The sequence below is a fragment of the Monodelphis domestica genome, chromosome 3 (assembly GCF_027887165.1).
Source record: "Monodelphis domestica isolate mMonDom1 chromosome 3, mMonDom1.pri, whole genome shotgun sequence".
NCBI lineage: Eukaryota > Metazoa > Chordata > Mammalia > Didelphimorphia > Didelphidae > Monodelphis > Monodelphis domestica.
Window position 1 is genome coordinate 11,630,962 of NC_077229.1, and position 288,358 is coordinate 11,919,319.

The 288,358-nt window shown below is 41.7% G+C and overlaps 7 protein-coding genes and 2 pseudogenes across 18 annotated transcripts; 2 read left to right on the forward strand and 7 right to left on the reverse strand.

The window, feature by feature from the left end:
* Nucleotides 1–22,833: 22,833 nt before the first annotated feature.
* Nucleotides 22,834–43,034, reverse strand: LOC100617114 (zinc finger protein 345-like; annotated as a pseudogene).
* Nucleotides 43,035–66,138: 23,104 nt separating this feature from the next.
* On the forward strand, nucleotides 66,139–69,240 carry LOC100023363 (E3 ubiquitin-protein ligase RNF38-like; annotated as a pseudogene).
* A 3,643-nt stretch (nucleotides 69,241–72,883) lies between these two features.
* On the reverse strand, nucleotides 72,884–91,268 carry LOC100023561 (zinc finger protein 345-like). Of its 3 annotated transcripts, none has more exons than XM_007490741.3 (5): nucleotides 91,130–91,268; nucleotides 85,943–86,079; nucleotides 81,031–81,157; nucleotides 78,744–78,839; nucleotides 72,884–76,356 (listed from the first exon to the last, which is right to left on the reverse strand). In XM_007490741.3, the coding sequence occupies exons 2-5, from the start codon at nucleotides 86,048–86,050 to the stop codon at nucleotides 74,414–74,416; spliced, it is 2,274 nt and encodes a 757-aa protein (XP_007490803.1). In that variant the 5' UTR covers nucleotides 86,051–86,079; nucleotides 91,130–91,268; the 3' UTR covers nucleotides 72,884–74,413. The 3 variants fall into 3 exon arrangements, with proteins under 3 accessions (XP_007490803.1, XP_007490804.1, XP_056677279.1); XM_007490742.3 differs by lacking the exon at nucleotides 91,130–91,268 and adding an exon at nucleotides 90,876–91,056; XM_056821301.1 differs by lacking the exon at nucleotides 85,943–86,079 and having other exon boundaries at nucleotides 91,130–91,235.
* A 3,356-nt stretch (nucleotides 91,269–94,624) lies between these two features.
* Nucleotides 94,625–154,807, reverse strand: LOC130458167 (zinc finger protein 570-like). 8 transcript variants are annotated; one of them, XR_008917245.1, is made up of 6 exons: nucleotides 122,578–122,958; nucleotides 117,642–117,778; nucleotides 115,845–115,937; nucleotides 109,312–109,438; nucleotides 107,058–107,153; nucleotides 94,625–103,519 (listed from the first exon to the last, which is right to left on the reverse strand). XR_008917245.1 is itself a non-coding variant. In XM_056821305.1 (5 exons), exons 2-5 carry the CDS (start codon nucleotides 117,747–117,749, stop codon nucleotides 102,444–102,446), a joined length of 1,407 nt encoding a protein of 468 aa, XP_056677283.1. In that variant the 5' UTR covers nucleotides 117,750–117,778; nucleotides 153,344–154,807; the 3' UTR covers nucleotides 94,625–102,443. The 8 variants fall into 8 exon arrangements, 6 of the variants coding, with proteins under 6 accessions (XP_056677283.1, XP_056677287.1, XP_056677288.1 ...); XR_008917244.1 differs by lacking the exon at nucleotides 115,845–115,937 and having other exon boundaries at nucleotides 94,625–99,941; nucleotides 100,041–103,519; nucleotides 121,886–122,949; XM_056821305.1 differs by lacking the exons at nucleotides 115,845–115,937; nucleotides 122,578–122,958 and adding an exon at nucleotides 153,344–154,807.
* LOC130458166 (zinc finger protein 14 homolog) lies at nucleotides 126,339–190,796 on the reverse strand. 2 transcript variants are annotated; one of them, XM_056821303.1, is made up of 5 exons: nucleotides 190,646–190,796; nucleotides 188,090–188,226; nucleotides 143,433–143,559; nucleotides 141,219–141,314; nucleotides 126,339–138,922 (listed from the first exon to the last, which is right to left on the reverse strand). In XM_056821303.1, the coding sequence occupies exons 2-5, from the start codon at nucleotides 188,195–188,197 to the stop codon at nucleotides 137,160–137,162; spliced, it is 2,094 nt and encodes a 697-aa protein (XP_056677281.1). In that variant the 5' UTR covers nucleotides 188,198–188,226; nucleotides 190,646–190,796; the 3' UTR covers nucleotides 126,339–137,159. The 2 variants fall into 2 exon arrangements, with proteins under 2 accessions (XP_056677281.1, XP_056677280.1); XM_056821302.1 differs by lacking the exons at nucleotides 188,090–188,226; nucleotides 190,646–190,796 and adding exons at nucleotides 149,786–149,922; nucleotides 154,862–155,097.
* Nucleotides 167,437–176,679, reverse strand: LOC100617230 (zinc finger protein 345-like). The gene is made up of 3 exons (XM_056821300.1): nucleotides 176,571–176,679; nucleotides 173,212–173,307; nucleotides 167,437–170,759 (listed from the first exon to the last, which is right to left on the reverse strand). The coding sequence occupies exon 3, from the start codon at nucleotides 170,737–170,739 to the stop codon at nucleotides 168,178–168,180; it is 2,562 nt and encodes an 853-aa protein (XP_056677278.1). The 5' UTR covers nucleotides 170,740–170,759; nucleotides 173,212–173,307; nucleotides 176,571–176,679; the 3' UTR covers nucleotides 167,437–168,177.
* A 2,757-nt stretch (nucleotides 190,797–193,553) lies between the features above and the next one.
* LOC130457890 (zinc finger protein 420-like) lies at nucleotides 193,554–228,466 on the reverse strand. The gene is made up of 5 exons (XM_056820543.1): nucleotides 225,345–228,466; nucleotides 222,139–222,276; nucleotides 215,121–215,247; nucleotides 212,894–212,989; nucleotides 193,554–210,630 (listed from the first exon to the last, which is right to left on the reverse strand). Exons 2-5 carry the CDS (start codon nucleotides 222,244–222,246, stop codon nucleotides 208,439–208,441), a joined length of 2,523 nt encoding a protein of 840 aa, XP_056676521.1. The 5' UTR covers nucleotides 222,247–222,276; nucleotides 225,345–228,466; the 3' UTR covers nucleotides 193,554–208,438.
* A 1,558-nt stretch (nucleotides 228,467–230,024) lies between these two features.
* LOC100014847 (beta-arrestin-2-like) lies at nucleotides 230,025–231,610 on the forward strand. Its single transcript, XM_016433085.2, is given in 2 exon segments — nucleotides 230,025–231,106; nucleotides 231,108–231,610. Coding segments are annotated over 2 exon segments (1,230 nt in total). The 3' UTR covers nucleotides 231,256–231,610.
* A 26,334-nt stretch (nucleotides 231,611–257,944) lies between these two features.
* Nucleotides 257,945–278,712, reverse strand: LOC107648895 (zinc finger protein 420-like). 2 transcript variants are annotated; one of them, XM_007490738.3, is made up of 6 exons: nucleotides 278,403–278,712; nucleotides 276,795–276,917; nucleotides 273,213–273,349; nucleotides 268,506–268,632; nucleotides 265,214–265,309; nucleotides 257,945–262,924 (listed from the first exon to the last, which is right to left on the reverse strand). In XM_007490738.3, the coding sequence occupies exons 1-6, from the start codon at nucleotides 278,458–278,460 to the stop codon at nucleotides 260,898–260,900; spliced, it is 2,568 nt and encodes an 855-aa protein (XP_007490800.3). In that variant the 5' UTR covers nucleotides 278,461–278,712; the 3' UTR covers nucleotides 257,945–260,897. The 2 variants fall into 2 exon arrangements, with proteins under 2 accessions (XP_007490800.3, XP_056676519.1); XM_056820541.1 differs by lacking the exon at nucleotides 278,403–278,712 and adding an exon at nucleotides 277,646–277,745.
* Between the last annotated feature and the right edge of the window lie 9,646 nt (nucleotides 278,713–288,358).

Sequence of the window (288,358 nt, forward strand, 5' to 3'; positions counted from 1 at the left end):
CACCAATTATATTCTCCTTTCATTCAATTAATTCATTTGTATCACCATGTATTTTATTTTCATTACTCCCAATTTCATTTATGCTCAACTCATTTTCATTTATACCACACTCATTTCTTGATTCATTTTCATATGTCTTAAGAGGAAACCTTGATAATGCACTAGAACTTTTACTCTGGTCACCCTTTACTACTTGGCTGTATTTAGGTCTAGCTCCAGCATTTACCCATGACTGCATAGTACTGAGATCTGGTGCTTGTTGTCCCTGGTAACAGGCATTCTGGCATTGATTTGCAAATCTATTTTGATTATTATTATTGTTCCATCTGTTATTATTATAATTAGTATTACTACTCCAGTTATTATATTGTTTCTTAAACCCACTATTCCTATTTAATTGTCTTCTAACTTGATTTCTGAATCTGCAGTCCCAGTACAGATGTCCAATACAATCTCAAAGGAAATAGCACCTAGGACCTGATCTCCTCTCATTAGGCTTATAGTTATTATTATACGTTGGCTATGCAGATATCAAAGCAGCAACAACATTTATTTCCTTAATTTCACTTTCTTTAGCTTTCATTTCAGCTTCCTTTAATTTTCTTTTCGAGTCCTTAAACATGGAATCCCTATCATCAAATTTTTCCTCTGGGTCATTTGTCAAATAAGTAGCTTTTCTCCTTAATTCTTCCAGATCTAGTTCTTCCTAATAAGGGTAATTTGATTTTTAAAGTTCTCTGACCTTTGAAATAGATACTAATTTGAGGGGTGTAGCTTTGATTGATATTAGATGACTAGTGGATCAAGATTTGCCTATCCTGGCAGTTCTCAGATAAAGAAATCAAAACTGTTAACAAGCACATGAAGAAGTGTTCTACATCTCTTATAATCAGAGAGATGCAAATCAAAACAACTCTGAGGTATCACCTCACACCTAGCAGATTGGCTAACATAACAGCAAAGGAAAGTAATGAATGCTGGAGGGGATGTGGCAAAGTAGGGACATTAATTCATTGCTGGTGGAGCTGTGAACTGATCCAACCATTCTGGAGGGCAATTTGGAACTATGCCCAAAGGGCGACAAAAGAATATCTACCCTTTGACCCAGCCATAGCACTGCTGGGTCTGTACCCCAAAGAGATAATGGACACAAAGACTTGTACAAAAATATTCATAGCTGCGCTCTTTGTGGTGGCCCAAAACTGGAAAACGAGGGGATGCCCATCAATTGGGGAATGGCTGAACAAACTGTGGTATATGTTGGTGATGGAATACTATTGTGCTCAAAGGAATAATAAAGTGGAGAAGTTCCATGGAGACTGGAACAACCTCCAGGAAGTGATGCAGAGCGAGAGGAGCAGAACCAGGAGAACATTGTACACAGAGACTAATACACTGTGGTATAATCGAACGTAATGGACTTCTCCATTAGTGGCGGTGTAATGTCCCTGAACAACTTTCAGGGATCCAGGAGAAAAAAAAACACCATTCATAAGCAAAGGATAAACTATGGGAGTGGAAACACCGAGAAAAAGCAACTGCCTGAATACAGAGGTTGAGGGGACATGACAGAGGATAGACTTTAAATGAACACTCTAATGCAAATACTAACAACAAAGCAATGGGTTCAAATCAAGAAAACATCTAATGCCCAGTGGACTTACGCGTCGGCTATGGGGGGTGGGGGGAGGAAAAGAAAATGATCTATGTCTTTAACGAATAATGCTTGGAAATGATCAAATAAAATATATTTAAAAAAAAAAAAAAGATTTGCCTATCCTCCTCCTTCTTACTCCCTCTTCAGAAGCCTTTCAGCTTCCCCCTCCCCCTTTTCTTCAGTTTCCATCAAATCACTCTTTTCTCTTTTCTCAAGTAAGGGTTTATTTGGGGAAGACAGTACAAGGATGGAGGATAAGGTAAGAGGGATAGGGTTTTCCTATTTTCTAAAATGAGGGTTAGGAGGATATTGGGAGTATGGCAATTCTATCACAATTGTGAGTCAGTCAGAGAGATATGAAGACAACTGTCCTCCACCTCCTCCTCCTTGTTCTTTCACCCAGCCAGGCAGCCATCATTAACAGCCAGAAGCCAAAAACCCAGAAGTCAAAAAAACCAGTTCAGCCCAGTTCACTGTTGGCTTGACTCCAACTGTCTCCCAGTCATATTCCAAATGGAATCTTCATTTTGACTGACAGATGATGTCCACTGCATGCATTATAAATTCTCTCCTCCACAATCCCTCCCTGATTTGTCTTAAAACATTTGCACCCAGCAAATTTTAATAATACTCGCCTTTTAGATATTCCTACCTGTCTAATTTTTATCTTATACTATCTTAAATATGCATTTACCCTCCCAAAATAACAAATCCTAAACTTATCTTAACTATTCTTGTCTACCTAGTTTTATGCTAAGTGGGTATAGGAAAATGGTTTAGGTAATAGGGATTTACACGAAATATAGTTTTGACATAATAACAAATCACGTAGCAATTATCAAACCATTCCAACAATTTCAATAACATTTTGAATAAGTAACTGTCTTATCTCCTAATGTCTATAAATTCAACTAAGTAAAATTTTCTATCACTAACAATTGCTCACCTAAAATCATAAGGCAATCTAACTTTTATACTTAAGTAGTTTTATGTCCCTAAGACTTTGAACAAATTCACTAAGCTGTCAATACTGTTAGTCATTGGAATATTAATAAATTATTCTAATATAGTTAATTAGTACATAAGTATCTACATGTATACAAAAGTTGTATTTATACAGATTTACATATGTACATCCATATACATTGTTCTAGATTTCTGTGCAAACTCATGCAGATAAGAAAGATCTTAGTCTGTTTGAATTTTCCTCAGAACTCAGTGTGACTTTTGTTTTGCAGCTATGCTGTACATTGTATACTTACCCATTCCATGAGATATCTTCCTTTTCTATGTAGGATGTGTATGCATATATGTGATGTTAACAATAATGACGCATTCTTAGATATCCTCATGATCAAAAGTACAAACTTTCAAAGTCCTTCCATGCCCTTTTATGTTGATTGTATAAACTCCATCCTTCATCATCTGGTCATCTAGTCAGCATGCCACTCTCACTCATGATTGTAGTCCTGTTCTTCAAATCAGGAACCTACTGGAACCATCAGGAACATGCATGTGTGTATGGTTTTTACATGTGCATGTATGTACAAATGAAATTTTCACTGTGCATGGAAGTAAGCTGTGAGTTTTTCATGAATGCTTATCAGAATTCATTAGTAATTCTTAATGTGTGGAAGTAAGCATTACATGTGTTCATCTTCATGTGTGGAAGTAAGCTTTACTTGTGTTCATCTTTATGGGTGAGTGTAAGCATAATAGTATTATTGTGCATAAGTTCTTAGAATTTTATTAACAATATTGATTTTAAAGTTTGCTAATTCTTTTGATGTTTGACTTTTTCACAAGGAGACTTACTGTATGTTTACTTTAACTGTGTCTTGGAGATAGAAATTGGATTTAATGTATTTCGCTTGGTTATGGAGTTATGTATTCATTTGAAATAACATTGTTTCTTTCTTTTCTGTTACTATGGTTGGCAGAGAGTTTGTATAGAATATAGAGGCTTTTCTTTGGCTCCTAATCTTTTAAATGCATTTCTTTTTGCCTGTGTTGCTGGCTGTATTTCTTTCTGGACTGTGTTATTTGCTTCAGGGGTGCTTTCCTGGTATCATTTTAACATGTGCAATGTTTTCTTATCTGTAATATCTGTTGATATGTACTCTCATGTACTTTCCTTTGTTTTCAGTAGGGACTATTATTGATTGTTGATTATTTTCCTAGAGCTACTCAACATTATGAGTGTGATGCAATTTTACATGTGAAGCATGGAACCATGGATCTCTTTGATCAACCTTTATAGACGTTGGGGTTGTCATTACGACCGATGTTGGTGTGATCCATCTTGGTTCTGTAGGAGATTCTCTATTAAAGTTCTTGACATATACCGTATCACCTGGTTTTATCTTATGCAATGAAAAATCTAGTGGTATTCTTTGCACAAACAAACCCAGTTTCCTTAGTTCCTTTATTCTATGTTGTATCTGTTTTAAATATTCATAAAGAACACATTCCCCTTTTAACATGGACAAGTATGGTGGCTTTACTGTCCTACCATGCCAAAGTGTCTGACCATATAGCATTTCAAATGGTGATATATGCCAGTCAGTCCTAGGCATGGTTCTTATGTTGAACAAAGCAAGAGGCATAACATCTGTCCATTTTAAGTGTATTTCTGAACAGTTTACCTATCTGCGTCTTCAATTCTTTGTTCATACTCTCAACCTGACCAGAACTTTGGGGCCAATAAACTGAATGATAGTTACACTTAATCCCCAAATTCTTGTAGATTTCTTGTAGAACCTGGGAAGTGAAGTGAGACCCCTTGTCCGAATCTATGGTATGAGGAATGCCATGTCTAGGTATAATCTCCTTTAATAGAAATCTCCCTACTGTCACCGTGTCATTTTTCTTGGATGGACATGCTTCAATCCATCTAGTCAGTCTATCCACAATCAACAATGCATATTTGTATCCCTTATCTTTAGGCATGTTGATATAATCAATTTGAATACACTGGAAAGGCATATAGCTGAGTGGTCTGCCTCCCAATGCTATGCTCTTAAAATGTCCTTGATTATACCTTCTGCATGTTTCATATGCCTGACAAGTTCTAATGGCATTTGTTGTTATTCCAGGTTCTGTCCAATAACTCTGTATGGTATTCAGAATCCCTTGCACTCCGTAATGTCCCTTTGCATGAATTATGGTGCATAGATATTGATACAGTTTTTTAGGGAGAATAGGTTTACCCCTGCCTTGAGCAATCCAGATGCCTTTGATTAGTTTAGTGCCTAGCTGCTCTTTCCACAACTGTATTTCTTCTCTGTCGTAGGCTTCAGTGAGATTATGCCTTTCAAGCAGAGAGAAATTCAGCACATGGTGGGGTCTGAACCTTGCAGCATATTTTGATATTCTGTCCTTTCCATGAGTATGTGCCTTACAATGGATTATGGTCACCTCTAGGAAAGTCTACAGCACTTATGATATGATCTATTAGTTTTCCATATGCAATTCATTTCCCAGCCAAAGTTTTATACCCTCTGTTTTTCCATATGTATAATGGCAAATGTACAAGGAAGAAAGCATAGTGCGAGTTCAGAAAAATATTAGCTCTTTTTCCCTTTAGCTAATTCTAAGCCCATGAGCAGAGCTTTGAGCTCGGCTCCTTGGGCGCTGACACGACTTGGCAGTGATGCATGCCAAAGTGTTCTGTCATTGTCAACTACAGCTGCCCCTGTGAATTTTCTCCTATTACAAACATGTGTTACAGACAAAAGAGTGGTTGCTATAACTTGTGACCGTGAAAATATGGCTTTCAAGACTTTGAATTTCCAAAAGCATAAAGATAATTTTTAGTGTCTTGATTTAAATAAAAAATAAGTGGTCACCATGGGAAAAATTCCCAAATATGAAATACCCAAGTCAGCTGGGTTTTATGGAGATTTTAATTAATACAAATGAAATAATTAAAGAAAGGGAGAGAGACAGAATAAGAGGAAATAATAGGAAGGCTAGGGCCTGCCTAGGCCTTTCTTTTAAGAGAGAAAACCAAGTCAGTCTTTAATCACCCACCACAAGATTGTCCCAAGCAAAACTCTAGTGCTCAGAGAGACCCTCCAGTTCATCGCCTGAGCTCAACTAAGTTCAGCCACCAAGAGACTCCAATTCAGCTTCCTAAGCTGAACTAAGTCCATAGGCCTCTGACCTCCTTTTAAAGAGAATTTCTCCTATGTCACCTCCCCTAAATTTTCACATCTACCAATCATAGGAGATGTTTTCCAAAGGACTGACCATTCTTAATTCACATCTTGTTATCACCTTCTCTGGGTAGACTAAAACTTCTGGGTATTTCACACCTCTTTGCTGAGGTTGTCCCTTGCAAGTTGCCTGACCTTTTAGTGATTAATTTGACCTTCATAGGTACTTAGCACCCTTTTGTATATAGTATAGTGGTAGTTTCTCGATGATCGAGAATGACTATTGTCTTTGTGCAGTTTCATCTATGGTGTACCCTCATGTGGCTTTGGAGTCCAAAGGCTGAGGCGCAGAGTTTGTGGCACATGGGGCCTGGGACGCCAGTTGTTACGGGAGGTGCGGGTGTGGCCTGGTGTCGGCGTTCACGCGCAGCGGCAAGACGTCGATGTCGCTCATCTTCAAAGGTGGCGGCGGCATGGTGAATGTGGGCTCGCCAGCTGCTTCTGTCAGAGGCAGCGAGTTCTAGTTGCTTTGGTGTCATGTCAGCCCACTTCAAGTTGGACTTTAGCTGATCCTTGAATCTTTTCTTTGGTCGGCCTTGTTTCCTGAGTCCAGCTGACAGTTCACCATAGAATACCTGTCTTGGTGTTCGCTGTGGGTCCATGCAGATGACGTGTCCAGACCATTGTAGTTGGGTTTTGAGGACCATGACTTCAATGCTGGTGGAGTTGGCTCTGTCAAGGACTTCCTGGTTGGTGATTCGGTCCTGCCATCGGATCCTCATGATTGACTGGAGAGAGATCTAAAAATAGACCTAGCTTAAGGACTTTTGGCCTCACTATAAGTATGAGTTAAGTACCTTCATTGTTCACTAAGGAGTTTTACAACTTTATCTTCCCCTAAAGTATGCCTAAGTATGGGTGGAGTAAGGTTAAGTTCTCACATACATTCCTGACTAAGTACCTCCATTGTTTAAATGGGGAATAGCTTAATCAAATCTGAAGTAGAGTCTGAGTAATTTTAAGATTCACACATAGGAGGACCCATCTATATATAACTCTATTTCTGGATCGATAACAGGTGTGTCTTTAAGGCGTTCACTTGGCTTATGCATGAGTTCTACTACTTGACCATAATCATGTAATTCTTCTCCACCCATTGGTAAATCAGGAATCAGAGTCGCTGGGTTCAATGGTGCACATCTATGAATTGTGATGTTATCATTGCCTAACAAAATGACTTCATACTAGGATATTCTTACGTCACTGAATGAATACATATTCTGCGACCATAAGTTTTTCAATTTGGTGTGCATAATACACATGCAATTTACATCCCAGTACTATATCATATGACTTCTTGAGCATTAGAACTGCAGCTACTATAGTGGTAGTCTCTCAGTGACCGAGAATGACTATTGTCTTTGTGCATTATCATCTACTGATGTACCCTCATGTGGCTTTGAAGTCCAAAGACTGAGGTGCAGAGTTTGTGGCACATGGGGCATGGGACGCCAGTTGTACAGAAGGTGCGGTTGTGGCCTGGTGTCTGTGTTCAAGTGCAGCGGCAAGACGTCGACGTCGCTCATCTTCAAAGGTGGTGGCGGCATGGTTAATGTGGGTTTGCCAGCTGCTTCTGTCAGAGCAGCGAGTTCTAGTTGCTTTGGTGTGATGCCAGCCCACTTCAAGTTGGACTTTAGCTGATCCTTGAATCTTTTCTTTGGTCGGCCTTGTTTCCTGAGTCCAGCTGACAGTTCACCATAGAATACCTGTCTTGGTATTCGCTGTGGGTCCATGCAGATGACGTGTCCAGACCATCGTAGCTGGGTTTGGAGGACCATGACTTCGATGCTGGTGGAGTTGGCTCTGTCAAGGACTTCCTGGTTGGCGATTCGGTCCTGCCATCGGATCCTCATGATTGACTGGAGAGAGCATTGGTGGAATTGCTCCAGCTGTTTCATGTGCTTCCGGTACAGTGTCCATGTCTTGCAACCTTACAGGAGCGGGCTTAGGACCACTGCGTTATACACTTTGAGCTTCGTCGCAGTGCTTACACCGCTGTGTTGGAGGACTTTGCAGCGCAGCCGCCCGAGTGCCTGGCTGGCCTTTTGGATCCTGGCATTGATCTCGTGATCTAGGGACCCTTCGTTGGTGATGGTGCTGCCCAGGTACTTGAAAGTATTCATGTTGGAAAGCTGCATGCCGTCAATTGTAATGCACAGCTGGTTAGTTGGCCTCCCTGGTGCAGGTTGGAACAGCACCTCTGTTTTGCTGAGGCTGATAGTCAGGCCAAACAGTTTTGTTGTGGTAGAGAACCTGTCCACAATGGTTTGAAGATGATTTTCTTGGTGGGCCATGAGAGCACAGTTATCTGCAAAGAGAGCTTCCAGGATGAGTTTCTCTGTTGTCTTTGTTTTTGCAGTCAGGTGGCGAAGGTCGAATAGTGAGCCATACAGCCGGTATTTGATGTAGACACCCAGGTCTAGATCCATCACAGCATGTCGTAATACTTGGGTGAAAAATAGGTTGAAGAGTACCGGAGCAAGGACACAGCCTTGTTTCACGCCATTGGAGATGTTGAAGCCATCAGAAGTCTCTCCACCAGATAGGACTTCCCCTGTCATGTCGACATGAAAGAGCTGGATCAGTTTGATGAATTTTGCTGGGCAACTGAGCTTGCTGAGGATCACCCACAATGCAACCCTGTTCACTGTGTCAAACGCCTTTCTCAGGTCTATGAAGACAATGTAGAGACTTAGGTTCTGCTCAAGGCATTTTTCCTGCATTTGCCTCACCGTGGAGACCATGTCAGTGGTGCTGCAATCTGGTTGGAAGCCACATTGTGATTCAGGAAGGTTCTGCTCCGAAACAGATGACAGGAGTCTGTTGAGTATAACATGGGCAAGGATCTTTGCAGCAGCAGAGAGTAGTGAGATGCCTCTGTAGTTGTCACAGGCTGCTCGTGAGCCTTTGTTCTTGTACAGGGCTACGATGGAGGCATCTCTGAGTTCTGGGGACATGTCTTCCTCTTCTTTGGTCAGCACTATGTGGAATGCCTGGAGTGCCTTTCTATTTAAGGCCTTGTACACCTCGGTTGGGATCCCGTCTTTAACGTGTGCCTTGCCTGCACTCATTTGTTTAATGGCTTTTTGGACTTCTTCTATTGAAGGAGGGACGTCAAGTTGTTCAATGGTGCAGTTTTGGGGGATCTGGTCAAGGGCGCTTTGGTCGACTGAAGAGGGTCGGTTGAGAAACTGACTGAAGTGTTCTTTCCACCTGTTGCTGATGCCTTTTTTAACTTTTATGAGAGTGTCACCGTCAGAGGATAGCAAGGGAGTGGTGGTGGGTTTTAATGGCCCATAGACAGTCTTGAGGGCACTGAAAAATTGTTTGTAGTTTTTCGTATCAGCAAAACGCTGGATTTCTTCTGCCTTTTTTTCCCACCATTGGTTTTGCATCTTCCTGATCTCACACTGCGCCATGGCTTGGGGAGACTTGAATCTGTCCTTTTTAGGAGCAGAGTTTGGGTTATTTTGCCACTCCATAAAGGTTTTGTTCTTTTTGCTCAATAGGTCTTCAATAGCAGTGTTGTTCTCGTCAAACCAGTCCTGGTGGTTGCGTTGTTTGGGGCCTAGGACTGCCTTTGATGTTTCCTTCACTGCGTCTCTGAACTGGTTCCATTTCTCGGTTGAGCTTCCAGTGAGTGGTCCTTTGGCAGACAGCTTGTCATCTAGGCAGGACTAGAATGTTTGCAAATAAGATGGATCTCTAAGACGACCCACTTTGTAAAATGTGCGAACTGTCTGGGCACGTTTTGGATGGCGAGGCGCAATGTGCATTTGAAGAGTAGCTCTTACCAATCAGTGGTCTGTCCAGCATTCAGCTCCTCTCATGGCTCTGGTGATATGTACATCCTGGATGTCTCGCCGGCATACAATGATGTAGTCAATGAGATGCCACTGTTTTGATCGTGTATGCATCCACATTGTTTTGTATTTGTTGGCCATTCTGAACACAGTGTTCGTGATGGTGAGTTCGAACTCTGAGCATTTGCTGAGTAGCAGTAGGCCATCGTTGTTCATTTTGCCCACGCCGTGTTTGCCGAGCACTCCTTTCCATCTTTCATGGTCCTGGCCAACGCAGGAGTTGAAGTCTCCCAGTAGTATCAGCTTGTCATTTGTGGGCACTGAGTGCAGGAAGGCACTCAGGTCAGAGTAGAACTGCTCGATGGTCTCCTCTGTGCTAGTCAGTGTTGGGGCATATGCGCTGATGATTGTGGCATACTGGTCTTTGCTGAGAGGCAAACGGATCTTCATGAACCTCTCGCTGATGCCCACAGGCAAGTCTGGCAGTTGTTTGAGCAAACTGGTCTTGATAGCCAGGCCAACACTGTGAATTCTGTCTTCATTTGTGGCTCTACCTTTCCATAAGGTGTATCCAGTGGTGGGTTCACTGAGTGATACCTCTTCTGGTAAGCGTGTTTCACTTAAGGCTGCGATGTCAATGTTATATCGCACCAGTTCTTTACTGATTAGAGCTGTTCTTCTCTCAGGTCTTGGGGTATTCTCTCTATCAAGTAATGTTCTGATTTTCCATGCTCCTAGTAGGAGTTTCTTTTTATTTTGTTTCTTTTGATTTTGACCGCTTAAAGGGATGACCATTTTGGTCCATTTTAAAAACATAGTGACAGTTGTTAGGGAAGGACACAAATATAAAATAAGGAACATAAATTACATAGTGAAACAATAGCATTATCACAGTACTAAACATGCCTGCTGACATGTCAGTTTCCAGAGTTATATTATTATTCAAAACAAAATTATTACAATATAATTTATACATGCAACAAATAAATTTCAAATTAAAAAAAAAAAGTTTTCCCAAGATGGCCACTCCAGGATGGCTACTGGGGGTCTGTGAGGTAGTTTTAATAACCCGTCTGAGCAAGCCACCCTCAGAATTCTATTTGGCTTTCCCCCTAAGATCCTAGCCACCTAAAGATAGATTAGAATATTGGCTCAAAACTGCTCTCTTTATACTTAAAAAATACTAATACAATAAACATACAAATAAACCTAGCCTTTTCCCCTATCTTTGATCTCATTAACATATAGACCTAGCTGGCTCTGCCAAACTGTTATGATAGGAATTTGGTGAGGAATGAATAAAAGGGAAAATATAAAAAATTCAGATTTATTGGTTGGGAAGGGGAGGAACAGGGGTAAGGAGAAACTCTACAAGTTATCTTACAATCTAATGTCTATAAACTATATAAAACGATCTTATTAAGCTAAGCAGTAAATATTCCCAATAGCCAAATCTCACACAAGGAGTCCAGTCAAACGGGCCAGGATCTTTAGTTGATTAGTATCCAAACAGGTCCAGAGATAAAGTCTGTCTTCAATCTTCTTTATTGAAGCTGTCAGCAGTCAGATTCAAAAGATTTCTCTCTTCTGCTGCTCTCAGGAGAAAGCCAGAAACCTGATTTTTTCAAGCCTCCAAATCAGGTCCCTCCAGGAGAGAAGTCTGTACATTGGGGCATAGAATCTTATCCCAGATCTCCAGTCTTACGCTCAAATGGAAGGTAAAATTTAAAAAAAAAAAAACATAAATGAACACAAAAGAGCTATCAGGCCTTTGGATGGAGACAAAAAGGGATCCATCCAGCTCTTTGAAAGGATATAGGGATGAAGTTACTGTTAGCTGGGAATTTTCAAACTGAGTAGTAATTAAATGAGATCTTTTCACCTCCCATCTCTACTACACCCCTCTCAATCCATCAAGCCACCTAACTGCCTCTATTATTATTGTCACTTTAATAGAATATTCATATTAGGTAGCCTTGTACAGGTTTTTAGACATATTAGAAATGTAAAGAGTAATAAGAGGAAGCCAATCTGTTTAAGGTGATTTTATAGTTCTGTTTCAGGATTCAAATTGTACTAGAGAGGGAAACTTGGTGAATTATAGTGGGGGATTGTAAAGATTTACACAGGAAGTTACACCATGAAATAAGCAAGAGACTAAATCTTGGGCCCCTCCCCTACACTACCTGTTCTTCCTTCCCAACTGTCTTGATGAGGATTTTCTCACAGATGGTAAGTTGTAATTTTCCCACTAATAACCAATCCTACAAACTAGTTGAGAGATATAGGTAACCTATTTCAGTTCTCATCTGTACGTTGGTATTAGAAGTCTTAGATAACAGATTCATCCAAGGTGGGTAAGTGCCTCAATAGCATCCTAGATGTTTCCCATCTTCCATTACTGTGCTCTTTGTTCTTGTCATAGTCATAAAATTAGAGTTTGTTAATGAGTTTAGAGGTTTTCCTGATGTAATTAAATTCCTTAGTTGTTCTTCTGTCAAATTTTATACCTCAGGCCAGTCTTTGTTTTCACAAGGTTTTGTGTTGTATATTACCCTATGGAACTCAAACTAATGCTGGTTTCAACCCTTCTCAAAAGATGGTATTTGTCATGTTATGATGTTGAAGTTAGAGAATAGATGTGAAATTGTATATCTATCTCTCCTCGTTTGTTCTTCCCATTCATATGTTTCTTCCCATTCATAATCACTGTCTGTGTAGGTAATTCCAAAACATGCTAGATGTATCCCCTTCCTCATCAATGTTCCTTTCAAGGTCAAATTTCTCTACAAATTCTTCATAACTGTTAATTCCAGCAATGGCAAATATTTCCTCTATTGACATAGTTTCCTCTGTCCCACATTATATCATCACTAGAATCATATTCATAAGATTTTGCTTGTTCTGGATTTAGGTATTCACTTTGTCCATTTGTGTCCCACATATCTCAATCTTTATGAACTTTATAATAGAGTTTGATAAATTCATAGGATTCTTGTTCTTCATCACTGGTTTTGTCCATTATAATTACACCATTTGGTATTGAATCATCTTGGTCTGAGTCTGACTCTTGGTCACCGAATTCTATAATCCTTGTTTTTCATTGCATTTTGTTCAGTGCCATGTAAACTTGTGTCAGACGTTGTTATATCAGATTTTATGTCTTGATCTAACCCTATGTCACCAGCTTTTATATTTCCCAATTCTGTTTCTAGTTGTTTCTCATTAACAAGTTCTAGATTTGTGTTCTGTGGTGATAAACTTGATAGTATGGGGCTCACTGCTTCTTGCAGATATGCAATGCTGTTACTAAAATTCATAGGTTCTCTACTGTCTTTCATCTCAAGGTTTTGTTCATATGCCCCTTCTTTTGAATCTGTTGAGGTAGAAAGCTTTCCCACTATGATGGTATCTTCTGGGATTGACTTTAGTACAGATGTATTTCCTCCTGTATCACTGGGGTATGTGTATTCATTCTTCCCCATTGTAGTCCATATATATGGTTAAGATTTTTCTGTGGATATTGAATTAATTGTTATGTTGTCACTTTGCACTGCACTTCCATCTTCTGCTAATTTTTTATGGTTGGACCAATTAAAATTTCTTGGTTTAATTCATTTCTTGACTGATCTTTGTTTACACTTGATTTTGTATTGTCTTCCTCCTCTTTGGAATATGAATTTAAACCAAACCTATCTGTTAGTTCATATACTTTGACTTGGTCAGACCTCTACTCTCCATTTAGAATGTTGGCTTCATGGAAGATTCTTGAATCCTTGGACATCATGGCAGTTGTAGTGCCCTATATTCCATTTATGTTTTCAAATCTAACTGATGTTACACTTCCAAAACTTTGAATATGGTTAATATTAACTGCGTTTTCAGCTCCATTACCCTTTAGACTTGAATTTTCTAAGTTGTTTTGTGTAGGTTGAAAAATAGCTTCTGGATTCAAGATAGATATTTTCTCTAAGGAAGTCTGTACCAAACAGCTCTTTTAATTTCTAATTGATCCAAGTGGGGTTTTATCCTTGTCTGTGAGATTATTTACATTGCCTCTAGCTCCTAAAGATACATCTGCAATAGTAACCTTAACTCATTCATGTGGTCATCTTGTTGCAGGGAATTGAAATTTTGTTTCTCTGTTTCTTTCATCAAGTTTTGATTTTGTTTAAATACGTTTTCATGAATTCTCTTTCTCTCCTTTTAAATTCCTGAACCCAATCTGCACTCAAATAAATTTTCTAGATATGTGATCTGTTCTTTGCTTTTCTCTTGACTGGTTACTATGTACCTTCTGTATGAGTCTCCAATATAGTTTCTCTTCTCTGCTATCATATAATTGATCTCTTGGTCTATCTCCTTTACTTGTCTCTGCTTTTCACCTAAGTTTTCATTTGATTTCTCACCATAAATTCTCACAGACCCTATAAATTCATTTTTAGATACCACCCATGTAATTTCTTCTCCCTTTATGTTTTTATGTTTCAATCCTGTAAGTTTCTTATTAAATTTCACACTCTGTCATTCCTTTCTTCCATGCCCTTTCTTATTTTCAATTATTTTAAAATCCTGGTTTCATAATAAATGCCTTCCCTTAGTCAAAACTCTGAATACTGAGGCTTTGCCTCTGTCTTTATGGCCAGTTTCATGCTGTCAAAGCCTGGGGTTTCTGACTCCTTAAGATTACAGTGCTCACAGCAATGGCTTGATTTTGATCCATAACATGTTCTTCCCTGTGTTTTGTTGCTTTTATTATTTTGCTCATATTTCCTTTTCAAATAGCAATCTTTCACCAAGTGGTCCACTCTATGGCATAAAAAACATTTTCTCATCTCTTTTTGACCTCTCTGTTGCTGCTATGAGGGTCTAGAATGTTTTAATTGTTTGCAAAATTTTTATTTGTTCAATCTCTTTTTGCTTAAGAGATTCCTCTGTATTTTGTAGTTTTTGTTTCAATTCTCATTTTCCTTGTTCTTGTTCCCTATTACTGTCAAACAAGTATGTAGCGGCATCTCTCAGGTCACTGATTGTAATACTGTCATATTTAGGGAAATAATTCCTGAAGAAATTTTTCAGATGGGAGTTACAACCTCTCAGGAATTGTTTCCTGACATGAGCCACTGATTCTAATGAGTCTTGATTCAAACCCATGATGTATTCAACCATCTCAGTCAGTCTATCTATAAATTTAGCAGGATGTTCATCTTTTTCCTAACTCAATTTGTCAAATTTGCTCCAAGTGTTGGGCTTGGAACAAAATGACTTGATTGCTTGCAAGAGGTCTTCCCTGTATTTTCTAAGGTATGCCAAGCTTGTAGGCTTAGCAAAACCAAAGCCTTCCTTTCCTCCACTGTAGGTCAACTTGTCAGGGAATTGTCTGGTCTCGTCTTATCAATAAATTGTCTATGTTCATGAGGGCTAAATAATTCAGATAAAAGAAAGCCTGAATTTTCAAAATATGGTTCAAAAATTTTAAATGCCCTTTTCAGTTCTTTAAGAGCTCTTGTAAGGTTCTGTTAGAAATTTTGGAAATCTGCATTTTATCGAATCCAATTCCTGGGTGGAGAATGGTTTGTGGACCTTTGAGTGAATAATGCCAGTTGTATCAGAAATTTTTGTAATGTCTCTCAATGGCAGGATCTTTTTAGTTTCTGTATCATTTTTATCTTTTCCCTCTGCCCCTTTCTTATTTAGGTTGTTTTCTTTTCTTTGTCCTTATTCTCTGTTATCTGCCAGTACTTTTGTCTTTCTTCCATTCTCTTCTTGAACCTGTCCTTTTCCCTACTTGTATAAATATTCAGCACACATCTTTTTGACCAGTTGTTCCATAGTGTCATCCAGTACTAAAATCTGGGCTACCTTTTTGGGTGTAAAGAATTTGAGAATGTTTCTAATATATGTAAAAGTTTAGATAGCCACCATTGCAAATATGTAAATTTGAGTAATTATTTTCCATACTACTTTGCTGTCTGTAAAAGGTATTGTCATTATAAATACTGTAGAGTTGGCTATCAGACCTATAGTTTCCATCATAACTCCAGTGAAGGCACTATACATGATGTTGTATATGCAATAGCATGCAATGATAGCTAACACTGTTACCCCAAATAATATTTGTAGCATCATATTTCTTTTTTAATCTATATCCAGTAGCCTGGGGTGGGCACAAACTTTTCCTAGGGTGCCAAATTGTACTAGAGAGGGAAACTTGGTGAATTGTAGTGGGGGAACTTAAAGATGTTACACCAGGAAGTAAGCAAAAGACTTGGGACCCTCCCCTACACTACTTCCTGTTCTTCCTTCCCAACTGTCTTGATGGAGATTTTCTCCCAAATGGTAAGTTGCAATTTCCCCACTAATAACCAATCCAACAAACTAGTTCTTATAACTAAAGGATCTATTTATTTGGGGTGAAGGGAGGAGATAAGGGTGGGTTAAGGTTGGGGTGAAGGGAGAAGATAAGGGAAGGAGGGGGGGAAAGGATGCCCCTTAATCTGAGTTATAACACTGATGAAGGCTTTAGAAAAAATAAGTCTTTTCAACAAAAATAACTAAGTATTTTCTCAGAGGAAAGAATTGGCAATAATTCTGCCAAGGTGTCTTCTGGGCAAGATTAAATATCTCTTCAGCTCACAGTATAAGTAGAATGCAATGGCCAGAGAGGAGATGAAGGGTCTGTCCTCCACCTTCAGGCAGAAGCAGAAAACTGAATTCCCAGGCAGCTGCAGTCCCAACTGCCTCTCTCTCAAATTTCCATTGGAACTGTCTCTCTCCCCTCCTCTGATGATTTCTGTGTTCCAAATGTTCTGAGCTCTCCTTGCTTTGCCCAAATTTTTTGTCTTTTTTGTCTTTGCCCAAAATTCTTCAATCACAAAACCCAATATATTGTTTATGAAAAGGCAAAATTTGGCAAACCCTAATAAACATACACTATAGAAAGGCAGCTTCTGTTACAATCTGGATGTTGCTAGACCACAAACTAAATTTGTTAAAAGATGTAAAAATACACATTTGAAAAAAATCATGTATTTTATCAGCCCTGTTGATTATGTATTTTAACTATTGTAATAGAATCTATAATATGGTAATACCCAACATAATCATTAAATAAACAATATATAACAATGTATACAATACTGTATCATTTAATATTGTGTGATATTGATATTGTTAAAACCCACCAAATATTTAATTGGCTATATTTGAAAGGAGCAAATTGAAGAAATCTACTTAAATCTCGTTTCTTTGTAAGCATAAGAGCAAGTGAAATTCTTATCTCCTCCATTTTGCCTCTCTGATTAGAGGGAAAGTAATTATTAGAGGGAGAGAGGCTATTTCTCCAAGGATAATATGGTTTCTGAATGAGGGCAAGGGATAAGATACCCATAAGCAAAAAATGTGTCTCCTTCACCATTGTTCCCAGAAAAGAGGGTGCCTTATCTACTACCTATGAAGGGAATTGTGTCCTGTTTCTCTTTAGTCTGACAGCTCAAACTTGGGATGTCCCCAGAATCCCCATTGGTTGATATTTCAAGAGACAAGGTGGACTTAGAGACCTCAAATCTTCTCTCATTACTTCATCAGAGGGGCTGGACTTCTGTTCAGACCCAGAAATCAGGCAATTGCATCATGAGACTGAGTCCTTGGACAGAATGGACTGAACAGTAGGGATCAGGTCCCCTATTTCTTCCACATCTTCCCTATGCACTCTTATATAGTTTGTTTGGTAAGATCTATATGTGCCAGCAAAAAAAAAAAAAACAAGAAACAAGTGAGTTCCAATTTACTAGGGAATAGTTAAAAAACACTGCAATAGATGAATGTCAACATTCAGGAAGAATGACAAGCATTGTGATTTCAGAGAAAAAGTCTTTATCATTGTAGTATTTTTTGTACAATATGAAATTTGGAGTACTTAATGAGGGCTCCTCTGTGGGAACATGAATGAAGTCTATACTATAGCTAAACACCTTTTCTAGTGAATTAGAAGCACAGAATCTTATCTCCAGCATACTGTGTCCAGTGTATAGTCAAGTATGAGCTTAAAGTGAAGCCCTTCCTTTAATTCTTACTTGTACACTGCTTCATTCCAAGTAACTAAGCCCCCTCCCCCATTCCAAATGGGACTAAGCCTTTTGTAAACTGAGGGGCACTAGGGCCCAACAGGTCTTTCCCAGTCCAGTGTCTGCCTGACTTTCCCCACTCACCACACCCACTGGGCCAATGCTGCAGGGACCTAGCTGCCCCTGCCCTGTGATGAGCACAGAGACAACCATTAAATTAATCTTAGGGGTCTTTCTAGGCTATGGAGTAGAGCTAGGAGATCCTTACCACCTCCCCAACTTTGAAAACACGTGACCACTGACTAACCTCTAGGGGAGGGGAAAAGGACTGAACTTTTACAAGGAAGTTTTCTTTTGATTTTTTCATTCTACCTCCCTCCCCCCCCACGCCTTAAACATTTCTTAGGGCTGAGCTAAGAGGAAGTTTTGGGGGGGGGGGGTTCCATCCCTCCTTTCCCCCTCTCACACATTGCTTTCTCCCTGCTTTTTTTTTAAGACCTACCCACAGGTGCCTTCCACTCTACATGCAGTTATAGCACAAACTACTGTCAAGATTTAAACTGAAGGAAAATTAAAAGAATTCCTTTGCAACTGCTACTAGTGATCTAAAATAATATTAAATCAAATACATTTAAATAAAAGGACTATTAAGAGTTGAATAATAATTTAAATTAAAACCAAATTTACAAAATTGAACAAAGAGGACATTAAATCGAACAAATTACATGCAATATTAAGGAACAATTTTAGAATACAATAGTATGAATAATACTATCAATAACATTATTAGTTTTCAATAACTATTACTAGTCACTACCACCTATCACTAATAATTATTGATAATTGAGACTTGTTTATGCTTATTCATTGTTATTAATTATTAATAACATTGATTATAATAAATACAGTTTATTATTAATAAGAATAATTATAAATATTTAGTATTCATCAACAACAATAATAATTACACTAAATACACATTCATTATTGATACTATTACTGTGCAACAATTACTTGGGTTAGCTTTTTGTTTTAAACCTCCTCTCACTGTCTTCCACAGTACCATTGAAGAAATTTGTGTCTCCATTTTTTTTGTTTTAGGAACTTTTCATTGTTTAAGCTGACCATTTAGCAATTCTCAGACTAGCTTACATAGACAGATTGAGACAGACTAGACAATATGGGAAATATTGCAGCACATCAAGGGAAATCAGGAAATATTCCTCCTGATTAACCCCTGAATACACATTTTAAGTCTTGGGGTGATCCTAATTTACATAAAGAGAATTGGATGACAAAGAAGGAAGCTAGAAAATTTTGCAAAGCCTGGATGGACATATCTTTTACCTGGCCAAAATGTGGCTCTTTTGACTTCAAGATCTTAAAATATTGTAAGTTAGCCATTAAAAACAAAGATTCCAAAGATTATAAATACTGGTTCTTGTGAGCATATCATTTTGATAAACCAACCATTCCCTCCAGTGAGGAACCCATTCTTTCTTTAGAACCAAACCATTCTAGCTTAACTCCTTCAGTGAAATCCAGCAAGAAACACTCTATCATCCCACCTGGTCTGTGAGGTTTCTCTTCATACTGACCCAAACCAGGACTTGAACCCCTCAGCTTCTCTCCCTGTCAGACCTTGCTCATCCCCTACTACTCCCATCCCTTCCCCCCAATCTCCCTCTCTACCCTCCCTTACCTACCACTGCTCATACCTTCTTCTAACTAGCTAGTGCCCACCTATTTCCCCTATCCCCACCTGTACCATCCCTACTTCAATCCTTTTCCATACCCTCCTTCCCACCTATGTTACTATGACTCCTCTAGACCTCGCCCATCCTATTCCAATCTACCCCGCACCTGGTCCCACAACTCCTCTCCACCCCACCCCCAGTCCCACATCTATTCCTCTCCACCATTCCCACAGCACCACCCCAATCTTTTCCCTTTGCCTCCCCTTCCCCTGACCAACTCCTCCCTCTCCATTCACCCACCCCACCCTCTTCCCCTACTAGCCTCACTACAACCCACTCCACTGAACTCCAGAACACAGGTCAGGCAGCAGTTACCACAGATGATTCAAATAAAGGACTTTTCCCTCTAACGGATGTCCCTACATATAACAGACATGGATATTTAATAAACATTAAACATCATACACCTTTTTCTCCACAGGACATTGAGATTCAAACAAACACCTTCATTTGAATCTGAGCCTGTGGTGGTGATAAATAAGATTGAGAACATTTTTTATACATATAACCCCACATGGCTTGATGTCGATTTGCTCCAAGCCTTGCTAATGGAAAGGAAAAGGAATAAGGTTCTTTCTCTTGTTAATCAGCCCCAGTGAGAGGGAACAACTAATTGGCCAACAGAAGATCCCAAATGGAACTCAGGTTCAGAGCAAGATTACTTACAACTATGCCAGGCTAGAAATGTATTGCTAAAATCCATGAGAGCAAATTTGAAAATCTTAAGCAAGAAGGCAATGAAAACCCGGCTCAGTTTATGGATAGCCTTATCAAGCAGGGAGGAAGGAATATAGAATTGGATCTTGATAGGGAAAGGAATACTAGACAAATTAGAATACAAATTGTAAAAAACAGTTGTAAAGTAGTTAAGTTTTATGACTAGCTGTCCAAACTGGCCTACTATGGACCTTAAAGAATTGAAGAGTGATAGTTTATGCTTTTGAGGGACATAAGGAAAAGGAGAACACTGATTTAGTGGAAACATTAAGGAAGGAAATAAGATAATTAACTGCTAAACAGGGAGAGAAGGATAAAGAGAATGCTACTTTAGTAGAGACATTGAGGAAGGGGAAAAAAAACCTAACTGAAAGTTATAAAGGTAAAGCAAGGAGAGATCATACCTCCCTTATGAAAGTCCACAAAATAACCACTAACATGTTATTTTTGTGGGAAAATGTGTCATGTAATTATGAATTACAAGAGAAATAAAAAATATAGGAATAGAAACTTCAGGGGTCATTATAATAAGAGGAATAGTTATTTGAATGAGGCAAGTCAAAACTCCCACCCAAATGTCTGTATGGAGTGTGGGGAACCCCAGAGGTGTGGACAAATAGATTTAGATGACTGATGGTACTTGGTAGGGGAAGGAATCTCAAAGAGTCTGGAGGGGAATTTTAAGCTTCAAAAGTGATTTTCAGATATCTGGGAGTATCCCTACCGCAATCATTTGCTTGCCTCTGAATTATTTGTAACAGGAGGTAATGGTCCATTTGTAGTTGAAGTGAAGTGGCATTGTTGTATATTCCAATCTGCATTTATTGAAAATGTAATGGATGACACATCTGAAGTGATTTTTCACTTTTAGTCCTTGGCTCCACATGAAAATGGGCAGGAAATATTGGAGACAGTTCCGTTACATTGTTAGTCTCATACCAAAAGGGAGGGAGGTGCTCTAGTGGCTTAGTTACCCTGTGATGTGTTATAATCTCATCTGGGAGATAGGAATGATTTTTCCTGTGAAGCCTAGTAGCTTCAAAATAGATTTCTTATATATGTAACTCTTCATCAACAGTACAGGTTTTTCTGGGCTCTCCTGCAAAATTTTGGAATAATGGCAGTAATAGACTGTTAGGAATATCTCAGCTGAAGTTGAAAGATTGGCTCAAGACACAGCTCAAGTCATCAACCAAACCACTAAAGCCATCTCTTATCTACAAGAGATTGACTACTTAGCAAAAACTGTCTTACAAAATCAACCTTCCTCAACATGCTCACTGCCCCATCAGGAGCTGCTTGTGCATTCACTGATCAGTCTTATGTAAATAGGTCTGGAGAACTTGTGACAAATATCTATAAGCTTCAAAAGTTTTTTAATGACACACAGCAAGTAGCTATAGAGTCATGAGAATCCTAATAGCTGGTGGAACCTCTCATGGCTGCAAGGAACACATTTGTTTGCAGTTATCCTAAAATGGGCTCTTATAAATTTGGGATTTTGGGTACTTCTCAGAATCTGTATATGTTGTACTACTGTTTTTTTTACCTGGTGAAAAAATTATGTACTCTCACACTGTGGATGCTGGCCAAGTTAAGAGGGATATAAATCTCATTTTTGAGTGAGCTTTTCTGTTGTGCCTCTGTTTAGCTAAAGCATTGCCTCATGGAATATGAACTGTGAAATTATGATTTTTAAAACTAGTTCTCTTTATATCTTTATATTTGCAATAGAATGTTGAATTTTTTCTTTTTTTCTATCCTTGGTTGTTGTGGAGTGAGCCAGCCTCCCACAGGGGATGGAGTCTCAGAGGTGTGATGGTATCAACAGAATACTGGATGGGACACAAGCTCTTGCATTCAACCACAGCACAGGTTTCACAGGATAAACTTCTCCACCCTGACGGAGGCCTGGCTTTATTTTATACCCTCATGATCACACATCTACTTGGCACAGTTTCATTCTCAACATATGTTTCCATAAAACCTAATAGACAGGAAGCCTAGGGAGATAGTCAACAAAAGAGTTGCTAAGTGCAGGGTCAGAGGGTAGAATCAATATGACCCCAAAATAGGTGGGGGAATCCAGAGCACCGAATTGCCAGAAATTTTTATGCCTAGAAAGGAGAGTCCGATCTACATGGGTTGTTGAACTTCTATGCCAATACGAAAGGACTTGAACCTAGTGTTAGAATCAAGGTGGCGGCACTTGACATATGTTATGAGGCAGGACTCCCTTGTACCACACTCCATGTGAAATATTCTGAGTCAAATAACTCAGGTTGGCTATCATTCTGGTTTGCCCTGTCTCCCAACAGTGATGGTGAAATCAGACCACAGAATGATTTTTCCCATTTGCTGCTGAAACATAGTCCTTTCTCTCTAATAGTTTGACAATTTTCTGTAGTCCTTGCTACAAATGGGGAAAGTGCTCTACTGATGCTATTGTCCTACAGGCTTGCTTAACTGGGCCTTGCTGTGATTCAAGGGCCTGTTACAGATTTGTTCCTACTCAGAATTTTATACATGTAAGATTTTTATTTTTTAATATTTCTGAACTTATTTTTATACAGAATTTAATTTTTACCTCTTTTATTTGGGACTTTTGAGGGGTGGTTTTGTTTTTTCTTTTGACAATTGTTTCATATGCCTCATAACTCAATTATATATCCCAGAGTGATTGTGTTGTTTGTCAATACCCTCCTCAGGGGGGTTTGTGTAATTATCATAAAACCCAAGATTTAAAATATTGGGAGAAATTTCAAGAAAAGAAACCTGAAAACATCCCAAAATGAAGAAAGTGGATCCGTTCAGAGAAGATGCTATAAAGATGCCTGAAGAAGTCACACACTGCATCAAAATATCCTGAATGAACTCTGGGATATAATGAACTGAATTGAAGGGGGTTGATCATATTTGAATTCCTTTTTATTTAAACCCTTACCTTAAGAGTCAATACTGTGTATTGGCTTCAGGGCAGAAGAGTGGTAAGGACTAGGAAATGGGGGTTAAGCGACTTGTCCAGGATCATACATTTGGAAGTGTCTGAGGACAGTTTTGAACCTAGGACCTCCCATCTCTAGGCCTGGCTCTCAATCCACTGAGCCACCCAACTTTTACCCCATACTTTAATTCTTACACAATCTAAACTCTTAATCCATAAATTAAAAAGGGAAGAAAAAGAATGAATAAAAGACATATTTATGTGTATATTAAAAAGCTGCTGAAGAGGACTTCCATACTCTTCATAAGGAGAAATGAGTAGCTCCCTTCAGAAGAGAACCCAAGTTTCACTAATTTTTAGAGAAAGTTTCCAATCTGACATTACTGATGCTAAAAAATGTCTGATGTAGAATACTGCATGATTTTATCCCATATAATAAGTTTTCCCTCCAGTGTGGATTTTCTGATGTCAAGCAAGAGATCTCTTCGCTATAAAAGCCATTCCACAGTGTTTACATACATAAAGTTTCTCTCCAGTGTGGATGCTCTGATGTATGGCAAAATGTCACCAATGTGTCAGTATTTCCACAATGTTTACATTCATGGCTTCTCTCTAATGTGCATTAGCTCATGTTTAACAAGAGTTGTACTGCATGTAAAAGCCTTCAACACTCTTTACATTCATAAGGTTTCTCTCCAGTGTGGGTTCTCTGATGTAAAACAAGATGGCTCTTCTGCGTGAAAGCCTTTCCACATTGTTTACATTCATAAGGTTTCTCTCCAGTGTGGATTCTCTGATGTGTAGCAAGATTTCTCTTGTCTGTAAAAGCCTTCCCACATTGTTTACATTCATAAGGTTTCTCTCCAGTGTGGATTCTCTGATGTGCAGCAAGATTTCTCTTGTCTGTAAATGCCTTCCCACATTGTTTACATTCATAAGGTTTCTCTCCGGTGTGGATTCTCTGATGTGCAGCAAGATAGCTACTACTCAAAAAAGCCTTTCCACATTGTTTACATTCATGTTTCTCTCCAGTGTGGATTCTCTGATGTGCAGCAAGATTTCTCTTGTCTGTAAAAGCCTTCCCACATCGTTTACATTCATAAGGTTTCTCTCCGGTGTGGATTCTCTGATGTGCAGCAAGATTTCTCTTGTCTGTAAAAGTCTTTCCACAGTGGCTACATTCATAAGGTTTCTCTTCAGTGTGGATTCTCTGATGTGCAGCAAGATAGCTACTGCCTGTAAAAGCCTTTCCACAGTGGCTACATTCATAAGGTTTCTCTCCAGTGTGGGCTCTTTGATGGGCAGCAAGATTTCTCTTGTCTGTAAAAGCCTTCCCACATTGTTTACATTCATAGGGTTTCTCTCCAGTGTGGATTCTCTGGTGTGCAGCGAGATGGCTACTACCCGTAAAAGCCTTTCCACAGTGGCTACATTCATAAGGTTTCTCTCCAGTGTGGATTCTCTGATGTACAGCAAGATGGCATCTCTGTGTGAAAGTCTTTCCACACTGTTTGCATTCATAAGGTTTCTCTCCAGTGTGCATTAGCTGATGTGTGGCGAGAGTTGTACTAAGTGCAAAAGCCTTTCCACACTCTTTACAGTCATATGGTTTCTCTCCAGTGTGAATTCTCTGATGTGAAGTAAGATGGCCCCTTTGTGTGAAGTCCTTTCCACAATGTTTACATTCATAAGGTTTCTCTCCAGTGTGGATTAGCTGATGTTTAGCAAGATTGCTCCTCTGTGTGAAAGCCTTTCCACACTGTTTACATTCATAAGGTTTCTCTCCAGTGTGGATTAGTTGATGTGAAGTAAGAGTGCTGCTGCGTAAAAAAGCCTTTCCACATTGTTTACATTCATAAGGTTTCTCTCCAGTATAGAGTCTCTGATGTGCAGCAAGATTTCTCTTGTCTGTAAAAGCCTTCCCACATTGTTTACATTCATAAGGTTTCTCTCCAGTGTGGATTCTCTGATGTCCAGCAAGATAGTCCCTCCGTTTGAAAGTCTTTCCACATTGTTTACATTCATAAGATTTCTTTCCATCATGGATTCTCTGACGTGCAGCAAGCTCAGAGTTCTGACTTAAAGGTTGATTTATACCTTTACCACTAACAGAAACCATCTTGACATGTTTACTTTTTGGATGTCTGAGGTCTGAACTCCGGCCAAAGGCCATTCCTCCAACATTACCTTGATACATGGGCATTTCAGGTGGTTTCTCATTCGACTGAACAAGTCCTATTTCTTCAGGAAAGCATTTGCTGTATTCACTATCCTGACAAAAGTCATTTTCTGAGGTCAATTTCATACACTGATTTAGGACTGAATACTGGCTGAATTTCTTTGCAGCTTCATCAACTTCAGAGTCACTCTTTAGATTTTTATTTACCTTGATATCTGAGTCACAAATTCCTCTCAAAATGAAGTTACCCTCATTCTTGCACCTTTGAGGGCCAAATCTTTTCACAAAAAGCCTCAGCTTTGTAGACGTCTCCTTCACTTCAAAATTAGCCTCTGCCTCTGAAGAAAACAAATGATATAAACACAGAAGAAAGGAGGACACACATATAGAGGAATATACATTATTTCCTCTGATGGCAGAAATTAAACTGATTTTCTATTCTATTTTCCCAGGCAAAAAGGAGTTTTTAAACTTAACCAGAACCAGTCTGTGGATACACAATTCTGTCATATCTACAAGATGGATGATCTTAAAAATACTTTCACCTACATAAAAACAATAAAACCTCAAAACGGACCTGGGACACAGGCAGATCCAAAATTTTCATCATACTTGACAACTCATGTCCTGAGTAAAGAATGGAGGAATGATCTGAACAACTTTCTTGTAGCTAGACTACAACTCAAACCCTGTGCCTGGGCTTGCTTAGTCCTTCATATTGGACAGTCTTTTTCTACTGTCCTTTTTATCTTTCTATAAAGAGTCATTCATCCGTTATTGTTATAATTTTATGAATCTCAGACAACCTTCCATATATTCTGTTCTCATCATTTTTGATGCACTATCACATGGTCATTCTTGGTAAATTTTGTATGCTAAGCAGAAAAACAACTTCACCCTTAACTCTTATGCAGTAATTTTCAAAATGGAAAATAGATTTCCTTCTCTCTACTGTAGGGAAAATATTGCACAGAAAGGCTATGAAATGTTGGAGAGAAGATTGATTGACAGAGAAGGCAACTGGAGGAGGGAAAGGAAGAGGAGAGTGACAGTTGCTCTAGAGGGGACTTCTTTACTGGCCCTTGGGACTGCCTCTGGGATAAAACTATCTGTATTCCTGGATTTTTCCCATCTGTTTGCTCTTCCTGGATTACTGTGGATCATGCCATCAAACGATTTGGAATTATAGCCAACAAGCATGATTTGCCATTTATCTACCAGTCCCCAGGTCTAGCATTCCCTTCACTACAACAAATAAAACTCTTTTGGGATAACAGCACTTATACACCTGCTTTCACCTCACTCACCTGGGCAGGAGGTCCTGGGGCCTTTTTGCTCTAGCAACCATGGTGCATTCCCTTGCTGAAAACAGGAGGTACAATATTTTCTAGGAACTGGAAGACCTGGGCATAAAAAAGAAGGGATCAAGAGAGAAAAATTAAAAAATGTAGTCCACTTAAAGCAGGGGTCCCCAAACTGTGGCCCCCCCAAGGACTTTTATCTGGCCCCCAACACACTTCTTTTTTTTTAAAGGTTTTTTTTTCCCATTTGAATTAGTTCATTTAGTCAATTTAGAATATTATTCCTTGGTTACAATAATCACATTATTTCCCTCCCTCCCCTCCACCCATCCTTCTCACAGCCGATGCACAATTTCATTGGGTATTACTTGTGTCCTTGATCAGAACCTATTTCCATGTTGTTGATGTTTACACTAGGATGTTCATTTAGAGTCTACATCCCCAACCATATCCCTTCGACCCATGTATTCAAGCAGTTGTTTTTCTTCGGTGCCCAATGCACTTCTGAAAGGGGCACCTCTTTCATTTGTCCGAATCTCCGAATATCCCCTTCTGGCCTTTTTGTCCTCTTTTTAAAGATCTCTTTCTCTTGAGTCACCTCCTCTAGTCTTTTATATCTACCAATGACAGCAGATGCTTTTCTCCGGGATGGCCCACTCTTTAGTTCACACCTTTTTTTGGTTAGATTATAACATTTTTGGTTAGATCATACTTTTAGTAGTTAAAACCTTTTTGTGGTTAAAATGGTTAGATATACTTCAAATACTAAGTTATCACCTTTTTGTGAATTAAAATCTAAAAAGATTGTACCTTACTATAAAATTTAAACTATAAATTCTAGCTTCATTATAAAGGAAGAGCTAAGTACCTTCATTGTTAAAACCAGATTACAATTTTATCTTCACAATAAAGGAAGACATAAGTATCTTCATTGTTATAATCAGGAGATTGCACTCCTGCAAGTGAGAGGAGCACTGTATGTGGTGGCACTGCAAAGCATGGCATCGCTCACATACAGTAGTACTTCCAATGACAATCATTTTTGTGGTGCCTTTTTCTGAGAGTAACTGAATGAGAACAAGGCACCAAGCAAAGGATTATGTGGCTACACGATAGTAGATATCAACATGGTGAGGGGCGATCTGGGGAAAGGGATTCTGCACTGTGTATACTGCTGCCCAGTATAGTGGTGGCAGTGATGAGCCTGTGCAAGGTGTGACAGACCCATCACAGCCAGTTCTGCAGTCTCTGCTATCCCAGACAGCAGTAAACAGATTTGTTCAGTTTTTTTCTAGTCCGGCCCTCCAACGGTCTGAGGGACAGTGAACTGCCCCCCTCCCCCCCCTCCCCCCCCCCCCCCCCGTGTAAAAAGTTTGGGAACCCCTATCTTAAAGGAAAGAGGTAATGAAAATAAGCCTACAGAATGGCTTCTGTTTTATTCACTCTTGGGATATTTGCAGGAGGGTGTATATCATGTAAATCATTTACAATCAGAAACTCCATCTTTACCTCTTGTAATAGAAGGATAGGCACATTCCAAAACCTACATGGAAATTAAAGGTACCTGGTACTAAAGGGGTAAGAGAGTCAGAAAAGCAAATTTAATCCAACCTCAGTGAGATGGTAAGTGGATGCCCTTGAGCAAGTTATTTAAACTCTGTTTGCCTCAGTTGCCTTAACTGTGAATTGAGGGCAATAACAGCAAATTCACAGAGGTATTGTGAAATTAATGATAATTATGAATTCCTTAACATAGTAGAGGATATAGAACAGATATTTTGAAATATTTATTCCCTTTCATTCCATTCCCATCATCTAGCCTGGGATTTGAAGGAAGAATGAAGGAGGAATAAGGATAAACTTGCTAGACTAGGCTGAATGACCTGTTATGGAAATAACAGTCCCCTTACATTTACTCTCTAAATGTCTACTTGTGTGTGTCAAATGTTTCTTGTAAACAAAACATCATAAGATTCTGGTTTTTAATCCACTCTGCTATTTGCTTCCATTTTATGGCTGAGTTCATCTCATTTACAATCCCAGTTATGATTGCCATTTCAGTATTCCCCTTCATCTTGTTTTCCTTTTAATCCAACACTTTCTCCTTTCACTATCTGTCTACATATTTCCCTTTTAAGCACCCCCTCCCCCGCCAACTTCCTTTCTCTTATATTAGTCCCCTCCCTGCCCACAATCCTTATTCTCCTCCTACTTCTCTATAGGGCCTTTTAATCACTACCCCAATACCTCCTCCCTTTTATTATTGCCCTCCCCACCAACCACTTGTCTTACTTTCCTTGTATTCCTCTAAAAAGTAAGATAAGATTCTATACCCCAATGAGTCTGGCTATTATTCCAAATGAGAATGACTTATAATGATTACTGTCACCACCTTTATCATTCTCTCCACTGGAATAGTTTTTCTTCCCATGCCTCTTTGATATAATTTATCCCAGATTCTTTTTTCCTCTCAGTGCTATCCTCTTTTTCACTCCTTAATATTTTTTCACATATCTTCCTAAATGCTTTACAACCACACCCTAGTCTAAGTATAATTCTTCTAACTAACTAAAACGATAAGTATTGCAAGAGTTACAAATGTCATCTTTAAGCTAGGCATATAAACAATTATGACCTACTTGAGTCGTATACATTTTCTCTTTCCTACTTACATTTTTGTTTCTCTTCAATTTTGGATTGAAACATCAACTTTTCAGTTTGGGTTTGTTCTTTTCATTAGTAAAATGCTTGGACCTCCCCTTTTTTATTAATGATTTTTCTCCCTGAAAGAATACAATCCATCTTGATGGGTGGGAAATTCATAGTTATTAACCCAGTGTCCCTCCCTTTTACAATATCATATTCCAAGCATTTTGATCCTTTAATATGGAAGTTTCCAGAACCAGTACTGGTTACAACACTGGGGCTTCATGATATCTGAATTGTTCCTTACTGGTTTACTGCAGTACTTTCTCCTTAGCATGGAAGTTCTTAAATTGGGCTGTAATATTCCTGGAAGTTGTCATTTGTAGATTTAGTACTGGATGCGAACTGTGAATTCTTTACATTTCTCGTTTAACCTACAATTCCAGAATATCAAGGCAGTTTTCTTTGATAATCTCATGTAATATGACATTCTAGGTTTTTTTTTTGGGGGGGGGGGGTCTAATAAATTTTAGATTGTCTTTCCTGGATTTATTTTTCCATGTCAGTTATTTCTTCAGTCAGACATTTTCTTCTATTTTAAAATTGTTTTGATTTTCTTTTATTGTTTCTGGATATCTCATGAAGTCATTAGCTTCTATATGCACAATTCTAATTTTAAAAGAAGAATTTTCTGAGGGGACGCCCTCTGATTGGGAAATGGCTGAATAAATTGTGGTATATGTTGCTGACAGAATACTACTGTGCTCAAAGGAATAATGAACTGGAGGAATTCCATGTAACTGGAAGTACCTCCAGGAATTGATGCAGAGTGAAAGGAGAACCAGGAGAGCATTATACACAGAGACTGATACACTGTGGCACAATCAAATATAATGGACTTCTCTACTAGTAGCAATGCAATGATCCAGGACAATTCTAAGGGACTTATGAGAAAGAATGCTATCCACATTCAGAGGATGAACAGTGGGAATAGAAACCTAGAAAAAAAACAACTGCTTGATCACATGGGTTGATGGGGATATGATTTAGGATGTTGACTCTAAATGATGACATTAGTGCAAATATCAATAATATGGAAATAGGTCTTGATCAATGATACATGTAAAACCCAGTGAAATTACATGTTAGCTATGGGAACAGAATGAAAGAACATGAATCTTATACCTATGGGAAAATATTTTAAATTAACTAATTAAATAAAATATTCCAAAAATGTAAAAAAAAAAACACAAAAAACAAAGGATTTTCTTCCATGACCTCCTTTTCCATTTGGTCCATTTTACTTTCCCTGGAACTCTTCTAAATTGGATTTTTTTACCCTTTTATTCCAGTTAGTAAGCACCAATTTTTAAAAAACTCTTTTCTTTATTGCATTTCATTCTTTTGCCACTTGATCAATTTTGATTTTTCAGTTCTTATTTTCTTTTGCTATACTTTCATTTGTTTCCCCCATTTTTCTTCCACTTCACTCATTTCATTTTTGAACACCTTTTTGAACTCTTCCAACACCTAAAAATAATTCCTATTATTTGATGTTTGCATGTGGAGGCAATCCCAGCTCACCATGTGCCTTCCTCTTCTTTGCCTCCTCAGATATTTTCTATGGTTAGACTTTTCTTTTGCTACAAAATCCTGTACATCTGGCTTGGAATAAAGACATTCCCTTAACAGTAGATTCAGAGTTAACACAGGAAATGGTCCTTACCCACAGAGAGTAGATTCTGCACATTCTCCAGCATGACTTCCAGGTACAGCTCCTTCTGAGAATGACCCAATAGGCACCACTCTTCCTGGGTAAAGTCCACAGCCACATCCTTGAATGTTATTGACCCCTAAAACAGCAAAAATCACAAGATTTTGAAATGAACCTTCAGAATTCATTTAGTACAACCCTCATCTACAGACTGGAGGTAACTGAAGCACACAAAGGATTTACCCAAACTCCTAGTCTTGTAGGGTGTCAGAGCCAGCACTAGAGACCATTCATTCATAACCCAATGCAATATTGACAAAAGCATTTTGTGTCTCAAGTGAGAATCATGTGGTGAAGAGTAAAACCTGGAGAAAAGTCTTACTCTGAAATGCTTTTCCCTGTGAAATCATGGGAAGTGCTTCCTTAGTGAAATGGAAGTTCTGTGGAAGAGAAATATAGAAGGTGATCTGAAATTCCTCCTCATCACAAGTGTCAGAATTGATCTGGTAAGAACATTTTTTTAAAGAGTTTCTGAGAAGGTAGCATATATTGTGTATTCTAGGGGGGGAAAATATTACCAGTGATCAATGAGGAGAAAAAGGAATTCTCTACTTAAGTTCCTAAAAAGCTGAAATACTCTCATCTAGATGAAAGCGTAAAGGAGTCCATAGACTTATATGGGATCAGACTGATTCTAGCTAAGTGAAGAAGCTCAGTGTTGTATTAAATTGAGAATGTGGGGAACCACTGGGTATGATGTGCCATAGCCAAGACATTCTGTCTTTGCTTTATGATAATTTTGTTGCTGGAATATAGTCATTTTATATTTAGTTACATAGGAAGAAGAGTAAGTATGATGAGAAGAGGTGTTTTCTCTTTTAAAAATATATTGTTGATTGATTTATTTAACAGAAAGACACTGACTGTAATTACTAGAATTCTTGAGAGGCAGAATTTTTTTATTTGAAACAATGAACTGACTGGTCATTTTATGTAGTCAGTTGACACTCTCCAAAATCTCAAAGAAAGAAAATGGGTAATATGAGTTAATATAATAAAAATAACAATCCTACCTAAATTAATTTACTTATTCAATGCCATACCTATCAAACTACCAAAAAACTTTTTTATTGAATTAGAAAAAAATTATACTAGCGCTCTTGCTCTCTCTCTCTCTCTCTCTCTTTCTCTCTAAGCCTAGAATGCTCCTGGAACATCCAGGGAAGCAACAGACTGAAGAAATGCTGAGTTTCCAAGCATGCAAAAATACAATTCCCTAGATCCTCAATAAAATTCAGAAACAGGGCTCATTCCATTCCACCACTCCACCACCCCACCACCCCTGCAATGACTTTTATCCATCCCCAAAGGCTACACTATATATAACATCCTTCAACAGACACCTTCATGTCTTAGGAAGAACGTATCTGAGTTACCATTCTTTGGGTCAGAACGAGCATTCCCTCTCCCACAATAAAACTCACTCTCCCACAAAAGTAGCCTGGGCAGAGAGCAGCTCTTGGAGCCAGGTCCGGGAGGGAGAATTGCTCCTGATCTATCTGAAGAACATTCCGAGAGTTCAGACAGAAAAGATGAAAAGCCCAGTGGAAAAGACAGGCACTACCACTAGCAGCAGCAGCAAAAGGTCTTCATTCAGATGTACTTAGAACCAGAAGGCAGAAAGATTTCAGGCCCAAAGAAAAGCAGAGAAATCTGGGCTCAAATGGAACAATGCAGAGAAATTTCAATTCCAAGCACAGCAGACAGCTTTTTCTTTGGAACTAGTCTTCTTTGGGTGGTTCCGTGTAGTCCCCACTGTCTCACCTGCCCTACCTCTGAAGTCCTGAGATCACAAGTATCCTCCAGTGGCACCCAAGGCCAGGACCTCAAGACCTGCCCTGCATCTCCACCCCAAGAACAGCCCTCTTTTATGTGGAATGCCACTGCCACCAGAATAAGCCTTCTTCAGCCTAGATTCCTGATAGGCATCTGAACCACTCCAGGGTTTGATATCCCACCTGGGTGGCCACCTACAAGGCTGGCCACCCTGAGAAATTCTCCCTCATCCTTTTCCCCTCTCCCCCATTCCTTTCCATACTCTGAGGATAGGGACCACCATCGTCAGTTTTTAAGTCTAAGGTAAAGAAATAGTCCTCTAAATAGCCCCCCCCCCAAAAAGAGATATAATAGCACCAGATAATAAAGTTCAGAGATTTTGTCCAAAAGAATCTGCTTTTGTTAAAAGCTGTTACCTCTTTTCTCTATCTCTTTAAGAGGAACTTGGGAAACAGTAATGACAGGAGAAAGTAATAGCAGGGGTAGTGATAGGTTAGCAAATGAGAGGAAATAAAGGGAATATCCTGATTTACTTTATTTTTTCTGTTTGGTACCAGCATGGTTTAGTTTATCTCTCTTATTCATTTGTCTCTTTTTGTTCTGATTAGCCAAAACTTAATAATAGTAATAGTAATAATAATAATAATAATAATAATAATAGATATCTGTTGCTCACATTAAAGAAGACTAGAAACAAGGGATACACATGAAATTAAATTGAAACTAACCAGATGACTTGACAGACATGCTTAATTTCTCAATTTCTAAGAGGTGTTTATTTCAAATTAGAATGTGCATATGTTGTTTTGAAGTAACATCTAAATGCCTAATTGTGGTAAACTTTAAAAAATTTCTAGATTCTAAATATGAAATCAGAATTCTATATTTGCAGATTGTCTATCAGATTTTATAGGAATACAGATGCTGTTGTGTATTGCTGTTATTGTGCAAGTTTCAGTAATGTCATGTAATGCTCACAGATTTGGAAAATAGTAGTTTTTTGTAGAAATTATTTTAATTTATGGATTAATTGGATATAATTTGACCTACCTAATTTGATATGAAGATTAATGCTTTGAAATACAAGAACACAAGAACCATTGTTTGATCTTACTAGCAGTAAAAAATCCATATCTTTTACATTCAACTATTCTGTTTAATCGATTAACAGAAATGGTCTATATAACTTTCTTAAAACTTTCTTCCCTCCTCTCAGTTCTACAAACTTACAAACTCTTTTAGTCCCCCCTTGAAACTTTGATTAAAATCCCTTACTAAATAAAAATGCACCTATCTCATTTCTTTCCTACTCAGAGCCAACATTCCTTGAATCTGTACACCACTCAAAGTATCACTTTAACTGCTAATCAACAACCCAAAAGATTTAAGGTTTAAAAAAAGGCTATACCATTTAAACATATCTCAGCATATTGCTTTATCCATTGTATATCAGACATTATTTTAGCCAAAAGTACAAATTGGTAAACTATGATAAGTTCTTTTGGTTACATAAAATCCGAGATATATGCCGTTTGTATCAGTTACACTAATTTTTATATTCAACGAATGAAACCACATTCTTATTCTAAAAGTATATATTTTAATGGTATTCCAAACTAATTAACAGATGTTATACCTCATATTTACAAATTTAAACTTTCTCCTTTTTTAAAGTCAATATTCTAAATGAATAAATGAACTTGTAAATACCTTTCCTTGACTATGAAAAATCTTGGTGCTTAATTGCCTCTTCTGTCTATAAAGATGGTTATACATTTCTGAGATTACAGATTGTTGAATTAATGCATTCAATTCAGCAGTTAGTAAATTCAAGATTGTCTCTTATCTGGATTAATAGTTAAAATTAATTGCTTGTTGACCTTAAAATAACTTTTCACTCCCTGTGTTGATGATAACAGGATTGGACCATTGTCTAAATTGATGACCCTAACACATCTATTATTTTATCAGAAGACTGGCTATTTTACTAAGGGATGATTCCATTTAGAAAACTATTTTAAAAAGTTAAAAACATAAGTCAAGTCTTAATTTTAATTTACCAGAATTGAGACCAATCATATGTTTAACAATTTAAATCCTTTTAAAGGCTGAGGTTAACATTATGATTCTTTGTAGTTATTAAGTCTAAGGATTTCTGTCTTTCAATTCATTTACCATTTTATTCAATTAAATTATCAATAATAAAAGCATCCCTCACAATACCAAAACAAGAGACTTCTTTAGGCAGTGTGGAAGAGAGAAATTATAAGGAATGCAAAAGGACAGAAGCAATGGCTGAGAGGTGACTGTCAATCAAATGAAGATTCTGATTTGGAATGTTACCGGGAAAGGCAGTTTGGAGCAAAACCAAATGCTGGCTGATTTTCTAGGCTTGGCTGATGGTGTGGTTGCCTTTGAATCAGGGAAGGAAGAAGCTGGGTGTATCTTTGGGACTTGGGATAATCAAGTTAGAGGTGGCCTGGTGACCTTGAAGGCAGAAGAAGGACAATAGTCCATATATCTTTCTGACTTGCTATGTTGGTGATAATAACTGAGATACTAGGCCTATAAACCATTTCTCTCAATATCCTCCAATCTAAAGTTAATTATAGAATTAGGGAAAACCCCAACCCTCTTACCTCCATCCTCCATCTTTTCCTGTCTTCCCCAAATAAACCCTTACTTAAGATAAAAGAAGATAGAAAGTATTTTCATTTGAGACAGCACAAACTCACCCTGAGTGATTTAGTAAGCAGAAGACAAAGGGGAGGGAAGCTGAACAGGTTGGGAGAGAGAGAGGAAACAGGAGGAAGTGAGGTATAGAGGGAGGAGGGGTAGACAAAAGAAACAAGATAACTGCCTGATTGATTAGTTATCAACTACCCATCAAATATACCCTCTCAATATTATCTATTACAGTAGGTATTAACACACTATATCAAAAAATTAAAATCTTTATATAGCAAGAAATTTCAAAGACTTTACCTTTCACCTAACTTTTTCTATTTATTTCTTTAACCTTCAAAGATAGAGACTTAATCTAACTGGTTTCACATAAATTATACCAGATGAAGAAACTATCATTTCAATCTTTAGATAAAATTCACATGTATTTTTCTCTACTGCTACCATTATCAGGATTATGTTTAAAATAAAACATGAGTAAATAGGAGCATGATGTAAGTATGGTCAACTATATAGAAAATGTGCAATAAAGTGACTTTATAATACTTTGAAAGATAATGAAGAGAAAAATTTATTCCTAGATTTACATCAAAACAGAAATTTGAACCTAGCACTGACCTAAGAAAGATAATCAGAAACCTAAAATTTAACTACAGAATCATACTTAGGGATGGTTTTTGATTATGAAAGTAATTATTAGTGAACTTCATAAAAAATATGATCTTAAGAAACTGTTGAGGATATAAAATCAAAATTCCACAGATGAAAATTCAATCTTAAATCATAAAACCTTTTATAATATCTGGAAAGGCTTAAATTTATAAAATAGCCAAGCCTCAGAATGTTTGCAAGCAGGTGCAGACATGGTCTTACAATCAAGCATTTTAAAGAAGTTCTCAAGGAATTTCACAGACTGTATTAAGTGTACACATTACATTTTTTCAATCAAAGAATAACAAGGTGTAAGAGAGAAACCCAGAGACTTTTGGAATAAAAGCTTGGCAGAGCTGTAAGAATTCTACAGGGGTTGGGCAGAAAAGGTTTGGAACTTTGGAGAGAGAAAAAAACTGGGAGAAACAATTAAAACTGCTCTCCCTTAGCTGAGACTTCCTGAGGAGAGGGTTTGGTCTCTGACTGAATCCCAAATCCAGTAATCTTTCTCTCCCTGAATTCCTGATCCCAAATCCTCCTAAAGACCACATGGACAAGGACTTGAAGAAGGCAGTCCCCAATCTCCCTTACCCTGAACTTGGGGACACCTGCTGTGCCAGTCAAGAAGCCAGGGTTCTCCACTCTGAACCCCTCAGGGTCTCAAACAGTCAGACCTTGAGTTACCTATCTTTTTTTTTTTTGGGGGGGGGGGAGTTATCTAGATAGGGACCCCTTTCTCTCTTTCCCTCTTAAACCTCAGTTTACCCTCCATTCAGCCTTGTCCCTTTCTTCTCTCTCCTGTAATAAATTCTGTTGTTAGGACCTAGAATTGACTCCAGCTTTGTTGGAAGGCAGCCCAAGCTGAGGGGAGAGAGAAGTGACCTCTCCCTCCCCAAAAGAAAGAGGCTTATCACCTTAAGAGAACCTGGCAGTTTAGTTGAAAGGCAGCCATAGTGAGGAGGCTTAGTCAGAGAGGGCAGAAGGGAGAAAAGACAAAGCCATCCTCCTCCCCTTTTGACTTAACAACACCTCCTCCTCCTTTTTTGTCCCTGCTTTGAAGGAAGAAAACTCTATTCCCCTATCTCTCATTTCCCTGACTTTATTACAAGGAGTTTTCAGAGCAATTATATCAAATCCTTGTGCCAGGATGAGTTCTACCTAAAAGGAACTCAAATAACATTTGTAGGATGAAATATTTTCTGGATGTGAATCCATCCTGGAAAACTTTCTGCTCTAAACACCTGATTAGAAGATTTGCCATTTGAGGGAAGAGCTTTTGGGACAGCCACTAACATTATTTTGAGTCTTGACTTCAGTTATAGTTGTCTGATGAGTCCTTCATCATGAAGTTGGAAATCTACCATTCCAGAACAAAGCCACAAGTTACTTAGAAGGAATATGATCTGAAACAGTTATAGGTGAATATCTTTGGCAGAACTCAAGGGGGTGATTCTCAGCACATCTGGCAGCAGAATTCCTTTTTGATGTAGTATCCCCACTTTGTCATTTCCTGTTGAGAGGGAATGTTTCTCACCTAATTACTCCTAAGTCTGAATGTAAAGTGGAAAATAGGAGCATAATTCAAATTTTAAAATGTAACTATTTCAGTCTAATGTGTTCCATCCATATCCCAAACAACCAAGTGAACTGGTCATTAAACTGTTAATGCTGTGGAAAGAAAAACTGTGAATCGAGCTTTTGCATTTCTGTCCACTTAGGTGGAGCAGACAACAGTTGGAATGTCATGGGAGGGGGAGTGATAGCTGGAGTGAGAAGAGGATTGTGGGAGAAACTGTTAACAGAAAGGGTCTTTGCCCTCTGAACTGGGTTGAGTGTGGAGCAAAGGCCAAGAGTTCTATATCCCAACCTGTGAAATACCTTGCCTCCATTCCCTTACCTTGGAAAAAGTTCCCATATGTGTGAGAGCACCCATTAGAGGAAGAACAAGACAAAAATAAGCTGTTTAAAGGGGTTGATGCCTTAACTTCAGGGTAGTCACCCTGAAGATTCTTTCCATCCCTTGACCTTCCCAAGGAGGACACTTGCCTTTTGTTTAGTAAGACAGAGATAGTGACTAGCTATGAAGAGGATAGATAAGCTGATGCTGAGCCATCTTGGCTCAGCAGAAGCAGCAGCAAGGGTCTCCTATTCCCACATACCTATCTCCCCTTTCTTGATTTACTGTAATCATTAAACTACTTGAAAAATTGAGGATCAGTCAGATTCATATTGAAGGGAGAAGAAAGAGAGACTGGTGGCTAAGCTAGCCATTAGCCTAGGCTAAAAAGCAAAAGCCAACAGTGACAGTCTGCCTACCAGACAAGGGGGACTTCTGGGGTTCAACTACCAGTCAAGTCTTAAGGAGTAAAACTCCATTTCCCAGAAGTCACTCAAAACACTGGTCCTGTCATCCTTAACCTAACCTTATCCAGGGATACCTCTCTTGTGGGTTGAATGAGAGGAAAATATAAAACCGTCTCTCTGTGTACCTTATTCCTTTTACCTCACTAGCTACCATATTCCCTCTATCCCTTCAATTCCTCCATTCCCTGTTACCAGCCCTTCCCTATCTCCTGTACCTCTTCAATAACTTCATTTATTACAATGCTATTCAAATAGAAGATTATAGAGAAATCATATATAAAATGGAGTCTCTGGAATATCTCATTCTTTCTAAATATAATTAGTGTGGAATAATTGTGCTATATCTTCTTGATCTGAATGTGGTCAACAAGGAAATATGTTCTACTGCAGACAATTCAAAAGATAAACACTGTTGTCTACATACAATGGGGAATTACTGAAGTACTTCTTCACCCCACCCATAATTCTGTTTTAATTGGAGTATTGTCTCTTGTGAGGTACTTTTTTCCTGGAATCACTGATCCTGGGGGGTAGAGAAATCTGTGAGCCAAAAAGAATTATTACTTATGTTTTTATCTATAGGGTTAGAACCCCAATTGCATTTCATCCTCCAAAGAAAACCGAAATGAAAACTATTCAGAAAACAACAGGTTAGATAATCCTCTTATTTACAATGGATATGATTCTAAATGGATATGGAAAGATCAAAACTTTCTGAATATTAAGTGTGCTCTAAGTTCCTAATAGTTTAATAATATTTGAAAATCTGTACTGATCTGTCCTGAGATCTACTTTGTAAAAAGATTTTAGCAGGAACATCTAAAGAATCTTTATAGGCAACAGGGACTAAAGAAGTAAATCTACTAAAGAGGAGACCTATCCCTGACTGTCTGAGAAAAGATGGTTTTTAAACCTCAAAGAACTACCTGGGACATCTGAGATCTGAGATGGAGTTTCTTGACACTGAGGATGGATGACAACATTGCAAAGAAGCCTGATGTTAGTTAATGTTGTCAACTGCTATTTGATGATCTTTGCTTTCTGGATTACTCCCTCTTTACCCTCATTTCTTGGGTTTACAAGCTGAGAGGATAAATAGAAGATTTAAGACCATCATAGACCACTTAAGACCTTAGGCCAAACCGACCTAAGATGGTCTCCTATTTTATCATTATTTCTTATAAAAATGGAGACTTGAATCCAGGACTTCAATCCCCAGAAGTCCTTGCTCCACCTCCCCAGAATGCTTTGTAATCTCACTGAATTCTCACCTGGGCGGAGAGCAAATTATTATTTAAAGGATCTGCACCTAAGGCGGGGTCTCTTTTTTTCCTGTTCCCACTTGCAAGTAGACAGGTCCTTTCATAATGTAGGTGAGGTTGTCTAGGCCTCTCTGGGCCTAGGCAAATGCTTTCTTATCCTGTATTTTCTTTAATCCTTAACCTTTAATAAACCTCATAAAAACATAATACTCCTTACAGAGAAACTAATTTCCACTTGCCTCAGTTTCCCCCAAATTTTAATTCTTTACATTCTCTAAGAAAAAAGGAATTTATAGCCCTAGAGACAGGAGGTCCTAGGTTCAAATCTGGCCTCAGACACTTCCCAGCTGTGTGACCCTGGGCAACTTACTTGACCCCCATTGCCTAGCCCTTACCACTCTTCTGCCTTGGAGCCAATACACAGTAGACAGAAGGTAAGGGTTTTAAAAAAAAAGAAGGAAAAAAAAGGAATTTGTGTGATGAAATGTTCTGGTTTTCCTTTTTCTGATTTTTTGAAAAACATTTTCAAGCTCATTCATTTGATTCTTTTGGAATTTTCTTCTGCTTTTGTCTTTCTGACATATCTCACTTGAGTGAATTCTACAATCTGAACCTTCTGAAATTTCCTAATTAAGAACTGAGATTTTTTTCCAAGTCTGAAAAGTAATATTCTTTTTGCTTTGTAGGCTTAAGGATATACTTTAAAAAAAACCTAGGGGGCAACTAGATAGCTCAGTGGTTTGAGAGTCAGATCTAGAGATGGGAGTTCCTGGGTCCAAATCTGGCCTCAAAAATTTCTAAGCTGTATAACCCTAGGCAAGTCACTTCACACCCTATTGCCTGGCCCTTACTGCTCTTCTGCCTTGATTCTAAAACTAGAAAAAAAAAAAAGCCCAAACTGCAATCTCAACACCCCAAATAAATACTTCCCTGGAAAAAAAGATTTAACTCATTTTCTCTTTTACCTTCCTGCCAATGGTAAAGGATGCTTCTCTAATAACGCTGGACATTTTCAGGGGAAATCTTTGCTCTGTACACATGCCCTCCCAGACGGATGTGAGTCACTCCCATATAAGGGCAAAAGCAGGAGGGTTGTTGAGCCCTGAACCTCCATGGTGTGGTCTACTCAGGGCCACCAACAGCAACAGCATCCTGGCTCAACTCAGCCTAAGTGGCTGCTGGTTATCACAGCAGCTGCTGCCCATTGATAGGGAGCCTAACATTCTCCGCACTGTCTGTGCCCTGGAAGAGAGCTTGCAGGGTTCAATTCATTTACTTAAAGCTGATCACCAGGTGCATTTCTCTTATATTTATTATCCTACACTGTTAACTGATACCTCCAAATTGTGAGCCTGGGCAGGTTCCTTATTCTCTGGGAACCTTGTGTTCTGAATGTTGTCACTGTCCTTTCTGTCTACCCTACCCAGTTCCTGTAATGACTCCCTAAAGTCAGAGAAAGCACTGAAAAGCTTCTGTTATAGGGAGTCCCCTAACTAGAGATGTCACACTCCAGGGTAGATGAATGACTGACTGACTGAATGAATGAACTCTGGAATGAACGTCTGGAACTGTCTGGCTGGAACCTTGGCTACCAAGGCTGGAAAATCCCTGGAACACATTGGATGTGGGGGCCACCAGGGTGGATCCTTGAGCTCACACTAGGGACAAGCAGTGATGGCACCCCTTGAGACACAGGTCTGAGTTCTCCTGGATCCCAGCCTGGGGATGGATTGCACTTACCTGGGAAGGGCGCCTCTGGGTCCCGAGGGCCATTCCCTCTGGCTTTGGGCTCTCTGCTTGGGCTAGACTGTGGTCCTTCAGGGAGTGGAAGCCCCAAGGTGAGGAGACTTCCTCTTTGGACACCTGAGGGGAATGAGAGAGGGGGAGGGCTCAGAGGAGCCTGGCCTCAGGGGAGACTCTTCCCAACAGAGGAGTACAGGGAGCCTCAGACTCCGGACCTTGGACTGGACAGGCAGAAGCTTCCCCATCCTCTCTGCCCCCATCTTTGGCTTCATTCCATTCAGAAACTGCACTGGGTGCAAAGGGTGGGTTGAGGGAGACTACTGGGGGGTGGGGGGTGGAGGGGGAGATGGGCATTAAGCTGGGGACGGGGAGAGCCTGTTGGCATTACTTGTATGCCCAAGATCAGGCTCCTTCCATGGCATGTGGGCACAGGAACTCCCCGCCCTCACTGCCTCCTGACCAGACTCATGTGGCCTGCTTCTGCCATTGGTGTATTCTAACCTGAATGTCCTCCTTGAGGAAGGGCAGGGACCAGCCACTCTTCCCATCCGGTGGCTGCACCCCTTCTCAGTGGCCTCCTGGCTCCGGGGTTGGGGATTCTCTGAGTGCAGGAAGGTCAATGCCCCGCCATGGCTGCTGGAATAGACAGGGCAGTCCCGGTCTGAGCAAGGCACTTCCATGTTAGTCCCTTTTCTGTGGTCCTTTAAATTACTGATCATCAGGCAAGGAGACAGGCACCGAGGCAGCCCTTCCTGCCACAAGCATTTACCCTGGGACGCCCGGCTCCTGCCCCTCCTCTCTGCTTGCACATGCGCCTCCCCGCCTGCCTGCCTCCCTCCCTCCCCGAGCTGAGCAAAGAGAAACTGGACCACGGGGTCTTTCAGCTGCCCAGGAGTAGGGAGCAAAAGGTCTCAGTAGCCAAGGACGGGCCGCGCCTGCGCACTCACTCTCTCTCCTCAGCCTCTCAAGCAAAAAAGGGGTCCAAAATCGACAACCGTGAGCCTTCCAAGAGCTGAGACTAACTACATGAGATTCCCAGAATGCCTTGGGAATGCCACAGGGGGAGGCTAAGATCCCCCAGTGGGACACACAAGGACACACACAGAGACTCTCCCTTCCCCCAGCAGACCCTTTTACAGCTCCGCACAACACCTCTGATAGTCCCGGCTTGTTGCACATGCGCACATGCTTTCGGCCACACTCCCAGGCTCACTAACCCGGAAAGGGTGCACACGGGTCTTCCCCTTCCCCGAGAGTAAGGGAGCAGAAAGTCTCAGCGGTCAGAGCGGGGAGCCCCGGGGAGCCCTGGCCCCCCTCCCCACCGCCAGCACCACTGACTCGCTTCCCTTGTCATCTCACCTAGCAAAGATCCTAGAAGCACAGCAGCAAACCTTCCAGGAGCTGAGACCAGCCGCGTAGGTTCCCAGCATGCCCGGACGCCGCCACGCTGGGAGGAGCCCAGACTAGACAGAAGTCAGGGAACCGGCTTTCTGGGAAATGGAGTCCGCCAGGGGCGGGACGACCAAGATGTGTATGATGTCACCACATAGGCATTCTGGGAAATGGAGTCCTGTCTAGGCCACTCCATGTAGACGCTCGGTGGGGGAGGAGTCATACAGGAATTGTTCCCCAACCTAGGGGCTGCAGCCTTCTCCCCCCACCCCCATTTCCCCTTCCCGCCCAGCCCCGCTTCTTCATTAGACTGGAAGCTTCCTCATGCTACAGCCTGGCACACAGCAGGTGCCTAATAAGTGTCTATTCATTGACTGATCAGTCAATGGATCTCTGCACCCCCAGGGTCTGGGAAGGTGACTCTTGGATCCCCCTTCTGACAGAGAAGGAAACTGAGGCAGAAGGCAGCAGCTAACAATCCACGCCCAGGCTCAGGCCCCCCCTCCCAGGTTCCCCTCCTCCAGGGAACTCTGAATATTCTGCTGTTCCTTCAGCTTTGGGGCAACCCCAGGGGCTCCCCAAAGGAGGGGCCAACCCTCTCCCCAGGTGGAGGAATCCAGTGACTCTGGGGCTGCCCTCCTGGGCCTGGAACCCCCAAGATCTGGGCTCAAACGTGGCACTGCCCAGCAGGGGAAGCCTGACCAAGGCCCTCCCCAGCCTTTGCCTCAGTTTACCCCACTGTGGAAGCCAGAGAATAAGAGGCTGAGCCCTGGGCTGTGGGGAAGCTGGTCCAGGGAGGATCTTGGGGAAACAGCTGCTTCCTCTGGGTTCCTGGGCCTCTGGAGCAGCTGAGGAGGGTCTCCTTCAGCACCTCCCCCAGCCCACAAGGTCCAGAGACCCTTCAAAAGCCTGGGGGAGGCCCAGGAACCCCCTCCTGCCCTTTGGGAGGCCACACAAGGTAGCGGCATCCACTGAGCCCAGACTCTGAGCCCTGATGAACAGAGGACAGTTTGGGGGTGTCTGTGTGTCTGTCTGCAGAGCTGTTGGGTCAGGCTGTTCAGGTCTGGCTGCCTCTTCTCCACCCCATCCCCCCTTTAGGGCTTTCTGGACAGAGGCTGGGTGGCTTTGCCCTCTCCTCCTGTAGCCCATTGGACAGGGGAGGAAGCTGAGGCAAGCAGGATAAAGTGGCTTGTCCAGGGTCCCACAGGGGTAGATATCAGGCCTCCCTGACCCCAGGCCCTGAACTCTAGCAGGCACTGAGGGGCTAAAGGCCCTGGACGGGTTTCTCTCCCTGGATAATTCTTCCTTTGCTGGACTCAGGGCCCCAGACTGCTGCTCTGAATTCCTCTCTGCTGTCTCTGGGGTTAAGGAAGGGAGAATAATACGCAGGCCTGGACTTGGCATGACCTGCCCTCCCCTGGGATGGGGGTGTTGGGGGTCACCTGGGGCCTTCCCTGGACTCTAGACTCTTTTTCCAGGCTTTGGACCTATCCAGGCTGAACTGGGAGGCAGCCATAAAAGGAGGCCCAGAGGAGGAGGCCTCCAGGCAGGTGACTGGGCCTGCCCTCAGGGGAGGCCACAAGGGGGGCCCAGCACCCTCTAATGGGTCCTCTGAGGCCTACCTACCTCCAGGAGCCCAGGAGGAGCTCTTTCCTGCAGGCATCCCCAGGTTCAGCCCCCAGAAGCCTGGCTCCTGACCTCCCCCAGCAGGGGCTTCCTGGCCTCCCCTCCACCTCCCTGTTCCTCCCCAGCACAAGCCCTGCCTTCTCCCAGCTCTCCCCTGCCATGTTCCCCTTCTTGTTTAAGCCTCCCTTTCTGTGTCACAGTCAGGGCTGAGTCTGGGCTCCAGAAGACCCAGAAGGGCTCTCAAGTGTCCCAGGACACATTTGCACCCAGAACCTCTGCTCTCCAGGCCAGGCTCTATCCTTGGGGCCATCTGGCTGCCCTGGACTCAGCTTCTTCCCAGAGCTTTTCCCCCACATCCCTCCTGGTGCTTCCAGGCATTCCCTGCCCTGCTGCTCCCCCCCAGTCGGGGTTCTAGTCCCCCCCTGCAGGCTGGGCCCCCCAACTTACCTCTCCTCCAGCCAGAAACATCTCCGCCTGGGCCTGCCTCTATGCTGGCCTCCCTGTGCTGGGGGCCATCAGTCCATGACACCTTGACAGAGTCACACGTGGTAGCTGGGGAGACCACAAAGTGGTCCTTGGTGAGACGTGACTGCCCACTCTATCCCCCTTGCATGACCTCTTTCATCAATGCCCCTTATCTATGGATTGACATGTTGATTATTCCCCCTAGTCTTAAAAGAAATAATGCAATAGCAAAGCACCTGTACCTTAATTCTCCAAAATATTACCAAAAGATCAGAGCCTCAAACCCAATCCCAAGAAGACTATCATGGGTTAACTTTTACTCAGGTACATAATTCCCAGCAAAACCGCAGCTACAGGCCCAGCCCAAAACATTCTCCTGAAACCAGCTCAGAAATCAGTCACAGAGACCCAAGCGACAAGTACATCAAGCTTCAGTCGGCCTCAGTGACTCGATTGCACAAATCAGTAACTCCCTAGAAGCCACCCGTCTAAATTTGAATTGTGTTCCCAGACCCCTCGGCCTCCATGACATGATTGTTGAATTGTCTTCTAAGAACTGCTGATTAATGATTCCATGTTATTAAAAGCAATACGTAATCTTCCTTGATTGTTTGTAAGCTCAAAACTCCTCACAGGGTAATGAGAAAATTAAGCCACCTGTGACAGAAAGCATTTATCTTGTGGGCAACCTGTATTCTGTCTGTAATCACAATGCAAGAATATAGAATGTTAATCAAGTGATTTGTTAAAAGTTGATGATTCACTTTTGCAATGATCTCTCTTTGATGTTGTGTATCTGCGTGCCAAGAGAATGAGTATAAAAATAAAGATCAGACATCAGGAAATCGGAGCAGCTGTCAGATGCAAAGCAATCTCACGGCCGTTATGATTAGGCTGTCTTCCGTTTGTTATTTATTTTATTTTATTTATTTTGACTGTTCGCCACTTGTTGGGAACCCTGGAGTCGCCAGTGGGGCAGGACCCTGACAGCAGCATCCCTGTCCCTCTGTGCCTTGTCAGAGCCCATCCTGGCCCCCAGAATTTGTCTTCTGGCAGTGGGGGGCAGGGAGGCCCTTCGGGGGCACAACTTCCTAGGCTGGGGGAGCCTCAGGGCATGGACGGCCCCCCATCCTCCAGGGACTGGAGCAGAGCAGGATGGGGTCTGGGGCCTTGGTGGCTCCATGGGAGGGGAAAGGAGACCCACCCTGACCCCCTTTTCTCTTAGATGTCTCCCCTGGACCCCAGCCTTGGTTGGGATGCTAACAGCAGTCCCTGCAGACAAGGCCGTCCCACCTCCTCTTCCATTCTGTCTCCAACTTGCTGATGGTTTCCTGAGAACGTTCATGAGCTGGAACGTGTTCCCTGAGCGTGCAGTGGAATTGGGGGGCCCCTGAACCCCCAAAGAGGCTCTAATAACAGCCACGAGACTTGCTAAGACGCCGGCAGAGACAAACGGCTTCGTTTGGAGAAAAGGGCCTTTGAGGGCCATCCCAGACCTCCGTCACAGCCCGACGCGACACTCTTCTCCCTCTGTCCAGCCCCATAGAAGGGCGGCAGCGCCTGATTGTCTCCCGGACACGGCCCTACAGACCGCCGCGGCCCAGAGCTCCCAGGCTGGGGGGCCGCTCTAGGGCGGGGAGCAGGAACGCGGGGGGGACTGGAGAAGCGGGTCACACCCAAAGGCGGCTCTGAGAACCGCCCCGAAGTCTCCTCCCCCTGCAAAGCCCCCTGAAAGCTGTTCAGCCCTCGGGCTGCAGCCCCGTCAAACTGCCGCAATCCCTTCTGGGAGGCTGGATGGCCGCCGGATTCTCCGGGAGGGCATTTGTCTGGCGTCGGTGGCTTGAGCCGCCCCCATTTCTCTCTCAGTGAAGCTCTATTTAAGTGATGGTTTCCCCAGTCAGAGTTTTATTGTGGTGCTTAAAGAGGCTTTACTTGGACATGTTCAGGGTCCCCTTCATTTGCTCTGGGCACAAGGCAGAGAGGAGGCTGGGGGGGACCAGGGACTCCGGGGCTCCCCCTAGCGGTGAGCAATAGGAACTTCCAGGGCTCAGTCAGCTCAGAAGCCTTCTTGGCTGTGGCTTCTTTAGGGGCCAGGCTTGATCTCTTCCTCCCTCAGTCCCCCGCCCCCCCCCCCCAGCCTCTCAGAGGACCCCCTGGTCTCCCATGGTCTTGAATAATAGGTCTTAAGGTGCTTAATGGCCCTCCTTGGGTGGGACTAGCCCACCTAAGGAAATGCTAAGGACCCTCTTGGTAGTTTCTCCCATTGTGTCAAAGTCCTCTCTCAGGTACCTCAGCCCTGGTCTGGATGTTTCCCTTTTGTATCCCTTGAAAGCATCAGCCTCTCCCTGGCAGCCCAGCCTCTGGCTCTGGTTCCTTTCCCAGCCTGTCAGTGTAGCCTGTATACCCCCATTTCCTTGTAGCCATGGCCATGTCAATCAGTCCTGTTTCCCTGGCCCTCAGTTCCCCAAATGGGATAGAAGTTCTCCAAATGCTTTTGTTCCTTGGAGCTATTACCTAGCATGGAGATTCCTCCCAGGGATACGGTTTGCCAGACTGCCAGGGCTTTGGGCTCTGTGTGATTTGGGGAGCTTGACTCTGTGTGGAGGCCCAAATATTGAACACTATCCCTCTCCTGATTAAAGACTTGGTTTTTCTGAATATTTAATAGTTCTCAGTTTTTGTTTTTACTTAACAGAGGGTTATGAGAGATATTGGGCCTGTTTTTCAGTCTTATGGGATCTTATATACCTTTGATAAAATGTGGTTTTCTACTGGGACACCTAAAAGTAATGCTCTAGAACATCACCCTGGCTGAGACATATCTCCACGTGATGATACAATGTGTCAACATGGAATTTAGAAACCCCAAACTAGTGGCCTGGTGGGATCTGGTGAACCCCAAGTTTCCAGGACTGGCTTGTAGGTTGGACACCCCAAATTTTGCACTTGTTCCCTGTTCCTGTGAGAATCCACCCTGAAGGGAATCCCAGGCTGGCAGTTTTAGACTGAGTGGGGGACCCTCAGGGGAATGAAAATCCTAGTTGGGTGGGACTAAGCATATGCTAAGGACCCTCTTTGCCTTAGGGAGTCTCCCCTATTGTATCAGACCCTTTTCCCAGAAGATCCACACCTGGGCAGGAACTATCCTTTTGTATCCATTGTAAGCAGCCCCTTCTCTTACACCCTAGCCTCTAGCTATGATTCCTTTCCCAAGCTTGATTGTATCCTGTCAGTATTGTTTGAACACTCCCATTTCCTTTGTAGCTATAGCAATGTCAGTCATCTTTCCCTGCTCCTGGTTTTCCCCCCAATGGTATAGAGGTTCCCCAAATTCTTTTGTTCTTGGGAGTCTTCATTTAGGGTGGTGCCACTTCCAGGGGTCAGTGACCAGAGCGGCCAGAGTTCAATCCTTGGACTCTGTACAGTCGTGTGGTACAGCTATGTGTCAAGGCCTACTATTGCACTGAACCCCTTTCCCTTGATTAAAGAGTGGTTTTGACTATTTAATAATTCTGTGGATTTTTTCCCAGTCAACATTTTGGAGGTCCCAGCAAGATCTGAAGTCCCAGCTGCCTGAGTTTCCCTGCTCTCAAGGACCCCAAGATGTGAGGTACACACACAACCCTTTTGGGGGTGAGTCAGGAGTCCAGTTAGCAGAGGGGCAGGGAAGTGGCTCTTGGAGGAAGGACTCGGCCTCGTGTATTTGGGAGGGACCCAGTCTTTAATGAAGGGCATATTAAGTGGGAGTCTGTGGGGTACACAGAGATCTGCAGAGGCCAGAACTACCTGACTGCTGCTGGACAAGGGAAACAGCATGTCTAGAATCACAAAATGGAGGTGGGGGCAGCCAGCAGCCCAAGGAACCCCCTAATAATACAGCCGTTTTCAAAGTTTGGGCCTGATGCAGGCAAAGGTTTAGATAAGATGGCAGGCAATGGCAGAGTCTGGCCCCAAAGCAAAGAGGACAACATGGAGTCTCAGGGCTACAATCTCCAAGCTTAACTGGATTTTTAGTGAGGTGTGTTGGTGCCTGTGTGAGTGCAGCAGGGTCTATGCTAGAGGTGAGGGCAAGGACAGTAGTTCAGAGGTGGGGAGGGTTGTCTGGAAAGCTTTGAATGGGAAGCAGAGCTGGAGTGTGTGAGCCTGAAGGTTCATTGGAGTTCTGGGTAACTGCTTTAAGTCTATTAAAATAGAGAAAGTTTCTGCATGAATTGAAATGCTGAAGCTTAAGGTTTAAATGGTTACAGATTTTTTTATGAAAGAGCTTCTCAGGAAGCTTAAGAACTTAAGTTCTGGATTTCTTCTCCCTATCTATAGGGTTTTGGTTATGTATCTAATGTATTTCTTGGGCAGAGACTTTGCTAATAATTTCAAATGCTTGTGATTTAAACATTAGCAAACAATGTCTGAAAGTTGTGTTAACAGTTAATTCCATCCAAAAGTTGAAGAGGGGAGACAGGAGCTGGGGATCTGGATATGGGAATAACCAGCAAGAGCCAAAAGGAGGTCCAGAAATTCATAACTTTAAAACTACTCTTTTTTTCCCCAAGTTTTGGTATGGTTAATGTGTGAAATGTTGTATAACAAGTGCAGTTAATTTTCAGTATTGGCAATGAGATACATTTTATTCTAAGTATTAACTTTGTTATTTGAGTGCTGTCATTTCACATTTTTGTCAAGTTGTTGTTTTCCAAGAGCAAGACTTTTTTCTAATTAATGTGTGAGTTCCGGAGTAAAAATGGGTTTTAGTTTTTGAAAAGGTAACAGGATCATGAACTATGATGTACTTGTTGGAATTTTTAAGGTAAATTTCCAGAGTGCAACCATTACAATAGATAAGTTTTTGTTTTAAAAGACCAGTGCTCAAAAGGTGTGTAAGCCAGAGGACGCCCACCGAAAGCTTTGCCACGAAAGGCGTATTGGTTAAATGCCTGGCAGGTAGAGCAGGCTGAACACACTTTAGAGGCTATGGTAGTTATACCGGGGGCTATCCATACTCTCTTAACAGATTCCACGATGCCCTGGGTACCAAAGTGACCATTTTTATGAATAGATTGGCAAATTTGGTTATAGAAACTTCTAGGGAGCAGGGGTTTCCCTTCAGACTAAATACCCACACTCCATTAATCTGTTTTGCTTTAAATTTTTGTTTCCATTTTTCTACTTCCTTTTCATTATAGGAAAGTGATAAATTTAAATTATCAGTGGTTGTTAATGTTAAAATTAATCCAGGTCCTTCTATGGCTGCTAGTTTTGCAGAGGCATCTGCTCAGTCATTTCCTCTAGAGACAGGGTCAGAGCCACTTGTATGGGCAGAGCAATGAACTACAGCTAGGGCTTCAGGCACTTGGAGAGCAGAAAGAACTTCATTAATAATTTCAGCATTAGCTATGGATTTTCCAGCTGAGGTTAAAAATCCTCTCTGGAGCCATAGCATCCCGACTGAGTGACAAATGCCAAAAGCATATCTAGAATCCGTATAAATTGTTGCCTTTTTACCCTTGGCATTTATGCAGGCATGTTTCAGAGCTATGAGTTCTGCTCCTTGAGCGCTAATATTAGAGGGCAGCGAAGCTGACCACTCAGTGACAAATTCTGTGACTACAGCAGCTCCAGTGTAGCATATGCCATCTCTCATAAAAGAAGAACCATCAGTAAATAAGACCAGATCTGAGTTGTTTAAGGGAATGTCCAAGAGATCATCTCGAGGCTTTTCGGCCATGGACACTAGTGTTTCACAACTATGTAATGGTTCTCCTGAAGTAGGTAAATCTGGAAGAAAGGTGGCAGGGTTAAGAGTTGAACAGCTCTTCAAGGTAATGTTTTCATTGTTTAACAAGGTTATTTCATACCTTGTAATTCGCTGATCAGAAAATGCCTGTGTTCTATGTCTTAACAATAATGCTTCTACCTCATGTGGGCACATAATTGTCAATGGGCATCCCAATACTAGATCAACAGTTTTTGTCACTAGTAAGGCTGTAGCAGCTACTCCTCTAAGATATGGTGGTGCTCCTGATGCTACTGGGTTTAGATGGGCAGAATAATAGGCAATTGGGCTCTGAGAAGGTCCCAAAGTCTGAGTTAAAACACCTGAATCTACCCCTCTTCGCTCATGTACATACAAAGTAAATGGCTTGTTGTAATCTGGGATGCCTAGAGCTGGACAGACAGGATAGCCTTTTTTAGATCAGATAGAGCTGACAGGTGTTCTGGTTTTAGTTTGAGGGGTTCAGGGACTAGATCTCTTATTAGTGCTATAAGGGGTTTAGTAATTTCCCCATAGCAAGGAATCCATTGTCTACAAAAGCCTGTTGCTCCCAAAATTGCTCTCAACTGTTTCTTAGTGGTAGGAGCACTTAAATTTTGAATATTCTCAATTCGTTTGGGAGAAATCAAGCGGGCACCTGCAGACAGGATGAACCTCAAATATTCTACTTTAGGGAGGCACCACTGAACCTTATCCTTCGAGATCTTATGACCTCTTTTGTGCAATTCCAAAAGAAGGTGCTTGCTATCTTCCTGACATGTTTCCACATCTGTTGAAGCCAAGAGTAGGTCATCTACATACTTGATTAATTTGCTGTTTTAAAATTTTATATTATCTGTATCTTGGCTCAAAATTTCCTCAAATAAGCTCGGGCTGTCTACGAAACCAGGTGGCATACTACTCCAGCAGTATTGACGGCCCTGCCAGGTGAAAGCAAAGATATGTCTCAAGTTCTCATGAATGGGTATGGAAAAGAAGGCTGAGCACAAGTCTACTACTGTAAAGTATATAGCTGTGCTAGGAATAGAAGAAATAATAGTGTTGATATTGGAAACTACGGAGTGTCTCTTTATAACGTGATTGTTCACAGCCCTCAAATCCTGCACAAATCTATAGAGGTGTTTGCCATCGGATCCTCTTTTTGGTTTCTTAATGGGCAGGATGGGCGTGTTGTATTCAGATTTACAAGGGATTATTATTCCCTGTGCAGTTAATGAGTTAATTACTGGGGTAATTCCCTCAATTGCCTTTTTTGAGAGGGGATACTGAGGAATGGAAGGCGGTAGGCTAGATTTAGTTTTTATCTGCACAGGAACAGCCAACTTAAGAAGCCTAAATTGGAAGAAGATGTGGCCCAAAGAGACTCCGGTATATCTTCAGGTATTGCAAAGGTGGGATGCTCTTTTTTCTCCTGACTCTCTGAGAGAATTACAGGGGGTAAATTTAAAGATTCCTCTGGTACTTCCAATGATAAAGAACCATCTGTGGAGCAGGTTATTGTGGCTCTGAGTTTGCATAGAAGGTCCCTCCCCAGCAAATTTAAAGGGGAGTCAGGCATCAAAAGAAAAGAATGTTGTACCTCTAGGGGTCCTACAGACACCATTCTAGAAGAAAGTCTTTTAACTCTTTGGGTTATTCCTGATACTCCCATTACATTCTCTGAGCCAACAGAATAACATTGTAAATCAGGTGTTCTCTTTAATACAGACCAGGAAGCTCCAGTGTCTAATAGACAATCATAATAGGTGTTACCCACCTTTAAAGTAACATGGGGTTCATTAGTATGGGGGGGTAGTGGATAGGGACAATGGGTAGTAGGACATCAGGGTCCAGAAAATCAAATGTTGTATCCTCTGATTCCTGTGCCCCAGCCGCTCCCCCCCAGACACCTTCATTGTGTTTGGGAGGTTCCTTGGGCACCCACATGAAAAGCACCCCCCTGAAGGGCACCCCCCTGAGGGGCATTCGCGCCTCGAGTATTTTTTGGACAAGCACCATTTTTTATATTTTGTTGTGGAGTTATTTCATTTGAGTTATCATTTTCCCAATATCCATTCCTATAGTCATCATTCCTAAAGCTGTGATTTTCATTGTCATAATTATATTTATTTCTGTAATTATCACTTCTGTAGTTGTTATTAAATTGAGTATTCCTTCCTATAATCTTGAGAAAAGCTCTACACTGTACCATATTGTGGCCCTTCTTTCCACAGAAGTGGCAGGTAATGGATTGATAATTAGATTTCTGGAGGGGGGAAAGTGTCGTTGGTTCATTATCATGCCCACTTTCTAATTTAGCTATCCTATCTATTACATATCTCATTTTTTTCTTCATTTCCTCCATGTCATCATTATTTTCTTCTTCCTTTTCTTTGTTTCCCTTTAAAACATATATAGCTGTTTTTCGCAATTCTTCAAGGTCCATCTCTGACCATCTTGGACATTGTGTTCTAAAATAATTCTTAATCGCTTTGCAAGAGTTATTGACAAAGATCCTTCTAACTTCTCTTAAGCTCGTTTCTTTAGTTAGGTCCCAATCCAGGTATCTGTCCCCAAATTCGATTATTCTATCCATGAATCTGGAGGGTGTTTCTTCGTCCTTTTGCTTAATTTTTTCAAGTTCCATCCACTTATCTGAATTGTCTGCACATTCCTTCATTGCCGTAAGGATGGCCTCCCTACAACGGTATAGTTGTAGATAATCCTCAAGATTGTTATAGTACCATTTGGGATCCTGAGCTGGCCAATGTGCTGCATTACGACCCTGGGTTTTGTTGACATGAGCAATTATTTTATTTTTTTCACGTTCAGTTAAAAAAGCCTGTAGCAAGTTCTCAACATCCTTGTAAGACGGATTAAACTGAAAAAATATGTCTCCCATCTTTTTTGCTACTAGAAAGGGATCTTGTTCATATGTGGGGATATTTCATGTAAATTCATTTATTTCTTGGGGAGTAAACGGTATCCTATGTCTTAAAGTCTACACATCCCCATTCCTTCCTATTTCAGGTACTTCTCTTAGAGGAAACAGGCCTCTAGTTGAATTTTGTACCCGTGGGTCAGTTTGACAAGGACAGGTTTCTCTCAGAGGATGAGATCTCCTTTGCGTTGGAATTTGGTTTTCTGTAGGAGAGGGAACATGAGAAACTGGGATTGCAGGGGAAGGGTTTTGGGGATTAAATTCAGTCAAGATTTGCACTATACGAGAGAAGCAGTCTTTTAGCTGAGCTATAGGGAAGGTTTTTTCCATCTCTATTTCAGGGAAGGAAATTTCCTCATTCAAAGGTTCAGAAACAGGTCTGTTTCTGGTAGAGTGGGTGTTTGCCAATTGATCCTGTAAGAAACATTTTAGATCTTCTAATTGGGCTTGCATTTTATCCTCAATTTTTTTCATTTAAGCATCTCTAAATATAGTATTGAGGAGTACAAAAATGACAGTACATATTAATATAAAAAATTGGAGGTATCCTGCATTCCTCAATGCCCCTAATTCTTCAGCTGCCATATAAATGTCAAAGAATGTAGTACTCATTTATATATATTTATTTTGTAATTATTTCTCTAACAGTCTTCACAAAACACGTGGGGAGCAGGGCAAAGCAAAAAACTTTCCACAGGTTTTTTTTTTCCTAATCTAGGAAGTTGTTCCTTAAGGGAAAGGATATTTAGAAACAGCTCTCCCAGCCAGGACTTTAGGGTCCTGTTGCTGAGATTTAAAACAGCTTTTTTCTATCTAACTATCAGAGTCACACAGCTGGGAAGTATTTGCCTAGGACCTTCTGTAATAGTTAAAATTTAGGGGAGACTGGGGAGACTGAGGCATCTAAGGCAGGTAGAAATTAGTTTCTCTCTGCAAGGAGTATTATATTTTTTAGAGGTTTATTGAAGATTAAGGATTAAAGAAAATACAGGATAAGAGACACGTGTCCAGGCCATAGAGAGGCCTAGACACAACCTCACCTACATTATGAAAAAAGCCAGGCCTGCCCCAAAACAGAAGTCCAACCGTCAAGAGAGCCTTTGAATCAGCTTAAATACCTTCTCGATCTCGGCCCAGGTGAGATTACAAGGCATTCTGGGGAAGTGGAGCAAAGGTTCGTGGGAATTGTAGTCCTGTATTCAAGTCTATTTTTTACACTTCTGTCTCTAGGCCTGGCTCTCAATCCACTGAGCCACCCAGCTGCCCCTTAAGATTAAAGGGAAGAAAAAGAAAAACTGCTGATTCCTATTTAACTCAAGGAGAAAAGAGAAGAGAGAAAAAGTTTTTTATACTCACTTGTTCTAGCAGCTGTGTCTTTAAGCCGAGTTAGCTGTTAAAAGGGACTAAGTGGTGAGAAGGTAAGAGTAAAAAGGCAATAAAATTCAGAAGTTTATTGAGAGAATTCTTTAGACTCCCGTGTGGTCAGCCACAATGTGATATGGAAATCACATTAAAAGACTGATATATATTAATTTAAGGACGCCAAGGAATTCAGCTATGTAATTCCTAAATGAAAACTCAAGTCAGCAGTCAACCTTTTATGGAGTTTTTAATTACTAACAGTAGGAAGAACGGTGAGAGAGAGAGAGAGAGAGAGAGAGAGAGAGAGAGAGAGAGAGAGAGAGAGAGAGAGAGAGAGAGAGAGAGAGAGAGAGAGGAGAGAAGGGAATAGGGCTTAAATACCCCCTCTGCTTAGGCTGGGCCAAAGGCCCAAGGCCTTGGATAGCTGAGGCAAAGAAAAGAGATCAGTCCCTATCACTCACGTGACCAAAATGGAGAAACAGTCTCAGGGCCTCCACTCCAAGCACCTAGGCTCCCACCACCACACTCTCCCTCCACACAGGAAGTCCCAGCCTCCTCCGCTCTCCTCTACCTCATTTCCTGTTTCTCACCTGTGCCAATGGTGGCTCTAGCTTAACCCAGGACCTCCCAGGGGTCTGTCCCCTTTGCACATGTCTGTTGAAGGTCATATTCTCAAATAATTAAATCTTGAGCTTTGCTGAAGCCCTTTCTAAATCCTTTTACCTTGAGTAGGGTGGAAATTGTAGTTTCCAAGACCTGATTCTGTCATTCCAAGTATCTCTATTGTTATTGATCAGGAAATAGCCAAATCCCATCCTCTAAAGAATGGTTTGAACAGGGTTGAGTAGTTTGAAATTCACACTACAGTCTAAGTATACTTTTGAATACTAAGATCAGAATAGCAATTTTAAGTTATAAATATCTTTCCACTAGACACGTAGAAAATTTGACCTTCTTGACTCCTCTAAATTTTCTCTTTTTTATTTACCTTTTCATACTTCTCTTAAATTCAATATTGGGACATCACCTTTTCTGTTTTGGTCTGCCCTTTTCAACAATACTGCTAGGACCTCAAACCCTCCCCCTCCCCCCGGTTTTTCATTAAATAATGAATTTTCTCCTTGAAAGAATGTAGCCCATATTGATGGGTGGATAATTCATGGTTATAAACCCAGTCTCCCTGCCTTTTACAATATCATACCACAAGTATTTTGATCCTTTAATATAGTAATTCCCAGAACCTGTATAATTAACACTGGGACCCCATGATATCTGAATTGTTTTTTTACTGGCTTAATGCAGTACTTTCTCCTTAGCATGAAATTTCTTAAATTGGTCTATAATATTCCTGGGAGTTGTCATTTTAGGATTTATTGCAGAAAACAAGCTGTGGATTCTTTCCATTTCTCTTTTAACTTACGACTCCAGAATATCAAGGCAGTTTTCTGTGATAATTCCATATAATATGACATCAAGACTTTTTTGGGGGGAGGGGGATAGTTAATAAATTTTAGATTGTATTTCTTGGATTTATTTTCCAGAACAGGTGTTTTTACATTCAGATACTTCATATTTTCTTTTATTTTAAAATTATTTTGATTTTATTGTTTCTTGATGTCTCATGAAGTCATTAGCTACCCTATGCCAAATTCTAATTTAAAAAAAAAGGGATTTTCTTCTATGACCTTTGTATAACTGAAAATCTGTAACTCTAAAAAAACTACATTTCCCAGGAGCCCACTGACTTCATGTCATTACTTACTTCCTGTAGATGGGCTATTACGTGGGGATGTAGAAGGACCCACCTCTTTAGTTATGGTACCCCGCTTGGTGGTAGTAAGGAGGGTATTTTAACTGACTGATCAGCCATGGGCTCGTGGTCTTTATTTTGTATCATCTTTGATTTCTAATGATCATTAATAAATCTCTTATTATGTAATATTTTTATTATAGAGATTTAATTTTAACTTTTATACCTTTTGATCCTCCCTTTCCATTTGGTCCATTTTACTTTTTCTGAAACTCTTTTCCACACTGGATTTTTTTACCCCCACTTAGTCAACACTACTTTTTATGAAACTCTTTTCTTTATTGCACTTCTCTTCTTCTTTTACCACTTAAACAATTTTGCTTTTTCAACTCTTATTTTCTTTTTGAAATACTTTCATTTGTTTTCCCCATTTTTCTTCCACTTCACTCATTTTATTTTTTAATTCCTTTTTGAACTCTTCTAGCACCTTTTAGTAATAAAGTAATAATACTATTATTAATTGATGTTTGGCATGAAGAGGTATTTATATCTCAACCCCCAGCTTAGTATGTGCCTTGCTCTTCTTTTTCTCCTCAGATATTGTCTTTAGTTAGATTTTTCTTTTGCTACAAAATCATGTACATCTTGCTTGGAATAAAGACATTCCTTGAATGGCAGATTCAGAGTGAACAGTGGAAATTCCCCTTTTACCTACAGAGATTAGTTTCTGTACATTCTCCAGCTTGACCTCCAGGTAGAGCTCCATCTGGGAACGGTCCAATAGGTACCACTCTTCCTGGGTGAAGTCCATAGCCACATCCTTGAATGCTATTGACCCCTAAAACAGAAAAAACTCTCAAGATTGAGAGCTGAACCTTCAGAATTCATCTAGTACAATCCTCATCCACTGACTGGAGGAAACTGAAGCACACAAGGGATTTACCCAAACTCCTAATCTTGAAGAATGTCAGAGTCAGCTCTGGAGATCAGTCATTAAGAACACAATGGAATATTGACAAAATCATTTTGTGTCTCAAGTGAAAATCATGTCCTAAAGAGTAAAACCTGGAGAAGTATCTTATTCTGAAATACTTTTCCATATGGAATCAGGGATATGAGAAGTGCTCTCTGAGTGAGATGGTAGATTCTGTGGAGGAGACAGAGAGAAAATGATCTGAAATGCCTCCTTCTCACAAGAGTCAGAGTTGATCTGATGAGAACATTTTTTAAAAGAGATTCTTTCCTTTTTTTTTTTAAACCCTTACCTTCCATCTTGGAATCAATACCGTGTACTGGTTCCAAGGCAGAAGAGTGGTAAGGGCTAGGCAATGGGGGTTAAGTGACTTGCCCAGGGTCACACAACTGGGGAGTGTCTGAGGTCAGAATTGAACTTTGACCTCCCATATCTAGGTCTGGCTATCAATCCACTGAGCTACCCAGCTGCCCTTTTGAAGAGTTTCTGAGAAGGTTGTATATACTGTGTATTCTAGGGTACAAACATTACCAGTGATCAATGAGGAGAAAACAAAGAAAAATGAATTCTCTACTTAATTTCCTAAAAGTGTGAAATACTCTTCTCTAGATGAAAGCCTAAAGAGGAGTCCATAGAGTTATATGGGATCAGACTGATTCTAGCTATGTGAAGACTCTCAGTCTTGTGCTAAATTGAGAATTTGGCAAAAACTGGGTATGATGTGCCATAGCCAAAACATTGTCTTTGTTTTATGATAATTTTCTTACTGGAATACAGTGACTCATTTTATATTTACTTATACAGGAAGAAGTGTATGATGAGGAAAAGAAGGGTCTTCATCTTTTAAAAATACTTTAGCTATAAAAGTATTCAAAGAGAGATACTGAAAGTGTAATAATTGGAATTCTCAAGAGGCAGAATTTCTTCTTTTTAAACAATTGACTGGTCAGTTAATGTGGTTAGTAAACATTCTCCAAAATCTAAAATGACAAAAATTAGGAAGACCAGTTAATATAATAAAAATGACTCTCCTACCTAAATTGATTTACGTATTCAGTGCCATAAAATCAAACCACCAAAACTTTTTTCATAAAATTAGAACAAATTATACTAAAGTTGATCTGGAAGAGAGAAAAGATCAAGAATATCAAAGGAACTAATAAAAGAAAAATGTGAAGGATGGTGGCCTAGCAGTACCAGACCTTTAAACTACACCAAAAAAGCAGTAATCATCAAAACAATATAGCACTTGCTTAGAGATAGAAGGGTAGATCAATTGAATAGACCAGGGGTAAAAGACTTAAAAGATAGAAAAATGGTAGTTCTCTCTTCTAGCCCAGGTCTTTTGTCTCTCCCTCTCTCTCAGCCCTCCCCCCCCCACCCTCTAGTTAGCTCACTACTCAGTCCCTCTCCTGAGATCTCAGATTCATAAATCACCCTTGAGGAGGGGATCTTTGGAGAGCTCGACTCCCCCCTCATTACTGTCCTGCCCTTGGTAATGGATGCTGCTCGAATAACTCCGGCCATTTTCAGAAGACATCTTTGCCCTCACACATGCCCTCCCAGACAGATGGGAGTCCCTCCCTCTAAGGATGGAAGCAGGAGGGTGCTGAGCCCTGAACCTCTGAAGCCTACTCTGGGCCACCAACAGCCACAGCATCCTGCTCAACTCAGCCTGCTGGCTGCTGGTGTCTCACAGCAGCTGCTGCCCATTGAAGGGAGCCCAACATCCTCCACACTGCCTGTGCCCTGGAGGAGAGCTTGCTGGGGTTCACTTCATTCCCATAAAGCTGATCATCAGGTTTGCTTCTCTGACGTTTGTGGTCCTACACTGTAAACTGACACCTCCAAACTGGCCATGGCAGCTCCCTCATTCTCAGGGAGCCTCTCGTGCTCTGAAATGGTGTCACCGTCCTGGCAGGTTTCTGTCCTCCCTGACCAGCTCCTGAAATGGCTGCCTGAAGTCAGTGAAACCCCCAAAAGCTCCAGTTCTAGGGATTCTGAGAGATGTCACACGGGAGATGAATGAATGAATGGCAGCGCCTGGGCCTGTCTGGCTGGAACCTGGCCGGCTCATATAGGCAGGAGCTACCGAGGCAGGGAAATCCCCAGAACACAGTGGATGTGGAGGCAGCCAAGGCTGACCCAGGAGCTCACCCTGAGGACAGGCAGTGATGGCGCCCCTGGAGGCCTGGCAAAGACACAGGTCTGAGTTCTGCTTGTTGCACATGCACACCTGCTCTCGGCCACACTCCCAGGCTCACTCACCCAGAAAGGGTGCATCCAGGTCTTCCCCTTCCTCGGGAGTTACTGAGCAGAAAGTCTCAGCTGTCAGAGCACGGAACCCCAGGGAGCCCCGACCCCCTGCCCCACTGCCAGCACCACTGACTCCCTCCCCTCCTCCTCTCACCTAGCAAAGATCCTAGAAGCTCAACAGCAAACCTTCCAGGAGCTGAGACGGGCCACATGAGTTTTCAGCATGCCTGGACACTGCCATGCTTGGCAGAAGCTGAGACTAGGGAGAAGTCAGGGAACAGGCATTCTGGGAAATGGAGTTCTCCTATCTAGGCCATTCCAAGTAGAGGCTCAGTGGGGGAGGGGTCATAAAGGAATTGTTCCACAAACTGGGGGGCTGCAGCCTTCTCCCCCCACCTCCATATACCCTTCTCGCCCAGCCCTGCTGCTTCTTTAGACTAGAAGCTGTCTCAGGCTACAGCCTGGCACACAGCAGGTGCCTAATAAGTGTCTCTTCATTGACTGAATGATTGATCAATCAATGGATCTCTGCCCCCCCCCCCCCGCCCAGATCTGTAGAGGTGGGTCTTGGATCACTGGTTCTGATAGAGAAGAAAACTGAGGCAGGGTGCAGAAGCTGACAGTCCAGGCCCAGGCTCAGGTCCCCCTCTTCCAGGGATCTATCTGAACATCCCGCTGATCCTTCTGCTATGGGGGGACCCCTGGGGCTCCCTAAAGGAGAAGCCAACCCTCTCCCCAGGTGGAAGAATCCGGTGACTCAGGTGCTGCGCTCCTAGGCCTGGAACCCCCAAGACTTAGGCTGAAACTTGGCCTCAAACACTGTGTAAAAGTTTGTTAAATCTCAATTATAAAATTTTATATTTTAGGAGATTTATTAACGATCATTAGAAATAAAGGAATAAGAAGATACAAATAAAGGTGCCCATGGCTGATCAGCCATTTCAAACACTTGCCTTACCACTACCAAGCTGGGGACAGGAAGTAAAGAGCTAGGACCTTCCATGTTGCTGCCTAATATCCTCTATCTATAGGAAGTACATAGTGACAGGAAGTCAGTGCCTCCTGGGAAATGTAGTTATTTTATTAAGGAAACAGATTTTCAATTATGCAATTCCCCAGTGGGGGGGAACCTGGCCAAGGACATTCACAGCCTTTGCCTCAGTTTCCTCCACTGTGGAATCCAAACAATAAGAGCCTGAGCCCAGGGCTGTGAGGAAGGTGGGCCAGAGAGGATCTAGGGGGAAACAGAGCTGCTTCCCGGGGGTCTCCTGGGCCAGCTGAGGAGGGTCTCCTTCAGCACCTCCCCTAGCCCACAAGGCCCAAAGACCCTTCAGAGAACTGGGGGAGGTTCAGGAACCCCCTCCTGCCCATTGGGAGGCCACAGAAGGCAGCCACAGCCACTGAGCCCAGACTCTGAGCCCTGATGGACAGAGGACAGTCTGGGGGCGTCTGCTTGTCTGTCTGCAGTGCTGCTGGGCTCACTGTTCTGGTCTGGCTGCATCTTCCCCCCCTTTGGGGCTTTCTGTGCAGAGGCTGGGTGGCTTTGCCCTCTCCTCCTGCAGCCCATTGGACAGGGGAGGAAACTGAGGCAAGCGGGATAAAGTAACTTGTCCAGGGTCCCACAGGGGGAGATCTCTGGCCTCCCTGACTCCAGGCCCTAAGATCTAGCAGGCATTGAGGGGCTAAAGGCCCTGGAAGGGATTCTCTCCCTGGACAATTCTTCCTTTGCTGGCCTCATGCCCCGCAATGATGCTCTGAATTCCAGTCTGCTGTCTCTGGGGCTCAGGAGGGAAGAATACAAAGGCCTAGGCTGGCCATGGCCTGCCCTACTCTTAATCGGTTTGTTGAACCTCCACCCCCCCCCCCTTCCCTGGACTCTAGCCTCTCCTTCTTCCAGGCATTAGACCTGGTCAGGGTGAGCTGGGAGGCAGCCCAAAAGGGAGGCTGACAGGGGAAGGCCTCCAGTGAGGATTGTGGGCATGCCCACAGGGGAGGCAGCAGGGGGGTATAGCACCCTCTGGGGGGTCCCACTAGGCCTGCCTTCCCCCAGGAGCCCGGGAGGAGCTCTTTCCTACAGTCACCCCCTGGTCCCACCCACATAAGTCTGGCTCCTGTCCTACCCCAGTAGGAAGGCCTATTCCCCTCAGGCCTTCAAACTCTCCATTACAGGCCAGTTCTCCCAGGGCAGGGGGTCATCTTCAGCAAGGGCTTCCTGGCCTCCCCTCCTTATTCCTGTCCCTGTCCCTCCCCAGCACAAGCCCTACCTTCTCCCAGCTCTCCCCTACCATGTTCCCCTTCTTGTTTAAGCCTCCCGTTCTGTGTCACAGTCAGGGCTGAGTCTGGACTCCAAAAGACCCAGACCCGGGTGTCAGCTCCAAACTTTTTGACCCCAAATTCTATTCAGGCCAGTCTATACCTCAACCCTCCCTTGCCTCGCCCCTCAGCCCTCAGAGGACCCTCCCTGTCTCCCATGGTCTTGGGGGGAAGGGGGCTTCGGGCCTCTGCAGCCTCCTCCATGGATGAATTCTCTGCTCATCTAATTTACTTATTTCTTTCTTTATATACAAGTCATTCACCCATTCTGAGTTTTCCTTGGTGTATGGTGTGAGATGATGTTCCAAATCTAATCTCTCCCATATTGTCTTCCAATTTTCCCAGCAGTTTTTATCAAATAGTGGGTTTTGGTCCCAAATGTTGGGATCTGTCTTGCTGAGGTCACTTACACCAAGTCTATTCCACTGATCCTCCTCTCTGTCACTTAGCCAGTACCAAATTTTTTTGATGACCACTGCTTTACAGTATAGTTTGAGATCTGGGAATGCAAGGCCTCCTTCCTTTGCATGTTTTTTTCATGATTTCCCCGGATATCCTTGATCTTTTGTTCTTCAAAATGAACTTTTTCATGGTTTTTTTTTCTAATTCAGTAAAAATGTTTTTTTGGTAGTTCAATGGGTATGGCACTAAATGAGTAAATTAATTTGGGTAAGATTGCCATTTTTATATTAGCTCATCCTACCCATAAGCAATTGATGTTTTTCCAATTGTTTAGATCTAATTTTAACTGTGTGGAGAGTGTTTTGTAGTAGTGTTCATATGGTTTCTGTGTTTGTCTCAGCAGATAGATTCCTAAGTATTTTATATTGCTAAGGTAATTTTACATGGAATTTCTCTAATTCCTGCTGCTGAGATGTGTTGGAAATATATATAGTCACTTATGTGAGTTTATTTTGTGTCCTTAAACTTTGATAAAGTTGATTATTTTGACTAGATTTTTAGTTGGTTCTCTAGGATTCTTTAAGTAGATCATCATATCGCCTGTAAAGAGTGATAGTTTGGTCTCCTCATGGCCTATTTTAAAACCTTCAATTTCTTTTTTTATCTCTAATTGCTACATCTAGTGTTTCTAGTATAATGTTAAATAATGGAGGTGATAATGGGCATTTTTGCTTCCCTCCTGATCTTATTTGGAAGGCTTCTAATTTATCTCTATTGCAAATGATGTTTGCTGATGGTTTTAGATATATACTGTTTATTATTTTTAGGAAAGGCCTTTGGATTCTTATGCTTTGTAGGGTTTTCAATAGGGATGAGTGCTGCACCATGTTAAAGGCTTTCTCTGCATCTACTGAGATAATTATGTGATTTTACAAGTATTTTACACGGAGTGTGGTTCAAGGAGTCCTGTGTCTTACAATATGCAAAGCACTGCGACCTCAAGTTTCACACTCAGTTCAAGTCCTTTCGTATTGGCGTAGAAGTTCATCAGTCCCAAATGGATTGGTTTCCTTTTGCCTGTGTGCTCTTTTGGCACTTTTCAGATTAAATCTGTGCTTCTATGGCATTATGTGGAAAAAGTCTTTGCTCCTTTTTTTTTTTAATTCCATCTCCTAGAATCAGACACAATCATAAATCATAGTCCCATAACATTTATCAATAAATGGTAGGTTTCCATGGTCTAAAGCTTTTTGGGGTATGCATTTTTATGCTCAGCAAATGGATATTTAGCTTCCTGCAAAAATCAAAAAGTTAAAAGAAAATCTTTTCAATACAATTACATGTGCTTCAAATGCAAAAAAATGAGAGAAAGAAAAAAAAATAAAATGCTTCATGGCACAAATAAAGTGCAATAAAAGAGTACAGATCCATCAATAGCTAAGTCTTATCATAATCAATAGTTAAATACAATCAATGTAGTCAATTATTCATTATTAACAGAAGATATAATCAGTTGCAGAGGTACTGTATTAAAAAAATCCATTTCTTCTTTGCTACTATTTGGAGGGAAGACAAAAATTAAAAGTTAATACAAAAAAACCAATAATAATCTAAGAAGCACCACCTTCTGCCCCTTGTGGAGGGTTAGTAGCACCCTGAACGAGCTCCACTTAAGTTATACTATTGTGGAGTTAGTTGGTTTGAGTTATCATTTTCCCAATTTCTATTTCTATAAGTTTGATTTCTAAAATTTTGATTCCTATAGTCATTATAGTTATTTCTATCAGTTATAAAGTTGTGATTTCTATGATCATTATTATAATCATTTCTATAGTTGTTATTTCTAAAGTTTTTATTATTTCTTTTTTCCCATAGCCAGTTTTTACAGATTATCATTACATGGCCTCTTTTGCCACAGTAAAGGCATGTTATTGATTTATCTGTGGATTCCTGAAAAGGGGTTATGGGCTCTCCCTTATTTTTCAGGGGTTTTTTCTTAACATTTCAATTTATTTCTGTAAGTCTTCCATTGATTTACTGTTTTCCTCACGCCTTTTTATATGGCCCTTATAAACATAGACTGCTACTGCCCTCAGTTCTTCAAGGTCCAAAGAGTCCCAGTTCAGGCAGCTAGTTTTAAAGCCGTCTTTTACCACTGAACAAGAATTTTTAACAAATTGTCTATGTATTTATCTAATGTCTCTTTCTCTGGATACATCAAAGTCCACATACATATTCCATACACCAATAAGTCTGTCCATAAACTGGGAAGGAGTCTCATCTATTTCGTGTTTGGTGCTTTTGAATTTAAACCATGAATCTGGTCTATTAAAGCATGCTCTCATGACTCTCAATAATGCTTCTCTGGCCTGGTTTAGTTTTGTAAAATCTGGTTCAACCTTGGGGTTCCAATGTAGATATTCAGTTGGCCAATAATTTGCTCCCCTACCTCAATTCTGATTATACAAAGGGATGACTTCATTTTTGTTCATCAGAAATTTTTCTAATAAATTTTCAACATCTATCCAAGTCAGATCAAAAGTTTTGAATATGTTCTCCCATCTTTTTATAATTAATATTGGCTCTTCCTCAAATGAGGGAAGGTCATCCTTGAATTTATTTAAATCCTCAGGACTGAAAGGTGTATGTTGTTTTATAGATACTGGGGGCCACCAGTCCAGAACACCTTGACAGAGTCACACGTGGTAGCTGAGGAGACCACAGAGTGGTCCTTGGCAAGCTATGACTGCCCACCTTATCCTTCTTGAATGACTTCTTTCATCAATGCCACTTATTTATGAATTGACATGATTATTATTCCCCCTAGACTCAAAAGAAATAATGCAAGAGCAAAACACATGTACCCTGGTCTGGGTTGCGGCGGCCGTGCGGCTTTTGGCTGTCACGCTGGCGCTCAGAGTGCGGGCCGGGTGGGCAGGGAGGCCAGGTAGGTGAGAGGGCAGCAGCAGGGAGGGGGGATAGTGCCCCGTCACCCAGCATGACGCCTGCCATGGTGGGGTTTGTGTACAAGGGCGGTCAGGGTTGGGAGCGGTCGTTTGAGGGGTGAGGAGTGAGCGGCCGGCCTGACTCGGGGCAGGGGGGCGGGAGATTGACGGCGCGAGGAGGCGGTGAGCAAATCCGGGAAGCGCGGTCTCAGCGGCTCTTTCCTGTTGTGACTTCTGGGATGGGAGGAAGGAAGCGCCAGCTGAGCCTCGCGGTCACTGGTTCGGCGGCGGTGGCGAGAGGCGGAACCGAGTGGAGGAGGCGGAGGCTGCTGCTGCCCCAGCTGAGACCGAGGAGGCAGAGTGGTGCCTGAGCTGCTGGCGGAGGAAGTGGCCGTGACCATAGGACTGTGGGGTCTCGGAGCGCAGAGAAGCCGGAGAAGCTGCTCTCAGGGGTGGCATCTCCACCGCAGATCTCTCCCAGGTCCAATTCAGCACCTCTACCTGGCCATCCTAACAAGGTGATTTGTGAAAGGGTGAGACTTCAGAGCCTGTTCCCTCTTATCCCAAGTGATCAGGATATTACAGTTCAAGAGGATGCCCACTTCAAAGCTTTCTTCCAGAGTGAAGACAGTCCAAGTCCCAAGAGACAGAGGCTTTCTCATTCAGTCTTTGATTATACAGCATCTCCAGCCCCATCACCACCAATGCAACCATGGAAGATGACATCAAATAGGCAGCCTCCTTCAGTTCGACCCAATCAGCATCATTTCTCAGGGGAATGATGCAACACACCTGCACGCAACAGAAGTCCTCCTGTTAGGCGCCAGAGAGGAAGGAGGGATCGTCTCTCTCAACATAATTCCATTAGTCAGGATGAAATCTATCACCATCTTTCATATGGACAGCAGCAAGCAATAGAGGAACCCCGAGCCTTCCATCCTTCGAATGTATCCCCACGTATGTTGCATCCTACTGCTCACCCACCACAGCAGAATGCAGTGATGGTTGACATACATGAACAGCTTCATCAAGGCACAGTCCCAGTTTCTTATACTGTAACAACTGTTGCTCCACATGGGATTCCACTTTGTACTGGTCAGCACATCCCTGCTTGTAATATACAGCAGGTTCCAGGATGCTCTGTGGTTTTCAGTGGACAGCACCTCCCAGTCTGTAGTGTGCCTCCTCCAATGCTTCAGGCATGTTCAGTTCAGCACTTGCCAGTACCATATGCTGCATTCCCACCTCTTATTTCTAGTGATCCATTTCTTTTACATCCGCCTCACCTTTCTCCACATCCTCCTCCTCATTTGCCACCACCTGGCCAGTTTGTACCCTTCCAAACACAGCAATCACAATCGCCATTACAGAGGATAGAAAATTAAGTTGAACTCTTGGGAGAACACCTTCCTGTAGGAGGCTTTACTTATCCTGCATCGGCCCATCCTCCAACATTACCTCCATCAGCCCTTCTCCAGTTCTTAATACACGATCCTTTGCACCAGGAGGTATCTTTTGGAGTACCTTATCCTCCATTTATGCCTCGAAGACTTACAGGACATAGTAGATATCAATCCCAGCAACCAATACCGCCTCCCCCTTATCATCCCAGTCTCCTACCATATGTACTATCAATGCTTCCAGTGCCACCTGCAATAGGTCCAGCCTTCAGCTTTGAATTGGATGGAGTAGATGGAGAAGTAGAAAATTATGAGGCATTACTAAATCTGGCAGAATGACTAGAAGCTAAGCCACGTGGATTAACAAAAGCAGATACCGAATAGCTTCCTTCTTACCGGTTCAATCCTATCAACCACCAGTCAGAGCAGACTTTGTGCGTAGTATGCATGTGTGATTTTGAGTCAAGGCAGCTACTTAGAGTCTTACCCTGTAACCATGAGTTCCATGCCAAGTATGTTGATAAATGGCTTAAGGCAAATTGTACCTGCCCAATTTGTCGAGCTGATGCATCGGAAGTACATCGTGATTCAGAATGACCAATCTAAGAGCACAAATTTAGTTTGGGTGTTCCTCATCACATGTATATATGGACTCTTCATTGAATTTACCTGTCTGGCTTCCAGCCTTCCCCTTACCAAAAGGGTCAATGGACCTTTCTTTGCACTGTGTGATTTAATTAATTATAAAGCTTACATACAATTAGTTGTCATAATTATGGGATTGTTATACTAACAGTGTGATTGGAACTCCAGAGACTTTTCTTTAGCTTAATTTTGTGTGTGCACTAACATTCCCTGGTTTTTGTGTGATCATTCCAAGTGTTGCTGCAAGATTACCATGGATGTGATCTTAGCATGTGCTTTTATAAAGAGTGGTAGCTCCAAACTATAGCACTCTACCTTATATAGAGCCTTCAGAAACTGTGAGTGGAAATGAATGAGCGTGAGTCTGATGGTAATATATCCATGTGTGATTGCAGGTATGCAAGTATTTGTGTGAGGGTGTGGTAGCATAATGTATGTGTGAGGTCCTAAATACCAGCATGTAATGAGAATGTGTGTAGTGTTAATTATGCTGCATTGTATAATCTTGTGTGTTATTTAAGCAGTACTAGTACTGTACACTGGTTTCTTTCCTTGTATTTGCTGTGCACACTGAATGCTAAGGATGCATCAATTATAAGCATTTATTATTCTCTCCCCTAATTCCCTCCAAATATACTTAATAATACAAAGATCATTTTATTCTTCAGGTGGCTGTTATACTTTCCCTTTTTTGGTGGTCTCAGTTGTGACCACTTTTAGAAAAAGTATACCAGGACCTAATTTTTAGATTCTCTTATGAAAATGAATTTTAAAATGTCGGGCTTGCTGTTTCCTTTTAGAAGGGTGCAATATCACACATAATCAGTTAGCAATATTATATGTTCAATTGGTAATTTGAATGTTGATTATGTTCCCATCTCCGTAACATTTCCAGTCAGCTTGTTAAAATAAAGTACCTGTGATTTTTTTTTTTATGGTTAGATTTTTACTCTTCTGAAAATGCCCAGTCCCATGCAGTTCCTCTCCTCAAATTAGGCTTTGCTCTTCACCAGAATCTAATTTGTTACCAGTTCAAAACTGGATTCCTGGCACATCTTCTTTTATATAGCTCAAGCAAAATTAAGTTTATAAGGAAATGACATTTCTCTTCCTATAAAGTATAAAATTTAGATTCTGAAGGTAGTCTGGTTCTCTTTTGGAGAATCTTATATCCTACCATATCCCTTTCAATCCATGCTGTATAGATGAATTCTGTGATGAGGCAGACCCCTGCTTTTTTTTCTTTGTCAAAAACCTGGGGTTGGGGATGCTCTTTTGGTTTGGTTTGGTTTGGTTTTGGTTTTTCCTTGATTGAATGAGTAAGTGTAATACAATCAGTGGCCAAGATGCTAGCAGTATAAAAGAGGATTCCATTCTTGAATTAGAACAAATAATGCTGTGAAAAAGGAGTTAATCTCCCTTCAATTGACCTGAATAATGTTATAGTTGTGGTTTTTGAATAAACTGATTCACTTACCATAAAAAAAATAAACACATGTATCCTAATTCTCCAAAACATCACCAAAAGATCAGACCCACAAACCCAATCCCAAAAGACTATCGTGGGTTAACTTTTACTTAGGCATATAATTCCCAGCAAAACCGCAGCTACAGGCCAAGCCAAAAACTTTCTCATAAAGACAGCACACAAATCAATCATAGAGGCCCATATAATATGTACAGGTACAATACAGGAACACTACGCTTCAATATGCTTCAGTGACTCAATTACACAAATCAAACTACCTAGTAAGCCACCTGTAACGAAATCATTTATATTGTATTCTGTCTGTAATCACAATACAAAAATATAGAATGTTAATCAAGTGATTTGGTAAAAGTTAATGTATCACTTTTCCAATTATCTCTCTTTGATTTTGTGTATTTGCATGCCAAGAGAATGGGTATAAAAATAAAGATCAGACATTGGGAAAGCGAAGCAGTTGAGATGCAAAGCAATCCCATAGCAGTAAGGATTAAGCTGTCTTCCATTTGTTATTTATTATTTTATTTATTTTGACTGATAGTTCGCAACCTGTTGGGAACCCTGGAGTTGCGAGTGGGGCTGGACCCTGACCATGGCATATAGATACCAAGTTCCCATTTTTTTATTGAAAGTTGGAATTTCCCTTAAAGGGAACAAACTTCTATCTGAATTTTCTCGTGTTTCTGTCTCTAGGCTTTATGTTCCATTTTCAATGGGGTAGGTAAGAGAAGGGAAAGGAGTAGACAAGCTGAAGGGGAAAGGTTGTGGGCCCATCATGCCAGAAGGATGAAAGGTAGGAGCAGTATAGGAAAGGGTGGGAAGGAAGGGTAAAGGAAGAAGGGGCAGGGGCTGGGGAGGATACACAAGGGGTGGGGCAGGAGGCATGGGCAGGGTGGGGGGAGAAGTGGGTTGGGTAATAGGGGAAGGAATAAGTTGGGTATGGGAGGGGATGGTTTGCGAACTAGGAGCCATGTTGTGTAGAGCAGGGTGGGACAGAGATCCTCATGATGAGGAAGTATAGAGAGATAAGTCGCTAGTACACTGGGGAGGTTTTAAATACATTTTACTCTTTTTTATTAAAGCTATGATCTTCCCCAAACTCAACTCCACACTTTCTAGTCGACTTGAATTATACTCAAGCTGAGCTAGGACAAGGGAGAATTGGAACCAGCAATCTTACATCTTCAGCAGATTTTTCAAATTCAAAATAAGCTATTAAAAGCTGACATAGGGATATTGATGGTAATGGAAAAGTTTAGAAAAGCGAAGAAGATTGAGGGTATATCGTCATAACCAATGTGGTCAGCCAAATAATTGTGAAATTCTTTTGTGGTTGGACTGAAAATCAAATAGGTGGTCGTCAGGGATTTGATTACTAAATCCCCAAATGAATTACTAAAGTAAACTGAATTTATGGTTGTTTATTTTACAAGAGAGCAAAGATATTAGGGAATGAGATGAAGGGAGAGAGAAAACTTCAGCTGCCTCTGAGCCAGGTAGAAATTCTAAAGTCCTAATCAGGGAAAAGAGTCTCAAGACGATGGGCCTTTCTCAGAGGTTCACACCTCCAGAAGGGCAGGGAAACTAAGTCAGCTTTTCACTCACCAAGGTGACCATCTAAAAGGAAAGCAGTTTGAGATCTCCTGCATATGCTCCTCCAGGGTCAAGTTGCAAAGCCAAGTCCGGGTGTCTGTCTTCCAGCCTCTCCTCTGAGTGACTCGTCTTCACTCCAAGCTCAAGATAAAGAACCTCCAGTCCAACTCCGAGTTAGAGTTCTTAGATCCTACCTCCTCTGGCCTCTATGGTCCTCTATTTAAAGATCTTTTTCTCTTGATTCACCTCCCCTAAAGTTCACTTCTACCAATCACAGAAGACCCTCTCTCCAGGACTGTCCTATTTATCTAAAAATAGATTGGGATTAAAATTTCATCTTCACTATAAAAGAGCTAAGTACCTTCATTGTTATAATCAGGGGAGAGCTAAATCCAATCTTCACACCCTCCTCTTAGGGATAAAACCCTTTTGAATCACATTAATAAGCAATACATTGTAGACATCCTAATGTTCTACTAGAAAATACTGAAGTGATTCCATGAGCCACATATTCCCATTTTATAGAGACTGGAATGGCTTTCCACACCATAATGACCTCCAGGGATGAACTGCCAGGCAGGATTGGTGATGACATTTTTAGGGGAAAAAAAGGAAAAAGTTTGCCTTCAGTACTCACCTAAAACCCATGATACCTAGATTACAGGTTAGCCTTGTCTCTTTACCTTCTTTATTTTCATGGGTGTCTTCATAGATGATGATTGACCATACATCTTTGTCACCTCCAACCTCAGTGTCCTGGGCAGCATTTATAGGCTGGGCCTTCTTGAAATGCTGCTATCTTAGGAGCTAAACCAGTTCTTGTTCTTGGAATGGCAATAAATTTTGCTGCCTGGCCACTTAAGATAAGGCAAAAGAGAGGTTGATCTCAAAAATCAGTGCAGTTCGTGTAGCCCCACACCATGGTAGCTCCGGTAGCCCCCTTCACCTCCTCTGACGCAGGATTACCATGAGGGAACAATAAAATTTTTAGTTTTTTTTAAGGTTTTAAAGTCATGAAAGGGTTCCCCCAAATAGATGATCAGGTGGGGATTTGAGATGACAGTGAATTTTTACATTTTCCATTTTGGTGGTCTAGCAGCTCAAGCCACTAGGCATGGGGAAATGTAAACCTTGGACCAGGAATGGTCATGAGTGCTTTCATAAGAGAAGCTGCAATGTGCACAGTAAAGTGGCTTCACTGTCTCCCCAGAAGTTGAACGTTAGTGCTAATAGCCAGCTGACCCTGTTATAGAATGTCCTTGTCTCTTGATCTTGGACACTGACAAGTCCTCCTTGGGAAAAAGTCCTTTTTCCTGGTGCCAGGGATGTCTTGTTTCCCTTCTTGAATGAAAGGGAGCCACTACATGGCTATGGGAAGCTAGGAATAACAGCTTTGTTCTGGAGTCTCTCAAAAGGACAGAAATCAAAACCAGAAGAGCAAAGGGGCTTTCCAAAGGGATGAAGCCTTAAAGGTAGGCAGTGTCTCGGGATACTAACACTATATATGAGGGCAAAACTGCACTCATCAGAACATAAGCTGGTCACATATGCCCCATACCACCTGCCATTCCAGTCAGAGAGAGGACCGAAGAAATCTCTGAATTCTCAGGGCTTCGCTGAAGGCACCACAGACTTATCCCAGAGGGCAATGTAAGGCATTGGCAGCGAGACTTGAGACCCAAGGCTGAAGAATGTGGAGCCTGGGAAGAAACAAGGCTGGATACAGCCAAGGCAGAAGGGGCAGGAAATGTAGCTTCAGGGCAAAATGCTTTAAACCTCTCTATATAAAGATTATCATTACCTGCACTCACCTGGGCTTCTGCCTAGGAAGGGAAGATATTACAAAGATGAATCCCTGCAAAACAGAAGCTTAAAAAGCAAACAAAATCCAGGAACCCCAATCCACTCTTGGCAAAAAGAATATGTCCAGAAAGATTGCCCATCTTTGGGAAAGCTTTTTCACATTGTTGACATTCATGTTTGGAGTGGAACATGGGTCTACATCCTTGTTCAAATGAGTAGAGAGGAGACTGGATGACATACTTGCAGCAAAATATACAGCTTTTATTAGGAAAAGGGAGAGGACAGGGGCACTGCTCTGAGTGGTTGACTCAACAGGAATGTCCATGGATATACAAATGAACTCAAAATATATCAGAAATTAACACAATGTACCCCTTCTATTCATTCACTACCTGTTTAAAATACGTCTTTGAATGTTATATTTTCTTTATCTTTTCTTATCCTCCTTAAGTTTCCCAGCATATTGATCTCATGGAGCATTTCTTAAGTTTGAAATTTTTAAGTTAAGCCAGAATTTAGACATGGCCAAGGCCTTTTAAACTGAAACATTTAGGACACAGAGTTAAGATTGTAGTTGCATGTTTCAAGACATTTCACATGGGAATGGCAATCTAACATCTTAATCCATTAATTAAAATTTTTTAAAGGACTAAAATGGGGAAGTTTTGGCTACATTAGGAAAAAAGTGAAAAGCCGGATAATTATGTATCTATAAAAAGTTGATGAAGGGGAGGGAAATTTCTCTACTCTTCAAAAGGAGAGATTTGTATCTCCCTTGAGAAGGATACCTAACTTTCACTAATTTTTTAAACGAAGTTTCCAATCTAACATTACTAATACTAATCAATATATGTCATAGAATATTGCATGATTTTGTCCGATACAATAAGGTTTCTTCTCTCCAGTGTAGATTATCTGATGGATTACAAGAGATCCTCTGTGTGAAAGCCTTTCCACATTGTTTACATTCATAAGGTTTCTTTCCAGAGTGGATTGTATGATGTGTACTGAGATGACTCCTCTGTGTGAAAGCCTTCCCACACTGTTACATTCATAAGATTTCTCTCCAGTGTGGATTCTCTGGTGTGCTGCAGGAGAGACTTTCAATTTAAAAGCCTTTCCACATTGTTTACACTCATAAGGTTTCTCTTCAGTGTGGATTCTCTGATGTACTGCAAGACCACCCCTGTGTGTGAAAGCATTTCCATTCTGTTTACATTCATAAGGTTTCTCTCCAGTGTGGATTCTCTTATGTTTACTGAGGTGACTCCTCCATGTGAAAGCCTTTTCACACTGTTTACTTTCATAAGGGTTCTTTCCAGAGTGGATTGTATGATGTGTACTGAGATGACTCCTCTTTGTGAAAGCCTTTCCACATTGTTTACATTCAAAAGGTTTCTATCAATTGTGGATTAGCTGAAGTGTAGCAAGTGAGCTGCTACATGTAAAAGCCTTTCTACACTTTACATAAATGATGTTTCTCTCCAGTGTGGATTCTCTGATGTGCTGCAAGAGAGACATTCCATTTGAAAGCCTTTTCACACTGTTTACATTAATAAGGTTTCTCTCCAGTGTGGCTTCTCTGACCTGCTGCAAGAGAGACTTTCCATTTGAAAGACCTTTCCCACTGTTTACTCATAAGGTTTCTCTCCAGTGTGGATTCTGATGTCTGCTGAGATAACTCCTCTGTCTGAAAGCCTTTCCACACTGTGTACATTCATAAGGTTTCCCTCCAGTATGAATTCTCTGATCCCATTTGAAAACCTTTCCTCATTGTTTACACTTATAGGATTTCTCTCCAGTGTAAATTCTCTGATGTGCTGCAAGAGACACTTTCCATTTGAAAGGCTTTCCACACTGTTGACATTTATAAGGTTTCTCTCCAGTGTGGATGCTCTGATGTAAAGCAAGATGACTCCTCTGTGTGAAATCCTTTCCACACTGTTTACATTTATAAGGTTTCTTTCCAGAGTGGATTATCTGATGTGTACTGAGATGACTCCTCCGTGTGAAAGCCTTTCCGCACTGTTTACATTCAGATGGTTTCTCTCCAGTATGGTTTCTCTGATGTGCTGCAAAAGAGACTTTCCATTTGAAAGCCTTTCCACACTGTTTACATTCATAAGGTTTCTCTCCAGTATGGATGCTCTGATGTGCTGCAAGAGAGATTTTCCATTTGAAAGCCTTTCCGCACTGTTTACATTCATAAGGTTGCTTTCCAGAGTGGATTCTCTGATGTCTACTGAGATAACTCCTCTGTATGAAAGCCTTTCCACACTGTTTACATTCATAAGGTTTCTCTCCAGTGTGGATTTGCTGATGTGCAACAAGATATTTACTACCCGTAAAAGCCTTTCCACACTGTTTACATTCATAAGGTTTCTCTCCAGTATGGATTCTCTGATGTGCTACAAGAGAGACTCTCCATTTGAAAGGTTTTCCACAATGTTTACATTTATAAGGTTTCTCTCCAGTGTGGATGCTCTGATGTGTAGCAAGATTTCCCCTCTGTGTGAAACCCTTTCCACACTGTTTACATTCATAAGGTTTCTTTCCAGAGTGGATTCTCTCATGGGTACTGAGATGACACCTCTGTGTGAAAGCCTTTCCACACTGTTTACATTCATAAGATTTATCTCCAGCATGGATTTTCTGATGTGCTGCAAGAGAGACTTTCCATTTGAAAGTCTTTCCACATTGTTTACACTCATAAGGTTTCTCTCCAGTGTGGATTCTCTGATGTGCAGCAAGACTGCCCCTCTGTGTGAAAGCCTTTCTGCACTGTTTACATTCATAAGGTTTCTCTCCACTGTGGCTTCTCTGATGAGCTGCAAGAGAGGCTGTCCATTTGAAAGCCTTTCCACACTGTTTACATTCATAAGGTTTCTCTCCAGTGTGGATTCTCTGATGTGCAGCAAGACTGCCCTTCCTTGTGAAAGCCTTTCTGCACTGTTTACATTCATAAGGTTTCTTTCCGGAATGGATTCTCTGATGTGTACTGAGATGACTCCTCCGTGTGAAAGCCTTTCCACACTGTTTACAATCGTAAGGTTTCTCTCCAGAGTGAATTCTCTGATGTGTACTGAGATGACTCTTCTGTGTGAATGCCTTTCCACATTGTTTACATTCATAAGGTTTCTCTCCAGAGTGGATTCTCTGATGTGTACTGAGATGATTCCTCTTTGTGAATGCCTTTCCACATTGTTTACATTCATAAGGTTTCTCTCCCGAATGAATTATTTGATATGCAGCAAGATCAGAGTTTTGACTAAAAGGTTTCCCTCCTTCATCCTTCACAGAAACTATCTCTACCCATTTACTTTTTGGATATCTAATGAAGTCTAAAGTGCAGCCAAAGCCTATTCCTCCTAGGTTACCTTGATACATGGGCTTTTCAGAAGGTTTCTCATTCCACTGAAAAAGTCGTACTTCGTCAGGAAAGCATTTGCTGTATTGAGTATCCTGACAACAGACATTTCCAGAGGTCAATGTCACATGTTGATTTAGGACTGAATATTGGTTGAATTTCTCTGAAGGGTCATCACATTCACATTCACTCTTTACATTTTTATTGATCTTGATATCAGAGTCACAGATTTCTCTCAAAATGAAGTCACAGGAACCCTCATTCATGCATCTTTTGGGGTCAGATCCTTCCACAAAAATCTGCTGTTTTGTAGAAAACCCCTTCACTTCAAAATTAGTCTCTGCCTCTGAAGAAAACAAATTAAGATATAAACACAGAAGAAAGGACACACAGAAACACATCAGAATAACATAAGTTCTTTCCTCTGATGGCAGAAAGTAAACTTATTTTTATTCTATTTCCCTAGGCAAAAAGGAGTTTTTAAACTTAAACAAGCAGTCTTTGGATACACCCTTTGGCTATATATGCAAGATGGATGATTATAAAAAAGATTTGACATATAATAACAATGAAATATCACAATGCACCTATGAGACAGGCAGGACAAAGATATTCATCAAAGTTCACAACTCTATCATGAGTAAAGAATGAAGGAATGATCTGAATAACTTCCTTGTAGCCAGACTATAACCCAAACCCTGTGCCTGAGTATGCTTTGTCCTCCATGTTGGACAATCTTTCTCCACTGCCCTTTCAATCTTTCCTAAAAAGTCATTCATCCATTATTGCTATAATTTTGTGAATATGCTCTGTTCTCATCATTTTGGATAAACTATCACATGGTCATTTTGGGTAAATTTTGTATGCTAAGTAGAAAATTAATTTCATTTTTTTTAACTCTACTAATTTTCAAAATGCAATACAAATAGAATGTTGTTCTTCTCTATATATATTATAAAAGGAAAATTTAACTGTTCCAACACACAAAAACATTATGCCATTCAATTTAGAATAATGTACAACTGGCTTCAAAAGAATGCATTCCCTTTGATACAGAAATACTACTACTAGGTTTGTATCCTAAAGAGTTAGTAAAAAAAGGTTGTACAAAAATACTCACATCCCAACTCTTTTTGGTGGCAAGAAATTGGAAAATGGGGGGAGGGGGGGTGTCTGTTGATGAGCAATGACTTAACACATTGTGATATATGATAGTGATGGAATACTCTTGTACAGTAAGGATTTATGAACTAGAGGATTTCTATATCAACCGGAAGAACCTCCATAAACTGATAAAAAGTGAAATGAGCAGATCCACGGAGCAGAACATGAACCTTTGTGGAACGATACAATGTAATGGACTCTACTACTAGTAGCAATGATTTGATAAAGAACAATCCTGAGGGACTTAATGAGAAAGAATGCTATCCACACTGAGGGAAAGAACTGAGAGAGTAAAAACACAAAATAAAAACATGACTTATCACATATATATATATATATATATATATATATATATATATATATATATATATATATATACATACATACGTGATAAGTCATATTTTTATTTTGTACATATATATGTACTGTGTGAAACCCCATTCCTCTTTTATGATTATAATAGTATCATTCTTTATGATTACTTAAATAATATAATCATGAGTCTTAATATTCAAATAATATAGTTTGCTTTATGAGAATTTTAAATATTAGCTAAAAACAAAATGAGGTTTAACATGGTATAAAATCTTGTTTACAGGCATTTTAACCGTAATACTATAACCCAAGTTTCCACTTAGGCCACCACATGCCTGTTTTCGTATAACAAGATAGTTAGATAGGGGTGGGGAAGTACTCTTTTTTTTTTTTATAAGAAGATACTCATAGAGGCACCGAACAGCTGACTCCTAGTATTTCATAATACTTGTCAACAGAAAAACAATTAGCCCCCAACCCCTTCATGCAGAGTCCCTAGAAAGCTCACCTCTAATAAGAGACAATATCGACCCATAGCGAATTTTTTTTATACTTTCTAACATAATCAGCACTTCCATCATTAAGAAATGTCCATGTCAAAGATTTGGCATCCATTCAATTTTAATTTTGATTGTATTTACTGTCACTGTGTCATCAGATTTCTTGGCATAAAAAAGGTGGTCTCCTATAGCTCGGGGTCTCTGGTTCTGATCTTGACTAGAGTCTACGTTTACTGTGAAACTTGCCCGCTCTCAATAAACCTATTATTTAGCTGAGAGTTGTGTACTGGTCTGATAAATTTTCACCACAGTACATGAGATGAGGGTGATTTTGGTTTTTAAAGATTGCTCTATTGCAAAAATGACAAATCTAAAAATAGGTTATCAAGTGATAACATTTATACATAATCCAGTGGAATAGTTTGTTGATTCTGGGAGAAGGGACGGAAGAGAGGTTGGAAAGAAAATGAATCATGGAAACATGGGAAAATATTTTAAAAATTAAGAAAAGGAAAAATGATCTCATGCCATTTAGTGCACACATACAAATTATTCATCTCATTTTATGATTACAATATATAATGTCTTATGATCTCCTTATACTTGAGTCCCTCTCATCCATCTCTCAGAAAATGAACAGCATGATTCAACATTGGTCTGCCAGTGAGTGACCAAGTCTAACACTCCCTTAACTCTAACAGATTAAAGTGCTTTGGGATAACAGCCCTGATACACCTGGTTTCACCTCACTCACCTGGACAGGAGCTCCTGGGGACTTCTTGCTCTAGCAGCCATGGTGCTTCCCCTTGCTGAAAACAAGAGGTCAAATATTCTCTAGGAACTGGAAGACCTGGGCATAAGAATGAAAAGATCTATATAAACGGAAAGGGTCATTATTTTCATGACCTTATTTTCAGGTCTATAGAATGGCGTCTGTTTGATTCACTCTTGGGATATTTGCACGAGGGTGAATATCATGGAAAACATTTGCAATCAGAAAATTCCATCCTTATCTCCTATAATAGAGGAATAGGTACATTCTGCAACCTCCATTACACAGAAATTAATGGTAGTTGGTAGTGAAGGGATGAGAGATCAGAACGTGGAGTCAGAAAAGCAAGTTTAATCCAGCCTCAGAGAGATGGTAAATGGGTGCTCTTGAGCATGTTATTTAACCACTGTTTCCCTCATTTGCCTCAATTGTGAATTGAGGTCAATGAGGGTATCAAACTCAAAGGGGTATTGTGAAATTAATGACAATTATGAACAACTTTATCAAGTAGAGGATATAGAACAGATATTCTGAAATACTGATTCCCTTTCTTTCTATTCCCATCATCTAGAATGAGATTAGAATGAAAGAGGAATTAGAAAAAACTCACTAGACTAGGTAGAATTAACTGTGAATTAATTTTATATTTTGTTCTTTTATTTCCATGTTGTTATGGAAATAACAGTACCCTTACCTTTACTATCTAAATGACTACTTGAATATGTGAAATGGGTTTTGTGACCTTTAGATTACTCTACTCTACTTAGTCTAACAAAAACAGGAATGTCTACACCGCTAAGTAAGGATTAAGTACTTAGGAGGATGGCTTATGACAGACAAGTGCTAGCAAAGGACAAATCTCAAATCAGAAACAACTGACAGAACACTGGGTTCTCCTAACTCAAGCTTAAGCTACCACTGGTACATGTGAGACACAGGAAAATGATGTAAAAACGGTCTATATATTTTACGTCATTTCCTTTCTCAGCCTTTTGTGGAGAGGTGGCTCTGGCTGGCAGCGTGCTGAGCGTCTTAGCGTCCTGGCATCTTGGTGTTGCGGCAGCTATTATCCAGTTTAGCAGTGAGTTTGCCTTGATACTATACTGGGAGAAGTTTCTGCTTTAGTCTGTTCTTTTCATCAGTAATGCTTGGACATCCCCTTTATTTATTAAATGATTTTTCTCCTTGAAAGGATATAGTCCATCTTCATGGGTGGGTAATTCATGGTTATAAACCCAGTCTCTATGCCTTTGAAGAATATCATATTCCAAAAAATTTTGATCATTTAATATAGAACTCCTCCACTCCCCAGAAACTGTATAGTTAACATTGGAGCTCCATGATATACAAATTGTTTCTAACTGGCTTAGTGATATACTATCTCCTTAGCATAAAAGTTCTTATATTGGGCTATAATATTCTTGGGAGTTGTGATATGGGGATTGACTGCAGGAGGTGATCTGTGGATTCTTTCCATTTCACTTTTGATCCATGATTGGAGAATACTGAGGCAGTTTTATTTGATAATTCCACAGAATATTACATCTAGGACATTGTGGGTGGAGGGGTAGTCTAATAAATCTTAAGATTTTCTTTCATGGATCTATTTTCCAGGTCATGTGTGTTTTTTTTTTAGTCAGATACTTCATATTTTCTTCTCATTTTAAATTCTTTTGATTTTCTTTTATTACATCTTGATGTCTCATGAAGTCATTAGTTTCTATACGCTCAATTATAGTTATAAAAGGAAGATAGATTTTCTTCCATAACCTTTTGATCCTCCTTTTTCATTTGGTCCATTTTACATTTCCAGGAACTCTTTTCTATATTGGATTTTTTTACCATTTTTTCCCAGGAAGTCAACACTACTCAAAGAACAAACAAACAAACAAAAAAAAACCCCAACCTCTTTATTAGATTTTTATGCTTCATTTGCTACTTAATCAATTTTGGTTTTTCAGCTCTTCTTTTTGTAATACTTGCATTTATTTACCACATTTTTCTTCAACTTCACTCATTTCATTTTTGAATTCCTTTTTAAACTCTTCAAGCACCTGAGATGAATTACAATTATTAATTGTTGTTTTCCATAGGGAGGCTTTTATATACCAATCCCCAGCTCAGTGCATGCTTTCCTCTTCTTTGCCTCCTCAGATATTTTCTATGGTTAGATTTGTCTTTTGGTATTAAATCCTGTACAACTGGCTTGGAATAAAGGCATTCCCTTTTTAATGGCAGATTCAGAGTCAACAGTGAAAATGACCCTTACCCACAGAGAGTAGATTCTGCACATTCTCCAGCATGACCTCCAGGTACAGTTCCTTCTGAGAATTGTCCAATAGGCACCACTCATCCTGAGTGAAGTCCACAGCTACATCCTTGAATGTTAATGAGCCCTAAGACAACAAAAGTCACAAGATTTAGGATTTAAGCTTCAGAATTCGTCTACTAAAACCCTTATTCACTGATTGGAGGAAACTAAAGTATACAAAGCTTTTATCCAAACTCCTAACCTTGAAGGGTGTCAGAGCCAGCACTGGAGAACAGTCATTCAGAACCCAAAAGAATAATCATAAAATCATTTTATGTCTAAAGTGAAAATCATGTTGTGAAGAGTAAAACCTGGAGAAGTGTCTTACTCTGATATGATTGTCCCTGTGGAATCAGGGAGATAGGAAGTGCTCTCTGGGTGAGATGGGAGATTTTACGGAGGAGAGATAGAGAGGGTGATCTGAAATTCCTCCTCATCATAAAATTCAGTATTGAGCTGATAAGAACATTTCTTACAAGAGTTTCTGAAAAGGCAGAATATACTGTGTATTCTAGGGGGAAAATGTTACCAATGAGCAATGAGGAGGAAATAAATAAAAATGAATTTTCTACCTAAGTTCCTAAAAGTCTGAACTAGTCTTATCAATATGAAAGCATAAAGAGGAGTCCATAGAGTTATATGGGATCAGACTAATTCTAGCTCAGTCTTATGCTAAATTCAGAATTAGGGCAACCACTGGGTATGATGTGCTATACCCAAAACATTTTTGTCTTTGCTTCATAATAATTTTGTTGGTGGAATATTGTCAGTTAATTTATATTTAGTTATACATGAAAAGGAGTAAGTTTGATGATGAAAAGAAGGGTGTTCATCTTTTAAAAATACTACAGCGATTAAATTATTCAAAAGGAAGATACTAACAGTATAACGACTGGAATTCTCAAGAGACAGAATTTCTTCATTTGAAACAACTAATTGACTGGTCTTTTAATGTGGCCATTTGACACTCTCCAAAATCTAAAACAATGGGTGAATGACTTGAATATAAAGAAGGAAACTAAGTGAATTAGGTGAATATAGAATAGTATACTTGTCAGATCTTTGGGAAAGGAAAGACTTTAAAACCAAGCAAGAGCTAGGAAAAAAAATCACAAAATATAAAATCAATAATTTTGATTACATCAAATTACAAAGATTTTGTACAAACAAAACAAATGGATCCAAAATTAGAAAGGAAGCAACACATTGCGAAACAATATTCATTACAAAAACCTATGACAAAGGTCTAATTACTCAAATTTATAAAGAGCTAAACCAATTGTACAAAAAAACCAAGCCATTCTCCAATTGATAAATGGGCAAGGGACATGAACAGGCAATTCTCAGTTAAAGAAACCAAAACTATTAATAAGCACATGAAAAAAATGTTCTAAATCTCTTATAATCAGAGAGATGCAAATCAAAACAACACTGAGGTATCACCTCACACCTAGCAGATGGCTAACATGACAGCAAAGGAAAGTAATGAATGTTGGAGGGGATATGGCAAAGTCGGGACATTAATTCATTGCTGGTGGAGTTGTGAATTGATCCAACCATTCTGGAAGGCAATTAGGAACTACGCCCAAAGGGCACTAAAAGACTGTCTGCCCTTTGATTCAGCCATAGCACTGCTGGGTTTGTACCCCAAAGAGATAATAAGGAAAAAGACATGTATAAAAATATTTATAGCTACGCTCTTTGTGGTGGCAAAAAATTGGAAAATGAGGGGATGCCTTTCAACTGGGGAATAGCTGAACAAATTGTGGTATATGTTGCTGATGGAATACTATTGCTCTCAAAGGAATAATAAAGTGGAGGAATTCGATGGGGACTGGAACAACCTCCAGGAATTGATGCAGAGTGAGAGGAGGAGAACCAGGAAAACATTGTACACAGAGACTGATACACTACGGTACAATGGAATGTAATGGACTTCTCCATTAATGGTAATGCAGTGATACTGAACAACCTGGAGGAATCTACGAGAAAAACCACGATCCACAATCAGAGGAAAATCTGTAGGAGTAAAAACACCAAAGAAAAAAAAACTGCTTGAATATATTGGTCAAAAGGATGTGGTTGAGGATGTAGAGTCTAAATGAACATCCTAGTGCAAACAACAACAACAACATGGAAATAGGTTCTAATCAAGGACACAAGTAATACCCAATGAAATTGTGAATTGGCTGAGGGAAGGGTGGGTGGATTGGAGGGAGGGAAACAATGTGATGATTGTAACCTAACTTAACTAAACTAATTCAAAAAGAAAAAAAAAAACCCCAGCTTACCAGGCAGCAGTAAGGTGGGTCAGGGCTCTACTCAACTGTTCTCAGGTGAAGGTGAGGGAGGCCAAAATGACCAGCCTTGAAAATACAGGAAAACCTTAACAAGCTGGCTAGCCTTGGAAGTTAGGAAGACCCAATAAACATGCAGCTTAAGTAGGTACCAGATAAAGGCCAGGAAGACCCCAATAACATAAAATTGTCAAGGTCCCAAGAATAGTATGTAACCGATAAGGGTTGAGGGGAGCCAAACATGCCGGCAACGTTCCAAGAATTGTATGTAGCAGATAAGGGGCTGGAAGAGGGGGCCATACATGCTGGAGAGTACTTAAGGCCCAGCCTCTCAGAAACAACTTGGAACTCTGATGGCAGAAGTTCCCACTGATGCATATCAGTTCAATAAACGGCCTTTCCCTGCCTGTTTGCATTGTCCGTGGTCTTCCATGGTGGTGGGTGAATTCCCGGACCTTAACAAAGGGAAAAGGGGATTGGAATTCCCCTGTTCACACACAACTTCTGGGGAATCAGCAGTGGTCAGGAGGCAACAGCAGCACAGTTTATCCATAGAAGGGAGGGACTTGCAAAGGACTTTATAGTATTAGACCAAAGGCTGTAGCTATGAGGCTAATGTGCCCTTTTGTCTATTTCTAACTGCTCGACAACCTTAGGAGGAAGAGTTCTGAACTCCAGAGTTACCTTCTATCAAACTGACTTAAGGATAGCTTTAGAGAGTAAAAAGTGAAGAAAGTGAAAGTCCTGATCCAACTTTGTGGTCAGTGAAATTGTAATATTTAAAATTAAATCATGAATAGCTTTATTATATCAAGATAGGAAGTATTTTCTACTTCCCTGTTATATTGCTTTCATTAGCTATATTTATATTACATTGAATGATTAAGAGCTACTAACAGATTTGTTTGATTTAAGAAGTTAATTATTTTTATAAACGATGACCACGACAACTCTAAAATTTTTATAGTCAAACCAATTCTAAATCTTACACTGGCAAGAGAGATGCTGTGTATGAAAGCCGTTTCACATTATTTGTGTTCACAAAGGTCTCTCTCCAGGATGTACTGGGTGATGTTTAGCAAGAAGTCTTCTCTGTCTAAAAGCCTTTCTAGGGGGTAGCTTAGTCACTCAGTGAATTGAAAGCCAGGCCTAAAGATGGGAGGTCCTTGGTTCAAATCCGGCCTCAGACACTCCCCAGCTGTGTGACCCTAAGCAAGTCACTTAACCCCCATTGCCTAGCCCTTACCACTTTTTTGCCTTGTACTCAATACACAGTATTGATTCCAAGACGGAAGGTGAGGATTTAAAAACAAAAAACAAAAGATTTAATGAGCAATGACTTTAAGGCTTGTATGGGGGTGGGAAAGTGGAAGTCGGAGTCCCTGGTATATATATATATGTCCTACAAGGTCAGTCACACAGACAGCTCTCAAGCTAAATCTGAGTTTCTCCTTCCTAAACCCAAGTATTCCCTCACTCCTATTCTTAATACTATCGGGATAAGGAATAGTCAAAACAGGTGAAAAAGGCAAAGGGAGAGAGCCAGGCTCCAGAGGAGGGAGTCCATGAACTTCCTGGGTCAGAAGAGTCTTGAAACTCTGCTGAGATGTTTTCTTGAAGGAACTACTTAGTAGCAGTGGTCTCAGGGCAAGACTCAGCTGAAACCTCTATTTGGCTCTTGACAAGATCCCCAGCAAGGAAATGCTTCTGACCTCTTTGGTATCTCTATTCAAAAGCCCAGAATTCTCCATGGAGCTTTGCCAAGTCTCTTCTTCTCTCCCAGCATCCTCTGCTCCTTAAAGGTCTTTGCTGTTAGTAAGGTCAGGCCCACCTTTATATAACTCAACTAATCACCAACCCACACTACCAGGAACCAACCCCCCAAGGACCAACTCATGCCCAGCAGCCAACTTTCCCTGAACTGCCAGCCTTAACTGCCCAACTGTAAAAATGGACTTGAATCCAGAACTTCAATCCCCTGAAGACCTTGCCCCACTTCCTCAGAATGGCCTCTAATCTCACTGAAACCTCAAATGGGCCAAGAACAAGATGGGGTATTTAACCTGATTGCAAAGGCTTTTGTTTCTCTTTGTTTTCTTCCCTGTTTCCGCTTGCAAGCAGACGCGGCTTTTTTTTATGATGTAGGTGAGATTGTCTAGGCCTCTCTCTGGCCTAGACACAAGTTTTTCTTACTTGTATATTCTTAAGTTCTTAATCTTTAATAAACCTCATAAAAATATAATACTCCTTGCAGAGAGAAACTGATTTCTATCTTGCCTCAGTCACCCCAAAATTTTAATCTTTACACAACCCACTGTCAGTAACTGACTCTCCAGTCATCAACTGACAGCCTGCAACTCACCCCCATTCAGCAGAATGCTATGACTGAGAAAGCTTTCTGCTCCCTTGCCTCTTAAAGACAAAGGGAGAGATGAAGAAAACTCGTTTAACACTATCCTGACAACAGTCATTTCCTGAAGTCAATTTTATATACTGATTTAGGACTCAATATGGGTTTAATTACTCTGCAGCTTCATGAAATTCACAGCTACTCTTTAGTTTTTTTTATTTACCTGGATATCAGAATCACAGATTTCTCTCAAAATGAAGTCATGGGGAACCTCATTCATGTATCTTTGAGGTCCAGATCCTTCCACAAAAAGCCTCAGCTTTGTAGACATCTCCTTCACTTCAAAATTAGTCTCTGCCTCTGAAGAAAACAAATTATGATATGAACATTTAAAGGAAACACACACACATAGAGCAATATAACTTCTTTCCTCTGATGGCAGAAAGTAAAATGATTTTTATTCTATTTTCCCAGGCAAAAAAAGTTTTTAAACTTAAAACAAACAGAGTCAGTCTTTGGATACACCATTTGGTCTTATCTACAAGATGGATGATTTAAGAAATATTTTCACATATAATAACAGTGAAACTTCACAACAGATCTGTGACACAGGCAAGTCCAAGATACTCATCATACTTCACAACTCATGTTCTGAGTTTGACTACAACTCAAACCCTGTGCCTGAGCATGCTCTGTCCTCCAGATTGGACACTCTTTCTCCACTACCCTTTCTCTCTTCCCTAAAAACCACTCATCTATTATTGCTATCATTTTGTGGATCTCGGGTAACCTTCCTGATATTCTGCTCACATCATTTTGGATGGACTTTCATATGTTCATTTTTGGTAAATTTTGTATGCTAAGCAGAAAAACGACTTCTCTCTTTTTAAACTCTCATGCAGTAATTTTCAGAATGGAACAAATTTCCTCCTTTTCTCTATACATGCAAAGATATTATGCCATTCAATTTTGAATTAAGCCCAACAGGTTTAAAATAATGCATGCCCTTTGATCCAACAATACCCCTATTAGGTCTGTATCCCAAAAGGATAAGAAAAAAAATGGCCGTACAAAAATACTCATATCCCCACTTTTTGTGGGGTATGAAATTGGAAAATGAGGGGATATCCCTTGATTGGGACATGACTGAACTGTGGTAGATGATGGTGATATAATACTACTGTGCTGTAAGGAATGATGAATTGAAGGATTTCTATATGAACTAACTGGAAGAACCTCCATGAACTGATGCAGAGTGAAATGAGCAGAACTAAGAGAACATTGAACACAGAAAGTGAAATTTTGTGGAATGATCCAATTCAGTGAACTTTGCTACAAGTAGTAATGTTATGACAAGGACAATTCTGAGGGACTCATGAGAAAGAATGCTATCCACACTGAGGTAAAGAACTGTGGGAATAGAAACACAGAAGAACAGTATATAATTCATCTCTTGTATATATGGGTACTATTCTAACAGTATTATCCTTCATGATTATTTTAATAACATTAATCTTAAGATAAAAGTAAAAAATATAGTTTGTTTTATAAGAATTATAAGCCATTAGCTAAAAAAATAAAACTTAAGTTGGTGTCAAATCTTGTTCACAGGAATTTTGACCTTAAGCCTACACCCCAAGTTTACACAAGAAACTTCGCAGACTTTATTAAATGTACACACTACATTTTTCAGTTAAAGAATAATAAGGAAATCATGAGAAGTTTTTTGAACAATTATATCAAATAATTCATCCTTATGGCAGGATGAATTCTAACTAAAAGGAAATCAAATCAAATTTGTGGGATGAAATATATTCTCTGCATGTGAATTCTGGAAAACTTTCTGTTTTAAGCACCTGATTGGTAAGATGTGCCATTTCAGGGAAGAGCTTTTGGGACAGTCACTTCTAAAGGGGGAAATTATGGTTGAGACTGAAAAAAATCTAAGTGATCGCCAAGGGAAATCCCAAGTCAGCTGCCAAATTTTATGGTGATTAAATTACAACAGGAGAAGGAAAATATTAGAGGGAGAGAGGGAAAGAGGGAGAGAGGGAGAGAGAGACAGAGACAGAGAGAGAGAGAGACAGAGAAAGAGAGAGAGAGAGAGAGAGAGAGATAGAGAGAGAGAGAGAGAGAGAGAGAGAGAGAGAGAGAGAGAGAGAGAGAGAGAGAGAGAGAGAGAGAGAGAGAGAGAGGAAAGGAGTTTAACTCAAACCTGCTCTGGCTCAGGCTGAGCCAAAGCGGGAGTTTTAAGGCCCTGGAGAGTCAAGGCAGAGAAAGGGGTCAGTCTTTATCACTCATGTGACAACTCTGAATGAAAGCTGTCTGTGGGATCGAACTGAACTCTAGCCCTCTCCACGGGAAGTCACAAGAACCCCAGAGGCTGTTCTCTACCTCACTTCCTGCATCTCACATGTGCCAATGTTAGCTTAGCTTGACTTTGCACATGTCTGTTGAAGGCCATCTCCTCAGATAATTAAATCTTGAGTTTGATGCAGACCTTTCAAAATCTTGTTAAATTGAGTAGGGTGGAGAATGTGGGTTTCCAAGACCTGATTCTGTTATTCAAAGTATCTCCATTGTTATTGATCAGGAAATAACTAAATCAGATCTTCTAAAGAATGGTCTGATTAGGGTGGAGTAGTTTTGAAATTCACATACTAACATTATTTTCAGTCTTGAGTTCAGTTATAATTGTCTGATGGGTTCTTAATCATGAAGCTGGTAATAAACCATTCCAGAGAAAAGACACAAGTTACTCAAGAATATGATCTGGAACAGTTATAGGTGGAGCCTTTGTCTGGCAGAACTCAAGGGGGGTGATTCTAAGCACACCTGTGGGTAAAATCCCTTTGTGACTCATTTGAGAAGTTGTACTAATCTGCCCAGAGATCTGCTTTGTAAAAAGATTTTAGCAAGAACATCTAAAGAATCTCTACTACAAGCAACAGGGAACCATTGAAGCAAATATACTAAAGAGGAGACCTTTTCCCAATTGTCTGAGATGGTTTTTGAGCCTCAAAGAACTACCTGGGACATCTGAAATCTGATATAGTTTTTCGACACGGAGGATTGACAACTATGTTGCAAAAAAGCCTGATACTACTTAATGTTGTCAACTGCTACTGGATAACCTTTGCTTTCTGGATTACTCTCTCTGTACACACATTTCTTCTGTTTACAAGCTGAGAGGATGAATTGAAGATTGAAGGCCATCATAGTAATACCTTAGGACAAACCCACAACAAATGGTCTGCTAGTTTATCTTCATTTCTCTAAGAAAAAGAAACTTGAGTGATGAAACTTTCTGGTTTTCCTTGGTCTGATGATTTTTTTGAACAACACTTGTGCTCTTTCATTTGACTCTTTGGGAATTTTCTCCTGTTTTTATCTTGCTGACAACTAACTCTCCCTTGAGTGACCTGAACAATCAGAACCTTCAAAAACTACCTCATTAAGAAATGAGATTTTTGCCCAGTCTGCAATATGATGTTCTTCTTTCTGCTTTGGTGGCATAAAGACACACTTAAAGAAACCTCAGGGGGCAGCCAAGTGGCTCAGTGGATGGAGAGTCAGTTCTAGAGATGGGAGTTCCTGGGTTAAAATCTAGTCTGAAACATTTCCAAGCCATGTGACCCTGGGCAAGTCACTTCACCCTCACTGTCTGACCCTTACTGCTCTTCTGCCTTGAAACTGATACAGAGTATGTGTACTCCAATCAGGTTCTTCACTGGAAAAAGGATATAACTCATGTTTTCTCTTTCACCGTCCTGACCATGGTGAAGGATGGTGTTCTAATAACTCTAGACATTTTCAGAAGACATCTTTGCTCTCACACATGCCCTCCCAGAGAAATGGAACTCACACCATCTAAGGATGTAAGCAGAAGGGTGCTGAGACATGAACTTCTGCAGCCTACTCAGGGCTACCAACAGCCACAGCATCCCTGCTCAACACAGCCTACTGGCTGCTGGTGTCTCACAGCAGCTGCTGCCCATTGAAGGGAGCCCAACATCCTCCACACTGCCTGTGCCCTGGAAGAGAGCTCACTGGGGTTCAATTCACTTACATAAAGCTGATCATCAGGTGTATTTCTCTGATATTTGTAATCCGACACTGTAAACTGATACCTCCAAACTGTGAGCCATGGCAGCTTCCTCATTCTCAGGGAGCCTCTTGTGCTCTGAAATGGTGTCACTGTCCTGGCAGGTTTCTGTCCTTCCTAACCAGTTCCTGAAATGGCTGCCTTAAGTCAGTGAAACCTCCAAAAAGCTCCAGTTCTAGGGATTCTGGTAACTAGAGATGTCACACTCCAGGGTACATGAATCAATGGCAGCGCCTGGGCCTGTCTGGCTGGAACCTGGGCTGCTCATTGAGGCAGGAGCTACTGAGGCTGGAAACCCCCAAAACACGGGGATGTGGGGGCAGCCAGGGTGAACCCTTGATCTCAAGCAGTGATGGCGCCCCTGGAGGCCTGGCAAAGACACAGTTCTTAGTTCTGCTGGATTCCAGTGTGGGGGAGCTTGGCCATGCCTGGGGATGGGGGCCTCGGGGTCCTGGGAGCTATTCCCTCTGGCTCTGGGGTCTCTGCTTGGGTCACACTGTGATCCTTCAGCTAGTGGGGAAACCAAGGTGGGGAGACTTCCTCATTGGACACCTGTGGGAAATTAGAGAGGGGGAGAGCTCAGAGAAGCTCCCAGGCCCTTCTGATGGCCTCAGGGAGACTCTCCCCAACAGAGAACAGGGAGCCTCAGGCTTGGGACGGGCCTTGGACAGGTCAGGAAGGAGCTTCCTCACTTTCTCTGCTGCCATCTTTGGCTTCATTCCATTCAGAAACTGCATTAATGGATTGTGGGAGATAAATGGAGGGAGGAGAGGGGTAGATGGGCATCAGGTGGGGGTGGGAGAGCCTGTTGGAATTTCTTCTGTGCCCAAGATCAGGCTCCTTCCATGGCAAGTGGGCACAGGAATCTCCACCCTCGCTGCCCCGAAAGGCTCGAGTTTCTTCTCTGCCTGCTTCTCCCATCGGGGCTGCGGACTCATTCTCTCCTCTAGGGGAAATGACTGACTGACGGATCACTGGATCTCTGCTCTCCGCGGCCGGGGAGGTGGCGCGAGGATCCCCCAGGGGGACACATAAGGACACACACACTCACCGACTCTCCTCTCCCCCAGCACACACTTTTACAGCCCCGCACACCACCTCTGCCAGTCCCGGCTTGTTGCACATGCGCACATGCTTTCGGCCACACTCCCAGGCTCACTCACCCGGAAAGGGTGCGCCCGGGTCTTCTCCTTCCCCGGGAGTTACGGAGCAGAAACTCTCAGCCGACAGAGCACGGAGCCCCGGGGAGCCCCAGCCTCCCACCCCACCGCCAGCACCACTGACTCCCTCCCCTCCTCCTCTCACCTAGTAAATATCCTAGAAGTACAGCAGCAAGTATTCCAGGTTATGAAACTGCCCACATGAGTTCCCAGCATGCCCGGACGCTGCCACGCTAGGGAGGAGTCGAAACTAGGGAGAAGTCAGGGAACAGGCATTGTGGGAAATGGAGTCCTCCGGGGGGGGGGGGAGGCCCAAGACGTGCCTGATGTCATGAAAGTCATTCTGGGAAATGGAATCCTCCTATCTAGGCCACTCCAAGTAGAGGCTCGGTGGGGGAAAAGTCATACGGGAATTGTTCCCCAACCTGGGGGTTTGCAGCCTTCTCCCCCACCCCCATTTCCCCTTCCCGCCCACCTCTTCTGCTTCTTTAGACTGGAAGCTGCCTCAGGCCACAGCCTAGCACACAACAGGTGCCTCATAAGTGTCTATTCAATGACTGATCAGTCAATGGATCTCTGCTCCCCAAGGGGCTGTGGGGGTGGCTCTTGGATCCCTGGTTCTGACAGAGAAGGAAACTGAGGCAGAGCGCAGCAGCTGACAGTCCAGGCCTAGTCCCCCCTCCCAGGTTCCCCTCCTCAAAGGATCTAATGCTCCTTCTGCTTTGGGGGGACCCATCAGACTCCCCAAAAGAGAGTCCAACCCTCTCCCTGAGTGTAGGTGACTCTGGTGCTGCCTTCCTGGGCCTGGAACCCCCACAATCTGGGTTCCAACGTGGCCTCAGACACTGCCCACTGTGGGGGAGCCTAACCAAAGCCCTCCCCAGCCTTTGCCTCAATTTTCCCCACTGTGGAATCTAGAGAATAAGAGGCTGATCTGGGCCGATGGGGAAACTGGTGCAGAGAAGATCTAGGGGGAAACAAAGCTGCTACCTTTGGGTCTCCTGGGCAACTAGGCCAACTGAGGAGAGTCTCCCTCAGCACCTCCCCCAGCCCACAAGGCCCAAAGATCCTCAGAGGCCTGGGGGAGGCTCAGGAACCCCCTCCTGCCCTTTGGGAGGCCACAGAAGGCAGCAGCAGCCCCTGAGCCCAGGCTCTGAGCTCTGATGGATTGAGGACAGTCTGGGGGTGTCTGTGTGTCTGTCTGCAGAGCTGCTGGGCTCAGGCTGTTCAGACCTGGCTGCTGCTTCCCTACCCCTTTGGGGTTTTCTGGACAGAGGCTGGGAGGCTTGGCCCTCTCCTGCAAGCCATTGGACAGGGGAGGAAACTGAGGCAAGCAGACTAAAGTGACATATCCAGGGTCCCACAGGGGGAGATCTCAGGCCTCCCTGACTCCAGGCACTGAGGGGCTAAAGGCCCTGGAAGGGCTTCTTTCCCTGGACAATTCTTCCTTTGCTGGCCTCAGGCCCGGGGATGATGCTCTGAATTCCTCTCTGCTGTCTCTGGGGTTCAGGAGGAGAGAATACAACAGGCCTGGGCTGGGCATGGCCTGCCCTCCCCTGGGATGGGGGTGTCAGGAGCCACCCAGGGCTTTCCCTGGACTCTAGACTCTTCTTCCAGGTTTTGGGCCTGTCCAGGCTGAGCTGGGAGGCAGCCATAAAGGGAGGCCCAGAGGAGGAGTCCTCAAGGCAGGTGACTGGGCCTGCCCTCAGGGGAGGCCACACTGGGGGCCCAGCACACTCTTACAGGTCTTCTGAGGCCTGCCTGCCCCCCAGGAGCCCAAGAGGAGCTCTTTCCTGCAGGCATCCCCAGGTTCAGCCCCCAGAAGTCTGGCTCCTGCCCTTTCCCAACAGGGGCTTCCTGGCCTCCATCTCCCTGTTCCTCCCCAGCACAAGCCCTGCCTTCTCCCAGCTCTCCCCTGCCATGTTCCCCTTCTTGTTTAAGCCTCCCCTTTTGTGTCAGTCAGGGCTGAGTCTGGGCTCCAGAAGACCCAGAAGGGCTCCCAAGTGTCCCAGGACACATTTGCACCCAGAACCTCTGCTCTCCAGGCCAGACTCTATCCTTGGGGCCATCTGGATGCCCCTGGACTCAGCTTCTTCCCCGAGCTTTTCCCCCACATCCCTCCTGGTGCTTCCAGACGTTCCCTGCCCTGCTAGCCCCCCCATGTTGGGTTCCTGGCCCCCCTGCAGGCTGGGCCCCCAAACTTACCTCTCCTCCAGCCAGAAATGCCTCCCCTGGGCCTGCCTCCATGTTGGCCTCCCTGTCCCTCTATTCCTTGTCAGAGCCCATCCTGGCCACCGAGACTTTGTCTTCCTGGGGGCAGTGGGGGGCAGGGAGGCCCTTTGGGGGCACAACTTCCTGGGCTGAGATGGCCTTAGGGCATGGACTGCCCCCCATGCTCCAGGGACTGGAGCAGAGAAGGATGGGGTCTGGGGCCTTGGTGGCTCCATGGGAGGAGAGCACCCACCCTGACCCCCCTTTTCTCATAGATGACTCCCCCTGGACCCCAGCCTTGGCTGGGTTGCTAACAGCAGCCCTGCCAGACAAGGCCGTCCCACCTCCTCTTCCATTCTGTCTCTGGCTTGCTGGTGGTGACATGGGCACTGTACCTCCAGAAACCCAGGCAAACTGTTAGCAGGGAAACTCCCTCGCTGCCTTCCATCCTCATGACTGAGCCTAAAAACACCCAGTGACCCCTCTAGGGTCCTGAGATGACTATCTTCCTTTGATCGTCCACCACATTTAAGATGGACAGAAAGAGGCACCTCCAGGCCACACCTCGATCCCATGTCCCCAGGCAGATGATCACCCCACCTCGCCAAATGCCTGGGTGACTAACACTTGTAAAAAGTATAAAATCCCCAGAACTGATGTCGGCTGGGGGACAGCCTCTCCAATCATGCTGTCCTCCCAGGAACGGCTCCCCATCTTGCTGTCCCACGTTGCTCTCCTCCTGGCCACTCTCAACATTACTTTCTAAATTAATACATTTCTCTTTTTGTTTTTAAGCTAAGTTTTGGAGTTCTGAATTCTTGCAAAAGGTAGCCTTCCCGAACCCCAGGGGTACACATCTGCACCCCCATAACAATGATTTCCTGAGAACGTTCATGAACTGGACCGTGTTCCCTGAGCGTGCAGTGCAATTGCCCGCCCCCACCCCCACCCCCAGAGTGGCTTTAATGAGCAGCCACCAGACTTGCTAAGGAGCCAGCAAAAACGGCCTTTGAGGGCCATCCCAGACCTCCGTCACAGCCCGACCCGAGACTCTCCTCCTCCCTCTGTCCAGCCCGAGGGCAGCGCCCGAGTCTCTCCCCGACAGGGCCCTACAGACCTCCACCGCCCAGAGCACCCCGGGGCTGTCCCGGGATTCCCAGGCTGGGGGGCCGCTCTAGGGCGGGGAGCAGGAACGCGGGGGGGACTGGAGAAGCGGGTCACACCCAAAGGCAGCTCTGAGAACCGCCCCGGAGTCTCCTCCCCCTGCAAAGCCCCCGGAAAGCTGTTCAGCCCTCAGGCTGCAGCCCCGTCAAACTGGCGCAATTCCTTCTGGGAGGCTGGATGGCCGCAGGATTCTCCGAGAGGGCATTTGTCTGGCGTCGGTGGCTTGAGCCGCCCCCATTTCTCTCTCAGTGAAGCTCTATTTAAGTGATGGTTTCCCCAGTCAGAGTTTTATTGTGGTGCTTAAAGAGGCTTTACTTGGACAAGTTCAGGGTCCCCTTCATTTGCTCTGGGCACAAGGCAGAGAGGAGGCTGGGGGGACGAGGGACTCCGCGGCTCCCCCTAGCGGTGAGCAATAGGAACTTCCGGGGCTCAAACAGCTCAGAACCCTTTTTAACCGCGGCTTCTTTACAGGCCAAGCTTGACCTCGAACTCCTCCTCCGTCCCTCCGTCCATCCCCTGCCCCCCACAGCTGCTCTCAGAGGACCACCTGGTCTCCCATGGTCTTGGGTGCCGTCTGGCCTCTGCAGCCTCCTCCAGGAATGAGGACGACAGAAAGAACAGTATTGATGGGTTCACGGCCTTAGGATTGGCGCTCAGGGGCCTGCGGCAACTTCGCCTGCTTCATGCACAGGCTCGTGTCTGGGACCAGATTCCTCCCGCCAAACGGTGAGAGGAGGACCCGAGATGGAGGACAAGCCTAGGAGCACCCCTCCACACCTGGAGACCTTAGAGCAAAGCCTTCTGGGAAGCGTTGGGAAGATCAAGCACGGGGCGGGACCTGACTGGGGCCGGGGCTGCAGCACAGAAGTTCGATAGGCGGGGCTGAGGTGAGCGGGAGGGTCGCCAGACAGGTGTGGGTGGGGAATAGGGGAGGGGCGGAGAGTTTGCGGGTGGGGCCTAAAGGTAAGATGGGTTTGGCCTAAGGACTAGAAGAAAATTGTACTGGGTGGGCGGAGCCGAGCTCGATCTGGGGGTGGGTTCTGTGCTGGAGGCGGGCTCTGAGGGTTTTAAATTAGGCTTTTCTAGGGGCTTCCCTTTTGCTTCCCCCATCCCACCCTCCTGCTGGGCAGGGATCCCGCACAGCTTGTCCTGTCCCCGAGCAGGTGAGGCCCTCCCCGCTGTGGGCTGACTCTGGGAGGGAGACTGCAGAGGGGAGGGGAAGAACGTGAATCCTTCCGGGAACTTGGGGAGCAGAAAGACTCAGCTGCCAGAGCAGCAGAAATGGAGTCCTCCACAGGGGGAGGCCAAGATGTGCATGATGTCATAACATAGGCATTCTGGGAAATGGAGTCCTCGACAGGTACAAAATTCAACTAGAGGCCCATTTCCTTTAAGAGAAGTAATTGAAATAGGACGGCATGGGGATGTGGTGACTTTAAGGTATAATGTACTGTTTACTCCCCAAGAAATAAATGAATTTAAACGAAATATCCCCACATATGAACAAGATCCCTTTCTAGTATCAAAAAAGATGGCAGACATATTTTTTCAGTATAATCTGTCTTACAAGGACGTTGAGAACTTGCTATTGGCTTTTTAAAATGAATGTAAGAAAAATAAAATAATTACTCATGTCAACAAAACCTGGGGGTGCAATGCAGCACATTGGCCATCTCAGGATCCTGAATGGGACTCTAATGACTCTGAGGATCTTATACAACTATACCGATGTAGACAGGCCATTCTTACAGCAGTGAGGGAATGTGCAGACAGTACAGATAAGTGGACAGAATTTGAAAAGATTAAGCAAATTGACGAAGAGACACTCTCCAGATTCATGGACAGAATAATTGAGTTTGGGGATAGATACCTGGATTTTGACTTATCTAAAGAAAATAGCTTAAGAACAATTAGAAAGCACTTTGTCATTAACTCTTGCAAAGTGATTAGAGATTATTTTAGAACACATTGCCCAAGATGGTCAGAGATGGGCCTTGAAGAATTGCGGAAAGCAGCTTTATATGTTTCAAAGGGAAACAAAGAATAAAGAAATGATTAACATTTTTAAAATATAAGATTGAAAAACTGGAAAGAGGGCATGATAATCAACCAATGGCACTTGCCCCTCTCCAGGAATCTAATTATTGATTTGTTACTTGCCAATTGTGTGAGAAGAAGGGCCACAGAATGGCAGAGTGTAGAACTTTACTCAAGGCACGCAGAAGGAATCTGCAGTTTAATAACAACTACAGAAGTGATAATTATAGCAACAACTATAATAATGATAATGGAAACCACAACTTTAGGAATACTATCTATAGGAATAGATATTTGGAAAATTATAACTCAAACCAAATGACTCCACAACAATAATACTTCAGTGGTGCTCGTCCAAAAAATACTCCCAGTGCTAATGCCCCTTAAGGGGTGCCCTTCAAGGGGGTGTCCAAGGAACTTCCCAAACACAATGAAGGTGTGGGGGGGACTGGGACACAGGAATCAGAGGATATAACCTTTGATTTTCCAGACCCTGGTGTCCTACTACCCGTTGTCCCTATCCACTACTCCCCCCATACTAATGAACCCCATGTTACTTTAAAGGTGGGTAACACCTATAATGATTGTCTTTTAGACACTGGAGATTCCTTGTCTGTATTATAGAGAACACCTGATTTACATTGTTATTCTATTGGCTCAGAGAATGTAATGGGAGTGTCAGGAATACCCCAAAGGGTTAAAAAACTTTCCTCTAGAATGGTGTCTGTAGGACCCTTTGAGGTACATCATTCTTTCCTTTTGATGCCTAACTCCCCTCTAAATTTGCTGGGGAGGGACCTTCTATGCAAACTCGGAGCCACAATAACTTGCTCCCCAGATGGTTCCTTATCATTGGAAGTACCGGAGGAATCTTTAAATTTACTGCCTGTAATTTTCTCAGAGAGTCAGGAGGGAAAAGAGCATCCCACCTTTGTAATACCTGAAGATATACCAGAGTCTCTTTGGGCCACATCTTCTTCAGATTTAGGCTTATTTCAGTTGGCTGTTCCTGTGCACATAAAAACTAAATCTAGCCCACCACCTCCTCCCATTCCTCAGTATCCCCTCTCAAAAGAGGCAATTGAGGGAATTACCCCAGTAATTAACTCATTAATTACATAGGGAATAATAATCCCTTGTAAATCTGAATACAACATACCTGTTAAAAAACCAAAAAGAGGGCCCGATGTCAAACACCTCTAGATTCATACAGGATTTGAGGGCTGTGAACAATCACGTTATAAAGAGACACTCCATAGTTTCCAACATCAATACTATTATTTCTTCTATTCCTACCACAGCTACATACTTTACAGTAGTAGACTTGTGCTCAGCCTTCTTTTCCATACCCATACATGAGAACTGCAGGCATATCTTTGCTTTCACTTGGCAGAGCCGTGATTACTCCTGGGTCATCTGCCACAAGGCTTCATAGACAGCCCAAGATGCAAAAGGCATGCTTCTGGAATGCTAGCACAGTATTTTGGGTTAAATCTGAGGGCAATTGCATTTTACCGCTCTACCCTTGACTCGGTTGCACAAGGAATGGTGCATTACCTCCTGAGCATAGTAGTTACAGCTCTAATTGTCAAGAAATCATATAGTACTAGGATGTAAATTGCATGTGTATTCTGCACACCAAAATGAAAAACTGTTACGGTCACAGGATATGCATTCATTCACTGACGCAAGAATATTCCAGTGTGAAGTCATTCTGTTACGCAATGATAACATCACAATTCATAGATATGCAACATTGAACCCAGCGACTCTGATTCCTGCTTTGCCAATGGATGGAGAAGAATTGCATGATTGTGATCAAATAGTAAAACTCATTCACAAACCAAATGAACATCTTAAAGATACACTTCTTATCCATCCAGAGATAGAGGTAAACACAGATGGGTCCTCCTATGTTCGCAATGGGAGAAAATTCACTGGGGCAGTGTTTTTTCCCCTGTATCCCTCTGGCTTGTTCAGGATCAATGCTTTACCATTAATGTAAGAGTCCATTACATTCAATTATACCACAGTGTATCAGTCTCTGTGTACAATGTTCTCCTAGTTCTGCTCCTTTCTCTCTGCAACACTACCTGGAGGTTGTTCTAGTCCCCATGGAATTCCTCTACTTTATTATTCCTTTGAGCACAATAGTATTCCATCACCAACATATACTACAATTTGTTCAGCCATTCTCCAATTGAAGGGTATCCCCTCTTTTTCCAATTTTTTGCCACCACAAAGAGTGCAGCTATGAATATTTTTGTACATGTATTTTTCCTTATTATCTCCTTGGGGTACTATCCCAGCAGTGCTATGACTGTATCAAAGAGCAAACAGTCTTTTATCGCCCTTTGGGCATAGTTCCAAATTGCCCTCCTGAATGGTTGGATCAATTCACAACTCCACCAGCAATGAATTAATGTCCCGACTTTGCCATATGTACAAAAAAAAGAAAGAAAAAAGAAAGGATGGAGGGGAATTGATGATGGTACCAAGAGATACTTGAAGAAATAGAAATAAAATAAATAGAATACTGTTTTTCACACAGATACACATGGGAAGGGGAGGGGAAGAATACTCTTATAAGAAGGAGAGGAAGAGAGTGCCAATAGGTAATACTTAAACCTTACTCTCTGTGAAATCAACTCTGAGAGGGAAGAGCATCTAGATCCATTGAGATCCTGAATTCTATCTCATCATACAGGGAAAATGAGGAAATATCACTAATCAACATGTATGCACCAAATGGTATAGCACCCAAATTTCTAATGGAGAAACTAGGAGAATTGAAGGAGGAAATATATAGTAAAACTAGACTAGTGGGAGACCTGAACCTACCACTATCAAATTTAGATAAATCAAATAAAACAATAATTAAGAAAGAGGTAAAAGAGATGAATGAAATCTTAGAAAAATTAGAGTTAATAGATATGTGGAGAAAAATAAATAGGGACAAAAAGAAATACACCTTCTTTTCAGCAGCACATGGTTCATTCACAAAAATTGATCACATACTAGGTCATAAAAACATGGCATACAAATACAAAAAAGCAGAAATAATAAATGCAACCTGTTCAGATCATAAGGCAATAAAAATAACGATAAGTAAGGGTACATGGAGAGCCAAACCAAAAATTAATTGGGAATTAAATAATATGATTCTCCAAAATCAGTTTATAGACTTTCCTAAAGAGTTGGCCATAATCCATTGTAAGGCACATACTCATGGGAAGGACAGAATATCCCTAGGGAATGACAGAGCAGACATAACATCAAAATACACTGCAAGGTTCGGACCCCACCTTGTCCTGAATTTCTCTGCTTGAAAGGCATAATCTCACTAAAACCTACAACAGGGAAGAAATACAGTCATGGAAAGAGCATCTAGGCACTAAACTAATCAAAGGTATCTGAATTGCTCAAGGGGGGTAAACCTATTCTCCCTAAAAAGTTGTATCAACATCTATGCACTGTAATTCATGCAAAGGGACTTTATGGAGTGCAATGGATTCTGGATAACGTACAGAGGTATTGGACAGCACCTGGAATAACAAAAAAAGCCATTAGGACTTGTCAGGCATGTGAAACATGCAGAAGGTATAATCAAGGACATTTTAAGAGCATAGCATTGAAAGGCTTACCACTCAGCTATCTGCTTTTCCAGTGCATTCAAATTGATTATATCAACATGCCTAAAGACAAGGGATACAAATATGCATTGGTGATTGTGGCTAGACTGACTAGATGGGTTGAAGCATGTCCATCCAAGAAAAATGACACTTCCCAGATTCTACAAGAAATCTAAGGTGATAGTAGATATCACGGTGATCGTAGTGAGATTTCTATTACAGGAGATTATACCTAGACTTGGCATTCCCGATACCATAGATTCCGACAAGGGGTCCCACTTCACTTCCCAGGTTCTACAAGAAATCTACAAGAACACTGTTTACATTAATGAGGTTTCTCTGATGTTTATTGATCCTCTCTCTGTGAAAGCTTTTCCACACTGTTTACATTCATGAGGTTTCTCTCCAGTGTGCATTCTCTGATGTCTACTGAGATGACTCCTCTTTGTGAAAACCTTTCCACATTGTTTACACTCATAAGGTTTCTCTCTAGTGTGGAATCTCTGATGTGCTGTAGCAGATTTTACATTTGAAAGACTTTCCACAATGTTTACAGTTATAAGGTTTCTCTTCCAGTGTGGATTCTCTGATGTGCAGCAAGACTGTCCCTCTGTGTGAAAGCATTTCCGCACTGTTTACATTCATAAGGTTTCTCTCTAATGTGGATTCTCTGATGTATAGAAAGATGGCCCCTCTGTGTGAAAGTCTTTCCACACTGTTTACATTCATAAGGTTTCACTCCAGAGTGGATTCTATGATGTACTGCAAGAGAGCGGAGACAATTAAAATCCTTTCCACACTGTTTACATTCATAAGGTTTCTTTCCACGATGGATTAGCAGATGTGTAACAAGGGAGCTGCTCCATTTAAAAGCCTTTCCACACTGTTTACATTCATAAGGCTTCTCTCCAGTGTGGATTCTCTGATGTGCAGCAAGATTGTCCCTCTGTCTGAAAGCCTTTCCACATTGTTTATAGTCATAAGGTTTCTCTCCAGTGTGGATTCTCTGATGTGCAGCAAAACTGCCCCTCTCTGTGAAAGCCTTTCCACACTGTTCACATTCATATGGTTTCAATCAAGTGTGGATTCTCTGATGTGCAACAAGATTGTCCCTCTGTCTGAAAACCCTTCCACATTGTTTACATTCATAAGATTTCTCTCCAGTGTGGATTCTCTGATGTGTAGCAAGATTGCCCCTCTCTGTGAAAGCCTTTCCACATTGTATACATTCATAAGGTCTCTCTCCAGTGTGGATTCTCTGATGTACAAAGATGGTCCTTCTGTCTGAAAGCTTTTCCACACTGTATACAGTCATAAGGTTTTCCTCAAGAGTGGATTAGCTGATGTGAGGCAAGGGAGCTGCTCCCTGTAAAGGCCTTTCCACACTGTTTACATTCATAAGGTTTCTCTCCAGTGTGCATTCTCTGATGTGCATCAAGATGGTCCCTAAGTCTGAAAGCCTTCCCACATTGTTTACAGTCATAAGGTTTCTCTCCATTGTGGATACTCTGATGTTTACCAAGATGACTTCTCTGTGTGAAAGACTTTCCACATTGTTTACACTCATAAGGTTTCTCTCCAGAGTGGATTCTCTGATGCACTGCAAGAGAGTCTTTTTGTTTGAAAGCCTTTCCACACTGTTTACATTCATAAGGCTTCTCTCCAGTGTGGATTCTCTGATGTGCAGCAAGATTGTCCCTCTGTCTGAAAGCCTTTCCACATTGTTTATAGTCATAAGGTTTCTCTCCAGTGTGGATTCTCTGATGTGTAGCAAGATTGCCCCTCTCTGTGAAAGCCTTTCCACATTGTATACATTCATAAGGTCTCTCTCCAGTGTGGATTCTCTGATGTACAAAGATGGTCCTTCTGTCTGAAAGCTTTTCCACACTGTATACAGTCATAAGGTTTTCCTCCAGAGTGGATTAGCTGATGTGAGGCAAGGGAGCTGCTCCCTGTAAAGGCCTTTCCACACTGTTTACATTCATAAGGTTTCTCTCCAGTGTGCATTCTCTGATGTGCATCAAGATGGTCCCTAAGTCTGAAAGCCTTCCCACATTGTTTACAGTCATAAGGTTTCTCTCCATTGTGGATACTCTGATGTTTACCAAGATGACTTCTCTGTGTGAAAGACTTTCCACATTGTTTACACTCATAAGGTTTCTCTCCAGAGTGGATTCTCTGATGCACTGCAAGAGAGTCTTTTTGTTTGAAAGCCTTTCCACACTGTTTACATTCATAAGGCTTCTCTCCAGTGTGGATTCTCTGATGTGCAGCAAGATTGTCCCTCTGTCTGAAAGCCTTTCCACATTGTTTATAGTCATAAGGTTTCTCTCCAGTGTGGATTCTCTGATGTGCAGCAAAACTGCCCCTCTCTGTGAAAGCCTTTCCACACTGTTCACATTCATATGGTTTCAATCAAGTGTGGATTCTCTGATGTGCAACAAGATTGTCCCTCTGTCTGAAAACCCTTCCACATTGTTTACATTCATAAGATTTCTCTCCAGTGTGGATTCTCTGATGTGTAGCAAGATTGCCCCTCTCTGTGAAAGCCTTTCCACATTGTATACATTCATAAGGTCTCTCTCCAGTGTGGATTCTCTGATGTACAACAAGATGGTCCTTCTGTCTGAAAGCTTTTCCACACTGTATACAGTCATAAGGTTTTCCTCCAGAGTGGATTAGCTGATGTGAGGCAAGGGAGCTGCTCCCTGTAAAGGCCTTTCCACACTGTTTACATTCATAAGGTTTCTCTCCAGTGTGCATTCTCTGATGTGCATCAAGATGGTCCCTAAGTCTGAAAGCCTTTCCACATTGTTTACAGTCATAAGGTTTCTCTCCATTGTGGATACTCTGATGTTTACCAAGATGACTTCTCTGTGTGAAAGACTTTCCACATTGTTTACACTCATAAGGTTTCTCTCCAGAGTGGATTCTCTGATGCACTGCAAGAGAGTCTTTTCGTTTGAAAACCTTTCCACATTGTTTACATTCATAAAGTTTCTCTGCCGAATGGATTATTTGATGTGCAGCAAGATTAGAGTTTTGACTGTAAGGTTTCTCTCCTTCATCCTTCTCAGAAACCATTTCTACACATTTACTTTTTGGATGTCTACTGAAGTCTAAACTGCAGCCAAAGCCTATTCCTCCTAGGTTACCGTGATACATGGACTTTTCAGAAGGTTTCTCATTCCACTGAAAAAGTCCTACTACTTCAGGAAAGTGTTTGCTATATTGACTATCCTCACAACAGACATTTCTAGAGCTTAATTTCACACGCTTATTTAGGACTGAATATTCGCTGAATTTCCCTGAAGGGTCATCAAATTCATATTTACTATTTACATTTTTATTGATCTTGATATTAGAGTCACAGATTTCTCTCAAAATGAAGTGATGGGAACCATCATTTATACATCTTTTGGGGTCAGATCCTTCCACAAAAATTCTCAGTTTTGTAGAAAACTCCTTCATTTCAAATTTAGTCTCTGTCTCTGAAGAAAAGAAATTATGATATAAACACAGAAGGAAGAAGGACACACACAAATACATAGAGCAATATAAGTTCTTTCCACTGACGGCGGAAAGTAAACTGATTTTTATTCTATTTCCCCAGGTAAAAAGGAGTTTTTAAACATAAACAAGTAGAAGCAGTCTTTGGATACACCATTTGGTTATATATGCAAGATGGATGATTATAAAAAAGACTTTGACATATAATAACAATGAAACCTGTAAATCTTGAAATTTCTCAGACTTGTGAATGTTAAAAATTTCCACATTGGGGAATTCTCCATTGGAACAATTCCCTACTGGGAACATTCTCCATTTTGACAGTGAGAACTCTACTTGGATCTGAAATGGGAGGACCTCTACTCCACCCGTACTTAAGGACTGCTTTAGGGGAAAAAACTCCTTGCTAAACAATGAGGGTACTTGGGCCCATACTTATAGTGAGGCAAAAAGTTCTTTAAGCCATGCCTATTTTTAGAATCAATACAATGAGGTGCTAAGTACTTATTAAAGGTCAGGCAACTTGTAAACTTGCCAGGAGCAAAGAGGTGAAAACTTATTGAGAATTTTTTTCTGGTTCAAACTTACTAAAGGGATTAGTCAATCCAGCAGTGTTTTTTCTGATTCAAAATTACTAAAGGGATTAGTCGACCCAGCAGTGAATTAAGAATGGGCTGTCCTTTGGAAAACGTCTACTGTGATTGGTAGATGTAAGAACTTAGGGGGGGTAACATAGGAGAAAACCTGCTATATAAGAAAAAGGACAGACTGTTGGAAAGAGCTCTTGAGATGGAGAACAGGCTCTGGAGAACAGTCTGTTGAAGATGTCTCGCTGGAGCTCTTCTGAGGGGACTCTGTCCCTCTGGAAGCTCTTGAGAGAGGCCCTTTGAAACAGTCTCTGGCTGGAAGGCCCTTTGAGGAGGACTCTGGCTGGAACTCCCTCTGGGGAGACTCTGTCACTAGAATCCTTGCTTGGACAGATCTTATGGTGAGTGATAACTGACTGACTGATCTTTTCTTTTAGGACTTAGGCCTGGGTTGGCCAGGGCTACCCTGGGATGGGCTATCCTTTTCTCATTTATTTCCCTCTCTCTCTCTCTCTCTCTCTCTCTCTCTCTCTCTCTCTCTCTCTCTCTCTCTCTCTCTCTCTCTCTCTCTCTCTCTCTCTCTCTCTCTCTCTCTCCTTAATTCCTCATTGTATTATTAATTAAAATCTCTATAAAACCCAGTTGACTTGGGTATATTTCATAATTGGGAATATTTTCCCTGGCGACCACCTTATATTTGATTTAAAACAAGACACTGTAGTGAAAACATATTTTCTGCGGTCAATTTTACTCACCCACTCTTATATCTACTATAATTTATATCTTCCACTATTTTAATCACTACAGTTTATGACCTCAACCATTTTAACTCTTACAGTTTATGGCTTCCACTCTTTTAAATGCCACAAACCTCACAATGGACCTATGACACAGGCAGCACAAAGATTCTCATCAAAGTTCACAACTCTATCATGAGTAAAGAATGAAGGAATGACATGAACTATAACCCAAACCCTTTGCCTGATTATGCTTTGTCCTCCATGTTGGACAGCCTTTCTCCATTGCCCTTTCTATCTTTCATAAAAAGTCATTCATCCATTACTGCTATAATTTTGTGAATATGCTCTATTCTCATCATTTTAGATACACTATCACATGGTCATTTTTGGTAAATTTTGTATGCTAAGCAGAAAATTAATTTCATTCTTTTTAATTCTAGTAATTTTCAAAATGCAATATAAATGGAATGTGGTTCTTCTCTCTACATATTATAAAAGGAAAATTTAACTATACCAACATGCAAAGACATTATGCCATTCAAATTAGAATTATGCCCAACTGGCTTTAAAAAGAATACATGCCCTTTGATCCAGCAATAACACTACTAGGTTTGTATCCCAAAGAGTTAGTAAAAAAAAGGGTTGTATAAAAATACTCACATCCCAACTCTTTTTGGTGGCAAGAAATTGGAAAATGGGGGGTGTCTCTTGATTGAGCAATGACTAAACACATTGTGATATATGATAGTGATGGAATACTTTTGTATCATGAGGATTGATGAACTGGAGGATTTCTATAGGAACTGGAAGAACCTCCATGAACTGATAAAGAGGAAAATGAGCAGAACTATTGAGCAGAACATGAAACTTTGTGGAATGATACAATGTAAATGACTCTGCTACTAGTAGCAATGCATTGATATAGAACAATCCTGAGGGACTTAAGGAGAAAGAATGCTATCCACACTGAGGGAAAGAACTGAGGGAGTAAAAACACAGAAGAAAAATATGACTTATCACTTATATATATATATATATATATATATACATACTGTGTGAAACCCCCATCTCTGTTATGATTATGATAGTATCATCCTTTATGATTACTTTAATAACAGAATCACAAGTCTTAATAGTCAAATGACATAGTTTGCTTTATAAGAATTATAAACATAAGCTAAAAACAAAATAAAGTTTAACGTGGTATAAAATCTTGTTTACAGGCATTGTAACATTAATATTGTAACCCAAGTTTCCACTTAGCCTACCATATGCCTATTTTTGTATAACAAGATAGTCAGATGGGGTGGGGAAGTACTCTTTTTTATATAAGAAGATACTCATAGAGGCACCCAACTGCTGACTCCTAGTATTTCATAATACTTGTCAGCAGAAAAACAATTAGCCTCCAACCCCTTTATGTAGAGTCCCTAGAAAGGTCAGCTATAATAATAGACAAAAATTATCACCCATAGTGAATTTTTTTTTACACTTTCTAGCTTAATCAGCACTTACATCATTAAGAAATGTCCATGTGAAAGATTTGACATCCATTCGATTTTAAGTTTGATTGTATTTTCTGTCATCATTTGTATCATCAAGATTTCTTGGCATAAAAAAGAGTGTCTCCTATAGCTCGGGGTCTCTGGTTCTGATCTTGATTAGAGTCTAAGTTTACTGTGAAACTGACCCCCTCTCAATAAACCTATTATTTAGCTGAGAGTTGTGTACTGGTCTGATAAATTTTCACCACAGTACATGAGGGGGATTTTAGTTTTTAAAGATTGTTCTTTTGCAAAAATGACAAATATAAAAATAGGTATCAAGTGATAACATTCATATATAATCCAGTGGAATTGTTTGTTGACTCTGGGAGAAGGAACAGAAGAGTGGTTGGAAAGAAAATGAATCATGGAAACATGGGAAAATATTTTAAAAATTAAGAAAAGGAAAAATGATCTCATGCCATTTAGTGCACACATACAAATTATTCATCTCATTTTATGATTACAATATATAATGTCTTGTGATCTCCCTACACTTGAGTCCCTCTCATTCATCTCTCAGAAAATGAACAGCATGATTCAACATTGGTCTGCCAGTGAGTGACCAAGTCTAACAGTCCCTTAACTATAACAGATTAAAGTGTTTTGGGATAACAGCCCTGATACACCTGGTTTCACCTCACTCACCTGGACAGGAGCTCCTGGAAACGTCTTGCTCTAGCAGCCATGGTGCTTCCCCTTGCTGAAAAGGGGAAGTAAAATATTCTCTAGGAACTGGAAGACCTGGGCATAAGAACGAAATATCTATATTAATGGAAAGGGACATGAAAGTAAGGTCTACAGAATGGCTTCTTTTGTATTCAGTCTTGGGATATTTGCACGAGGGTGAATATCATGGAAAACATTTGCAATCAGAAAAATTCCATCCTTATCTCCTATAATGGAGGAATAGGTACATTCTGCAACCTCCATTACACAGAAATTAATGGTAGCTGGTAGTGAAGGGTTGAGAGATCAGAATGTGGAGTCAGAAAAGCAAATTTAATCCAGCCTCAGAAAGATGGTAAATGGGTGCCCTTGAGCACATTATTTAACCTCTGTTTCCCTAATTTGCCTCAATTGTGAATTGAAGTCAATAAGAGTATCAAATTCAAAGGGGTGTTGTGAAATTAATGATAATTATGAACAACTTTATCCAGTAGAGGATATAGAACAGATATTCTGAAACACTGATTCCCTTTCTTCCATTCCCATTATCTAGAATGAGATTGGAAGAATGAAAGAGGAATTAGAATAAACTTACTAGACTAGGCAGAATTAACTGTGAACTAGATTTATATTTTGTTCTTTTATTTCCATGTTGTTATGGAAATTACAGTCCCCTTACCTTCACTCTCTAAATGACTATTTGCATATGTGAAATGTAAAAAATAAAACCTTCAGATTACTCCACTCTACTTAGTCTAACAAAAACAGGAATGTCTACACCCATACTTGAGGATTAAGTACTTAGGGGGATGGCCTATGACAGATCTGTGCTAGCAAATGACAAATCTCAAATCAGAAACAACTGACAGAACTCTAGGGTCTCCTAAGTCAAGCTTAAGCTACCACTGGTACATGTGAGACACAGGAAAATGAGGTAAAAACGGTCTATATATTTTGCGTCATTTCCTTTCTCGGCCTTTTGTGGAGAGGTGGCTCTGGCTGGCAGTGTGCTGAGCATCTTAGCATCTTGGCATCTTGGCGTGGCACCAGCTATTGTCCAGTTTAGCAGTGAGTTTTCCTTTGTACTATACTGGAAGAACCTTCTGCTTCAGTCTGCTCTTTTCATCAGTAATGCTTGGACATCCCCTTTATTTAATAAATGATTTTTCACCTTGAAAGGATATAGTCTATCTTCATGGGTGGATAATTCATGGTTATAAACCCAGTCTCTATGCCTTTGAAGAATATCATATTCCAAAAAATTTTATCCTTTAATATAGAACCCCCCCCCCCAGAACCTGTATAATTAACACTTGGGCTCCGTGATATATAAATTTGTTTCTAACTGGCTTAGTGCTATACTATCTCCTTAGCATGAAAGTTCTTATATTGGGCTTTAATATTATTGGGAGTTGTGATATGGGGATTGACTGCAGGAGGTGATCTGTGGATTCTTTCCATTTCACTTTTAATCCATGATTGGAGAATACTGAGGCAGTTTTATTTGATAATTCCACAGAATATTACATCTAGGACATTGTGGGTGGAGGGGTAGTCTAACAAATCTTAGATCTTCTTTCATGGATCTATTTTCCAGGTCAGGTGTTTTTTTCAGTCAGATATTTCATATTTTCTTCTCCTTTTAAATTCTTTGTATTTTCTTTTATTACTTCTTGTTGTCTGATGAAGTCATTAGTTTCTATATGCTCAATTCAATTTTTAAAAGGAAGATTTTCTTCCATAACCTTTTGATCCTCCTTTTCCATTTGGTCCATTTTACATTTCCAGGAACTCTTTTCTGTATTGGATTTTTTTACCCTTTTTCCCCAGGAAGTCAACACTACTCAAAGAACAACAACAAAAAAAAACCCTCTTTATTAGATTTTTATGCTTCTTTTGCTACTTAACCAATTTTGATTTTTCAGCTCTTTTCTTTTTGCAATACCTGCATTTATTTGCCACATTTTTCTTCAACTTCACTCATTTCATTTTTGAATTCCTCTTTGAACTCTTCAAGAACCTGAGATGAATTACAATTATTAATTGTTGTTTTCCATAGGGAGGATTTTATATACCAGTCCCCAGCTCAGTGCATGCTTTCCTCTTCATTGCCTCCTCAGATATTTTCTATGGTTAGATTTGTCTTTTGCTATTAAATCCTGTACAACTGGCTTGGAATAAAGACATTCCCTTTAATGGCAGATTCAGAGTCAACAGTGAAAATGACCCTTACCCACAGAGAGTAGATTCTGCACATTCTCTAGCATGACCTCCAGGTACAGTTCCTTCTGAGAATGGTCCAATAGGCACCACTCTTCCTGGGTGAAGTCCACAGCCACATCCTTGAATGTTAATGAGCCCTAAGACAACAAAAGTCACAAGATTTAGGATTTAAGCTTCAGAATTCGTCTACTAAAATCCTTATTCACTGATTGGAGGAAACTAAAGTATACAAAGCTTTTATCCAAACTCCTAACCTTGAAGGGTGTCAGAGCCAGCACTGGAGAACAGTCATTCAGAACCCAAAAGAATAATCATAAAATCATTTTATGTCTAAAGTGAAAATCATGTTGTGAAGAGTAAAACCTGGAGAAGTGTCTCACTCTGAAATGATTGTCCCTGTAGAATCAGGGAGATGGGAAGTGCTCTCTGGGTGAGATGGGAGATTCTATGGAGGAGAGATAGAGAGGGTGATCTGAAATTCCTCCTCATCACAAAATTCAGAATTGAGCTGGTAAGAACATTTCTTACAAGAGTTTCTGAGAAGGCAGAATATATTGTGTATCCTAGGGGGAAAATGTTACCAATAACCAATGAGGAGAAAATAAAGAAAAATGAATTTTCTACCTAAGTTTCTAAAAGTCTGAACTACTCATCAGCATGAAAGCATAAAGAGGAGCCCATAGAGTTATATGGGATCAGACTAATTCTAGCTCAGTTTTATGCTAAATTCAGAATTTGGGGAACCACTGGGTATGATGTGCCATACCCAAAACATTTTTGTCTTTGCTTCATAATAACTTTGTTGGTGGAATATTGTCAGTCATTTTATATTTAGTTACATAGTAAGAAGAGTAAGCTTGATGAGGAAAAGGAAGGTGTTCATCTTTTAAAAATATTTTAGCGATTAAATTATTGAAAAGGAAGACACTAACAATATAATGACTGGAATTCTCAAGAGACAGAATTTCTTCATTTGAAACAACTAATTGACTGGTCTTTTAATGTGGCCATTTGACACTCTCCAAAATCTAAAAGAAATGGGTAGGATGAGCTAACAATAAAAATTATGATCCAACTTGTGTTATAACAAAGTACCAAAACACTTTTTAATAAAATTAGAAAAATTATACTAAATTTTATCTGGAAGAAAGTAAAGATCAAGAATATCAATGGAAATAATGAAAAAATTGTGAAGGATGGTGGTCTAGAAGTACAAGACCTTTAAAAAAAGATCAGCATAAAAAAGCAGTAATCATCAAAACAATGTTACTTGCTTAGAGATAGAATGACAGATGAATGGAATTGACCAGGGGTAAATAACAACAGAAAAACGGTAGTTCTCTATTCTAGCCCAGGTCTTTTGTCTCTCAGTCTCTGTCACTCTCTTCCTCCTCTCTCTCCTTCTCCCTCTCTCTTTTTCTCCCTCTCCCACCCTGGTTAGCTCACCACTCAATCTCTCCCCTGAGATTGCAGATTCATTAATAACCAATGAGGAGGGGAACTTAGGAGACCTCAACTCCTCTTTCAATACCATTCTGACCATTTTAAAAGATGTTGCTCTAATAATTCTGGCATTTTTCAGAAGAAATCTTTGCTCTCCACATATACCCTCCCATACAGATGTGAGTCATTCCATCTAAGTATGTAAGCAGGAGGGTGCTGAGCCCTGAACCTCCACAGCCTAATCCAGGCCACTAATAGCAACAGCTTCCCTGCTCAACTGAGCCAAAGTGGCTGCTGATGTCCAACAGCACCTGCTGTCCCTTTACAGGGCGCGAGCCTAACATCATCTGCACTTTCTGTACCCTGGAAGAGATATTGCCAGGGTTCAATTCATTTACATAAAGCTAATAATCAGGTTTGCTTATCTGATATTTTTGATCCTACACCTTAAACTGATACCTCCAATTGTGAGCCATGGCAGATTCCTCATTCTAGGGGAACCTCGTGTTCTGAATGTTGTCAGTGTCCTGGAAGATTTCTGTCCCCCCTAACCAGCTCTTGTAATGGCTGCCTTGAGTAAGTAAAAGCACTGAAAAGCTCCTATTATAGGGATTCCTGTCCCTTGAGATGTGACATCCCAGGATGAATGAATTACAGAGCCTGGGCCTGTCTGTCTGGAACCTGGGGCAGTTCTTTGAGGCAAAGGCTGAGGCGGCAGAGAAAACCCCCAGAACACAGTCCACGTGGGGACAGACAGCGTGGACTCTGGAGCTCATCCTGAGGACAAAGAGTGATGGAGCCCCTGGAGACCTGGCAAAGAAACAGGCATGAGTTCTGCTGGATTCTAACCGGAGGGACCTTGGCGAGGGCTAAGGATGGGGCTGCCCTCACCTGGGAAGGGGGTCTCGGGGTCCCAGGAGACATTCCTTCCAGGGAGTGCTTGGACCAGACTGTGGTCCTTCAGGGAGTGGGAGCCCCAAGGCAGGGAGACTTCCTCTTTGGATACCTGTGGGGAATTAGGGGGGGGGGGCTCACAGGAGCTCCCAGTGACCTTCCCCTGGCCTCAGAGGAGTTTCCCCAAGAGGGTGCCTCAGGCTTCAAAAGGACCTTTATAATAATTTAAATTAAATTAAATTATTAAATTACCTGCAGTTCTACTTACTGTCTTTAGATAGTGCTACCCTAGAGTGTCCTGGCTAGGGCTTAGGGTCTTACAGGGCTAGATGGCAGGGTATCCTTAAGACTAGGAAGAAAAAAATGGTGTGGGAGCAGATAAGCCATAATTTGCTAATCTTTCAATGGAGTGCCAGAAAAGCCTTAACCTGAGGTCAAAAGGTGGTGAGGAAGGTTTGAGAGGGGGGAAAAATTAAAAAAAATTATTTATTTTTATTTATATATATATATAAATATATATTTTATATTTATTATTTATATATATATAATATATATATATTTATTTTATTAAGAAAGCTAAAAGCTAAGCTTGTTAACCTCCCCCAATTTTACTCAAGGCAAAATAAAACACTTTTCCTTGTAGGTAACAACACCTCTCCCCCCACCACCATTCAAGGGTACAACCTGAGGAACAGCCTGGGTCTACAGTGTAGGGGCTGGGCACTAGCTCTGAGGGGTGCCTGGACTCTGAGGCTTTGCTGGGGAAAGGCTTAGCCGGGACCTGTTCCAGTGACCTTGCCAAAGAGGGCAAAAGGCTTAAGTGGAGAGTACAGGCTGGGTGCAGGGTTCCCTGCTGGGATTTCCCCCTATTAGGCCCTGAAATTCTTCTCAGGGTTAAGGGAGCTGCTATAGGGATCTTTCTGTTACTTTCCCAAGGCCCCACCTCCCACCTAAGGTAATGCTACAAGAAAGTGGGGGTTCAGAGGGGCCTTGAAAAAAGCAAAAAATGGACCCCCAGGAGCAAGATACTCTTCTTTAGAGAGCTAGAATTGCAGAGTTTTGAGTTATTCCTGGTTTTGGGGTCAGAGAATCAGAGCCCAATTCCCAAAACCTGGCTCTTCTTGGGGGGGAGAGGAGGAGAGAAAACTAAAAGCTAAGCTTGTTAACCTCCTCCTATACTTAACTCTTCACCAAGCCAGAGTATTAGTATTGGCCACCAGCTAATAGCTTTGATTAATCCCGATTACTGAGTCTGGTCCACACCCCTGAGTTTTTTAGCCAATCTAACTGAGCTTCTAACAAACTAACTAAAGAATAGTTTAGACAGAATAAAAAGTGAAGAAGCTGAAGAATATGAGAATATTCATCAAGTCTTTGTGGTTGCCAAATGGTAATAATTAAAAATAAATTATTAGGCTGTTAGAACTTTAACAATTTAATTTAACCAAAGTAGTAAAGAGAAGGAAGGAAATGTAGGAAAGAGGTAGTCAGCCACTTGGCTAATACCCTCATTGCTGTTCTGATGGACTGAAGCTCACCACCAACACTTGTCCCTTCTGGTTCCAATCTCCAGTCAGAAGAGTGTGCCAGTGGGAGAGCAGGGCCTTTGCCTCCACCCACTACCTAAAATTGTTAACTTCCCCCAATACTTAACACCTTCTCACCAATCCAAAGTTCTGGGCTGGGAGGTAGTAGATTTGAATGACCTCTTCTCACCAGGTCGCTACGTGTACAGGCAGGCTGATTGTTCTAAAAACCCAGCTTAGTCTCCTCATTGCCAATTTTAATACCTTCAATTTGTTTTTCTTCTCTGTTTGCTACTGCTAGTGTTTCTAGTACAATATGAAATAATAGAGGTGATAATGGGCATCCTTGTTTCACTCCTGATCTTATTGGGAATGCATCTAGTTTATCCCCATTGCAGATGATGTTAGCTGATGGTTTTAGATATATACTGTTTATTATTTTTAGGAAGACCCTTCTATTTCTATGCTTTCTAGGGTTTTTAATAGGAATGGGTGTTGCATTTTTTCAAAGGCTTTTTCTGCATCTATTGAGATAATCATGTGATTTTTGTCAGTTTGCTTATTAATATGGTCAATTATGCAGATGGTTTTCCTAATATTGAACCATCCTTGCATTCCTGGTATGAATCCTACTTGGTCATAGTGAATAGCCCTTGTGATGACTTGCTGGAGTCTTTTTGCTAGTATCCTATTTAAGATTTTTACATCTATATTCATAAGGGAGATTGGTCTGTAGTTTTCTTTCTCTGTTTTTGACCTGCCTGGCTTTGGGATCAGTACCATGTTTGTGTTGTAAAATGAATTTGGTAGAACTCCTTCTTGGCTTTTTCTGTCAAATAGTTTGTATAATATTGGGATTAGTTGTTCTTTGAATGTTTGATAGAATTCATTTGTGAATCCATCTGAACCTGGGGATTTTTTTCTTAGGGAGTTCTTTGATGGCTTATTCAATTTCTTTTTCTGATATGGGATTGTTTAGGTAATTTATTTCTTCCTCTGGTAGTCTAGGCAGTTTATATTTTTTAAAGTATTCATCCATAACACCTATATTGCTATATTTGTTGCCATATAATTGGGCATAATAGTTTTTAATGATTGCTTTAATTTCCTCTTCATTAGAGGTGAGGTCTCCCTTTTCATCTTGGATACTGTCAATTTGGTTTTCTTCTTTCCTTTTTTTAATTAGAGTGACCAGTACTTTGTCTATTTTATTAGTTTTTTCAAAGTACCATCTTCCAGTCTTATTTATTAAATCAATAGTTCTTTGACTTCCAATTTTATTAATTTCTCCTTTGATTTTTAGGATCTCTTTGGGAAAATTGGAAGACACTATGGGAGAGAGTAGGTTTAGATCAACATCTCACACCCTACACCAAGATAAACTCAGAATGGGTGAATGACTTTAACATAAAGAAGGAAACTATAAGTAAATTAGGTGAACACAGAATAGTATACATGTCAGATCTTTGGGGAAGGAAAGACTTTAAAACAAAGCAAGAGCTAGAAAAAAATCACAAAATGTAAAATCAATAATTTTGACTACAAATTAAAAAGGTTTTGTACAAACAAAATGAATGTATCCAAAATAAGAAGGGAAGCAACAAATTGGGAAACAATACTCATTACAAAAGCCTCTGACAAAGGTCTAATGACTCAAATTTATAAAAAGCTAAACCAATTGTACAAAAAATCAAGCCATTCTCCAATTGATAAATGGGCAAGGAACATGAATAGGCAATTCTCAGTTAAAGAAATCAAAACTATTAATAAGCACATGAAAAAATGCTCTAAATCTCTGATAATCAGAGAAATGCAAATCAAAACAACTCTGAGGTATCACCTCATACCTAGCAGACTGGCTAACATGACAGCAAAGGAAAGTAATGAATGCTGGAGGGGATGTGGCAAAGTTGGGACATTAATTCATTGCTGGTGGAGTTGTGAATTGATCCAACCATTCTGGAGGGCAATTTGGAACTATGCCCAAAGGGCAACAAAAGACTGTCAGCCCTTTGTTCCAGCCATAGCACTGCTGGGTTTGTGCCCCAAAGAGACAATAAGGAAAAAGACTTGTACAAGAATATTCATAGCTGTGCCCTTGTGGAAAAATGAGGGGATGCCCTTCCATTGGGGGATGGCTGAAGAAATTGTGGTATATGTTGGTGATGGAATACTATTGCACTCAAAGGAATAATAAAGTGGAGGAATTCCATGGGGACTGGGACAACCTCCAGGAATTGATGCAGAATGACAGGAGGAGAACCAGGAAAACATTGTACACAGAGACTGATACACTATGGTACAATGGAATGTAATGAACTTCTCCATTAATGGCAATGTAGTGATCCTGAACAACGTGGAGGAATCTACGAGAAATACCACTATCCACATTCAGAAGAAAAACTGTTCGGAGTAAAAACACCAAAGAAAAACAACTGCTTGAATACATTGGTCGAGGGGAAATGGCTGGGGATATAGATCATAGATGAATATCCTAGTGCAAACAACAACATAGAAATAGGTTCTGATCAAGGACACAAGGACACAAGGACCCAATGAAATTGTGAGTTGGCTGAGGGAAGGGTGGATGGATTGGAGGGAGGGAAATAATGTGATTATTGTAACCTAAATTGACTAAATAAGCTAATTCAAATAGAAAAAAAAACAACAACCAGCTTACCAGGCAGCAGTAAGGTGATGGGTCAGGGCTCTACTCAACTGTTCTCAGGTGAAGTGAAAAGCAGATTGGAATTCCCCTGTCCACATGCAACTTCTGGGGAATCAGCAGTGGTCAGGAGTCAACAGCAGCACAGTTTATCCATAGAAGGGAGGGACTTGCAAAGGACTTTACAGTATCAGACCAAAGGCTGCAGCTATGAGGCTAATGTGCCCTTTTGTCTATTTCTAACTGCTCGACAACCTTAGAGAGGAGGAAGAGTTCTGAACTCCAGAGTTACCTTCTACCAAACTGACTTAAGGATAGCTTTAGAGAGTAAAAAGTGAAGAAAGTGAAAGTCCTGATCCAACTTTGTGGTTAGCCAAATTGTAATATTTAAAATTAAATCATGAGGCTGATAGTAACTTTATTATATCAAGATAGGAAATATTTTCTACTTCCCTCTTATATTTCTTTCATTAGCTATATTTATATTACATTGAATGATTAAGAGCTATTAACAGATTTTTTTAATTAATAAGTTAATTATTGTCATAAACGACGACCACAACAACTTTTTAAAATTTTTATATTTAGTCAAACCAATTCTAAATCTTACACTGGCAAGAGAACCCCTATGTATGAAAGCCTTTCCACATTATTTGCATTCATAAGGTATCTCTCCAGCATGTACTGGCTGATGTTCAGCAAGAAGGCTCCTCTGTCTAAAAGCCTTTCTAGGGGGTAGCTCAATGGCTCAGTGGATTGAAAGCCAGGCCTAGACCGGAGGTCCTGGGTTCAAATTTGGCCTTGGACACTCCACAGCTGTGTGACTCTGGGCAAGTCACTTAACCCCCATTGCCTAGCCCTTACCACTCTTTTGCCTTGTACCCAATACACAGTATTGATTCCAAGATGGAAGGTGAGGGTTTAAAAAAAAAAAGAAAGGTTTAATAAGCAATGACTATAAGGCTTGTATGGGGGTTGGAAAGAGGGAGTCAGAGTCCCTGGTATGTATTTGTCCTACAAGGCCTGTCATACAGACAGCTGTCAAGCTAAATCTGAGTTTCTCCTTCCCAAACCCAGCTAATTCCCTCACTTCTAATTTTAATACTATCAGGCTAAGGAATAGTCAGAACAGGTGCAAAAGGCAAAGGGAGAGAGCCAGGCTCCAGAGGAGGGAGTCCATGTCACTCCTTGGTCAGAAGAGTCTTGAAACTCTGCTGAGATGTTTCCTTGAAGGAACTACTTAGTAGCAGTGGTCTGAGGGCAATACTCAGCTGAAACCTCTATTTGGCTCTTGACAAGATCCCCAGCAGGGAAATGCTTCCTGCCTCTTTGGGATCTCCATTCAAAAGCCCACAATTCCCCACGGAGCTTTGCCAAGTCTCCTCTTCTCTCCCAACATCCTCTGCTCCTTAATGGTCTTTGCTGTAAGTAAGGTCAGGCCCACCTTTATATAACTCAACTAAACAACCCACACTACCAGCAACTGAACCCCAAGGCCCAACTCATGCCCAGCAGCCAACTTTCCCTGAACTGCCAGCCTTAACTGCCCGACCCACTGTGAGCCACTGACTCTCCAGTCATCAACTGACAGTCTGCAACTCACCCCCACTCAGCAGAATGCTCTGACTGAGACATCTTTCTGCCCCCTTGCCTCTTAGAGACAGAGGGAGAGATGAAGAAAACTCATAGAACACTATCCTGACAACAGACATTTCCTGAACTCAATTTCAAATACTGACTTAGGACCGAATATGGGCTGAATTTCTCTGCAGCTTCATCAAATTCAGAGCCACTCTTTAGTTTTTTATTTACCTGCATATCAGAGTCACAGATTTCTCTCAAAATGCAGTCATGAGGAACCTCATTCATGCACCTTTGGACGCCAGATCCTTCCACAAAAAGCCTCAGCTTTGTAGACATCTCTGTCACTTCAAAATTAGTCTCTGCCTCTGAAGAAAACAAATTATGATATAAACACAGAGAGAAGGAGGACACACATAGAGCAATATAAGTTCTTTCCTCTGATGGCAGAAAACAAAATGATTTTTATTCTATTTTCCCAGGCAAAAAAAGTTTTTAAACTTAAGCAAGCAGAGCCAGTCTTTGGATACACCATTTGGTCTTATCTACTAGATGGATTTTAGAAATATTTTCACACATAACAACAATGAAACCTCACAACAGACCTGTGACACAGGCAAGTCCAAGATACTCATCACACTTCCCAACTCATGTTCTGAGTTTGACTACAACTCAAACCCTGTGCCTGAGCATGCTCTGTCCTCCAGATTGGACACTCTTTCTCCACTGCCCTTTCTATCTTTCCTAAAAGTCAATTCATCTATTATTGCTATCATTTTGTGGATCTCAGGTAACCTTCTCTGTTCTCATCATTTTGGATGGACTTTCATATGTTCATTTTTGGTAAATTTTGCATGCTAAGCAGAAAAACTACTTCTCTCTTTTTAACTCTCATGCAGTAATTTTCAAAATGGAAGAAATTTCCTCCTTTTATCTATACACACAAAGATATTATGCCATTCGATTTTGAATTATACCCAACCGGCTTTAAAAGAATGCATGTGCTTTGATCAAGCAACACCACTACTAGGTTTGTATCCCAAAAGGATAATAAAAAATTGGCCATACAAAAATACTCATATCCCCACTTTTTGTGGGGTATAAAATTGGAAAATATGGGGATATCCCTCGATTGGGATATGACTGAACTGTGGTAGATGATGGTGATAGAATACTACTGTGCTGTAAGGAATGATGAATTGGAGGATTTCTATATGAACTGGAAGAACCTCCATGAACTGATGCAGAGTGAAATGAGCAGAACCAAGAGAACATTGAACACTGAAAGTGAAATTCTGTGGAATGATCCAATTCAGTGAACTTTGCTACTAGTAGTAATGTAATGACAAGGACAATTCTGAGGGACTCATGAGAAAGAATGCTATCCACACTGAGGTAAAGAACTGTGGGAGTAAAAACACAGAAGAAAAGTATATAATTCATCACGTGTATATATGGGTACTAGGGGTGTGAAAAGCCCTACCTCTTTTAAGATTCTAACAGTATTATCCTTCATGATTATTTTAATAACATTAATCTTAAGATAAAAGTAAAAAGTATAGTTTGTTTCATAAGAATTATGAACATTAGCTAAAAAAATAAAATTTAGGTTGGTGTCAAATCTTGTTTACAGGAATTTTGACCTGAAGCCTACACCCCAAGTTTACACAAGAAACTTCACTGACTTTATTAAATGTACACATTACATTTTTCAATTAAAAAATAATAAGGAAATCATGAGTTTTCTGAGCAATTATATTAAATAATTCATCCTTATGGCAGGATGAGTTCTAACTAAAAGGAAATCAAATCAAATTTGTGGGATGAAATATATTCTCTGCGTGTGAATTCTGAAAAACTTTCTGCTTTAAGCACCTGATTGGTAAGATGTGCATTTGAGGGAAGAGCTTTTGGGACAGTCACTTCTAAAGGGTGAAATTATGGTTGAGACTGAAAAAGCTAAATTTAAATGGTTGCCAAGGGAAATCCCAAATAATAAAATACCCAAGTGAGCTGCCAAATTTTATGGTGATTAAATTACAAAAGGAGAAAGAAACTATTAGAAGGAAAGAGAGAGAGAGAAAGAGAAGGAAAGGATTTTAACTCAAATCCCACTCTGGCTCAGCCTGAGCCAAAGTCGAGTTTTAAGGTCCTGGAGAGCCAAGGCAGAGAAAGGGGTCAGTCCTTATCACTCATGTGATTGGTCTGAAGGAAAGCTGTCTGTGGGGCTCCTCCAAGCTCGACCTCTAGGATCGAACTGAACTCTAGCCCTCTCCACAAGAACTCCAGAGGCTGTTCTCTACCTCACTTCCTGCGTCTCACATGTGCCAATGGTGGCTTAGCTTGACTTAGGACAGCCTAGAGGTCTGTCCTTTTTTTGCACATGTCTGTTGAAGGCCATCTCCTCAGATAATTAAATCTTGAGTTTGATGCAGACCTTTCAAAATCTTGTTAAACTGAGTAGGGTGGAGAATGTGGGTTTTCAAGACCTGATTCTGTTATTCAAAGTATCTCCATTGTTATTGATCAGGAAATAGCTAAATCAGATCTTCTAAAGAATGGTCTGTGTATAGGGTTGAGTAGTTTTAAAATTCATACACTAACATTATTTTCAGTCTTGAGTTCAGTTATAATTGTCTGATGGGTTCTTAATCATGAAGCTGGTAATAAACCATTCCAGAGAAAAGACACAAGTTACTCAAGAATATGATCTGGAACATTTACAGGTGGAGACTGTCTGGCAGATCTCAAGGGGGTGATTCTAAGCACATATTTGAGTAGAATCCCTTTGTGACTCATTTGAGAAGTTGTACTAATCTGTCCTGAGATCTGCTTTCTAAAAAGATTTTAGCAGGAACATCTAAAGAATCTCTACAAGCAACAGGGAACCACTGAAGTAAATATACTAAAGAGGAGACCTATTCCTAACTCTCTGAGGTGGTTTTTGAGCCTCAAAGAAGTACCTGGGACATCTGAAATCTGAAATGGAATTTCTCGACACTGAGGATGGACGACCATATTGCAAAGAAGTCTGATATTAGTTAATGTTGTCAACTGCTACTGGATAACCTTTGCTTTCTGTATTACTGTCTCTGTATACACATTTTTTTCTGTTTACAAGCTGAGAGGATATAAAGAAGATTGAAGACCATTATAGTAATACCTTAGGCCAAACCCACAACAAACGGTCCACTAGTTTATCTTCATATCTCTAAGAAAAAGAAATCTGTGTGATGAAACTTTCTGGTTTTCCTTGGTCTGATGATTTTTTGAACAACACTTGTGCTCTTTCATTTGATTCTTTGGAAGTTTTCTCCTGTTTTTATCTCACTGACAACTAACTCTGCTTTGAGTGACCTGAACAATCACAATCTTCTGAAACTACCTCATTAAGAAATGAGATTTTTGCCCAGTCTGCAATATGATATTCTTCTTTCTGCTTTGGTGGCATAAAGACACACTTAAAGAAACCCCAGGGAGCAGCCAAGTGGCTCAGTGGATGGAGAGTCAGTTCTAGAGATGGGAGTTCCTGGGTTAAAATCTAGACTGAAACATTTCCAAGCCGTGTGACCCTGGGCAAGTCACTTCACCCTCACTGTCTGACCTTTACTGCTCTTCTGCCTTGGTACTGATACACAGTATGTGCACTCCTATTAAGTTCTTCACTGGAAAAATGATATAACTCATGTTTTCTCTTTTGCTGTCCCGCCCATGGTAAAGGATGCTGCTCTAATATCTCTGGACATTTTTAGAAGAAATCTTTGCCCTCACACAAGCCCTCCCAGACAGATGGGAGTCCCTCCCTCTAAGGACGTAAGCAGGAGGGTGCTGAGCCCTGAAGCCTACTCTGGGCCACCAACAGCCACAGCATCCTGCTCAACTCAGCCTACTGGCTGCTGGTGTCTCACAGCAGCTGCTGCCCATTGAAGGGAGCCCAACATCTTCCACACTGTCTGTGCCCTGGAGGAGAGCTTGCTGGGGTTCACTTCATTCCCGTAAAGCTGATCATCAGGTTTGCTTCTCTGACGTTTGTGGTCCTACACTGTAAACTGACGCCTCCAAACTGGCCATGGCACCTTCCTCATTCTCAGGGAGCCTCTCGTGCTCTGAAATGGTGTCACCGTCCTGGCAGGTTTCTGTCCTCCCTGACCAGCTCCTGTAATGGCTGCCTGACGTCAGTGAAACCCCCAAAAGCTCCAGTTCTAGGGATTCTGGTAACTAGAGATGTCACTCCAGGGTGGATGAATCAGTGGCAGCGCCTGGGCCTGTCTGGCTGGAACCTGGGCTGCTCATTCAGGCAGGGGCTACTGAGGCTGGAAACCCCCAGAACACAGTGGATGTGGCGGCAGCCAGGGTGAACCCTTGATCTCAAGCAGTGATGGCGCCCCTGGAGGCCTGGCAAAGACACAGTTCTTAGTTCTGCTGGATTCCAGCATGGGGGAGGATGGCCAGGGCTGGGGATGGGCTGCACTCACCTGGGAGGTGGGCCTCAGGGTCCTGGGAGGTATTCCCTCTGGCTCTGGGGTCTCTGCTTGGGCCACACTGTGATCCTTCAGGGAGTGGGAGCCCCAAGGTGGCAGAATTCCTCTTTGGATACCTGTGGGGAACTGGGGGGCGCTCAGAGGAGCTGCCAGGCCCTTCTGATGGGCTCGGGGAGACTCTCCCCAACAGAGGAGAACAAGGAGCCTCAGGCTTGGGAAGGGCCTTGGACAGGTTAGGAAGAAGCTTCCTCACCTTCTCTGCTGCCATCTTTGGCTTCATTCCATTCACAAACTGCATTGGTGGATTGTGGGAGAGAGATGGGGGGGGGGGGGGCAGAGGGGAAGACGGGCATCAGGTGGGGGGGGGAGCCTGTTGGCATTTCTTCTGTGCCCAAGATCAGGCTCCTTCCATGGCATGTGGGCACAGGAACCCCCACCCTCGCTGCCCCCTGACGGGTTCATGTTGCCTGCTTCTCCCATCGGGGCTGCGGACCCATTCTCTACTATGGGGGAAATGAATGACTGACTGATCAATGGTTTTATGCTCTCAGCGACCCGGTAGGTGGCGCTCGGATCCGCACATTCACAGCCTCTCCCCTCCCCCAGCACACACTTTTACCGCCCCGCACACCCCCTCTGCAAGTCCCCGCTTGTTGCACATGCGCAAATGCTTTCGGCTCACTAACCCGGGTCTTCCCCTGCCCCGAGAGTTACGGAGCAGAAAGTCTCAGCTGTGAGAGCACGGAGCCCCGGGGAGCCGCAGCCCCCCACCGCACCGCCAGCACCACCGACTCCCTCCCCTCCGTCTCTCACATAGCAAAGATCAGCAAGTCTTCCAGGAGCTGAGACCGGCCAGACGAGTTCCCAGCATGCCCGGACCCTGCCCCGCTGGGGAAGTGCCGAGAATAGGGGGAAGTCAGGGAACCGGCTCTCTGGGAAATGGAGTCCTCCATGAGGGGGGGAGGCCCAAGACCTGCACAGGCATTCTGGGAAATGCAGTCCTCCTGTCTAGGCCACTATATGTAGAGGCCCGGTGGGGGAGGGGTCATACAGGAATTGTTCCCCAACCTGGGGGTTTGCAGCCTTCTCAACCCCCCCTACCCCCCCCCTTTCCCCTTCTCGTCCAGGCCCGCTGCTTCTTTAGACTGAAAGCTGCCTCAGGCTGCAGCCTGGCACACAGCAGGTGCCTCATAAGTGTCTATTCAATGACTGATCAGTCAATGGATCTCTGCTCCCCAAGGAGCTGTGGGGGTGGCTCTTGGATCCCTGGTTCTGACAGAGAAGGAAACTGAGGCAGAGAGCAGCAGCTGACAGTCCAGGTCCAGGCCCCCCTCCCAGGTTCCCCTCCTCAAAGTATCTCTATGAATATTCTAATGCTCCTACTTTGGGGGGACCCATCGGACTCCCCAAACAGAGTCCAACCCTCTCTTTAGGTGTAGGTGACTCGGGGGCTGCCCTCCTGGGCCTGGAACCCCCAAGATCTGGGCTCAGACACTGCCCAGTGTGGGGGAGCCTGGTCAAGGCCCTCCCCATCCTTTGCCTCAGTTTACCCCACTGTGAAATCCAGAGAATAAGAGGCTGAGCCGGAGCTGTGGGGAAGCTGGTCCCAAGAGGATCTGGGGGGGAAACAGCTGTTTCCTTGGGATATTCTGGGCCTCTTGGCCAGCTGAAGAGGGTCTCCCTCAGCCGCCCCAGCACAAGGCCCAAAGACCCTTCAAAGGCCTGGGGGAGGCCCAGGAACCCCCTCCTGCCCTTTGGGAGGCCATAGAAGGCAGCAGCAGTCACTGAGCCAGACTCTGAGCCCTGATGGACAGAGGACAGTCTGGGGGTGTCTGTGTGTCTGTCTGCAGAGCTCCTGGGCTCAGGCTGTTCAGGCCTGGCAGCCTCTTCCCTACCCCTTTGGGGTTTTCTGGACAGAGGCTGGGCGGCTTTGCCCTCTCCTCCTACAGCCCATTGAACAGGGGAGGAAAATGAGGCAAGCAGACTAAAGTGATTTGTTTAGGGTCCCCCAGGGGGAGATCTCGGGCCTCCCTGACTCCAGGCCCTGAACTCTAGTAGGCCCTGAGGGGCTAAAGGCTTTCTCTCCCTGGCCAATTCTTCCTTTGTGGCCTCAGGCCCCGGGGATGATGCTCTGAATTCCTCTCTGCTGTCTCTGGGGTTCAGGAGGGTAAAATACACAGGCCTGGGCTGGGCATGACCCACCCTCCCCTGGGATGGGCGTGTCAGGGGCCACCCAGGGCTTTCCCTGGACTCTAGACTCTTCTTCCAGGCTTTGGGCCTGTCCAGGCTGAGCTAGGAGACAGCCATAAAGGGAGGCCCAGAGGAGGAGGCCTCTAGGCAGGTGACTGAGTCTGCCCTCAGGGGAGGCCACAAGGGGGGCCCAGCACACTCTGAGGGATCCTCTGAGGCCTGCCTACCCCCAGGAGCCCAGGAAAGCTCTTTCCTACAGGCATCCCCAGGTTCAGCTCCCAGAAGCCCTCTCCCAGCAGGGGCTTCCTGGCCTCCATCTCCCTGTTCCTCCCCAGCACAAGCCCTGCCTTCTCCCAGCTCTCCCCTGCCATGTTCCCCTTCTTGTTTAAGCCTCCCCTTTTGTGTCAGTCAGGGCTGAGTCTGGGCTCCAGAAGACCCAGAAGGGCTCCCAAGTGTCCCAGGACACATTTGCACCCAGAACCTCTGTTCTCCAGGCCAGACTCTATCCTTGGGACCATCTGGATGCCCCTGGACTCAGCTTCTTCCCCGAGCTTTTCCCCACATCCCTCCTGGTGCTTCCAGACGTTCCCTGCCCTGCTGGCCCCCCCATGCGGGGTTCCTGGCCCCCCTGCATGCTGGGCCCCCAAACTTACCTCTCCTCCAGCCAGAAATGCCTCCCCTGGGCCTGCCTCCATGTTGGCCTCCCTGTCCCTCTATTCCTTGTCAGAGCCCATCCTGGCCACTGAGACTTTGTCTTCCTGGGGGCAGTGGGGGGCAGGGAGGCCCTTTGGGGGCACAACTTCCTGGGCTGAGATGGCCTTAGGGCATGGACTGCCCCCCATGCTCCAGGGACTGGAGCAGAGAAGGATGGGGTCTGGGGCCTTGGTGGCTCCATGGGAGGGGAGAGGGCACCCACCCTGACCCCCCTTTTCTCATAGATGACTCCCCCTGGACCCCAGCCTTGGCTGGGTTGCTAACAGCAGCCCTGCCAGACAAGGCCGTCCCACCTCCTCCTCTTCCATTCTGTCTCCAGCTTGCTGATGGTGACATGGGCACTGTACCTCCAGAAACCCAGGCAAACTGTTAGCAGGGAAACTCCCTCGCTGCCTTCCATCCTCATGACTGAGCCTAAAAACACCCAGTGACCCCTCTAGGGTCCTGAGATGACTATCTTCCTTTGATCGTCCACCACATTTAAGATGGACAGAAAGAGGCACCTCCAGGCCACACCTCGATCCCATGTCCCCAGGCAGATGATCACCCCACCTCGCCAAATGCCTGGGTGACTAACACTTGTAAAAAGTATAAAATCCCCAGAACTGATGTCGGCTGGGGGACAGCCTCTCCAATCATGCTGTCCTCCCAGGAACGGCTCCCCATCTTGCTGTCCCACGTTGCTCTCCTCCTGGCCACTCTCAACATTACTTTCTAAATTAATACATTTCTCTTTTTGTTTTTAAGCTAAGTTTTGGAGTTCTGAATTCTTGCAAAAGGTAGCCTTCCCGAACCCCAGGGGTACACCTCTGCACCCCCATAACATCTTGGCTCCCAATGTTTTTGGCTTTCCTGAAAGCTTCTCCTGTAACCCGGATCATCCTGTTAGGGTCCGAGTGGAAGTACCCCACAAAGGAACATGCAAAGACAACAGGGAGAGGTTTATTACTAGCACTAGGGCTGTTACCCAAGGAAAACCGCGCCAGGGTAAGATTGGGAGTGCACATATATAGAGCAGCTTAAAAGAACAGGATATCTGTTTCAACAGCTGTGGCCTTGGGGAGGTCACGCAGTTTTCCCAAGATATCTGTCTCAATTGTGGCCTTGCAGTTTTTATGGGAACTGTTCATTTGGACATAGTGCAACCCCCACTTCCCTTCAGTCCACCAGGACACGGCTTCTTAGATAGGAAGATAGGAAGGAGCCTTTTCACTCCTGAAACCCCCATCTTTTGGGTGATATCTTTGTGGGAACTCTTTCGTGCTCTCTCTCCCATTGGCCCCAGATCAGTCTGGCTGCTGGATTTTGGGGTCTATCGATATGGATTCCCCTTCTATACTGGAAGACGTTCTGGTGTGTGGGAAGTCTTGCCACGGTGCCAAATTGAAGTGCTTTTGGTCGGGCAACCTCTGTGGACTCACAGTTGTTGACCCTCCGGTGTGGAACTGGCCGTTCTGCATCTAAATGGGACAGCAACAGCGTACCCCGAGATTTCCCTTTGGGGTGTATACTTAATAATTTGAAAAAATTGGCACTAAACAGCTTAAAGAAAAAGCAATTAATTTATTTTTGTAATGTTGTCTGGCCACATTGCATCCTTGGTAATCAAGAAACTTGGCCTATCCATGGTACCCTACATTATAACATTATCAGACAATTGGATTTGTTCTGCAGAAGGGAAGGGAAATGGACAGCCATTCCCTACATTTCCGCTTTCATTAAACTCAGCCAGAATCCTGAGATAAGACGATTATGTCGCATGTGCCTTGCCACCTCCTTACTGACCCCTTCTGGGGAAAGTCCCCAACAGGATGTTCTGGATGACTTAGCTCTCCCAAGCAATTTAGCTTCCCTGAGGGGTAGAAAGATAACATCTCCTACACTGGCTGTGGCATGGCCAAGACCTTCCCCTCCCCCCAAACTAACTTCTACTTCAGAATCCCCTCCTCCATATTTTCCTGGTTCCTCTCCTCAATTCTCAGCTCCAAACCCTCCGCCTTACTCTCTGGGTTCAGAGCCTGAGACCACTCCTCTCTCTATTCCCAATCGTAATATCCTTTTGTACCCGCCACTGCCTAAGGATAATGTTACCTCGCCCATTCCTCAACCAAACCCACTCCACACCCAGAGTGGACTGAGACTGAACTATGGCGACAGGGCCCACCTCCTCCCTATGAGAGAAGTACCCTCGGCCAGATGGGCTGGCTCGGGTACATGTTCCCTTTTCTATGACTGATCTAGCTCAGATGAAGAAGAAATTGGATCGCTACTCAGAGAACTAGACCAAATTCATGGAGGGCTTTAAATCCCTGACCCTGCTGTTTGACCTGACCTGGGCAGATCTGCATATTATTATTATCTCCACCTGTTGCACCCCAGGTGAGAAAAAACGGATCTGGGATTTGGCTGTAGAAATAGGTGATGAGAAGGCCCTAGCTGGCACATGGGCAAGAGTTCCTGGTGCCACCGCAGTCCCAGGGCAAGATCCTGGATGGGACTATGTGAATGAAAGGGACAGACTTAGGAGAGACCATATGATAGACTGTCTCCTTGAGGCCATGCAGAAAGAGATTAGAAAGCGAGTAAATTACAATAAACTCAAAGAAATCATTCAGGGAAAGGAGGAGAATCCAGCTCTCTTCCTGTCCCGATCAGTGGAAATCATGAAATCACCCAGACACTGATGAGGGGGCACTTATCTTAAGACTCCACTTTATAGGACAGTCTGCCCTAGACATCAGGAGAAAACTGCAAAAGCTGGAACTGGGACCTCAGAGTCCAATTAATCAATTAATGGATGCTGCTTTTAAGGTCTTTCACAACAGGGACCTTGTTGAGACAGAAGGACAGAAATGTGAGAAACTCCTCACGGCAGTTCTCACCTCTCTGACCTATGGGCAGAGGCCAAGGGGCTCTTGCTACACCTGTGGATGGGATGGGCACTGGTCGAAGGATTGGCCTTGGAAGGAAAGACCACCCACGACTCCATGTCCAGCCTGTGGCCAAAGGGGACACTGGAAGGGGCACAAGTCAGCTGGGATTTATGGAGATTTTAATTCATATAAATGAAGGAAGTAAGGGGGGAGAGAGAGAGAGAGAGAGAGAGAGAGAGAGAGAGAGAGAGAGAGAGAGAGAGAGAGAATAGCCAAGCAGTAGAAAAGGGCCTAGGCCAAAAATGGCCTAGGCCTGAGCCTAAGGGAGAGCGAGTCAGTCTTTATCACTCACCACAAGATCATCTCTAAGCTGGGTTCAATTACAAACTCCATTCAAAATGTCCTTACTTCAACTCAACTCCAACAAGAATTCAACTTCAAACTCCAACTACTCCAAACTAAAAAATTCCAATCCAAACTCCCTTCCTTTTTAAAGAAATTTTCTCTTGGGTCACCGCCCCTAAATTTTCACAGCTACCAATCACAGTAGATGCTTTTCCCCAGGACTTTCTATTCTTAGTTTTCGTCTTCTTTTGTTCTCACCTTCTCTGGTTAGATTAAATCCTCTGAGTACTTCACACCACTTTTGTTAAACTTGCCTTTTGTAAGTTGCTTGATTTTTTAGGTACTGATTTAACCTTTATAGGTACTTAGCACCCTTTTGCATTAGATCTAAAAATAGACCACCTAGCTTAAGGTTTTGGCTTTACTATAAGTATGAGTTGAGGACTTTTCATTGTTCAATCAGGAGTTTTCAACTTTATCTTCCCCTAAGGCACTGTCTGAGCAGGGTGGAGTAATTTTAAAAGTTCTCAATACATTCCTGATCAAGTGCCTCCATTGTTAAAAATGGGGAATAGCTTAATCAAATCTAAAGTAGAGTCTGAGTAGTTTTAAGATTCACAATATCAAGTGCAGATAATTTTCAGTATTGGCAATAAGATACATTTTATTCTAAGTATTAACTTTGTTATTTGAGTGCTGTCATTTCACATTGTCAAGCTACTGTTTTCAAAGAACAAGACTTTTTCTGATTAATGTATGCGTGTGTGTGTGAGAGTTCTGGAGTAAAAATGGGTTGTAGTTTTTGAAAAATTAAAAGGATCATGAACTATAACCTACTTTTTGGAATTTTTAAGGTAAATTTCCAGAGTGCAACCATTACAATAGATAAGTTTTTGTTTTAAAGGACCAGTGAATACTGATGACTAATTTTCCTTTTTAAGTGGAAAGAATTAATTGTTTTGTGAAACTAACTGATGATCTGTTTCTGATGATCATTGGCACATGACTACTAATAAAGGAATTCCCCACCCAGGAAACTCCTAAGAAATTTCTAGGAACGCCCTGGAATTTACCACCCCAGTTCTGGAGTGTGGGTGAAGTGATTAAAACGTATTAAAGTTAAGTTTTACCTCAAGATGTTTCTTAGGAGCCAAAAGCCTGGACCAGATTTTCCTGCAGCCTAGAATCTGAAGGATTCCTGAAGAAGACATGTCTGTGAGGAATTCAAAGGAGCCCTCAAGATACAGAATCTGGATAAGTATTGTTTCTCATCATTATCATTGACTTTAGAAATACTTCTGTAGCAGACATAAACTGGCCATTTTATTTACCCTGAGAATTCTATTTACCCTGAGCAAAGTCCCTTTAAGTAGAGAACCTAGAAAGGACAAAGCTAGTCCCCAGACTGAGTTGAAGGAGGAAAGTTTAAAATAGGAGCATTTTACCTTGTTAAGAGGTTTGAAAGTAACATCTGTTCATTGGAGAATTTGCAGCAAAGATTCCAGAATGATGGGGTGTCTCTCAAAGTAGTATCAGAAGTTAAAGAATGAAGGAGCCCAAAAATAATTGTTAGTAACAGAAGGTAATTTTAAACCCTTAGCATGGTTACAGAGAATTGCCATCTAAGGGTGAATTGTATGTGAAGATAACTGGGAAAAGAAATGCTATGGAGGAAATTGGTTATTGATAGTCACAAGGGCGAATGGAAGAAGGGCTAAGTTTCTGTCAAGTTCTACAACTGACTGCTGATCATGGCCAACTTACGAAAGGCATTAATATTCCAAATTATTGGAGCTTTTCTCCCTCATTTTAAGTCACTTCCCAGTTTTCTCCTGTTAATAGCAAATTTTCTGTAATCATGAAAGAAGACTCAGGAAGGCAAGGCATAAAATATGGAAATTACGGAGGCAGATAGAAAGTTTTAGCCATTGTGAATGAGTAAGGAAATTCAAAGAGATCCCTTTTCTTAAAAGGAAGAGTTTAGGTCATAAGGAAAACCTGGTGAGGGAGGCCAGAGCAGGAAATTGCCCAGCCTTGGAAGTTCAGGAAGGCCTGAACAGGGAGCTACCTAGCCTTGGAAATTCAAAGCCAGAATTATGCCAAGATCCCAGCTGCACTGGGCACCAGGTAAGAAAGGGCCAAAAAGACCCTGTGACATGAAAATGTCAAGGTACCAAGGACAGTACATAGCAGATAAGGGCTGAGGGGAGCCATACATACCGGCAACGCTCCAACAAGGGTATGTAACAGATAATGGACTAGAAGGAGGAAGGGAGGGGAGCTATACATGCTGAAGAGTATTTAAGACTGAGTCTTCAGGAGGGAAGGAGGAACTCTTTTGGCTGAGTTCCCACTAGTGCGTACTAGTTCAATAAATGGCCCTTTCTTTGCCTGATTGCATTGTCCACGGGTCTTTCTTGGTGGTGGGTGAAATCCTAGACCTTAACACTGGCAAAATAGCCATGCCAAAAAGGGGGAGGCCTTGTACATAAATAGTAGGTTCTAAGCAGCATTTTTAATAAACAAGGTTCTGATAGAACACTGAATGGCTCCCCAGTACAAGTAAAGTTTATACATTTTGGATCCTCAAGGCAGGAAACAAAGATAAGATGGAAATCTGTGTGCCTAAAAATGCTAATCAAATCACCTATAGACTAGACCTAAGTTCAATGGTAAATGAGCCCTTATTGCCAATGAATAGATACTCAGGAAATTGCGATGGGAACCCAAAACTAATTTAGTTAAGGCTAGAACTCAGTCAAAATAGGAGTATTATTTTAACAATAGTTTTTATCCACAGACTTTACATTGGCTGACTCAGTTGCAACATTTTTTTTCATACTAGGTAATAGTTAATAGAAGAAAAAAGCCTAAGCTGTTTAAGCGCACAGTTATGGCTGTTAAGTAGTTAAAGTTGAATGAAAAGAGTTTTTAAAGCTATAGCATTTCAACCTCCTCAAAGAGGGGTGTGCGAGAGGTTTTCAAATTAAGGAAAATTAGAGGCAATTTTTATCTTGAGAATTTTTGGAGTTAATTTCAATATTGAAACTTAAATTTGACTTTTAAAATTGTTTTGAAACTGAACTTGTCATGCAGTTTTTTAAAATATGATTTGGGGATTCTTGTAATAGAATGTCTAGTTAAATTTTACTTAGTGCTAGACAGTATTTTAATTTTGGCCTTGAAACAGGAATAAGGGCCATTTTCAGATATACTTGTCCTGAATAACCCATGATGTGGATTTTGTTTTTGCTTTTATACTTCTGTAGTTTGTATGCTTTTTTTGTTGCTTTTTATATGATTATTTTGGCAGAGTAAGGCAATCTTTCTGATTAAGCATGTAGCTTACATAATTTTATACTTGGTGTAGAATAGACATTAATAGAATTACTAATATGGGATTGCAGAGTAAGGTTAGCATTGGGGATAATCTTTATAATGAGTAAGTATTTGGGGAGTTGATCAAGTCCTGTTAAAGAAATGCATTTATGGATTCTCTTGTTCACTCTTGCAGCAATGAGGCAATCTTATACAAAGGGAGAATTCTGCAGGAGAGAGGAGGCTGAAGGCATTACATCAGAGCCCACCAGATTTGAATGATTTAAAAAACTTTGGGGAAACAGGGTCCTGTTTTGGTTGTTAGTTTTTGCCAGAGGCAGACTGCCTGCCTTTCTGACTCAAATATCAATGTGCCCATGGCATTGGGGATGCCCCCAAATGTCAATTGCCCATACCTGTACCTCTAGGCTTTCCCACCATTAGTGATGGAGTTCAACCCCATATAGAAATACTCATTTGTTCATTTGTTTGGTCAGTGTCATCCAGTCTTGACCAAAAGGGGGTGGGGGGGGTCTGCATGGAATCTAGAAACCCCAAACTTGTGACCTGGTAGGATCATATATATATTTTTTCATATAACAGCTTGAGTTCACTCAGGAGAGGCTTTTGGATTTTGTCTCTGACTGGGAGACACACTCTCTCTCCCTGGAGGTTTGAAGCTAACTAAAAGACTTTTATGAAGCTGCCTTGGTTTTTGGACTTTGTCTCTGGCTCTGAGCAGTGGAAGTTGACACTGAGAAGAGAAACTGGGCTTTGGGTCTTGGTCTCTTTGTCTCTGGCTCTGAGCAGTGGAAGATGATCAGGGGAGAAGCTTTTGAGTTGGTGGCCTATAAGAGACTTTGAACTTTGTTTATTTCTGGGGTTAAGCTGAGAGAAACTTTTTATAATATTGGCTCTTCCTCAAATGAGGGAAGGTCTTCCTTGAATTTATTTAAATCCTCAGGACTGAAAGGTGTATGTTGTCTTATAGATACCAAGTTTTCCATTTTTATTTAATGTTGGAATTTCTCTTAAAGGGAACAAACTTCTACCTGAATTGTCTTGTGCTTCTGTGTCTAGACTTCTTGCTCCATTTTCAATGGGGTAGGTAAGAGAAGGGAAAGGGGTGCACAAGCTGTGGGGGAGAGATTGTGGGCCCATAGTACCAGAAGGATGAGAGGTAGGAGCAGTATGGGAAATGGTGGGAAGGAAGGGTAAAGGAAGAAGGGGCAGGGGCTGGGGGGCAAGGATGCACAAGGGGTGGGGCAGGAGGTATGGGCAGGGTGGGGGGAGGAGTGGGTTGGGTAGTAGGGGAAGGAATAAGTAGGGTATGGGAGGGGATAGTTTGTGAACTAGAAGCCATGCTATGTAGTGCAGGGTGGCACAGAGATTCTCATGATGAGGAAGTATGGAGAGATGTCACTAGTACTCTGGGGAGGTTTTAAATTCATTTCACATTTTTTTATTAAAATCACGATCTTCCCCAAACTCAACTCCATACTTTCCAGTAGACTTGAGTTATATTCAAGTTGAGCTTTAGGTTGATTATTCCCTATGACAAGGGAGAATTGGAAACGGCAACCTTACATCTTCAGCTGATTTATGTAGATTCAAAATAAGCTATTAAAAGCTAACATAGATATAGTCATGTTAATGGAAAAGTTTAGAAAAGTGAAGAAGATTGAGGGTATTTCCTCACAACCATCATGGTCAGCCAAATAATTGTTAAATTTTTTGTGGTTGGACTGAATATCAAATAGGTGGTCATCATGGATTTAATTACTAAATCCCTAAATGAATTACTAAAGTGAACTGAATTTATGGTAGTTTATTTTACAAGAGAGTGAAGATATTAGGGAATGAGATAAAAGGGGGAGAGAAAACTCCAGCTTCCTCTGAGCCAGGTTGAAATTCTAAGGTACTAATCAGAGAAAAGAGTCTCAAGACGATGGGCCTTTCTCAGAGGTTCACATTTCCAGAAGGGCAGGGAAACTAAATTAGCCTTTCACTCACCAAGGTGACTGTCTAAAAGGAAAGCAGTCTGAGATCACCTGCACAAGTTCCTCCAGGGTCAAGTTCCACAGGAAAGTCTGAGTTTCTGTCTCTCTCCTCAAGTGTCTGTCTTCCAGTCTCTCCTCTGAGTAACTCTTCTTCACTCTAAGCTCAAGATACAGATCCTCCAGTCCAACTCTGAGTTAGAGTTCTTAGATCCTACCTCCGCTGGCCTCTGTGGTCCTCTATTTAAAGATCTTTTTCTCTTGATTCACCTCCCCTAAAGTTCACTTCTACCAATCACAGAAGACCCTCTCTCCAGGACTGCCCTATTTATCTAAAAATAGATTGGGATTAAAATTTTATCTTCACTATAAAAGAGCTAAGTACCTTCATTGTTACAATCAGGGGAGAGCTAAATCCAATCTTCACACCCTCATCGTAGAGACATAACCCTTTTGAATCCTATTAATAAGCAATATATTCTAGAAATTCTAATGTTCTACTAGAAAGTACTGAAGTGATTCCATGAGCCACACATTCGCATTTTATGGAGACTGGAATGGCTTTACAAACCATAATGACCTCCAGGCATGAATTGACAAGCAGGATTGGTGATAACATTTTGAGGGGAAAAAAAGGAAAAAGCTTGCCTTCAGTACTCACCTAAAACCCATGATACCTGGGTTACAATTTAGCCTTGCGTCTTTGCCTTCTTTATCTTCATGGGTGTTTTCATAGATGATGATTGACTATAAGTCTTTATCACCTCCAGCCTCAGTGTCCTGGGCAGCATTTATAGGCCGGGCCTTCTTGAACTGCTATCTTTGGAGCTGAATCAGTTATTGTTCTTGGAATGGCAATAAATTTTGCTGCCTGGCCACATAGATTAGGCAAAAGAGAGGTTGAACTCAAAAACCAGTGCAGTTCATGTAGCCTCAAACCATGGTAGCTCCGGTAGCCCCCTTCACCCCCTCTGACCCAGTATTACCACGAGGGAACAATAAAATTTTTAGTTTTTTTTTAAGGTTTTAAAGTCATATAAGGGTTCCTCCAAATAGATGAATATCAAGTGGGGATTTGAGATGACAGTGATATTTTCCATTTTCCATTTTTCTAGCCAATCTCTGGTCTAAAGAAGTCTGCATTCGGTGGTCTAGCAGCTCAAGCCACTAGGCATAGGGAAATGCAAGTCTTGGGCGAGGAGTGGTCGTTAGTGCTTTCACAAGTGAAGCTGCAACGAGCACAGTAAAGTGGCCTCACTATCTCCCCAGAAGTTGAACATAAGGGCTAATAGCCAGCTGACCCTGTTAAGGAATGTATCTGTCTCTTGGTCTTGGAAACTGACAGGTCCTCCTTGGGAAAAAGTCCTTTTTCCTGGTGCCTGGGATATCTTCTTTCCCTTCCTGAATCAAAGGGAACCACTTCATGGCTAGGGGAAGCTAGGAACAAGTCAGCTTTGCACTGGAGTTGGTAAGTCCTCTTATATTATCTGAGAGAAATCTTGTGGAGAGTTTTTGATAGTCTGTGAGAGTCTGATCCACATGACATTGGTATCTTTAATAAGGTAAATGCAACAAATATAGGGCTTCAAGTTTTGCATCACTTATGAAATAGAAGGCAGCAGACAAATCAACACTGAGAAATAAATGGCACTATGAAGAATCACCATCACAGTAGCAAAATTGATGGACTTATCTTTGGGGCAAGTCAAACTACTGAGGCACAGATGGTCATTTTCCACTTTGGGTGATAAAAGAGAGTTCACTCAAACCTCTTTTGGTAAGAATTCTAGGATTGAAAGACTTTTATCCTGGTCTAATAGTGCAAAAGACAAATTCTCACCATTACATTCACTTTTTACATCAACAAATTTTCATCAAGCAAATTAATAATGATGATAATCATAATATGTGGTGTAACATTTCTCAATTTACATAAAAAATCTTTACACACAAGATTAACAGCAGATGGAGGCATTGGGGGGCAGAGCTAAGATGGCAGAGTAGCAGCAGGAGACTTCTGAACCTCCTTCTAACCAATCATTACCAAGTCTCTCAAAAGGAAAGAAACCAAAACCAGAAGAGCAAAGGGACTTTCCAATGGGATGAAGCCTTTTAGGTAGGCAGTGTCTCGGGATACTAACACTATATATGAGGGTAAAACTGCATTCATCAGAGCACAAGCTGGTCACATCTCCACCACAACACCTGCCATTCCAGAGTCAGAGAGAGGACCGAAGAAATCTCTCAATTATCAGGGCCTGGTTGAAGGCACCACAGACTTATCCCTGAGGGCAATGTATGTCAATGGCACTGAGACTTGAGACCCAAGGATGAAGAGTGAGGAGCCTGGGAAGAACCAAGGGTGGACACAGCCAAAGCAGCAGGGGCAGGAAAGGTAGCTTTAGGGTAAAATCCTTTAAATCTCTCTGTACAAAGAACATCACATTACTTGCCCTCACTTGGGCTTCTGGCTAGGAAGGGAAGATACTACAAAGGCAAAGCCCTGCAAAACAGAAGCTTAAAAAGCAATCAACATTCAGGAACCCCAATCCACTCTTAGCAAAAACAATCATGTCCAGCAAGATTGCCCTTCTTTGGGAAAGCCTTTATGCACTGTTGACATTTATAATGCTTGGAGTGGAACTTGGGTCTGCATCCTGGTTCAAATGAGTAGATAGGTGACTGGATGAGATGCTTGCAGCAAAATATGCAGCTTTTTTTAGGAAAAGGGAGAGGACAAAGGCACTTCTCTGAGTGGTTGATTCAACAGCAATGTCCACGGATATACAAATGAACTCAAAATATATCAGAAATTAACACAATGTTTCCCTTCTAGTCACCCACTACCTGTATAAAATACAATGTCTGTGTATGTTATATTTTCTTTATCTTTTCCAATCCTCCTTAAGTATCCCAGCATATTGATCTCATGGGGCATTTCTTAATTTGAAATTTTTAAGTTAAGCCAGAATTTAGACATGGCAAAGGCCTTTTAAACGGAAACATTCAGGACACAGAGTTAAAATTGTAGTTGCATGTTTCAAGACTTTTCCCATGGGAATGGCAATCTAACATCTTAATCCATTAATTAAAAAAATTTTAAGGAAAAAAAAGGGGGAAATTTTGGCCATATTAGAAAAAAAGTGAATAAAAGGTTGATATTTATGTATCTATAAAAAGTTGCTGAAGAGGAAGGAAATTTCTCCATTCTTCAAAGGGAGAGATTTGTATCTTCCTTGAGAAGGATACCTAACTTTCACTAATTTTTAAATGAAGTTTCTAATCGAACATTACTAAACTGATCAATATATGACATAGAATATTGCATGATTTTATCCGATACAATAAGGTTTCTTCTTTCACACAGGAATTCACACAGTGTAGATTAGCTGATGGATTACAAGAGAAAGGCTTTCCACACTGTTTACATTAATGAGGTTTCGTTGATGTTTATTGAGAGATCCTCTCTCTGTGAAAGCCTTTCCACACTGTTTATTTTCATGAGGTCCCTCTCCAGTGTGGATTCTGTAATGTGCTGTAAGAAAGACTTTCCATTTGAGAGGTTTTCAATACTGTTTACATTTATAAGGTTTCTCTTCACTGTGAATGCTCTGATGTACAGCAAGAAGACTCCTCTGTGTGAACGCCTTTCCACACTGTTTACATTCATAAGGTATCTTTCCAGAAGGATTCTCTGATGTCTACTGAGATGACTCCTCTTTGTGAAAACCTTCCCACATTGTTTACATTCATAAGATTTCTCTCCAATGTAGAATCTTTGATGTGCTGCAGGAGACTTTACATTTGATAGACTTTCCAAAATGTTTACATTTATAAGGTTTCTCTTCCAGTGTGGATTCTCTGATGTGTAGCAAGACTGCCCTTCTGTGTGAAAGCATTTCCGCACTGTTTACATGCATAAGGCTTCTCTCCAGTGTGGGTGATCTTATGTACAGCAAGATGACTCCTCTGTGTGAAGGTCTTTCCACACTGTTTACATTCATAAGGTTTCTCTCCAGTGTGGATTCTCTGATGTCTACTGAGATGACTCCTCTGTGTGAAAGCCTTTCCACACTGTTTACATTCATAAGGTTTCTCTCTAATGTGGATTCTCTGATGTATAGAAAGATGGCCCCTCTGTGTGAAAGTCTTTCCACACTGTTTACATTCATAAGGTTTCACTCCAGAGTGGATTCTATGATGTACTGCAAGAGAGCGGAGACAATTAAAATCCTTTCCACACTGTTTACATTCATAAGGTTTCTTTCCACGATGGATTAGCAGATGTGTAACAAGGGAGCTGCTCCATTTAAAAGCCTTTCCACACTGTTTACATTCATAGGGTTTCTCTCCAGTGTGGATTCTCTGATGTGCAGCAAGATTGTCCCTCTGTCTGAAAGCCTTTCCACATTTTTTACAGACATAAGGTTTCTCTCCAGTGTGGATTCTCTGATGTGTAGCAAGATTGTCCCTCTCTGTGAAAGCCTTTCCACACTGTTCACATTCATAAGGTTTCTCTCCAGTATGGATTCTCTGATGTGCAGCAAGATTGTCCCTCTGTCTGAAAACCCTTCCACATTGTTTACAGTCATAAGGTTTCTCTCCAGTGTGGATTCTCTGATGTGTAGCAAGATTGCCCCTCTCTGTGAAAGCCTTTCCACACTGTATACATTCATAAGGTCTCTCTCCAGTGTGGATTCTCTGATGTACAACAAGATGGTCCTTCTGTCTGAAAGCCTTTCCACACTGTATACAGTCATAAGGTTTCCCACCAGAGTGAATTAGCTGATGTGAGGCAAGGGAGCTGATCCGTGTAAAGGCCTTTCCACACTGATTACATTCATAAGGTTTCTCTCCAATGTGGATTCTCTGATGGGTAGCAAGGTAGTCCCTAAGTCTGAAAGCCTTCCCACATTGTTTACAGTCATAAGGTTTCTCTCCAGAGTGGATACTCTGATGTTTACCAAGATGACTCCTCTGTGTGAAAGTCTTTCCACACTGTTTACATTCAAAAGGTTTTTCTCCAGAGTGGATTCTCTGATGCACTGCAAGAGAGTCTTTTCGTTTGAAAGCCTTTCCACATTGTTTACATTCATAAAGTTTCTCTCCCAAATGGATTATTTGATGTGCAGCAAGATCAGAGTTTTGACTGAAAGTTTTCCCTCCTTCATCCTTCTCAGAAACCATTTCTACACATTTATTTTTTGGATGTCTACTGAAGTCTAAACTGCAGTCAAAGGCTATTCCTCCTAGGTTACCTTGATACATGGACTTTTCAGAAGGTTTCTCATTCCACTGAAAAAGTCCTACTACTTTAGGAAAGCAATTGCTGTATTGACTATCCTCACAACAGACATTTCCAGAGCTTAATTTCACATGCTGATTTAGGACTGAATATTCGCTGAATTTCTCTGAAGGGTCATCAAATTCATATTTACTATTTACATTTTTATTGATCTTGCTATTAGAGTCACAGATTTCTCTCAAAATGAAGTGATGGGAACCGTCATTCATGCATCTTTTGGGATCAGACCCTTCCACAAAAATCCTCATTTTCGTAGAAAATTCCTTCACTTCAAATTTAGTCTCTGTCTCTGAAGAAAAAAAATTATGATATAAACACAGAAGGAAGAAGGACACACACAAACACATAGAGCAATATAAGTTCTTTCCATGATGGCCAAAGTAAACTGATTTTTATTCCATTTGCCCAGGCAAAAAGGAGTTTTTAAACATAAACAAGTAGAACCAGTCTATGGATACACCATTTGGTTATATATGCAAGATGGATGATTATAAAAAAGACTTTGACATATAATAACAATGAAATCTCATAATGGACCTATGACACAGGCAGCACAAAGATTCTCATCAAAGTTCACAACTCTATCATGAGTAAAGAATGAAGGAATGACCTGAACAACTTCCTTCTAGCTAGACTATAACCCAAACCCTTTGCCTGATTATGCTTTGTCCTCCATGTTGGACAGCCTTTCTCCATTGCCCTTTCTATCTTTCATAAAAAGTCATTCATCCATTATTGCTATAATTTTGTGAATATGCTCTATTCTCATTGTTTTAGATACACTATCACATGGTCATTTTTGGTAAATTTTGTATGCTAAGCAGAAAATTAATTTCATTCTTTTTAACTCTAGTAATATTCAAAATACAATATAAATGGAATGTGGTTCTCTCTACATATTATAAAAGGAAAATTGAATTGTTCCAACAAGCAAAGACCTTATGCTATTCAATTTAGAATTATGTCCAACTGAATTTAAAAGATTACTTGCCCTTTGATCCAACAATACCACTACTACGTTTGTATCCCATAGAGTTAGTAAAAAAAAAAGGTTGTACAAAAATACTCAACCCAACTCTTTTTGGTGGCAAGAAATTGGAAAATGGAGGGGTGTCTTTTGATTGAGCAATGACTGAACACATTGTAATATATGATAGTGATGGAATACTCTTGTACCGTAAGGACTGATGAACTGGAGGATTTCTATAGGAACTGAAAGAACCTCCATGAACTGATAAAGAGGAAAATGAGCAGAACTATTGAGCAGAATATAAAACTTTGTGGAATGATACAATGTAAATGACTCTGCTACTAGTAGCAATGCATCGATACAGAACAATCCTGAGGGACTTAATGAGAAAGAACGCTATCCACACTGAGGGAGTAAAAACACAGAAGAAAAAGATAACTAATCACATATATACGTACTATGTGAAACCCCCATCTCTGTTATGATTATGATAGTATCATCCTTTATGATTACTTTAATAACAGAATCACAAGTCTTAATAGTCAAATGATATAGTTTGCTTTATAAGAATTATAAACATTAGCTAAAAACAAAATAAAGTTTAACGTGGTATAAAATCTTGTTTACAGGCATTATAACCTTAATACTGTAACCCAAGTTTCCACTTAGCCCACCATATGCCTGTTTTTGTATAACGAGATAGTCAGATGGGGTGGGGAAGTACTCTTTTTTTGTATAAGAAGATACTCATAGAGGCACCCAACAGCTATCTTAGTATTTCATAATACATGTCAGCAGAAAAACAATTAGCACCCAACCCCTTTATGCAGAGTCCCTAGAAAGGTCAGCTATGATAATAGACAAAAGTTATCACCCATAATGAATATTTTTTTATACTTTCTAGCTTAATCAGCACTTGCATCATTAAGAAATGTCCATGTGAAAGATTTGGCATCCATTCGATTTTAAGTTTGATTGTATTTTCTGATACTGTGTCATCAGATTTCTTGGCATAAAAAAAGACTGTCTCCTATAGCTCGGGGTCTCTGGTTCTGATCTTGATTAGAGTCTAGGTTTACTGTGAAACTGGCCTCCTCTCAATAAACCTATTATTTAGCTGAGAGTTTTGTACTGGTCTGATAAATTTTCACCACAGTACATGAGGGTAATTTTGGTTTTTAAAGATTGCTGTATTGCAAAAAATTGCAAAAAATGACAAATATAAAATATAAATGACAAATATAAAAATAGGTATCAAGGGATAACATATATATATATAATACAGTGGAATTGTTTGCTGGCTCCAGGAGAAGGAAGGGAAGAGGAGTTGGAAAGAAAATGAATCTTGTAAACATGGAAAAATGTTATAAAAATTAAAGGAAAAATTATCTCATGCCATTTAGTGCATACATACAAATCATTAATCTCATTTTATGATTACAATAAATAATGTCTTATGATCTCCCTACACTTGAATCCCTCATCAATCTCTCAGAAAATGAACAGTATAATTCAGCATTGGTCTGCCAGTGACCAAGTCCAACACTCCCTTAACTACAACAGATTAAAGTCTTTTGGGATAAGAGCCCTTTTCACCTGCTTTCACCTCACTCACCTGGACAGTAGCTCCTGGGGCCTTTTTGCTCAAGCAGCCATGGTGCTTTCCCTTGCTGAAAACAAGAGGTAAAATATTCTCTAGGCACTGGAAGACCTGGGCATAAGAATGAAGAGATTTATATTAAGGGAAAGGGTCATGAAAGTAAGGTCTACAGAATGGCTTCTGTTGTATTCACTCTTCAGATATTTGCATGAGGGTGAATATCATTGAAAACATTTGCAATCAGAAAATTCCATCTTTACCTCCTATAATAGAAGAATATGTACATTCCGCAACCTCCATTACACAGAAATTAATGGTAGCTGGTAGTGAAGGGATAAGAGATCAGAACGTGGAATCAGAAAAGCAAATTTAATCCAGGCTCAGAGAGATGGTAAATGGGTGCTCTTGAGCATGTTATTTAAACTCTGTTTCCCTCATTTGCCTCAATTGTAAATTGAGGGCAATAAGAGTATCAAACTCACAGAAGTATTATGAAATTAATGATAATTATGAACAACTTTATCCAGTAGAGGACATAGAACAGATATTTTGAAATACTAATTCCTTTTCTTTCAATTCCCATCATCTAGAATTTGATTTGAGGGAAGAATGAAGGATTTAGAATAACCTTGCTAGACTAGGCAGAATTAACTGTGAACTAGTTTTATATTTTCTTTTTTTATTTCCATGTTGTTATGGAAATAACAGTCCCCTTACGTTTACTCTCTAAATGACTACTTGCATATGTCAAATGGGTTTTGTGAACTTTAAATTACTCCACTCTACTTAATATAACAAAAACAGGAATATCTACACCCATATTAAGGATTAAATACTTAGGAGGATGGCCTATGACATACATGTGCTAGCAAATCAGAAACAATTGACAGACGCCTGGGCTGTGCTAAGTCAAGCTTAAACTACCATTGGTACCTGTGAGACACAGGAAAATTATGTAAAAATGGTCTATATATTTCACATCACTTCCACTCTCGTCCACTTTTCGCGGAGAGTTGTCTCTGATTGACAACATGCTGAGCATCTTAGTGTCTTGGCACCATGGCGTGGTGGCAGCTATTGTCCAGTTTAATGATGAGTTTTCCTTGGTACTATACTGGGAGAAGCTTCTGCTTTGGTCTGTTCTTTCCATCAGTAATGCTTGGACATCCCCTTTATTTATTAAATGATTTTTCTCCTTAAAAGAATATAGTTCATCTTCATGGGTGGGTAATTCATGGTTATAAACTCAGTCTCTATGCCTTTGAAGAGTATCATATTCCAAGCATTTTGATCCTTTAATACAGAACTCCTCAGATCCTGCATAATTAACACTGGGGCTCCATGAGATACCAATTGTTTCTAACTGGCTTAGTGCTATACTATCTCCTTAGCATAAAAGTTCTTATATTGGGCTATAATATTCTTGGGAGTTGTCATATAGGGATTGACTGCAGGAGGTGATCTGAGGATTCTTTCCATTTCACTTTTAACCCATGATCAGAGAATATTGAAGCAGTTCTCTTTGATAATTCTATAGAATATGACATCTAGGCCATTATGGGTGGAGGGATAATCTAATAAATCTTAGATTGTCTTTCTTGGATCTATTTTCAGGGTTAGGTGTTTTTTTCAGTCAGATATTTCATATTTTCTTCTCTTATTAAATTCTTTTGATTTTCCTTTATTGTTTCTTGATGTCTCATGAAGTCATTAGTTTCTATATGCTCAATTCTAATTTTAAAAGGAGGATTTTCTTTCATGACCTTTTGATCCTCCTTGTTCATTTGGTCCATTTTACTTTTCCAGGAACTTTTTTATATTGGATTTTTTTGCCCTTTTTTTACAGGCACTCAACACTTAAAAAAAAAAACCCTTTATTAGATTTTTATGCTTCTTTTACTACTTAACCAAATTTGCTTTTTCAGCTCTTTTCTTTTTGCAATACTTGCATTTATTTACCACATTTTTCCTCCACTTCACTCATTTCACTTTTGAATTCCTTTTTGAACTCTTCAAGCACCTGAGACTTATTACAATTATTAATTGATGTTTTCCATGGGAAGGCTTTTATATGCTAATCCCCAGCTCAGCATGCGCTTTGTTCTTTGCCTCTTCAGATATTTTCAATGGTTAGATTTGTCTTTTGCTATTAAATGCTGTACATCTAGCTTGGAATAAAGACAGTCCATTAATGGCAGATTCAGAGTCAACAGTGAAAATGACACTTACCCACACAGAGTAGATTTTGCACATTCTCCAGCATAACCTCTAGATACAATTCCTTCTGAGAATGGTCCAATAGGCACCACTCCTCCTGGGTGAAGTCCACAGCCACATCCTTTAATGTTAATGAGCCCTAAGATGACAAAAGTTACAAGATTTAGGATTTAAGCTTCAGAATTAATCTACTAAAACCCTCATCCACTGACTGGAGAAAACTAAAGTATAGAAAGCTTTTATCTAAACTCCTAACCTTGAAGTGTGTCAGAGTCAGCTCTGGAGACCAGTCATTCAGAACCCAAAAGAATAATCACAAAATCATTTTATGTCTAAAGTGGGAATTATGTTGTGAAGAGTAAAACCTGGAGAAGTATCTGACTCTGAAATGATTTTCCCTGTGGCATCAGGGAGATGGGAAGTGCTCTCTGAGTGAGATGAGAGATAGAGAGGGTGATCTGAAATTCCTCCTCATCACAAAAGACAGAAATGATCTGGTAAGAACTTTTCTTACAACAGTTTCTGAGGAGGTAAAATATACTGTGCATCCTGGGGGGAAAATGTTACCAATGATCAATGAGGAGAAAACAAAGAAAAAGGAATTCTCTACCTAAGTTCCTAAAAGTCTGAACTATTCTTATCTACATGAAAGAATCAAGAGGAGTCCATTAAGTTATATGGGATCAGACTAATTCTAGCTCAGTCATATACTAAAATCAGAATTTGAGGAACCACTGGGTATGATGTGCCATAGCCAAAACATTTTGTCTTTGCTTCATGATAATTTTGTTAGTGGAATATTGTCAGTCATTTTATATTTAGTTACATAGTAAGAAGAGTAAGCTTGATGAGGAAAAGGAAGGTGTTCATCTTTTTAAAATTTTTTAGTGATTAAATTATTCAAAAGAAAGATATTAACAGTGTAATGACTAGAATTCTCAAGAGAGAGAATTTATTCAATTGAAACAACTAATTGACTGGTCATTTAATGTGGCCATTTGACACTCTCCAAAATCTAAAAGAAATGGGTAGGATGAGCTAACATAATAAAAATTATGATCCAACTTGTGTCATAACAATCAAACTACCAAAACACTTTTTAATAAATTAGAAAAAATTATACTAAATTTTATATGGAAGAAAGTAATGATCAAGAATATCAATGGAAATGATGAAAAAAAATGTGAAGGATGGTGGTCTAGATATAAAAGCAGTGATCATCAAAACGATGTTACTTGCTTAGAGACAGAATGGCAGATGAATGGAATTAACCAGGGGTAAATGACTTAACAGATAGAAAAATAGTAGACTCATTAATTACCACTGAGGAGGGGAACTTAGGAGACCTTAACTCCTCCTTCATTACAATTCTGACCATTGTGAAAGATGTTGCTCTAGTAATTCTGGAAATTTTCAGAAGAAATCTTTGCTCTCCACACATGTCCTCCCAGAAAGATGGGAGTCACTCCATCTAAGGATGTAAGTAGGATGGTGCTGAGCTGCAGCCTATTCCAGGGTACCAACACCAATACATCCCTGCTCAATTGAGCCAAAGTGGCTGCTGATGTCCCATAGCATCTGTGGTCCCTTTACAGGGAGCCTAACATTGTCTACATTATCTGTTCCCTGGAAGAGAGCTTGCCAGGGTTCAATTCATTCCTGTAAAGATGATATTCAGATTTGCTTATCTGATGTTTTTGATCCTATACTTTAAACTGATACCTTCAAATTGTGAACCGTGGCAGGTTCCTAATTCGAGGGGAACCTCCTGCTCTGAATGTTGTCACAGTCATGGCAGATTTCTGTTCCCCCCAGCCAGCTACTGTAATGGCTTCCTTAGTAAGTAAAAGCACTGAAAAGCTCCTATTATACGGATTCCTGTCCCTTGAGATGTGACAGCTCAGGGTGGATAAATGAATGACAGCAGGTCGCCCTGTCTGTCTGGAAACTGGGCCAGCTCCGAGGCAAAGGCTAAGGAGGCAGAGAAAACCCCCACAACACAGTAGATGTGGGGTAAGACAGGGTGGACTCTGGACCTTATCCTGAGGACAAAGAGTGATGGCACCTCTGGTGGTCTGGCAAGGATACAGGTTTGAGTTCTGCTGGTTTCTATCCTGGGGGACCTTGGCGAGGGCTCACAATGGGGCTACAGGCACCTGGGAAGGGGACCTTGAGGTCCTGGGAGCCATTCCTCCTAGGGAATGCTTGGGCCAGACTGTGTTCCTTCAGGGAGTGGAAACCCTAGGCAGAGGGACCTCCTCTTTGGATACCTGTGGGGAATTAGAGAAGGGGAGGGCTCATAGGAGCTCCCAGTGCCCTTCCCCTGGACTCAGAGGAGTCTCCCCAAGAGGGTGCCTCAGCTTTCAAAAAGACCTTTATAATAATTTAAATTTAACTTCATTATTAAATTGCCTGCAGTTCTACTTCCTGTCTTTAGATGGTGCTACCCTAGAGCGTCTTGGCTACTGGCTAGTGTTTAGGGTCTTACAAGGCAAGAAGGCAGGGTGTCCTAAAGGCTAGGAAGAAAAAAATGGTGTGGGAGCGGATAAATGATAATTTGCTACCCTTTCAATGGAGTGGCAGAAAAGCCTTAACCTGATGTCAAAAGGAGGGGAGGAATGTTTGAGAGGGGAAAAATAAATAAAACAAACACACAAACAAAAAGGCTTTTTACTCAAGGCAAAATAAAACACTTTTTCTTGTGGGCAACACCACTACTTCCCCCCCTCCCCCATTCAAGGGTACAGCCTGAGGAGCAGCCTGGGTCTACAGTGTAGGGGCTGGGCACTAGCTCTGAGGTGCCTGGACTCTGAGGCTTTGCTGGGAAAGGCATAGCGGGGACCTGCTCCAGTGACCTTGCCTAAGAGGGCAAAAGGCTCAGGTGGAGAACACAGGCTGTGTGCAGGGTTCTCTGCTGGGATTTTTCCCTATTAGACCCTGAAATGCTTCTCAGGGTTAAAGGAGCAGCTTTAGGGATCTTTCTTTTACTTTCCCAAGGCCCCCCCCTCACCCCCTAGGGTAATGCTAGAGGTATGAGCGGGTTCGAAAAGAGCCTTAAAAAAAAAGAAAAAAATGGACTCCCAGGAGCAAGATACTCTTCTTTAGAGAGCTAGAATTGCTGAGATTTGGGTTATACCTGGTTATGGGGTCAGGGAATCAGAGCAAAATTCCCCAAACCTGGCTTTTCTTGGGGGTGTAGAGGAGGAGAGAAAACTAAAAGCTAAGCTTGTTAACCTTCCCTAATATTTAACTGCTTCTCACCAATCCAGAGTTCTGGGCTGGAACGTAGACGATTTGGTTGACCCCTTTTCACCAGGTAGTTCCCTGTGAGGGCAGGCTGACTGTTGCTAAAACCCAGCTTACCAGGCAGCAGTAAGGTGATGGGTCAGGGCTCTACTCAACTGTTCTCAGATGACCGGAAAAGGGGATTGGAATTCCCCTGTCCACACGCAACTTCTGGGGAATCAGCAGTGGTCAGGAGGCAACAGCAGCACAGTTTATCCATAGAAGGGAGGGACTTGCAAAGGACTTTACAGTATCAGACCAAAGGCTGCAGCTATGAGGCTAATGTGCCCTTTTGTCTATTTCTAACTGCTCGACAACCTTAGGAGGAAGAGTTCTGAACTCCAGAGTTACCTTCTATCAAACTGACTTAAGGATAGCTTTAGAGAGTAAAAAGTGAAGAAAGTGAAAGTCCTGATCCAACTTTGTGGTCAGTGAAATTGTAATATTTAAAGTTAAATCATGAGGTTATTAGTAGCTTTATTATACCAAGATAGGAAACATTTTCTACTTCCCTCTTATATTTTTTCATTTGCAATATTTATATTACATTGAATTTTTAAGAGCTACTAACAGATTTTTTGCCTGAAGTTAATTATTTTTATAAACGACGACCACAACAACTTTTTAAAATTTTTATATTTAGTCAAACCAATTCTAAATCTTACACTGGCAAGAGAACTCCTATGTATGAAAGCCTTTCCACATTATTTGCATTCATAAGGTCTCTCTCCAGCTAGCTTGCACTCGCTGATGTTCAGCAAGAAGGGCCCTCTACCTAAAAGCCTTTCCAGGGGGTAGGTCAGGGGTTCAGTGGATAGAAAAGTAGGCCTAGAGATGGGAGTTACTGGATTCAAATCTGGCCTCAGACAATCCCCATCTGTGTGACCTTGGGCAAGTCATTTAACTCCCATTGCCTAGCCCTCACCACTCTTCTACCTTGAAACAAATACACAGTATTAACTCCAAGATGGAAGGTATGGGCTTAAAAAATAAATGAATAAGGATAGTAATACTGTTTACATTCAGTAAGGATTGTAAGTGAGTGTTATTATATTGATGGTTAAGGATGTCCTAAAGGGAGCTTGTTGTGAAAGGCAGCAGAGTGCTGTGAGATAGGCGCCTTGATGGGTTGACTCCTATTCTCCTTCACTCCTGCTAAGTGTTGCTGTCAGGGGTGCTACATTGGAAATAGGGGATCCCCTGTTACATGAGGGTGATGGGAAGTTGAAAGGAGATCTCCCATATCAGATGAAGTGATGGCTATCCCCAAATTCCCTGGCAGGGAGAGATCAGAGAAATACACTTCCCCTTAGTCCCTTGACTCAGCAGGGAAACATCTGGATTAACACTCTCCTGAGGCTGATCTATAGCTTCAGCAAATTACCTTTCCTTACTTTAGGAGATAAACCAAAAGAAATATCTGACTGCAATTAAGAAAGGATAATAGGGGGCAGCTGTGATTTCTGAATCTCCATCTTGATTGGTCTAGCACCCAAATCTATGCACACCCACACTACACAGGTATGTGCTAGTCAATGACAAATCTGAAATAAATAACTGCCCACCTGGGCTGTCCTAAGCCAAGCTTGAGCCACCATTGCCACGTGTGAGGCACAAGAAGTGAGGTAGGGAACAGCCTCTGGAATTCGCTCACTTCCTGGGGACAGGACTAGGCGCCAGTTTGTGCTAGGAGCTTGAGCAGGGAGGAGGCCTGAAGACAACTTTCCTTCAAATCCTTCAGATCTGTCACATGAATCAAGGACTGATTCTCTTCTCTTCTCTACCTTGGCCTTCAGGACTAAACTCTTCTCTACCTTGGCCTTCAGGCTCTTTCCTCCTATCTCCTTCTCTCCCTCTCCTTTTTCTTACTCCTGTTGTGATTAAACCACCATAAACTCCATTCTGACTTGAGTGTTTCATTTTAGGAATTTCATAGGTAAATTCCTTGGCGACCATAAATTAATATTATAGCATCTTTAAAGGTGATTTTTCACTATAACACAGCTGGGTAGACCAGTGGATGGAGAGCTAGGCCTAGAGATGGGAGGATCTGGGTTCAAATCTGACATCAGACACTCCACAGCTATGTGACCCTGGGCAAGTCACTTGATTCCCATTGCCTAGCCCTTACCACTATTCTGCCTTGGAACAAATAGACAATATTGAATCCAAGATGGAAGGTGAGGGTTTAAAAATAAAAAAAGAAAGGTTTAATAAGCATTGACAATAAGGCTTATACAAGGGTGGAAAAGAAGGATATGGGGTCCCTGGTATATCTTTGTACTACAAGGTCAGTTAAACAGACAGCTCTCAAGCTAAATCTGAGTTTCTCCTTCCCAAACCCAGCTAATCCCTTCACTCTTATTCTTAATACTATCGGGCTAAGGAATAGTCAGAACAGGTACAAAAGGCAAAGGGAGAGAGCCAGGCTCCAGAGCAGAGAGTCCATGCCTCTCCTTGGTCAGAAGAGTCTTGAAACTCTGCTGAGATGTTTCCTTGAAGGAACTACTTAGTAGCAGTGGTCTGAGGGCAATGCTCAGCTGAAACCTCTATTTGGCTCTTGGCAAGATCCCCAGCAGGGAAATGCTTCCTGCCTCTTTGGGATCTCCATTCAAAAGTCCAGAATGCTCTACAGAGCTTTGCCAAGTCTCTTCTCTCCCAGAATCCTCTGCTCCTTAAGGGTCTTTCTTGGTCTTTGCTGGTCAGGCCCACCTTTATATAACTCAACTAAACAACCCACACTACCAGCAACTGAACCCCAAGGCCCAACTCATGCCCAGCAGCCAACTTTCCCTGAACTGCCAGCCTTAACTGCACAACCCACTGTGAGCCACTGACTCTCCAGTCATCAACTGACAGTCTGCAACTCACCCCCACTCAGCAGAATGCTCTGACTGAGACATCTTTCTGCCCCCTTGCCTCTTGAAGACAGAGGGAGAGATGAAGAAAACTCGTTTAACGCTATTCTGTCAACAGACATTTCCTGAAGTCTATTTCAGATACTGACTTAGGACCGAACATGGGCTGAATTTCTCTGCAGCTTCATCAAATTCACAGCCACTCTTTAGTTTTTTATTTACCTGCATATCAGAGTCACGGATTTCTCTCAAAATGCAGTCATGAGGAACCTCATTCATGTATCTTTGAGGTCCAGATCCTTCCACAAGAAGCCTCAGCTTTGTAGACATCTCTGTTACTTCAAAATTAGTCTCTGCCTCTGAAGAAAACAAATTATGATATAAACACAGAAGGAAGGAGGACAGACACACACATAGAGCTATATAAGTTCTTTCCTCTGATGGCAGAAAACAAAATGATTTTTATTCTATTTTCCCAGGCAAAAAAGTTTTATAAACTTAAACAAACAGAGCCAGTCTTTGGATACACCATTTGGTCTTATCTACTAGATGGATTTTAGAAATATTTTCGCACATAACAACAATGAAACCTCACAACAGACCTGTGACACAGGCAAGTCCAAGATACTCATCACACTTCCCAACTCATGTTCTGAGTTTGACTACAACTCAAACCCTGTGCCTGAGCATGCTCTGTCCTCCAGATTGGACAGTCTTTCTCCACTGCTCTTTATATCTTTCCTAAAAGTCAATTCATCTATTATTGCTATAATTTTGTGGATCTCAGGTATCCTTCCAGATATTCTGTTCTCATCATTTTGGATGCACTTTCATATGGTCATTCTTGGTAAATTTTGTATGCTAAGAAGAAAAAGAACTTCTTTCTTTTTAACTCTCATGCAGTAATTTTCAAAATGGAACAAATTTCCTCCTTCTCCCTATACATGCAAAGATATTATGCCATTCGATTTGGAATTAAGCCCAACCAGCTTTAAAAGAATGCATGCCCTTTGATCCAGCAACACCACTACTAGATCTTTATCCCAAAAGGATAATAAAAAAATGGTCATACAAAAATACTCATATCTCCACTTTTTGTGGGGTATAAAATTGGAAAATGAGGGGATATCCCTTGACTGAGAAATGACTAAACAAACTGTGGTAGATGATGGTGATATAATACTACTGTGCTGTAAGGAATGATGAATTGGAGGATTTCTATATGAACTGGAAGAACTTCCATGAACTGATGCAGAGTGAAATGAGCAGAACCAGGAGAACATTGAACACAGAAAGTGAAATTTTGTGGAATAATCCAATTTAGTGAACTTTGCTACTAGTAATAATGTAATGGCAGGACAATACTGAGGGACTCATGAGAAAGAATGCGATCCACATTGGGGGGAAGAACTGTGGGAGTAGAAGCACAGAAGAAAAGTATATAATTCATCACTTGTATATATGGGTACTATTCTAACAATATTATCTTTCATGATTATTTTAATAACATTAATCTTAAGATAAAAGTAAAAAATATAGTTTGTTTCATAAGAATTATAACATTAGCTAAAAAAATAAAATTTAGGTTGAAGTCAAATGGTGTTTATAGGAATTTTAACCTTAAGCCTACACCCCACGTTTACACAAGAAACTGCACTGATTTTATTAAATGTATACACTACATTTTTCAATTGAAGAATAAGGAAATCAGAAGGAGATTTCTGAGCAATTATATCAAATAATCGATCTTCATGGCAAGATGAGTTTTCACTAAAAGAAAATCAAATAAAATTTATGGGATGAAATATATTCTCTACATGAGAATCCTGGAAAACTTTCTGCTTTAAGCACCTGATTGGTAAGATTTGCCATTTCAGGGAAAAGCTTTTGGGACAGTCACTAACATTATTTTCAGTCTTGAGTTCAGTTATAATTGTCTGATGGGTTCTTAATCATGAAGCTGGTAATAAACCATTCCAGAGAAAAGACACAAATTACTCAAGAATATGATCTGGAACAGTTACAGATGGAGACTGTCTGGCAGATCTCAAGGGGGTGATTCTAAGCACATATTTGAGTAGAATCCCTTTGTGACTCATTTGAGAAGTTGTACTAATCTGTCCTGAGATCTGCTTTCTAAAAATATTTTAGCAGGAACATCTAAAGAATCTCTACCAGCAACAGGGAACCATTGAAGCAAATATACTAAAGAGGAGACCTATTCCTAATGTCTGATATGGTTTTAGAGCCTCAAAGAAGTACCTGGGACATCTGAAATATGAAATGGGGTTTCTCCACACTCAGAATGGACGACTATATTGTAAACAAGCCTGATATTAGTTAATGTTGTCAACTGCTACTGGATGACCTTTGCTTTCTGGATTACTCTCTCTATACACACATTTCTTCTGTTTACAAGCTGAGAGGATAAGCAGAAGATTGAAGACCATCATAGTAATACTGTAGGTCAAACCCACAACAAATGGTCTGATACTTATCTTCATTTCTCTAAGAAAAATAAATTTGTGTGATGAAACTTTCTGGTTTTCCTTGGTCTAATGATTTTTTGAACAACACTTGTGCTCTTTCATTTGATTCTTTGGAAGTTTTCTCCTGCTTTTATCTCGCTGACAACTAACTCTGCTTTGAGTGACCTGAACAATCACAATCTTCTGAAACTACCTCATTAAGAAATGAGATTTTTGCCCAGTCTGCAATATGATATTCTTCTTTCTGCTTTGGTGGCATAGAGACACACTTAAAGAAACCCCAGGGAGCAGCCAAGTGGCTCAGTGGATGGAGAGTCAGGTCTAGAGATGGGAGTTCCTGGGTTAAAATCTAGTCTGAAACATTTCCGAGCTGTGTGACCCTGGGCAAGTCACTTCACCCTCACTGTCTGACCCTTACTGCTCTTCTGCCTTGGTACTGATACACAGTATGTGGACTCCCATTAGGTTCTTCATTGGAAAAACGATATAACTCATGTTTTCTCTTTTACTGTCCTGCCCATGGTAAAGGATGCTGCTCTAGTAACTCTGGACATTTTCAGAAGACATCTTTGCCCTCACACAAGCCCTCCCAGACAGATGGGAGTCCCTCCCTCTAAGGACGGAAGCAGGAGGGTGCTGAGCCCTGAACCTCTGCAGCCTACTCTGGGCCACCAACAGCCACAGCATCCTGCTCAACTCAGCCTGCTGGCTGCTGGTGTCTCACAGCAGCTGCTGCCCATTGAAGGGAGCCCAGCATCCCCCACACTGCCTGTGCCCTGGAGGAGAGCTTGCCGGGTTCACTTCATTCCCGTAAAGCTGATCATCAGGTTTGCTTCTCTGACGTTTGTGGTCCTATACTGTAAACTGACACCTCCAAACTGGCCATGGCAGCTCCCTCATTCTCAGGGAGCCTCTCGTGCTCTGAAATGGTGTCACCGTCCTGGCAGGTTTCTGTCCTCCCTGACCAGCTCCTGTAACGGCTGCCTGAAGTCAGGGAAAGCATCCAGAAGCTCCAGTTCTAGGGATTCGGGTAACTAGAGATGTCACTCCAGGGTGGATGAATCAGTGGCAGCCCCTGGGCCTGTCTGGATGGAACCTGGGCTGCTCATTGAGGCAGGGGCTACTGAGGCTGGAAACCCCCAGAACACAGTGGATGTGGGGGCAGCCAGGGTGAACCCTTGATCTCAAGCAGTGATGGCGCCCCTGGAGGCCTGGCAAAGACACAGTTCTTAGTTTTACTGAATTCCAGCCTGGGGGAGCCTGGCTAGGACTGGGGGTGGGCTGCACTCACCTGGGAGGTGGGCCTTGGGATCCTGGGAGTTATTCCCTCTGGCTCTGGGGTCTCTGCTTGGGCCACACTGTGATCCTTCAGGGAGTGGGAGCCCCAAGGTGGGCAGAATTCCTCATTGGACAGAGGAGAACAGGGAGCCTCAGGCTTCGGAAGGGCCTTGGACAGGTCAGGAAGAAACTTCCTCACCTTCTCTGCCACCATCTTTGGCTTCATTCCATTCACAAACTGCATTGATGGATTGTGGGAGATTGGGGAGGGGTGCAGAGAGGTAGACGGGCATCAGGTTGGGGGGAGGAGAGCCTGTTGGCATTTCTTCTGTGCCCAAGATCAGGCTCCTTCCATGGCATGTGGGCACAGGAACCCCCACCCTCGCTGCCCCCCTGACAGGCTCACGTTGCCTACTTCTCCCATCGGGGCTGCGGACTCATTCGCTCCTCTGGGGGAGGGCAAAGCCCCGCCGTGGCTCCTGGTATAGACAGAGCCGCCCCGGCCTGAGCCAGGCACTTCCGTGTTTGTCCCTTTTCTGTGGTCCTTTCAAGTGATGGTCAGACAAGGACACACAGGGAGACTGCCCCTCCCCCCCACCACAAGCATTTCCACTTGGAAGCCGGGCTCCTGCCCCTCCTCTCTGCTTGCACATGCGCCTTCCCCGCCCCCACCTAAGCAATCTGAAACTGCACCACGGGAGTCTTCATGCAGCCCAGGAGTTGGGAGTAGAAAGTCTCAGTAGCCAAGGCAGGGGGCCAGGACCGCGCCTGCGCACTGACCACCTCTCAGCCTCACATAAAAAAATGGGTCAAAAAACCACAACTGTGAGTCTTCCAAGACCTGAGACTACGTACAAAAGATTCCCAGAATGCCTTGGAGATGCCATAGGGGGGGTGCCAAGATTTCTGTGAAGTCTGAAACAATGCTTTCTGGAATATGGCATAAGGATGGGGGAAGGGCAGGGGTTTACCTGAAAGTTAGAATTCTGGGTAATGGAGTCTGGCTTGAGTCCCTGGGTTTAGAGCCATGGTGGGGAAGGAGTTATACAAGAATTCCAGGAGTCCTGGAGGAGTGAGGCGGGGCCGGTACAGCCTCCTCCTCCCCACCCCAATTTCCCCTCCAGCGCAGCCCAGACTCTTCTTTAGTCTGCAAAATGCCTCAGGCGAAAGCCTGGTATATGCCAAAATCTCCTAATGGGTGTCTATTGAGTGAATGCTTTCCGAGGCCCGGTAGGTGGCGCTCAGATCCCCCAGTGGGACACACATACACACTCACAGACTCTCCCCTTCCCCCAGCACACTTTTTTACAGCCCCGCACACCACCTCAGCCAATCCCCACTTGTTGCACATGCGCACCTGCTTTCGGACACACTACCAGCCTCACTCACCCAGAAAGGGTACATCCGGGTCTTCCCCTTTCCCGGGAGTTACGGAGCAGAAAGTCTCAGCTGTCAGAGCAGGGAGCCCCAGGGAGCCCCGGCCTCCCACCCCACCGCCAGCACCACTGACTCCCTCCCCTCCTCCTCTCACCAAGCAAAGATCCTAAAAGCACAGCAGGAAACCTTCCAGGAGCTGAGACAGGCCAGATGAGTTCCCAGCATGCCGGGACGCTGCCCCGCTGGGGAGGAGCCGAGAATAGGAAGTCAGGGAACCGGCTCTCTGGGAAATGGAGTCCTCCTGTCTAGGCCAGTCCATGTAGAGGCTCGGTGGGGGTGGAGTCATACAGGAATTGTTCCCCAACCTAGGGGCCTGCAGCCTTCTCCCCCACCCCCATTTCCCCTTCCCGCCCACCTCTTCTGCTTCTTTAGACTGGAAGCTGCCTCAGGCTACAGCCTGGCACATAGCAGGTGCCTCATAAGTGTCTATTCAATGACTGATCAGTCAATGGATCTTTACTCTCCCAGGGCCTGTGGAGGTGGCTCTTGCATCCCGGTTCTGACATTGAAGGAACCTGAGGCAGAAGGCAGCAGCTGAAAGTCCAGACCCAGGGCCAGGCCGCCCCTCCCAGCTTTCCCACCTCCAGGGATCTCTCTGAACATTCTAATGCTCCTCCTTTGGGGGGACCCATGGGTCCCCCCAAGGAGAGGCCAACCCTCTCCCCAGGTGTACTTGACTCGGGGGCTGCCCATCTGGGCCTGGAACCCCCATGATCTGGGCTCAGACGTGGCCTCAGACACTGCCCAGTGTGGGGGAGCCTGGTCAAGGCCCTCCTTAGCCTTTGCCTCAGTTTACCTCACTGTGGAAGCCAAAGAATAAGAGGCTGAGCTGGGGCTGTGGGGAAGCTGGTCCACAGAGGATCTGGAGGGAAACAGAGCTGCTTCCTCAGGGTCTCCTGGGCCTCTGGGCCAGCTGAGGAGGGTCTCCATTAGCACCTCCCCCAGCCCACAAGGCCCAAAGACCCTTCAGAGGCCTGGGGGAGGCCCAGGAACCCCCTCCTGCCCTTTGGGAGGCCACAGAAGGCAGCAGCATCCACTGAGCCCAGGCTCTGAGCTCTGATGGACAGAGGACAGTCTGGGGGTGTCTGTGTGTCTGTCTGCAAAGCTGCTGGGCTCAGGCTGTTCAGACCAGGCTGCCTCTTCCCTACCCCTTTAGGGCTTTCTGGGCAGAGGCTGGGAGGCTTGGCCCTCTCCTCCTGTAGCCCATTGGACAGGGGAGGAAACTGAGGGAAGCAGGCTAAAGTGACTTGTCCAGGGTCCCACAGAGGGAGATCTCAGGCCTCCCTGACTCCAGGCCCTGAGTACTAGCAGGCACTGAGGGGCTAAAGGCCCTGGAAGGGCTTCTCTCCCTGCACAATTCTTCTTTTGCTGGCCTCAGGCCTGGGGCTGCTGCACTGAATTCACTCTGCTGTCTCTGGGGTTCAGGAGGGGAGAACACACAGGCCTGGACTGGGCATGACCTGCCCTCCCCTGGGATGGGGGTGTTGGGGGTCACCTGGGGCCTTCCCTGGACTCCAGAGTCTTCTTCCAGGTTTTGGGCCTGTCCAGGCTGAGCTGGGACACAGTCGTAAAGGGAGACCCAGAGGGGGAGGCCTCCAGACAGGTGACTGGGCCTGCCCTCATGGGAGGCAGCAAGGGAAGGTCCAGCACCCTCTTAGGGATCCTCTGAGGCCTGCCAGCCCCCAGGAGCCCAGTAGGAGCTCTTTCCTGCAGGCATCCCCAGGTTCAGCCCCAAGAAGCCTGGCTCCTGCCCTCCCCCAGCAGGGGCTTCCTGGCCTCCCCTCCTCCTCCTTGTCCCTCCCCAGCACAAGCCCTGCCTTCTCCCAGCTCTCCCCTGCCATGTTCCCCTTCTTGTTTAAGCCTCCCCTTCTGTGTCACAGTCAGGGCTGAGTCTGGACTCCAGAAGACCCAGAAGGGCTCCCAAGTGTCCCAGGACACATTTGCACCCAGAACCTCTGCTCTCCAGGCCAGGCTCTATCCTTGGGGCCATCTGGCTGCCCTGGACTCCACTTCTCCCCTGAGCTTTTCCCCCACATCCCTCCTGGTGCTTCCAGGCATTTCCCACCCTGCTTCTCCCCCCAGTCAGGGTTCCAGTCCCCCCTGCAGGCTGGGCCCCCCAACTTACCTCTCCTCCAGCCAGAAACGTCTCCGCCTGGGCCTGCCTCCATGCTGGCCTCCCTGTCCCTCTGTGCCTTGTCAGAGCCCATCCTGGTCCCCAGAATTTGTCTTCCAGAGGGCAGTGGGGGGCAGGGAGGCCCTTTGGGGGCACAACTTCCTGGGCTGGTGGGGCCCTCAGGGCATGGACGGCCCCCCATCCTCCAGGGACTGGAGCTGAGCAGGATGGGATCTGGGGCCTTGGCGGCTCCATGGGAGGGGAAAGGAGACCCATCCTGACCCCCCTTTTCTCATAGATGTCTCTCCTGGACCCCAGCCTTGGCTGGGATGCTAACAGCAGTCCCTGCAGACCAGGCCGTCCCATCTCCTCCTCTGCCATTCTGTCTCCAACTTGTTGATGGTTTCCTGAGAACGTTCATGAGCTGGAACGTGTTCTCTGAGCGTGCAGTGGAATTGGGGGGCCCCTGAACCCCCAAAGAGGCTCTAATAACAGCCACGAGACTTGCTAAGACGCCGGCAGAGACAAACGGCTTCGTTTGGAGAAAAGGGCCTTTGAGGGCCATCCCAGACCTCCATCACAGCCCGACGCGACACTCTTCTCCCTCTGTCCAGCCCCATAGAAGGGCGGCAGCGCCTGATTGTCTCCCGGACACGGCCCTACAGACCGCCGCGGCCCAGAGCTCCCAGGCTGGGGGGCCGCTCTAGGGCGGGGAGCAGGAACGCGTAGGGGACTGGAGAAGTGGGTCACACCCAAAGGCGGCTCTGAGAACCGCCCCGGAGTCTCCTCCCCCTGCAAAGCCCCCTGAAAGCTGTTCAGCCCTCGGGCTGCAGCCCAGTCAAACTGCCGCAATCCCTTCTGGGAGGCTGGATGGCCGCCGGATTCTCCGGGAGGGCATTTGTCTGGCGTCGGTGGCTTGAGCCGCCCCCATTTCTCTCTCAGTGAAGCTCTATTTAAGTGACGGTTTCCCCAGTCAGTTTTATTGTGGTGCTTAAAGAGGCTTTACTTGGACATGTTCAGGGTCCCCTTCATTTGCTCTGGGCACAAGGAGAGAGGAGGCTGGGGGGGACGAGGGACTCCGCGGCTCCCCCTAGCGGTGAGCAATAGGACCTTCCGGGGCTCAGTCAGCTCAGAAGCCTTTTTGACTGCGACTTCTTTTATGGCCAGGCTTAACCTGCTCTGTCCCTCCCTTGCCCCGCCCCGCCCCGCCCCAGCTGCCCTCAGAAGACATCCCTGTATCCCAAGGTCTCCGGGGTGGGGGTGGGGGTGTCTGGCCTCTGCAGCCTCCTCCAGGAATGAGGGCGACAGAAATAACAGTATTGATGGGTTCAGGGCCTTAGGATTGGCGCTCAGGGACTGGCGGCAACTTCGCCTGCTTCATGCACAGGCTCGTGTCTGGGACTAGATCCCTCCTGACAAACGGTGGGAGGAGGACCCGAGGTCCCCGAGGGGTGGAGGACAAGCCTAGGAAGGGCCCCTCAAGCCAGGGACCCTCCAAGCAAAGCCTTCTAGGAAGTGTTGGGGAGATCAAGCAAGGGGGTGCGGCCTGAATGGGGGCGGAGCTTAAGGACAGAGAGGCAGGGCTTAGCTGAGTGGGAGGGTCACCAGGAAGGTTTGGGCGGGGCATTGAGTTGTGGGTGGGGCTAAAGGTAAGATGGTTTTGGCCTAAGGATTACAGTAAAATTCCACTGGGTATTACATGTGTCCTTGATCAGAACCTATTTCCATGTTGTTGGTCTTTGTATTAGGGTGTTTATTTAGAGTCTATGTGATCAAGCAGTTATTTTTCTTCTGCGTTTCTGCTCCCACAGTTCTCTCTCGGGTTGTGGACAGCTTCTTTTTCCTAAGTCCCTCAGAATTGTCCTGAGTCACTGCATTTTTGCTGCTAGTAGAGAAGTCCATTACATTCTATTGTACCACAGTGTGTCAGTCTCTGTGTACAATGTTCTCCTGGTTCTGCTCCTTTCACTCTACATTTGTGATAGAGGCTGGCACTAGAGGAAAAGTGCCAGACTGAAGAATATGTGAAATTGATCACCTCGACAGGGGAGGGGCCCCAGGCGTGAAAGAGAAGACTCTGGCTGGGAGAGCAGTGAGGGTCTTTCAGTCTGGAGACATTGAAGATAGAAGGTGAGAAAAAGACTTTCTTCTGAGGGTTACCCAGTTTTCCTGCTGGTTATTGGAAATCTTTTCCCCCAACACTTCCCAATTGAGGGGACTTTCTGAAGAGAAGCCTGAGCAGACTTTACCTCAGCTCCTGTTGCCCCGGGTGAGTCAACCTGACTTTCTCTCAGGGGGCTCAGCCTGCAAAGGCCTGAGTTCCCTCCAAACTCGAGGAGGGAGGGGAAAGTGTTTAGATAGAGCCTGGAACCCCCTTTTCCTACCTTCCTTTTCCCATTCTTCCCTGCCCGTTATTTCCTTTTCTATTACCTGATTGAGTTAATATTAAAAGTTATCTGTTCCCCAAGCTAAGTATGAGTGAACAGATCAAGGGGAGACCTGTTGGTCTCAAGTAGTAAAGGGGGGACGAGCAAATTTGGGCGAGCAGCTTTTGCTAAGGAGGGAAGGCAGAAAGGGGGAAATCTTCAAACCCCCTCCCTTCTCTCTAAGCCAACCTGTAACATCTTCTGTCTCCCCTGAATCCCACTTTGAGAAGGGGGTTCTCCTCTCATTCCTCCTTATCCATACTGAAATTCCAACCTTCCTATGGGGGCACAAAACTTCTCTTTTATTTTTTTAAAGACAGATGGCACCCTGGATTTAAAAGAACCCCACTTATTAATAAAAGGAAAAAAAGCATTAGTGATCAACTGTGACCAACTGTCAGTTGTGAAGTTGTTGTCAATTACAACGCCTGAGACAAGCAGCCTTTGTCACTGACTCTTCCTAGCAGTTTCCACACAGGATCAAAAAGATCTTGATTCCTTGTTGGGGGGAGAACAAGTCAGTTACCAACTGCCACTCTGGTCAGTATTATAAAAAGGAGGCTGTAGCCAGCCTGTCAGTGATAGGATCTAGCCATCTTGGATCCTATCTAGCTAGAAGCAAGGCTTGTGGGGACAACAACCATTTTCTAACTTTTAACTCCTGGCAGTTAGAAACTAAAAAAGATCTAATGGGAAACATGTTACAACTAATACTTTGGTCTTCTGTGCTATGAGTAATTGCCATTTATTGGGGCTACTACATAATTTATAATGCAGTGGAAGGGATGATACACAATGTTCTGGGGACATTAACCAATATGACTATGGGATGGACACAGTTGCCAGTGATTTATCTAGATGTAAATTACCTCTAGCACATCATACCCCAAGTCTATTTTGTGTTCATGGTAGTGACTGATATCTTAAAGAATATCAAAGCTTTTGCCAACCTGATCTTCCAAAAGAAAATTGCATATGCTCTAGTCATTCATAAAAGTTTAGAGACATTATTTGGTCAGATCTCTCTTAGATGAGTGAGATGTACCAGGGTAACATGCAGAGAAAAGAAAGCATGAGGAAGGGAACCGACAAGGAGACTGGGGACATGACGGGGCAGAGGAATAAGGACAATGTAGTTACTAATACTAATACCGTGGAACCATTAGGTGCAGTAGGGGGAAATAAACTTGCCAATAACAACAAGGCACCAATTAATGCATCTGCTAACAATCTTGCAAATACATCAAAGTCTCAAAAAATTATACCTTTGCGTGATATAGCTAAGGTCACTGATAACTCTGGTATTTTATATGCAAAGGTTCATAAGTCATTCACCAGCCATGACTTGAGAGTCTTTACGCAAACGTATGCCTAAATTTTTATTAGAGCCTCATCTCACATTTAAAGAACGGAAGAGAGCATTTCGCCTCTATGAACCTGATTTTGAGGATGTAGAAATTCTTTTATCTGAACTTTTTACACCCCAGGAACATAAAAATTTTATTGAGCAAACTAGAAAAGATTCTTCACTCATAAGCTAGCCAGAAGTATTTGACGATCTGGATTTTTCAAATCCAAGATCAATGACTTAACTAAGAAAATGCCATGAAAATCTATTGCAGGGAATGAAGCAATTGTAAGGAATATCCAATGCATGGGGAAAATTTGACAGATCATCCGAAGAAAAAAATGAACACCCAAGCACATTTATTGATCACCTTATTGAAAAAATTGAGGGGCTGTTAGGTTTTAACCCTAATTCAAAAGATTCGGAAGCACATGTGAGGAGACAATTTCTCAAGCACTGTGATAAGCACTTGAGAGATTTCTTCAGGAATTATTACCCTAAGTTTGACACCATCTCACTTAATGAACTTAGAGACACTGACACCTATCTTCATGATAACGAAGTAGATCAAGAAAAAGAAAAGGACGATCTAAAGAAAGCTCCAAGAGACCTTTGAAATATTAAGGCAGAAAGAATTAGAGGAGGTTAAGAACCTGGATACAATGAAGACATTTAACAGACAAACCACACGATATAGACAGACACCCCCAAAGTCAACAGAGGGTGCAAAGTGATACCAGGATTTCTTTTTGTGTTCCTGTCAAGGACACATATTAAGAAACTGCCCAATGAAACATCGCTATGAACAGAGCCAAAATAAGAGAGATGGGAAAGGTCAAAATGCATATTATCAGGGACAAGTATATAATAACAAAAACTATGGGAGACATGACTCTAATAGCAAGCAATGTTGCTCTGTTGTGGTGAAAAATCACCTTTAAAGATTGTTATAATATTAATTTATGGTCGCCAAGGAATTTACTTATGAAATTCCTAAAATGAAACACTCAAGTCAGAATGGAGTTTATGGTGATTTAATCACAATGGGAGTAAGAAAAAAGGACAGGGAGTGAAGGAGAGAGGAGGAAAAGGAAAAAGGTTAATTCAACCTTCTGACAGAGCCAGAGGGAGTTTAGGCCTGAAGGTCAAGGTAGAAAGGAGAATCAGTCCTTGACTCACATGACTGATCTGAAGGAAAGCTGTCTGCGGGCCTCCTCTCTGCTCAAATTCCTAGCACGAACTGGCGCCTAGCTCTCTCCACAGGAAGTGAGCAAATTCCAGAGGCTGTTCCCTACCTCACTTCATGTGCCTCACAAGTGCCAATGGTGACTCAAGCTTGGCTTAGGACAGCCCAGGTGGGCAGTTATTTATTTCTGATTTGTCATTGACTAGCACATGCCCGTGTAGTGTGGGTGTGCACAATTCTAGGTGCTAGACCAAGCAAGATGGAAATTTTAAAATTCACAGCTCTCACTGCAGACTTAGAGAACAGGAGACCCCAGACCTGAAATCCATGGAAGCAGCAATAGCTTCTAGAGCAAAATCCCTTTATTAAGACATTGTAGCGAGAAGAGAGGGATAAGTCAGTCTTTTATCACTCACCACAAGATCTGTCCAAGCAAGGATTCAGAGGGACAGAGTCTCCTCAGAGGGAGTTCCAGCCAGAGTCAGCCTCCCTCAGACTGTCTTCAAGAGACTGTCTGTTGCTCTCAGATTCTCATCTCCTTATAAAGGGAATTTTCTACTATGTCACCTCCCCTAAGTTCTTACATCTACCAATCACAGTAGACGTTTTTCAAAGGACAGACCATTCTTAGTTCACACCTAAGAAGACTAATCTTTTGAGTAATTCACACCTGAGTAGACTAGAATCTCTGAGTAAGTTCTCACCTCTTTGCTCCTTGTAAGTTCACAAGTTGCCTGACCTTCATAGGTACTTAGCACCCTTTTGTATTAGTCCTAAAAAATAGGCATAGCTTAAGAACTTTTGTCCTACTATAAGTATGGGTTTAAGTATCTTTCATTGTTCAGCAAGGAGTTTCTTCCCCTAAAGCAGGCTTAAGTAGGGGTGGAATAGAGGTCTTCACATTCCTGATCTAAGTAGAGTTCTCACATTCCTGATCTAAGTTCCTTCATTGTTTAAAGTGGGGAATGGTATTAACCCAACCTTATGAAGTACGGCTTGGGAATTTTTTAAGGTTTACAATCCTAACCTTATGAAGTAGGGTCTAGCATTATCTAATGAAAAAGAGACAAATTTGGAGGGTACCCTAGGGAGGAAACATGAGTACATAAGCATAAAGGGGGAAAAGGGAGATGGTAGAAAGGAAAATGAAAACTTTAGAATTTTAGTGGTGGAGAAACAGATAGTTGGGCAAGATGCTAAGGGAAGCAACTTAAGTAAAAAACAAAAGACTAGAATTGACGTGGAGAATGTAATTGCACAGATAATATCAGACATGAAACATGACATTTATGGTTCACAATACATGGGTACACAAAACTGAATGGAGAAAAGCAAGAAACAGATTAAATCCTTTTTGGAAAATGTTTTAGCTTATAGAATGGATCTAGACAGTGAAAAATCAAATGGGACTAGCAAATCTTTCAAACAGCAACTTAAGTATCCAGACTATTCTGACAAGATAGCCAAACGAGACATTGTTACAAGACACTTTGGAGCTGAAAAAATTATACATCTAAGAGGGGAAAGAAAGAAAAATGAGGGGAGAACTAACTTAAATATGAAAGCCAAAGACTTTTACCCACGAAATCCTATAACACTCAAAGATACCAGTCTTGGGAATGGGTTTAGCACAAATCAATATCAAACTTCCAATGACTTTATATTCCCTGAACCAGTGACTGCAAAACAATTTAAGGTAGTGGGAACAGAAGAGTCTTTGATAGTGAAACCTCATCCAAGCAGTTCTCAAACTGAAATGAACTCAAACACAAACCTTTCCTCTGATCAAGCAGTTAGCTCACAGACAGCAATGATCCAAAGTAATACAGAGCTAGTTAATAATAGTGTATTGAATAAGGGTGGAATAACTGAAGAGGGGATGGTAGATTACACTAAAACGTCTATAAAACCTGAAATATCTACTAGTTATACAAGTGCATTAAAAACCCTGGGGCAGGAAAGTAAAGATGATAATAGGAAATCTGTGTATGTAAACACCATAATAGCTGATTTATAAGAAACACCAGAACCATATCTTGGGACAGAAGTGGAAGAACAAAAGTACAAACCTCTCACTGATATAGGGGCAAGGGGATCTGTATTGAAGTCATTCCCAGAAGATACCACCATAGAGGGAATGGTTTCTATGTCAAGAGATTCACAAGAGGAAGTAGATACATAACAACCAGATCCACAAGACATAAAGCTTTGCAGTGGCAACTACCCGAACATTTCCCCTAGAGACAAGGTCAGTGCCACCTATATGGACAGAGCAATGAACTACAGCTAGGGCTTCAGGCAGCTGGAGAACAGAAAGAACTTTGTTAATAATTTCTGCATTAGCTATAGATTTTCCAGCTGAGGTTAAAAATCCTCTCTGTCACCATAGCATCCTGACTGAGTGACAAATGCCAAAAGCATAACTAGAATCCATATAAATTGTTGCCCTTTTATCCTTGGCAATTATACAGGCATGTTTCCAAGCTATGAGTTCTGCCCCTTCAGTGCTAATATTAGAGGGCAGAGATGCTGATCACTCAGTGGCAAATTCTGTGACTACAGCAGCTCTAGTGTAGTATATGCCATTCCTCATAAAAGAGGAACCATCAATAAATAAGATGAAATCTGGATTGTCTAAGGGAATGTCCAAGAGATTACCTCCAGGCTTTTCTGCCATGGACACTAGTGTTTCACAACTGTGTAATGGTTCTCCTGAAGTTGGTAAATCTGGAAGCAAGGTGGCAGGGTTAAGGGTTGAACAGCATTTCAAGGTAATGTTTTCACTATTTAACAAGGTTATTTCATACCTCATAATTCGCTGATCAGAAAATGCCTGTGTTCTATGCCTTAGCAAGAATGCTTCTACCTCCTGTAGGCATATAATTGTTAATGGCCATCCTAATACTAGATCAACAGTTTCTGTCACTAGTAAGGCATGTAGCAGCTACTCCTCTAAGACATGGTGGTGCTCCTGATGCTACTGGGTCCAGTTGGGCAGAATAATAAGCACTGAGAAGATCCCAAAGTCTGAGTTAAAACACCCGAATTTACCCCTCTTTGCTCATGTACATACAAAGTAAATGGCTTGTTGTAATCTGTGATGCCTAGAGCGGGGGCAAACAGGACAGCCTGTTTTACATCTGATAGGGCTGAAAAGTGTTCTGGCTCCAATTTGAGGGGTTCAGGGACCAAATCTCTCGTTAGTGGTATAAGGGATTTAGTAATTTCCCCATAGCAAGGAATACATTTTCCACAAAACCTTGTTGCTCCTAAAATTGCTCTCAACTGTTTCTTAGTGGTAGGAGCACTTAAATTTTGAATATTCTCAATTGGTTTGGGAGAAATATAACAGGCATCCACAGTCAGGATGAACCCCAAATATGCTACTTTAGAGAGACACCATAGAACTTTACCCTTCGATTTCTTATGTCCCCTTTTGTGCAATTCCAAAAGAAGGTGCTTACTATCTTCTTGACATGTTTCTGTGTCTGTTGAAGTCAAGAGTAGATCATTTAAGTATTTGATTAATTTGCTATTTTTAAATGTTATATTATCTGTGTCTTGGCTCAAAATTTGTACAAATAAACTCGGGCTTTACACTTAACCCTGTGGCAGATGACTCCACATATAATGAGAGCCCTTCCAGGTGAAATTGATGGACAGTGATTGGTAGATGTGAGGACTGAGGGGAGGGAACTTGGATGGTTTCCTTAAGGATAGGGGGGTCTGAAGACTTGAGGGGGAGAGGAGTTGGTCGGAGTGGTTGCAGTGTGCTCTGAGAAGCTTGCGCTGAAGGAAGCTGAAGGTGGGGGCCCCTGAGACTGTTTCTCCATTTTGGTCACGTGAGTAATAGGGACTGATCTCCTTTCTTTGCCCCAGCTATCTGAAGGGCTTGGGCCTTTTGGCCCAGCCTAAACAGAAGGGGTATTTAAGCCCTATTCCCTTCTCTCCCCTTTCTCTCTCCCTCTCTCTCTCTATCTCTAATACCTTTCTTCATCCTGTTTGTAATTAAACTCCATAAAAGGTTGACTGCTGACTTGAGGTTTCATTTAGGAATTACATAGCTGAATTCCTTGGTGACCTTAAATTAATATATATCAGTCTTTTAAAGTGATTTCCTTGTCACACCACTCTGAAGGGCAATTTGGAACTATGCCCAAAGGGTGCTAAAAGACTGCCCATTGATCCAGCCATAGCACTGCTGGGTTTGTACCCCGAAGATATAATAAGGAAAAAGTCATGTACAAAAATATTCATAGCTCTGCTCTCTGTGGTAGCAAAAAATTGGAAATAGAGAGAATGCCCTTCAATTGAGGAATGGACTAACAAGTTGTGGTATATGTTGGTGATGGAATACTATTGTGCTCAAAAGAATAATAAAGTGGAGGAATTCCACAGGGACTGGAACAATCTCTAAGAATTCATGTAGAGTTAAAGGAGCAGAACCAGGAAAACAATGTACACAGAGACTGATACACTGTGGTACAACCGAATGTAATGGACTTCTCCCTTAGTGGCAATGCAATGGTCCTGAACAACTTGGATGAATCTACAAGAAAAAGCACTATCCATATTCAGAGGAAACACTGTGGGAGTAAAAACACAGAAGAAAAACAACTGCTTGAATACATGGGTGAGGGGATATGGCTGGGCATGTAGACTCTAAATGATCATCCTAATGCAAACACCAACAATATGGAAATAGGTTCAGATCAAAGACACATGTAATACCCAATAAAATTGCGCGTCGGCTGCAGGAAGGGTGGAGGGATGAGAGGGAAGGAAATAATGTGATTCTTGTAACCAGAGAATAATGTTCCAAATTGACTAAATAAATTCAATAAACAAAAAGAAAAACAAAAAGAAAAACCAAGATGGCCTCTTTTTGTGAAAGCCTTTCCACACTGTTTACATTCATAAGGTTTTTCTACGGTATGGATTTTCTGATGTTTAGCGAGAGTATGCCTTTCTGGAAAGCCTTTTCACACTGTTTACATTCATATGATTTCTCTCCCAAATTGATAATTTGATGTGCAGCATGCTCAGAATTTTTACTAAAGGTCTCCCATCTCACTCAGAGCATTTCCAATATCTAATACTTAGTATCTCCCCCACACCCCCTGCCATTCCAGAGTCAGAGAGAGGACCTAAGAAATCTCTGAATTCTCAGGGGCTGGCTGAAGGCACCACAGCCTTACTCCTGAGGCCAATGCAAGGCCTTGGCAGCGAGACTTGAGACTGAAGAGCGTGGAGCCTGGGAAGAAACAAGGCTGGACACTGACAAGGCAACAAGGACAGGAAAGGAAGCTTTAGGACAAAATGTTTTAAAGCTCTCTATACAAAGAACATCATATTACCTGCCCTCACTCGGGCTTCTGGCTAGGAAGGGAAGATACTACAAAGGCAAAGTACTGCAAAACTGAAGTTAAAAAGCAATCAACATTCAGGAACCCCAATTCATTCTTGGCAAAAAAAAATATGTTCAGCAAGATGGCCCATCTTTTTGAAAGCCTTTCCACATTGGTGACATTTATAATGTTTGGAGTGGAATCTCAGGGTCTGCATCATTGCTCAAAGGAATAGAAAAGAGACTGGATAAGATGCATGCAGCAAAATATACATTCTTTATTAGGGATAGAGGGAGGACAGGGGAAATGCTCTGAGAGGATGACTCAACAGGAATGCACATGGATAAACAAATGAACTCAAAATATTGCATAAATTAACACAACATACCACTTCTAGTCACCCACTACCTGTGTATAATACAATGTGTATATTATATTTTCTTTTATCTTGTCCTACCTTCCTTAAGTTTCCCAGCGTGTTGAAGTCATGGGAGTATTTGAGAAGTTTACAATTTTTAACTTGAGCCAAGAATTTAGACATGGCCAAGGTCTTTCTAACTGAAACATTTAGAACAAAGAGTTAAGATTGTAGTTGCACATTTCAAGACTTTCCCATGGGAATGGCAATCTAACCTCTTAATCCATAAATTAAAAAAAATTATAAGGGGAAAAAGTGAGGGGTTTTGGCCATATTAGAAAAAATGAATAAAAGTAGGATATTGATGTATCTATAAAAAGTTGTTGGGGGGAGGGATTTCTCTACACTTCATGAGGAGATTAGTATTCGCTTCAGAAGAATACCCAACTTTCACTAATTTTACAGGAAGTTTCCAATCTTATGTGATGAGTACTGATGAATGTATGACAGAATAGTGCATGACTTTCTCCGATACCATAAGGTTTCTCTCCAGTGTGAATTTTATGAGGTTAAACGAGAGATCTTCTCTCTGTGAAAGCCTTTCCACACTGTTTACATTCATATGGTTTTTCTATCTAGTGTGGATTCTCTGATGTGCAGCAAGATTGCCCTGCTGTGTGAAAGCCTTACCACACTGTTTACATTCATACGGTTTCTCTCCAGTGTGGATTAGCTGATGTGAAGTAAGAGTGTATCTGCGTAAAAAAGCCTTTCCACACTGTTTGCATTCATGAAGTTTCACTCCAGTGTGGATTCTATGATGTGCTATAAGAGAGTTGCTATATGTAAAAGTCTTTCCACAGTATTTACATTCATACGGTTTCTCTCCAGTGTGCGTTCTCTGATGTGCAGCAAGAGTGCTTCTGCATAAAAAATCCTTTCCACACTGTTTACATTCATAACGTTTCTCTCCAGTGTGGATTTTCTGATGTTTAGTGAGAGATCCCCTCTCAGAGAAAGCCTTTCCACACTGTTTACATTCATAAGGTTTCTCTCCAGTGTGGATTCTCTGATGTGCAGCAAGATAGTGCTTCTGTTTGAAAGCCTTTCCACAGTGTTTACATTCATGTGGTTTCTCTGCAGTGTGGATTTTCTGATGTTTACTGAGATAACTCCTCTTTGTGAAAGCCTTTCCACACTGTTTACATTCATAAGATTTCTCTCCAGTGTGGAGTTTATGATGTGTAGCAAGATTGTCCTTCTGTCTGAAAGCCTTTCCACACTGTTTACATTCATAAGGTTTCTCTGTAGTGTGGATTCTCTGATGTGCAGCAAGATTTCCCCTCTGTGTGAAAGCCTTTCCACACTGTTTACATTCATAAGGTTTCTCTCCAGTGTGGATTCTCTGATGTGCAGCAAGTTCCTGCTTCTCTCTGAAAGCCTTTCCACAGTATTTACATTCATAAGGTTTCCAATCAGTGTGGATTCTCTGATGTTTAGTCAGAGAGCTTCTCTTTATGAAAGCCTTTCCGCACTGTTTACATTCATAAGGATTCTCTTCAGTGTGGCTTTTATGATGTGCAGCAAAACTGTCCTTCCGTCTGAAAGCCTTTCCACACTGTTTACATTCATAAAGTTTCTCTGTAGTGTGGATTCTCTGATGTGTAGCAAGATTGCCACTCTGTGTGAAGGCCTTTCCACACTGCTTACATTCATAAGGTTTCTCTCCAGTGTGGATTCTCTGATGTGTATTAAGATTGTCCTTATGTCTGAAAGCCTTTCCACAGTGTTTACATGCATAAGGTTTCTCTCCAGTGTGGATTCTCTGATGTGCAACAAGACTGCCCCGCAGCGTGAAAGCCTTTCCACAGTGTTTACATTCATAAGGTTTCTCTCCAGTGTGGATTCTCTGATGTGCTGCAAAAGAGACTTTCCAATTGAAAGCCTTTCCACACTGTTTACATTCATATGGTTTCTCTCCAGTGTGGTTTCGCTGATGTGCTTCAAGAGAAATTTTCCAATTGAAAGCCTTTCCGCACTGTTTACATCTATAAGGTTTCTCTCCAGTGTGGATTAGGTGATGAACAGCAAGAAAGCAGGAATATTTCAAATCCTTTCCACACTGCTTACACTCATAAGGTTTCTCTCCAATGTGGATACTCTGATGTCTACTGAGATGACTCCTCTGTGTGAAAGCCTTTCCACACTGTTTACATTCATAAGGTTTCTCTCCACTGTGGATTAGCTGATGTCTAGTGAGAAATCCCCTCCCTTTGAAGGCCTTTCCACAGTGTTTACACTCATATGGTTTCTCTCCAGTGTGGATTTTCTGATGTCTAGTGAGAGATCCCCTCTCTGAGAAAGCCTTTACACACTGTTTACATTTATAAGGTTTCTCTCCACTGTGGATTAGCTGATGTCTAGTGAGAAGTCCCCTCCCTTTGAAGACCTTTCCACAGTGTTTACACTCATAAGGTTTCTCTCCAGTGTGGGTTTTCTGATGTCTAGTGAGAGATCCCCTCTCTGAGAAAGCCTTTCCACACTGTTTACATTTATAAGGTTTCTCTCCAGTGTGGATTCTCTGATGTGCAGCAAGAGTTCCGCACTGTGTGAAAGCCTTTCCACAGTGTTTACATTCATAAGGTTTCTCTCCAGAGTGGATTCTATGATGTACCACAAGAGAGTCCCTTCGTTTGAAAGTCTTTCCACATTGTTTACATTCATAAAGTTTCTCTCCCGAATGGATTATTTGATGTGCAGCAAGATCAGAGTTTTGACTGAAAGGTTTCCCTCCTTCATCCTTCTCAGAAACCATTTCTACACATTTACTTTTTGGATGTCTACTGAAGTCTAAACTGCTGGCAAAGGCTATTTCTCCTAGGTTACCTTGATACAGGGACTTTTCAGAAGGTTTCTCATTCCACTGGAAAAGTCCTACTTCTTCAGGAAAGCATTTGCTGTATTGACTATCCTCATAACTGATATTTCCAGAGCTCAATTTCACACGCTGATTTAGGACTGAATATTGGCTGAATTTCTCTGAAGGGTTATCAAATTCACATTCTTTCTCTTTGATATTGATACCAGAGTCACAGATTTCTCTCAAAATGAAGTCATGGGAACCCTCATTCATGCATCTTTTGGGGTCAGATCCTTCCACAAAAATCCTCAGTTTTGTAGAAATCTCCTTCATTTCAAAATTAGTCTCTGCCTCTGAAGAAAACAAATTATGATATAAATACAGAAGGAAGAAAGACACACACAAACAGATAGAGAGCAGTAAGTTCTTTCCTCTTATGGCAGAAACTAAACTGATTTTTATTCTATTTCCTCAGGCAAAAAGGAGTTTTTAAACTTAAACGAATAGAACCAATCTTTGGATACACCATTTGGTCATATCACAAAGATGGTTGATTTTTTAAGAAGACGACACATAATAACAATGAAATCTCACAATGACACAGGCAGGACAAAGATTCTCATGAAATTTCACAACTCATGTCATGAGTAAAGAATGGAAGAATGACCTGAACAAGTTCCTTGCAGCTAGACTATAACTTAAACCCTGTACCCGAGTATGCTTTGTCCTCCATATTGGACAGTCTTTCTCCACTACCCTTTCTATCTTTCCTAAAAAGTCATTGATCCATTATTGTTATAATTTTGTGAATCTCAGGTAAACTCTCATGTATTCTGTTCTTGTCATTTTGGATACACTATCACATGGCCATTTTTGATAAATTTTATATACCAAGCAGAAAAGTGATTTCACTCTCTTTAAATCTAATGAAGTAATTTTCAAAATGGAATATAAATTTCCTTCTCTCTATATACTGTGAAAGGAAAATTTAATTGTTCCAACAGGCAAAGACATTATGCCATTCAATTTAGAATTACGTCCAACTGACTTTATTATTATTATTTTTTCTAATTTTTTTTTTAACCCTTACCTTCCGTCTTAGAATCAATACTGTGTATTGGTTCCAAGGCAGAAGAGTGGTAAGTGCAGGGCAATGGGGGTTACGTGACTGGCCCAGGGTCACATAACTGGGAAGTGTCTGAGGTCACATTTGAACCTAGGAACTCCCACCTCTAGGCCTAGCTCTCAATCCACTGAGCTACCCAAGCTGCCCCTCCATCTGCCTTTAAAAGAATGCATGCATGCTCTTTGATTCAGCAATACCCCTACTGGATTTATATCGCAAAGAGTTAATACAAAAAGGGTTACACAAAAATACTCATATCCAAACTATTTTTGGTGGCAAGAAATTGGAAAATGGAGGGTGTCCCTTGATTGAGCAATGACTGAACACATTGTGGTATATAGTGATGGAATACTACTGTGTCGTAAGGAATGATGAACTGGAGGATTTCTATATGAACTAGAAGAACCTCCATGAACTGACAAAGAGGGAACCATTGAACACAGAATGTAAAACATTGTGGAATGATTCAATTTAATGGACTTTGCTACTAGTAGTAATACATTGATACAGAACAATCCTGAGGGACTTATGAGAAAGAATGCTATCCACACTGAGGGAAAGAACTGTGGGATTAGAAACACAGAAGAAAAACATGACTTATTATTTACATATAGGTACTGTGAGTGTGAAACCCCTTATCTCTTTTATGATTATAATACTATCATTTTTTATGATTACTTTAATAACATAATCAGTAGTCTTAAGTTATTGGTCAAATAATATAGTTTGCTTTAGAAGCATTATAAGCATTAGCTAAAAACTAAAAAAAGTTTAGTGTGGTATCAAATCCTGTTTACAGGCATTTTGACCTTAATACTATAACCCATGTTTCCACTTAGCCCACCACACCTCTGTTTTTGTATGACAAGATAGTTAGACAAGAGTGGGGAACTACTCTTTTTTGTATAACAAGATCCTCAGAGGAATCCAACTGCTAACTCTTAGTATTTCATAATACTTTTCAGCAGAAAAATAATTAGCTCCTTTTTGCAGAGTCCTTAGAAAAATCAGGTATTTTAATAAAGTCTATGTGAAAGATTTGGCATCCATTCAATTTTAATTTTGATTACATTTTCTGTCACTGTGTCATGAGATTTCTTGGCATAGAAAAGGCTGTCTCCTATAGCCCAGGGTCTCTGGTTCCGATCTTGACTAGAGTCTAGGTTTACTGTGAGACTGGCCTCCTCTCTATAAACCCATTATTTAGCTTGGAGTTTTGTACTGGTCTGATAAAATTTTAACCACAGTACATGATGGAGGGTTTTGGCTTTAAAAGATCACCCAAATACAAGTATGAAAAAATATAAAAATAGTTATCAAGTGATATCATTTATATATAATCCAGTGGAATTATTTGTTGGGTCTGGCAGAAGGGAGGGAAGAAGAATTGGAAAGAAAATTCATGTCAACATGTAAAAAAATGCTTTAAAAATTAAGAAAGAGAAAAATGATCTCCTGCCATTTAGAGTACACATACAAATTATTCATCTTATTTTATGATTACAATATACAATGTCTCATGACCTCCCTACACTCGAGTCCCTCATCCATCTCTCAGAAAATGAGCAGCATGATTCAGCATTGGTATGCCAGTGCCCAAGTCTAACACTCTCTTCACTACAACAGATAAAAGTCTTTTGGGATAACAGCCCTTATATACTTGTTTTCACCTCACTCACCTGGACAGAAGCTCCTGGGGACTTCTTGCTCAAGTAGCCATGGTGCTTTCCCTTGTTGAAAAGAGGAGGTACAATATTCTCTAGGAACTGGAAGACCTGGGCATAAGAAAGAAGAGATCAGGAGAGAAAAATTAAAAAAAAAAAACAGTCCATCTTAAAGGAAAGGGGACAGGAAAGTAAGGTCTACAGAATGGCTTCTGTTGGATTCACTCTTGGGATTTTTAGAGGAGGGTGAATATCATGGAAAACATTTGCAATCAGAAAATTCTATCTTTACCTCCTATAAAAGGATAGGCACATTCCACAACCTCCATTACCCAGAAATTAATGGTAGCTGGTAGTGAAGGAATAAGAGATCAGAATTTGGAGTCAGAAAAGCAAATTTAATCAAGGCTCAGAGAGAAAGTGTATTAAAGAGATAATTTGTGGAACTATTTCTGGTTGTAAGAACTGCTAGAGAGCTACTACGGGAACCTGAGGGCACCTAGTTATAATGGAGATAGATGTACTTCTAGAGATAGAGAGAGAAGCTGCTAGAGAGCCAGTACTGCTAGGAGATTACTCTGGGGTTGTCTATAGATTACTATTGATGGATCAAGATATTTCCTACTCTCCTCCTCCCTCACTCCCTCCCTCTTCCACCCTCTCTCTCCTGCCTCCCTTCCCCTCCCCCCTGTTAGTCGCCTTTCTATATAACTCAAAGGTGAACTGAGAGGTTTAGAGAAGATACTCTTGTTCTCTTTCTCAGGTAAGGAAGTTTATTGGAAAAGATAGACCAGGATAGAAATTGAGGTAAGACTGAGGTGAGAGGGATGAGGTTATCCCTAATCTATTAGGAGGATTGGGAGGATTTTGGGAAATGTCAGTCCTGTCACAGCTGTGACTCAGGGACAGTCAGAGAGATAGAGGACAACAGATAAACCTTCTTTCTTCTTCCAATTACACAAAACCACCAACAAAAGTTAATTTTGTCTCAGATTAATTCCAGAAGCCCCCCCAAAGGTCCTTCAACCTAGGACAGATGAAGCCAGTCTCCCTTGGTTAGGAACCCCAGAGAAGAAGTCTCAGTCCAACTCTTCTGGCCAGCTCCAACTGCCTTTTCTGGGAACATTCTGTTTTGGAATGTTCACCTTGATTGACAGATCAAGTCCCCAGCTTTGTTTCTTGCATGCTTGAAATTCTCTTTCTACATGCCTCTTCCGGATTAGTAACTGGGTGCCCTTGAGCATATTATTTAAACTCTGTTTGCCTCAGTTGCCTCAATTGTGAATTCAGGACAATAAGAGAATCAAAGTCACAGAAGTATTGTGAAATTAATGATAATTATGAACAACCTTATCCAGTAGAGGACATAGAACAGATATTTTGAAATACTAATAATTCCCTTTCTTTCAATTCCTATCATCTAGAATGGGATTTGAGGGAAGAATGAAGGAGGAATTAGAATAAACTTGCAGACTAAGAAAAATTAACTGTGAGCTAGTTTCATATATTTTTGTTTTTTATTTCCATGTTGTTATAGAAATAGCAGTCCCCTTACCTTTACTCTCTAAATGACTACTTGTATATGTCAAATGGGTTTCTGGTGAATAAAATATCATAAGATTCTGGTTTTTAATACACTGTGCTATATGATTCCATTTTTTAATGTGAGTTCATCTCATTTATAATCCAAGTTATGATTGCCTTCTCAGTATTCCTATTCATCTGGTTTTCCTCTTTTAATCCTACACTTTCTCCTTTCACTTATTATTCACACATTTCCCTTTTAACCACTCCCTCTATTCCATTTACCTTATATTATTGTCCTCTATCCACCACCTTCCTTATTCTGCTTATGTCCTTTATAGAGTAAAATAAGATTCTATACCCCAATTAGTCTGGGTGTTATTCCTAATGAGAATAACTAATACTGATTGCCTGTCACCACCTTCATCATCCCCTCAACTGTAATGGTTTTTCTTCCCATGCCTCTTTATTTGACATAATTTACCTCTTTTCTATTTTCTATCAGTGTTATCCTCTTTTCCACCCCTTAAATTTTTTTTCACATATCTTTCTTAATACTTTAATACCATACTTTCTGTCTAAGTATACTTCTGTTAACTACTATGACAAAGATAAATCAATTTTAAGAGCAACAAATATCATCTTTCCACTAGGCACATGAAAAATTTAAACTTCTTGACTCTTGTACATTTTCTCTTTCTTTTTACCTTTTATTGCTTCTAACTTTTCTGCTTTGGTCTGTTCTTTTCATCAGTAATGCTTGGACCTCCTCTTTATTTATTAAAAAATGATTTTTTTCTCCCTGAAAGAATATATATATTCCATCTTGATAGGTGGGTAATTCATGGTTATAAACCCAGACTCCATGCGTATTTGAATATCATATTCTAAGCATTTTGATCCTTTAATAAAGAATTCCCCAGAACCTGTATAATTAACACTGGGGCTCCACAATATAAGAATTGTTTCTTACTGGCTTAGTGCTACACTATCTCCTTAACATGAAATTTCTTAAATTAGGCTACAATATTCTTGGGAGTTGTGGTTTGGGGATTTATTGCAGGAGGGGAACTGTGAATTGTTTCCATTTCACTTTTTAACTCAAGATTGGAGAATATCAAGGCAGTTTTCCTTGAGAATATGACTTCTAGGCCATTGTGGGGGAGGGGTAATCTAATAAATCTTAGATTGTATTTCTTGGATTTATTTTCTAGAACAGGTGTTTTTTCAGACAGATATTTCAAATTTTCTTCTATTTTAAAATGCCTTTGATTTTCTTTTACTGTTTCTTGATGTCTCATGAAGTCATTAGTCTCTATATGCACAATTCTAATTTTAAAAGAAGCACTGTCTTCCATGACTTTTTGATCCTCCTTTATTATTTGATCCATTTTACATTTCCAGGAACTCTTTTCTACTTTGGAATTTTTTACCCTTTTTTCCCATTTAGTCAACACTACTTTTAAAAGTAAAATCTCTTTTCATTATTAGATTTTTATGATTCTTTTGCTACTTAACCAAATTTCCTTTTTCAACTCTTATTTTCTTTTTGCAATGCTTGCATTTATTTTCCCCATTTTTCTTCCACTTCACTCATTTCACTTTTGAATTCCTTTTTGAACTCTTTAAGCACCTGAGACCAGTTACAATTATTAACTGATGTTTTGTATATGGAGGCTTTTATATGCCTATCCCCAGATCAGCATGGGCTTTGCTCTTCTTCGCCTCCTCAGATATTTTCGATGGTTAAATTTTTCTTGTGCTATTAAATCCTGTACATCTTGGCCTGGAATAAAGACATTCCTTTAATGGCAGATTCAGAGTTAACAGTGGAAATTACCCTTACCTACAGAGAGTAGATTCTGCACATTATCCAGCATGACCTCCAGATACAATTCCTTCTGAGAATGGTCCAATAGGCACCACTCTTCTTGGGTGAAGTCCACAGCCACATCTTTGAATGATAATGAGCCCTAAGAACACAAAAGTCACAAGATTTAGGGCTTAAACTTCAGAATTTGTCTACTAAAACCCTCATCCACTTACTGAAGGAAACGAAAGCATACAAAGCTTTAATCCAAACTCCTAACCTTGAAGTGTGACAGAGCCAGTACTTGGACCAGTCATTCAAAACCCAAAAGAATAATCACAAAATCATTTTATGTCTAAAGTGAGAATCATGTTGTGAAAAGTAAAACATGGGGAAGTATCTGACTCTGAAATGATTTTCCCTGTGGAATCAGGGAGATGGGAAGTGCTCTCTGAGTGAGATGGGCGATTCTATGGAAGAGAGAGAGAGGGTGATCTGAAATTCCTCCTGTGATGATTGACTTTGGCTATCTCCTGATTGTAACAATGAAGGTACTTACCTCTTACTTTATTGTGAAGACTAAATTGTAATCCCCTGTGTATTTTTAGATTTTAATCCCCCAAAGTATTAACTCAGTATTTAAAGGTGATCTACCCATTATAACTACAAAAGGTGTGAATACCCATTTCATACATTGAGTGGGCAGTCCTGGAGAGGAGAGTCTGTTGTGATTGGGCGACAAAAATTTAGAGGAGGTGACACAAGAGAAAAAGGTCTTTAAATAGAGGAAACCGAGGGACACAAACTGAATTGAAAGATTGTCACTCAAAGTTGGACTGGAAGACAGTCACTCAGAGCTGGAGGGAAGACACACACGTGAGGAGAGACTGGAAGACAGACACTCAGACTTGGAGTGAAGAGACCTCAATGTGGAACTGGACCCCAGAGGAGCTCCTGCAGGAGACCTTAGACTGCTTTCTTTTTAGATGGCCACTATGGTGAGGGAAAGACTGACTTAGCTTCTTTGCCTTTCTGGAGGTATGGACCTCTAAGAAAGGCTCATCATCTTGAGACTCCTTTCCCCTGGCAGAGTTTTAGAATTTCTACCTGGCTCTGAGAAAGCCACAGCTCTCCTTCTCTCCTCCTTAATATCTTCCCTCTATTGTAAATAAACTACCATAAATTCCATTTTGCTTTAGTAATTCATTTTGGGACTTAGAAATTAAATCCCTGGTGATCATCAATATAATTCTGTCCAACCATAAAAATTTAACACTCTTCATCATAAAAGTCAGAATTGATCTGGTAAGAACATTTCTTTTAAGCATTTCTGAGAAGGTAGAATATACTGTATATACAAGGGGGGAAATATTAATGATCAATGAGGAGAAAAGAAAGAAAAAGGAATTCTCTACCTCAGTTCCTAAAAGTCTGAAATACTCTTATCTAGATGAAAGCATCAAGGAGTCCAAAGAGTTATATGGGATCAGCCTGATTCTAGCTAAGTCTTATGCTAAATTCAGAATTTGGGGAACCACTGGGTATGATGTGCCATAGCCCAAACATTCTGTCTTTGCTTTATGATAATTTTGTTGCTGGAATATTGTCAGTCATTTTACATTTAGTTACATGGGAAGAAGAGAAAGTTTGATGAGGAAAAGAAGGGTGTTCATCTTTTTAAAATATTTTAGCAATTAAATTATTCAAAATAAAGATACCAACAGTTCAATGATTAGAATTCTCAAGGGACAGAATTTCTTCATTTGAAATAACTAATTGACTGGTCATTTAATGTGGTCATTTGACACTCTCCAAAATCTAAAAGAAAGAAAATGGCTAGGATGAGCTAACATAATAAAAATTACTATCCAACTTGTGTCATAACAATCAAACTACCAAAAAACTTTTTTATAAAATTAAAAATAATTATACTAAATTTTATCTAGAAGAAAGTTAAGATCAAGAATATCAAGGGAAATTATGAAAAGAAATGTGAAGGATGGTGGTCTAGAAGTACCAGACCTTTAAACTGTACCAAAAAGTAGTAATCATCAAAACAATGTTATTTGTGCATAAATGAAGATTTTAAACCTTTGAAGTCAAAGGGTAGAGATAGAAGGGAGGATGAATGGAATTGATCAGGGTTAAAGGACTTAAATGATAGAAAAATGGTAGCTCTCTCTTCTAGCCCAGGTCTTTTGTATCTCCATCTCTTTGTCACTCTCTCTTCCTCCTCTCCATCTCTCCCTCTCTCTCCCTCTCCCTCCCCCACCCTGGTTAGCTCACCACTCAATCTCTCCCCTGAGATCTCAGATTCATTAATAACCAATGAAGAGGTGAATTTAGAAGACCTCAACTATTCCTTCATTATCATTCTGACCATTGTAAAAGATGTTGCTCTAATAATTCTGGCCATTTTCAGAAGAAATCTTTGCTCTCCACATATACCCTCCCATACAGATATGAGTCATTCCATCTAAGGATGTAAGCAGGAGGGTGTTGAGCCCTGAACCTCCACAGCCTATTCCAGGCCACCAATAGCAATAGCATCCATGCTCAACTGAGCCAAAGTGGCTGCTGATGTCCCACAGCACCTGCTGTCCATTTACAAGGAGCCTAACATCGCCCACACTGTCGGTACCCTGGAAAAACTTGCCAGGGTTCAATTAATTTACATAAAGCTAATTATCAGATTTGCTTATCTGATATTTTTGATCCTACACCTTAAACTGATACCTCCAATTGTGAGCCATGGCAGATTTCTCATTCTAGGGGAACCTTATGTTCTGAATGTTGTCAAGGTCGTGGCAGGTTTCTGCCCCCCTAACCAGCTCCTATTATAGGGATTCCTATCACTTGGGATTTGACAGCCTAGGGTGGATGAATGAATGACAGCAGGAGGGCCTGTCTGTCTGGAATCTGGGCCAGCTCATTGAGGCAGGGCCTAAAGAGGCAGAGAAAACCCCCAGAACACAGTAGACATGAGGGCAGCCAGGGTAGACTCTGGAGCTCATCCTGAGGAGAAAGAGTGATGTGTAAAAATAGACTTGAACTCTGGACTTCAATCCCCACAAGCCCTTGCTCCACTTCCCCAAAATGCTTTGTAATCTCACTGAATTCTCTGAGATCGTGAAGGGATTTAACCTGATTGCAAAGGCTTTTGTCACTCTTTTGGACTTCCATTTTGGAGCAGACGTGTCTCTTCCATGATGTGAGATTATCTTGTCTAGGCCTCTCTGGCCTAGGCACGTGTTTCTTATCCTGTATTTTCTTTAATCCTTAATCTTTAATAGACCGCATAAAAAATATAATACTCCTTGCAGAGAGAAACTAATTTCTACCTGCCTCAGTCTCCCCTAAATTTTAATCTTTACAGATGGAGGCCACGGAGGCCTGGAAAAGACACAGGTATGAGTTCTGCTGGATTCTAACCGGGGGGACCTTGGCAAGGGCTCAGGATGGGGTTGCAGTCACCTGGGAATGGGGTCTCAGGGTCCTGGGAGCCATTCCTTCTAGGAAATTATTGGGCCAGACTGTGGTCCTTCAGGGAGTGGGAGCCCCAAGGCAGAGAGACTTCATCTTTGGACACCTGTGGGGAATTAGAGAGGGGGAGGACTCATAGGAGCTCCCTCTAAATGAGGAAATTCCTTCCCCCAAAATGGAGATGGAAAACGCCTCTGCTACACCTCAACTGCTGGACTGCTTCTCTTCTGCTGAACTTACTTCCCAAGACCCTTCTCCTGAAATCCCAGTTTCTCCTATTCCTTCTCCCACCCCAAAAACAATTCCAGCCCCAGGGAAATCTCATCGTTCCAAAGAAACTGTTTCTAGTCAAACTGACTCACCCTTACCAAATTCAACCAGAGGCCTTTTTCCTCTAAGAGAAGTACCTGAAATAGGACGCAATGGGGATGTGGTGACTCTAAGGCACCATATACTGTTTACTCCCTAAGAAATAAATGAATTCACATGAAATGTTCCCACATATGAACAAGATCCCTTTATGGTAAAGAAAAAGATGACAGACATATTTTTTCAGTACAATCCATCTTACAAAGACATTGAAAACTCCAGGCTTTCTTAATGGAACATGAGAAAAATAATTTCTCATGTCAATAAAGCCCAGGGGTGCAATGTAGCACACTGGCTATCTCAGGATCCCAAATGGGACTATAACAACTCTTAGGATTATTTACAACTATATCATTGTAGGGAAGCCATTCTAACTGCTATGAGAGTGTGCTCTGAAAGCACAGATAAATGGATGGAATTCAAAAAACTTATGCAAAATGAGGATGAGACATCTTCCAGATTCATGGACAGAATAACTGAGTTTGGGAGTTGATACCTAGATTTGGACCTTTCTAAAGAAAATTACATAAGGCAAATTAGAAGGCACTTTGTCAATAACTCTTGCAAAGTGAATAGGGATTATTTTAGAATTCATTGCCCAAGGTGGCCTGAAATGGATCTTGATGATTTGAGAAAAACTGCTGTACATGTTTCAAAAGGAAACAAAGAAAAAGAGGACGAGACTAATGATCTCATAGAGATAATGAGGAAAGAATTGAAATAAATTTAAGAGTTAAGATTGGTAAACTGGAAAAAGAGCATGATACTCAACCAATGCCATGTGCCCCTCTCCAAGAATCTAACTATCAATCCATTACCTGCCAATTCTGTGAGAAGGGCCACAGAATGATGGAGTGTAGAAATTTATTCAAGGCAATCAGAAATAATATGCAGTTTAATAACAACGACAGAAATAATAATTACAGAAATACCTATAATAATAATAGAAACCACAACTTAGGTAATAACTATAGGAATAGAAATTAGGAAAGTGATAACTCAAACCAAATGACTCCACAATATAACTTAAGTGGAGCTTGTCCAAAAAAATACTCTGGGTGCTAATGGCCCTCAGAGGGGCACCCAAGGAACTTCCCAAATACTATGAAGGTGTCCAGGGGGAGGGGCCGGTGCACAAGAATCAGAAGATACAACCTTGGACCCTGATGTCTTATTACCTGATGTCCCTAGCCACTGCTCCCCCACCCCATATTAATGAGCTCCATGTTACCTTAAAGGTGGGTAACACCTATTATGATTGTCTTTTGGACACTGGAGCTTCCAGTCTGTATTAGAGTACCCCTGATTTATATTGCAATGACATTGGCTCAGAGAATGTAATGGGAGTGTCAGGGATACCCCAAAGAGTTAAAAAGCTTTCTCCTAGGATGGTGTCTGTAGGACCCCTAGAAGTACAACATTCTTTCCTCTTGATACCTGACTCCCCTTTAAATTTGCTGGGGAGGGACCTTCTATAAAAAATTCAGAGCCACAATAACTTGTTATGCAGTAAATAATCATGACCCCTACTCTGAGCAGGGCAACAGAATGTTCTGGGCAAGGTCCCAGGAAGTACAGGACCCCGGGTATGCCACCTTTCATGGCCTTCCATGTCTGCCCAACATCACCCACCTGTTATGCTAAACTAGTCAACATCATTAACAGAATGTTTCAGGAATTATTGTTGCTTCCCATCGACTGTGACTGCTTTAACCCATATAAACTCCACTCTATGGAGTTTATATGCTTCCCTGGAACTCACTTGTTGGGCTTCCCCTAGAACTGCTAGTAATAAATACTTCCCCTTGCCTGAATTGCATTGTCTCTGTGTGTTCCTTGGGTGGTCTCCACTTGGACCCTAACATATGGGGGCTCATCTGGGATGGATATGATCCCCGGAGGACCACCGGGACAAGGGAAGTTTTCTCCCAGCTTTCATGGCGACTTTCCAGAGGTGAGCAGTGTGTCTGTGCAGTAATTGGTTGTGTGACTGTGACTGATGGGGAACAGATCACGGAATTAGGGCATACGGCTCAGTGGTCCCACTAGCCCCTCCGCCTCAGGGTTTATACGAGGGGATCTATGCTAAGCCCAATTCCACTAAGTGGTCTAGTTCCACCTATGTGTGAGTGAGGACCAGCGACTACCACAGTTCCTGTTTCCCACGAGGGACAAGGTCCGGAAAGTTGGGAAGTGAGTCCGTTTAGATGGGTGGGAAGGGAGTCATACAAAAACTTGGAGACAGATATATGGAACTTTAGAAGGTTGGAGGCCTTCTATAGAACTTCAGAGGGTTGGAGGTCTTTTGTCCCCCAGATAAGGGGGAGCCCAGGGTTGGAGTCGCTGGGGGAATTAAATTCCAGGAAGTCCCATAGTGGACGCACTACAGGCACAGATTAAGTAAAAGGGCACTATGCTCTGCGGGCACAGGACAAGTAAAAGGGACACTGGGTCTTTTCAGAAAGACACCAGGGAAGGTGGGCTGGCACCCTGAGCAAGCTCCAACCCCGATTCAAATTTTGTGTGGTTCCACAAAAAGAATTCTGTTTGTCTTTTTGTCTGTCTTTTGTGTAGCACTTTTCTGGCCAAAAATGGGCCAGAATCTGTCCACCCCCCTGGACTTAGTCCTGAGTCATTATCCAGACTATAAAGCCCATGCCCATAAATTGGGAGTGATAGTAAGCGGGGAAAGTTGTACACCTTCTTTAATTCGAAGTGACCCACCTTTGGGGTTGGATGGCCCCAGGGAGGGACATGTTAAAATTCAGTCAATTCTGCAAGCCCTCCCATGCTTCCCCCTTTGGGGTCACCACCCCCGGACCCCCCATTACCCCCACCCCCATGCGTCCCTAGGTTTCCTCTCTTTTTCCTCCCAGTCTTCAGCTACTGGTGAAGAACTCTTGGTCAGCAGAAAAGGAGTTAAGCCAAAAACCCAGTGGAACAAAGGGCTGGCCCCCTGCCATGTCCTTTCTGCTCCACTGACACTCAGAGGAGCCCTTCCCCAACCCCAAGTGTAACTCACTCAGAGCCAGATGGACTAAATGGTGGGGGCTGGGGTTGGGTGGGCTGGAATGGAAGGACAAGTCCGTGGTCTGTGTGGTTTTTAGAACAACCAATGGGGGTTTGGGGTTTCTGCATAGGAAAATCTTTGCTCTCCCTAATGGTTGGTGAGCCAGGAGAAGAAGGGTAACAAGTTTGTCCTGTATGTGTGGCTGTAGATCCTTGGGTTTCCCCCTCCCCTTCCTCCCGATGCTGCTTCCTCAGATTACCCTCCCTAATCAAGGTTAGAGGTTTCTTTTGTTAGGTCTTGCAATGCATAATGGGTTTCAGTGAATTTGAGAATTGTCTAAATGTGATTGATAACCAGTTTGACACAGAGAAGAATGTTTATTTTATAAGGACAGAAATTGTACTATCTACTTCATAGATGTAAAAGTCATCCAGAAAAAGTTGTTATGTTGTTGAGGAGAACTTATTCTAGAAATTAAAGTTGGGATTTTTCAAATCAGATGTTATTTTATGTGCTGCCAGACCTAGCAACAAGTACTCATATGACACACAGAAAGTTTTTAAACTGGGTAATCTGTGCATAGGATTTAATAATACAAGTACTAAGCTAAACGGTGTTTTCTTTAACTAAGGTTATATGAATTGATTTTTAAAATGTGCAAAATGCAAAGAAAGGAATTTGTGATCTAGAGATGAACATGCATTCAGATACAAATTATGTGTGCATTTGTACTATATTTGTACCACCTAAAAAGATTAAGGGCTTATGATATGCAAACTGTATGTCCTTAACAAGACAAATTTGACCATCCTTGAAATCAAGAAGGGCTTGAATTCTAGTGTGAAATAGATACAACAAATTATAAATTGGAATAATGTTGATGGAATTTAATCAGGTACGTGGCAATGTTTTGAGCTAAAAAAGAACTAAACTGGAGGTTCTTTTCTACTTTAGACAGAGGAGTGCAGGTCAGTGCTTTGCACTTCAGTTTGGTTACACACTGAGAGATTACTAAAGGACTTAATCAAAGTTATTTGGAAGTTGTGGAGTTCAAACGATAATTCACTGAGAGTAAATTTTCATGAAGGGGGTTTGATACATTCAAAATTTTAAGCTAAGCGCACTTGTTAAAAAAGGATGGGACACGGTTAAAACCTAAATCGAGCCAAGCAGCCTTAGGACAATTGCTCATAAGCTATTAACCCCTTCCTTTCACACAGGAAGGAGAAAGAAGTGCTTATAATTGTTCCACACTGATACTTAGGGATTGAAATAGGGACCTCACAGAGTTGACAACCATTGTGTGATAGAACTTAAAGATGAGAGGGGAGGTGAAAGAACAGATAGATGTTTTAATCTTATAATTGGATCCCTGACCTAGGGATAATTTCTAAAATTAATGTATGTGTTGTGGGAAAATCACATATGATTCTATAAATTTCTGGACAGTTACCCTGAAGTGATTCCTGTATGGTCTTGTCTTAGTTCTTTCAGATGGCCTAGATCCAAGAAATGATATAGCATTGCTAGTAATAGACTTCCCCTTACTTGAATTGCATTGTCTCTGTGTGCTTCTTGGGTGGTCTCCACTCAGACCCCAACACTTGCTCCCCACATGGTTCCTTATCATTGGAAGTACCCGAGGAATCTTTAAATTTACTCCCTGTACTTCTCTCAGAAAGCCAGGAGGGGAAAGAGCAACCCACCTTTGCAATACTTGCAGATATACAGGAGTCTATCTATTTGGGCCACATCTTCTGTGGTGTTTGGCTCTGTAGCATAAGGCATCTTCCCTGAGCGACCTTGATGAGTGGTAAGACTGATTCCTCCTTTCTTTAACCTCCTAAAAGCACTATCCTCAAAGGAGGCCCCTCATCTAGGAGGAAGCCTCTTGGCTGGAGACCGAGCTAGATTGAATCTTCTGAGAAGGCCCCTTGGCCAAGGCCTCTGAATTCCTGTTGGCTCAGACTGGGCCAGAGCACGCCAATTCCCTTTCCTCTCTCTCTTCTTATTTTCTTCCTACTATTGTAATTAAAAAACCATAAAATCCAAAACTGACGAGTATTTTATTGGGATTGAATTTAAATCCCTGACAACCACTAATATAACATGTTCAGTAAACAACCCCAATTTTACCCTTAACATAACTCCTTCTCACCAATCCAGAGTTCTGGACTAGAAGGTAGAAGATTCCATTGGCCCCTTCTCACCAGGTAGCTCGCTGTGAGGGCAGGCAGATTGTTGCTAAAAACACGAGCTCACCAGGCAGCAGTAAGGTGATGGGTCAGGGCTCTACTCAACTGTTCTCAGTTGAAGGGAAAAGGGGATTGGAATTCTGTCGTCCACCCACAACTTTGGGGAATCAGCAGTGGTCAGGAGGCAACAGCAGCACAGTTTTTCCATAGAAGGGAGGCACTTGCAAAGGACTTTACAGTATCAGACCAAAGGCTGTAGCTATGAGGCTAATGTGCCCTTTTGTCTATTTCTAACTGCTCTACAACCTTAGAGAGGAGGAGGAAGAGTTCTGAACTCCAGAGTTAGTTACTAACAAACTGACTTCAAGATAGTTTTAGAGAGAGTAAAAAGTGAAGAAAGTGAAGAAAATGAGAATCCGGATCTAAATTGTAATATTTAAGACTAAATCATGAGGCTGTTAGTAGCTTTATTATATCAAGGAAGGAAATATTTTCTATTTGACTCTTAAAATTTCTTTCATTTGCTATTATTTACATTATATTGAATTATTAAGAGCTACTAACAGATTTTTTTGACTTAAGAAGCTAATTATTTTTATAAACAACAAACAGGACAACTTTTAAAAATTCTCATATTTAGTCAAACCAATTCTAAATCTTACACTGGCAAGACAGGCCCTGAACATGAATGCCTTTCCACATTATTTGCATTCATAAGGTCTCTCTCTCCAGTGTGTATTGTCTGATGTTCAGCCTAAAAAAAGCCTAAAAGCTTCCCCAGGGGCAGCTTAGAGGCCCAGTGGATTGAGAGACAGGTCTAGAGATGGGAGTTCCTAGGTTCAAATCTGACCTCACACAAATCCTAACTGTGTGACCCTGAGCAAGTCACGTAACCCCCATTTCCCAACACTTATCACTCTTCTGCCTTGGCTCCAAGATGGAAGGTAAGGGCTTAAAACATAAATAAATGAATAAATAAAATAAAAGCCTTTCCACGCTGTTTACATTCAGTAAGGATTATAAGTGAACTAGTCTTTGGTGTTATTATGATGGTTAAGGATGTCCTAAAGGGAGCTTATTGTGAAAGGCAGCAGAGTGCTGTGAGATAGGACCCTTGATAGGTTGACTCCTATTCTCCCTCACTCCTACTAGGTGTTGCTATCAGGGGTGCTGCACTGGAAATAGGGGATTCCCCGTTACATGAGGGTGATGGAAAGTTGAATCTATCAGATGAAGTGATAGCTATCCCCAAATTCTCTTGCAGGGTGAGATCAGAGAAATACACTTCCCCTTAGTGCCTTGACTCAGCAGGGAAGGGTCTGGATTATGAGGCTGATCTATAGCTTCAGCAATTTACCTTCCCTTAGCTCAAGGAGATAAATCAAAAGAAATATCTGGCTATAATTAAAAAAGTTTTAATAAGGGGACCGCTGGGTAACTCAGTGGATTGAGAGCCAGGCCTAGAGATAGGAGGTCCTAGGTTCAAATCTGGCTTCAGACACTTGCTGGCTGTGTGACCTTGGGCAAGTCACTTGACCACAATTGCCTAGGGCTTACCACTCTTCTGCCTTAGAACCAATACACAGTATTGACTCCAAGATGGAAGGTGAGGGTTAAAAAAAAAAGATTCAATAAGCAATAACTATAAGGCTTGTATGGGAATTGGAAAGAGAGAGTCATAGTCCCTGCTCTATATTTGTCCTACGAGGTCAGTCATGCAGACAACTCTCAAGCTAAATCTGCATTTCTCCTTCCCAAACCCACCTAACTCCCTCACTTCTAATTTTAATACCATCAGGCTAAGGAATAGTCCGAACAGGTACACAAGGCAAAGGGAGAGGGCCAGGCTCCAGAGCAGGGAGTCCATGTCACTCCTTGGTCAGAAGAGTCTTGAAACTCTGCTGAGATGTTTCCTTGAAGGAACTACTTAGTAGCAGTGGTCTGAGGGCAATACTCAGCTGAAACCTCTATTTGGCTCTTGACAAGATCCCCAGCAGGGAAATGCTTCCTGCCTCTTTGGCATCTCCATTCAAAAGCCCAGAATTCTCCATGGAGCTTTGCCAAGTCTCCTCTTCTCTCCCAGAATCTTCTGCTCCTTTAAGGTCTTTCTTGGTCTTTGCTGGTCAGGCCCACCTTTAAACTCAATTAAACACCAACCCACACTACCAGCAACTGAACCCCAAGGCCCAACTCATGCCCAGCAGCCAACTTTCCCTGAACTGCCAGCCTTAACTGCCCGACCCACTGTCAGCCACTGACTCTCCAGTCATCAACTGACAGTCTGCAACTCTCCCCCACTCAGGAGAATGCTCTGCCTGAGAAATCTTTCTGCTCCCTTGCCTCTTAAAGACAGAAGAAGAGATGAAGAAAACTCCATTAACACTATCCTAACAACAGTCATCTTCTGAAGTCAATTTTATATACTGATTTAGGACTCAATATGGGCTAAATTTTCTCTGTTTCATCAAATTCACAGCCACTCTTTATTTTTTTTTTACTTACCTGGATATCAGAGTCACAGATTTCGCTCAAAATGCCGTCATGGGGAACCTCATTCATGCATCTTTTGGGGTCAGATCCTTCCACAAAAAGCCTCAGCTTCTTAGACATCTCTGTCACTTCAAAATTAGTCTCTGCCTCTGAAGAAAACAAATTATGATATAAACACAGAAGGAAGGAGGACAGACACATACACACACATAGAGATACATAAGTGCTTTCCTCTCATGGTGGAAAGCAAAGTGATTTTTATTCTATTTTCCCAGGCAAAAAAGTTTTTAAACTTAAGCAAGCAGAGCCAGTCTTTGGATACACCATTTGGTCTTATCTACGAGATGGATTTTAGAAATATTTTCACACATAACAACAATGAAACCTCACAACAGACCTGTGACACAGGCAAGTCCAAGATACTCATCACACTTCCCAACTCATGTTCTGAGTTTGACTACAACTTGTTACAAGGGAATCACTTTAAAAGACTGATATATATTAATTTAAGGTCGCCAAGGAATCAGCTATGTAATTCCTAAATGAAAACTCAAGTCAGCCGTCAGCCTTTTTTGGAGTTTAATTACAATAGGAGTAAGAAAGGAATTAGAGATAGAGAGAGAGAAAAAGGGAGAGAAGGGAATAGGGCTTAAATACCCCTTCTGTTTAGGCTGGGCCAAAAGGCCCAAGCCCTTAGATAGCTGGGGCAAAGAAAAGAGATCAGTCCCTATTACTCACGTGACCAAAATGGAGAAACAGTCTCAGAGGCCCCCACCTTCAGCTTCCTTCAGAGCAAGCCCTCTCCGAGCCCAGGAACCACACCGACCAAAACCTCAACAACCTCCAGTCTCCAGACCCTCCTATCTTTAAGGACACCATCCAAGTTGCCTCCCCTCAGTCCTCACATCTACCAATCACTCTTCATCAATTTCCCTGTCAATGGAGGCTCTCGCTTAACCCAGGACCGCCCAGAGGTTTCTGGCTTTTGCACATGTCTGTTGAAGGTCATATTTTCAAATGATTAAATCTATACTCCTTTGCTACAGCCCTTTCTAAATCCTGTTAACTTGAGTATGGTAGAGATTGGAATAATTAAAATTTGATCTAGGCTGCAGCCCTTACTCAATCCTATTAGGACTGAATAGGGTGGAGATTTATTCCAAGTATCTCCATTGTATCAATTCTAAAATCAATCATGACTCAAAGAAATTCCTGTTCTATGCTTAAGCATAGGTCAAAGTCCTTTCCATTGTTCAGCAAAAGGTTTCTGTCCTAAAGTAATCTTAAGAAGGGAAGAGAAGGAACCTCCCATGCCAATGGGGTTCCCATTCCAATAGACTATCAGTAAGAAATTTTCCAAGTATGAAATATCCCAATGGTGAAATTTCCAACATTTATAAGTCTAAGGAATTTTGAGGTTTACAAACTCAAACCCTGTGCTTGAGCATGCTCTGTCCTCCAGATTGGACAGTCTTTCTCCACTGCCCTTTCTATCTTTCCTAAAAGTCACTCATTTATTATTTCTATAATTGCTATAAGTGCCAGGCACTTCCGTGTTTGTCCCTTTCATGTGGTTCTTTAAAGCATTTACACTGGGATGCTGGGCTCGGGTTCCTGCCCCTCCTCTCTGCTTGAACATGCGCCTCCCCCCTCCCTCCGCCCTCCCCCACCTCAGCAATTTGAAACTGCACCACCGGGGTCTTCCTGCAACCCAGGAGTTGGGAGCAGAAAGTATCAGTAGCCAAGGCAGGAAGCCAGGACCGCGCCTGCGCACTGACTCCACTTCATCAGCTTCTCACCCATAAAAGGGGTCCAAGAACCGCAACAGTGAGCCTTCCAAGACCTAAGACTACCCAGAAGAGATACCCAGAATCCCTTGGGGATGCCACAGGGGATGGTGCCAATACTTCTGTGACATCTGAAACTAGGCATTCTGAGAAATGGCATGGGGGGGGGAGGGGAGGGCGCTGAAGGATAGGGTTTGCATGAAATCGAGTTATGATTTCTGGGAAATGGAGTCCGGCTTCGGTCCCTGGGTTTAGAGCCATGCTGGGGAAGGAGTAATACAGGAATTCTGGGAGTCGTGCTGGAGTGAGGCGGGGCCGGTGCAGCCTCCTCCTCCCCACCCCAATTTCCCCTCCAGCCCAACCCAGATTCTTCTTTAGCCTTCAAAATTACTCAGGCGAAAGCCTGGCACAGAAATCTCCTAATGGGTGTCTTTTGATTGGATGACTGACGGATCAATGGATCTCTGCTCTCCGCGGCCGGTGAGGTGGCGCGAGGATCCCCCAGTGGGACACACACGGACACACACACTTCCAGGCTCTCCCCTCCCCCCAACACACACTTTTACAGCCCCGCACACCACCTCTGCCAGTCCCGGCTTGTTGCACATGCGCACAGGCTGTCCGCCACACTCCCAGGCTCACTAACCCGCAAAGGGTGCGCCGGGGAGTTACGGAGCAGAAAGTCTCAGCTGCCAGAGCACGGAGCCCCGGGGAGTCCCGGGGAGCCCCGGCCCCCCACCCCACCGCCAGCACCACCGACTCCCTCCCCTCCTCCTCTCACCTAGCAGAGATCCTAGAAGCACAGCAGCAAGTCTTCCAGGATATGAGAAGGGCCAAATGAATTCCCAGCATGCCCGGACGCTGCCACGCTGGGGAGGAGCCGAGAATAGGGCGAAGTCAAGGAACAGGCATTGTGGGAAATGGAGTCCTCCACGGGGGAGGGGTGTAGGCCCAAAACGTGCCTGATGTCATGAAACAGGCATTCTGGGAAATCGAATCCTCCTGTCTATGCCAGTCCATGTAGAGGCTCGATGGGGGAGGGGTCATACAGGAATTGTTCCCCAACCTGGGGGGCTGCAGCCTTCTCCCCCCACCCCCATTTCCCCTTCCCGCCCAGCCCGGCTGCTTCATAAGTGTCTCTTCATTGACTGATCAATAAATGGATCTCTGTTTTCCCAGGGCCTGTGGAGGTGGCTCTTGGATGCCTGGTTCTGACAGCGAAGGGCTTCTCTCCTTTTGCTTTGCTGGCCTCACAGCCCTGCACTGCTGCTCTGAATTCCTCTCTGCTGTCTCTGGGGTTCAAGAGGGGAGAATACGCAGGCCTGGGCTGAGCATGGCCTGCCCTCCCTTGGGATGGGGGTGTTGGGGGTCGCTTGGGGTCTTCCCTGGACTCCAAACTCATCTTCCAGACTTTGGGCCTGTCCAGGCTGAGCTGGGAGGCAGACCTAAAGGGAGACCCAGAGGGGTAGGCCTCCAGGGAGGTGGCTTGTCCTTCCCTCAGGGGAGGCAGCAAGGGCCCACCCCCGCCCCCGCCCCCGCACACTTTGAGGGGTCCTTCAAGGCCTGCCAGCCCCCAGGAGCCCAAGAGGAGCTCTTTCCTGCAGGTATCCCCAGGTTCAGCCCCCAGAAGCCTGGCTCCTGCCCTCTCCCAGCAGGGGCTTCCTGGCCTCCATCTCCCTGTTCCTCCCCAGCACAAGCCCTGCCTTCTCCCAGCTCTCCCCTGCCATGTTCCCCTTCTTGTTTAAGCTTCCCCTTCTGTGTCAGTCAGGGCTGAGTCTGGGCTCCAGAAGACCCAGAAGGGCTCCCAAGTGTCCCAGGACACATTTGCACCCAGAACCTCTGCTCTCCAGGCCAGACTCTATCCTTGGGGCCATCTGGCTGCCTTGGACTTAGCTTCTTCCCAGAGCTTTTCCCCCACATGCCTCCTGGTGCTTCTAGGCATTCCCCACGCTGCTCCCCCCTCTGCAGGGTTCCAGTCCCCCCTGCAGGCTGGGCCCCCCAATTTATCTCTCCTCCAGCCAGAAATGCCTCCCCCCCCACCCCTTCCCCTGCCTCCACACTGGCCTCCCTGTTCCCCTGTACATTTTCAGAGCCACTCCTGGCCCCCCAGGCTTTGTCTTCCAGAGGGCAGTGGGGAGCAGGAAGGCCCTTTGGGGACTGTGAATCTTAAAATTTCTCAGACTCTACCTTGGAACTTTATCTTAAGGTTATGGTTAAGGTTATTCCCCATTTAAACAATGGAGGTACTTGATCAGGAATGTATTGGGGATTTTACATTACTCCACCCATACTTAGGCATACCTTAGGGGAAGATAAAGTTGTAAAACTTCTTACTGAACAATCAAAAAGTACTTAACCCATACTTAAAGTGAGGCAAAAGCCTTAAGCTAGGTCTATTTTTAGATCTAATACAAAAGGGTGCTAAGTACCTATGAAGGTCAAATTAATCACTAAAAGGTCAGGCAACTTGCAAGGGGCAAGCTTAGCAAAGAGGTGTGTGAAGTACTCAGAAGATACAATCTACCCAGAGAAGATCTCTCATACTAGGTTCAAGTCCTTTTGTATTGGCTTAGAAGCTCATCAATCCTACCTGGATTGGTTTGGTCCTTTTTGACCTTGTGCTTAATTGGCATTATGCAAATAGCTTTGTGCTTAGCAAAGAGATGAGAAATACTCAGAAGATATAATCTAATCAGAGAAGGTGATAACAAAAGAAGATGTGAACTAAGAATGGACAGTCCTAGGGAAAATGTCTACTGTGATTTATAGATGTGAAAATTTAGGGGAGGTGACATAAGAGAAAATTCTCTTTAAAAGGAGCTGGTCTCTGTGAACTTAGGGAGTTCAGCTTTGGAAGCCGAATTGGAGGTCAGGAGTCAGAGGAGGCTCCCTGAAATAGGTGGAGTTCGGGGAAGTTGAGTTTGGAAGCTGAATTGGAGGGTCTCTCTGAACACTGGTGTTTTGCTTGGAACAACCTTGTGGTGAGTGATTAAAGACTCACTAGTCTCTCTTAAGGCTCAGGCCTAGGCCAGTTGGCCTAAAATTATCTTTACAGTTTTGGCAATTCACAGTCTTGAAACCCACATTTTTGCGGTCACAAGACTTATAATAGTGATCACCCTCCTCCTTAGGAAAGCACATACAACTTGAGCACATTCATTAGGTTTTTCTGTACAGTGAATGCTCTGATAAGAAGGAGGAGATGATCTTTTGATGAAAGCCTTTCTAGAGGGAATCCATCTGGAACTGGTCTGATCAGAAGACATTTTCTCACACTGAACAAGCTCTGGATTCTCCATTTCAATGTCTTTCTTATTTCTGGACAGTAATAAGATTCCTATCCAAAAGGAATTCTAACCTGGGAATAAGCGAGGATTATACCTGAAGGCCTTTACAACATTCATCATCTTCCTAAAGCTTCTCTCAAGTGTGGATCCTCTTAAGTTAAATAATCTAAAAGTGGCAACTCTAAGATCAATCTCACTAATGAGGTTTCTCTCCAGTGAAGATTTTCTGACATGAAGCAACTGTAGGGTTCATATGAAAGCCTATCTGAATTGATACCTGTAACCTCCTGTAGTTACACCTTAAAATTCTTGTGGGTGGGCACCTGAGAACGAGATTGGAAACTGAGGGAATATAGATAGAGGAGAGAAAGAGAGAGACAAAGGAATAAAGACTCAGAGACAACGAGTTAAAAATATGGGCTACATGTTGCTGTGCTCCTCTGATGGATTTTAGAGGATGCTCCACACGTGCCCTTAAACTTTTAATGGAGAGTTTAGGAATGTGGAGTGGGAGGTAACTAATGAACATGTGACATGGCATAGGCTTTAATATTGGCTGAATTGACAATCACGTAATCAAAAGAGGAGGAGGTTAATCAAACATGTGACTTGGAAAGGTGTGAGCTAGGACCCTGTGGCAAATAATGTCCTGGCCAGGAATTCTTTTTGTCCTTTGGTCTGAAGATTTGGCAGTACAATAATCACTAAGCAACAATATCAATACACCAATCATATTTCCAAGATGCTAATATACCTGGTATGCTACATATCCCTCTTCTTGTTTAAAAATCAAAACAAGAGCGTGATGGTAAAAAGAAATTATAAACTAAACAAAAAACAACAAAAATAATAATTATAGCAAAAATATCAAATAAAAAATAAATTCTAAATTAAATAGCAAAATTAAATTTAAAAAAATGTATGCAAGACCAATAATAAAAATTAAAATGACCTTAACGCACTAGTCATCCTGAATTAATGTGAGCAGTCCCATAATCCTGTAGGTCAGGTTCATTAATATAACATTTTACCCATGTTCAGCCAGTACTGTAAGAAGTTGCCAGACCTTTAAATCTAAAGAAAGGTACTACAGTTTGAGATGAGAGGAAAGTCTTTCCTTTCCCTTGGTCTGATCATGCATAGTCTTTGGGATATTGAGGCCAGGCCACATAGATATTTGATTGGAACTTTGGTACCAGGCTGACCTGTGTTTGAGGGTGTCAAAACACTGCGTCCTTTTACCTCCAACCTTAGCAACCAATATTTATCCCTCTCATATGGATTATAGGCCTCTCTGTGTCTTAGGCTTCCTGGCAAAAGTGTAATGTAGCCATTGCAATCCCTTCTTCTGCAATCAGACAAAATAACTCATATTAGTCCCATGAGGTTTAACAAATTCTTGCAGGTTCCAACAGTCACAAGGCTTTGGGTAAGCAAACATAGTAAAGATTATAGATATTGTTGATTCATATTTCAGGATCATAATATTAATACTGCTTTCAATGTACTTCTAGTACTTAAAAGAAAATATTTGGGAAAAATAATCAGGGAAAATAAAAATAAAGTTAATACGAAATTTTAAACTCATGGCTCACATTTCATGTGGCATTGTTTTAGCTAAGACAATGTGTAATACAAGAATTTTCATTCAGAAATGATTTCTATTTCCCTAATTTAAGTTGACCAAGATTCACATTGTAAGTGTGCAAAATTTTTCATTATGAAAAGCTTTACAAAAACATTAATACAACAATTAATGCAAATTTTTTAAAGTACCAATATTTCCATAAACATTACATTCTGATTCGTTGTTGCTCTCTCTATTTTTTTTTTTAAATAAACCCTTACCTTCTGTCTTGAAGTCAATACTGTGTATTGGCTCCAAGGCAGAAGAGTGGTAAGGGCTAGGCTCTATATTTTTTAAACAACAAGAATGATGAGAATGAAGTGATATTGTAACTTCAGGCTGCATATTTCTCATGTAAGCCTTATTTAAACCTCTTCTTCTGTATAAGTAAACCAATCAATATAACAACCAAGAATATGACATTGCCAATGTTTGTAAATTAATTCTGCCAAACCAGTTTTTTTTTTGGGGGGGGGTAACAGAAGCTTAACTTTCTTTCCATTTAGAAGCAATTTCTACAGCTTCTTGCTCATATACAATTTGGTCTAACTTATTAATTTCCTGTTGTAAATGTATAACACCCAATGTGATTTTGTAATGTCCCCAAGCATCTTTAATGTGCTTTACTACAGATTGCCATTCATATTAAACATTATTATATTTTAAAGGTGTAATACAATATCCTGTTTGGTTGAAATGAGATAGGTAAGTAATTATAGTTTGTAAAGCTTCAACCTCTTTTCTTAGCCAAAATATAGAATCTTTCAAAATTTCTAATTCATCCTTAAAAGCAAGGTCAAGACTTTGTTCTGTGCGTCAAAAGTTCAGATGAATTAGATACAACCTCTTGTATAAAACCTTAGTTTTAGGGGGCAGCTGGGTAGCTCAGTGAATTGAGAGCTAGCCCTAGAGATGGGAGGTCCTAGGTTCAAATCTGGCCTCAGACACTTCCCAGCTGTGTGACCCTGGGCAAGTCACTTGACCCCCATTGCCTACCCTTACCACTCTTCTGCCTTGGAGCCAATACACAGTATTGACTCCAAGACGGAAGGTAAGGGTTTAAAAAAAAAACAAAAAAAAACCTTAGTTTTGTATAGTCAGTGAACACAATTGTTGCTGTAATTATAGCAATAATTGAAACTATCGCTCCTATACTTGTCAATATAAAGCATTTGGAGCGATGCATAATGATAGTAAATGCTTTGTGAATAAAATGGACAGTTGGAGTAAGATACCCATGTCTGTAAGATTAACATGTAACCACACCAATGGTGGTTGGTATATAATAGTGATATAGATATTGTCATGAATAGAATCTATATATTGATGTAGATAACCGTTTATGTAATTTAGGTTTCCAATTAAAAATCTCAAAGTCTATTCTGCCTGACATCTCATCCTTTCTAGGAGTTTGACCAAGACAATCTGTCCGTAAGAAATACCTGTGCAGTGTCTCTACCTGATTTAAACACAATTTGTTGTTGTTGTTGTTGTCAAGGCTACTAGGTGTATGTTGTGGTTGATAAATTCTATCCCCTTTTCCTATGAGAGTCATACTAATGCCTATGTAATTGTTAACAGTGAGAGCTGGGTGTCAGGTGGGGATCAGAGGCTGGAGAGCTGCCCTAGGAGGGCACGACAAGCCCTCCATACCAAAGATACTACCCCTCCCTGAGCATCCCATACACCCCCATACACGTCTGTACCCCCATATACAAGCTGATACTACTGGGAGACTTCAACGCCCGCATTGGCCAGGACCATGAAAGATGGAAAGGAGTGCTCGGCAAACATGGTGTGGGCAAAATGAACAACAATGGCCTACTGCTACTCAGCAAATGCTCAGAGTTCGAACTCACCATCATGAACACTGTGTTCAGAATGGCGAACGAATATAAAACAACGTGGATGCACCCAAGATCAAAACAGTGGCATCTCATTGACTACATCATTGTACGCCGGCGAGACATCCAGGATGTAAAGATCACCAGAGCCATGAGAGGAGCTGAATGCTGGACAGACCACTGATTGGTTAGAGCGACTCTTCAAATGCGCATTGCGCCTCACCATCCAAAACGCGCCCAGACAGTTCGCGCATTTTACAATATGAGTCGTCTTAGAGATCCATCATATTTGAAAACGTTCCAGTCCTGCCTGGCTGCTGTTTGGCAAGCTGTCTGCCAAGGGACCACTCACTGGAAGCTCAACCGAGAAATGGAACCAGTTCCCCAGAGATGCAGTGAAGGAAACATCAAAGGCAGTCCTAGGCCCAAAACAACGCAACCACCAGGACTGGTTCGACGAGAACAACACTGCTATTGAAGACCTATTGAGCAAGAAGAACAAAGCCTTTATGGAGTGGCAAAATAACCCAAAGTCTGCTCCTAAAAAGGACAGATTCAAGTCTCTCCAAGCCATGGCGCAGCATGAGATCAGGAAGATGCAAGACCGATGGTGGGAAAAAAAGGCGGAAGAAATCCAGCGGTTTCCTGAAATGAAAAACTACAAACAATTTTTCAGTGCCCTCAAGACTGTCTATGGGCCATCAAAACCCACTACCACTCCCTTGCTATCCTCTGACGGTGACACTCTCATAAAAGATAAAAAAGGCATCAGCAACAGGTGAAAAGAACACTTCAGTCAGCTTCTCAACCGACCCTCTTCAGTCGACCAAAGCGCCCTTGACCAGATCCCCCAAAACCACTCCATTGAACAACTTGATGTCCCTCCTTCAATAGAGGAAGTCCCAAAAGCCATTAAACAAATAAGTGCAGGCAAGGCACCTGGTAAATATGGGATCCCAACTGAGGTGAACAAGGCCTTAAATGGAAAGACGCTCCAGGCATTCCACATAGTACTGACCAGCATATGGGAAGAGGAAGACATGCCCCCAGAACTCAGAGATGCCTCCATCGTAGCCCTCTACAAAAACAAAGGCTCAAGAGCAGTCTGTGACAACTACAGAGGCATCTCACTACTCTCCACTGCCGGAAAGATCCTTGCCCGTGTTATACTCAACAGACTCCTGTCATCTGTTTCAGAGCAGAATATTCCTGAATCACAATGTGGCTTTCGACCAGATCGCAGCACCATCGACATGGTCTTCACGGTGAGGCAAATGCCGGAAAAATGCCTTGAGCAGAACCTGAGTCTCTACATTGTCTTCATAGACCTGTCAAAGGCGTTCGACACAGTGAACAGGGACACATTGTGGGTGGTCCTCAGCAAGCTCGGTTGCCCAGCAAAATTCATCAAACTGATCCAGCTCTTTCATGTCAACATGACAGGGGAAGTCCTATCTGGTGGAGAGACTTCCGATCGCTTCAACATCTCCGATGGTGTTAAACAAGACTGTGTTTTTCACCCAGGTATTACGACATGCTGTGATGGATCTAGACCTGGGTGTCTACATCAAATACCGACTGGATGGCTCACTATTTGACCTTTGCCGCCTGACTGCAAAAACAAAGACAACAGAGAGACTCATCCTGGAAGCTCTCTTTTCAGATGACTGTACTCTCATGGCCCACCAAGAAAATCATCTCCAAATCATTGTGGACAGGTTCTCCACCGCAACAAAACTGTTTGGCCTGACCATCAGCCTCAGCAAAACAGAGGTGCTGCTCCAACCTGCACCAGGGAGGCCAACGAACCAGCCGTGCATTACAATCAACGGCACGCAGCTTTCTAACATCAACACTTTCAAGTACCTTGGCAGTACCATCGCCAATGATGGGTCCCTAGACCACAAGATTAATGCCAAGATCCAAAAGGCCAGCCAGGCACTTGAGCGGCTGCGCTGCAAATCCTCCAACACAGAGGTGTAAGCACTGCGACAAAGCTCAAAGTGTACAACGCAGTGGTCCTCAGCTCGCTCCTGTACGGTTGTGAGACATGGACACTGTACCGGAAATAATGAAAAAAATGTGAAAGATGCTGGTCTATAAGTACCAGACCTTTAAACTGTACAAAAAAGTAGTAATCATCAAAACAATGTTACTTGTGCATAAATGGAGATTTTGAACCTTTGAAGTCAAAGGTTCAAAATCTCCATTTATACATTTGCTTAGAGATAGAAGGGCAGATGACTGGAATTGACCAGGGATGACTTAACAGATAAAAAATATCGGTAGTTCTCTCTTCTAGCCCAGGTCTTTTGTATCTCCGTCTCTCTGTCACTCTATCTTCCTCCTCTCCATCTCTCCCTCTCTCTCCCTCTCCCTCCCCTCCACTCAATCTCTCACCTGAGATCTCCAATTCATTAATAACCAATTAGGAGGAGAACTTAGGAGATCTCAACTCCTCCTTCATTACCATCCTGACCATTGTAAAAGATGTTGCTCTAATAATTCTAGCCATTTTCAGAAGAAATCTTCAGAAGATTGAAGACCATCATAGTAATACCTTTGGCCAAACCCACAACAAATGGTTCGCTATTTTACCTTAATTTCTCTAAGAAAAAGAAATTTGCGAGATGAAACTTTCTGATTTTCCTTGGTCTGATGACTTTTTGAACAACACTTGTGCTCTTTCATTTGATTCTTTGGTAGTTTTCTCCTGATTTCATCTTGCTGACAACTAACTCTCCCATGAGGGACCTGAACAATCAGAACCTTCTGAAACTACCTAATTAAGAAATGAGATTTTTGCCCAGTCTGCATTGTGATATTCTTCTTTGGTGGCATAAAGACACAGTTAAAGAAACCCATCAGGTGGGGGAGAGAGTGTTGGCATTTCTTCTGTGCCCAAGATCAGATTCCTTCCATGTCATGTGGGCACAGGAACCCCCACCCTTGCTGCTCCCTGACAGGCTCACGTTCCTGGATATCCTTGATCTTCTGTTCTTCCAAATAAACTTTTTATGGTGTTTTCTAATTCAGTAAAACAGCTTTTTTGGTAGTTCAGTTGGTATGGCACTAAATAAGTAAATTAATTTGGGCAGGTTTGTCATTTTTATTATGTTATCTCATCCTACTCATGAGCAATTGATGTTTTTCCAATTGTTTGGATCTAGTTTTAATTGTGTGGAGTGTTTTGTAGTAGTGTTCATATAGTTTCTGTGTTTGTCTAGGCAGATAGATTCCTAAGTATTTTATATTGTCTAGGCTGATTTTAAATGGAATTTCTCTTTTTAATTCCTGCTGCTGCTATGTGTTGGAAATATATAGAAATGCTGATGACTTAGGCCAGTTTATTTTGTATCCTGAAACTTTGCTAAAGTTGATTATTTCGACTAGCTTTTTATTTGATTCTCTAGGATTCTTTAAGTAGACCATCATATCATCTAGAGTGATGGCTTGGTCTCCTCATTGCCTATTTTAATACCTTCAATATCTTTTTCTCCTCTAAATTCCTACTGCTAGTGTTTCTAGTACAATGTTAAATAATAGAGGTGATAATGGGCATCTTTGTTTCACTCCTGATCTTATTGAGAAGGCTTCTAGTTTCCCCCCACTGCAGATGATGTTTGCTGATGGTTTTAGATATACTGTTTATTATTTCCAGGAAAAGCCCTTCTATTCCTATGCTTTCTAGGGTTTTCAATATGAATGAGTGCTACAGCTTCTTAAGGCTTTCTCTGCATCTCTTGAGATAATCATGTGATAATTAATATTGGTTCTTCCTCAAATGAGGGAAGATCTTCCTTGAATTTATTTAAATCCTCAGGACTGAATATTGTCTTATAGATACCAAGTTCCCATTTTTATTGAAAGTTGGAATTTCCCTTAAAGGAAACAAAATTCTATCTGAATTTTCTCCTGTTTCTGTCTCTAGGCTTCTTGCTCCATTTTCAATGCGGTAGGTAAGAGAAGGGAAAGGAGTGGACAAGTTGAGGGGGAGAGGTTGTGGGCCCATAGTGCCAGAAGGAAGAGAGGTAGGAGCAGTATGGGAAATGAATTGGGCAGGGTGGGAAGGAAGGGTAAAGTAAGAAGGGGCAGGGGCTGGGGGGGTGGAGATGCACAAGGGGTGTGACAGAAGACATGGGCAGGATGGGGGGAGGAGTGGGTTGGGTAGTAGGGGAAGGAATAAGTTGGGTATGGGAGGGGATGGTTTGTGAACTAGGCGCCAGGTTGTGTAGAGCAGGGTGGGACAGAGATTCTGTTAAAGTTAAAAATTTTGGGAAACCAAGGCAGGTAGAAATTAGTTTCTCTCTGCAATGAGTATTATTTTTTTAGAGGTTTATTTAAGATTGAGAAGCTAAGAATATACAAGTAAGAAAAGCATGTGTCTAGGCCAGAGAGAGGCCTAGACACAACCTCACCTACATTATGAAAAGTGCTGCGTCTGCTTGTAAGTGGAAACAGGAAAGAAAAAAAGAGACCCCACCTAAAGGATCATAAAAAACATAATCAATTTAAAGATTACAATAATTTGAGGATAAGAGAACAAAAAAGAACAAAACCAATAATTGCTGGACGCATTGACAAAAAGCCAATTAGGGGGCAGTTCCCTTTGGCATGAAAGTATATATACAAATAAATGTTCAATCAACCACACACAAAGTTCATTCTTGTGCAGCTTGTGGTCAGGAGGCTTCTTCATGGTGTCTTCTCCAACAGTTCAGTTTCTGGATTCAGGGAAGTAGCATCTTTCTTTACCTAAAATTCTTCTCAAAAGGAATTTAAACTTTGCAATTTAAATAATGATATTTTTTACATTCCCCTGTTAAGAGGGTGATTGAAGAATACAGGATCACTTAGGGATGCATGGCTGAGGTATGAGGTATATGAATCAATTGGCAAGAAAAATTAAAAAGATATCAGAAAAATCCAAAGAAAAAAGAAAATCCACTGGATGAAAATACAGACTATCAAAGTCTTATGTGTAGAAATTCTAAGTAAAAGAAAAATAAATCTATAGCAGGTCCTTGAATCAGGGCCCAATCAAATGATCTAAGCAATGATGCATTTACCCAGTCAGTAGCCAGGACTACAGAAAGGTACCACACTATGAAAGGCAGAAAAGGGGACCAGATTATAGGAGCCAAGGTTTGGGGGATACTCGTCTGTGAGTATTTTCAGAGTGAGTGTGGACACAAGGAAGGCCTACATCTTAATATAACTCAAGTGTCACAACCCCAAGTCTCACACTAGGTTCAAAACCTTTGCATTGGCCTAGAAGTGCATCAATCCATCCTGTATTGGGTTTTCTTTGGCCCTGTGAAATGGCTCTTTTGTGTGTATCGTGTCCTGGAATCAGACAGAATTATTAAGCAAAGTCCCATAATTTATTTTTAAATAATTAGTGGCATCATTTTTATAGTCTCAAGCCTTTGGGGGCATGCATTAGCAAATGTATCTTAAACTTATATTGCTGCTAAATCAAAAAGTTAAAGAAAATCTTAATGCTGGTGACATGTGCTTCAAATATGAAAAAGAGAGGAAAAAAATAAAAAACTGAAATAGTATATTATACATGCAAGAAAAATATAATAAAAGTTTTAAAAATTCAAAAATATAGCTTATAATCATTGATACAATGTGTCAGCTAAGGAAATATAGAATACAAGGCTTTCTCACCAAAAATGAGATCCATTTCCTCTTTATGTCTGGCCATGCTCCACTGTGAGTATAAGGCAAATGAATTGAATAAGGTAACATTTTTCATTTTTAAAGAACAGTAGTATAAATATGTAGATATCAATATCCCCAAAATTCTCAATAGCTCAATTAATTACAATAGCAAACGATCACACTATCATATTTCACATAAGCTGCTGTATAGCATTTTTCAAAACCTATGAATTGATGGATATTTGTCACAATTTTTTTTACAAACGTAGCAAATCTTTCAACCTTGGTAATAAACATATTTTTAAACAAAGTAAAACTCATTTTGGGTTAAGAACATAATCAAGAAATCTGGATAAAGTAGTGAGCTGAAGAGTTATAAATGAGAGATCCTCCTTTTTTGGAGGCTCATTTAGGGATACAAGTGCCCTGAGATTAACTGCCCAACTTCCATTCACATGTGGGAAGGTTGGGGTTTATAATTGTATTTCACTTCAGCTACTGGAATGGGCCTTACACCTTGTGGTAGGGGCAGGCAAAAATTACCAGAGATTGTAAAAAAAAATTCCAAGAATCATGTTTAAAAAACCCTTAAAATCAATTGAGATATTTAGCACATTAAATTTTCCAAAGGTTGTTATAGCAATTGTAACCAGTTCTGATGAAGTCCATCTACAAAGTCAAAAATAGAAAAGCTGTTTTTTTATAATATGGGCTTAATTAAATGATATTAGGGGGAAAGCAAGAGAATTTAACAGTAGTCAAAACCCAGTACATTAAACTGATTCAGTGTCACAGAATAATATTGAATCCAGTAATATATGAACTTAAAATCACAAAGTTAAACCTTAAACAAAAGCAAACAGTAAAATGCAATAGAATACAGAGTTTTGTATAAACCACTGGAGTCTGAAATGCCTTAAAAATATAGCCTTTAGTCTCTTTAAAGTTCCTTGGGTGTATATATTTTTTAAATTATTAATTATCCATTTAAATGTCTATTGTCCGAAGGAAAATTGATAAGGGGTAAGCAATGAGGTCCAAGCGATCTGCTCAGGGCCACACAGCCATGAAGTGTCTCAAGCCAGATTTAAATCAGAGACGGACTCCCGTCTCTGGGCCTGGCTCTCAGTCCACTGAGATACCCAGCTACCTCCCCAAAGTTAGCTAAAAGGTTGTAGAAAGTCAATAAAAGGATCAGTGCAATTAAAAGATATCCTTGTAAAATAGCCATGCTTTTAAGTTCCTGCTCATAAGTCTCTTTCTTCTCCTCTCCCTTTTCTCTCTCCCCTCCTCCGATCTGCTCACATGGAGACTTAATCTAGCCAAAGGGAAAATTACCCTGTTTGTTACCAGCTGGTTTTTGATCCTGAAGAAACTGGGTCTGCTACCAGCAGCCTGGGTGATGGGCCAGCTGGGGTCATGCACGTGGGTTTGGGGCGCAGAAACAGGCAGGCAGGGCCGGGAGATCGGGCACCAGGTGAGAACGGAGAGAGGTCAGGAGCAGCAGCAGGAGAAATAGGCAGGCAGAACTTAGCAGCCAGGGGCCAGGTGGGTGGCAAAAGTAACAGGTCCGGAGAGAGCCTGTGAGCTATCTAATGGCTGGAATGAGCAACAGCTTTGTGAAGATAAAAAACCTCGGCCACAGAAACGTGGATCAAAAAAATTTCTAGGCACTAGCTATTAAAGCTGAACTTAGTAGAGAAAAGAATCAGAAGATTGAGATATTTCACTTTTCCAAAGTGGTTGCCAAAACTGTAAGATTAAAATTTTTGGGAAACTGAGGCAGGTAGAAATTAGTTTCTCTCTTTAAGGAGTATTATTTTTTTAGAGGTTTATTTAAGATTGAGAACCTAAGAATATACAAGTAAGAAAAGCACGTGTCTAGGCCAGAGAGAGGCCTAGACACAATCTCACCTACATTATGAAAAGAGCTGCGTCTGCTTGTAAGCAGAAACAGGAAAGAAAAAGAGACCCCACCTATGGCGGAGAACCTTTAAATAATATTTTGCTCTCGTCCCAGGTGAGAATTCAGTGAGATTACAAAGCATTCTGGGGAAGTGGAGCAAGGACTTCTAGGGATTGAAGTCCTGGATTCAAATCTCCATTTTTACAATTCACATAATGAGGAAGTATGGAGAGATAAGTCACTAGTACTCTGGGGAGTTTTTAAATTCATTTTAGTTTTTTACTAAAGCCATGATCTTCCCCAAACTCTCCTCCACATTTTCCAGTCAACTTGATTATTCCTTAGGACAAGGAAGAATTGGAAACAGCAATCTTACATTTTCAGCTGATTTGTTTAGATTCAAAATAAGGTAATAAAAGCTAACATAGGGATAGTCACAGTAAAAGAAGTTTAGAAAACTGAAGAAGATTGAGGGTATTTCATCACAACCAATGTGTTCAGCCAAATAATTATTACATTTTTTGTGGCTGGTCTGAATATCAAATAGGTGGTCACCAGGGATTTAATTACTAAATCCCCAAATAAATTACTTAAGTAAATTTAATTTATGGTAGTTTATTTTATAAGAGACAGAAGATATAAAGGAATGAGATAAAAGGACAGAAAACTCCAGCTTCCTCTGAGTGAGGTAGAAATATTAAGGTCCTAATCAGGGAAAAGAGTCTCAAGATGATATTTCTCAAAGGTTCACACCTCCAGAAGGGCAGGGAAACTATGTCAGCCTTTGACTCACCAAGGTGACCATCTAAAAGGAAAGCAGTCTGAGATCTCCTGCACAAGCTCCTCCAGAATCGAGTTCCACAGCCAAGTCCAAGTGTCTGTCTTCCAGTCTCTCCTCAAGTATCTGTCTTCCAGTCTCTCCTTTGAGTGACTCTTCTTCACTCCAAGCTCAAAATACTGATGCTCCAGTCCAACTCTGAGTTAGAGTTCTTAGATCCTATCTCCTCTGGCCTCTGTGGTCCTCTATTTAAAGATCTTTTTCTCTTATGTCACCTCCCCTAAATTTCACTTCTACCAATCACAGCAGATGCTCTCTCCAGGACTGCGCTATTTTTAGATTATCTAAAAATAGATTAGGATTACAATTTTATCTTCACTATAAAGAAAGAGCTAAGTACCTTCCTTGTTACAATCAGGGGAGAGCTAAATCCAATCTTCACACCCTCCTCTTAGAGATATAACCCTTTTCAATCATAGTAATAAGCAATACATTGTAGACATTCTAATGTTCTACTAGAAAGTTTGAAGTGATTCCATGAGCCACTCATTCCTATTTTATAGAGACTTTATACACCATAATGACATCCAGCCGCGAATTGCCAAGTAGGATTGGTGATGACATTTTTAGGGAAAGAAAAGAAAAAGACTTTCCTTTAGTACTCACCTAGAATCTGTGATACCTAGATTGCATTTTAGCCTTGTGTCTTTGCCTTCTTTATCTTCATGGGTGTCTTCATAGATGATGATTGGTCATACGTCTTTGACACCTCAGTGTCCTGGGCAGCATTTATAGGCTGGGCCTTCTTGAACTGCTGCTATCTTTGGAACTGAACCAGTTCTTGTTCTTGGAATGGCAATAAATTACACTGCCTGGCCACTTAGATTAGGCAAAAGAGAGGCTGACCTCGAAAACCAGTGCAGTTCATGTAGCCCCAAACCATGGTAGCTCCGGTAGCCCCCTTCACCTCCTCTGACCAAGGATTACCACAAGGGAACAATAAAATTTTTATAGTTTAAGGTTTTCATGTAAGGGTTTGCCCAAATAGATGAAGATCAGGTGGGAATTTGAGGTGACAGTGATATTTTATATTTTCCATTTCGGTGGTCTAATAGCTCAAGCCACTAGGCATTGGGAAATAGAAACCTTGGGCCAGGAGTGGTAGTGCTTTCACAAGAGAATCTGCAATGAGCTCAGTAAAGTGGCTTCATTGTCTCCACAAAAGTTGAAGTTTAGGGCTAATAGCCAGCCGACCTTGTTATGTAATGTACCTGTCTCTTGGTCTTGGATACTGACAAGTCCTCCTTGAAAAAAAAAAAAGTCCTTTATCTTGTGCCTGGGATATCTTGTTTCCCTTCTTTAATCAAAGCAAGCCACTTCCTGGCTAGGAACGAGTCAGCTTTGCACTGGAGCTGCTAAGTCCTCCTATATTATCTGAGAGAAATCTTGTGGAGAGTTTATGATAGTCTGTGATAGTCTAATCCACATGACATTGGTATCTTTAATCAGATAAATGCAACAAATATTAGGCTTCAAGTTTTGCACCACTTATGGAATAGAAGGCAGCAGACAAATAAACACTGAGAAATAAGTGGCACTATGAAGAATTGCCATCACTGTAGTTAAACAGATTGACTTACCATTAAGACAAGTCAAACTACTAAGGCACAGATGGACATTTCCCTCTTTTGGTGATAAAAGAGTTCACTCAAACCTCTTTTGGTGAAAATTCTAGGATTGAGAGACTTTTATCTTAGTCTAATAGTGCAAAAGACAAATTCTCACCATTACATTCACTTATTACATCAGCAAATTTTCAACAAGCAAATTAACAATAAGAATAATCATAATATGTGACAAAACATTTCTTAATTTACATAAAAAATTTTTACCCACAAGATTAACAACAGATGGAGGCATTGGGGAGGCAGAGCTAAGATGGCATAGTAGCAGCAGGAGCCTTCTGAGCCTCCTTCCAACCAATCTTTACCAAGTCTCTCAAAAGGACAGAAATCAAAAGGGCTTTCCAATGGGATGAAGCCTTAAAAGTAGGCAGTGTCTTGGGATACTAATGCTATATATATATGAGGGCAAAACTGGACTCATCAGAGTACAAGCTGGTCACATCTCCCCCACACCACTTGCCATTCCAGAGTCAGAGAGAGAATGGAAAAAATCTCTGAATTATCAGGGCCTGGCTGAAGGCACCACAGACTTATCCCTGAGGGCAATGTAAGACTTTGGCATCAAGACTTGAGACCCAAGATTAAAGAATGTGGAGCCTGGGAAGAAACAAGGCTGGACACAGCCAAGGCAGCAGGGGAAGGAAAGGTAGCGTCAGGGCAAAATGCGTTAGAGCACTCTATAAAAAGGATATATAAAAAGCCCTCACCCAGGCTTCTGGTCAGGAAGGGAAATTATTACAAAGGGAAAGCCCTGCAAAATAGAAGCTTAAAAAGCAATCAACATTCAGGAACCCCAATCCACTCTTGGCAAAAAGAATATGCCCAGCAAGACTGCCCTTCTTTGGGAAAGCCTTTCCACATTGTTGACATTCATGATGTTTGGAGTGGAACCTGGGTCTACATCCTGGTTCAAATGAGTAGATAAGACACTTGATGAGATGTTTGAAGCAAAATATACAGCTTTTTTTAAGGAAAGGGAGAGGACAGGGGCACTACTCTGAGTGTTGACTCAACAGGAATGTCCATGGACATACAAATGAACTAAAAATATATCAGAAATTAACACAATGTACCCATCCTAGTCACCCACTACCTGTGTAAAATTCAATTTCTTTGTATGTTATATTTTCCTTACCTTTTCCTATTCTCCTTAAGTTTCCCAGCATATTGATCTCATGGGGCATTTCTTAAGTTTGCAATTTTTAAGTTAAGCCAAAATTGAGACATGGACAAGTCCCTTTAAACTGAAACATCAAGACACAGAGTTAAGATTGTACTTGCATGTTTCAAGACTTTTTCCATGGGAATGGCAATCTAACATCTTAATCCATTAATTAAAAATTTTTTAAGGGAAAAAAGGGGGGAATTTTGGCTATGTTAGAAAAAAAGTGAATAAAAAGCAAATATTTATATATCAATGAAAAGTTTTTCAAGGGGAGGGAAATTTCTCTATTCTTCAAAAGGAGAGATTTATATCTTCCTTGAGGATACCTAACGTTCACTAATTTTTAAACAAAGTTTCCAATCTAACAATAATGATCAATATATGACATAGAATATATCATGATTTTATCAGATACAGTAAGGTTTCTTCTCTCCAGTGTAGATTAGCTGATGGATTACAAGAGAAAATCTTTCCACAGATTACATTAATGAGATTTCTCTGATGCTTACTGAGAGATCCTCTCTCTGAGAAAGCCTTTCCACATTGTTTACATTCATGAGGTTTCTCTCCAGGGCAGATTCTCTGATGTTTAGTGAGAAAGTTTTAACAAACTTATTTACATTCATAAGGTTTCTCTCCAGTGTTGATTCTCTGATGTGCTGCAAGAGAGAATTTCCATTTGAAAGCCTTTCCGCACTGTTTACATTTATAAGATTTCTCTCTAGTGTGGATTCTCTGATGTGCAGCAAGACTGCCTCTCTGTGTGAAAGCCTTTCCGCACTGTTTACATTCATGAGGTTTCTTTCCAGAGTGGATTCTCTGATGTCTACTGAGAGGACTCCTCTGTGTGAAAACCTTTCCACATTGTTTACATTCATAAGATTTCTCTGCAGTGTAGATTCTCTGATGTGCTGCAAGGGAGATTTTCCATTTGAAAGCCTTTCCACATTTTTTACACTCATAAGGCTTCTCTCCAGTGTGGATTCTCTGATGTGCTGCAGGAGAAACTTTCCATTTGAAAGCCTTTCCACACTGTTTACATTTACAAGATTTCTCTCCGGTGTGTATTCTCTGATGTGCAGCAAGACTGCCTCTCTGTGTGAAAGCCTTTCCGCACTGTTTACATTCATGAGGTTTCTCTCCAGTGTGGACGCTCTGATGTACAGCGAGATGACTCCTCTGTGTGAAGGCCTTTCCACACTGTTTACATTCATAAGGTTTCTCTCCAGTGTGGATTCTCTGATGTATAGCAAGACTGCCCCTCTGTGTGAAAGCCTTTCCACACTGTTTACATTCATAAGGTTTCTCTCCAGTGTGGATGCTCTGATGTACAGCAAGATGACTCCTCTGTGTGAAAGCCTTTCCACAGTGTTTACATTCATAAGGCTTCTCTCCAGAGTGGATTCTATGATGTACTGCAAGAGAGCGGGGACATTTAAAATCCTTTCCACACTGTTTACATTCATAAAGTTTCTTTCCACGATGGATTAACTGATGTGTAACAAGGGAGCTGCTCCATGTAAAAGCCATTCCACACTGTTTACATTTATAAGGTTTCTCTCCACTGTGGATTCTCTGATGTGCAGTAAGATTGTCCCTATGTGTGAAAGCCTTTCCACATTGTTTACAGTCATAAGGTTTCTCTCCAGTGTGAATTCTCTGATGTGCAGCAAGACTGCTCCTCTGTGTGAAAGCTTTTCCGCACTGTTTACATTCATAAGGTTTCTCTCCAGTGTGGATTCTCTGATGTGCAGTGAGATCATCTCTCTGTCTGAAAGCCTTTCCACATTGTTTACAGTCATGTGGTTTCCCTCCAGAGTGGATTAGCTGATGTGTAGAAAGGGAGCTGATCCGTGTAAAGGCCTTTCCACACTGTTTACATTCATAAGGTTTCTCTCCAGTGTGGATTCTCTGATGTGCAGCAAGATTGTCCCTCTGTCTGAAAGCTTTTCCACATTGTTTACAGTCATAAGGTTTCCCTCCAGAGTGGATTAACTGATGTGTAGTAAGGGAGCTGATCCTTGTAAAGGCCTTTCCACACTGTTTACATTCATAAGGTTTCTCTCCAGTGTGGATTCTCTGATGTGCAACAAGATGGTCCCTATGTCTGAAAGCCTTTCCACATTGTTTACATTCATAAGGTTTAGCTCCAGAGTGAATGCTCTGATGTTTAGCAAGATGGCCCCTCTGTGTGAAAGTCTTTCCACACTCTTTACATGCATAAGGTTTCTCTCCAGAGTGGATTCTATGATGTATTGCAAGAGAGTCCCTTCTTTTGAAAGTCTTTCCACACTGTTTACATTCATAAAGTTTCTCTCCTGAATGGATTATTTGATGTGTAGCAAGATCAGAGTTTTGGCTGAAAGGTTTCCCTCCTTCATCCTTATCAGAAACCATTTCTACCCATTTACTTTTTGGATGTCTACTGAAGTCTAAACTGCAGCCAAAGGCTACTCCTCCTAGGTTATCTTGATTCATGGGCTTTTCAAAAGGTTTCTCATTCCACTGAAAAAGTCCTACTACTTCAGGAAAGCATTTGCTGTATTGAGTATCCTGACAACAGACATTTCCAGAGTTCAATTTCACAAGCTGATTGTGGACTGAATATTGGCTGAATTTCTCTGAAGGATCATCAAATTCATATTCGTTCTTTACATTTTTATTGATCTTGATATCAGAGTCACAGATTTTTCTCAATATGAAGTCATGGGAACCCTCATTCATGCATCTTTTGGGGTCAGATCCTTCCACAAAAAGTCTCAGCTTTGTAGACATCTCTGTCACTTCAAAATTAGTCTCTGCCTCTGAAGAAAACAAATTATGATATAAACACAGAAGGAAGAAGGACACACATAGAGCAATATATGTTCTTTCCTCTGATGGCAGAAAGTAAACTGATTTTTTTTTTCAGTAAACTGATTATTTCCCCAGGCAAAAAGGAGTTTTTAAATTTAAACAAGTAGAACCAGTCTTTGGATATGCCATTTGGCTATATATGCAAGATGGATGATTATAAAAAAGACTTTGACATATAATAACAATAAAATCTCACAATGGACCTATGACATGGCAGGACAAAGATTCTCATCAAAGTTCACAAGTCTATCATGAGTAAAGAATGAAGGAATGACCTGAACAACTTCCTTGCAACCAGACTATAACCCAAACCCTTTGTCTGAGTATGCTGTGTCCTCCATATTAGACAGTCTTTCTCCACTGCCCTTTCTATCTTTTCTAAAAACTCATTCATCCATTATTGCTATAATTTTGTGAATATGTTCTGTTCTCATCATTTTGGATACACTATCACATGGTCATTTTTGGTAAATTTTGTATGCTAAGGAGAAATATAATTTCACTCTTTATAACTCTAGTAATTTTCAAAATGCAATATAAATGGAATTGAGTTCTTTTCTCTACATACTATAAAAGGAAAATTTAATTGTTTCAACATTCAAAGACATTATGCCATTCAATTTAGAAATATGTCCAACTGGCTTTAAAAGAATGCATGCCCTTTGATCCAGCAATACCACTACTAGGTTTGTATCCCAAAGAGTTAGTAAAAAAAGGGTTGTACAAAAATACTCACAACCCAACGCTTTTTGGTGGCAAGAAATTGAAAAATGGGGGGTATTTCTTGATTGAGCAATGACTGATCACATAATGATATATGACAGTGATGGAATACTCTTGTACTGTAAGAATTGATGAACTGGAGGATTTCTATGTGAACCGGAAGAACCTCCATGAACTGATAAAGAGGAAAATGAGCAGAACCATTGAGCAGAACATGAAACTTTGTGGAATGATACAATGAAATGGACTCTGCTACTAGTAGCAATGCATTGATACAGAACAATCCTGAGGGACTTAATGAGAAAGAACGCTATCCACATTGAGGGAAAGAACTGAGGGAGTAAAAACACAGAAGAAAAACCTGACATCACTTATGTATATATTTACTATGTGAAACCCCCTATCTCTTTTATGATTATAATAGTATCATCCTTTATGATTACTTTAATAACATAATCATAAGTCTTAATATTTAAACAATATAGTTTGCTTTACAAAATAAAGTTTAACGTGGCATCAAATCTTGTTTGCAGGCATTTTAACATTAATACTATAACCCAAGTTTCCACTTAGCCCACCACATGCCTGTTTTTGTATAACGAGATAGTGAGATAGGGGTGGGGATGTACTCTTTTTTGTATAAGAAGATATTCATAGAGACATTCAACTGCTGACTCCTACTATTTCATAATACTTGTCAGAAGAAAAACAATTAGCCCCAATCCCTTTGTGCAGAGGCCCTAGAAAGGTCAGTTATAATAATAGATAAAAGTTACCATCCATAGCAAATTTTTTTTACACTTTCTAGCTTAATCAGCACTTGCATCATTAAGAAATGTCTATGTGAAAGAATTAGCATTCATTCGATTTTAATTTTTATTGTATTTTCTGTCACTGTGTCATCAGATTTATTGGCATAAAAAAGGCTGTCTCCTATAACTCAGGGTTTCTGTTTCTGATATTGACTAGAGTCTAGGTTTACTGTGAAACTGGCCCCCTCTCAATAAACCTATTATTTAGCCGAGTTTTGTACTGGTCTGATAAATTTTCACCACAGTACATGAGGGGGATTTTGGTTTTTAAAGATTGTTCTTTTGCAAAAATGACAAATATAAAAATAGGTATCAAGTGATAACATTTATATAAAATCCAGTGGAATTGTTTGTTGGCTCCAGGAGGAGGGAGGGAAGAGAGTCTCGAAAGAAAATGAATCATGTAAACATGGGAAAATGCTATAAAAATTAAGAAAGGGAAAACTTATCTCATGCCATTTAGTGCACACATACAAATCATTAATCTCATTTCATGATTACAATATATAATGTCTTATGATCTCCTTACACTTGAGTCCCTCATCCAACTCTCAGAAAATGAATAGCATGATTCAGCATTGGTCTACCAGTGACCAAGTCCAACACTCCCTTAACTACAACAGATTAAAATCTTTTGGGATAACAGCCCTTATACACCTGCTTTCACCTCACTCACCTGGGCAGCAACTCCTGGGGCCTTTTTGCTCAAGCAGCAATGGTGCTTTCCCTTGCTGAAAGCAAGAGGTAAAATATTCTCTAGGAACTGGAAGACCTAGGCACAAGAACAAAGAGATCTATATTAATGGAAAGGGTCATGAAAGTAAGGTCTACAGGATGGATTCTATTGTATTCACTCTTAGAATATTTGCACAAGTGTGAATATCATGGAAAACATCAGAAAATTCCATCTTTTCCTCCTATAATAGAAGAATAGGTATATTCCGAAACCACCATTACACAGTAATTAATGGTAGCTCGTAATGAAGGGATAAGAGATCAGAACTTGGGAGTCAGAAAAGCAAATTTAATCCAGGCTCAGAGAGATGGTAAATGGGTGCCCTTGAGCATGTTATTTAAACTCTGTTTCCCTCATTTGCCTCAATTGAAAATTGAGGGCAGTAAAAGTATCAAAGTCACAGGGGTGTTGTGAAATTAATAATAATTATGAACAACTTTATCCAGTAGAGGATATACAACAGATATTCTAAAATACGGATTCCCTTTCTTTCCATTCCCCTCATCTAGAACGAGATTTGAGGGAAGAATGAAGGAGGAATTAGAATAAACTTGCTAGACTAAGCAGAATTAACTGTGAACTAGTTTTATAATTTCTTTTTTTATTTCTATCTTGATATGGAAATAACAGTTCCCTTACCTTTACTCCCTAAATGACTACTTGCATATGTCAAATGGGTTTTGTGAACTTTGGATTACTCCACTCTACTTAGTCTAACAAGAACAGGAATGTCTACACCCATACTTAATAATTAAGTACTTAGGAGGATGGTCTATGATAGACATGTGCTAGGAAATGACAAATCAGAAACAACTGACAGACCCCATGGCTGTCCTAAGTCAAGCTTAAGTTACCATTGGTATGCAGGAAATGATATAAAAACGGCATATATATTTCACATCACTTCCTCTCTTGGCCTCTTTCCGTGGAGAGGTGGCTATGGCTGGCAGCGTGCTGAGCATCTTAGTGTCTTGGCATCTTGGCGTGGAGGCCGCTATTGTCCAGTTTAGCAGTGAGTTTTCCTTGGTACTATACTGGGAGAAGCTTCTGTTTCAGTCTGTTCTTTTCATCAGTAATGCTTGGATCTCCCCTTTATTTATTAAATGATTTTTGTCCTTGAAAGAATATAGTCCATCTTCATGGGCGGGTAATTCATGGTTATAAACCCAGTCTCTATACCTTTTAAGAATATCATATTCCAAGCATTTTGATTCTTTAATATAGAACTCCCCAGATACTATATAATTATCACTGGGGCTCCATGATATAATAATTGTTTCTAATTGGCTTAGTGCTATACTATCTCTTTAGCATTAAAGTTCTTAAATTGGGCTATAATATTCTAGGGAATTGTGATATGGGGATTGACTACTGGAGGTGATTTGTGGATTCTTTCCATTTCACTTTTAACCAATGATTGGAGAATATTGAGGCAGTTTTCTTTGATAATTCCATAGAATATGACATCTAGGCCATTGTGAGTGGAGGGGTAGTCTAATAAATCTTAGATTGTCTATCATTGATCTATTTTCCAGGTCAGGTGTTTTTTTCAGTCAGATATTTCATATTTTCTTCTCTTATTAAATTCTTTTGATTTTCCTTTATTGTTTCTTGAGGTCTCATGAAGTCATTAGTTACTATATGCTCAATTCTAATTTTAAAAGGAGGATTTTCTTTCATGACCTTTTGATCCTCCTTTTCATTTGGTCTATTTTACTTTTCCAGGAACTCTTTTCTATATTGGATTTTTTTACCCTTTTTTCCAGGCACTCAACACAACTTTAAAAAAAGACAACAAAAAACCCCTCTTCATTAGATTTTTATGCTTCTTTTGCTACTTAACCAATTTTCCTTTTTCAGCTCTTTTCCTTTTGCAATACTTGCATTTATTTGCCCCATTTTTCTTCCACTACACTCACTTCATTTTTTAATTCCTTTTTGAACTATTCAAGCACCTGAGATCAATTACAATTATTAATTGATGTTTTGCATGTGGAGGCTTTTATATACCAATACCCAGCTCAGCTTGTGCTTTGCTTTTCATTGCCTCCTCAGATATTTTCTATGGTTAGATTTTTCTTTTGCTATTAAATCGTGTACATTTGGCTTGGAATAAAGACATTCCCTTAATGGCAGATTCAGAGTCAACAGTGAAAATGACCCTTACCCACAGAAAGTAGATTCTGCACATTCTCCAGCATGACCTCTAGATAAAATTCCTTCTGAGAATGGTCCAATAGGCACCACTCTTCCTGGGTGAAGTCCACAGCCACATCCTTGAAAGATAATGAGCCCTAAGACAACAAAATCACAAGATTTAGGGCTTAAGCTTCAGAATTTGTCCACTAAAACCCTCATCCACTTACTGGAGAAATCTAAAGTATACAAAGTTTTTATTGAAAATCCTAACCTTGAAAAGTGTCAGAACAAGCACTGGAGACCAGTCATTCAGAACCCAAAAGAATAATCACAAAATCATTTTATGTCTAAAGTGAGAATTATGTTGTGAAGAGTAAAACCTGGAGAAGTATCTGAGAATTAAATGATTTTCCCTGAGGAATCAGGGAGATGGGAAGTGCTCTCTGAGTGAGATGGGAGATTCTATGGAGGAGAGATAGAGAGGGTGATCTGAAATTCCTCCTCATCACAAAATTCAGAATTGAGCTGGTAAGAACATTTCTTACAAGAATTTCTAAGAAGGTAGAATATACTGTGTATCCTAGGGGGAAAATGTTACCAATGATCAATGAGGAGAAAACAAAGAAAAAGGAATTCTCTACCTAAGTTCCTAAAAGTCTGAACTACTCTTATATACTTGAAAGCATAAAGAGGAGTCCATAGAGTTATATGGGATCAGACTAATTCTAGCTCAGTTTTATGCTAAATTCAGAATTTGGGGAACCACTGGGTATGATGTGCCATACCCAAAACATTTTTGTCTTTGCTTCATGGTAATTTTGTTGGTGGAAAATTGTCAGTTATTTTATATTTAGTTACACAGGAAGAAGAGTTAGTTTGATGAGGACAAGAAGGGTGTTCATCTTTTTAAAATATTTTAGCGATTAAATTATTCAAAAGAAAGATAACAGTATAATGCCTAGAATTCTCAAGAGACAGAATTTCTTCATTAGAAACAACTAATTGACTGGTCATTTAATGTGGCCATTTGACACTCTCCAAATCTAAAAGAAATGGGTAGGATGAGCAAACATAATAAACATTACTAACCCATCTCATAACAATCAAAATACCAAAAAACTTTTTAATAAAATTAGAAAAAAATTATACTAAATTTTATCTGGAAGAAAGATGAAGAATATCAATAGAAATAATGAAAAAAATGTGAAGGATGATAGTCTATAAGTACCAGATCTTTAATCTGTATATAAAAACAGTAATCATCAAAATGATATGTTACTTGCTTAGAGATAGAAGGGCAGATTAATGGAACTGACCATGGGTCAATGACTTAACAGATAGAAAAACAGTAGTTCTCTATTCTAGCCCAGGTCTTTTGTCTCTCAGTGTCTCTGTCACTTTCTCTTCCTCCTCTTTGTCTCTCTCTCTCCCCCAATCCCCTCTGGATAGCTCAACACTCAGTTCCTCCCCTGAAATCACAGATTTATTAATTACCAATGAGGAGGGGAACTTAGGAGACCTCAACTACTCCTCCATTACAATTCTGACCATTGTAAAAGATGTTGCTCTAATAATTCTGGAAATTTTCAGAAGAAATCTTTGCTCTCCACACATGTCCTCCCAGAAAGATGGGAGTCACTCCATCTAAGAATGTAAGTAGAATGGTGCTGAGCTGCAGTCTATTCCAGGGCACCAACAGCAACAGCATCCCTGCTCAACTGAGCCAGAGTGGCTGCTGATGTCCCAGAGCATCTGCAGTCCCTTTAGAGGGAGCCTAATATCATCGGCATTATTTGTGCCCTGGAAAAGAGAGCTTGCCAGGATTCAATTCATTCCCGTAAAGCTGATCATCAGATTTGCTTATCTGATGTTTTTAATCCTATACTTCAAATTGTGAGCCATAGCAGGTTCATAATTCGAGGGGAACCTTGTGTTCTGAATGTTGTGAGGGTCATGGCAGATTTCTGTCCCCCTGCCCCCAACCAGCTCCTGTAATGGCTTCCTTAAGTAAGTAAAAGCACTGAAAAGCTCCTATTATAGTGACAGCGCAGGGTGGATAAATGAATGACAGCAGGTGGGCCTGTCTGTCTGGAAACTGGGCCAGCTCACTGAGGCAAAGGCTAAGGAGGCAGAGAAAACCCCCAGAACACAGTAGATGTGGGGGGAAGACAGGGTAGACTCTGGAGCTCATCCATAGGACAAAGATTGATGGAGCCCCTGGAAACCTGGCAAAGACTCAGGTATGAGTTCTGCTGGATTCTAACCTGGGGGACCTTGGCAAGGGCTCAGGATGGGGCTAGAGTCACCTGGGAAGGGGGCCTTGGGGTCCCGGGAGCCATTCCTTCTAGGGAATTGCATGGTCTAGACTGTGGTCCTTCAGGGAGTAGGATCCCCAAGGCAGGGAGACTTCCTCTTTGGACACCTGTGGGGAATTAGAGAGGAGCAGGGCTCATAGGAGCTCCCAGTGCCCTTCCCCTGGACTCAGAGGATTCCCCCCACAAGGGTGCATGAGGCTTCAAAAGGACCTTTATCATAATTTTAATTTAAATTATTAAATTGCCTGCAGTTCTACTTCCTGTCTTTAGAAGGTGCTACCCTAGAGTATCCTGGCTAGGGGTTAGGGTCTCACAGGGCTAGAGGGTAGGGTGTCCTATAGACTGGGAAGAAAAAATGGTGTGGGTGCAGATAGGCCCTAATATACTAGCCTTTGAATGGAGTTCCAAAAAAGCCTTAACCTGAGGCCAACACGTGGTGAGGAAGATTTGAGAGGGGAAAAAAATAAAACAAACAAAAAAAAGGCTTTTTACTCAAAGTAAAATAAAACACTTTTCCTAGTAGGTAACAGCCCCCATCCAACCCTCCCCCTCCATTCAAGGGTACAGCCTGAGGAGCAACATTGCCCTACAGGGTAGGGGGCTGGGGACTAGCACTGAGGGGTGCCTGGACTCTGAATTTTAAAACTACTCCTCCCTACTCAGAAGATCTGATTTAGCTATTTCCTAATTAGTAACAATGGAGATACTTGGGTTAACAGAATCAAGTCTGTGGAACTATATATTTCTCCACCCTACTTAGTTTAACAAGATAAGGAACACATGCATCATACTCAAAGATTTAATTATCTGGGGAAATGGCCTTCAACAAACATGTACAGAAAAAGTGGACAGACACCTAGGCTGTTCTAAGTCAAGCTATGCTATGGTTGGTACAGATGAGACACAGGAAAGTGTCTGGGATTAGAGGTTGAGTTTGCCTTTGAGCTGATTCAGGTTCAGGCATTTTGGCTAAACCCTTTCGAGTTCAGGCTGATTCGTTCACTATATCTATTAGATCGCCATAAATTTCCAGCTGTCTTGATTATATTTATTTTATATTTGGGATATCCATGGCGACCAAATAATTAACATTGTTTAGGTCACATCGCTAAATTATCCTTTACAACTCTGAGGCTTTGCTAGGGAAGGGCTTAGCAGGGACCTATTCCAGTGACCTTGCCTAAGAGGGCAAAAGGCTTAGTGGAGAGCACAGGCTGTATGCAGAGTTCCCTGCGAGGATTTTTCACTATAAGGCCCTGAAATGCTTCTCAGGGTTAAGGGAGAAGCTTTAGGGATCTTTCTGTTACTTTCCCAAGGCCCCACCTCGGGTAATGCTAGAGATATGAGGGGGTTCGGAAAGGGCCTTAAAAAAAGAAAAAAATGGACTCCCAGGAGCAAGATACTCTTCTAGAAAGGGCTAGAACTGCTAAGATTTGGGATATACCTGGTATTTGGGTCAGGGAATCAAGAGCGAAATACGTCAAACCTAACCTTCCCCAATACTTAACTCCTTCTCACCAATCCACAGTTCAGAGCTGGAAGGTAGATTCGATTGACCCCTTTTCGCCAGGTAGCATCTTGTGAGGGCAGGCTGATTGTTGCTAAAACCCAGCTCACCAAGCAGCAGTAAGGTGATGGATCAGAGCTCTATTCAAAGTATTCTCAGATGAAGGGAAAAGAGGATTGGAATTCCCTTACCCACACACAATTTCTGGCGAATCAGCAGTAGTCAGTAGTCAACAGCAGCACAGTTTATCCATAGAAGGGAGGGACTTGCAAAGGACTTTACAGTATCAGACCAAAGGCTGTAGCTATGAGGCTAATGTGCCCTTTTGTCTATTTCTAACTGCTCTAGACCCGTAGAGAGGAGGAAGAGTTCTGAACTCCAGAGTTACCTTCTATCAAACTGAATTAAGGATAGCTTTAGAGAGAGTAAAAAGTGAAGAAAGTGAAGAAAATGAGAGTCCTTATCCAACTTTGTAGTCAGTCAAATTGTAATATTTAAAATGAAATCATGAGGCTGTTAGCAGCAGTATTATAACAAGGTAGGAATTATTTTCTACTTCCCTCTTATATTTCTTTCATTTTCTATATTTGTATTACATTGAATAATTAAGAGCTACTAACAGATTTTTTTGACTTAAGAAATTACTTATTTTTATAAACAACAACTTTTTAAAATTTTTATATTTAGTCAAACCAATTCTAAATCTTACACTGGCAAGAGAGATGCTGTGTATGAAAGCCTTTCCACATTATTTGTGTTCCACATTATAAGGTCGCTCTCCAGTGTGTACTGGCTGATGTTCAGCAAGAAGGTCCCTCTGTCTAAAAGCCTTTCCAGGGGGTAGCTCAGTAGCTCAGTGGATTGAAAGGCAGGCCTAGAGACAGGAGGACCTGGGTTCAAATCTGGCCTCAGACACTCCCTAGCTGTGTGACCCTGGGCAAGTCACTTAACATTGCCTAGCCCTCACCACTCTTCTGCCTTGGAACCAATATATAGTATTGACTCCAAGATGGAAGTTATGGGCTTAAAAAATAAATGAATAAGGAGAGTAAAAGCATTTCCACGCTGTTTACATTCGGTAAGGATTGTGAGTGTTATTATAATTATGGTTAAGGATGTCCTAAAGGGAGCTTGTTGTGAAAGGCAGCAGAGTGCTGTGAGATAGGAGCCTTGATAGATTGACTCCTATTCTCCCTCACTCCTGCTAGGTGTGCTATCAGGGGTGTTGCTGTGGAAAGGAAATTAGACTAATAGTTGGTGGGGGAAGGGGCAATTGGGAGTGGCAGTTGGGTCTTGTGATTAGGACTTCCTTCCTGCTGGGTGATGTTTGCTGCCTGGTGTTGGAGGAGAGAGGAGCTTGTTCAGCCAAGTCTGGTGTGGTGTGCCACCTCTTCTTGGTTCAGCCTGAATATTCAAACCCAATCTCTTCTGAAGGTTAGAACTGTGCTTGTTTGCTTTCTGTCTACTGCTAAGATTTTAAAAAGACAAAACTGGACTGATATAGAGTAGACGGGAGTGGGAGAACCCTCTGCCAGCCTCTGGGGCCTGGCCTCAGGTCTGAAGCTGAGAAAAAACTCCAATCCCAACTGGTTATTAAACTTTATATTATTTTAATTCGCAGTCAGTAAGTGGACTATCTTTTCTGGTCATAGAGGGAGCTGAACTTCAGTTTAGTCATTCCAGGACAAACAGTCTTTATTGGACCCCTGCTGCTTCCTCTCAACAGGGGGCATCTCCCTCCCTTGCCTCACCAAGTAATATACCCTCTCCCCTCCACTCCTCCATACCCCATACAAACCTCCCTCTATTCCCCTATTTTTCCAATCCCATTTCCTTTCCCAATAAATATTACACTGTACTGGAAATAGGGGATCCCCCATTACATGAGGGTGATGGGAAGTTGAAGGGAGATGTCCCCTATCAAATGTAGTGATGGATATCCCCAAATTCCTTGGCAGGGAGAGATCAGGGAGACACACTTCTCCGAGTCCCTTGACTCATCAGGGAAGGGTCTGGATTAACACTCGACTGAGGCTGATCTATGGCTTCAGCAAATTACCTTCCCTTTGGTTAGGAGATAAACCAAGAGAAATATCTGACTGTGATTAAAAAATATTTAATAAGGGGGCAGCTGCTTAGCCCAGTGGATGGATAGCTAGGCCTAGAAAAGGGAGGTCCTGAGTTCAAATATGACCTCAGACACTCCCCAGATGTGTGACCTTGGGGAAGTCACTTGACCCCCCCCCCCCGCCCCCAGTTGTCTAGCCCTTACCACTATTCTACCTTGGAACAAATAGACAGTATTGAATCCAAGAAGGAAGGTGAGGGTTGAAAAATAAAAAAAGAAAGGTTTAATAAGCAATGACTATAATGCTTATACAGGGGTGGGAAAGAGGGAGTAGTAGTTCCTGGTATATATATCTGTTCTACAAGATTAGTAATGCAGACAGCTGTCAAGCTAAATCTGAGTTTCTCCTTCCCAAACCCACCTAACTCCCTCACTTCTAATTTTAATACCATCAGGCTAAGGAATAGTCCGAACAGGTGCAAAAGGCAAAGGGAGAGGGCCAGGCTCCAGAGCAGGGAGTCCATGACCTTCCCGGGTCAGAAGAGTCTTGAAACTCTGCTGAGATGTTTCCTTGAAGGAACTACTTAGTAGCAGTGGTCTGACAGGAAGACTCAGCTGAAACCTCTATTTGGCTCTTGACAAGATCCCCAGCAGGGAAATGCTTCCTGCCTCTTTGGGATCTCCATTCAAAAGTCCAGAATTCTCCATGGAGCTTTGCCAAGTCTCCTCTTCTCTCCCAGAATCCTCTGCTCCTTAATGGTCTTTGCTGTAAGTAAGGTCAGGCCCACCTTTGTATAATTCAACTAAACAACCCACACTACCAGCAACTGAACCCCAAGGCCCAACTCATGCCCAGCAGCCAACTTTCCCTGAACTGCCAGCCTTAACTGCACAACCCACTGTCAGCCACTGACTCTCCAGTCATCAACTGACAGTCTGCAACTCACCCCCACTCAGCAGAATGCTCTGACTGAGACATCTTTCTGCCCCCTTGCCTCTTGAAGACAGAGGGAGAGATGAAGAAAACTCGTTTAATGCTATTCTGTCAACAGACATTTCCTGAACTCAATTTCAGATACTGACTTAGGACCGAATATGGGCTGCATTTCTCTGCAGCGTCATCAAATTCAGAGCCACTCTTTAGTTTTTTATTTACCTGCATATCAGAGTCACAGATTTCTCTCAAAATGCAGTCATGGGGAACCTCATTCATGCACCTTTGGACGCCAGATCCTTCCACAAGAAGCCTCAGCTTCGTAGACATCTCTGTCACTTCAAAATTATATCTCTGCCTCTGAGGAAAACAAATTATGATATAAACACAGAGAGAAGGAGGACAGACACACACATAGATCTACATAAGTGCTTTCCTCTGATTGCAGAAAGTAAAATGGTTTTTATTCTATTTTCCAGGCAAAAAAGAGTTTTTAAACATTCTTTGGATACATCATTTGGTCTTCTCTACAAGATGGATGATTTAAGAAATATTTTCACACATAACAACAATGAAACCTCACAACAGACCTGTGACACAGGCAAGTCCAAGATACTCATCACACTTCCCAACTCATGTTCTGAGTTTGACTACAACTCAAACCCTGTGCCTGAGCATGCTCTGTCCTCCAGATTGGACACTCTTTCTCCACTGTTCTTTATATCTTTCCTAAAAGTCACTCATCTATTGTTGCTATCATTTTGTGGATCTCAGGTATCCTTCCAGATATTCTTTTCTCATTATTTTGGATGCACTTTCATATGGTCATTCTTGGTACATTTTGTATGCTAAGCAGAAAAACGACTTCTTTCTTTTTAACTCTCATGCAGTAATTTTCAAAATGGAAAAAATTTCCTCCTTTTATCTATACATGCAAAGATATTATGCCATTCGATTTGGAATTATGCCCAAAAGGTTTAAAAGAATGTATGGCCTTTGATCAAGCAACACCCCTACTAGGTCTGTATCCCAAAAAGATAATTTTAAAAAATCGTCGTACAAAAATACTCATATCTCCACTTTTTGTGGGGAATCAAAGTGGAAAATGAGGGGATATCCCTTGACTGAGAAATGATTGAATAAACTGTGGAAATGATGGTGATAGAATACTACTGTGCTGTAAGAACAACACTTGTGCTCTTTCATTTGATTCTTTGGAAGTTTTCTCTTGCTTTTATCTCGCTGACAACTAACTCTCCCTTGAGTGACCTGAACAATCAGAACCTTCTGAAACTACCTTATTAGGAAATGAGACTTTTGTCAAGCGTGTAATGTGATATTAATTTCTCCTTTGGTGACATAAAGACACAGTTAAAGAAACCCCAGGGGGCAGCCAAGTGGCTCAGTGGATGGAGAGTCAGTTCTAGAGAAGGGAGTTCCTGGGTTAAAATCTGGTCTCAAACATTTCCGAGCCATGTGACCCTGGGCAAGTCACTTCACCCTCACTGTCTCACCCTTACCAATCCTCTCTTTGAACTGATACACAGTATATGCACTCCAATTAGGTTCACCACTGGAAAATGATTTAACTCATGTTTTCTCTTTTGCTGTCCCGCCCATGGTAAAGGATGCTGCTCTAATAACTCTGGACATTTTCAGAAGAAATCTTTGCCCTCACACAAGCCCTCCCAGGCAGATGGGAGTCGCTCCCTCTAAGGACGGAAGCAGGAGGGTGCTGAGCCCTGAACCTCTGCAGCCTACTCTGGGCCACCAACAGCCACAGCATCCTGCTCAACTCAGCCTGCTGGCTGCTGGTGTCTCACAGCAGCTGCTGCCCATTGAAGGGAGCCCAACATCCTCCACACTGCCTGTGCCCTGGAGGACAGCTTGTTGGGTTCAATTCATTCCCGTAAAGCTGATCATCAGGTTTGCTTCTCTGACGTTTGTGGTCCTACACTGTAAACTGATGCCTCCAAACTGGCCATGGCACCTTCCTCATTCTCCGGGAGCCTCTCGTGCTCTGAAATGGTGTCACCGTCCTGGCAGGTTTCTGTCCTCCCTGACCAGCTCCTGTAACGGCTGCCTGAAGTCAGGGAAAGCATCCAGAAGCTCCAGTTCTAGGGATTCTGGTAACTAGAGATGTCACTCCAGGGTGGATGAATCAGTGGCAGCGCCTGGGCCTGTCTGGCTGGAACCTGGGCTGCTCATTGAGGCAGGGGCTACTGAGGCTGGAAACCCCCAGAACACAGTGGATGTGGGGGCAGCCAGGGTGAACCCTTGATCTCAAGCAGTGATGGCGCCCCTGGAGGCCTGGCAAAGACACAGTTCTTAGTTTTACTGAATTCCAGCCTGGGGGAGGATGAGGGCTGGGGGTGGGCTGCACTCAGCTGGGATGGGGGCCTCGGGGTCCTGGGAGGTATTCCCTCTGGCTCTGGGGTCTCTGCTTGGGCCACACTGTGATCCTTCAGGGAGTGGGAGCCCCAAGGTGGGGAGAATTCCTCTTTGGACACCTGTGGGGACAGGGGGAGGGCTCAGAGGAGCTCCCAGGCCCTTCTGATGGCCTCAGGGGAGACTCTCCCCAACAGAGGAGAACAGGGAGCCTCAGGCTTGGGAAGGGCCTCGGACAGGTCAGGAAGGAGCTTCCCCACCTTTTCTGCCGCCATCTTTGGCTTCATTCCATTCACAAACTGCATTGGTGGATTGTTGGAGATGGGGGGGTGCAGAGAGGTAGATGGGCATCAGGTGGGGGAGGGGCGAGCCTGTTGGCATTTCTTCTGTGCCCAAGATCGGGCTCCTTCCATGGCATGTGGGCACAGGAACCCCCACCCTCGCTGCCCCGTGACAGGCTCACGTTGCCTGCTTCTCCCATCCGGGCTGCGGACTCATTCGCTCCTCTGGGGGAGGGCAAAGCCCCGCCATGGCTCCTGGTATAGGCAGAGCCGCCCCGGCCTGAGCCAGGCACTTCGGTGTTTGTCCTTTTCTGTCGGACAAAGACACACACCAATACTGGGTTCCCCCCTCCCCCCAGCTCAGCAATATGAAACTGCACCAGCGGAGTTTTGTTGAGGCCCGGGAGTTGGGAGCATGACTGACTGACTGACGAATCAATGGATCTATGCTCTCCGCGGCCCGGTAGGTGGCGCTCGGATCCCCCAGTGAGACACACATGGACACACACACTCACAGACTCTCCCCTCCCCCCAGCACACACTTTTACAGCCTGGCACACCCCCTCTGCCAGGCCCCCTTCTTGCACATGCGCACATGCTTTCGGCCACACTCCCAGGCTCACTCACCCGGGAAGGGTGCACCCGGGTCTTCCCCTCCCCCGGGAGTTACGGAGCAGAAAGTCTCAGCTGACACAGCAGGGAGCCCCGGCCCCCCACCCCACCGCCAGCACCACTGACTCCCTCCCCTCCTCCTCTCACCCAGCAAAGATCCTAGAAGCACAGCAGGAAACCTTCCAGGAGCTGAGACCGGCCAGATGAGTTCCCAGCATGCCGGGACGCTGCCCCGCTGGGGAGGAGCCGAGAATAGGAAGTCAGGGAACCGGCTCTCTGGGAAATGGAGTCCTCCTGTCTAGGCCGCTGCATGTAGAGGCTCGGTGGGGGAGGGGTTGTTCCCCAACCTAGGGGCCTGCAGCCTTCTCCCCCCACCCCCATTTCCCCTTCCCGCCCACCTCTTCTGCTTCTTTAGACTGGAAGCTGCCTCAGGCTACACCCTGGCACACAGCAGGTGCCTCATAAGTGTCTATTCATTCTCTGATCAGTGGATGGATCTCTGCTCCCCAAGGGCCTGTGGGGGTGGCTCTTGGATCCCTGATTCTAACAAAGAAGGAAACTGAGTCAGAGAGCAGCAGCTGACAGTCCAGGCCCAGGCCTAGGTCCCCCTCCCAGGTTCCCCTCCTCCAGGGATCTCTGAACATTCTTCTACTCCTTCTGCTTGGGGAGACCCATGGGGCTCCCCAAAGGAGAGGCCAACACTCTCCCCAGGTGTAGGTGATTTGGGGACCGCCCTCCTGATCCTGGAACCCCCAAGATCTGGGCTCAAACGTGGTCTCAGACACTGCCCAATATTGGGAAGCCTGGCCAACACCCTCCCCTGCCTTTGCCTCAGTTTCCCCACTGTGGAATCTGGAGAATAAGAATCTGAGTCCAGAGCTTTGGGGAAGGTGGTCCAGAGAGGATATGGGGGGAAACAGAGCTGCTTCCTCAGGGTCTCCTGGGCCTCTGGGCCAGCTGAGGAGGGTCTCCATTAGCACCTCCCCCAGCCCACAAGGCCCAAAGACCCTTCAGAGGCCTGGGGGAGGCCCAGGAACCCCCTCCTGCCCTTTGGGAGGCCACAGAAGGCAGCAGCAGCCCCTGAGCCCAGGCTCTGAGCTCTGATGGACAGAGGACAGTCTAGGGGTGTCTGTGTGTCTGTCTGCAGAGCTGCTGGGCTCAGGCTGTTCAGACCTGGCTGCCTCTTCCCTACCCCTTTGGGGCTTTCTGGGCAGAGGCTGGGAGGCTTGGCCCTCTCCTCCTGTAGCCCATTGGACAGGGGAGGAAACTGAGAGAAGCAGGCTAAAGTGACTTGTCCAGGGTCCCACAGAGGGAGATCTCAGGCCTCCCTGACTCCAGGCCCTGAGTACTAGCAGGCACTGAGGGGCTAAAGGCCCTGGAAGGGCTTCTCTCCCTGCACAATTCTTTTGCTGGCCTCAGAGCCCAGGACTGCTGCTCTGAATTCACTCTGCTGTCTCTGGGGTTCAGGAGGGGAGAACACACAGGCCTGGACTGGGCATGACCTGCCCTTCCCTGAGATGAGGGGGGGTTGGGGGTCACCTGGGGCCTTCCCTGGACTACAGACTCTGCTTTCTGGTTTTGGGCCTGTCCAGGCTGAGCTGGGAGGCAGACCTAGAGGGACGCCCAGAGGAGGAGGCCTCCAGGGAGGTGGCTGGGCCTGCCCTCAGGGGAGGAAGAATGGGGTTGTCTAGCACCCTCTGAGGGGTCCTCTGAGGCCTGCCTACCCCCAGGAGCCCAGGAGGTGCTCTTTCCTGCAGGCATCCCCAGGTTCAGCCCCCAGAAGCCTGGCTCCTGCCCTCCCCCAGCAGGGGCTTCCTGGCCTCCCCTCTTCCTCCTTGTCCCTCCCCAGCACAAGCCCTGCCTTCTCCCAGCTCTCCCCTGCCATGTTCCCCTTCTTGTTTAAGCCTCCCCTTCTGTGTCACAGTCAGGGCTGAGTCTGGACTCCAGAAGACCCAGAAGGGCTCCCAAGTGTCCCAGGACACATTTGCACCCAGAACCTCTGCTCTCCAGGCAGGCTCTATCCTTGGGGCCATCTGGCTGCCCTGGACTCAGCTTCTTCCCAGAGCTTTTCCCCCACATCCCTCCTGGTGCTTCCAGGCATTCCCTGCCCTGCTGCTTGCCCCCAGTCGGGGTTCCTGTCCCCCCTTGCAGGCTGGGTCCCCCAACTTACCTCTCCTCCAGCCATAAACGTCTCCCCCTGGGCCTGCCTCCATGCTGGCCTCCCTGTCCCTCTGTGCCTTGTCAGAGACCATCCTGGCCCCCAGAATTTGTCCTCCAGAGGGCAGTGGGGGGCAGGGAGGCCCTTTGGGGTCACAATTTCGTCGCCTGGGGGGGGCCTCAGGGCATGGACGGCCCCCATCCTTCAGAGACTGGAGCAGAGCGGGATGGGGTCTGGGGCCTTGGTGGCTCCATGGGAGGGGAGACCCATCCCTGACCCTGTAAACCTTAAAATTTCTTAGATTTATGAATGTGAAATTTCATACTTGAAAAAATTTCCTACTGATAGTAAGAACTCTATTGGAATATGAAACTCCTTGGCATGGGAGGATCCTTCTCCTCCCTACCTAAGACTACTTTAGGACAGAAACCTTTTGCTAAACAATGGAAAGGACTTTGACCTATACTTAAGCATAGAACAGGAAGTTCTTTGAGTCATGATTGATTTTAGAATTGATACAATGGGATACTAAGTATCTATAAAGGTGGGGCAACTTGTAAACTCCTTAAACCTAAAAGGGAAAAGATTTAATCAGAGTTTTTCTCTTGATGAAATTAAGTCAACTCAACAATGTTTTCTAGGGTTCAGATCACTTGAAGAGACTGAATCTACTCAGCTGTGAATACAAATGGGCTGCCTTTTTTGAACATCTACAGTGATTGGTAGATGTGAGAACTGAGGGGAGGGAACATAGATGTTTCCTTGAAAAATAGCAAGGTCTGACTGAAAGGAGGAAGAGGCTTGAAGGAGAACTCAGGAGGAGGCTCTGGGAGGAGATTCTCTTGGAGACTCAGGTGGTCTTGGGAGTAGGATTTGGGGAGACTCTCTCTTTGAAGAAGGACGCTGTCCTGGTGTCATTGGAACCCTTACCTAGACAGATCTTGGGTGAGTGATAAAACCAACTAACTGATTTCTCTCTTAGGACTGAGGTCTAGGCCTTATTGGCTTGAGGCCCTTCATGCTTATTCCTTTCTTACTTTCTCTCTTTTTCTATTGATTAATCAATGTATTATAAATTAAATTTCTCTATAAAACTCAGTTGGCTTGGGCATATTCATAATTTGGGAATATATTCCCTGGCGACCGTCTTATATCAATTAAAACAAGACACTGTAGAAAACATATTTCATATTCATAATTGTTATATATTTCCCTTACTCCAACCATTTTAATTCTCACAGTTTATGGCTGACCACGAATTTGGTGAGAAAACCCTCAAAATATTTCTGTGAAATCTCTTTCCTTTATCTTTTTGCTTTATTACTTGCATATCAGTCGGTTTTGTTTTCTTTTTTAACTTGACTTCAAAATTACAGCTGCAAGAACAGGTGAGTAAAAAACCTTTTTGATTCTCCTTAAATTAAGCTGTTTTAGATCTTAGCAACAGGGCCCTGAGGTCCTGGCTAGCAATTGCCTAAATTAAGACTAGAAAAATCTGGGAAAACTTTTTGGCCTTGTCCTGCTTCCCACGTTTTTACTTTAGAAATATGGAGTCACAGACAGTTCAGAACTTAGTTAACAACTGGAGTTTCAGTAAATACTTTGTTCTTTTCTTAATACAAACATTGGTCTGCAACTTACTTAGCCACTGGCTCAGCAGCCACATGACCAATCTTATAAATACAGAATTCCTTGTCTCTCTGAAAGGGCTTATCCCATGGAACTTATGGCAAAAACTAATCAACATACTACTTTCCCTTGAGTTTTTGATTATTGTAATTTTAATATTGTATTTCCTTAAAGAACTCAATTCTCAGTCAAACCAACCAATTGCTCCCCCTGCCCCTTTGGCCTCAGAAAACTCTAATTCTAATCAATCAACTCTAAGTTCATACCCCACCCAGGCTTCCAACACAACACAATCAACTTTAAGTACACACCCTACCTCTGAATTTTCTGGTACAATGGGATTACAACAAACCCTTCCTTTTAATGTGCCCAACCCTTCTATATCTCAGACTTACCCAATTGAAAATGGAGCAAGATGCCTAGAAACAGGAGTACCAAATAATTCAGATAGCTTATTTCCTTTAAGGGAAGTACCCACTTTTAATAAAATTGGAAACTTAATATCTGTAAGACATCATACACCTTTTAGCCCTGAGGATTTAAAAAATTGAAGGAAGAAATGCCATCATTTGAGGATGAACCAATAATAATTATAAAAAAATTAGAGAACATATTCAGAACTTTTGACCCCACTTGGTTGGATGTTGAGAATATATTAGATGAATTATTAACAGAGAGAAAAAAATAATATCATCTCTCTGGCTAATAAAAACGAGGTAGAAGAGGACATTATTGGCCAACTGAAGATCCACATTGGAACCCCAATGTTGAATTAGATTACACAAAACTAAACCAGGCCAGAGAAGCATTATTGACTGCCATGAGAGCTTGCTCTGATAGACCTGAAAAATGGTCAAAATTTGAAAAAACCCGACAACATATTGATGAAACACCCTCCCAGTTTATGGACAGACTTATTGACGTAGGGAATACATATATGGACCTTGATTTATCCAGAGAAAGAGACATTAGACAACTACGTAGACAATTTGTTAAGAATTGTTGTTCAGGAGCCACTAGCCGGGCGGACTGCTGCGCGCATGATGGGGGAGAAGGCAGGGACCAGGGTCTTCAAGAAGTCAAGTCCTAACTGCAAGCTAACAGTATACTTGGGCAAGAGGGACTTTGTGGATCACCTGGATCAAGTGGATCCTGTGGATGGAGTGGTGCTAGTGGACCCAGACTATCTGAAGGACAGAAAAGTATATGTGACATTGACTTGTGCCTTCCGATATGGTCGTGAAGACCTGGATGTTTTGGGCCTGTCATTCCAAAAGGACCTATTTGTAGCCACATACCAAGCTTTTCCCCCCATCCCTGACCCTCCCTGACCCACTACACGCCTTCAGGAAAGACTGCTGAGGAAGCTGGGCCAGCACGCTCACCCCTTCTCCTTCACAATTCCACAGAACCTGCCCTGTTCTGTTACACTGCAACCTGGATCTGAGGACACAGGGAAGGCCTGTGGGGTAGACTTTGAGATTCGAGCCTTCTGTGCCAAAGCATTGGAAGAGAAAATGCACAAGAGGAATTCAGTGCGGCTGGTAATTAGGAAGGTACAGTTTGTCCCAGAGATACCAGGTCCCCAACCTAGTGCTGAAACTGCCCGACACTTCCTCATGTCTGACCAATCCTTGCACCTTGAGGCCTCATTGGACAAAGAGCTATATTACCATGGGGAGCCACTTAATGTTAATGTCCATGTCACCAACAACTCCACCAAGACCATCAAGAAGATCAAAGTCTCTGTGAGACAATATGCTGATATCTGCCTCTTCAGTACTGCCCAATATAAATGTCCAGTGGCTCAGATAGAACAAGATGACCAGGTGTCTCCCAGTTCCACATTCTGTAAAGTGTATAATCTAACCCCACTGCTCAGTGAAAATAGGGAGAAACGAGGACTTGCCTTGGATGGGAAGCTCAAACATGAAGATACCAATCTGGCCTCCAGTACTATAGTGAAGGAAGGCGCCAACAAAGAGGTACTGGGCATCCTTGTGTCCTATCGGGTCAAAGTGAAGTTGGTTGTATCTCGGGGAGGGGATGTTTCCATGGAGCTCCCTTTTGTCCTAATGCACCCCAAGCCTCATGACCACGCCACCCACTCCAAACCTGTCAGCTGCTCCTAAGATAAATGATCCAGTAGATACCAATCTCATCGAATTTGAGACCAACTATGGCACAGATGATGACATTGTGTTTGAGGACTTCGCCAGGCTTCGACTCAAAGGAATGAAGGATGAAGACTATGACGACCAATTCTGCTAGGGAGGGAGAGTGGAAAAGGAGAGAAGAGATGCTGGGGGAGATAAGAGCAGGACCAAGCTCCCTATTCTAATTGGGGTTCCATATGTCCCTTCCAGGCTTAAAAGCACTATACACAATTTTTGATTGAAGCTGGGCATTAATTTTAAGCTGAAATTGCCCCCCCCCATAGCAGCAGACTGTTTATACCTGAATTATTTGGGGTTTGGGGTTTTTTTTGAGGGATGGTGAGTTGTTGGGAAGAGAGAGAACCCTCACCCCACACACATATACCTGTCACTGCCTCTACAGAACCCCCCTGGGAGGTAGGGGAGTTGCTATGGATCTAAGCAAAAAGAATAATTTTTTTAAGCTGAAAGTGTATGTGTTTTCTTTGACCTGGGGCTTAATAAAAAATTATGGGATGAAAAAAAAAAAGAATTGTTGTTCAGTGGTAAAGGACTACTTTAAAACTAGCTGTCCTAATTGGGACTCTATGGACCTAGATGAACTAAGGAGAGTAGCAACCTATGTTTATAAAGGTTGTGTAAAAAGACCTGAGGAAGATGATACATCAACTGAAGATTTAAAGAAAGAAATTGAAATGTTAAAGAGACAATTGAAAAATAAGGGAGAGACTATAGCCCCTTTGCGGGAATTCACAAATAAATCAGTAACTTGCCACTTCTGTGAGAAGAAGGGCAACAAAATGATGGAATATAGAACCTTTCTTAAGATAATTGGAAGGAATACACAGTTTAATAATAGCTTTAGAATTAATAACTATAGAAATGATGATAATGGTCATAGAAACCAGAACAACTATAATGGTGATAATGGTCATAGAAACCAGAATTCTAGAAATTCTAGAAATTATAATGATGATTATGGAAATAACTATAATGAACATAGAAATAAGAACTTTAGAAACTAGAATTATAGAAATAGGAATTGGGAAAATAATGACAATGCTCCAAATGAAGAAAATGGTAATACTCAACAATATATGAGAAATGGTGCTCGTGCAAAAAATACTCGAGACACAAATGCCCCTCAGGGGGGTGCCTTCAGGGGGGCACTTTTCAGAGAGGTGCCCAAAGGAACTTCCCAAACACAATGATGGCTTCCAGGGGGGGCTGGGGCACAGGAATCAGAGGATACAACCTTTGATTTCCCGGACCCTGATGTCCTACTACCCGTTGTCCCTATCCACTGCCCTCCCCATACTAATGAACCCCATGTTACCTTAAAGGTGGGTAACACTTATTATGATTGCCTATTAGACACTGGAGCTACCAGGTCTGTATTGAAGAATGTACCAGATTTACATTGTTATTCTGTTGATTCACAAAGTGTAATGGGAGTATCAGGAATACCCCAAAGAGTTGATAAACTTGCCCCTAGAATGGTGTCTGTAGGACCCCTAGAGGTACAACATTCCTTTCTTTTGATGCCTGACTCCCCTTTAAATTTGCTGGGGAGAGACCTTCTATGTAAACTCAGAGCCACAATAACTTGTTCACCAGATGGTTCTTTATCATTGGAAGTACCAGAGGAATCTTTAAATTTACTCCCTGTACTTCTCTCGGAAAACCAGCAGGCAAAAGAGACTTCCACTTTTGAAATACCTAAAGATATACCAGAGTCTCTTTGGGCCACATCTTCTTCCGATGTAGGCTTACTTAAATCTGCTGTTCCTGTGCAGATAAAAACTAAATCTAGCCCACCTCCTTCTATCCCTCAGTATCCCCTCTCAAAGGAGGCAATTGAGGGTATTACACAAGTTATTAACTCATTAATAGAACAGGGAATAATAATCCCTTGCAAATCTGAATACAACACGCCCATCCTGCCAATTAAAAAACCAAAAAGAGGGCCCGATGGCAAGCACCTCTATAGATTCGTACAGGATCTAAGGGCAGTGAATAATCACGTTATAAAGAGACACTCCGTAGTTTCTAACATACATACTATTATTTCATCTATTCCTAGCACAGCTACATACTTTACAGTAGTAGACTTGTGTTCAGCTTTCTTTTCCATACCTATACATGAGAACTCCAGGCATATTTTTGCTTTCACCTGGAAGGGCTCACAATATACCTGGTGTCGGCTGCCACAGGGTTATGTCGAAAGTCCGAGCTTATTTGAGCAAATTTTGAGCCAAGACACAGACAATATAACATTTAAAAATAGCAAATTAATCAAATATGTAGATAATCTACTCTTGGCTTCAATAGATGCAAAAACATGTCAAGAAGATAGCAAACACCTTCTTTTGGAATTGCACAAAAGAGGACATAAAATCTCTAAGGATAAAGTTCAGTGGTGTCTCCAAAAAGTAGAATATTTGGGATTCATCTTGACTGCGGGTGCTCATTATATTTCTCCAAAACGAATTGAGAACATTCAAAAATTGAGTGCTCCTACCACTAAGAAACAGCTGAGAGCAATTTTAGGAGCAGCAGGGTTTTGCAGACAATGGATTCCTTGCTATGGGGAAATGACTAAAACCCTTATAGCATTAACAAAGGATTCGGTTCCTGAACCCCTCAAATTAGAGCCTGAACACTTGTCAACTCTATCAGATCTAAAAAAGGCTATCATGTCTGCCCCTGCTCTAGGCATCCCAGATTACAACAAGCCATTTACTTTATATGTGCATGAGCGAAGAGGAGTAGCCTCTGGTGTGTTAACTCAGACTTTGGGACCTTCTCAGTGCCCAATTGCTTATTATTCTGCCCAACTAGATCCAGTAGCAGCAGGAGCACCACCATGCCTTAGAGGAGTAGCTGCTACAGCCTTACTAGTAACAAAAACCATTGATTTAGTATTGGGATGTCCATTAACAATAATGTGCCCACATGAAATAGAAGCATTATTGATAAAACATAGAACACAGGCATTCTCTGATCAGAGAATTACAAGGTATGAAATAACCTTATTAAATAGTGAAAATATTACCTTGAAATGCTGTTCAACTCTTAACCCTGCCACCTTGCTTCCAGATTTACCTACTTCAGGAGAACCATTACATAACTGTGAAACATTAGTGTCCATGGCAGAAAAGCCTCGAGATAATCTCTTGGACACTCCCTTAGTCAATGCAGATCTGATTTTATTTACCGATGGTTCCTCTTTTATGAGGGATGGCATACGTTACACTGGAGCTGCCGTAGTCTCAGAATTTGCCACTGAATGGTCAGCTTCACTACCTTCTAACATTAGTGCTCAAGGAGCAGAACTCATAGCTCTAAAACAAGCTTGTATAATTGCCAAGGATAAAAAGGCAACAATTTATACGGATTCTAGATATACTTTTGGCATTTGTCACTCAGTCGGGATACTATGGCTCCAGAGAGGATTTTTAACCTCAGCTGGAAAATCCATAGCTAATGCAGAAATTATTAATGAAGTTCTTTCTGCTCTACAGCTGCCTGAAGCCCTAGCTGTAGTTCATTGTTCTGCCCATACAGGAGGCACTGACCCTGTCTCTAGAGGAAATGATTGAGCAGATGCCGCTGCAAAGCTGGCAGCCATAGAAGGACCTGAATTAATTTTAACATTAACAACCACTGATAATTTAAATTTTTCACTTTCCTATAATGAAAAGGAAGTGGAAAAATGGAAACAAAAATTTAAAGCAAAACAGATTAATGGAGTATGGGTGTCATCTGAAGGAAAACCCCTGCTCCCTAGAAGTTTCTATAACCAAATTTGCCAATCTATTCACAAAAATGGTCATTTTGGCACCCAGGGCATCGTGGACTCTGTCAAGAAAATGGAAACAAAAATTTAAAGCAAAACAGATTAATGGAGTATGGGTGTCATCTGAAGGAAAACCCCTACTCCCTAGAAGTTTCTATAACCAAATTTGCCAATCTATTCACAAAAATGGTCATTTTGGCACCCAGGGTGTCGTGGACTCTGTCAAGAGTATGGATAGCCTCTAAAGTATGTTCAGCCTGCTCCATTTGCCAGGCATATAACCAACATGCATATCGTGGAAAAGCCTTTGGGGGACGTCCTCTGGCTTACACACCTTTTGAACATCTACAGATAGATTTCATAACAATGCCAAAGACTGGACGTTATAAATTTTGTCTAGTAATTGTAGATCAACTAACCAGATGGCCGGAAGCATTTCCTACGACCCGAGCCACAGCAGATTTTGTTGCAAAGATACTTTTAAAGGAAATTATTCCTCGTTTTGGCCTGCCAGCACGTATTGACTCTGATAGAGGGAGTCATTTTGCCGATTCTGTCTTAAACCAAATATATTCTTGCTTGGGGATAACTCCCAAATTCCATGTTCCATATCACCCCCAGAGCTCAGGCCAAGTGGAGAGGATGAATAAAGAACTTAAGACTATGATTGGCAAATTATGCACTGAGACCCATTTAAAATGGCCTGAAATTCTCCCTCTGGCCCTATTTTATCTTAGAAGCAGGCCTAGAGGAGACTTACATATTTCACTATTTGAGATGCTTTTTGGACATCTGCCTATACAGGCTAAGCCTTTCTCCCCGGCTTATACATCGCTATTAGGGGGAGATATTACTATTGCTTCCTATATACAGGAGTTACAGCACAAAGTACGTGAACTTCATGAATCCGGAGCTGCAGTACAAGCCGGACCATTAGACTTTTCTCTGCATGACCTGAACCCAGGAGATAAAGTTTATATCAAGAATTTCAAGTGAACTGGAGCAACTCAACCTTCATGGGAAGGACCATTCCAAATATTATTAACTACTCCAACATCTATAAAGATTGGAGAAAGGGACTCTTGGATTCACTGCTCACATGTAAAGAAAACATCTTCTGCTGAGACTGATTGACTCTATCCTATCATATGAATTGTGACTCTATCTTATCATATGAATTGGAGATAATAATCCATAGACAAATGGATGCTGTTTTTTCAAGAACACATTGAATTACTGATTTTTTTCTTATTTTTCTTATTTCTTTTCTTTTTCGATCAGAATATTCGATTTTTTTCTCATTTTTTGGACCAAAGGTACACATAATTAATATTAATATTATTTTTTCCTGCAGTAATACAAGTTAATATATATACTCTTGCTATAATATCAATATATGCCTAAAAGCTTTAAACTATGGGAACCTGCCATTTATTGATAAAATATTATAGGACTGTGATTAATGTTTGTGTCTGATTCCAGGAAAAGGGATAAAAACAAGGAGCACAGACTAAACCTGAATAGTGCCAATAGAGCACACAAGAAATATTAAAGTGAGACTCGAGGTTGCAACGCTTAACTTATGTTTAAGTCGTAGGACTTCCTTGTATCTACACTCTTTACGAAGTACTCAAACAAGTACAAAGCTTGACTATCATGCTGGCTCCCTATATCCCTGAGGGGGAAAAAAAATCAGACGAGGGAATGACATTTCCACATCAAAATAGAATTCTAATTCTTTTCTTCTTATATTATGGCAACTTCCTGTAGTCTTGGCTACAAATGGCTAAGTGAAATATTACTGCATTCTGTCCTACATACTTGTGGGATAGAAATTACTTTAAACTGGACCTATACAAGGCCTATTTTGAATTATTCTTATTTTTTTATTGTTTTTCTATTCTTTTTATAATTGACACATACACCCCCATAACTGAACATTGCATTCTGAGCTAAACTTGATATTTTTTAATACTTACTTCAGGGGGGATTGTATTTTAATTTAAAATCTAAGCATTTTTGAATTTTTGTTTGAGATTGTATTTTTATAAAAATCCAAGACTTTTAATTTTTGTTTAAGAGTTTACTTTTATAAAATTCAAGATTTTGATTCTGTTTGAGAAAAGATCTTCAAGAAAGAAGCTTGAAACTTTTATATCCAGAGAATGAACTGTTGCAGAAAGATGCCAAAAACCTACACTTCATCAAGAAGATCAAAAATGAACTTTGGATATGATTGATTGGACTGAACTTTTGATTGAACATTTATTGTAACTGTACACATTTCTGCCAAAAGGGACTGCCCCTAATTTGGCTTTCTGTCAATGCGCCTAGCAAAACATTGGTTTTGCTTTCTTTTCTTTTCTATTTCCTCTCTCACTATTCTAATTTATCTTAGAAAATTGAATATTGTGTATATCTATAGTTAGAATTGCATTCAGAATTACAAAACTGATTATGTTGATTGATCAATGGGGAGACTGGTCTCCCATGATCATCAGGAGGATTGTAAACCTTAAAATTTCTTAGACTTATGAATGTTGGAAATTTCCCCCATTGGGGAATCTTATACTTGAAAAATTACCTATTGAAAGTAAGAACTCTATTGGAATGTGAACCCCATTGGCATGGGAGGGTCCTCCTCCTCCCTACTTAAGATTACTTTGGGACAGAAACCTTTTGCTGAACAATGGAAAGGGCTTTGACCTATGCTTATGGATAGAACAGGAAGTTCTTTGAGTCATGATTGATTTTAGAATTGATACAATGGGATACTAAGTATCTATAAAGGTGGGGCAACTTGTAAACTTGCTTAAACCTAGAAAGGAAAAGATTTGATCAGAGTCTTCCTCTTGATGAAATTAAGTCAACCCAACAATGTTTTCTAGGGTTCAGATCAATTGAAGAGACTGAATCTACTCAGCTGTGAATTCAAATGGGCTGTCTTTTTAGAACATCTGCAGTGATTAGTAGGTGTGAGAACTGAGGGGAGGGAACATAGATTTTTCCTTAAAAGAGAGGTGGGCTCTAGAGAGGAGAGGCTGGAAGGAGAACTCAGGAGGAGTCAGGAGGAGATTCTCTGGAAGGTGGTCTGGAGAGGAGGCTCTCTTGAAGGTGGAGACTGAGGTTGGAGAAGCTCTTGGAGACTGAGGTGGTCTTAGGAGAAGGATTCGGGGAGACTCTCCCTTTGAGGAAGGACGCTGGCCTGGTGTCATTAGAAGCCTTGCCTAGACAGATCTTGGGTGAGTGATAAAACAAACTGACTGATTTTCTCTTTTAGGACTGAGGTATAGGCCTTATTGGCTTGAGGCCCTTCATACTTATTCCTTTCTTACTTTCTCTCTTTTTCTATTTGATTAATCAGTGTATTATAAATTAAATTTCTCTTTAAAACCCAGTTGGCTTGTGCATATTCATAATTGTTATATATTTCCCTTGCTCCCACCATTTTAATTCTTACAGGAAGCAGATCTGAGTATGGTATTTTAATAGTTTTCTTTCAGATTTCAAACTCAATGTATTGTTTACGAAAAGGTGAAATTTGGCAAACACTTGTATAGATATGCTGTGGAAAAGCAGCTTCTCTTACAATCTGGAAGTTGCTAGATTGTAAACTACGTTTTTATAAAGGTGAAAAAATACACATGTTTAAAAATCATGTATTTGATCAGGTCTGTTGATCACATATTCTAATTATATCAAGCATTGTTTCAAGAATTTTAATTCTCATTTGAGTTATAAATCTAATTTTGAAGCATTATGTTTCCTTTCTGATGTTAATTCTCCTTTATAGAATTAATAAAATAATTTGTTTGGGTTATCATAAAATTATATTATATGAAAACTATTGTAATATTTTAATTTATATCATAGTATTATATAACATAATGCATCAAAATATAATAATACAGTAATATATCATTTAATAGTGGAAATTGATAATGTTAAAATCCATGCAATATTTAATTGATTATATTTGAAAGGAGAAAATATCTGCTTAAATCTTGCTTATTTGTAAGCATAAGAGCAAGTGGAATTCTTATCTCCTTCTCCATTAAAATGACTCACTGATTAAAAGGAAAGCAATTATCATAGGGAGGAACTTTGTTCATCTCATAAAAATGTTATATTGTATAGCATTCAGATTTTAACCAATCAAGAATACCAGGCTATTTCTCTGAGGATAATATGGTTTCTCAATGGGGGAACGGGATTCCCATAAGCAAAAAAATGTCTCCTTCACCATCATCCCCAGAAAAGAGGGTGCCTTGCCTCCTGCTTGTGAAGGGAGTTGATCCTGACAGTTCAGCCTTTAGGATGTCCTGAGACCCCATTAGTTGATATTTCAAGAGGCAAGGTGGGCTTGGGGACCTCAAATCCTCCCTTATTACTTCATCAGAGGAGTTAGACTTCTGCTCAGACCCAGAAATCAGCCAACTGCATCATGAGCCTGGTAGGGATCAGGCTCCCTATTCCTTCCACATCTTCTCCACGTACTCTTATTTTGTTTGTTTGGGAAGATCTATATGTGCCAGCAAAAAACAAGAAAGAAGTGAGAGCCAGTTCACCAGGAAATGGCTACAAAATCTGTAATAGATGAATGCCAACAAGCATTAGGATAAAAAAAAAATCTATATGATTTTGGTATTTTTTCCACAATGTGAAATTTGGAGTATTTGAGAAGGGCTCTACTGTGGGAAAGTCTGTGATGCCTATGCTACAGTGAAATGCCTTTCCTAGTGAATTGGAGGCACTGAATCTTATCTCCAGAATAATTTGTATAGTGTATAGTCAAGTATGATCTCAAGGTGAAGTTCTTCCTGTAATCATTCTTTGTATACCCCTTCATTATAGAAAGAATGTTGTTCACCATGAATCATGTAACCATGGAAAAATACTTTAAAATAATTTAAAAAACCAAAATAAAAATATATACTTTCATAACAGAAAAGTGTTGTTCACCCCTGAACCTATAACTCTTCTCCATCATTACATATTTTATTTTTTGACAGCAACTATGTGTAAAAGCAATATCTATGTCCAAAGGGCGATAAAAGACTGTCTGCCCTTTGATCCAGCCATAGCACTGCTGGGCTTGTACCCCAAAGAGATAATGGACAAAAAGACTTATACAAGAATATTCATAGCTGCGCTCTTTGTGGTGGCCAAAAATTGGAAAATGAGGGGATGCCCATCAATTGGGGAATGGCTGAACAAATTGTGGTATATGTTGGTGATGGAATACTATTGTGCTAAAAGGAATAATAAAGTGGAGAAATTCCATGGAGACTAGAACAACCTCCAGGAAGTGATGCAGAGCGAAAGGAGCAGAACCAGGAAAACATTATACACAGAGACTGTGTATAATACTCTGGTTAGAGTATATCTTCGGAGGTACTTCACACTTCTTTGTAAAGCTTACCTTTTGTGAGTTACTTGACCTTTTTGTGATTAATTTAACCTTTATAGGTACTTAACACTCTTTTGTATTAGATCTAAAAAGAGACTTAGCTTAAGGTTCTAGCTTGACTATAAGGTATGAGTTAAGTACCTTCATTGTTCAATCAGGAGTTTACAACTTTATCTTCCCCTAAAGTATGTCTAAGCATGGGTGGAGTAATGTAAAGTTCCCAAGATATTCCTGATTCTTGTTAGATCAAGTATCTCCATTGTTACAATAAGGAAATAGCTAAATCAAATCTTCTAAAGTACAGTCTGAGTAGTTTTTAAGTCTCACAGTTTGTATCCCAAAGAGATAATAAGGAAAAAAGACATGTACACAAATATTCATAGCTATGCTCTTTATGGTGGCAAAAAAAAAAAAAAAGAAAATGAAGGGATGTCCTTCAACTGGTGAATGGCTGAACAAATTGTGGTATATGTTGGTGATTGTGCTCAAAGGAATAATAAAGTGGAGGAATTCTATGGGGACTAGAACAACCTCCAGGAATTGACATAGAGTGAGAGGAGCAGAACCAGGAAAACATTGTACACAGAGACTGATACACTGTGGTACAATCGAATGTAATGGACTTCTCCACTAATGGCAATGCAGTGATCCTGAACAACTTGGAGGAATCTATGAGAAAAACCACTATCCACATTCAGAAGAAACACTGTGTGAGTAAAAACACTGTAGAAAAACAACTAATTGAATACACGAGTAAAAGGGAGATGGTTGGGGATGTAGACTCTAAATGAACATCCTAGTGCAAACAACATGGAAATAGGTTCTGATCAAGGACACAAGTAATAACCAATGAAATTGTCCGTCGGCTGCTGGAAGGGTGGGTGAAGGGGAGGGAGGGAAATAAAGTATTATAACAAAAAAATAAATTAAAAAGATAAAAATTAAATTAAAAAAATTAAATTAAAAAAAATTGTCTACGGACATGGTTAGCAGACTCTTCTCTATCAGCTTCTAGACCTAAGATTGAATCTGCCATCTCTGACAGACGGTCTATGTATGTGGCAGGTTGTTCCCCTTTATTCTGCAAGATCTTGTCAAACCTAGCCCATGGATTAGGTTTTGAACAGCATTCTTTTATGGCCTGCAGCAAATCCTCTCTGCATTTTCTTAGGTAAGACATGCAAATAAGGTTAGCAAAGTCCATATCTACCCTTTGCTCCATAGTTGTCCAGCTAGTTAAATTGCTGTCAGATCTTGTCTTCATCAAGAATTGCCTCTGTTCACGGGGGCTGAAGAGTTCTGATAGTAGGAACTCAACATCTTCAAAATCAGTATGAAAGATCCTGAAAGCCTGTTTCAACTCCTTCTGAGATTTGAAAGGATTTTCATCAAATTTTGGGAAATGTTTCCTTATGGAGTCAAGTTCCTGTGGAGTGAATTGTCTATGGGCTTTGGTGTGTAGCACACCAGAATTATTGGATAATTTAGTGACCTCTTTTAGTGGACAGATTTCCTCAGGTTCACTATCAAGCTTGTTCTCAGTTTCATCTCCACTGTCCTTAGGTACATTATCTGCTTGCCCATTGTCCATTCCCATAACCAGGTTGCTATCAATAGCCATAATCTTTTCTGCCTTAAGGGGAATCACAAATCTAAATATCTTCCTCACTTGGGTTAGAGTTTGCAACACAGCAATAAAGATCACATACACTTGAACCAGGACCTTCCAGAGTATAGGGTCTGTTTGGAAAGGCAACTACAAAATAGACATTGTTAAGTTGCCAATAGATGCTGCTAGAGAGATAGATACTGCTAGAGGAGATTACTCTGGGGTTGCCTATAGATCACTATTGAAGGCTAATAGATGAAGATATTTCCTATTCTCCTCCTCCCTCCCTCCCTTTTCCATTCTCTCCCTTCTGCCTCCCTTCCCCTCCTCCCCTGTTAGTCAGTCACCTTTCTATGTAACTCAAAGGTGAACTGAGAGGTTTAGAGAAGATACTCTTGTTCTCTTTCTCAGGTAAGGAAGTTTATTGGAAAAGATAGGACAGGATGGAAATTGAGGTAAGATTGAGGTGAGAGGGATAGTGGTGTCCCTAATCTATAAGGAGGATTGGGAGGATTTTGGGAAATGTCAGTCCTGTCACAGCTGTGACTCAGGGACAGTCAGAGAGATGGAGGACAACAGTTAAACCTTCTTTCTTCATCCAATTACACAAAACCACCAACAAAAAATTAATTTCTTCTGAGATTAATTCCAGAAGCCCCTCCAAAGGTCCTTCAACCTAGGATATACGAAGCCAGTCTCCCTTGGTCAGGAACCCCAGAGGAGAAGTCTCAGTTTATCTCCTCTGGCCAGCTCCAACTGCCTTTCCTAGGAACATCCTGTTTTGGAATGTTCACCTTGATTGACATATCAGGGCCCCAGCTTTATTTCTTGCATGCTTGAAATTCTCTCTTACTCCATGCCTCTTCCACATTAGTAATTGGGTGCCCTTGAGCATATTATTTAAACTCTGTTTGGCTCAGCTGCCTCAATTGTGAATTCAGGGCAATAAGAGTATCAAAGTCACAGAAGTATTGTGAAATTAATGATAATTATGAGCAACTTTATCCAGTAGAGGACATAGAACAGATATTTTGAAATACTAATTCCCTTTCTTTCAATTCCCATCATCTAGAATGGGATCTGAGGGAAGAATGAAGGAAGGATTAGAATAAACTTGCAAGTCTAGGAAAAATTAACTGTGAGCTAGTTTTATATTTTTGTTTTTTATTTCTATGTTGTTATAGAAATAACATTGCCCTTACCTTTACTCTCTAAATGACTACTTGCAAATGTCAAATGGGTTTCTGGTGAATAAAATATCATAGGATTCTGGTTTTTAATACGCTGTGCTATATGATTCCATTTTTTTATGAGTTCGTCTCATTTATAATCCAAGTTATGATTGCCATTTCAGTATTCTCCTTCATCTTGTTCTCCTCTTTTAATCCTACACTTTCTCCTTTCACTTATTATCCACACATTTCCCTTTTAATCACTCCCTCTATTCCACTTCCATTATATTATTGTTCTCTATCCACTACCTTCCTTATTCTGCTCATGTCCTCTATAGAGTAAGATAAGATTCTATACCCCAATTAGTCTGGGTGTTAATCCAAATGAGAATAAGTAATACTGATTGCCTGTCACCACCTTCATCATTCCATCAAGTGTAATGGTTTTTCTTCCCATACCTCTTTATTTGATATAATTTATCTCTTTTCCATTTTCTTTCAATGTTATCCTCTTTCCCACCCTTTCGTAACACTTTAATACCACACTTTCTGTCTAAGTATACTTCTGTTAACTACTATGATAACGATAAAAACATTTTTAAGAGCAACAAATATCATCTTTCCACTAGGCACATGAAAAATTTAAACTTCTTAACTCTTGTACATTTTCTCTTTCTTTTTACATTTTATTGCTTCTTTTGAATTTTGGATTGGGACATTTAAATTTTCTGCTTTGGTCTGTTCTTTTCATCAGTAATGCTTGGACTTCCCCTCTATTTATTAAAAAATGATTTTTTTTCTCCCTGAAAGAATATATATATATGTATATATTTATATTCCATCTTGATGGGTAATTCATGGTGATAAATCCAGTCTCCATGCCTTTTAGAATATCTAATTCAAAGCATTTTGATCCTTTAATATAGAACTCCCCAGAACCTATATTTTTAACACTGGGGCTCCACAACATAAGAATTGTTTCTTACTGGCTTAGTGCTATACTATCTCCTTAGTGCTATTGATCTCCTATCTTAGTGCTATACTATCTCATTAATATGAAATTTCTTAAATTAGGCTACAATATTCTTGGGAGTTGTGATTTGGGGATTTACTGCAGGAGGGGAAATGTGGATTGTTTCCATTTCACTTTTAACCTATGAGTGGAGAATATCAAGGCAGTTTTCTTTCATAATTTCATAGAATATGACTTCTAGGCTAATGTGGGGGAGGGGTGGTCTAATTAATCTTAGATTGTATTTCTTGGATTTATTTTCCAGTCAAACTGACTCACCCTTACCAAATTCAACTAGAGGCCTTTTTCTTCTAAGAGAAGTATCCAAAATAGGACACAATGGGGATGTGGTGACTCTAAGGCACCATATACTGTTTACTCCCCAAGAAATAAATGAATTCACATGAAATGTTCCCACATATGAACAAGATCCCTTTTTGGTAAAGAAAAAGATGACAGACATATTTTTTCAGTACAAGCTGTCTTACAAAGATATTGAAAACTTACTCCAGGCCTTCTCAATGGAACATGAGAAACATGAGAAAAATAATATAATTTCTCAGGTCAATAAAATCCAGGGGTGCAATGTAGCACACTGAGATCTCAGGATCCCAAATGGGACTATAACAACTCTGAGGATTATTTACAACTATATCGTTGTAGGGAGGTCACTCTAACTGCTATGAGAGAGTGCTCTGAAAGCACAGATAAATGGATGGAATTAAAAAAACTTATGCAAAATGAGGATGAGACACCCTCCAGATTCATGGACAGAATAATTGAGTTTGGGAGTTGATACCTAGATTTGGACCTTTCTAAAGAAAATTACATGAGACAAATTAGAAGGCACTTTGTCAATAACTTGCAAAGTGATCAGGGATTTTAGAACTCATTGCCTAAAGTGGTCTGAAATAGATCTTGATGATTTGAGAAAAACTGCTGTACATATTTCAAAAGGAAACAAAGAAAAAGAGGAAGAGACTAATGATCTCATAGAGACAATGAGGGAAGAATTGAAATATTTAAGAGTTAAAATTGATAAACTGGAAAAAGGGCATTATACTCAACCAATGGCACTTGCCCCTCTCTAAGAGTCTAACTATCAATCCATTACCTGCCAATTCTGAGAGAAGGGCCACAGAATGATGTAGTGTAGAAATTTATTCAAGGCAATCAGAAATAATATGCAGTTTAATAACAACTACAGGAATAATAATTATAGAAATACCTATAATAATGACACAACTTTAGTAATAACTATAGGAATAGAAATTGGAAAAATGATCACTCAAACCAAATGACTCCACAACAATATAACTTTTTTGTCCAAAAAATACTTTGGGTACTAATGGCCCTCAGGGAGGAGGCCAAGGAACTTCCCAAATACTATGAAGGTGCCCCGGGGGGAAGTGTCAGTGCACAAGAATCAGAAGATACAACCTTTGATTTTCTGGACCCTAATGTCTTACTACCTGTTGTCCCTAGCCACTGCCTCCCACCCCATATTAATGATCCCCATGTTACCTTAAAGGTGGGTAACACCTATTATGATTGTCTTTTGGACATTGGAGCTTTCAGGTCTGTATTTAAAGAGTACACCTGATTTATATTGCTATTACATTGGCTCAGAGAATGTAATGGGAGTGTTGGGGATACCCCAAAGAGTTAAAAAGCTTTCTCCTAGGATGGTGTCTGTAGGACCCCTAGAAGTACAACATTCTTTCCCCTTGATGCCTAACTCCCCTTTAAATTTGCTGGGGAGGGACCTTCCAGGCAAACTCAGAGCCACAATAAGTTGCTCCCCAGATGGTTCCTTATCATTGGAAGTACCTGAGGAATCTTTTGATTTACTCCCTGTACTTCTCTCAGAAATCCAGGAGGGGAAAGAGCATCCCACCATTGCAATACCTGCAGATATACAGGAGTCTATCTATTTGGGTCGCATCTTCTGAGGTGTTTGGCTTTGTAGCATGAGGTGTCTTCCCTGAGTGACCCTGGTGAATGGTAAGGCTGATTCCTCCATTCCTTAACCTCCTAAAAGCACTATCCTCGGAGGAGGTCCCTCATCTAGAAGGAAGCCTCATGGCTGGAAGCTGAGCTAGAGTGAATCTTCTGAGAAGGCCCCTTGGCCAAGGCCTCTGAATTCCTATTGGCTCAGACCAGGCCAGAGCATGCCAATTCCCTTTCCTCTCTCTCTTCTTCTCATTTTCTTCCTACTATTGTAATTAAACAACCATAAAATCCAGAACTGACTTTAGTATTTTATTGGGATTGAACTTAAAGCCCTGACGAGCACTAATATAACATGTTCAATCAACAATCTTAATTTTACCCTTAACATAACTCCTTCTCACCAATCCAGAGTTCTGGGCTGGGAAGTAGTAGATTTGATTGACCCCTTCTCACCAGGTAGATCCCTGTAAGGCAGGCTGATTGTTGCTAAAAACCCAGCTTACCAGGCAGCAGTAAGGTGATGGGTCAGGGCTCTCTAGTCAACTGTTCTCAGTTGAAGGTAAAAGTGGATGGGAATTGTGCTGTCCACCCACAACTTTTGGGGAATCAGCAGTGATCAGGAGGCAACAGCAGCACAGTTTTTCCATAGAAGGGAGGCACTTGCAAAGGACTTTACAGTATTAGACCAAAGGCTGTAGCTATGAGGCTAATGTGCCCTTTTGTCTATTTCTAACTGCTCTACAAACTTAGAGAGAGTTCTGAACTCCAGAGTTACCTTCTATCAAACTGACTTCAAGATAGTTTTAGAGAGTAAAAAGTGAAGAAAATGAGTCCTGATCCAACTTTGTGGTCAGCCAAATTGTAAAATTTAAAACTAAACCATGAGGCTGTTAGTAGCTTTATTATATCAAAGAAGGAAATATTTTCTACTTTCCTCTTAAATTTCTTTCATTTGCTCTATTTATATTATATTGAATTATTAAGAGTTACTAACAGATTTGTTTTGAGTTAAGAAGCTAATTATTTTCATAAACAACAAACAGGACAACTTTTAAAAATTCTTATATTTAGTCAAACCAATTCTAAATCTTACACTAGCAAGAGAGTCCCTGTGCATGAAAGCCTTTCCACATTGTTTGTATTCATAAAGTCTCTCTCCAGTGTGTATTGTTTGATGTTCAGCAAGAAGGTCCCTCTGTCTAAAAGCCTTTCCTGGGGGCAGCTCGGCAGCTCAGTGGATTGAGAGCCAGGCCTAGAGATGGGAGGTCCTATGTTCAAATCTGACCTCAGGCCTTCCTAGCTGTGTAACCCTGGGGAAATCACTTAACTCCCATTTCCCAGTGCTTACCACTCTTCTGCCTTAACTCCAAGATGGAAGGTAAGGGCTTAAAAAATAAATAAATGAATAAATAAAATAAAAGCCTTTCCACACTGTTTACATTCGGTAAGGATTATAAGTGAACTAGACTTTGGTGTTATTATAATGATGGTTAAGGATGTCCTAAAGGGAGCTTATTGTGAAAGGCACCAGAATGCTGTGAGATAGAAGCCTTGATAGGTTGACTCCTATTCTTCCTCACTCCTGATAGGTGTTGCTGTCAGGGGTGCTGCACTGGAAATAGGGGATCCCCCATTACATGAGGCTGATGGGAAGTTGAAGGGAGATCTCTTGTATCAGATGAAGTGATGGCTATACCAAAATTCTCTGGCGGGGAGAGATCAGGGAGACATACTTCCTCTGAGTCCTTTGACTCAGCAGGGAAGGGTCTGGAATCCTCTCCTGAGCCTGATCTATAGCTTCAGCAAATTACCTTCCCTTAGCTCAAGGAGATAAACCAAAAGAAATATCTGACTGTGATTAAGAAACATTTAATAAGGGGGCAGCTGGGTAGCTCAGTGGACTGAGAGCCAGGCTTAGAGAAAGGAGGTCCTAGGTTTAAATCTGGCCTCAGACACTTGCTGGTTGTGTGACCTTGGGCAAGCCACTTGACCCCCATTGCCTAGCTCTTACCACTCTTCTGCCTTGGAACCAATACACAGTAGTGATTCCAAGACAGAAGGTAAGGGTTTAAAAAAAAAGAATGGTTTAATAAGCAATGACTATAAAGCTTGTACGGGAGTTGGAAAGAGGGAGTCAGAGTCCCTGGTACATATTTGTCCTACAAGGTCAGTAACACAGACAGCTGTCAAGCTAATTCTGAGTTTCTCCTTTCCAAACCCAGCTAATTCCCTCACTCCTAATTTTAATACCATCAGGATAAGGAATAGTCAGAACAGGTGCAAAAGGCAAAGGGAGAGAGTCAGGCTCCAGAGCAGGGAGTCCATGACCCTCCCGGGTCAGAAGAGTCTTGAAACTCTGCTGAGATGTTTCTTTGAAGGAACAGCTTAGTAGAAGTGGTGTCAGGGCAAGACTCAGGTGAAACCTCTATTTAGCTCTTGGCAAGATCCCCAGCAAGGAAATGCTTCCTGCCTCTTTGGGATCTCCATTCAAAAGCTCAAAATTCTCCACGGAGCTTTGCCAAGTCTCCTCTTCTCTCCCTGCATCCTCTGCTCCTTAATAATCTTTGTTGGTCTTTGCTGGTCAGGCCCACCATTATAGAACTCAACTAAACACCAACCCACACTACCAGCAACCAAACTCCAACAATGAACTCCATAGTAATATAAATCAGAGATATATCATCTCTTAGACCTAGGCCATCTGAAAGACTAAGACAAGGTCATAGAAGAATCGCTTCAGGGTAACTGTCCAGAGAAATTATAGAATCATGTGTGATTTTCCCACAACACATACATTAATTTTAGAAATTATCCCTAGATCAGGGATCCAATTATAAGAGTAGAACATCTATGTGTTCTCTTTCACCTCCCTACTCACCTTTAAGTTCTATCACACAGTGGTTGTCAACTCTGTGAGGTCCCTATTTCAGTCCCTAAGTATCAGTGTGGAAAAATCATAGGCACTTCTTTCTCCTTCCTGTGGGCAAGGAAGGGGTTAATGGCTTGTGAGATGCACTTCTTTCTCCTTCCTGTGTGCAAAGAAGGAGTTAATAGCTTGTGAGCATTTATCCTAAGGTTGTTTGGCTAGATTTAGGTTTTAACTTTGACCCATCCTTCTTGGGAGTCCAATTATTCTTAAATTATCCCTTCTCCCTCTATTTTCCAGATCTATCACCTGGTCGGTGAGATATTTTATGTTCTCTTCTAATTTCTTGGTGTTTTGGCTTTGCTTTTTAAGTTCTTGCTTTAAAGCCTGGTTTTCTTTTACAGTTTGGTCAAACTGGTTTTGTAGATGCGTGAATTTCTTTTGCATTATTTCCCACTTTTTTTCCCAGAAGGCTTCCATCTTTTTGGTCATTTCTGATTCAAATTCTTCATGGGTTTGTGGAGAGTTTCCATTTCCTTTGGAAGATTTTGGAGCATTTTCTTGTATATCTTCTTCTATCTGCTCTGTATTTTGTATTTTGGCTCCATAGAATGTGTCCAAAGTCGCCCCTTTCTTCTTATTTTTCTTGGTATTTTGGGGCTTCTGTGCTTCTGTGGAGTTTGCCATCTCTGAATGTGGAGGATTAGCTTTTCTTATCTCTGTCTGGTGATCAGAGGCTTTAGTCCTGGGCAGATTGTCCATTCTATGAGCTTTCCCTGGGTTAAACTGAATATGCCTCACTGGAACTGGAATGGAAGGGTCGGACCACGTTGCTTTCCGGAAGTTGCCTTCAGAATCGCTGGCCGTGAGGCTGTTTCGTCGGCCTGCGGGGGGATGGGCTGCAGCTTCCCCAAGCTCCGAGGGCAGGGACTTTCACTGAGACTTGGATAGCAGGATCCAGCCCCTGAGGCTGTCTTGCTCCAGGCAGTGACTTTCACTGGGACTCAAATAGAAGGCCCTGAGGGTTGTTGTTCCGAAGACCCTGCTCTCTGAGCCGGGCCGGGCTGCTGCTTCCCGGAGCCTTGGACTCTGTGCTCCTACCCCTTAGGTCCAAGTGATCTCGGGTTCTGGCTTTTGAGGGGAGCCGTACCTTTTGATCCAGGTCCAGGTCCAGGAGGAGGGTTCCCAGGGTCCGTGCTGTTGATCATTTTGAATTTCGGCGCCTTAGGAGCTTATAGTTTGAGATCGGTCGGGAAGGGTTTTCCGGAGATCTGAACTTTAGCTTTCTCTAAGCCGCCATCTTAACCGGAAGTCTGACCCATCCTTCTTTAACAACTGAGCATAGCTTACCACAATTAAAAAATTTTAATGTGTCAAACCCCCTTCATAATAATTTACTCTCAGTGGATTATAGTTTGAACTCCACAACTTCCAAATAATTTTGATTAAGTCCTTTAGTAATCTCTCAGTGTGTAACCAAACAGAAGTTCAAAGCATTTACCTGTACTCCTCTTAAACCTGTCTAAATTAGAATAAAACCTTCAGTTTAGTTTTCTTTTAGCTCAAAACATTACCATATACCTGATTAAATTCCATCAACATTATTCCAATTTATAATTTGTAGTATCTATTTCACAGTAGAATTCATATCAACTAGTAACTCCATTGCAAAATACCAAATTCTTAGTACTTGTATTATTAAATCCCATGCACAGATTAACTACTTTAAAAACTTCTTGAATGTCATATGATTTCTTGCTGCTAGTTCTGACAGCCGTAACAGTTAAAATTATAGTTGAGACTGAAAAAAAATCTAAATTTAAATGGTAGCCTAGGGAAATCCCAAATAATAAAATACCCGTCAGCTGCCAAAATTTTATGGTGATTTAATTACAACAGGAGGAAGAAAATATTAGAAGGAGAGAGAGAGAGAGAGAGAGAGAGAGAGAGAGAGAGAGAGAGAGAGAGAGAGAGAGAGAGAGAGAGAGAGAGAGAGAGAGAGAGAGAGAGAGAGAGAGAGAGGGAGAGAAGAAAAGAGGGAGAGAAGGAAAGGAGTTTAACTCAGAACCAATCTGGTTCAGGCTGAGCCAATGTGGGCTTTAAGGCCTTGGAGAGCCAAGTCAGGGAAAGGGGTCAGCCCTTATCAGTCATGTGACCAATCTGAAAGAAAGCAGTCTGCAGGCCTCCTCCAACCTCAAGCTTCAGGATCGAACTGAACTCTAGCCCTCCTCACAGGAAGTCCCGAGAATTCCAGAGGCTGTTCTCTACCTCAGTTCCTACATCTCACATGTGCCAATGGTGGCTCAAGCTTGACTTAGGACCACCCAGAGGTCTGTCCTTTTTTTGCACATGTCTGTTTAACGCCATTTCATCAAATAATTAAATCTTGAGTTTGATGCAGCCCTTCCTAATCTTGTTACACTGAGTAGGGTGGAGAATGTGGGTTTCCAAGATCTGATTCTGTTATTCCAAGTATCTCTATTGTTATTGATCAGGAAAAAGCTAAATCAGATCTTCTAAAGAATGGTCTGATTAGGGTGGAATAGTTTTGAAATTCACACAGCACATACATTAAAATGTCATCTGATTTGAAAAAATCCCAAGTATAAATTCTAGAATAAGTTCTTCTCAACAACACACCAACTTTTTCTGGCTGAGTTTTGTATTTATAAAGTAGCCAGTACAATTTCTGTCCTTATAGAATAAAACAGTGTCAGACTGGCTATCAATCACATTTAGACAATTCTCAAATTCACTGAAACCATTATGTATTGCAAGATCTAACAAAACAAACTTCTAACCATGAGTTTTGTTGTGCTCAAGAAAATCCAGCTAACATTTCACATTTAACTGACACAATACATGAATTTACATTTGAACCATATCGAAATCAATAGCAATCCTCCCAAGTTGTATGCATCAACCCTTAGATTCAATCTTAAGTGAAAATTGGTCTGTTCAGAATCAACTCTCCTATCCTCCTTGTAGCAAAAGAGGGAGATCTGATCAGTGAACTGATAGCTTCCAGGTGGCCTGTTTCTCTAATCATCTCTACCTGGATTTCTCAGTGGGCCCTTGCTGTAAAATCCAAGCAAAAAGTAAGGGGATTCTACCCATATTATGCCCTCTTTCTTGTAAGGTATGTTTAATTGCCACCTGGTGTTAGAATTTAGGGTATTAAAAAGCCAATTTCCTCAATTTTTTTCTGATGGTACTCAGCTATTTAACATGAGAGAACAGGTAAGACAAACAAACAAAAAAAAACCCTGGAACCATCAGCCCGAACCAGGGACACATGAGATGGGGGTAATGGGGAGTCCGGGGGTGGTGACCCCAAAGGGGGCAACACGGGAGGGGTTGGGATCGGTGCCTTGGCCACTAGGATGGTAGAGTGATTAGCGGCTAACATCAGGGTACGGACCCGGGGGGGGGGGGGGTGTTCCAAGACCAAGTCCTACCAGGTCAGGATGTAGGGCATTTGATCAGGGAGCTTGTGCTTGTTTATGAATCTCACAGCTGGGCTCCAAGCCCAAGGGGATTTTTTTAACTCCTCACAGACAGGCTCCAAGCCCCAGGGAACTCTAACCTCTGTAACTGATAGATGCCCTAGTTCCAAACTAGGCAGAGGGACTTGAACTCCCTGTATTCTGGGCAAAAGTTTCAAACAAGAATTCCTGATCTTCCCCCCTTCCCCCCCTCCGCATTCCGGGCAGAAATCCTCTGGGCAAAAAACAACAAACAAGAATTTCTGGCTCACCCATATTCTGGGCAGAAATTTTCAGAGACACAGACAAAAATTCCTGGCAGTAATACAAACTCAGACATTCATCACCCAATCGCTTCCCAGCCTTTCCGGTCTGGCCCCTCACAGGACACAGGAACCGCATACTAAGCCAGTCCACACTCACACACAGGTAGGAATGGAGACTGTAGCCTCGGAACTTGGCAAGGCATGGGATCTCCCGACCACTAAGCCATATATCCTCAAGAGTCAGCCAGCCCCCCATAAAAGACCATTTGCACATTCAGTCACACATCGCTACAGCCCACACTCACAGTAACCTGGTGTCCATGTTCCAGTGGTCCACTTGTGGAGGATTCCCGGCCAATGCACCAAATATTGGGTCCGAGAAAATCCTCCAAGAATGGAGACACAGAGACAATGCAAGTAGGCAAAGGATCACCGTTTATTTACTAGTGTGCTAGGTGCTAGGGCTGCCCCTAAGGGAAGAGTCACACTGGCTTGGCTAGGGGAACAACTTTTAAAGTTTAGGGGGCTAGCATGAAATGCTGAACAATAGCATGTCATGATTTGGCAGTTGCAGCTAGCTGAGGGGTTCACAATACAGGGAGTGTCTGCTTAGCTGCTGGAACGGTTATGCTGACTTGGACAAGAGTTTACTCCTGGCCCCCAGAGGTTGTTCTGACCTCCTTCAGGGTGTATACAAAGGTGAAGGGGAGTCACCAGGGTTATAACCAAGGCAAAAGCCTCTGTGCTAATGAGGAGCCAGCCTCAAATTCAAGACCATGATTGCTGAGGGTGTGTGATATAGCAATTTGGAGTCTAAGGCCCAAAACTGAGGTCTATACTGACAAGGATTAACTATATTCAAGCAGTTATCTTACTAGAAACTTATACTAATCACAACAAGCCTACTAAAATCATCTTATACTAACATTATTTAACTATCTTAGAATTACAATTATGATCATCTAAAGATTACTGTTAACAATTGTGACCACGAAAATGTGGGTTTTAGGACTGTGAATTGCTAAAACTGTAAAAATAAAATTTTAGTGTCTTGATTTAAATAAAAAATAAGTGGTCGCCATGGGAAATTTCCCAAAATATGAAAATACCCAAGTTAGCTGGGTTTTTATGGAGATTTTAATTAATACAAATGAAGAAAATTAAGGGAAGGGAGAGAGACTGAGTAAGAGGAAATAGTAGGAAAGGGCCTAGACCAAAATGGCCTAGGCCATTTTGTTATCACCTTCCCTGAGTAGACTAAAACTTCACACCTCTTTTGTTAAGCTTGCCTTTTGTAAGTTGTTTGACCTTTTAGTGATTAATTTAACCTTTATAGGTACTTAGCCGTTGAACCTTCTTATTGGTTTCTTCTGCCTGTTCCACTGAAACAGTCTTCACATGCTAGGTGAGCAAAGCCCTGGTTCACCAGGGGTCAACGACCAGATCTTTTGTATTAGAACTAAAAATAGACCTAGCTTAAGGTTTTGGCCTCACTATAAGTATGAGTTAGGGACTTTATCATTGTTCCATCAGGAGTTTACAACTTTATCTTCCCCTAAGGCACTGTCTAATTATGGGTGGAGTAATGTTAATGTTCCCAATACATTCCTAATCAAGTACTTCCATTGTTTAAATGGGGAATAGTCTTAACCAAATGTTCTAAGGTAGTCTGAGCAGTTTTTAAGATTCACACAATCAAATCTAATCCTCGTAGAAGGAGGTAGGGGATTTTTCACTCACATTAACCCTCCTCTGATCCCAAGAAAACTGCTCACAGTTTTCTGCTAGATCATTTTTGATCTACAGACACTGCAAATTGGGGGGTGATGAGTAGAATGATATTGTGAATGTGTACAACTTAATTAAGTAAAGCTACATCATCAAAATCACATGTCAGTACAATAACAAAAAGTACAATAAGGACTAATCAATATTCCAGAAAATGAAGTTACTGCTTTTACAGTCTAGGAACAAAACATTTTGAAGAATGCTTGAGGTTGGACATATGCCCAGTGTGTCCCTTTCCACTGTTGTCACAAAGAGCAAAAGGTAAAGTTCATGCAGTGTAGGTACGAGCTAGCACAGAAAAATCTATTGTAAAAACTGGAGATGAAAGATTTGTTTGTAGGGGTGTCCATTGAAAGCAGAGGGGTTCCAAGCATGCCCTTAGTTTCCTCAGAAGGACCAAGTGTCTGCAGGCAGAGGAATATGAAATAACCACAATATCAGGAAGCAGTAACTCTCACCGTCACTAGATCCTGGGTAGTATTTGCACCGAGTCCCAGTTCTCCTCTTGCAGATGCCTTGCATTTTCTGGGGCTCCATGTTTGAACAGAGCCATAAACTCTGCCCAACCTCTGATGTTGGGGCTCTAGTATTAAGCAATACAACAGCTAGTGGAACAGGATTGAAGGTATTAGCAACATCTTTGAAAGAATTCATCTCTAAAGAAAATACATCAGAAGAACAATCTAGAACATATGCTTCAAAGCAAGATAACATTTGGATAGAGTAATGAAACAGTTTATAATGATTAAAATAAGAATCCAAAAAAACAATTAGGACCCATTTAAGAACTACTAAGCCACGGCTATTGAACCATGTGGGTGTCCCTGAGGATGGATCCCTCCTAGATGTAATATCCTGGTTTAGATGAGTGTGTTGTGCTATTTGAAAGTATCATTTAGTAACTTTGATAAGTCTTATGGATGAGAGAGGTACAATCTGCACTGCAAGGACTTGGTTTGCAAGGAAACCTCATGCAGGAAGAGAATGGAATTTTGCTGGCGATAGGGGATGGGGCTAGAACCTCTAGCCAAGAAAATCAGATGAACAGTTGGAGAGCGGTTCTTCCCTCTTTTGAAACTGAAGGGAGAGGAGCACCTTGCTGAACTCGACCTGCTGTAATCCCTCATCTATCTGAAGAAATCAGATTAGCCATCTTTCCTCAGTTGTGGTGGATAGAGACTTTTTCCCTTTAGGGAAGATAAAAGACTATCCACTCAAGAAGATTGTCAATTGATCTCTTCAATAACTGTACATCTCTCTATATCAGGAAAATACAACAGCCTGACTCCATAATCTACTCAGGGACTCAGGTCTCCAGACCTGAACCCTCAATCCCTGAAGGGAATCTAGGTTAAAATAGAATTAGGGACTTCCTAATTTTCCCTCTTCCCTAAACCTACCATTCCTAAATACCAAAAGAATAAGTAGATCTTATTAATCCATAAGAAACTGAACATCTTATTATCCTAATGTACTAACGGAATTAGGATAATATCTATCAAGGGAAGAAAACAGAAATCAAAGACTGAAGGAGATTTTATCTTTACCTTTTCAGCTCTGGACCTTAATCAAACCTCTTACCTTCCCTTGTGTAGCTCTACCTAGGAGAGTGTTTCCTTTTATCTGTCCCCTCTCTCTCTTAGGTCTCTCAAACTTTAGTTCCTGACCCCTGCTAGTACAGTCTCCAATATCATTCATAACAATTTATACATATGTGACCAATATAATTGATTAATTAGAGCACAGGCCCATTTTATAACCATCAGAGGAAACGTTCATTCTGAAGCTTGTTACAGAGCACTAGATGTAGCAAATAGTAGCTATTCTAGACTGAGTCAATCCCTCAAGTCCCAAAGAGGAGTTCTTTAAAGAGGAGATCACTACTGTAATCCTGAGGCTGGGAATCAATGGTGCCCCCAAAATTCATACCCAGGGCTACTACTTCCATGACTGGCTATTGGGTTAGAACTTTCCCAGGTAGAGCTCTTGTTTCCATGTGCTCAGGCAGCTAAATGCCTTGTATAGCTGACTCTTCCTAAACCTTCTGTATGGGTGTGCTCCACACAGGCTGCTCCACATGTGCTATCCCAACCTGAGGGAACAGAGGAAAAGCTTGACCAATGCAGATAAACAATCATCCAGAGGTCACCAACTCACAGATTTATGATTTGGGTTTTTGGAATTGTCCTCTTTTTCCTGAGATATGTGTAATAGCACTGAGGAAGGCAGTCAAACTGCTTTCAGGAGGGCCTTCAAAACTAGACCCAGATTGATAGCACACACACAGCAAAATTTTGTAATGGAGGTGAAACAGAGGAGGAATTCTAGACTTAAAATTGACAAAATTATGGCTACTCTTAAGCCTAACTTGGCATAAACAAATGGAGCAAAAGACCAAATTATGGTCCAAGTATTGAAGATATAGATTCTCTTGAGCTTACAGAAACCACCACTCATTTGGGGGAGCTGCACTGGTGGTTTTGTTGATAAATCCAACCACCTTGAGGGCCTCTCTGAATGGCTTGATACAGTTCATGGCCTTTATTACTACATCTTAGGACTAAAGAGGTGACTCGGTGTAACATGATGGGCCAGTCACATGGCACAGTGTAGCCCCCACAGTCTGGGGTGGAGGGAGCTGAATACCACCAAGGAATACAGTCCAAAGGCCTCAAGTCTATTTTATCATGGAATGTATGTCTATGATATAGTTTGGGGTAACATAATCCATGACAGTATCAAGGAAATGAGCAATTTGGGGGTTCAGAAGCTCAGAATGCAGACAAGATCCAGGTAACAGGCTCTCTTCAGAGTAGAAGGACTAGGAGTTGATTACATTGGATCTGTCCTAGATTTCAAGTGCTGATAGAGATATTCATCCTCACTATTTCTTTTACTATCAGTTTTCCCAGTTTCAGTATCTAAAACACTGAGTTCACAATATGTTCCTGATCCCCTATTGATTATCTACAATTCACAATAGGATTGTCTTTCTATACTCTGAACTAAAAAGCTGTTATAGGAATTTGAAATAGTTCCATCCCAGTCAGTGCAGCAATGAAAAAGTCCCAAGAAACATAGGAGAAACCATACTCTGCTTCACAGAATTATCAGAGAGATCCATATGGAACAAGATGTTCTACTTTTTGTAAGATTTGGAGGAAGAATGAATTTGCCAGGTTTGATTCAGATCTTGGACATTTTCAATTTCTTACATTAAAATTGAATTTCCAGGCAAAATCTCCAATTGAAATACAGGTCAAAATGTTATTTCTTTCAGTACCAAAATAATTTCAGTTATAAAACATTTTCTAAAAAATTCCTCCAAAATTTGTTTCTACTATATTTTCTATACAATTTTCTGTAAATAATCTCTAAAATTTCTATATGATCATATATTCAAATTTAAATTTAAAAGTATATTTCTATATTTCCATGACCCAATTTTATTTCTAATTTATTTCAAAATTTTTATTTCTGATTTTACTTTTCAAAACTATAAAACTTTTTCAAAACTATTTTCCCCCTCCTCTTAGGAACATACCCCTTTTGAATCATATTAATAAGCAATACATTCTAGACATTTTAATGTTCTACTAGAAAGTACTGAAGTGATCCCGTGAGCTACTCATGCCCATTTTATAATGACTGGGATTGCTTTGCACACCATAATGACCTCCGGTATGAATTGCCAGGCATGCTTGGTGATGACATTTTTAGAAAGAAAAGGCTTGCCTTCAGTACTCAGCTAAACCCTGTGATACCTGGATTGCATTTTAGCCTTGTGTCTTTGCCTTCTTTAACTTCATGGGTGTCTTTAAAGATGATGATTGGCCATACGCCATTGTCACCTCCAGCTTCAGTGTCCTGGGCAGCATTTATAGGCTGGGCCTTCTTAAACTGCTGCTATCTTTGGAGCTGAACCAGTTCTGTTCTTGGAATGGCAATAAATTTTGCTGTCTGGCCACTTAGATCAAGCAGGAGAGAGGATGACCTCAAAAAACACTGCAGTTCCTGTAGCCCCAAACCATGGTAGTTCTGGTAACCCCCTTCACCTCCTCTGACCCAGGATTGCCAGGGGGGAACAGTGAAATTTGTATAGTTTTGTTTTTTTAAATGGTTTTACAATCATATAAGGGTTCCACCAAATAGATGAAGGTCAGGTGGAGATTTGAAATGACAGTGATGTTTTATATTTTCCATTTTTCTAGCAAGTCTCTGGTCTAAGGAAGCCCGCATTTAGTGGTGTAGCAGCACAAGTCACTAAGCATGGGGAAATGCAATCCTTGGGCCAGGAGTGGTTGTGAGTGCTTTCACAAAGAGAAGCTGCAGTGAGCACAGCAAAGTGGCTTCACTGTCTCCCCAGAAGGTGAACTCTAGTGCTAATAGCCAGCGGACCGGATATGGAATATACCCGTCTCTTGGTCCTGGATGCTGACAGGTCCTCCTTGGGAAAAGTCCTTTTTCCTGGTGCCTGGGATGTCTTGTTTCCCTTCCTGAATCAAACGGAGCCATTTCATGGCTAGGGGAAGCCAGGAACGAGTCAGCTTTGCACTGGAGTTTGTAAATCCTTCTATATTATCTGAAATTTTGTGGAGAGATTATGATAGTCTGTGACAGCCTGATCCACATGTCATTGGTATCTAATCAGGTAAATGCAACAAATATTGGGCTTCAGATTTTGCAGCACTTCAGGAATAGAAGACAGCAGACAAATAAACACTGAGAAATGAGTGGCACTATGAAGAATCGCTATCACAGTAGTGAAATAGCTGGACTTATCATTAGGGCAAGTCAAACTACTGAAGCAAAGATAGTAATTTTCCTCTTTTGGTGAAAAAAGAGTTCACTCAAACTTCTTTTGGTAAAAATTCTAGGACTGAGACTTTTATCCTGGACTAATACTACAAGAGACAAATTGTCACCATTACATTCACTTATTACATCAACAAATTTTCATCAAGCAAATTAACAATAATGATAATCATAATGTGTGGCATAACAATTCTCAATTTACATAAAAAAATCTTTACCCACAAGATTAACAGGAGATGGAGGCATTGAGGGGTGGAGCTAAGATGGCACAGTAGCAGCAGGAGCCTCCTGAACCTCCTTCCAACAAATCATAACAAAGCCTCTCAAAAGGACAGAAATCAAAACCAGAAGAGCAAAGGGGCTCTCTCATGGGATGCATCCTTGAAGGTAGGTAGGGTCTGGGGATTCTAACAGTATAAGAGGGCAAAACTGCACTTATCAGAGTACCAGCTGATTACATCTCTCCTACACCACCTGCCATTCCAGAGTCAGAGAGAGGACCGAGGAAATCTCTGGATTCTCAGGTGCTGGCTGAAGTCACCACAGACTTATCCCTGAGGGCAATGTAAGGCTTTAGCAGCAAGACTTGAGACTCAAAGCTGAAGAGTGTGGAGCCTGGGAAGAAATAAGGCTGGATACAGCCAAGGCAGCAAGGGCAGGAAAGGTAGCATCAGTGCAAAATGCTTTAAATTTCTCTAATCAAAAAACATCACATTACCTGCCCTCACTCAAGCTCCTGGCTAGGAAATGAAGATACTACAAAGGCAAAGTCCGGCAAAACAAAAGCTTAAAAAGCAATTAACATTCAGGAACCCCAATCCACTCTTGGCAAAAAGAGTATGTCCAGCAAGATGGCCCATCTTTGGGAAAACCTTTCCACAAATTTATAATGTTTGGAGTAAAATATGGGTCTGCATCCTAGTTCAAATGATAGATAGTAGATAGGAAACTGGATGAGATGCTTACAGCAAAATATGCCACTTTTATTAGGGAAAGGGAGAGAACAGGGGCATTGTTCTGAGTGGTTGACACAACAGAAATGTCCATGGATATACAAATGAACTCAAAATATATCAGAAATTAACACAATATACCACTTCCAGTCACCCACTACCTGTGTAAAATGCAATGTCTGTGTATGCTTTATTTTCTTTGTCTTTTCCGATCCTCCTTAACTTTCCAAGTGTATTGATCTCATGGGAGCATTTCTTAAGTTTTCAATTTTTAAGTTAAGCCAGAATTTAGACATGGCCAAGGCCTTTCAAACTGAAACAGTTAGGACAAAGAGTTAAGATTGTAGTTGCATGGTTCAAGACTTTTCCCATGTGAATGGCAATGTAATATCTTAATTCATTAATTAAAAAAAAATTTTAAGGGAAATTTTGGCCATATTAGAAAAAAGTATATAAAAGGTTGATATTTTTGTATCTATAAAAAGGGGAGGGAAATTTCTCTACTCTTCATAAGGAGAGATTTTTATCTTCCTTGAGAAGGATACCAAACTTTCACTAATTCTTATAGGAAGTTTCCAATCTAACATTACTAATACTGATCAGTATATGACATATAATATTGAATGATTTTATCCAATACAATAAGGCTTCTTCTCTCCAGTGTGGATTAGTTGATGGATTGCAAGAGACCTCCTGTGTGTGAAAGCCTTTCCACAGTGTTTACATTCAAAAGGTTTCTCCCCAGTGTGGATTCTCTGATGTGAAGCAAGAGATCTTCTCTCTGTGAAAGCCTTTCCACACTGCTTACATTCATAAGGTTTCTCTCCAGTGTGGATTCTCTGATGGTTAGCAAGAGATCCTCTCTCTGTGAAAGCCTTTCCACACTGTTTACATTCATAAGGTTTCTCTCCAGTGTGGATTCTCTGATGTTTAACAAGATATCCTCTCTCTGTGAAAGCTTTCCCACACTGCTTACATTCATAAGGTTTCTCTCCAGTGTGGATTTTCTCATGTCTATTGAGAAATCCTCTCTCTGTGAAAGCCTTTCCACAATGTTTACATTCATAAGGTTTTTCTCCAGTATGGATTAGCTGATGTGCAGCAAGAGAGCGGCTATGTTTAAAATCCTTTCCACACTGCTTACATTCATAAGGTTTCTCTCCACTGTGAATTAGCTGATGTGTAGCAAGGGAGCTGCTACGTGTAAAAGCCTTTCCACACTGTTTACATTCATAAGGTTTCTCTCCAGAGTGGATTCTATGATGTACTGCAAGAGTGTCCTTTCGTTTGAAAGTCTTTCCGCACTGTTTACATTCATAAGGTTTCTCTCCACTGTGGATTAGCTGATGTGAAGCAAGAGAGCTGCTATGTGTAAAAGCCTTTCCACACTGTTTACATTTATACGGGTTCTCTCCGATGTGGATTAGCTGATGAATAACAAGAGAGCTGCTACATGTAAAAGCCTTTCCACAGTGTTTACATTCATAAGGTTTCCTTCCAGAGTGCATTCTCTGATGTTTAGCAAGAGATTGTTTCTCTGTGAAAGCCTTTCCACACTGTTTACATTCATAAGGTTTCTCTCCAGTGTGGATTCTCTGATGTTTAGCAAGATTGCCCCTCTGCGTGAAAGCCTTTCCACACTGTTTACATTCATAAGGTTTCTCTCCAGTGTGGATGGTCTGATGTGCAGCAAGATGACTACTCTGTGTGAAACCCTTTCCACAGTGTTTACATTCATAAGGTTTTTCTCCACTGTGGATTAGCTGATGTATAGCAAGAGAGCTGCTATGTGGAAAAGTCTTTCCACACTGTTTACATTCATAAGGTTTCTCTCCAGAGTGGATTCTATGATGTTTAGCAAGAGACTCCCTTCGTTTGAAAGTCTTTCCGCACTGTTTACATTCATAAGGTTTCTCTCCAGTGTGGATGCTCTGATGTGCAGCAAGATGACTTCTCTGTGTGAAAGCCTTTCCACAGTGTTTACATTCATAAGGTTTTTCTCCACTGTGGATAAGCTGATGTGTAGCAAGAGAGCTGCTACGTGGAAAAGTCTTTCCACACTGTTTACATTCATAAGGTTTCTCTCCAGCGTGGATTCTATGATGTACTGCAAGAGAGTCCCTTCGTTTGAAAGTCTTTCCACATTGTTTACATTCAGAAGGTTTCTCTCCCGAATGGCTTATTTGATCTGCGGCAAGATCAGAGTTTTGACTGAAAGGTTTCCCTCCTTCATCCTTCACAGAAACCATCTCTACCCATTTAATGTTTGGATGTCTAATGAAGTCTAAACTGCAGCCAAAGGCTATTCCTCCTAGGTTACCTTGATACATGGGCTTTACAGAAGCTTTCTCATTCCACTGAAAAAGTCCTACTTCTTCAGGAAAGCATTTGCTGTATTGACTATCCAGACAACAAACATTTCCAGAGCTCAATTTCACACGCTGATGTAGGACTGAATATTGGCTGAATTTCTCTGAAGGGTCATCAAATTCATATTCACTCTTTACATTTTTATTGATCTTGATATCAGAGTCACAGATTTTTCTCAATATGAAGTCATGGGAACCCTCATTCATGCATCTTTTGGGGTCAGATCCTTCCACAAAAAGTCTCAGCTTTGTAGACATCTCTGTCACTTCAAAATTAGTCTCTGCCTCTGAAGAAAACAAATTATGATATAAACACAGAAGGAAGGACACACACAAACATATAGAGCAATATAAGTTCTTTCCTCTGATGGCAGAAAGTAAACTGATTTTTATTCTATTTCCCCAGATAAAAAGGAGTTGTTAAACTTAAAGAAGTAGAACCAGTCTTTGAATACACCATTTGGTTATATCTACAAAATTGATGATTATAAAAAAGACTACGACATATAAAAACAATGAAATCTCATAATGAACATATGACACAGGCAGGACAAAGATTCTCATCAAACTTCACAATTCATGTCATGAGTTAAGAATGAAGGAATGACCTGAACAAATTCCTTGCAGCTAGACTATAACTCAAACACTGTACCTGACTATGCTTTGTTCTCTATATTGGACAGTCTTTCTCCACTGCCCTTTCTATCTTTCCTAAAAAGTCATTCATACATTATTGCTATAATTTTGTGAACCTCAGCTAACCTTTCATATGTTCTGTTCTCATCATTTTGGATACACTATTACATGGTAATTTTTGGTAAAATTGTATGCTAAGCAGAAAAATAGTTTCACTCTTTTGAGCTCTAATGAAGTAATTTCCAAAATGGAATATAAGTGGAATGGAGTTCTCTCTACATACTCTGAAAGGAAAATTTAATTGTTCCAACATGCAAAGACATGCCATTCAATTTAGAATTATGCCCAACTGGCTTTAAAAGATTGCATGCCCTTTGATCCAGCAATACCACTACTAGGTTTTTATCCCATAGAGTTAATTTTAAAAGGATTGTACATAAATACTCATATCCCAACTCCTTTTGGTCACAAGAAATTGGAAAATGGAGGGGTATCCTTTGATTGAGTAATGACTGAACACATTGTGATATATGGACTATAAGGTGTCATAAGGATGGATGAACTGGATGATTTTTATATGAACTGGAAGAACCTCCATGAACTGATGAAGAAGGAAATGGGCAGAACCACTGAACAGAAAACAGGAAACTTTGTGGAATGATACAATGTAATTGACTTTGCTACTAGTAGCAATGTATTGATAAAGAATAATCCTGAGGGACTTAATGAGAAAGAACGCTATCCACACTGAGGGAAAGAACTGAGTCAGTAAAAACACAGAAGAAAAACATGACTTATCACTTATATATATGTACTGTGTGAAACCCTCTACCTCTTTTATGATTACAATATAATCATCCTTTATAATTACTTTAATAACATAATCATAAATCTAAATAGTCAAATAATATAATTAACTTCATAAGAATTATAAACAATAGCTAAAAATGAAATAAAGTTTAGTATTGTATCAAATCTCATTTATAGGCATTTTTACCTTAATATTATGAGCCAAGTTTTTCACTTAGCCCACTACATGCCTGTTTTTGTATAACAAAATAGGTCAGATGGGGGTGGTGAACTATTCTTTTTTGTATAAGAAGATACTTATAGAGGCACCCAACTTATTACTCCTAATATTTCATAATAACTGTCAGCAGAAAAACACTTAGCCCCCAACCCCTTCTTACAGAGTCCTTAGAAAGGTCAGCTATAATAATACACAAAAGTTACCACCCATAGCGAATATTTTTTACACTTTATAGCTTAATCAGCACTTGCATCATTAATTAAGAAATGCCTATGTGAAAGATTTTGCATCCATTCGATTTTAATTTTGATTGTATTTTCTGTCACTGTGTCATCAGATTTCTTGACATAGAAAAGGCTGTCTTCTATAGCTTGGGGTCTCTGTTTATGATCTTGACTAGAGTCTAGGTTTACTGTGAGACTGGTCTCCTCTCATTAAACTTATTTAGCTGAGCGTTTTGTACTGGTCTGATAAATTTTCACCACAGTACATGAGGGAGGTTATGGTTTTTAAAGATTGCTCTATTGCAAAAATTAAAAATAGGTATCAAGTGATAACATTTATATATAATCTAGTGGAATTGTTTGTTGGCTCCGGCAGAAGGGAGGGAAGAGGGGTTGGAAAGAAAATGAATCATGTAAACATGGAAAAATGCTATAAAAATTAAGAAAGGGAAAAATGATCTCACGCCATTTAGTGCATACATACAAATTATTCATCTTATTTTATGATTACAATATATAATGTCTCATGACCTCCCTATACTTGAGTCCCTCATCCATCTCTCAGAAAATGAGCAGCATGATTCAAAATTGGTCTGCCAGTCCCCAATTCTAACACTCCCTTCACTAGAACAGATAAAAGTTTTTTGGGATAACAGCCCTTATACAGTTGCTTTCACCTCACTCACCTGGACAGGAGCTCCTTAGGCTTTTTTGCTCTAGCAGCCATGGTGCTTTCCCTTGCTGAAAACAAGAGGTAAAATATTCTCTAGGCACTGGAAGACCTGGGCATAAGAAAGAAGAGATCTATATTAAGGGAAAGGGTCATGAAAGTAAGGTCTACAGGATGGATTCTATTGTATTCACTCTTAGAATATTTGCACGAGGGTGAATATCATGGAAAACATTTGCAATCAGAAAATTCCATCTTTACCTCTTATAATAGAAGAATAGGCACATTCCACAACTTCTACTACACAGAAATTAATGGTAGCTGGTAGTGAAATGATAAGAGATCAAAACTTGGAGTGAGAAAAACGAATTTAATCCAGGCTCAGAAAGATGATAAATGGGTGCCCTTGAGTATGTTATTTAAACTTTGTTCGTCTCAGTTGCCTCAATTGTGAACTGAGGGCAATGAGAGTATCAAACTCACAGGGGTGTTGTGAAATTAATGATGATTATGAAAAACTTTTCCCAGTAGAGGACATAGAACAGATAATCTGAAATACTGATTCCCTTTCTTTCCATTCCCATCATCTAGAATGGGATTTGAGGGAAGAATGAAAGAAGAATTAGAATAAACTTGCTAGTATAGGCAGAATTAACTGTGAGCTCGTTTTATATTTTCTTTTTTTATTTCCATGTTCTGGAAATAACAGTCCCCTTACCTTTGCTCTCTAAATCACTACTTGCATATGTCAAATGGGTTTCTGGTGAACAAAATATCACGGGATTCTGGTTTTTAATACACTGTGCTATCTGCTTCCATTTCTTACGTGAGTTCATCTCATTTATAATCCAAGGTATGATAACCATCTCAGTATTCCCCTTCATCTTGTTTTCCTCTTTTAATCCTGAACTTTGTTAGGGATAAAACTTGTGTTTGGACAGAACATATTTTAATTGGTAGCCAGGGATTTTAAATTCTAAATCCCAATGAAATACTCAAGTCAGAATGGAAGTTTATGGTGATTTATTTACAATAGAGTGAAGATATTAAGGAAGAAAGAAAAAGAGGAAAAAGAGAGAGACACCAAGCAGGGTTTTACAAGTTCCAGTGGAGGGTCAGGGAGGAGGGGAGGGATTTCATCTAGCATGGCCATGGGGCCTCCTCCAATATGAGGGGCCTCCTCAGAGGCTGGTGCCTCCAAAAAGCCAAGGGAAAGGGAATCTCAAGATATGGGCATCCCCAGAAGTTTGAGCCTCCAGAAAATCCAAGGAAAGGGGAGTAAACCCTGCACTCACCAGATGACAATCTAAGGGAAGCAGTCTGAGGTCTCATATTTGAGCTCCTCCACAGTCAAGTTCCACTGCCTAGTCCCTTTCACATGAAGTGACTCGAAATATAAAGGCAGTTCTTTACATAACTTCCTGTGTCTCACATGTACCACTGGTGGCTTAACCTTGGCTTTGGACAGCCCGGGGGGTCAGTCAATTGTTTCTGATTTGTCACTTGCTAGCACATGTAGGTCATAGACCTTCCTGCCCCAAACTTAATCCTTAAGTGGGGCGTGTATACATTCCTGGTTGCTAAAATTCTAAGGACTAAGCAGAGTGGAGTAAATCTGAAATTCACAACCTTCTCCTTTCACTTTCTATCCACCTTTCCCTTTTAATCACTCCCTATATTCCACCTCCCTTATATTATTGTCCAACCTCCACCACCTTCCTTATTCTGCTCCTGTTACTCTAGAGTGAAGATAAGATTCTATAACCCACTGAGTCTGGGTGTTATTCCCAATGAGAATAATTAGTACTGATTGCCTGTCACCACCCTCATTATTCCCCTCTACTGTGTTACAAGGGAATCACAACTGTAATGGTTTTTCTTCCCATGCCTCTTTATTTGATATAATTTACCCCATGTTACTTCTCTCTTCTATTCTTTCAGTGCTATCCTCTTTTCCACCTCTTAAATTTTTTTCACATATCTTCCTTAACACTTTAATACCACACTTTCTGTATAAGTATACTTCTTCCAACTACTATGATAATGATAAAACGATTTTAAAAGTGACAAATATCATCTTTCCACTAGGCACATGAAAAATTTAACCTTCTTGACTCCTGTAAATTTTGTCTTTCTTATTTTTCTTTTATTGCTTCTTTTGAATTTTGGATTGGGACATTAACTTTTCTGCTTTGTTCTGTTCTTTTTATTAGTAATGCTTGGACCTCCACTTTATTTATTAAATAATAATTTTTCTCCCTGAAAGAATATGGTCCATCTTCATGGGAGGGTAATTCATGGTTATAAACCCAGTCTCTACACCTTTTAGAGTATCATATTCCAAGCATTTTGATCCTTTAATACAGAACTACCCAGAACCTGTAAAATTAACACTGGCTGCATGATATAAGAATTGTTTCTAACTAGCTTAGTGCTATACTATCTCCTTAGCATGAAAGTTCTTAAATTGGGATATAATATTCTTGGGAGTTGTGATATGGGGATTGACTGCAGGAGGTGATCTGTGGATTCTTTCCATTTCACTTTTAACCCATGACTGGAGAATATTGAGGCAGTTTTCTTTTGATAATTCTATAGAATATGACATCTAGGCCATTGTGGTTGGAGGGGTAGTATAATAAATCTTAGATTGTCTTTCATGAATCTATTTTCCAGGTCAGGTACTTTTTTCAGTCAGATATTTCATATTTTCTTCTCTTTTTAAATTCTTTTGATTTTCTTTTATCGCCTCTTGGTGTCTCATAAAGTCATTAGTTTCTATATGCTGAATTCTAATTTTAAAAGGAAGATTTTTGATCCTCCTTTTCCATTTGGTCCATTTTACTTTTCTAGGAACTCTGTTCTATATTGGATTGTTTTACCCTTTTTTTCCAGGTAGTCAACACTACATTAAAAAAAAAAACATAAAACTCTTTTCTTTATTAGATTTTTAAGCTTCTTTTGCTACTTAACCAATTTTGCTTTTTCATCTCTTATTTTATTTTTGTAATACTTGCATTTATTTGCCCCATTTTTCTTCCACTTCATTCACTTCATATTTTAATTCCTTTTTGAACTCTTCAAGCACCTGAGACCAATTACAATTATTAACTGATGTTTTGCATGTGGAGGCTTTTATATACCAATGCCCAGCTCAGGATGTGCTTTGCTCTTTGCCTCCTCAGATATTTTCTAATCATAGAAAGAATATTTTTCTTTTGCTTATTAAATCCTGTATATCTGTCTTGGAAAAAAAAAGACATTCACTTAATGGCAGATTCAGAGTCAACAGTGAAAATGACCCTTACCCACACAGAGTAGATTTTGCACATTCTCCAGCATAACCTCTAGATACAATTCCTTCTGAGAATGGTCCAAAAGGCACCACTCTTCCTGGGTGAAGTCCACAGCCACATCCTTGAATGTTAATGAGCCCTAAGACGACAAAAGTCAGAAGATTTAGGGCTTAAGCTTCAGAATTTGTCTACTAAAACCCTACTCCACTTACTGGAGGAAACTAAAGTATACAAAGCTTTCATCCAAACTCCTGACTTTGAAGTGTGTTGAGCCAGCATTGGAGATCAGTCATTCAGAAACCAAAAGAATAATCACAAAATCATTTTATATCTAAAGTGAGAATCATGTTGTGAAGAGTAAAACCTGGAGAAATGTCTCACTCTGAAATGATTTTCCCTATGTAATCAGGCAGATGGAAAGTGCTCTCTGAGTGAAATGGGAGATTCTATGGAAGAGAGATTCAAAGGGTGATCTGAAATTTCTCCTCATCACAAAAGTGAGAATTGAGCTGGTAAGAACATTTCTTACAAGACTTTCTAAGAAGGTAGAATATACTGTGTATACTAGGGGGAAAATGTTACCAATGATCAATGAGGAGAAAACAAAGAAAAAGGAATTCTCTACCTAAGTTCCTAAAAGTCTGAACTACTCTTATCTAGATGAAAGCATCAAGAGGAATCCATTGAGTTATATGGGATCAGACTAATTCGAGCTCAGTCTTATGCTAAATTCAGAATTTGGGGAACCACTGGGTATGATGTGCCATAGCCAAAACATTTTGTCTTTGCTTCATGATAATTTTGTGGGTGGAATATTGTCAATCATTTTATATTTAGATACACAGGAAGAAGAGTAAGTCTGATGAGGAATGGAAGGGTGTTCATCTCTTAAAAATATTTTAGCGATTAAATTAGTCAAAAGAAAGATACTAACAGTGTAATGACTGGAATTCCCAAGAGACAGAATTTCTTCATTTGAAATAGCTAATTGACTGGTAATTTAATGTGGCCATTTGACACTCTCCAAAATCTAAAAGAAATGGGTAGGATGAGCTAACATAATAAAAATTATGATCCAACTTGTGTCATAACAGTCAAAATACCAAAAAACTTTTTTATAAAATTAGAAAAAAAATATACTAAATTTTATCTGGAAGAAAGTAAAGATCAAGAATATGAATGGAAATAGTGAAAAAATTGTGAAGGATGATGGTCTGTCTAGAAGTACCAGACCTTTAAACTGCATAAAAAAGCAGTGATCATCAAAACAATATGTTACTTGCTTAGAGAAAGAAGGGCGGATTATTGGAATTGACCAGGGGTAAATGACTTAACAGATAGAAAAATAGTAGTTCTCTATTCTAGCCCAGGTCTTTTGTCTCTCAGTCTCTCTGTCACTTTCTCTTCCTCCTCTCTGTCTCTCCCTCTCCCCCAATCCCATCTGGATAGCTCAACATTCAGTCAACTCCCATGAGATCTCAGATTCATTAATTATCATTGAGGAGGGGAACTTAGGAGACCTCAACTCCTCCTTCAATACCATTCTGACTATTGTAAAAGATGTTGCTCTAATAATTCTGGAAATTTTGAGAAGAAATCTTTGCACTCCACACATGTCCTCCCAGAAAGATGGGAGCCAATGCATCTAAGGATGTAAGTAGGATGGTGCTGAGCTGCAGTCTATTCCGGGGCACCAACAGCATCCCTGCTCAATTGAGCCAAAGTGGCTGCTGATTTCCCATAGCATCTGCGGTCCCTTTAGAGGGAGCCTAACATCATCTACATTATCTGTGCCCTGGAAGAGAGAGCTTGCCAGGGTTCAATTCATTCCCGTAAAGCTGATCATCAGGTTTGCTTATTGTAAAAATGGAGATTTGAACCCCAGACTTCAATCCCCAGAAGTCCTTGGTAGTTCCCAGAATTCCCTAAAATCTTACCTGAGTCCTCACCTTGGCTGAGAACACAATTTGTACTTAAACTGACTCTCTGCCTACTTCGGCTCTCTCTGCTTCCGCTTCTACTTCCTGTCTTTAGATGGGGCTACCCTAGAGTGTCCTGGCTAGGGGTTAGGGTCTCACAGGGTTAGAGGGAAGGGTGTCCTAAAGACTAGGAAGAAAAAAATGGTGTGGGAGCAGATAAGCCATAATTTGCTAATCTTTCAATGGAGTGCCAGAAAAGCCTTAACCTGAGGTCAAAGATGGTGAGGAAGGTTTGAGGGGGGGGGGGAGGAAATAAAACAAAAACAAAAAAAGGCTTTTTACTTAAGGCAAAATAAAGACTTTTCCTGGTAGGTAACGCAAGCCTCCTTCCAGGGTACAGCCTGAGGAACAGCCTGGGCCTACAGAGTAGGGGGATGGGCACTAGCTCTGAGGGGTGTCTGGACTCTCAGACTTTCATAGGGAAAGGCTTAGCAGGGACCTGTTCCAGTGACCTTGTCTAAGAGGGTAAAAGGCTTAGGTGGAGAGTACAGGCTGTGTGCAGGGTTCCCTGCTGGGATTTTTCCCTATTAGGCTCTGAAATGCTTCTCAGGGTTAAGGGAGCAGCTTTTGGGATCTTTCTGTTACTTTCCCAAGGCCCCACCTCCCACCTAGGGTAATGCTACAAGAAAGTGGGGGTTCAGAGGGGCCTTAAAAAAAAAAGAAAAAAATGGACTCCGAGGAGCAAGATACTCTTCTTTAGAGAGCTAGAATTGCAGAGATTTGGGTTATACCTGGTTTGGGGGTCAGGGAATCAGAGCCCAATTCCCCAAACCTGGCTTTTCTTGGGGGTGTAGAGGAGGAGAGAAAACTAAAAGCTAAGCTTGTTAACCTCCCCCAATACTTATCTCCTTCTCACGAATCCAGAGTTCTGGACTAGAAGGTAGAAGATTCCATTGGCGCCTTTTCACCAAGTAGCTCCCTGTGAGGGCAGGCAGATTGTTGCTAAAAACACGAGCTCACCAGGCAGCAGTACGGTGATGGGTCAGGGCTCTACTCAACTGTTCTCAGTTGAAGGGAAAAGAGGATTGGAATTCCCCTGTCCACACGCAACTTCTGGGGAATCAGCAGTGGTCAGGAGGCAACAGCAGCACAGTTTTTCCATAGAAGGGAGGCACTTGCAAAGGACTTTACAGTATCAGACCAAAGGCTGCAGCTATGAGGCTAATGTGCCCTTTTGTCTATTTCTAGCTGCTCTACAACCTTAGAGAGGAGGAGGAAGAGTTCTGAACTCCAGAGTTACCTTCTATCAAACTGACTTAAGGATAGCTTTAGAGAGTAAAAAGTGAAGAAAGTGAAAGTCCTGATCCAACTTTGTGGTCAGCCAAATTGTAATATTTAAAAGTAAATAATGAGGCTGTTAGCAGCTTTATTATATCAAGGTAGGAAATATTTTCTACTTCCCTCGTACACTTCTTTCATTTGCTATATTTATATTACATTGAATAATTAAGAGCTACTAACAGATTTTTTTTGACTTAAGAAGTTAATTCTTTTCATAAACGACGACCACAACAACTCTAAAATTTTATAATCAAACCAATCCTAAATCTTACACTGGCAAGACAGCCCCTGTGTATGAAAGCCTTTCTACATTATTTGCATTCATAAAGTCTCTCTACAGTGTGTACTGGCTGGTGTTCAGCAAGAAGGTCCCTCTGCCTAAAAGCCTTTCGGTCACACAGTGGATCAAAAGCCAGGCCTAGAGACAGGAGGTCCTGGGTTCAAATCTGGACTTAGACACTTGCCAGCTGTGTGACTTTGGGCAAGTCATTTGACCCCCATTGCCTAGCTCTTACCACTCTTCTGCCTTGGAACCAGTAGACAATATTAATTCCAAGATGGAAGGTAAAGGTTTAAAAATAAAAAACAAAAGGTTTTATAAGCAATGACTACAAGGCTTGTACAAGAGTTGGAAACAGAGTCTGAATCCTTTGTATATATTTGTCCTACAAGGTCCCTCACACAGACAGCAGTCCAGCTAAATCTGAGTTTCTCCTTCCCAAGCCCAGCTAATTCCCTCACTCCTAATTTTAACACTATCAGGCTAAGGAATAGTCCGAACAGGTACACAAGGCAAAGGGAGAGGGCCAGGCTCCAGAGCAGGGAGTCCATGACCCTCCCAGGTCAGAAGAGTCTTGAAACCCTGCTGAGATGTTTCCTTGAAGGAACTACTTAGTAGCAGTGGTCTGAGGACAATACTCAGCTGAAACCTCTATTTGGCTCTTGGCAAGATCTCCAGAATGCTTCTTGCCTCCTTGGGGTCTCCATTCAAAAGCCCACAATGCCCACAGAGTTTTGCCAAGTCTCCTCTTCTCCCCCAGCATCCTCTGCTCCTTAAGGGTCTTTGCTGTTATTAAAGTCTTGGCTACCTTTTTATAACTCAACTAATCACCAACCCACACTACCAGCAACCAACCCCCCAGGCCCAACTCACGCCCAGCAGCCAACTTTCCCTGAACTGCCAGCCTTAACTGCACAACCCACTGTGAGCCACTGACTCTCCAGTCATCAACTGACAGTCTGCAACTCACCCCCACTCAGCAGAATGCTCTGACTGAGACATCTTTCTGCCCCCTTGCCTCTTGAAGACAGAGGGAGAGATGAAGAAAACTCGATTAACACTATCCTGACAATAGACATTTCCTGAACTCAATTTCAGATACTGACTTAGGACCGAACATGGGCTGCATTTCTCTGCAGCTTCATCAAATTCACAGCCACTCTTTAGTTTTTTATTTACCTGCATATCAGAGTCACAGATTTCGCTCAAAATGCCGTCATGGGGAACCTCATTCATGCACCTTTGGACGCCAGATCCTTCCACAAGAAGCCTCAGCTTTGTAGACATCTCCTTCATTTCAAAATTAGTCTCTGCCTCTGAAGAAAACAAATTATGATATAAACACATTAGGAAGGAGGACAGACACACACATAGAGCTATATAAGTTCTTTCCTCTGATGGCAGAAAACAAAATGATTTTTATTCTATTTTCCCAGGCAAAAAAGTTTTTATAAACTTAAACAAACAGAGCCAGTCTTTGGATACACCATTTGGTCTTATCTACTAGATGGATTTTAGAAATATTTTCACACATAACAACAATGAAACCTCACAACAGACCTGTGACACAGCCAAGTCCAAGATACTCATCACACTTCACAACTCATGTTCTGAGTTTGACTACAACTCAAACCCTGTGCCTGAGCATGCTCTGTCCTCCAGATTGGACACTCTTTCTCCACTGCCCTTTCTATCTTTCCTAAAAAGTCACTCATCTATTGTTGTTATAATTTTGTGGATCTCAGGTAACCTTCCAGATATTCTGTTCTCATCATTTTGGATGCACTTTCATATGGTCATTCTTGGTAAATTTTGCATGCTAAGCAGAAAAATGACTTCTCTCTTTTTAACTCTCATGCAGTAATTTTCAAAATGGAATAAATTTCCTCCTTTTATCTATACACGCAAAGATATTATGCCATTCGATTTTGAATTATGTCCAACCGGCTTTAAAAGAATGTATGGCCTTTGATCAAGCAACACCACTACTTGGTTTGTATCCCAAAAGGATAATAAAAAGAGTTGTATAAAACTACTCATATTCCCACTTTTTGTGGGGCATCAAATTAGAAAATGAGGGGATATTCCTTGATTGAGAAATGACTGAACAAACTGTGGTAGATGATGGTGATAGAATACTACTGTGCTGTAAGGAATGATGAATTGGAGAATTTCTATATGAACTGGAAGAACCTCCATGAACTGATGCAGAGTGAAATGAGCAGAACCCAGAGAACATTGAACACAGAAAGTGAAATTTTGAGGAATGATCCAATTTAGTGAACTTTGCTACTAGTAGCAATGTAATGGCACAGGACAATCCTGAGGGACTCATGAGAAAGAACGCTATCTATATTGAGGGAAAGAAGTGTGGGAGTAGAAACACAGAAGAAAAGTGTATGACTCATCACTTGTATATATGGGTACTAGGAGTGTGAAAAGCCCTACCTCTTTTACGATTGTAACAGTATTATGCTTTTAATTATTTTAATAACATTAATCTTAAGTTAAATGTAAAAAATATAGTTTGTTTTATAAGAATGATAAACATTAGCTAAAAAAATAAAGTTTAGGTTGGTGTCAAATGTTGTTTACAGGAATTTTGACCTTAAGCCTCCACCCCAAGTTTACACAAGAAACTTCACAGACTTTATTAAATGTACACATTACATTTTTCAGTTAAAGAATAATAAGGAAATCATCAGAAGTTTTTTAGCAATTATGTAAAATAATTCATCCTTATGGCAGGATGAGTTCTAACTAAAAGGAAATCAAATAAAATTTGTGGGATGAAATATATTCTCTGTATGTGAAACCTGGAAAACTTTCTGCTTTAAGCACCTGATTGGTATGATTTGCCATTTGAGGGAAGAGTTTTTTGAACAGTCACTAACATTATTTTCAGTCTTGACTTCAGTTATAATTGTCTGATGAGTTCTTGATCATGAAGCTGGTAATCCACCATTCCAGAGAGAAGCCACAAGTTACTCAAGAATGTGATCTGGAACCGTTACAGGTGGAGACTTTGTCTGGCAAAACTCAAGGGGGTGATTCTAAGCATATCTGTGTGAATTCCTTTTTGACTCATTTGAGAAGTTGTACTAATCTGTCCTGAGATCTGCTTTGTAAAAAGATTTTATCAGGAACATCTAAAGAATCTCTACAAGTAACAGGGAACCATTGAAATAAATATACTGAAGAGGAGACCTATTCCTAACGTCTGAGGTGGTTTTTGAGCCTCAAAGAACTACCTGGGACATCTGAAACCCGAGATAGAGTTTTTAGACATGGAGGATTGACAACTATGTTGCAAAAAAGCCTGATACTAGTTAATGTTGTCAACTGCTACTGGATAACCTTTGCTTTCTGGATTACTCTCTCTGTACACACATTTCTTCTGTTTTCAAGCTGAGAGGATAAAGAAAAGATTGAAAACCATCATAGTAATACCTTAGGACAAACCCATAACAAACAGTCTGCTAGTTCTTCATTTCTCTAAGAAAAAGAAATCTGTGTGATGAAACTTTCCGGTTTTCCTTGGTCTGATGTTTTTTTGAACAACACTTGTGCTCTTTCATTTGATTCTTTGGTAATCTTCTCCTGCTTTTATCTTGCTGACAACTAACTCTCCCTTGAGTGATCTGTTACAATCAGAACCTTCAGAAAGTACCTCATTAAGAAATGAGATTTTTGCCCAGTCTGCATTGTGATATTTTTCTTTCTGCTTTGCTGGCATAGAGATACAGTTAAAGAAACCCCAGGGGGCAGCCAAGTGGCTCAGTGGGTGGAGAGTCAGTTCTAGACAAGGGAGTTCCTGGGTTAAAATCTGGTCTGAAACATTTCCAAGCCGTGTGACCCTGGGCAAGTCACTTCACCCCCATTGCCTGACCCTTACTGCTCTTCTGCCTTGGAACTGATATATAGTATATGCACTCCCATTAGGTTCTTCATTGGAAAAAGGATATAACTCATGTTTTCTCTTTTGCTGTCCCGCCCATGGTAAAGGATGCTGCTCTAATATCTCTGGCCATTTTCAGAAGACATCTTTGCCCTCACACATGCCCTCCCAGACAGATGGGAGTCCCTCCCTCTAAGGATGGAAGCAGGAGGGTGCTGAGCCCTGAACCTCTGCAGCCTACTCTGGGCCACCAACAACAACAGCATCCTGCTCAACTCAGCCTGCTGGCTGCTGGTGTCTCACAGCAGCTGCTGCCCATTGAAGGGAGCCCAACATCCTCCACACTGCCTGTGCCCTGGAGGAGAGCTTGTTGGGTTCACTTCATTTACATAAAGCTGATCATCAGGTGTTTTTATCTGACATTTGTGATCCTACACTGTAAACTGATACCTCCAAACTGTGAGCCATGGCAGCTCCCTCATTCTCCCAGAACCTCATGCTCTGAAATGGTGTCACCGTCCTGGCAGGTTTCTGTCCTCCCTAACCAGCTCCTGTAATGGCTGCCTGAAGTCAGTGAAACCCCCAAAAGCTCCAGTTCTAGGGATTCTGGTAACTAGAGATGTCACTCCAGGGTGGATGAATCAGTGGCAGCGCCTGGGCCTGTCTGGCTGGAACCTGGGCTGCTCATTTAGGCAGGAGCTACTGAGGCTGGAAACCCCCAGAATACAGTGGATATGGAGGCAGCCAGGGTGAACCCTTGATCTTAAGCAGTGATGGTGCCCCTGGAGACTTGGCAAAGACACAGTTCTTAGTTCTTCCAGCATGGGGGAGGATGGCCAGGGCTGGGGATGGGCTGCACTTACCTGGGATGGTGGCTTCAGGGTCCTGGGAGTTATTCCCTCTGGCTCTGGGGTCTCTGCTTGGGGTAGACTCTAGTCCTTCAGGGAGTGGGAGCCCCAAGGTGGGGAGACTTCCTCTTTGGACACCTGTGGGGAATGAGACAGGGGGAGGGCTCAGAGGAGATCCCAGGCCCTTTTGATGGCCTCGGGGGAGACTCTCCCCAACAGAGAACAGGGAGCCTCAGGCTTGGAAGGGCCTTGGACTGGTGGGGAAGCTTCTGCTGCCATCTTTGGCTTCATTCCATTCAGAAACTACATTGATGGATTGTGGGAGATAGATGGGGGGAAGGGGCAGAGGGGAAGACGGGCATCAGGCGGGGGAGAGGCGAGCCTGTTGGCATTTCTTCTGTGCCCAAGATCAGGCTCCTTCCATGGCATGTGGGCACAGGAACCCCCACCCTCGCTGCCCCCTGACGGGTTCATGTTGCCTGCTTCTCCCATCGGGGATGCGGACTCATTCGCTTCTCTGGGGGAGGACAAAGCCCCGCCATGGCTCCTGGTATAGACAGAGCCGCCCCGGCCTGAGCCAGGCACTTCCGTGTTTGCCCTTTTCTGTGGTCCTTCAAATTGATGGTCAAAAAAGGACACAGAAATGGAGACAAGCCCTCCCCCCACCACAAGCATTTACACTGGGAAGCCGGGCTCCTGCCCCTCCTCTCTGCTTGCACATGCGCCTCCCCCTCTCCCCCAGCTCAGCAATCTGAAACTGCACCACCGGGGTCTTACTGTGGCCCGGGAGTTGGGAGCAGAAAGTCTCAGTAGCCAAGGCAGGGAGCCAGAGCCGCACCTGCGCACTGGTTCCCTCTAAGCCTCACCCAAAAAAGGGGTCCAAAAACTGCAACTGAGCCTTCGAAGACCTGGGACTACCTACAAAAGATTCCCAGAATGCCTTGGGGATGCCACAGGGGGAGGTGCCAAGATTTCTGTCACATCCGAAACTAGGCATTCTGGGAAATGTTGTAAGGGGGGGCGGGTTTACAGGAGGTCGAGTTAGGAATTCTGGGAAATAGAGTCCGGCTTGGGTCTCTGGGTCTAGGGCCATGGTGGGAAAGGAGTTATACAGGAATTCGGAGAGTCGTGCTGGAGTGAGACGGGGCCGGTGCAGCCTCCTCCTCCCCAGCCCGATTTCCCCTCCAGTCCAGCCCAGATTCTTCTTTAGCCTGCAAAACGCCTCAGGCGAAAGCCTGGTACACAGAAAGCTCCGGATGGGTGTCTATTGATTGAATGACAGACTGACGGATCAACAGATTTATGCTCTCCGCGGCCCGGTAGGTGGCGCTCGGATCCCCCAGTGGGACACACATGGACACACTCACAGACTCCCCCCTCCCCCCAGCACACACTTTTACAGCCCCGCACACCACCTCAGCCAGTGCCCACTTGTTGCACATGCGCACATGCTTTCGGCCACACTCCCAGGCTCACTCACCCGGGAAGGGTGCACCCGGGTCTTCCCCTTTCCCGGGAGTTACGGAGCAGAAATTCTCAGCCAACAGAGCACGGAGCCCCAGGGAGCCCCGGCCCCCCCACCCCACCGCCAGCACCACTGACTCACTTCGCTTCTGCTCTCACCCAGCAAAGATCCTAGAAGCACAGCAGCAAGTCTTCCAGGATATGAGACTGGGCACATGAGTTCCCAGCATGCCCAGACGTGGTCACGATGGGGAGGAGCCGAGAATAGGGTGAAGTCAGGGAACCGACTCTCTGCGAAATGGAGTCAGCCATGGTGGGGGGGGGGAGCCCCAAGACCTGCACAGGCATTCTGGGAAATGGAGTCCTCCTGTCTAGGCCACTCCATGTACAGGCTCGGTGGGGGAGGGGTTGTTCCCCAATCAGGGCGGCAGCAGCCTTCTCCCCGCACTCCCATTTCTCCTTCCCGCCCAGCTCTTCTGCTTCTTTAGATTGGAAGCTACCTCAGGCTACAGCCAGGCACTTAGAGGTGCCTAATAAGTGTCTATTCATTGACTGAATGATTGATTAATCAATGGATTTCTCCCCCCCCCCCCCAAGGGCCTGAGGAGGTGGCTCTTGGATCCCTGGTTCTGACAGAGAAGGAAACTGGAACAGAGAGCAGCAGCTGACAGTCCAGGCCCAGGCCCCCCTTCCCAAGTTCCCCTCCTCCAATGATCTCTCTGAATATTTTGCTGCTACCTCAGCTTTGGGGAGACCCCCAGACCCCCAAAAGAGAGGCCAACCCTCTCCTCAAGTGTAGGTGACTCGGGGGCTGCCTTCCTGGGCCTGGAACCCCAAGATCTGGGCTGAAACTTGGCTTCCAACACTGCCCAATGAGGGGAGGGGAGCCTGGCCAAGACCCTTCCCAGCCTTTACCTCAGTTTCCCCCACTGTGGAATCCAGAGAATAAGAGGCTGAGCCTGGGGCTATGGGGAAGCTGATCCAGAGAGGATCTGGGGGAAACAGAGCTGCTTCCTCCAGGTCTCCTGGGCCTCTGGGCCAGCTGAGGAGGGTCTCCTTCAGCACCTCCCCCAGCCCACAAGGCCCAAAGACCCCTCAGAGGCCTGGAGGAGGCCCAGGAACCCCCTCCTGCATGTTGGGAGGCCACAGAAGGCAGCAGCATCCACTGAGCCCAGACTCTGAGCCCTTATTGACAGAGGACAATCTGGGGGTATCTGTGTGTCAATGATTATAAGCTATATTTTTGAATTTTAAAACTCTTTTGTTATTATATTTTCTTTCATGTGCAATATAGTATTTTAGTTTTTTATTATTTCTCTCCTTTTCATATTTGAAGCACATGTCACCAGTATTAAGAATTTTCTTTAACTTTTTGATTTAGTAGTAATATAAATTTAAAATACATTTCCTAATGCATGCCCCCAAAGCTTGAGACTATAAAAATGATTCCACTAATTGTTTAACAAAATTATGGGACTTTGCTTAATGATTCTCTCTGATTTCAGGACAAAATATACAAAAGAGCCATTGCATAGGGCCAAAGATGAACCAATCCAGGATGGATTGATGCACTTCTAAGCCAATACAAAGGAATTGAACCTAGTGTGAAGACTCAAGGTTGCAATGCTTAACATATGTTAAGTCGTAAGCCTTCCTTGTATCCACACTCACTCTGAAAATACTTACAGATGAGTATCCCAAATGTGGCTCCTAACCTGGCTCCTATAATCTAGTCCCTTTTCTGTCTTTCATAGTGTGGCAAACTTTCTGTAGTCCTGGCTTTGTTGTTGTAGTAGTCTCTCAGTAACCAAGGATGATGATTGTCTTTGTGCATTTTTGTGCACAAAGATACTTGTGCATGAAGATTTAAGTGGAAAAGTCGATGCACAGAGACAGTCCCACTCTCTCGGCGTTGGAAGCCTGGGTCCAGTGGCACGAAAAATCGTTACACCTGGAGACTTCCTCAGCTGCATTGGATGGCCGTGTTGTCCTTTGTGCTCCAACATGCCCTAAGTACTCCACAGTGCTTTGCTGCATCGCCCTCTCAGCCATTGAACCTTCTTATTGGTTTCTTCTGCCTGTAGTCCTGGCTACTGACTGGGTAAATGCATCATTGCTTAGATCATTTTAATTGGGCCCTGATTCAAGGACCTGTTATAGATTTACTTTTCCTTTACTTAGAATTTTTACACATAAGACTTTGATAGTCTATATTTTCATCCAGAAATTATCTTTTTTATTTGCATTTTTCTGATGTCTTTTTAATTTCTCTTACCAATTGATTCATATACCTCATAACTCAGCCATGTATCCCTAAGTGATCCTGTGTTTTTCAATCACCATCTTCATGGGGAAATGTAAAAATATTATTTAAAATTGCAAAGTTTAAATTCCTTTTGAGAAGAATTTTAGGTTAAAGAAACATGATACATCTTCGAATCCAGAAACTGAACTGTTTGGAGATGACACCATGAAGATGCCTCCAGATGACAAGCTGCACGAGAAGATCAAGAATGAACTTTGGGTGTGGTTGATTGAACATTTATTTGTATCTATACTTTCATGCCAAAGGGAACTTCCCCCTAACTGGCTTTTTGTCAATGTGTCTAGCAATTATTGGTTTTGTTCTTTTTTCCTCTTATCCTCAAATTATTGTAATCTTTAAGTTGATTATGTTTTCATGATCCTTTTGGGGAAAATATTTTCCAATAAAGATCAAACAATTCTAAGGGGAAGACAATGTTTGGAGTAGATACTGTGGAAGATGGGATTGGGGAAGCATCTTTTCCTGCCTTCCTTCAATGGCAGTCCAGTTGAGATTGTTTCATCTAAATATATAGATGGTCCAGTCATTAAACTTTTGTGACACTGTCATCTGTTGCAGATGAATAGGAGTCAAGATGGTAGAGAGTAAAGGGAATCCAAGGGTGGGAGAGGGAAAGGTCATGGAGAAGCAAGAACACACACTCATAAACAGATACATGGAGACAGGAGGACATTGACACCCAGACACATGGAAACACATACTCAGATACCCGTAGCCCCCAGTAGTGAGAGTAGGTTCCAGTAAAGTCATAGCCATAACTTAGATGAAGCCAAACACAGAGCCAGGCATCACATGAGGCCCCAAACCCCTCCTTTCCACCCTTCCCTGCAAAAACAGAATGTTCTTCCAAGAAACTACTGATATTTCAGGGACTTCCGGTCAAGATGGCAGCTTAGAAGCAGTGAAAGTTCAGACCTCGAAAACCCTTCCTTACCGATCGCAAACTGAGTGCTCCTAGGACACTGAAATTCAAGCTGAACAACAGGACATACCCGGGGAACCCTCCTCCTGGACCTGGATCAAAAGGTATGGCCCCCCAAAAGCCAGAACCCTAGATCACTCAGATCTAAGGGGTAGGCAGAAGGAAGGTCCCAGGACCCATCCCCCAACCCAAAGTGCTGAGCCCACAGCAGCAGCAGGAACCTCGGGGCCGGCAAAAGGGCCTCAGGGATGGCTATTCTGAAGGACTCACCTTGAAAGCAACCTGAGCCAGTCTCCGGGGCACCCAACACAGATGGCAGGGAAACATAGAGAGAAGGAGGAAGCCTGTAGCCACCTGGCTGGGTCCTTCCATCTGAGTCTCAAGGGAAGTTCCAGCTTTAGGGCACCAGCTGAACCCAATCCCATCAGGAGCCCTCAGAGCTACTGGAAGGAAAGCAACCTCAGGGCTGGCAAAGGGGTTGCTCTGAAGAGCTTACCTTGAAAGTAACCTGGGCCAGTCTCCAGGCATTCAACACAGACTGTAGAGAAGGAGGTTTTTTGTTTGTTTGTTTGTTTGTTTTGGTTCGGGGATCATTCGGCCCACACCAGCTGAACTTAATCCCATCAGGAGCCCTCAGAACCCAGGGAGGCCAGGACCCCTCCCCACTTAGAGAGCAGGGTCTTTGGAAAGAACAGAAACCTCGGGGCCGGCAAAGGGGTTGCTCCAAAGGGCATTCCTTGAAAGCAACCTGGGCCAGTCTCTGGGCATTCAACACAGATTGTGGAGGAGGAGGTATTTTGCTTCAGGGCTCATTCAGCCCAAACCAGCTGAACCTAATCCCATCAGGAGCCCTCAGAGCCCAGGGAGGCCACGACCCCTCCCCCCTTAGAGAGCAAGGTCTTCTGAAAAAAAAAAACAGAAACCTAGAGGCGGAGTCAAGATGGCAGCCTAGAAGGAGCATAGACCTGGCAGCCTGGCCAGAGCTTTGGAGATCCTCCATATTTGCTCCAGTTGTCCAGGAAGTTTAAAGCTTAGAGCAAATCCAGCCCAACCAAGCTAAACTTAATCCCATCAAAAGTCTCCAGAACACAGGGAAGCCCAGGCTCCCCACCCATCCTCATTGACTGCTGGACTTTAAGCCAATCAAAAGCCTCCAGAGGACAGGGAAGCTCAAACCCCCAACAACCCTCCCCCAGAGACTACACCGAGAGATCTTCTGTTAAAGCTCCAAGAGGGGAAACTGATAGAAGTCCCCCCAAAAAAACAAAAAAAATGAGAGGAACAAGAGCACAGACAAATACGTGGAGTAAAGAAGGGGTGAATTTGAGCAAACAACAGAAAAAGAAGAAAGAAACTACAATAGACAGCTACTACTCATCAAATAGAACAGAGGGGGAGAGATCAGCAAACGATAAACCAGATATCCCAGCGAATTGGATACAGGCTATGGAAGAACTCAAAACACAACTAAGAGAGGCTGAAGACAATTGGGAAAAGAACTTAAAAATTAAGATAAGTCATCTGGAAACAGAGGCACTTGAATTAAAACAAGAAAATAGTGTCTTGAAAGCCAAAATCAACCAGCTGGAAAATGAGGCAAAGGAGATGAAAGATGAGGCAAAGGAGATGAAAGATGAGGTAAAGAGGATGAAAGATGATCTTCAAAGAAAATCAGACCAGAAGGAAAAGAATGACCAAAAAGCCAGAAAAGAAATCCAATCTTTAAGAACCAGAATAAAACAACTAAAATCAAGTGACCTCACAAGGCAGTAGGACACTATAAAACAAAACAAAAAGAATGAAAAAATTGAGGAAAATGTGAAGCATCTTATTCACAAAACAGATGATTTAGAAAATCATTCAAGAAGAGACAATTTAAGAATAATTGGACTACCAGAAGACCACGACAAAAGAAAAAGCCTAGACACAATACTAGAGGAAATTATCCAGGAAAACTGTCCCGAGGTCCTAGAACAAGAGGGGAAAGTGGAGATTGAAAGAATCCACAGATCACCCCCTGTATTTAATCCCCAACTGACAACACCAAGAAATGTTATAGCCAAATTTAAAAACAATCAGATGAAAGAAAAGATATTACAAGCTGCCAAGAAGAAGCCATTCAGATACCATGGAAACATGGTGAGGTTAACACAGGATCTGGCTGCCTCCACACTGAAGGACCAAAAGGCATGGAATATGATATTCCGGGAAGCAAGGGAACTAGCTCTACAACTAAGAATAAAATACCCATCAAAACTGACTATATTCTTACAGGGGAAAGTATGGTCATTCAACACAATAGAAGAGTTCCAAGCATTCATAAGTAAAAGACCAGACCTGAACAGAAAATTTGATGTCCAACCACAGAACTCAAGAGAGTCATCAAAATGTAATTTAAAAAGGAGGGGGGGGGGGGACAAACAAAACAACAACAAAAAATTTTAAGAGACTCAATAAGTTAAAATGATATGTATCCCTATAAGAAAAGAGGTCATTGGTAACTCTTAAAAACTGTTGCTATCACCTGAGCAGTATAGGATGAAAGGACAAGACATAAATAGGTATATAGATATATGCATGCATAAATACATATACATGTGTATGTATATATATATATGTATACATATATATATATACATGACTAGAGCTAAAAAAAAGAGGTTATGACAAGAAACTACTGATCTATGCATTCCCTGGGAAACTTGTTTAGATGGTTACACACTGACATATTGATTTATTATCCTACAGAAAACTCTAAGTTTCAGTGAGGTAAACTAAGTCATTGTACTAAGATTGTAAATCATTGCTAACCATTGTCCATGCAAAAAGCTTACCTAATCCCTTAGCCTACATCACTTTCTCTATAAAATACTAGCTGTGATCAACAAACCTCACCTCCCACTGCTACCAGCTTCATCGACCCTCCTGACACATCATCCTTTTCAGAATGTCTCATTCTCCTTACCCCTTTGGGACCCCCAAATGTTTGTCAGTCACCTGACAGATACACATACACAGACGTGCTCACAAACACAGACACACACTCATGGACACAATGATACAGACATATGGACACATGCAGACACACTCACACTAAGACAGATAAGACACACAGACATACACTCATGGAGATACACATCATAGACACAGACATGAACACACTCAGACACAAACACATGGACACACTCAGACACAAACACATGGACACATGCAGACACAAAAACAGACATACAGACACATACACACAAATACACATACTCATGGAGAAACACACCATAGACACAGATATGGACACACTCAGATACAGACACACATGTACACTGAGACACTGACACAAAGACAGATAGATGGACAGACAGACATATACACACACAGGGACATATACAGACACATTGATACAGACACAAACAGGAAGACTGACACACACAGGCTCATACTGGGATTCCTCTGCTCCTTCCCCTCTTGCACACAGGCTGCCCCTCGCCCCCAACCCCTCACCCCTTGTGCATGTGGACATATCTGCCTGCGCACTTCCTCGATCATTAACCCCAGCATAGTTCACACTGGGCTTCAGATAACCCTGGAGGTAAAGTAGGGAGAGAGGGTGCAGTGGGATGGGTACAAGGGCAGAATCCTATTCCTAGTCCCACTCACACTGCTATCCTGATCCAAGAAAAACTGAAAAAATATCAACAAAGAAAAGAATAATAATAAAGTCATAGTCAAAGAAAACAAATTCTCTCACTGTCCATTTTTTTATTCTACAGCTGGTGTCTTTCCTCTAGGTCCCTGGTCTACTCGCTGACCATTCAAATGATGAGGTGTGTGACATCTTTCCAGAGTGTTTTGCCTTCACAATGATCATTATTAACTCCATGAAATCTGCATTTGTTCATATAGCACTGCCTAGGTTTCACTGAAAATATCTGTCACATACCAAATATTCAGTTATTGCTCCAATGTAGGGCATCAACATCTTTATTTCGAGTACACTGACATACCAAAAGGAACTAGAATCAATGTCTTTGTACATTTGGGCCTTTTCCATTTATTTTAGGGAAAATGGCTACTACTGGTATCACTGAGTCAATGAGCAGACCTCGTAATCTCATAGTTAATTATTCAGCCTCTCATCTTCAGTTAATTATTAAATGGGTCTATTTTGTCAACACTTTCCCCCTGTCATTTTTGTCATTGGTATGGAGGCAAGGGAGAGCCTGGGAGAGAATTTAATTTTTAGTTATTTTTTTACTGATTTGGGGTACTTTTGTTTAAACTTGTTATTGATATATTACATGTATTTTCTCTCTGATTAATCTGTCTTTTCCCAGGTGAAAAGAAAAATAACTGCTAAGGAATGCATAATTGAGGAAAAAATTCCCAATATTTGTGATTCTCCTCTTATCACCTTCCTCAGTCTGAAATTCATTCCAATTATTAGTGATTTGGACTAGTGATTATACAGATTGAGTATTTCCCCCAAATACTAGTTGATAATTTGCATCTCTTTGAAAGGTATTTATTCATTAAGTCTGAACTCAAGACACTACAGTAATAGTTGGTTTTAGAAGCTGTTTTTGTAGAACAGCTGGTGACTATCTCTGCCCTAGTGAATGAGTGAAGTGGGAGGTCTGGTGGGATATGACTGCTCAGGTCTCTCCTTCAGCACTTCACAAGGGCTAGGACTAGAGGGTAAATTCTCAGAAAAAATGGGGGTCCCAAGAAATGGGTCGACTATGATAGCCTGAGCGGATGTCTTCTCTATTGAATGATGCTGAAGATATCCCAGGGCAAGTAAGCATGGCTCCTCCTGAAGGACAAGCCTCCCCCTGGACCAAGATTGCTATGCAGTGGTTAGATAAGGACCATTTGTGGTTGAATGGCTGTCCTTAGGTTCTGCTCCCTCTATGTCCTCCTGAAATGATAGTCATCCTCTTATCTGATTGCTGGTTAAATATGGTTTAATAATTACAGTAAATCAAGAAAGGCGATAGGCAATTGGGAATAGGAGACCTTTGCTGCTTCTGCAGCTAAGCCAAGCTGACTCAGATTCAGCTTATCTATCTTCCTCTTAACTAGTCACTATCTTTACCCTACTAAACAAAAGGCAAGCGTCCTTCTTGGGAGGGTCAAGGGATGGAAAGGATCTTCAGGGTGACCCCTTGAAGTTAAGGGATCAACCCCTTTCAGTAGCTTACTTTTGTCTTGTTCTTCCTCAAATGGGGATGCTCTCACAATACAGGAACCTTTTTCTTCTCCAGAGTAAGGGAATGGAGTGTAAAGGATAATTTCATAGTCGTGACTTGAAAATCTAAATTAATTGGTTGCCAGGGAAAATCCCAAATAATAAAATACCCAAATCAGCTGGAAATTATGGTGATTTTAATTAATATAGAGAGAAGGAATAAAGGAGGAGAGAGAGACAGAGAGAGAGAGAGACCCAGAGAGAGAGAGAGAGAGAGACCCAGAGAGAGAGACAGAGAGAGAGAGAGACAGGCAGAGAGAAGGGGGGGTGGGGTGGAAAGAGTTGATTTAAACTGCTCCAGCTCAGGCTGAGCCAGGGAGGAGTTAAAGGCCTTGGCCAAAGTGGCCTCCCTGAGCCCAAGGGAAAGGGAATCAGTCTTATCACTCACCACGAGACTGTCTCAAGGAAGCTATCTGAGGGAGATCCTCCAGGCTCAGTTCCTCCTCTGAACTGACTTTTTGCTGCTCATATAGACATCCTTTTAAAGATCTTTTCTCTTGTGTCACCTCCCCTAAAATTTCACATCTACCAATCACAGCAGATGCTTTTCTCCAGGACTATCCACTCTTTAGTTCTTACCTTCTCTAGTTAGATTATATGTTTTAAGCTACTTCACACTTTGTTAAGTTCACCTTTTGTTAGTTACTTGACCTTTTGGTGATTAATTTAACCTTTATAGGTACTTAACACCCTTTTGTATTAAGGTCTAAAATTAGACTTAGCTTAATGTTCTACCTTCACTATAAGGTATGAGTTAAGTACCTTCATTGTTCAATCAGGAATTTACAACTTTATCTTCCCCTAAAGTATGTCTAAGTAGGATGGAGTAATTTCTAAGTTCACAGGAGGCAAGGTTTTCCACAGGTTGGGATATAGAGCTCCTGGCCTTTGCTCCACACTCAGCCGAGTTCAGAGGGCAAAGACCACTTCTGTTCACAGTTTTTTCCCACAATCCTCTTCTCTTATTCCAACTATCACTGCCCCTCCTATTACATTCCAACTGATGTCTGCTCCATCTCAGTGAGGAAAAAAGGAAAAGCTTGATTCACAGTTTTCCTTTCCACACTACCAAGTTGGAGAAATCACTAACTCACATTGCTTAGCCTTTTTAGCTCATCTTAGAAATGACAAAAACCAAAGGTAAGGGATAAAGCTAAGAAAAGAAAAAAGAAAGCTATCTATTGTCTCCATTCTTCCTATGTAATGAGCATCTGTTCTTTATATCCCTTGGATAGGAGACATGAAAAGTGAAACTTGCTTCAAATCTATTTCCCAGCTAACAGCTTCCCTTTCAATTATAAATGTACTTAAAAAAAATAAGAACTGTTCATTTTATCTTCTGTAATCTACCCTGTCCCCTGGGTGGAGAGGAATTCTTCCCCTTTCCATGACTCCATCTTCTTCATGGCTCCTCTGATTTGAAGTGACCTTTCATATCTAAGTCCTGCAGTAGGAATCAATTCTGCTCTACAGTGAGATGCTGGTCTTTCACTTGTCCACCCTATCTGTGGGCAAGGGCTTAGCCTCCCATGAGCCATCTAATCAGGCATTTACCAGTTATAGATGTCTTAGGTTGTTCAAGGGAGGGGCTGAATAATGAGCTCCTCAAATTATTAAACTGA

Excerpts from the sequence above, each read along its gene's own strand:
- LOC130458166 (XM_056821303.1), bottom strand. The coding sequence starts at position 188,197 with ATGTCTAAGAAGCTGAGGCTTTTTGTGGAAGGATCTGACCCCAAAAGA. Across the intron at positions 143,560-188,089 it reads TCTGTGACTCTGATATCCAG|GGCTCATTAACATTAAAGGA; the intron begins GTAAGTAAAAAA and ends TTGTCATCTTAG. Across the intron at positions 138,923-141,218 it reads CCCCAGGAGCTACTGTCCAG|AGACAGAGACTAAATTTGAA; the intron begins GTGAGTGAGGTG and ends TTTTTTCTTCAG.
- LOC130457890 (XM_056820543.1), bottom strand. The coding sequence starts at position 222,246 with ATGTCTACGAAGCTGAGGCTTCTTGTGGAAGGATCTGGCGTCCAAAGG. Across the intron at positions 215,248-222,138 it reads TCTGTGACTCTGATATGCAG|GGCTCATTATCTTTCAAGGA; the intron begins GTAAATAAAAAA and ends TTGTTGTCTTAG. Across the intron at positions 212,990-215,120 it reads GCAGAATCTACTTTCTGTGG|GTCTTCCAGTTCCTAGAGAA; the intron begins GTAAGGGTCATT and ends TCTTGTGCCTAG.
- LOC100023561 (XM_007490741.3), bottom strand. The coding sequence starts at position 86,050 with ATGTCTACAAAGCTGAGGCTTTTTGTGGAAGGATCTGGACCTCAAAGA. Across the intron at positions 81,158-85,942 it reads TCTGTGATTCTGATATCCAG|GGCTCATTAACATTCAAGGA; the intron begins GTAAATAAAAAA and ends TTGTTGTCTTAG. Across the intron at positions 76,357-78,743 it reads CCCCAGGAGCTCCTGTCCAG|AGGCAGAGACTAATTTTGAA; the intron begins GTGAGTGAGGTG and ends TGTTTTCTTCAG.
- LOC107648895 (XM_007490738.3), bottom strand. The coding sequence starts at position 278,460 with ATGTGCCCAGTCTCATATCCTGGAAGACTTGCTGCTGTGCTTCTAGGA. Across the intron at positions 268,633-273,212 it reads TCTGTGACTCTGATATGCAG|GGCTCATTAACATTCAAGGA; the intron begins GTAAATAAAAAA and ends TTGTCGTCTTAG. Across the intron at positions 262,925-265,213 it reads CCTAAGGAGCTCCTGTCCAG|AGGCAGAGACTAATTTTGAA; the intron begins GTGAGTGAGGTG and ends TGTTTTCTTCAG.
- LOC100617230 (XM_056821300.1), bottom strand. The coding sequence starts at position 170,739 with ATGAAGGAGATTTCTACAAAACTGAGGATTTTTGTGGAAGGATCTGAC.
- LOC130458167 (XM_056821304.1), bottom strand. The coding sequence starts at position 122,189 with ATGCAGTTTGTGAATGGAATGAAGCCAAAGATGGCAGCAGAGAAGGTG. Across the intron at positions 117,779-121,885 it reads CCCTGAGGCCCACCTCCCAG|AGGCAGAGACTAATTTTGAA; the intron begins GTGAGTGCAGCC and ends TGTTTTCTTCAG. Across the intron at positions 109,439-117,641 it reads TCTGTGACTCTGATATGCAG|GGCTCATTAACATTCAAGGA; the intron begins GTAAATAAAAAA and ends TTGTTGTCTTAG.